General features: G+C 43.1%; 2 protein-coding genes across 2 annotated transcripts; both read left to right on the top strand.

Moving 5' to 3' along the window:
* Positions 1-51526: 51526 nt before the first annotated feature.
* Positions 51527-169862, top strand: LOC124622294 (gamma-aminobutyric acid receptor subunit alpha-6-like). The gene is made up of 11 exons (XM_047147965.1): positions 51527-51646; positions 79808-79984; positions 91213-91280; positions 104684-104907; positions 109227-109309; positions 113697-113834; positions 122867-123019; positions 128661-128851; positions 146904-146990; positions 164482-164596; positions 168334-169862. The coding sequence occupies exons 2-11, from the start codon at positions 79816-79818 to the stop codon at positions 168672-168674; spliced, it is 1569 nt and encodes a 522-aa protein (XP_047003921.1). The 5' UTR covers positions 51527-51646; positions 79808-79815; the 3' UTR covers positions 168675-169862.
* A 12639-nt stretch (positions 169863-182501) lies between these two features.
* On the top strand, positions 182502-268087 carry LOC124621944 (D-aspartate oxidase). The gene is made up of 7 exons (XM_047147458.1): positions 182502-182561; positions 210738-210925; positions 223888-224097; positions 248718-248949; positions 256979-257046; positions 260421-260631; positions 265929-268087. The coding sequence occupies exons 1-7, from the start codon at positions 182532-182534 to the stop codon at positions 266034-266036; spliced, it is 1047 nt and encodes a 348-aa protein (XP_047003414.1). The 5' UTR covers positions 182502-182531; the 3' UTR covers positions 266037-268087.
* The last annotated feature ends 20271 nt before the right edge of the window (positions 268088-288358 follow it).

The raw sequence follows: 288358 nt of genomic DNA, 5'->3' as shown, positions 1-288358 counted from the left end.
GTCATTGTGTGGTGTTCTCTTGAGGGATTACAACACAATGGCAATGAGTAGGGTCATATCTTCACATGTTCTTCATTGTGCAATTGCTTTTTGCATTTTGTTTCATTTGGCGAGTCAAATGTTGGTGCAGTAACAGAAGGATCCCAGCACAGTCATGGTACAGGATTTTCTGGCGTGTTTCTCCAAAAATTCATCTTTGGCTCCATTTCCTCCTCAGTTCCTGCCATTCAGTGAGCCATCAGAAGATTGTGAGGTTACAGACACTGCCTGTGGCAGCATTTTCACATGTTCCATGTTATGTCTCGGAGATACATCATGCACTGTTTTTATCATGGTTTTCTCCCACCTTGTGGCAGTCGGCCCCCTTGCAAGAACCTTCCTCGCTGTCATCATTTGACACCTTATGTTCGTTGTAATCTTCCTATTATTGGATGCAAGGGTTGAATTTTACCAATGCAAGAAGCAGCCCCATCAGTTTCATTGTGCCTCAGTCGTGACCATCCAGGGCCTTAGTCGCAAGTGCCATTTTGTCAACGTACAAGTTAAAAGGGGCAATATGCAGATTGTCATGGTATGCGATGTTGTTATTCCCTCTGCCCCGGATAAGTAACTCAGGCAATGGGCACCCCAGTTAGAGAGACCCTCCCTCAAAGAAGTTTTCTCAAGTGCCTAGTTGTATGAGATGTGAGAAGCTGCTTATCAGCAACTGAAAACTTGGTATAATATCACAGTGGTAGAGGATGGCCTGGCTGCATCTACTCATCCGGGGAGGATGACATTGCAGTGGTGTAAGATAGCTGACCCGATGGCTCCCATACATCACTTATACAGAATTCCAGCTGCCCCTCCATATTGCCGTTATCTTACTCCAAATGTGAAAGATCAGAGTGACCCCAGCAATAGGCTGCCTGTCATTTCAGATAAAAGGCAACAATGTGGTAGTCTGCCATTTAACTGCACAGAATGCAGCACCAGAGACCACAGATAGGGATATTCAGGAAGTGTCATCATCAGGGCCAGTTCCTGATCACAATTCCAACAAGCTTTTTGTCAAGTTTTGGTTCACCTTGCAGGTAGATCTTAAGGCAGCAGTTTCCCTGCTTAATGCCCGAACATATTTGGACTTTAGCATTCCACAGCTGTCAATGGTAAACAGTGCCTCAAGGGATACTGTAAGCAGCAAATTCCCTTGCTTGACCAAATCACGGAGGAAGGCCTTTGGCTTTTTTCAGTCACAGTCTCCATAGAGGTGGTATCTGCCAATGTCTCCTATAAGTCTTTGGAATCTGTGTGCTCAGAACTTCAGGATATGTTTGTGGAATGCCTATGGTGCACCACAGCCTTTCAAGCGCACACAACCTTGAAGTGGTTGGCTTGTCCTAGATGTTTTTGTGCTAGGCAGTGTCCCCTGGCCCTCTGCTCCCAAGTCAAGATGACAGAGCTGGACTGGCTTACCTCTCTCGGGGTTGTGGTTCCCATTTCCTCCAGAGAATGGGGCACACCCCTTGTCACCATTAAGAGTTTCTATAGTAAATTTCACCTTTGTGGCAGTTTTAGGGCTACCGTGAATTCACAGTCCATGGTTGACATGTGCCTACTGCCATGTTCTGATCAACTGTTCACACGCTTAGCAGGAGTCAATTCTTCTCCATCCATGCGTATCATGGTTATTAACACCTCAGTCAACCTCTGTCATCACTAATGGTTAATGTTTGGGATGGCAAATGCCCCCACAATTTTTCAGCACTGTTTGGGAGAGGTCACATCCAATATTCCACATTGCTTCAACTACCTGGATGACGTCGTCATTACAGGACATGCTACAAGTTACCAGCTGTACCACCTCCAAGTCCTCTTCCAGAAACTCTGGGCCACAGATCTGTCTTGCAATCTGTGAAGTCCAAAATTTTCAGCCATCTGTTGAGGTAGGGCATCTGAACCATGGAGAGCCATTACGGACCTGCCACAGCCTTCAAAATTGCATGAATTGCAAGCTTTTTTCAGGCAACATTGCCTATTACCACTAGTTCATTCCCGGGCCACCCACCATCGCGCACCCACTGCATCTACTTTTACACAAAGGTGTTCCCTTTGTCTGGTCTCCAACATGTGACCAGGCCTTCACCATACTGAAGGAACACCTCCAGTCGGCACTGTATCTAACTATCTTCAATCCAAACAAACCAGTGGTTTTGGCTATGGACACCTCACACATGGGGTGGGGATGATCCTTGCCATCAGAATGCAGGTGTTTTGGAGCAGGCAATACTTTCAGTACAATAGTTTCAGCACAGCACTGTTCCAGCACTCTCAAGTTGAGAACGAGGCTCTAGCCATTGTGTATGTGGTCACCAAAATTCAAGTTTTCTTTTATGGAACCAAATTCCAACGAATTATGGACCACAAGCCTTAATTTCATTATTTAATCAATTTTCCTGGGTCCCCAATAAGGTGGCCTACAGGTCGCAGCAGTGGGCCTTGTTCCTCTCCAAATATAACACTCATTTGCACCCCATGGGGCACCATCCAAAAATAATAGACTCCTTATCCTGGCTGCCTGTGGGCCCAAACTCAAGAGTTCAATCAGGAGGAGCTTGTTTGTTTTCATTTGTATGCCTCCTCCTGCCAAGTGGTAGACGGGTTTCCACTCATTAGGGCCCGAGTTGCCAAAACAACAGCATCTGACCCCATCCTCGGGCAGGTAGTCTGCCTCGTCCAACAGGGTTGTCTTTTCGTCCTCCAGGCCACTCGTTGGTTGTGCTTCACAACTACTTTGTTTTGCACCATTGCCTCCTCATCTTCATGGACGAAGCAGGTCCATGGGTGGTCATTTCCTGAAGTTTGAGGTGGGAGGTTTTACAGGTGTTACATAAGTGACACCAAAGCCTTGGCTGACAGACATGTTTACTGGCCTGGCATTGACCGAGAACTGGAACACTTGGTTGTTGCAAGTCCCCAGTGTACCAGTCTACACGCGGTTCCCAGGTCATCACTCTCATCACGGCCTCCAGCAGCCCAGCCCTTGGAATGCATCCATGTTGATTTTGTGTGTTCGTTTCTGAATGTGGTCTGGCTGATTGCCGTTGATGCACTGATGCATTCATGATGTTAGCTCTCTTCCCTTTTACCCAAAATCGTAAGGGAGGCTAAACACATGGGTTGCGCTTTTAAGACCCAGATAAAAAAATATCTGCAAGTCTTCCCCACCAAAGAGGCGTTAATTTTTTTTCTGACAGCCTACCAAACAACTCCTATTGGTTCCTGTAACCTAGTGAAGATTCTCCATGGATGCCAGCCAAGGACACCACTCCATCTCCTCTCTCCCAGATCTTGCCCACCATTGTGTTCCAGCATATAAGATTTTAGCCAGGGCAGAAGTCTGGGCATCTGGTTTTGGTCAGCACCCTTTCTAGATACTGGCAGTAATCGTCTACCACAAGGCTGCTGTGTAATCAGCTTTGTGTCCAGGTGAATAACCCCCCCTCTTTCCTGGCCCCAACTCTACCTTCACCGGTACCCTGGTTGTTGTGCGCTGCCTACCTGCAAAGGTTCCAGTCTGCCTCTGCCTAAAGAGCCTACACCTTTGCAGCCTCTGGCAGCAGTTCCAGTGGCACTCCAGCCAGAGTGCATATCCCTCACAGGCTCATTGTCACAGGACCAGACTCCACCTGTAGTAGCGTCAACTTCACCTTGCACACCGCCTCCAGGCATCGCCACGGATCCCAATTCGGACTGCCTGTCACCAGCACTGTTGTCTTGTGCTCTGACGGAGGGGTTGTTGGATCTCTCCTCGCACTGGCCACTTTCGCTCATATCTCCAGGTCTCCAGCAACCAGGGATTGATTGCTCCTCTTGCCTCCAGGGCCTCCATGGATGTGGATGCCATATCCATATCACAGCTGTCCACAACTTGCCCTGGGGATCAGCAATGCTCTCCCAATGTGGGAGAGGTGTAGTGACCTGCACTGATCACAACTGAGATCCGGGTGCATAGCCGTAAGGCGCACCACAGAAATCAGCAGACACAGCTAGAAATTCAACAACCATCACAGGCCATCACTTATGGATGCACGTGCAGCCTCTCGTTTGCGCAGTCTACCAGCTGCCTTACAGCTTTTACAGAAGAGGTCTGGCTAGCTCTAACTCAGTTACATGTTTACCTCTGCATATGTATTATTGGACTGTTATTGATAGCTACTCCATGGCAAGTGTACCCATTACAATAAATTGTTTTCAAGACTTAATAAAGTTTGTTGTATCAGTCACCGTGTGATGTACTCATGGGGGATTAGAACAAAACATAAATCTTAAGAACCATCAAACAAATTGGACAGCTACAAAAGTGACCAAGTCTACATCTTACATTTTTAGGGCAGGCAAAGAAGGAAGTGGCAGGCACTTGTTTTAACTCAAAGGGTCTTGACATTGCATCCTGCAGTTGCTATTTAGCAAGGCAGGAGAGAAACAACAAACTACAAATAAGCCATGGAGAGAAGACAGGCATTGAGTCTAATTGTAATGGAGATGTGACTTTAATGACTAGGGAACTGACAGCAGACATACAAAATAATGATTGGGATGATTCCTTTCACATTTGATGAGTATTTTGGTTTGCTCTTTGCTAGTTATTTTTTGGGCTTTTCAGGTTTATATGTTTCAGTCATTTTATAGAAATGAATGCATACCTCATACGCATTCAGATTTATTTATTAAGTAGGCAAAAATATTACCAAATGAAACTACAGCAACACAGTGTAAATGTGGATCTCTCTTTATCATCTTCACTTAGTCTATTCTTTGCTGGATAATGCATACATGCAATGTAAATATTTGTTGCAAATTTTTCTGCCTTGCATCCCTTTCTGGATCTAAGGAGTAGAAAGTCTCCCACAGAAAAAATTAAGATTTCTCAGTTACGCCCTCGGTGACTGTGGGTACGTTTCAACAGTAATGTCAAGTTCTCTCCCAGGAAAATTTGTTGAAAACAGAGAAAATGAGCTCATGTCTAACACACAGGCCGTGCTTCAACAGACAGTTCAACATATAACATCGAAACAGTTCGTGAGGGTGCTACTGATTGTGAGAGTCGAGGGATATCAATCCGGAACCATAGTAAAGAATTGGAATTTTGATTAGCTACAGCTATTTTCAAGAAAGATTTGCGTCATCTAGCCTTTAAAGTTCCAGCACCATAAGGCTTTCTCATGACTCTGTGTAAATTACATACAAAAGTAAATTGAAATCTCCCATAGATGAGGAAAATTTGTGGACTTTTTTTTCAGGTTCTCAGTGGTCTGAAAAAGTAAATTACTTGTGATAAGAGAAAACCATTTATTAGTGTTTTAAAAATGTCTTGCTTTATGTATAGTTTCTAAGCTTCTAGAATTCTTTGTCATTTTCAGGAACCACAGCATTAGTGCACTGATTCACTTAAATTACAGCTCTGTTCTCAGACACTCGAGCAGTACTCAATAATGGCTTGCACGAATGTTCTATATGTGGTCTCCTTTGCAGATGAGTCACACTTTCCTAAGATTCTCCCAATAAACTGAAGTCAACCATTTGCTCTCCCTTCCACAGCTCTTACGTGCTCACTCCATTTCTTATCTCTTTGCAGTGTTACACCTAGATATTTAATCCATGTGACTGCGTCAAGCAGCACACTGCTAATACTGTATTAGAACATTACAGGTTTGGTTTTCCTATTCAGCTGCATTAACTTACATGTAGAGCAAGCTGCTAGTCATCACACCAAATAAAATTCTGTCTAAGTCATCCTGTCATTTGGAAAGTGAATGAACATTTTTACGATAGTATTATCTATCCCTTTCTGAGGAAAAGGAACTTTAGTAAAGAGTAACAACAGTTTCACTTGTAACTAGTACTAAAATAATAAGTGTACTGCATCTTTTAAATGGATTATTTCTTTTCTTTTCTTTTCTGTTAGGCACTCGAATTATCTTTTTCATTCTTAATCTCTCTCGCGGGTACCGAAGACAGAGCCAATCAGCTATCATGACTGCACAGAACAATGAAATTATACTGAAATTTGTGAAAACTGCAGTACAAAGCAGGATATATGTGGCTGACATGAACTTAATACAATAAATTAGACACATAACAATATACAAATGACTAGGACTACAGGTTGTACACAATTTCTGTTTTAAGAATACAGGATAATAAAGAGTTTAGACAAGAATAGAAGCTTTTAAAATGTGGTGCTACAGAAGAATGCTGAAGTTTAGACTGGTAGACCAAATAACTACTGAAGAGGTACAGAATCAAACTGGGGAAAAAAGAAGTGTACAGCACAACCTGACAAAATGAAGGGTTTGATTGACAGGACACATCCTGAGGTATCAATGAAACTTCTATTTGGTACAGGTGGGGAGTGGGAAAAGGGTTACAAATTATAGAAGAGACCAAGGACTTGAATATAATAAGCAAGTTCCAATGCAAGTAGCTTCCAATTATCCATCACCATGACTACAACAGCATCACAACAACAACACAGAGTTAACCCCTATATGTTCCTACCACAGCATCTAAATACAGTGGTATGGAGTTGAAGAAGGCCTGAATGTGTTGCTAGAGAATATCCCTCCACTCACTCTGTATACAAGTTCAATAAGTGTAAACAGTTGTAGCCAAAGGACTAAGACATCTTGCTTACTAAACATAACCTACTCTATGTATGATGGATAATATCTTAGGCAAGAAATGTAACCAAAAGAAGCTTGAGGTACCCATTGTTCTTTCTTGCCATATGTGGCTGTGCATTGTTTTACTAAAATATGATTTGGACTTGCCTGATGGAGGGAAGTACCTTAGATTCTAAAGCTCCCTGATGCAGAGTTACTTTTCAGATCAACCTCAACCTACACGAGTCATTCAATATTGTATGCAATGGTATCTGAAGAATCTGCTAAGGCACTGCTGAATGTAATCTTGTGGCCTCCACAGTAGTTTCTTAAATGTATTTGGCTATTACTGTATGACAGGTTGAACTGGAAAGCATCAGAAAACAATAAAGAACAGTCATTTAGGATGCCAGTTATGGTGTTCAAACACCCATTGTGTCTGACATTTGAACTTTCTCTAATGGAATGGCCTGTATGCCACAAGTCCAGCCCACATTACACAGCATTGGCTACTAATGCAATTAGGTCCAGTCCCATTACTGTGCTCCATTATCAAGTCAGTTCTACATAGTAAATTTTAAGAAGCAGTGTTACGCAAGGAATCTCAGAATATACTATAGTGCTCTATATATCACACCTGTTGGGACTGCAAACACAATATTAGACTATTTACAGTGCACACAGAGGCTTTTTAGCGATCATTCTTCCCACACAGTATATCCCAAATGAGACGGGAAGAAAGGAGTACAATGAGAAGTACCCTCTGCCATGCACTTCACAGTAGTTTGCAGAGCAGGCATTTATATGTAGATGTAATGGATACAAGTTGGCAGGGGAAAAAATATTAAAAGCATTTGGTGTGATATTTCATTGCCTATTGCTTTCAAAATTTCAGTGTATAATTATTGGGATGTTGTCACTTGACAGTTTGGAGTTATACATAGAAAAAAGAAATCCAATACTAGAAATAATCCTTCAAAAACAAAATGGTATACTATTCTCAACTAAAGAATACATAGTTACACAACTACATACAGTGTACCCGAATGTCCCATTCTGGTTTCAGTCTAAATTCTCGAGGTTTATAAATGGCTTCCAGCCCTTCCCAGAAATATGTTGACTTTGAAAATGATACAAACACTTTTGTCAAAAGAAAACTGCAGCTATGTTAAAAAAATATACACTGACTGTGTTCTGTAACTTTGGGAATGTACAATGTGGGAAGGTGTACTTTAACAAGACAGAAGCGAACACTAAAATTTAATCTCTATAGTATTTCAACAATAAATTACCACTACACTTCTTAGTACTATTTGTGTTTACACCAACTAAATGTTACTTAGTTTGTCAGCAGAAAAGCTTTAATTATGAAAAAAGCTAATACTTCTTCAGGTATATGAAATAGCTGTTCCTACTGGCAGATAAATATATGCATGAATATACCAATGTTTTCTAAAGAAAATCATTACCTATTGCTGTAATAAAAGAGGCCTGTTTGCTACGCAGCACTGCTTGCCATGCTTTATAGATCCACTGTCCTGCCCTGATAAGTTGGAAAGAACACTGGAAGGCATGGATCTGTACTATGGTCACTAGAAGGCACTGCTATAATCTGCAGGCACTGCTTTCACTGTTCAGCACCGTCTATGGAGCCCATTCTGCTGGCCTATCAGCACCCGCAGTTGTGGTTTAAAGCCAGCATCACTGCTTCTCAGTCAGTCAGTCATGATATCACTGTGCTGTTGTACTGATCTCACTACATGTTGTCATTTTGGCTCTGGGTTTACTATGTTTTTGTTTCTGATTTTCGTTTACTCGTTGGACTTGTTATTCCAGTAAGCCATCTTCATTGCCTGTCTTTCTCTTATTGTTATCCACCTGTTCACTCTTGGACGGCTCTCTGTTGAAGCTACTGGCCAGTTGGGGAGTCTCGCATCATTCCTGGTCTTGTTCGATTCTGGTCACTGTAATAATGAAACTGTAATTTGCCGTGTACGTAACAGGACTTATCAATCCTTGAAACAAGAGCTACACTGAAATTACACTTACCACGAAAGAATAAGCATAAAACTTAAAACAGTATTTCTACCAAGGAATAAAACTGTACAAGAAATTGTCCATGGAGATTGCTAAAACAAACATATTTAAAAGGGTAATTGAAAAGTGCTTATTAAGCAACACATTCTGTACAATGAAGAATCACTTAAATAGCAGAGAGTAGGAGTTTGGTTAAAAACTGTAACACAAATAAATAATAACAACAATAATAAAACATTTACTATTTCGCATAAGACTTCCACACTATATTTTTTTCCTTCTTTCTTTGGAAAAACTTACTCTCAGTGTGATGCAACACACAATACTAATACCTTATCTTTCTGAGCTCAACACCTCACACATCATAGAGGAACGCTGACACAGTTTTTGAGGCTAGCAAATGAGAAGTTGTTTAACGCAAAATGGAAACCAAACTTGTAGTTATGGTCTTAGCGTCAGCTGATGGTGTGTGTAGTGTTACATTATAAAACAATGTGTGTATGTGTGTGCAGTGACTGGGAGTGAGAAATGGATGAAGAGTGTAACACTGTGTGTTGTACATTAGTAAGTAACTTCCTTGAAAAATAATAGTGTACAGTAGGGATAAACTAAACATGGCAGCACAATTTTAAAGAGGCTGGTCTTGTATTCAGGAGGATGGAGTCTCCAATCTTCATTTGACCACCCTAATTTACTTCGGGCAAATGACACAGCTAACTACCTGTTCTATCCTAGTCAAATTAAACCTGTAATTACGTAAATGACTCTTTAAGAAATAGATTTTTTTTCCTCAAAATTGTAATACAAAAGACATGGCCAACATCGTGTGTTCATGTGTAACACAACTAAGCACTGTTATATACAGTGTTCATGCGTTTTTATTTTTTCAGAAATATAATATAACAAAGTACCATGTTCTAATTATGTAAGTACTTATCTTTCTTTTGCATATAGTAATATCTTTGTAGAATAACTATATGTGGTTCCCTTTCCTAATCAAGTATTGGGTCAGGTGGTTAAGACAGTGAATGCACTGGACTCGCATTTGGGAAGAACGGAGTTAGTGCCTTGTCTGGCCATCCTGACTTTGGTTTTCCCAAGTTGCTAAGGCAAATGGTGGGATAGCTCCATTGATTAGATTCTGGCCGACTTCCTGCCCTACCCTTGTCTAATCCTGTCTGTTATATTCACCAGGTAGTTGATTCCTCCGAACACCAGGCAGGCCTTGAGGGCAGCAATCTCGCCATGAGGATGTGCATAAATGGCTCTATGAACACTGAGATATTTTTCTTGTATGGCATGGAGTTACACATCCCCCCCCCACCCCCCACCCCCACCCGCACAGCACCTGGAGGGCACCAGCATCCCCAACAGGCAGCAGGCAGCAGGCAGCGTGGCTGTCAGCTGGGCACTATTTTGCTCCCCACGTCACGTCCCCTCATAGGCCAACGATCCATCTGTGCTCTACTATTTAGACCATGAGTGGACCGTGCTAAGTGTGCTATGACCTATGCCTCAAGTTGGCAGTGATGGCAGTTCCATCTGACTGCATCAGCAGTTCAGTTCTAGCACTACAAATTGGCAGTACCAGCAGTTTCATCTCAGCACCCCATGCCAGCAGACCTGACCCAATTTGTCATGGTCTTCACCACCTGCCTGCCAGCCATCACAGCAGCAGCAGCACTGGCCCAGTAATGTCCCATGTCTTCACACCACTGCCTACTACGACTGAGGTTCATCGTGTAAGATTGTCATAGACAATGTCGTGTGAGAGACATTTCTATTGTAAGTAGTTGTGTGGATAGTCATCCAAGGACATTAAAATTTACTTTTGTTTTGTTAATAAAGAGATATTGTTTTAATGTGCCTTCGATGACTCCTCAGTATGAGGATACTTCACTTTCCTACTTTGCTTCTGTTTTATTTATGCATTTATTATTTCTGTATGTATATGAAACATCCTGTGCTGTTATACTGTATGGCCCAAGGATGAATAAATAAATCAAATAATAAATATAATCTTTGTAAAATGCTATATGGATCAATAAAACTACTATTGTTAGTATCACTACATTAATCCAATACCCTTGTGTTTATTACAAACAATCTTTTATACAAATGATAGATGCAAAACACATCACAGTAAAAAACTAAGAAATAGTGCTTGCTGGTGATTTTAATGTGGATTTATTGAAAAGCTGTCAGTAAACAATTATTGCAATCAGTAACACTGTCATCCAATTTAATTCTTACTGTGAACTTTGCAACTAGGATATGTAAATGCTCTTAGAATCCTATTGATAACATCTTTGTACACAAATCTAGGGAAAAAAAGTCATATCACAGAACCAGTAGTAAATGGGCTAACTGATCATGACATGCAGCGTCTTGTGTTAAATGTTGAAACTTGTCAGGATAAAAAATCTGTTAAATCTGAGTACAGGAGGGTAATAAATCAGTCAAAAATTGAGATGCTTAGGAGACAGTCCAAAAACACGAACTGGATGTATGTTTACAGTACTTCTGACTCAAATGGAAAATGCAAAGCATTCATTAATAAAGTTATTTTCTCTTTTGAAAATTGTCTTCCCCTAAAGATAACTCAAGTCAAACAGAAATCTAAAAATAAAACATTGGTTACACAAGGAATAAGATATTGTGTGAGGCGAAAAGGAGACTATGTAGAAACAGCTCTGATGTCAGCATTGTAATGTACTACAAAGAAAAATGGAAAATACTGGAACAAGTAATCCAGAAATTTAAGCAGCTTTGTTATGAGAAAAAGATAATTACATTAGGCAACAAAATAAAAACTTTAAGGGATACAGTGAAGACAGAACACGTGGGGCCAAAAAGGAAGAGGAAAAGTTACCTCTACAAATAAACGAGACATTGGTAACAAGTGCATGTAGTGTTGCAAACCTCTTAAACAAGTAGTTTGTTTCTGTTACTGACAGCTTGGGATTATCAGATTCAGTAAACAGGGCACTGCAGTATCTGAGACCAGTCTTTACAAATAACTTCAGTAAAATGGAAATGACACTCATGTATCCCAAACAAGTAGTATCCATCATAAAATCCTTAAATCTAAGTATTCTAGAGGTTATGACAATATATCAACAAAGCTAATCAAAGAGTGCTCATGCGAGTTGAGTTCTATCTTAATCCATTTGAGTAATCAATCTCCTATCAGCAGAATATATCCAGGCTGGCTAAAATATGCGAAGTTAAGCTTCTTTACAAGAAGGGGGATAAAGATACACTATCAATGAATTTCACTTTTGCTGGCTTTTTCAAAAATATTTGAAAAGGTTATGTAAGCATCCCCTTAAGCATTTGACTGCACATAATATATTGTCCAAGTCACAATTTGGATTTCTTCAGGGTTCTGATATAAAGAAAGCCATTTACACATACAGTGAGAATGTACTTAATTGACTACACAACAAATTAGAGGCTACTGGCATTTCCTGTGGCCTGTCAAAAGCCTTTGTGTGAATCACAGCATTCTCATAAGTAAATTAGAATATTATGGTGTCACCAGTAGTGCTGTGAAATGGTTTGAGTCTTATGTAACTAATAGGATATCAGGGTGTTGATGCGAAATATCTGTGCAGTAAGCAGTCAGTCTTCCTCTGTCTGGGAATTAATTACATGTGGTGTTCCTCACAGTTCCACCTTGGGTCCATTGCTTTTTCTTGTGAAATTAATATTACATTACCAGATGCTAAGTTTGTTTTGTTTGCAGATGATACAAATATTTCAATAAGTAGCAAGTCCAGTACAGATTTAGAAAAGTCTGCTAATCAAATTTTCAGTGATATTAATAAACGGTATAAAGCTAATTCACTGTGATTAAACTTTGAAATGACCCACTATATGCAGTTCAGAACCTGTAAGAGATTTTCTTCAAGCATGTATATACCATATGAAGACATGCAGATCGAATTGAATGACAATGTTAAATTTCTGGGATTACAACTTCATAATAACTTCAATTGAACATACCACAGAATTGCTGAAGCACCTAAACAAGTCTGTATTTGCAGTGAGAATGATGTCAGACGGATGAGACACAAATATAAAAAGTTTGCACACTTTGCTTACTTTCATTCTATAACGTCACATGGGTTCATATTCTGGGGCAACTTGCAAAACTGAGCAAAAGTTTTTAGTGTGCAAAAGTGGATGATAAGATTCATTTGTGGTGCAAATTCAAGAATATCAAGTAGAAACCTGTTCAAGGAACTCTATATTCTAACCACGCTTCTCAGTATATTCATTCCTTAGTGAAATTTGTTGCAAGTAATACATATCTATTTCCAATGAATAGCTCAATGTAACAATATTATGAAAAAGAAAGTTGCTACTCACTATATACCGGAGATGCTGAGTCGCAGATAGGCACAACAAAAAGACTGTCTCTCACACACACATACACACACACACACACACACACACACACACACACACACACACACACACACGACTGCAGTCTTAGGCAACTGGAACCACACTGCGAGAAGCAGCACCAGTGCATGATGGGAGTGATGACAGGGTGGCGGTAAGGAGGAGGCTGGGTTGGGGAGGAGGAGGCATGGTATTGTGGGAGTGGTGGACAGTGAAGTACTACAGGTTAGATGGAGGGCAAGGGAAAGGTGGGGAGGAGGTGGGGAGTAGTGGAAAAGGAGAGAAGTGTGATGGTGGGGTGATGGCTGTGTAGTGCTGGTAGGGCGTATTGCAGAGAGAGTTCCCACCTGCGCAATTCAGGAAAGCTGATATTGGTGGGAAGGATCCATATGGCACAGACTGTGAAGCAATCATTGAAATGAAGGATGTCATGTTTGGCAGCGTATTCAGCAACAGGGTGGTCCACCTGTTTTTTGGCCACAGTTTGTTGGTGGCCACTCATGCTAACAGACAGCTTGTTGATTGCAGCCTAGCTTGTAGATCACATGACTGGTTTCACAGGTAGCTCTGCCTTTGCTGGGATAGGTGATGTTCGTGACCAGACTGGAGTAGGTGATGGTGGGAGGATATGGGACAGGTCTTGCATCTATGTCCATTACAGGGGTATGGACTGTTAGGTAAGGGATTGGGAGCAGGGGTTGTGTAATGATGGACGAGTATATTGTGTAGGTTCGGTGGATGGCGTATAGCACTGCAACAGCATTTACGTATTCTTGTGTAATCAAATACCAAATTTGGTTTATTACATACTATGCCCCAACAGAACAACTAGTCCTGTCACGGAAAAGCCACGTATAACACTACCGTCTGCTACTGCTATACCATAACCTTAAAGCTGGAAGCAGGTTGTGAAATAAAACAATCTTATTAGAGCAATTATGGTATAACGCAACAGAACAGTGTTACCTTCTGAGAGGAATTTTGCTAGGTCGACCGTGTTGTACCTAACGGAAATGGCTTATCAGAAATGAAAGTCAGAATTATGTAAATATTCAAACATTAACAAAAAATATTTTTGCCTAGCTATACTGTTTAAAGAATAAGGAAAACGGTCGCCAGCCTAATTAGGCAAGAGAAAGATTAACATTCTCATTTAAGAAAGTAGGTATGAGTAACTTTAACGGATAAGCACAACCTATACTTGGCCACACGCGAGTGCAATGAACTCTGACACACACATATGTTTACGGTAAGATTGAAGCTAACAGCTAGAGCAACACAAACTATTGGCAAAAATATAACAGATACCAAGACACACTATTACTTTCAGGACTTGTTCCAACTGAATGGTCCTTATAAAATTACTATTTACATTTACTGCAGGATCATAAATTGGACATAGGTTAAGTCTCTCTCAGTTAAATACTTTACTATTTGAAATGGAAGTTAATTGGACTCCACTAACAGGTTGCTTCTCACTAACTTTTGAGAATCATAAATAGTGGTCTTCCCGTTACTTGTTACCTAGCATTAGTACAATAGACAAACTGTGGATCCTGTTATACTATTAATATGCACTTCCAATACACAAGAGAGACAAACACTTAGCAATCATAAACATATAATTTTCTACTATTGCAGTTTTCCACTTTTACTACACTGAAACACAATGTTGACAAAATTGCAAGAAACTGACTCACCTTTTAGAATTTACTACAGGCAGCAATGTAATCATTTACTAAGCAAAACATTATAAGCCTCAATTTTAAGAACTTTTAATTTTGAAGTTGGCAACAACACTTTAATAAGCAGTTTTGATAGGAAAATTATTTTCAGTAAGCGTTATTTACTGTAACTCACTCTCTTGCCACATTAACTTTAACTTTCTTTTTACTATGTTCAAGAGGCATTAATTAGCAAAACACTGGTCTTAAATGTTCTTTCAGTAGGGACACTCGGTAATCACTTTAGTTCAAATGGAGAGGAACCTGAGAGGTGTTATGATACGGAAAAAATTAAAGTAGGTACATAAATTCAGTTATAAGTTACCTTATATTTGTGCACACTAAATCGCCCAAAAAGCTGAGCCTTCACTGTACATTATTATAGTATTCCGTTACAGTGATTGCGCAATGTGGTGGCAACTGCATATTGGTTGGTGGATTCACAGACGGAATTGCTGGACTCTGGCCCTTCTTGGTGGCGATGATGAATACCAATTCCAGAATCGTTCCAGCTATTTATCAATCCATCTGAGGCATTGGAAAGTAGCAGAAAAAGCCTCTCTCGGAACCAGCACAAAATGCAACATTTACATGGCAGTGCACAGTTTGGTAGTTCGTCCCCGACTGACTCTTGTTCCACCTTTTCTACCTAGGCCAACCACAATTTGCGCGCGCTACACAGTTCCATTCCCGAGGGGAACCACAACACCTTTTACATACAGGATGAATAAGAACCCTAAGTGAGGATCAGCAGTTTACAGAACAGAAAACAATCATTTTAAACAAAACATATCATTTGCACATATAGGTAGTTCTAAACACAATTATTTAAGCAAATTTCAAATGCTAACAGTAAGTTTTGTCTCCCTCAAATTGAGACAAAGAATTTAAATGACAGATACACTACATTGCATAGAATCAAACCATGACATCAAAGTTTTTACAAAAGAAAGGAGTATACAATTTTCTGTTATCGATTCAATCAAACAACATTTACAGAAGCTCAACGATGTAACATCAAACAAAACAAAAGCAAAATAAATCAGTACAGCATTAGAGCTATGGTGTACAGGCGGAATAACACTGTGGGAGGGGTGGGAAGGATAGTGGGGAGGACATTTCTCATTTCAGGATACAACAAAAGGTAGTCGAAACCCTGGCAGAGAATGTAATTCAGTTGCTCCAGTCCTGGATTTGTACTGAGTTATGAGGGGAAAGCTCCTTTGTGGTCAGACGGTGGGACTTTGGGAGGTGGTGGGAGACTAGAAAGATAAGGCATGGGGGATTGTTTATGTACATGTTTGGGAGGGTAATTATGGTCTGTGAAGGCTTCAGTGAGCTCTTCGGTATATTTCAAGAGGGACTGCTCATCACTGCAGATGTGACGACCACAGGTGGCTAGGCTGTACAGAAGGGGCTTCTTGGTATGGAACGGGTTGCAGATCTACATCTACATCTACATCGATACTCCGCAAGCCACCCAACGGTGTGTGGCGGAGGGCACTTTACGTGCCACTGTCATTACCTCGCTTTCCTGTTCCAGTCGCGTATGGTTCGCGGGAAGAACGATTGTCTGAAAGCCTCCGTGCGCGCTCTAATCTCTCTAATTTTACATTCGTGATCTCCTCGGGAGGTATAAGTAGGGGGAAGCAATATATTCGATACCTCATCCAGAAACGCACCCTCTCGAAACCTGGCGAGCAAGCTACACCGCGATGCAGAGCGCCTCTCTTGCAGAGTCTGCCACTTGAGTTTATTAAACATCTCCGTAACGCTATCACGATTACCAAATAACCCTGTGACGAAACGTGCCGCTCTTCTTTGGATCTTCTCTATCTCCTCCGTCAGACCGATCTGGTACGGATTCCACACTGATGAGCAATACTCAAGTATAGGTCGAACGAGTGTTTTGTAAGCCACCTCCTTTGTTGATGGACTACGTTTTCTAAGCACTCTCCCAATGAATCTCAACCTGGTAGCCGCCTTACCAACAATTAATTTTATATGATCATTCCACTTCAAATCGTTCCGCACGCATACTCCCAGATATTTTACAGAAGTAACTGCTACCAGTGTTTGTTCCGCTATCATATAATCATACAATAAAGGATCCTTCTTTCTACGTATTCGCAATACATTACATTTGCCTATGTTAAGGGTCAGTTGCCACTCCCTGCACCAAGTGCCTATCCGCTGCAGATCTTCCTGCATTTCGCTACAATTTTCTAATGCTGCAACTTCTCTGTATACTACAGCATCATCCACGAAAAGCCGCATGGAACTTCCGACACTATCTACCAGGTCATTTATATATATTGTGAAAAGCAATGGTCCCATAACACTCCCCTGTGGCACGCCAGAGGTTACTTTAACGTCTGTAGACGTCTCTCCATTGATAACAACATGCTGTGTTCTGTTTGCTAAAAACTCTTCAATCCAGCCACACAGCTGGTCTGATATTCCGTAGGTTCTTACTTTGTTTATCAGGCGACAGTGCGGAACTGTATCGAACGCCTTCCGGGAGTCAAGAAAAATAGCATCTACCTGGGAGCCTGTATCTAATAATTTCTGGGTCTCATGAACAAATAAGGCGAGTTGGGTCTCACACGATCGCTGTTTCCGGAATCCATGTTGATTCCTACATAGTAGATTCTGGGTTCCCAGAAATGACATGATACGCGAGCAAAAAACATGTTCTAAAATTCTACAAGAGATCGACGTAAGAGATATAGGTCTATAGTTTTGCGCATCTGCTCGACGACCCTTCTTGAAGACTGGGACTATCTGTGCTCTTTTCCAATCATTTGGAACCCTCCGTTCCTCTAGAGACTTGCGGTACACGGCTGTTACAAGGGGGGCAAGTTCTTTCGCGTACTCTGTGTAGAATCGAATTGGTATCCCATCAGGTCCAGTGGACTTTCCTCTATTGAGTGATTCCAGTTGCTTTTCTATTCCTTGGACACTTATTTCGAACTTATGTCGAAGTGGAGGTAATGCTGGTGGTTAGTGGGTTTGATATGGATGGAGATACTGATGTAGCCATTTTTGAGGTGGAGGTCAACATCTAGCAAAGGTGGCTTGTTGGGTTGAGTAGGACCAGATGAAACAAATGGGGGAGAAATTGTTGAGGTTCTGGAGGAATGTGGATAGGGTGTCCACACCATCAATTCAGATCGCAAAGATGCCATCAATGAATCTGTACCAGGTGAGGGGTTTAGGATTCTGGGTTTTTAGGAAGGATTCCTCTAGATGTCCCTTGAATAGGATGGCATAGGACGGTGCCATGCAGGTACTCACAGCCGCGCCCCGGATTTGTTTGTAGGTAATGCCTTCAAAGGAGAAGTAATTGTGGGTGAGGATATAGTTGGTCATGGCAACTAGGAAGGAGGTTGTTGGTTTGGTATTCATTGGGTGTTGGGAAAGGTAGTGTTCAACAGCGGTAAGGCCACGGGCATTAGGAATCTTTGTATAAAGGGAGGTGGCGTCAATAGTGACGAGCAGGGCACCGTAGGAGGGTAGGTTCTGGGTAATAGGTTGAAGGCGTTGGTCTATGAGAGCTGAGATTCTCACAGTGGGGGCACAGTAACTGCCCACAATTGGGCGTCCTGGGTGGTTAGGTTTATGGACTTCAGGTAGGAGTGTGGGGGAGTGGTAGGGATGAGTAGAGAGATGGACTCTGGGGAGAAGTTCTGGGATGGGCCTAAGGATTTGAATAGTGACTGGAGATCCTGCTGGATTTCTGGAATGGATCACTGTGGCAAGGTTTGTAGGTTGGAAGTATCTGACAGCTGGCGGAGTCCTTCTGCCAGGTAATCCTTGCGGTTCAAAACAACAGTGGTTGAGCCTGGAACACATATTTTCAATAAACTGCAAGGTACCACAAAACTTGATTTCAGATAAAGCACAGTTTATACAGAATTTGGAAGACTTTTTGATAGGCAACTCCTTCTAATCTATAGATGAATATCTTCAGAGGGACAGTTAGAACAGCTTAAGTAAAAAAGTCTGTTAGATTTCAGTTTTGACTGCACTTGGTCACAACAGTCAAGATTAAGTATTTTTTGTATGATAAATTTATTAAAAGTACATAAGTATGTTTCATTCTGACAGAGTAATAATTCTGTAAATATCAGCAGATCCAGTTTAATGTATTCACGTATTGTGTCAGTCTCCTGACAAATGACCAGTGTAGTGAGTATTATAGCCAGGTGTTTTATGTTTTTTATGTTTTACTTTCTGACTTGTTCCACACCCATGAGAATCATCTCATTTTTGGGTCTATGGAATGAAAACTGAATCTAATCTAATCTACAGGGTTTGTACATGCAAACCATGTCGAAGTGAGCTTCTCCATTTGTTTATCTGTATGCTGACATAATTTTAATCTGTATGCAGTTGTCTGCCAAAGATATTTATGTCCAGTGTTCATTTAATGTAGAACCTTTCAATGTCTTCTTCTGGTACTGGGAGATAACTTTTCTTTGTTTGAGTAGCATAGTATGAATATTTTTGAGATTAAGACTTACAATGTTTGTTATGAGCCACGAATACAGGACTTCATTTGTGAGATCTTGTTTGGCTTTCCCTGTAGATATGTTGTAATATTTTTGTTGACTAACTATATGTGGTTCTGCAGTAGCCACCAGACAGATCGCGTGAGGCGCACATCGGCACGGCCCGTCACGGACAGTAGTTGCCGCAAGTAGAGTCCTGTCCACCAGAGGGCACGCGAGAATTCGGACGCGACCTCTGCCGGCATAACAGCAACAACAACTCCGGCAGCACGGGCCATGCCCAGTCAGTTAACATCGGGCATGCCTAGGACACAGTCCCGGTCTACGCTAAGTGAAGTGCGACGTAAACGTGAACAGTGTTACTACACAATTGGTGACGAGTAGGGTCGTTCTTTCGCGTGTTGCGTCGTTGATCTGGTTTCGCAGCTTCTCCACGGCATGGAGGATTTAGTGCGGGTTTTGGTTGAGCAGCAGACGGAGCTCATGGCCACCATGAAACAAGTGCTTCCGGCGTTGCTCTCCACGCCGTCTGTTCCAGCGCCGTTCCCTCCTCCCTTTCCCCCGTATGACGAGACGTCGGAGGATTGGGACGCATATGAACATCGCCTTCGGCAAATTTCCAGGCGTTTCATGTTGCTGATGCGGAGGTATGTCGTGCTCTCTTCTTGTCTTGGATATTTCCCTCGCTGTATCAAGTTTTGCGTCAGCTAGCGCCGTTGCAGGAACCCTCGTCCTTGTCTTTTGACGCATTGTGTTCATTGCTGTCTTCATATTATCGCCGCCGCACGCATGTTGTGGCGGCTAGGGTCGAGTTCTATCAATGCAAGAAACAGCCCCATCAGTCTTACCGTGCGTGGGCCACTACCCTGCACGGTCTTAGTCGCAAGTGCCATTTTGCCACGAAGCAGTCACAAGAGTTGTATGCCCACGTTATGGTACACGACGTCATTGTTTGTTCGGCCCCTCATAAGGAGGTCCGGCAACGGGCCCTGCAGTTAGAAGACCCTTCCCTTCAGGAAGTCCTATCCATTGTTCAATCGTATGAAGTCTCTCACGCCGCAGGTCAATAGCTGGAAGCGTGGTGCGACATCGCGGCGGTTCAGGGCGGCGCGGCCGCGTCCACTGTGTCCGGGGTGGACGACGTGCGAGCAGTACAATCCGGCCGTTACGGCCGCTCCCGCACGGCGCGTAGACAGAATTCCGGCCCCTGTTGCCGTCCTGTGCGTCGTGCTATATATATCATGATCGGTCAGAGTGCCCCCAGTATTTGGCCGTTTGTCGCAAATGTAATAAAGGTCACATTGCTAAAGTTTGCCGCTCAGCCGCAAAAGAATCGAAGGAAGCAGGTACACAGGACATGGACGTTGACATTCAGGAAGTTTCATCGGGCCAGGCTCCCGACGCATCGGCACACAAACTCTTTATTGAGGTGTCGGTTTGGTCGCGCCGGTTACAACTGCAAGTAGATACAGGCGCGGCAGTTTCGTTGTTGAATGCACAAACTTATTCCGACCTTGGATCGCCCCCGTTGGCGCCCGTTTACCGGCGTCTACGCGCTTATGGTAAACAGTTCATTCTCCTACTGGGTCAATTCACTACCGACGTGACTTACAAATCCGTCACTCGGCCTATTACTTTTATTGTTGTCAGTGATGCGAGCTCAGCTAACCTTTTTGGCCTGGATGCCTTTCAAGCTTTCGGTTTTTCTATCGCTGACACCATACAGTTGGTCTCTGAAGACGTTCCCTATCAATCATCGGAATCTTTGATCTCAGACTTTCCAGATATTTTTGAGGAGGGCCTGCGGCGTGTTTCAGATTTTGAAGCTCACTTAATGTTGAAGGCGTCGGCTCGCCCGCGTTTTCTACGCGCGAGGCAAGATTCCCTTAGCTCTCCGCCCTCAGGTAAAGGAAGAGCTAGACCGGCTGACAGCCATAGGAGTCGTTCTTCCCATTTCTTCTAGTGAGTGGGCTTCGCCCCTCGTTATTGTAAGGAAGCCCTCGGGAAAATTACGTCTTTGTGGCGACTTCAAGCCCACCATTAATTCCCAATTGGTGGTGGACACCTATCCTTTGCCTCATGCTGATGAATTGTTCTCCGCCGTGACGGGAGGCCAATATTTTTCGAAAATCGATCTTTCGGAGGCTTATCATCAGATACCACTTGATGAGGACTTCAAACGGCTGGCGGTCGTCAACACCCCATTTGGCCTTTACCAATACCAGCGGTTGGCCTTCGGAATCTCCAGTGCCCCGGCGATATTCCAGCGTTATCTTGAGCACGTCATGTTGACAATCCCTCATTGTATTAATTACCTGGATGACATAATTGTCACAGGCCGCAGCACGAAGGAACACTTGCACAACCTTCACACCCTCTTTCTCAAATTCAGGTCTGTGGGCTTGCGTTGCAACCTGCGTAAGTCAAACTTCTTCCAACCGTCAACTGAGTATGTGGGCTACACCATCTCTCGGCACGGCATCCAGCCACTAGGAAGTTTGGTCCAAGGTATCGTCGACCTCCTTCAGCCCGCTTCGCTGAAAGAGTTACAAGCTTTTTTAGGCAAGATAGCCTATTACCACCGGTTCATTCCCAGGGCTTCCACCATAGCAAGGGTGTTCCTTTTGATTGGTCGCCTGCATGCGAGCGAGCGTTCACCTCGTTGAAGGGCCTCCTCACGTCAGCGCCTTGTTTGGCTGCTTTTGATCCCCATAAGCCGTTGGTCCTGGCTACAGATGTTTCATAGTATGGGGTGGGGGCGGTCCTGGCCCATCGCAACGCAGATGGTTCCGAGCAACCACTGGCATTTGCGTCTTAGTCCCGCGCAGGCCCATTACTCCCAGGTGGAAAAAGAGGCTTTGGCCATTGTCTACGCTGTTACCAAGTTTCACCCTTTCTTGTATGGCACGAAGTTTCAGTTAATCACTGACCATAAACCGTTAATATCGTTATTTGGCCCCGCCTCTCCAGATAGGGTGGCCCACAGACTACAGCGCTGGGCCTTGTTCCTCTCTAAATACCATTATGACATTCATTTTCACCCTACCGGACAGCATGCCAATGCAGACGTTCTTTCCTGTCTTCTGGTGGGCTCGGATCCTACGTTCGATCGAGAGGAGATTATGTGTTTTCATTTGGATGTGGCGTCCCGCCAAGCAGTTGATGGCTTCCCAATCACTAGTTCTCGAGTCGCCCGGGAAACGGCAGCTGACCCGGTTCTCCGGCAAGTAGTTCGCCTCATTCAGCAGGGGTGGTCATCCCGCCCTCCGGACCGGGCCTCAGACCCTCTTCGTAATTATTTTATTCTACGAGACCGCCTCTCGGTCTTGGAAGTAGTTCTGCTTCTGGCTACCGATGATACAGCTCCTCGCGTGGTTGTTCCTGCAAGTTTACGAAGGGAGGTCCTCACATTATTTCATGCGGGGCACTGGGGTGTTTCCCGCACTAAAACCTTGGCTCGCAGACCTGTGTACTGGCCCGGTATTGATAGAGAAATTGAGCACTTGGTGGCCGCCTGTTCCCAGTGTGCGAGCCAACAGGCATCTCCCAGGGCAGCGTTCTCTTCATGGCCGCCGGCAACCCAAGCATGGGAACGTGTTCACATCGATTTTGCGGTCCCGTTTCTCAATGGCTTTTGGCACATTGTCATTGATGCTTATTCCTGATTCCCATATGTGGTTCGCTGTTCCTCAACCACTTCAGAAGTTGCAATCCAGGCACTAGCCAAAATCTTTTCTGTGGAAGGTCTGCCTATCACCCTGGTCTCGGACAATGGACCGCAGTTTATTTCGCAGACCTTCCAGGATTTTTGTAGGCGCTTATGTACGTTTGCTCTCCCCCCTTCCATCCACAATCGAATGGGGAAGCCGAGCGCATGGTCCGCACATTTAAGACACAGATGAAAAAGTATGTGCATGAATTTCCTGCGGAGGAAGCATTGACGTTTTTCCTGATGGCATACCGGACCACACCAGTGGTAGAACGCAGCCCCACAGAGCTCCTCCATGGGCGTCAACCTAGGACTGTGCTGCACCTCCTCTGACCTGGTCCTCGCCAGTCTTCGCAAAACGGAGTACCTGGCTTTCCACTGGGTATGTCGGTCTGGGCCCGTGGGTTTTGTCGCAATCCACGTTGGATACTGGCGGTGGTCCTGTGCCGAAATGGCCACCGGCTCTATACTTTGCAGGCGGGGGACCGGGTGGTATGTCGTCACCAAAATCAGCTACGTCCACGTTTGGGCACCCACCCTCCGACCTCTCGGACACCAGCTTCCCCATTGCCGGCGCCTGTGTTGGTTTCGCAGCGGACGTTACCGCCTCTTCCCACTGTGACTCTGCCGCACTGCGCTGGTTCTCAGCCTTGGCAGCCTCCAGTAGCTCCAGCACCGGCATTGCCATCATTCGAGATGCCCCAGCGAGAGCCGGCCCCCCTCGCAGGCCCGGTTTCTCAGGAGGCTGGTTCACCTGTGGTCGTCCCTTCCCCATCGTCCCCGCCGCTGGGTCTTGCCCCTCCTGAGGTGGAACAGGATCCGAAATTCGACAGCTTGTTGCCCGTTCTGTCCCGGGCTCCAGTTATGGGATGACGGGGGCCTCTTCGTGTGGGTCACTTCCAGCCGTATTCGAAGGTTCCGGCTCAAGGGTTGGCAGATCCCCTCGACTCCGGCCGTCCAATGGATGTGGAGGTCATCGCTCCTGCCCGACGCTCCACCTTCTGACGCAGTGGATCACAGTGGCTTCACCCCCCGAAGGAGGAGTGCAGTAGCCACCAGAAAGATCACGGGAGGCGCACATCTACACGGCGCGTCCCGGACGGTAATTGCCCAAGTAGAGTCCCGTCCACCAGAGGGCACGTGAGAATTCGGACACGACCTCTGCCGGCATAACAACAACAACAACAACAACAACACCGGCAGCACGGGCTGTGCCCAGTCAGTTAACATTGGGCATGCCTAGGACACAGTCCCAGTCTACGCTAAGTGAAGTGCGACGTAAACGTGAATAGTGTTACTACAGTTCTGTTTCCTAATCATATAGCAAGTGAGATGATTAAGCCAGTGAATGTATTGGATTCAGATTTGGGAGGAGCAGAGTTCGTGCTTTGAAGCCAAATGAAAGCCACACTGAAAGGCAGCTAACAGCTCATGCAAAGGAAAATGAATCAGTATTCCCTCAAAATCTTTTGAAAATGGGTGAAATGGGTCTGAATGTAGAGGTAGTTTGCTTATCTCCATTTAATAGATGGGCATTAGTACAGCACATTTAGGTCTGTCAGAAAATATGCAGTCAGTGAATGATTACAAAATAATTCATGAATAATTACCAACTTAGCACAAGATTTTAATACTCTTCTGGGGACACCATAACAGCCAAAATAATTGCCACATTTTAGTGACCTAATGAATTTATGAATTGTTAATTGTATTTTTGAAAGTAATTGTACTTGGTGGTTAATGACTTAGATGTTTTAGTTGTTTTTCTTCTTGAATAATACAACAATAGTTGCTAAGGCATCAGTTTTCACCTGCATTTATATACTGCTCACTAACTTTATTACATTTTGAAATGAGCTTATTGTATTTCTTTTAACCCTTAAGTTGGTGTACCTCTATGAATAAAGTGTGCCAGCCACAGATAACACTGTATTGTACTGTTCCATTGTTCTTTTACAATTTCAAGTCCATACCTGTTGCTTCATTGTTGCTTCAGCTAATACAGCGATAAGTCATGTTGTCATATGTCCAAGTGAACAGCAGCATTATAAAATAAACTGTGAGGTAGGTAAGAAAAAATTTACAATTCATGCAAGAAAATGACTCAGATGATGAGCTAGCAGCAGAATCTGACAATGAGGCAGTTGTCTACAAGATAATGAGTAACTGAATAAGCGGTTGGCTCAGATCTGATGCAACCACGCTGTTTAATGTTAGGATTGGATGATTATTATGGGGTGACACTTGTAAGTGGCAACAGAGTGACATTATGAAAGTTTATTTTATTGTTGTTTAATCAAACAGTGCTTCAGCTTGTATAAGTTTATTTTATCATTGTTTAATTATAATAAGATTAAACTGTGACTTTGTTCGTACATCTTTATCTTGTTAACATAAAGACAGCTCTTCTTCATGTGTACAAAGAATGCCGCATGTTGTCTTGTCATGAAAAACAGTGCACCCACTAGACGGTTAAATACTCTATTAAGGATATAACAACTTTTTTCTAGCAGATATTATTTAGCAGTTTTCCCAATGCAACACAGCTCACATATTTCTTTGATCTCATTTGGTAAGTTATTGCAGTTTTATCCCTTAGTACTGTGGAATGTTTTAAGAACTTACTTTGTTTTCTTTCTATGTGCAAGCAATCCCTGGGTTTTGAGTGGCATTCATGTATGGAGATGCTTGTGGTATCATACAGTAACACTTGGAACATATATTCACAGCAAAATATTATTATTCTGAGATATTTTTTCTGGAGAATTGCATTTGTTCTGTATGCTGTAAGGTTGGATGCCATTGAATTAGCATCAAACTGAGTGTATGCATGCATATTACCATTCTTTGATACATATACTACAATTCACTGATTTAAAGTTTCTTGTCTTGTGCTATAGCGGGCTGATGAAAATCTTTTTCCTATGACTTTAATACCATCTTTTGATTTTACTTGACAATTCATTCAGATTACTAAGAACTTCATATTACTTACTCACATTACCAAATTCTCAAATAATTTTAATTTGATATTGTTTTTATTCCTGGTTATATGAACATTCAAACTGCTGCCCATCTTTTTGTTCATGTTTACTTTACTTTCCTCAGACAGAGAGAGGTGGCACATAGGCGAGACACTGGACTTTGATTCAGGAGGACAGTGGTTCAAATTTCCTGCTGACAACCCAGATTTGGGTTTGCTGCGATTTCTCTGAGCTGCTTAAGACTAATGCCGTGATGGTTTATTCCCAAACCTGAGCTTGTGCTCCTTGTTTAACGACTTCATCATCGATTGCATGTAAAACCCTAAAACCTCTCTTTTCCTTAGATCTCTTGTAGTGTGTCATTACCTTCATGTAATAGTAGCTCTGGTCTCTTATCAATAGTTTTTATCTTGCTGGCACCAGCAAACAGTATTTTTTCTCCAGATGGCAGTTTTAGGACATCATTATGCTGAACCAGAAACAGTAATACGTTTCCCTGTGATTAATGAGCTAGACTTGTCTAATAAAAAAGGTGAAGTACCCAGAAGACATGGTTGGACTTTAATGTAACTTCATACATGCACATTATTAGAGTTGCAATTCACTGTGAGAGGTAGAACCGTCACCAAGGTGCATTAGCGCTGTTCGTATTTAATGTAGTTACCAAGCTTGGTAGGATGTATAATTGGTGTGAACTGTATCAGATGTTGATTGATCATTGTGAAGGACACGGAGATTCTACACACTTATCTGAGGTGGCATTATCAGCACCCTGACAGAATTTGAGGGGCGGCTCACTATATGACCCTTTTGGCTGAGTGGTTAAATCATGCAATATCCAGATTTGTGGGGGATTTGGATGCGACAGTGGACTGATGTACAACTGCATGAAAATATGAGGGCAGGCATACTTGTCACTAAGGTCCGGCCAACCATGTCTGACTGCCACGAGCAAAGATCATCCTACGGTGCACAAAGCATATTGTAATAGCTTCATATCTGTGCCTGCCATCCAAGAACAAGCAATGGACTTCCTGCATCTTTTTATTTATTTTACATGTCTAGATCTGCAGGACCAAACTGAGGAGCCAATCTGCAAGGTCATGGAATGTGTCGGCACATGAAATTACAATAGAAAAGTAATAACAGATAAAAATAAAATGTTTGATAAAATAAAATGTTTATGAATCTAAAAAAATGACAAGCCACAGGTTTATGTAAAAGCAATCAGCTTAATTTTTCAAGGAACTTCTTGGCAGAATAGGAGTGACCCCTGAGGAAGCTCTTCAGTTTGGATTTGGAAGCATGTGGATTACTGCCAAGTTTTTTTTGAATTCTTTAGGTATCCTATTGAAAATGTATGCAGCAGTGTATTGCACAAGGAAGTGCGATCCAAATGTAGATTATATTTCTGCCTAGTATTAACTGACTGAAAGCTGCTAGCACTTGCCAATAAGCTGATACTGTTAACAGGAAACAGCAGAGACGAATAAATAAATATATATACTGAGAAGCCAATATCAGAATACCCAGACTAATGAACAGGGGTTGATAAGAGATTAGTGAACTTATACCCTTTATTGCCCAAACTGCCCACTTCTGACTCAAAAATACACTTTGAGAATGGGAAGAGTTATTCCAAAATATAATACCACATGGCTTAAGAGAATGAAAATTAGCAAAGTAGGCTACTTTTCATGTTGAACTATCACTTCAAATACCGTTTTAACACTAAAAAATGGCAGCATTCAGTCTTTGCACAAGATCTTGAACACGGGCTTTCCACAACAGTTTAGTGTCTATTTCAACACCTACAAATTCGAACTGTTCAGATTCACTAATTACGTGCCCATTCTGTGAAATTAAAACGTCTGGTTTGGTTGAATTGTGTTTTACAACTGTAAAAACTGAGTCTTACTGTGATTTAGCATTAATTTATTTTCTACAAGCCATGTCTTGAACTGCACTATTTGCAACAGTTCTGAAGTTGCACACAACATCCTTTACTGTCAAGTTAGTGCCATCAGCAAACAGAAATATTTTAGAATCACTTATAATATTAGTGGGCATATCATTTACATAAATAAGGAACAGGACTGGCCCCAGCATTGATCCCTGGGGCACCTCTCATTTAACTGCCCCATTCGGACCCCACATCATAGCAGTTCTCAGCACTGCAGAGAATGACCTTTTGCTGTCTTATTAAAGTAAGAGGTGAACTAATTATGAGCTACTCCATGTATTCCATAATGGTCCAACTTGTGGAGTCATATTTTGTGATCAACACAACCAAATGCCTTAGTTAATTCAGAAAAGATACCTAGTGGTTGAAACCTTTTGTTTAATCCATCCAGTACCTCACGGAGAAAAGAGAATATAGCACTTTCAATTGTTAAACCACTTCTAAAACTAAACTGTACATTTGATAGCAAACTATGTGAAATAAATGATCAATTATCCATACAAACACAACCTTTTAAATAACTTTTGCAAACACACATAGAAATGGGTCTAAATTGTCTACATTATCCCTTTCTCTCTTTTCATACAGTGGCTTTACCACTGATAACTTTATTCGTTCAGGAAACTGACCATTTCTAAAGGAAAAATTACAAATATGGCTATTATGTGCAACACAATACTTTAACATTCTGCTAGATACTCCATCATATCCATGAGATCCTTGGTACTCAGTGATTTAATTATTGACTCCATCTTCCCCTTGTCCTTATCTCAGAGGAGCATTTCAAATATCAGTCTTGAAAAGCCATTTTTCGAGAGAGTTGTACGATTTCCTATAGAAACTAAGTTTTTATTTAATTCGCCAGCAATGTTAAGAAAGTGATTGTTAACTACTGTACGTATATCTGACTTATCAGTAACAGAAATATTTTTACTACACACTGACTTTATATCATTGACCTTGTGGTGCTGACCAGACACTTCCTTCACGACTGACCATAAAGTTTTAATTTTACCCAGTGTATTAGCTATTCTATTTGCATATCACGTACTCTTTGCCTTCCTAATAACATTTTTAATCACCTTACAGTACAGTTTGTAATGGGCTATTGTAGAGTGATTGTGACTACTTCTAACATTTTGATATAATTCTTACTTTGTTGTACATGATATGCTTATCCCACTAGTCAGCCACCCAGGCTGCCTTTTACTGCTAGTACCCTGTATAGAACATTCTAATGGAAAGCAACTTTCAATGAGCATGACAAATGTATTAAGGAAAGCATTATATTTACCATCTATGTTATCGGCCCTGTAAAACTCCACCACTCCTGTTCCTTAATGTGGTTTAAAAAGTTTTCTATTGCTGTTAGATTATTTTTCTGCATAGTTTGTAATTATATACAACAGTTGTTTGAGTACAAAAACCTTTTAGTGTTAAAATTTGTGCATCATGGTCTGAAAGGCCATTCGCCCTTTTACTAACAGAATGCCCATCTAGTAATGAAGAATGAATACAAATATTGTCTACGGCTGTGTTGTTGTTCCCCTGCACCCTGGGTGGACAAAATAGTCTGCATCAAATCATATGAACTTAGGAGATCTTCCAACATCTTTTTTCTTGCACAACACAAAATTAATATTGAAGTCATGCACATGGACCAATTTTTTGATGCTTTCCATAAAGAGAACTAAGAACCCTCTCAACCTCGAGCATAAATGCTTTGAAGTCAGAGTTGCAGGACCTACAAATAACAACAATTAGAAGCTTAGTTCTACTAAATTCAACTGCCCCAGCTCAAAATTGAAATACCTATTCAATGCAGGCTTTGATACCTCTTCAGACTCAAATGGAATACCCCTTTTTTTAGTGTACATGGCCACTCCCTCACTCCACAAAGAAATCCATGAGAAACAGCCAGCTAATCTGTATCCCGTTAAAAGAGGCCTTTGAATTATCAAATTATTTAAATGGTGCTCTAATATACCGATAATGTCAGAGGCAACATCTATAAGCAGTTTACTAACTTTATCCCTAATACCTCTCATATTCTACATCACCCTGTACCACTGGTCAGAGACTAGTTGCAGCTGGACTAGAGAATCACTGTCCCACACATAGTTCGTGGTCATAACAACACTAATGGCTGCAACTGATGTGCTGCCATGATGGGGAAGCACAGACTGTTGACAAATGTCATCAGATTGTGTTCAACGACAAATCAGGATTCTGCATCATCCCAAATATCCATTGCTGGTGAGTATGGCAGCAACTTCGGGACAGGTCCAATTTTTCCAATGTTTTGGAGAGGCAGAGTGGTGGCATCATAATACGGAAAGCCATCGAGTATGACATTTGGTCACGGCTTATAATGATTGCGGCTGTGCTGACGGTAATGACTGAGGCAACACTGACAGCACAATGGTATGTCATGGAGATCCTGTGTCATTAGGCTTTACCTATTATGCGACACTATAGTGGTGGCCTTTTTCAACAGGACAATGCTCATCCACATATGGCACTTATCTCTATGAATTGTCTGCATGATGTTGAAGTACCTTTGTGGCAAGCAAGATCCCCAGATCAGTCCCCAATAGAAAGACTAAGGGACCAGCTCGGATGTCAACGCCATCCATGTTTCAGTATCCACGATATCGAGGACCAATTGTAACAGTAGATAGACGATTTACCTCAAGAGAAAATACAACAGCTTTAAGACACCATTCCCAACCAAATCAGTGCATGCATCCTGGTCAGAAGGGCTGCAGTGTCACACTGTTAAGTGGGATCACACTGACAAAGTCTTCGTAAATTTGATTCAATGTTGTAATCACTGAAATGATATCGCTTATCCTCTCAAGTTTTATTTCATTTTCTCCTCCCCTTCTGGGTGTCCCCACCCTATTTTTTTTCCAGGCAGTGTATTTGCAGCTGATATTTCTCACTCCTCAATTTTCTTCCTTGACACCTGCACCCATCTTCTAGGCAATTGACCCATTTCCTTTTTCACTCCATGACATCTAATTAAGTACTTTATATGGCCATCTTTTATCATTTGTTAGTTCTAAATGGCTACACCATAGTAGTATTTTTCTTTAAATATCTTCAAATATTATCCCTTCCCTTCCCATCATTTTTGTGATTTATTCATTTCTTATGTGGACTATTATTGAGTCTCCAGTGATCCATTTCCACAGCTAGAGGTAGAGCTTATGTAAATTTAAACTGGAATAGATACTCACATAAACTAAAGCAGTAAGAAAGTAATTACAATATGTTACTGCATAATCACTCTAGTAGTATATGCAATGAAGGAAATATTAAAAAAATATACATAAGCTTATTCATTGTACGCAGTTGTTGAGTTTCTGTTCAAGCTGAAAGTATGATTTTTATGCACAGGTAATGAGTATATAATGAGACAACTGCTTGCAGCACTTGGTCAGTCATCACGATAGATCAAGAACAAAAATGAAATTGCCAACTTGGATGGAACTAGGAAACATACTATCAATCAGTTATGGTGAAAAATACACATAATAAATAATCATTATTGTGATAAAAGATATTTTTTTGGCATATCATATCTACTTGCAGAAATCACTTCACAGCCTAAAATAAAATCAAAAAATAATGGAAAACACAACAGCCTAAGACTCATGCAAATTCCTTTTCAAAAATCACTTGAAATACCATTATTACCATGTTTGCTAATAACAGATAACTAATTACCAGCACATCATTATTCACAATACTTGAAGGTTACTTTGTCAGTCAAATTTTAGGGAAAGTTCCAGATACTACTACTACATGCTTGTTTATTATAGACCTGCATCTACACACAAAGAAAACTACAGATGTAGGAAATAGTATGGCACACAAAAACTGTGCTCTCCATTTATGTAACACCACACAAAAGCTGTATCTTCAATTTTTTAATGTACGATGAAAAAAATTATATGCAATAAAATATGGAATGACCTTTGCATACAAGTTTGTCCTTTTCTAGAGACTGATAAAGGAGAGAAGTGGGAGAGAGAGAATTATGTTTTATACAGGTATATCTAATTTAACGTTACCTAACAGTAAACGATACAGGTATATAAGTGAATGAAATTTTCACTCTTCAATTATAAAGCTGTTAGTACACCTTTAATGTGTAGGTATGTCTTTATGCTATCATCCTCACATCCAATAACATACATCACTTTTTTATTTTTTTTCCCTTTATTGTTATTTCAGTTCCCAAGAAGGCGAGAGCTGGCAATGAATAAAAGTGCTTTTCAGCCATAGATTACATAAATTTAAATGGCAACGGCTTAAAATGCATAAAACAGATGACAATAAGTCATGATTTTCCTTAAAAACACATCGGTGGACAAAATTTATGATAGTTACAGAACAATGGATGACTGACTGAAGATTTTACAAAATACACTGGAGGACAATATTCATTACTTTTTTAAAATTTCGTGGATGAATTTGTATTACAATTGAATAAAATCAGTCAATATGTGAATGATGTTATGGCGACACTGATGACATATGAAAATGATCATGCTTATGGCAAAGGTAGAATGATGAGTATGACTATGGGGCCCAGTAGAGCCACAGGGTGTGACTAAGATCAGCAAGGTGTAGGAAGTGGGGTGGAGGAAAATGGAAGGGTGGTGTGAGGTGGCATGTTGTGAATGGGGTTGTATATGGGATGGACTTCATCACTGGGGAGTTGTTGGTTGAAATTCTGGTAACAGAAGATGGATAAGGCATGAAGATGCATGGATGGCGGAATATGTTTGTAGTGGCATAGCAGGGTACCTGGATTGACGATTAGTGGGTGGAAAATTGTGTTTGACAACTATGTTTTGAGATTAATGTATCAGATCTGTGGGAGCCCTAGGAAGAGAAGGTGTGGGAAGTGTATGAGTTGCTTCAGGGTTTGAGTCGGGGAAGGCAGGCAGATGCGGAAGGTGAGATGGTGCAGACGTTTTACCAGGATTTAAAGGGACTTTTAGAATTTAGGGGAGGCAGAGATCCAGCTAACGGTGGCGTAGGTGTGGATGGGGCGTATGAAGGATTTATAATAAGGTAGAAGGATGTACACTCCAGGTGTGTCAGTTCCTTATATTTCTCATTATACTGCAATCCAGGCAACATTGGCGCAGTTGAGGACGGGGCAGGTGGGGGATTTTTAGGTGAGGATAAGGTAATGGGATCCTCAGGTACCTCAGTTCACTATATTTCTCATTATATTGTGCTATACTGGAAATTGACTCGTATCACAATTATTACAAGTCTCTGAATCGCAAAAACCCATTGCAATTATGTGACACGATTTATGGGGGGGTTCCTGATTTAATGTAAATGCTAGTGGAAAATGATTCGCCAGAACGGTATCCAAACATGAAGTACAATGTCAGTTAGGTCACATATTTTCCGTTTTCTGACTGATCGAATTGCCGAAAGTGACACAAAATTGAAGACCAGACGGTATTCGTTTCCACGCGACTCCTCTAGGATTTATCGAATAACTATTTTCGAATAATTACTTCTCACCTCTCTGTCTGGCATAACTTTTAGTAAAAGTGTATCGGTTCTAGTGACTACATTCTCATCTCATTATGGAGTGAAACCTAACGAACAAATAGAAATTCATTTGGAGGTAGGGGAAACAGTAGCGCTACAAAAAAAGAAAAAAAAGTTCAATTTGGAAATATTAAGAGGTCATTAGACAAACGTTGCTTATTAACTTATTCAGTACTTACATAAACTTCTGACGAATAGCAGTGTAATGTCCAAACTATCACTTTAAATAGTTGACTTGTCGAATATCGATCTTAGGTCGAAAACATTTCAGGTGTTGCAGACTATATGTTTGTTTTATTACATCTATTTCTCACCTAATAACTCGTGTGGTTGTAATTATTTTCTAGAATGCTTTAGCTTACACATTATCATTTGCAGTTCGTAGTGTTTATAACTTCGGTGTAAACAGCGCGCGAAAACTTATGTTCCGCTGATTCGAGCAGACTATAGCCTTTGCAGGACGAGTTCCCAGGCTGTGGACGAGCCTGGAGTATTTCTTACTTCATGGTGTTTGTTACGTAAGATATTATGCTACTACTAAAGATAAATATCCACTGGGTTTGGCATAACATGAGTATAATAACAACAATTGTCCAGAAAAGTCACAGTGTCGCCAAAACTTCAACAATGTTGCAAATAAAGAGGATGTTCCTTACCTCTCGCATAACTAAGTACTTTGATAGTGAAGATACTGACTTCATAGTTGCCAGTCGCAGGGCATATCCCTACATAAAGGGACTTCTGGCTGTATTTCCCAAAATGAAGGGACAGATTTTCGATCCCAGCGTAAAACGAGTGACTTCTTGTCCAAGAAAGAAAAATTACATAATAAGAAATTAAACAAGAAAAAGTTGCCATTGAAGTAGATGATGTGAACAGAGGCTATAGTCGACAACTGTAATAAATTAACATTGCTTTTGCGGACCGCACTCCACCCCCTCCCCCTCCCCCTTTCCACCACCGTCTCAGAAGATGTAGTTGCTGAAGGGTTCAAGGAAAGTTTTAGTCATTTCGAATAGATATCCGACTCATAGAATTATAGTTGGTGGTGAATTCCGTCTACCGTTGGTGTTGGTGAAAATATGAGGACATAGTAAAAAGCAATGCCTCCGAATTTTTTATCCTGTTGTCAATATCGATTGAGGTATTACATGTCACGCAAATTACTCGGTCGACATTTCTGCTTCGCTGACGCAAGTTGCAATCGTCTGCAGCTAATGTGCTCCAAATTGTAGCGTGTAACATGGCGATGTGTGAGAAACAGAGCGTTGTAATCGAGTTTCTAATCATCTACGTATGGGGCACCTTCTCCTTCATCACGACAATGCCAGACCACACACAAGCCTTGCGCTACGTGCAGCAGCCCGACACCATGGGTTCACTGGTATCGATCGTCCTCCATACAGTCTCGACTTGGCCCCATCCAATTTTCAACACCTGTTGCTAAAACTTAAAGAACACCTTCGATGACTTCACTTTGATAGGGATGAAGCGGTGCAAGCAAAGGTGAGGTTGTGGCTCCGTCGACAAAGCCATACATTCTGCAATGACAATGTCAACAAAGTGGTCTCTCTTATGGAGAAATGTGTTCGTCGTCAGGGTGACGATTTTGGGAAATAAAATGTAAATATGAATAATAAATATGCAAAAGGTCAATAATTTTTTTTTTAGGCTTGGAGAGTTTTCTCGTTAAAAATGCGGAGGCATTACTTTTCTTCATGCTCTCGTACACGTTTAAATCCATCAACATGCTCTCGTACATGTTTAAATCCAGTGTTAGGTATAAAAAGTCGTCCGAAGTTGTTCTAAGGAAAAATTACTTTGAGCAATTTGTTCAGGAACCTACACAACATGTAAATTCTTGTGGTAACATATTAGCCCTCCTAATCACAAACAATTCAGAGCGAATAAAGTGCGTCATGATGGATACAGGGATTAGACCACAAGGTCGTTGTAGGGAGTAACATTCGGATTCACCAACAATAAACGCTAATTATATCTCTTTAAAAAAAAGATAAAAATTTGCTTCACGTCTTCCTAAGGCACAGTCTCCACTCTCCAGTCCTTCCAAACTAACTGTGTAAGCATAGATTAGATGTGGATTAAATTCGAAGACATAGCATTGAGAACAATTAAGAGCTTCGTACCAAGTAAATTAATAGGAGCCGGAACAGATCCCCCATGGTACAAAAAGCAGATCAGGACACTGTTGCAGAAGCAAGGGAAAAAAGCCTACCAGATTTAAAAGAACGCAGCATCTCGATAATTTGCGATGTTTTTGTATGAGCAGTCAGTTTCAGTTGTAGATCTCGGTAGTAGGGCAGCAGCTTCCGTATCGTCAGCAGCACAGCAGAGGCCAGCGTTTCGTTTGCGAGTTGTGACGAGCTTCCAGCAACTACAGAGTGTTCTAGGAGATTTCGGGATTGCAGCCGGTCGTCTTAAACTTCATTCCACGATATTTCAACTGGACACCTGCCAGTCATCTTCAGGTGAGCCATCGAAGGCAGTATTCGTCAGTCGTCGCTGGCTCACCCGAAGATGACTGGCAGGTGTCCAGTTGAAATATCGTGGAATGAAGTTTATGACGATCGGCTGCAGTCCCGAAATCTCTTCGAACATTTAATTCGCCGGGAAAATTTTATATTTCACAACAACTGAGTGCGACAAATAAAAGTGGTCCGGAAAACAGAGTTCCAAGGTACAAAGAAACACAGCAGAGGCAAAGAAATACAGTACTAACCTGCCTATACCAGATGTTGAAAGTGAGCACCATTCATCTCTTAGCACTATTGGGCAAGTTGCTGAAGGGGGATCGAAGCTGGATTGCTGGAATTACTGCAGTCTCATCCGAAATGTTCTGCTGCAGTTCTTGAAGACTATGAGGGTTGTTGCGATACACCATAGATCTGAGGGCTCCCCACACAAAGTAGGCGCACACTGACACATGAGGTGACCTGGGTGGCCAGCTAGGGCTGTGACCAGACTGACCTCTGCTGACAGCTTTGTCAAGTGTGAAGACTGTGTAAATGTACTCCGAGATTCGGCGGGTTGTATGGGCAGTTGCTCCTTCCCGTTGAAGTAAATCTAGGTCTTTTCCTCCTCCGCAAATGCTGCCACAAAAGGATTCATGGCACGCTCTTTCCTCAACTTATTTTATGTTTAATCAAGAATATTTTGAACAGACTGACGGTGTCGCTATGGGTAGCCCCCTGTCTCCTTGGTGGCCAACCTTTTTATGGAGGATTTTGAGGAGAGAGCGCTTGAATCAGCTGCCCTGAAACCAACAGTTTTTTGGAGGTATGTGGATGACACTTTCATAGTGTGACCTCATGGAGAAGATAAATTAATGGAGTTTCTACATCACCTCAATTCCATTCATAGCAACATCCGGTTCACCATGGAAATAGAGAAAGATGGTTGTTTGCTTTCTTGGATGTCCTGGTTCGAAGGAAGAATGATGGTTCTCTAGGACATTCAGTTTACCGGAAACCCACTCATACTGATTTGTACCTGCAGGCATCGGGTTGCCATCACCCATCGCAAACCATGAGTTTGCTTAAAACACTTGTTCATAGAGCTCATACTGTTTCAGATCCAGATAGCTTACCTCAAGAACTCGCCTATCTAAAGACAGTATTTAGCGAAAATGGGTATTCCATCCGGCAGATTAACAGGGCACTAACAGTTAAAACTAAGAAGCAGGAAGTGAATAAAGAGGAGAACGTGCAGGAACAATGTATAGCTTTTCTTCCTTTCGTTGGCAACACTTCGTTTAAAATAGCAAGAATTCTCCGAAAATTTCAGGTAAAAGTGGTTTTCCGCCCACCATCGAAATTGCGGACCTTGTGGGATCAGTTAAGGACAATCTGTTACTACGAAAGGCCGGAATTTACAAGATACCGTGCCAATGTGGTATGGCTTACATAGGTCAAGCCACACGCACCGTGAAAGAACGCTGCACTGAACATCAACGTTACACCCGCCTTTTGCAGCCAAGCAAGTCCGCTATTGCTGAACATTGCATTTCTACTGGACATTCAATGGAGTATGAGAAAACAATGCTTTTGTCCCCAGCAACATCTTCCTTGGACTCCATTATTAAAGAGCCCTTAGAAATACGACTGGCTGAAAATCCGTTAAACCGTGACAGCGGCTACCAGCTGGACAGTGCGTGGAATCCCATCATCTCCACGATTTGCTCTAATCGAAGACGACAGAGTGCATCGACGGCCGCGGCAAACAGCAACGCAGATGGCGACTGAGTTCTGCTATTCCACCAGCGGATGCGCTGGCGGCGGGCAGTGTGGTTCATCTATCAAGTTTTCGACGCATGAGCACAATAGTTACAGTACGCTACATATTGCGGAACGGAGGACGTTTTCGCGTCTGCGACGGCTCACCTGAAGATGACTGGCAGGTGCCCAGTTGAAATATCGTGCGAAGTATTGAACGACGACCGGCTGCAAGCCCGAAATTTGTTTGAACTTCAACTTTGGCGACCGCATTTGCATTAACCATAGAAGATTCCGGGGCAGGATCTTGATGTGATAGGTGTTTCCTTCTTTTGCCCACATTTGCCATGGGGCAGTGTCTTCCAGTATATGTACCAGATGTGGCTTCACACAACCACAGCCTCACAGAGCACGCTACTTACGCGGCCAACCACTTCCATCGCTCAACTCTCAGTGAATATCTCTTACCTCGCTCGCTTTCCCACTGACCATAAACTATGCTTTCTACCTAGCTGTTACTCTCTTATCATTGGCGATCATCCAGTGGCCTTACAATGTTTGACATTAATAATTCTACATTAGATAACAACATTTGACGTATTTACATTACAAGAAGTAGAAAATTATTACAGTTTTACATAATATCGATTACACAGTGTATAAAATTGGCGAGAAAATTAGGTGGCACTCTGCATTATAGGCGTCGCATGACCACCTGTGGTCGAGTTGGAGGTTGTTTCAAGGTGTGGCAGGCAGCAGAAGAAAAATGGCTCTGAGCACTATGGGACTTAACATCAGAGGCCAACAGTCCCCTAGAACTTAGAACTACTTAAACCTAACTAACCTAAGGACATCACACACATCCATGCCCGAGGCAGGATTCGAACCTGCGACCGTAGCAGTCGTGCGGCTCCGGACTGAAGCGCCTAGAACCGCTACGCCACCGCGGCCGGCACAGCAGAAGACTCTCGAGGGGCCGATCGGAGGGCCTACCCAGTTCCTCTGACTAATAGGTTTCATTCGTTAACTGTGACGGACATAGATCGTGAAACAGATGCAGTCGCTCGTCGTGTTCCAGAGGAAGCCTCTCGGCCCGCAAGATCTGGGCATTCATAGAGGGTGGGATTACTGGTAGTTGCGAGCTCCAATGTCAGGTGTGTAATGGGGCCCCTTGGGACTATGGATGCCAAGAAAGGGAAGAAATACAGAGAGCAATCTGTGTGCACTTCTGGAGGAGTCACTCCCGATTTGGAACGATGTCACGAGGAGCACATGGTACAGCCAGCTGCAGCTGGTACCTTATGTAGGTACTAACGATGCGTGTTGCTTTGGATCAGAAGAGATTCTCTCTGCTTTCGGGCGGCTAGCTGAAGTGGTAAAGACGGCCAGTCATGCTTACGAGATGAAGGCTGAGCTCATCATACGTAGCATTGACGACAGGACCGATTGCGGTCCTTTGGTAAGCAACCGAGTGGAGGGTGTGAATTAGAGAGTCAGGCGCTTCTGTGGCCGTGTGGGTTATAGATTTCTCGACTTGTGCTACAGGGTGGCGGGGTTTGTGGGTTCCGCTTTTACAGTAGTTCAGGCGTCCACTACACGCAGAGGGCGGCTACACGGATGGAGGGCTGTGTGGTATGGACTGGGCGGTTTCTTAGGTTAGAGAGTTTCGGGGAAGAGGACCTAACGGTGTTCAGAATGGATAGATTAAATACAGTTGGTGGCGACGGGTTTGTTGGCCTTAGAAGTAGTTTATCATGTAGCGAATCTGAAGTACCTGTGACCTAGTATGGGTAGAGGCTATATTTTGCAACCAGAATAAAATAATACTTGGTTCATTTTACTGACCACCCGTCTCAGATGATTCAATTGCAGAACAGTTCAAAGAAAACTCGAGTATCGTATCAAATAGGTACCCAACTCATACGACTACAATTGGCGGTGACTTCAATGTATCCTCGATATGCTGGCGAAAATACATGTTCATAGCGGGTGACAGATATAAAACACAGGTAGAAATTGTATTGAATGCTTTAACCGAAAGTTATTTTGAACAATTAGTTCAGGAGCACACTCTAAGTATAATGGTTCCGAAAACATACTTAACATGTTAGCGACAAATAATCCCGAGAAAATCGGGAGCATCCTGACGGATACAGGGATTGGTGACCACAAGATCGTTGTAGCGAGACTGACCACCGCAACATCTAAATCCTCCAAAAGTAAATGTAAAATATAACTATCTAAAAAAGCAGATAAAAATTCGCTTTACGCCTTCCTAAGAGATAGTCTCCACTCCTTCCCAACTAACTATGTAAGTGTAGACCAGATGTCGCTTCAATTCAGAGGAATAGTATCTGAAGTGATTCAGAGATTTACACGGAATAAATTAACTAAAGATGGTACTGATCCCCCATAGTACAAAAAACAGGTCACAACACTGTTTCGGAAGCGACGAGAAAAGCATGCCAAATTTAAAAGAACACAAAATCTCCAAGATTGGCGATGTTTTACTGAAGCTAGAAAATTAGCGCAGATTTCAGTGTAAGATGCTTTTAATACCTCGCACAACGATACTCTTTTTCGAACTCTGACATAAAGTCCAAAGAGGGCCTGGTCTATGTAAAGTACACCAGTGACAAGATATAACCAATAGCTTCAACGTGCGGTACTGATGGTAATATTACAGAGGACAGCACCACAAAAGCGGAGTTATTAATCACAGTTTCCCGAAATTCCTTCAGCAAAGGAGACGAAGTAAATATTCCAGAACTCGGATCAAGAACAACTGCCATCATGAGTAACGTAGAAGTAGATATCCTTGGTGTAGCGAAGCAGCTTAAAGCACTTAATAAAGGCAAGTCTTCTGGTTCAGATTAGGTTCCTTTGACGTCGGTCTGGAGTAGGATTTTGGAACATATGCTGCGTTCGAACATTATGAATTAACGCGAACGTAACGGTCTAGTGGCACGTAACAGGAATTCAGAAAATGTCGCTCTTGTGAAACAAAATGAACTCTTTATTCGCACGAAGTAATCAGTGCCACAGAAAAGGGATGTCAAGTTGATTTCATATTTCTAGATTTGTAGAGGGTGTTTGACACAGTTCCATACAAGCGTCTTCTAATCAAACTGCCTACCTATGGAGTATCATCTCAACTGTGCAACAGAATTCGTGATTTCCTGTCAGAAAGGTCACATTTGTAGTAACTGCGTGAAAGTCATCGAGTAAAACAGAAGTAATATCTGGCGTTCCCCAAGGAAGTATTTATTATAGGAACTCTCCTTTTCCTACTCTGTATAAACGATTTAGGACAGAATCTGAGCAGTCATCTTAGATTGTTTTCAGATGATGGTTCGTGTACCTTCTAGTGAAGTCATCAGAAGTTCGAAGTAAATTGCAAAATGATTTATTCAAGATTTGTGTATGAGGCGAAAAGTAGCATTTGACCCTGAACAATAAACGTTGAGAGGTCCTCCACACGAATACTAAAAAATATTTCGTTAAATTTCGATCATGCGATAAATAATGCAAATTTAAAGGTTTTGATTCAAGTAAATATCTAGGGATTGCAATTACGAACAACTCAGATTGGAACCATCGCATAGAAACTGCTGTACGGAAGGCGAACCAAAGACTGCGCTTTATTGGCAGAACACAGAAGATGCAACAAATCTATTAAAAAGAGTACCTGCACTACGGTTGTCCGTCTACTTCGTAGTATTGCTGCGCTTAATGTGCTTACCAAACAGAATTGGCGAAGGACTTCGAAAAAACTCAGTAGAGGGCATTTCGTTATGTTGGTGGTGGGTACCGTCAAAACAAAGGCGTCTTTCTTTGCGAGAGATCTTTTCAGGAAATTTCAGTCAGCAAATTTCTCCTGTGAGTTCGAAAATATTTTTATTGACTCCCAGCTGTACATAGGGAGAAATAACCATCGTGATAAAATAAGAGAAACGAGATCTCGCACGGAAAGATATAGGTATTCATTTTCACCACGCGCTATTGGGATAGGAACATTCGAGAAATAGCCGGGAAGTCTTACTGCTGATGTTTGTTTTATGAGCATTAGGCCGTGGTTTAACGCTAACGCATAATTCTATGCCTAACGTTTGGTCTTTCAATGCTCGAGACATTATCAGGAGCTTTAACGACTCAGAAAACAGTTACAGTGCCAAGCAAGCTTAGCAAATGAGGCTCAGCATTGGAAGACGACAGGTTAGGCCTGGGCCACGGTCTGATGGTTACGAAACAAATGTCGGCAATATCGCAAATACCGGGCGTAAAAGCCTGCATTCTGTGATTAGTCTGAAAGTGAGTCTACGATCCATATCCTAAGGACTGAAGTACTAACTGGTATACTACGGAATAGTCATGTAGACATAAATGTGGAAAAACGCAATAGCTTACGGCAGTGGCGTGCTACTGAGCGCTTGCAGGGTGGGCTGCCTCGTCAGCGCCGCTGCTTGTTACTGCGCACGCACCCCATGGTTCATATCAAGTGTTATAGTAGTAGAAGCTGGCGCTATTTTGGTTTATTTCGCCCTTTAAGGCGCACAGAGTGCGTCATGTCAAGCTTTCGAAAGTCAAACACAACCTGAACAGAAATAAGTACTGAAATGAGATAAATGTGGGCGTTGGTATAAATAAAGCAAACAGCTTGCCTAGAAAGAAAATGTTGTTGTTGTTGTGGTCTTCAGTCCTGAGACTGGTTTGATACAGCTCTCCATGCTACTCTATCCTGTGCAAGCTTCTTCATCTCCCAGTACGTACTGCAGCCTACATCCTTCTGAATCTGCTTAGTGTATTCATCTCTTGGTCTCCCTATACGATTTTTACCCTCCACGCTGCCCTCCAATACTAAATTGGTGATCCCTTGATGCCTCAGAACATGTCCTACCAACCGATCCCTTCTTCTAGTCAAGTTGTGCCACAAACTCCTCTTCTCCCCAATTCTACTCAATATCTCCTCATTAGTTATGTGATGTATCCATCTAATCTTCAGCATTCTTCTGTAGCACCACATTTCGAAAGCTTCTATTCTCTTCTTGTCCAAACTATTTATCGTCCATGTTTCACTTCCGTACATGGCTACACTCCATACAAATACTTTCAGAAACGACTTCCTGACACTTAAATCTAAACTTGATGTTAATAAATTTCTCTTCTTCAGAAACGCTTTCCTTGCCATTGCCAGTCTACATTTTATATCCTCTCTACTTCGACCATCATCAGTTATTTTGCTCCCCAAATAGCAAAACTCCTTTACTACTTTAAGTGTCTGATTTCCTAATCTAATTCCCTCAGCATCACCCGACTTAATTCGACTACATTCCATTACCCTCGTTTTGCTTTTGTTGACGTTCATCTTATACCCTCCTTTCAAGACATTGTCCATTCCGTTCAACTGCTCTTCCAAGTCCTTTGCTGTCTCTGACAGAATTACAATGTCATCGGCGAACCTCAAAGTTTTTATTTCTTCTCCATGGATTTTAATACCTACTCCGAATTTTTCTTTTGTTTCTTTTACTGCTTGCTCAATATACAGATTGAACAACATCGGGGAGAGGCTACAACCCCGTCTCACTCCCTTCCCAACCACTGCTTCCCTTTCATGTCGCTCGACTCTTATAACTGCCATCTGGTTTCTGTACAAATTGTAAATAGCCTTTCGCTCCCTGTATTTTACACCTGCCACCTTCAGAATTTGAAAGAGAGTATTCCAGTCAACATTATCAAAAGCTTTCTCTAAGTCTACAAATGCTAGAAACGTAGGTTTGCCTTTTCTTAATCTAACTTCTAAAATAAGTCGTAGGGTCGGTATTGCCTCACATGTTCCCATATTTCTACGGAATCCAAATTGATCTTCCCCGAGATCGGCTTCTACCAGATTTTCCATAGTCTGTAAAGAATTCGCGTTAGTATTTTGCAGCCGTGACTTATTAAACTGATAGTTCGGTAATTTTCACATCTGTCAACGCCAGCTTTCTTTGGAATTGGAATTATTATATTCTTCTTGAAGTCTGAGGGTATTTCGCCTGTCTCATACATTTTGCTCGCCAGATGGTAGAGTTTTGTCAGGACTGGCTCTCTTAAGGCTGTCAGTAGTTCTAATGGAATGTTATCTACTCCCGGGGCCTTGTTTCGACTTAGGTCTTTCAGTGCTCTATCAAACTCTTCACGCAGTATCTTATCTCCCATTTCATCTTCATCTACATCCTCTTCCATTTCTATAACATTGCCCTCAAGCACGTCGCCCTTGTATAGACCCTCTATATACTCCTTCCACCTTTCTGCTTTCCCTTCATTGCTTAGAACTGGGTTTCCATCTGAGCTCTTGAAGAAAAAGCATTCGAAAAATACTTGTGCCGCCAAGAAATACAGAGGTATGGAAATTAAGAAGCAATGAAGAAGCTTATTCAACATAGAAAACATAAATGAAACACTACGAAGGAGGCGACTACTATTTTTTGGACACTTATACAGAATGAACAGCAACAGGTTAACCAAACAGATAATTAAATATCTTTGGCACAAGAAGTCAACAACAGCCTGGATTCAAGAAGTTAGGAAAGATTTGGAAAGAAACAACATATGTGAAAAAGATGCAACAGAAAGAGAGATTCTCAAGAGGAAAGTGTTAAAAATGGTAGGATACCAAGGCAGGAGAGAGAAGAAGACAGGGTCAAAATGTTCCGAGCAGTGAAAAAGGATACATAGTGAAAAGATGAGAGAATACTGGAGGAAAATGAAAGAACAACAAGAGGAAAGCATTGAAATTAGTGCGTGGTCCTTAGATGACCCAAACGAAGAAAGAAAGAAGAAGAAAGCAAACAGCAGGAACTCTTCCCCGTTACACGCTCCATAATATACGTGCTCGTGAGAGAAGGATAGGAAAGATTAGGGCGGGTACAGAGACGAATACATTGCTTGACAATTGCTAAGAAACAACTGACACTTGCTAAGGAACAACTGCCAATTGCTGCGGAACAACAGACCAATGACGTAGTAGAAAACGTGTTAACTGCAGCAAAACCTTTGCACAAACACTCTTTGTGCGTTAAACAGTTCAGGCAGTATAGTGTTTGACGAAGGCTGTTGTGGAACCGTTTAGTGCGATATTCCGTGTGCTACAACATGTCTGCAAGACATTATTTTAGTGCTTACGATCGTGGACTAGCAGTTGAACGGTTCGAAGCTGGTCAAAGTGGCTACACTAATGGGTGTGTCCAAAAGTGTCACTACGCGATTAAAAAAAATACCGCTGAAGGTGGAAATGCTATGCGAAAGCATCACGGCGGTCGCATACGGACCACCACACAGCAAGAGGACAGATACGTAGCCCTAGTAGCGAAAAGGAAGACAGCTCAGCCCTAGGCAGACACTGCAACCGCTGCCAGTAGACGTGCGATTACCAGGTGTACCGGTATGAAATGAGCGTTAAGATACAAATGTGTCGATAGGGAACATTTTATGTGAACGAGCCTTAATTTTTTTTTTTTGTTTGGTTGGTGTGACATCTGTCAAAGATATTTAGTATACATCAAGTCATGGAGCAAACAACATCGTATGTTTTCATCGTGTTAACAATGTCGAAGTTTGTACCAGAAAGTGATGATTTGCGGAAAGCATTAATTTTTTGTTTTCATTTGAAAAAAGTGCTGCAGAGTAGCATCGAATGCTTGTCGAGGCATATGGTGATCATGCTCTATCAGAAGCAACATGCAAAAGATGGTTTCGACGGTTCAGAAATAATGATTTTGATGTAAGAAATGAAGAACGTGGAAGACCACCAAAAAAGTTCAAGACGCCGAATTGAAAGCATTATTAGATGAAGATGATACTTTGAGTGAGAAGCAAACGGCATCAATGCTAAATATTGCACAACAAACAATTTCTGACCGTTTGAAAGCTATGGGAAAGATCCAAAAGTGTGGAAAATGGGTGCCTCATGAATTGAATGAAAGACAGATGGAAAACCGAAAAACCATTTGTCAAATTTTGCTTCAAAGACATGAATGAAAATCAGTTTTGCATCGAATTGTTACTGGCGATGAAAAATGGATTTATTTTAAGAATCCTAAACGGGAAAAATCATGGGTTAATCCGGGACAACCATCAACATCGACTGCAAAACCAGATCGATTCGGCAGGAAGACAATGCTCTGTGTTTGGTGGAATCAGAAAGGTGTGGTGTATCATGAGCTTCTAAAACCCGGTGAAACTGTGTATACTAATCGCTACAGACAACAAACGATCAATTTGAACTATGCATTGATCGGATAAAGACCAGAATGGGCCAGAAGACATGGCAAAGTAATTTTTTTACACGACAATGCACCTGCACACAAAGCAAAACTTGTTCAGGATACAATCACCGTATTCACCAGACTTGGCCCCTTCCGACTACCATTTGTTTTCATCAATGGGACACGCATTGGCTGAGGAACACTTCGATTCCTACGAAGAAGTCGAAAATTGGGTATCTGATTGATTTGCATCAAATGACGAACATTTCTATTCGCGTGGTGTCCACAAATTGCCAGAAAGGTGGTCAAAATGTATAGAAAGCAATGGTCAATACTTTTAATAAAATGTTTTTACTTTTCAGTTCAAAATTAGTGTATAATTTTCGCAAAAAACGCTCATTTCATACCGGTACGTCTGGTAAATCGGGCTGGTTTGTATGCTCAGAAGAATGTTAAATGCATCCACTGCAACCGCGCTATCGTCGAGGGAGAGTTCGTTGCTGTAGGGAACATGGCAGTTAAGGTGAGCAACAATGGTCCACAGCGATGGTCCCCGATGGATTCCGCTTCTTTGTGACAAGTGATTCTGGCAACTAGTTAGAATGGAGGAAGAGAGAGAGAGGGAGAGAGGGAGGGAGAGAGAGAGAGAGAGAGAGAGACAGGAGCGCATTACACACCACAGACCGTTCATGAACCTCATCAGAATGGCCTAATTACAGGGAGATTGTTTTGGATCATGTTTGTCCGTTTAGGGGTGCGGTAGGTCCCGATTTTCTGTTTGTGGACGACACTGTCTTCCCACGCAGGACGGCTGAGGTGTTGTACTCACTGGAAAGTGAAGATATTCAACGTATGGAATGTCCTGCGTACTCCCTGGGCATAAAGCGTATAGAGCATGTCTGGGATTCATTTGGCTGACATGTTTCTCAGCGAACAGCCCCTCCCCGAACTTAGCAACAACTGCATACCGCCTTGAGATAGGACTGGAACAATATCCCTCAAGGACTCATCAACAGTTTCGTAGCCAGCATGATAAACAGGAGCCAAATGTGCATTAGTACCCGAGGAGGGCATATTCGTTACTGAGAGTCCGACATGTACCTTTATGATGGGATTCTGACCTGTGCCAGACAAGAACATTATTTACTTCTTTTATCCTGCTTTCCAATATGGTGAAATCTGCGCCATTTTTCCTCATAAATTAACCATTTCCCCTCTATTATGTATTGTGTTTCATTTCGTCCATCATTGTCCGTGATTATTCCTGTCCAACAATGTGTAGATGTAATTGAAGAGCTGAAGAGGCTTGCTGCACTGCGTCGCTCTTTAGATACCTCTAATTCCAACTTTGTACTGCGTTTCCCTTTAGATACCACTAACTCGTAGGAGATGTACAGTGTGAACAGGCTAACAGCAGTGCAATTCGTAGGTGAAAAGCAACGTCGGACAGTGCAGCTCATTCTCATAATACTACAATCAGTTGTCCTTACAAGACCTTGGCTATGACGTAATCTGGCTGACTTGAAATAATGGTCTGTACTAACAGAATGACGTCACGTTAAGATTCGATATTCAGCTTCTCACGCTGTAAATTACACTAAAGCTCGCTACATCACTACGTACGAAAGGATGAACACAATAATACTTTTCGTGGTATAATGGGGTCAGTGGTAGCTATCTGGTTATTAATTACAGCAACGCATCTGACTGTCAGGATTCACTAGGTTCGAAAGATAAACTACCACCAAAGCTAGTATCGATCACCAGAAAAATACTAAATGCGAGAGTCTACGGGGAGTAGGAATGAGGTATTTACTTTACCAATGACAGCATCCTACACTGAAGCTTACTCTGTGTACTTTAACAGCACAACAACGTAGGTACCAGAAACCATAGCTTTCGTATACAATTGGCTCTTGTAGTTGCTCCTCTTTTAAAGCTTCAACGAATAATCGTATGTACATTCAATCGGTGTGAACTTTCTAATTTTTTACGTAAATCGGTGAATGTGTTCACAAGGCAAAGATATAATTTTATATTGTTTATGTCTCGTTGTCCATTAATGATAACCTCTATAAGTAGCGCCTTGCTACAACACAACATCCTTGATTCTATTGAAATTTTATCATAATAAACTATTTCGTTATTCTCAACCTTTCAGATCTCAGTGGGACAACTTTTCATTTACAATTAATCACTTTTCAATAACATGCAAACTTGCTTTTCCTGTCTAAAGATTAATTATCTTTCTTTTCATTCCAAGTTGTTCGCTGAAAAAATATCATTCCTTCACTTTAATTTCTTTAAGTTTTCTTTTACCGATATTCTACTCTTTTTCTTCATTGGTCTTTGGATTCACTTTGTTACGAAAAGATATATTCAAGATATTAGTCTACTTTCAAATAAGCCTTTGATTTTTTCTTCTAATAGTTTGAGTATAAAGGATAAGTCGGGTACTGACTTTTTTAGTTTAAAATTGTTCTCTCTATTTCCTGAATTAAATAGGTACAAGTCAGCGTTTTATTTTAGGAGCGCTGATTCTCCATTCAAAACCCCTCTAAGCGGAAATGTAATTAAAAAAATAAAACAAAGAACCTGAGTGTCAGCGCCACTTTTCAGCTAAATGAACTTCAAATAATGACGAAACTCAGCCAGTTCAAGCGTTGACTTCCGTGACCCACTGGTATTTAAAATTCAAAACACAGCAGTCGATAATCTCTTTCAGAGAGAATTAGCGAGTTCTCTAATAAATGGTTCTTGATTCATCGTTTAGGAACAAGGGGAAAAAGCTATCAAACTCTCAATACACTACCGGCTGTTTCTCAATAAATAACTATTACGTAGGACGACCGTTCTCTTTAATGTGGACTACACATTCAGGCCATCCAACGAGATTTCCGGAATTTACTATACTACGACGCTCACGCTGAAGTCACGCAATAAATCCCAACAAAATATCGAGAAGTTACTGTTCCCCAGCTCTTGCGTATACCTGTTCATCAACAATAATACAGTGCAACGCTACTATCCCTTAGCTTGCTTTAATCCCCAACCACAAAATAACTAAGCGACTTCGCGTGAACACGACTCTTCACATACAACATACAACGGAAAATCTTACTGCCGGTCTCGGTGGCCGAGCGGTTCTAGGCGCTTCAGTCCAGGACCGTGTGACTATTACGGTCGCATGTTCGAATCATGCGGGCATGGATGTATGTGATGTCCTTAGGTTAGTTAGGTTTAAGTAGTTCTAAGTCCCATAGTGCTCAGAGCCATTTGGACCAACCAAAATCTTACAAAAATATTGAAATGCGGTTCGCCTACCACCGCGTGGCTATTTAGTACCAAACGCACCATTAATCACAACTAGGAGAAACAAATCTCATACTTCAATAAATCGCAGCTTTTCCTATGTCTGGTGAGGCTACACTCTACCTAAATTGCCGAAATAACCATTTTCTTCATAAGCGGATAATCTTTCCAAAATATCTTTCTAAACGACTTAGAACTGCTTTGAACACACTTGTGATCTGTCCCCATTGCAGACTATGTCATGTATCGTACGTGCGAGCCGATCTAATCACCCTCTTGAGATAATCTCTCTCGAGGCTCGCTACTCGAACAATACTCGGATACCACTGCTGAAATTCTAAAAGAACAAGCCAAGAACCATTCTTTGCGAACAAACTTATCACGCTAATTCTCTCTTTAACAATAAGTGTTTCTTCTTTGCAGTCGCTGGCAAACGTTCGTAACTGCATCGTAGTTGTTATCTTTGCCGCACTCTGCAGTACAGCAGTCGGCGGAGTTTCGCAATCTCGCTGACTGTACAGGACACAGCTTTTCTCGACCATCAGGTGTCACACATCTACAACATTTTAACACAAAAATGTAAGAAATATATATAAACAACTTAATCTCTTCATTCTTCTAGCACATAAAAATCGATAGTAAGTTGACGCAATACAAACAAGTGACGCGCTTTTTATGGGCTAAAGACTAGCGCATTACATTGCACAGAATAGACTGCGTGGAGAGCTACATCGAAACAGTGTTCGGTAATTTCCAAGAATTATTGCCTATCGAAGTTGGAGGGCTCCAAACGATACATATCGAACGTGCGATAGTAAATCGATTATGGAAGTCCCGTGGCGCGCGTTATGATAAATTATTTGTGATCGTCATTTTTATCAGTTTTGCGTTGTTTCTTCAGCTCGTGTACATTACATTCCCGCCGTAATTGTTTGTGAATCGACACGGTTTCTCTTGGTAGCGAGTGTAATGTGTGCTGCTTCTCAAGTTTCTTCTGCGGATTGCCTCACATGGAAAACTCTAATTCCATGCACATTCGAGTACTCCAAATTATCGATTCAGACGAGCGTAATTCTTGTGTCGTGCTGTATTCGAGATTACACGTTGCAAGCCACAGCATCAGAAACTGAGTTATCGGCAAATACCGTGTGCGACTACTTCGGGTTTTGCCGAGAAGTGTGCTACGTGATAGTGACAAATGACAGTGTGCCAATTGGTGGACCGAATAAAATAGTAGACGTAGACGAATCTGATATTTCTAGACGAAAGAATCAGAGAGAACGACCTTCTAAAAGTGAAGTAGATCACATTTGGGTTTTTGGTGGGATAGAAAGGGAGTCCCACAAGTGTTTCGTTGCGAGGGTATTGTCCCGGGACAAGGTGACTTTAGTGGGTCTCATAAAACATTTCATACTGCCTGGAACAAAAGTCATCACAGACGGGTTTCAGTTGTACCAGATTCTCAAAGCTGAAGGGTTCGACCACGAATTCGTGAACTGCTCTGTGGAGTTTGTCTCTTCAGATGACGCCAGTGTCCATACCCAGAATATAGAACGGCTGTGGAAGTCTGTCTAGTCCACCATAAAAAGAGAAGGGCGTCCAGGACAGAGGGACAAACTGTATTTGTTCCAGTACCTATACTTTCACAACTTGCGTTTGCAGGGGAAAGTCGACGCATACGACACTGCCGATATTCCTGCGCGATATTGGCAGAGTTTACCCTGGGTACGGGATAAAAAGGAATTGCCCCTGTAGCTTATACATCACGCGGACTGTCACAAGTCGATAACACCGACGACGAGTAAGGTAAGTCGTCTCCTTTGAATTTACAAGTACCTCTCTAATGCTTCTCTTTTGTCGTTGTTGTAGTGACAACTTGAAACATTCTCGTAACGCGCGCCACAAGACTTCCATAATCGATTTACTATCGCACGTTCGATATGTATCGTTTGGAGCCCTCCAACTTCGATAGGCAACCATTCTTGGGAATTACCCAGTCTTCAGAACGAAGACCTCAACAGCAGCAAACAACCATGCTGGTAGTTTAGTGCAAACTGCTCACTCTAAGGCCCCGGCTGTGGCGCCCCCTACAGATGGAGTCATAACGGTGAGCCGTGCAGGAAGATGGCGTGGGCGCTGCTATATGCAGACGGGCGCCGGCGGCGGCATCCGGCCAACGACAGCTGCGCGCAGTCCGTCTCGCCGCGCCGCCCTCTCCGTGTTGCCGCCTGCTCCACGGGCCGCCGCACCTTGGTTCGCGCCGTACAGCCAGCCGTCACACCCAGGTATTCACTTCCACTAGTCCTGAATGATTACGATAATGAGTTCCGCTCACTGCAAATTCAGCGTTCTTCTGTCCTCCTGGTTTTCAACCATTCTTTTTGTAGAAGTGCACGATGCAGTTATCGTCGTGTCGTCAGTTAAATGATATCTTGAAACTTCCCGGCAAATTAAAACTGTGAGCCGGACCGAGATTGAAACTCGGGACCTTTGCCTTTCGCGGGCAAGTGCTCTACCAACTGAGCTACTCAAGCACGACTCACGCCACGTCCTCACAGCTTTACTTCTGCCAGTACCTCGTCTCCTACCTTCCAAACTTTACAGAAGCTCTCGTGCGAAACTTGCAGAACTAGCAGTCCTGAAATAAAGGATATTGCGGAGACATGGCTTAGCCACAGCCTGGGGGATGTTTCCAGATTGAGATTTTCACTCTGCAGCAGAGTGTGCGCTGATATGAAACTGTTCTGCAAGTTTCGCAGGAGAGCTTCTGTAAGGTTTGGGAGGTAGGAGACGAGGTACGGGCAGAAATAAAGCTGTGAGAACGGGGCGTGAGTCGTGCTTGGGTAGCTCAGTTGGTAGAGCACTTGCCCGCGAAAGGTAAAGGTCCCGAGTTCCAGTCTCGCTCAGGCTCACAGTTTTAATCTGCCAGGAAGTTTCATATTAGCGCACACTCCGCTGCAGAGTGAAAATCTCAATCTGTAAATGATATCTTCTTCTTCCTTTGGTCCTCTTTCCACTCAACATCTCATCGAATGTGTTATTTATTGTTTTCTTGCTTCTCGTCCAATGTCCTGAACGATGTCTTTTCCTGCTTTTAACTATTTCCAGTATTTGTCTTTTCTCATTCACTCTGTGTAACAATCTCATTTAGTATTAGGTCGGTGCATTTTTGTTTTGCATGTTGAGATTCCGTTTGCTATAGGTTTAGTTATCGATTGTCATGTTTTATATGTAATTCACCGATTGTCATGTTTTATATGTAATTCACTGTTGCTGTTTGAGTTAACATATTGTCATTTTGTCATTTCGAGGTAAAGAGAGGAGCTGTGGACTCTAGAAAATAGAGTACCAAGTGGATAAATCGGAACATTTCGGACATACTCTTCTGTTTGAATTTAATAGAGGGATAATATCAGAGTGGGCAGCCAGAAATATTAGCGCCGTGTGTGGGGATAATGCAATTGAACAGAGAACGGCAAGAAAATGTTTTCTCATTTTAAGGTGGATCGTTTTGACATTAGCGACTCTCCATGTTCAGGAAGACCTTCGGGGTTTGATGAAGATCGTTCAAACGCATTAATCCTCAATGATCCATGTCAGTGTACCCGAGAATTGACAAATGTGTTGAACTGTGATCTAAAGCCGGCGCGGTGACCGAGCGGTTCTAGGCGCTTCACTCCGGAACCATACGGCTGCTCCGGTCGCAGTTTCGAATCTTGCCTCGGGCATGGATGTGTGTGATGTCCTTAAGCAAGTTAGGTTTAAGTAGTTCTAAGTTTACGGGACTGATGGCCTCCGACGTTAAGTCCCATAGTATTTAGAGCTATTTGAACCATTTGAACTGTGATCATTCCACTATCGTGCGACATTTGCATGCAGTTGGGAAGGATCAAAAATGATGTGTGGGTACCGCATGCTCTGTGCCAAAATCACACAAATCAGCAGGTCGCCATATTTGCATATCTGCTTGCTCGTCATCAATTGGCTCGTGAACGACACCGACCATTCCTATCCTGTATCGTTACTGGTGAGGAGAAATGGTGTCTTTATGTTGACGTAAAGAAAAGAAAGAAATGATTGAGCCCAAAAGAAGCAGCAGCTGCTTGTACGAAGACCTGCGCGCGTTCACAAACGCTAATGTTATGCATCTGGTGGAAAAGCGACGGTGTGGTGTATTACGAATTGCTTGCCCGAGATGTAATCATCTCTGCTGACATTTATTGACAACAACTGAGACGGCTTGCAGGCGCAGTCCAAGAACAACGACCAGGAAGACTGCGTGAAGCGATGCTACCCCACGATAACGTATACCCGCGTTCTGCTAGACTGATGAAAAACTCTATACGTGAGATGGATTGGGAAATCATTCCGGACCCATCTTATTCACGTGACCCTGCACCCTCAGATTTTAACCTTTTCCGCACTCTATCAAACAACCTTCAAGGAACTTCCTTTTCAGACGAAATGGCGCCTCCGAACCTGGCTCGATGAGTTCTTCGCCTGAAAACCACGTGATTTCACTACAGTCACGGAACCGAAAAGTTACCTCAGCGTTGAAAGACTGTTGTAAATACTGAAGGAGAATATATTATTGATCACTACAGTCTCTCTTACGTGTATCTGTTGTGTTTATCATACTTAGGGAAAATCGCCGCGAACTGGTACAACAACCCAATTTTTTATCTCTCTATTCCTCACATTCCATTTTGCTCCAAATCCACATCTCAACAATTTCTAAGCATTTCTCCTCTCGCCGCTGGAGTGTCTGTTTTGGCACCGTACAGAGCAACCCTTCATGGAAAACACTTCACCAATCTTTTCCTTAATTGTTTGGCTCTGAGCACTATGGGACTTAACATCTGACGTCATCAGTCCCGTAGAACTTAGAACTACTTAAACCTAACTAATATAAGGACATCACACACATCCATGCCAGAGGCAGGATTCGAACCTGCGACCGTAGCGGTCGCGCGGTTCCGGACTGTAGCGCCTAGAACCGCTCGGCCACTCTGGTCGGCTTAATTGTTTATTTAATGAACCACAGAAAAGATTCCCGTAAAAAATTTCTTCTGCAGTACCTATCAGTGTTTTTATATCTTGATTACGTGTCATGTTACTAGTTATTATGCGTCCTAGGTACCCCAGGTTATCAATTTGTACCACTAACTCATACATATATTAACTTTTCTCTTCCTTGATTCCCCTGTAAAAACCAATACCTTAGTCTTCTCCACATTTACCTTCATTCCATATTCTTCACAGTTGGAGTTCAGTTCTTGTAACACATTGTTAATCGCCTTTTCATTTTCACTTATTAATAGCATGTCATCAGCATATCTTATTACACATCTCATTATTCTTCCTCCTTTTGCCATAGCACTTTTCCGCTGGAGACACTTATTGACTAAATCATCTAAACAGATATTAAACAGTGTAGATGAAAGACAATTGGCTTGTCTAACCTCTCCCCCGTTTGTCATCTCCTATTTTTACTTCTATCCATTGTTTTATGTATTAATTCCTTATTAATCTATCCCCCAGTCAATTCCGATCTTGTTCATGATATCTAATAGTCTACTGAACCCAATCAAGGGCTCGTTCCAAGAAGACAAAAACTGCCAGAAGCTTCCCAGCCTTTTTGTAGCTATCGCCGGCCACTGTGACGGAGCGGTTCTAGGCGCTTCAGTCCGGAGCCGCGCTGCTGCTACGGTCGCAGGTTCGAATCCGGCCTCGGGCATGGATGTGTGTGATGTCCTTAGGTTAGTTAGGTTTAACTAGTTCTAATTGTAAGTCTAAGGGACTGATGACCTCAGATGTTAAGTCTCATAGTGCTTAGAGCCATTTGAACCATTTGTAGGTATCTTTACGCTACTATTTGTAACAGTCAAAAAAATGGTTCAAATGGCTCTGAGCACTATGGGACTTAACTGCTAAGGTCATCAGTCCCCTAGAACTTAGAACTACTTAAACCTAACTAACCTAAGGACATCACACACATCCATGCCCGAAGCAGGATTCGAACCTGCGACCGTAGCGGCCGCGCGGTTCCAGACTGTAGCGCCTTTAACCGCTTAGCCACCACGGCCGGCTTGTAACAGTCCAGTTGACTCACTTGTATCTTTGTCCCTTCTGAAACGGAACTACTCATCATCCGGTTCTTTCTCAATTTTAAATTGCATTCGTCAATTCATTACCATTAATATATAGGGTGATTCAGGAGGAATGTCACATAATTTGTGGGGTGACTCTACCATTGAAAATAAACCGAAAAAGGCCATTAAACATGTGTCTGATTTTCGATCGGTACAGAACTGAAGCGGGTTGAAGACTACACAGATCCATGAATAATTGTGAAGAAAAGTGTGAATATTACTTACCGAAATGCTGTGTAGGCGCTGTTGAGGACGAATAATGGTGGGGCAGAGATAGAGCCATCGTACAAGAGGTGTCTAGAAAGTCCCCCACACATCTGAGTGCACTTGTCAGTGCGTGTGAATGTGTGTGCGTATTGCACATCGATCATCAACTCGGCAGGCTTTAGTGCGGGCAACAACGTCGGTGATGTGAGCAACAAGTTCTTCTCGTGTATCCACCTTCGTTGCGTGCACATCCCTCTTTAACCAGCCCCATAAACAGAAGTGTAATGGGGTTGGGTCGGGTGGTCTGGCAGGCCAGTTAATGGTTCGGCCAAGGTCAGTTCACTGTTGAAGAAATGTGTTATTGAGATACTGGGATTCTTGGCTGGTACGGTGAATCAGTGGTCCATCATGCTGCAGGCACATTTCCCGTTGTTGCTCTAATATCACATCTCCCAGAAATTATAAGGAAATGCGCGTATTCTGCGGCTGTCACGCAGTTTTGCAGGAACACAGTACTTTCACCAGGTCATCAATCATACCACACCAGACGCTCACTGAGAACCTAACTTTGAATCTTGTTTCCCTAATCTGTGGGTTCTCCATCGCACATGTATGAGAAGTGTGGGTGTTCATCATACCACAGCGTGTAAATGTAGCCTTATCTGCAAATAAAGTGTATTAGACGACGTCTCTGTGTGCAGCCAATCATTCACAAAATCAAAATTGTTGTCTGCTTACTGAGTAGCATGGACGCAGAGGTCGCACGGGTTGCATATGGGAGTGTAAGGTACACAATTCTCGCGCTTGTAGAATAGCGAACTGAAGGCTAATGCGTCGTGTACTGGTGGTGGAGCTCTGTTATACCAGTGCAATAAGGTCTTCCTTTTCCTCAACTCAGTGGACGGCCCCATGTTCTGATGTCACGTGTACACTGGGTAGCGTTCGGATTATAATGTTTGAAAAGCCCTGGAAAATAACCTGGCAGAGTGGGTTCGACAATCAGGGAAACATCTGTGATATTCTGTCACAGTTGCAGGGGCACTGCCATTACAGTACCCATGCACAAAAAACAGGTTTGTGTATTGTGACGGGTGAATGTATGCGGTGTATTGGTACTCACTGATACAATGGTCTTGCTCAATTAAACAACACTCAAGCACGACACATACATGACCTCACGACTGCTCACTGAGCCAACCCCCGATTGCTCACTGGGTATACTTGCAGCTGTTGCCTCGGTGCAACATCGCAGTGCTGTCATTTGTTTGAGAACCCCCACACCTCTTGTAGGATGGATCAGTCGTCTGTCCCATCATTATTCTGTTTGCCACAGCATTTCGGTAAGTAATATTCACACTTGTCCTCATAATCATTCATGGCTCCAATACCGTAAAGATCGAAAATCGGAGACATGTTCATCGGTCTTATTCGGTTCATTTTCACATTTAAAATCACTTCACAAATTATTTGATATTCCTCCTGAATCACTCAGATTTTTTTCCGAGCGTGATATCAAGTTTTGTTAAAAAATATCGTACGTTTCATGTCATTACTTTTTATTCCGAAATAGAGCTTGGTTTTGTAAACACCAGCAAACAGTGAAAAAGCAAGTAAATAGAACGTCACTTACGTCATCGTACCAAGTTGTTGTTGTTGTGGTCTTCAGTCCTGAGACTGGTTTGATGCAGCTCTCCGTGTTACTCTATCCTGTGCAAGCTGCTTCATCTCCCAGTATGTACTGCAGCCTACATCCTTTTGAATCTGCTTAGTGTATTCATCTCTTGGTCTCCCTCTACGATTTTTACCCTCCACACTGCCCTCCAATTCTAAACTGGTGATCTCTTGATGTCTCGGAACATGTCTTACCAACCGATCCTTTCTTCTAGTCAAGTTGAGCCACAAATTCCTCTTCTCCTCAATTCTATTCGATACCTCCTCATTAGTTATGTGATGTATCCATCTAATCTTCAGCATTCTTCTGTAGCACCACATTTCGAAAGCTTCTATTCTCTTCTTGTCCAAACTATTTATCGTCCGTGTTTCACTTTCATACATGGCTACACTCCATACAAATACTTTCAGAAACGACTTACTGAAACTTAAATCTGTACTCGATGTTAGCAAATTTCTCTTCTTCAGAAACGCTCTCCTTGCCATTGCCAGTCTACATTTTATATCCTCTCTACTTCGACTCTCATCAGTTATTTTGCTCCCCAAATAGCTAAACTCCTTTACTACTTTAAGTGTCTCATTTCCCAACCTAAGTCCCTCAGCATCAGCCGAGTTAACTCGACTACATTCCATTATCCTCGTTTCGCTTTTGTTGATGTCCATCTTATATCCTCCTTTCAAGACACTGTCCATTCCGTTCAACTGCTCTTCCAAGTCCTTTGCTGTCTCTGACAGAATTACAATGTCATCGGCGAACCCCAAAGTTTTTATTTCTTCTCCATGGATTTTAATACCTACTCCGAACTTTTCTTTTGTTTCCTTTACTGCTCGCTCAATATACAGATTGAATAACATCGGGGAGAGGCTACAACCCTGTCTCACTCCCTTCCCAACCACTGCTTCCCTTTCATGTCGCTCGACTCTTATAACTGCCATCTGGTTTCTGTACAAATTGTAAATAGCCTTTCGCTCCCTGTATTTTACCCTTGCCACCTTTAGAATTTGAAAGAGAGTATTCCAGTCAACATTATCAAAAGCTTTCTCTAAGTCTACAAATGCTAGAAACGTAGGTTTGCCTTTTCTTAATCTAACTTCTAAAATAAGTCGTAGGGTCGGTATTGCCTCACATGTTCCCATATTTCTACGGAATCCAAATTGATCTTCCCCGAGATCGGCTTCTACCAGATTTTCCATAGTCTGTAAAGAATTCGCGTTAGTATTTTGCAGCCGTGACTTATTAAACTGATAGTTCGGTAATTTTCACATCTGTCAACGCCAGCTTTCTTTGGAATTGGAATTATTATATTCTTCTTGAAGTCTGAGGGTATTTCGCCTGTCTCATACATTTTGCTCGCCAGATGGTAGAGTTTTGTCAGGACTGGCTCTCTTAAGGCTGTCAGTAGTTCTAATGGAATGTTATCTACTCCCGGGGCCTTGTTTCGACTTAGGTCTTTCAGTGCTCTATCAAACTCTTCACGCAGTATCTTATCTCCCATTTCATCTTCATCTACATCCTCTTCCATTTCTATAACATTGCCCTCAAGCACGTCGCCCTTCTATAGGCCCTCTATATACTCCTTCCACCTTTCTGCTTTCCCTTCTTTGCTTAGAACTGGGTTTCCATCTGAGCTCTTGATATTCATACAAGTGGCTCTCTTTTCTCCAAAGGTCTCTTTAATTTTCCTGTAGGCAGTATCTATCTTACCCCTAGTGAGATATGCCTCTACATTCTTACATTTGTCCTCTAGCCATCCCTGCTTAGCCATATTGCACTTCATATCGATCTCATTTTTGAGACGTTTGTAATCCTTTTTGCATGCTTCATTTACTGCATTTTTATATTTTCTCAATTCCTCAATTAAATTAAATGTTTCTTCTGTTACCCAAGGATTTCTACTAGCCCTCGTCTTTTTATCTACTTGATCCTCTCGTACCTTCCCTATTTCATTCCTCAAAGCTACCCATTCCTCTTCTACTGTATTTCTTTCCCCCATTCTTATCAATTGTTCCCTTATGCTCCCCCTGAAACTCTGTACAACCTCTGGTTTAGTCAGTTTATCCAGGTCCCATCTCCTTAAACTGCAACCTTTTGCAGTTTCTTCAATTTTAATCTAACCAATAGATTGTGGTCAGAGTCCACATCTGCCCCTGGAAATGTCTTACAATTTAAAACCTGGTTCCTAAATCTCTATCTTACCATTATAAAATCTATCTGAAACCTGTCAGTATCTCCAGGCTTCTTCCATGTATACAGCCTTTTTTTATTATTCTTGAACCAAGTGTTAGCTATGATTAAGTTATGCACATGCAGCAATATACTCACTGGTCTAATAAACATCAAGATTAGAAAATTTTAAGCCCCAGAACACTGATATCTACAACGTATGATATTTTTTTACCTGTACCGGTATGCTTTACGTTAATTCTAGCTAAGGCTGTAGCTAGTTTCAAAATCGCTGTTGTCATTCTTATTGACTTCGCTCAATTTAACAGAGATAGTCACTGATAGCGCAAAGTAAAATACTGATGATATTAATATAGTTTACATATTACGTTTTTGTAATATTTCTTGTCTTTCACTAAATTGTATGTTGACTGTTTCCACATTCCTAATGATTTCCTTTTTAAAGGGAACTGTGGAACATGATGATTGAAAGAATGAATTAACGAATTTACAACATGGATCCTTTAGTGACTCCTAACTGAGCCTTGTCAGAAGCTATGTTTGCAAAATCGTTAGTCTTCTAATAGATAAGTACCAAGCTTTCCTCTTCAGAAAAATTTTGTTGTAGTTAGTCACTATTTCAAATTTCCCACGTGATAATCCGAAACATGAAGTATTTACGAGAAACATTTATGCATGTACAACAACTTTTCTGTGATACCGTTCACAGTAAAATTTTCGTGGCTTCACAGTTCATTTGCACATTGGAATGCCCCAGTATACTTTACTACAATGGCTTGCATACTCTTGTTGTGGTTAACTATTAATTTAACTTAAACGTTACATTAGTGGCCACACTATATCTCATTATATTGGTTTGCTGAACGTTCTCAAAGTTGTTTAAGATCAGAAAACTATTATCACACAGTAAGTGAAGTGACACTATTAGTGGGAGAACCTTTGTACCACCCCACACTGCATTTTTACCAAATTTATTGAAGATGGCGGATCCAAGATGGCGGCGATAGAAGTGGCAACATCGCTATGATATTATGGTGGGAAGTTCATATTTTGGGAGGAAAATAGGTCAACTGGGTTTCCTCCACTAACTTAACCTCCTCTCCTGCCCTCTCCTTACCCTCCCGAAGAAAATGGCGGGAAGTTCAAATTTTGGCGGGGAAAAAAGGTCACTTGGGCTACCTCCACTAACCTAAGTCATCTGACCGCCACTTCTTCCTAGGAATTGGCGGGGAAAGGACTCAGCCTGTGCTGGGCTGCTGGATAGGATGGGCCCCAGTCTTTATTTTGCATGCAGTGTTTATTTAATCAATTTGAGGCCATAGCTCCATCCGGTGTGTCCACCATGAGGTCTGGAGTCCAACTGACCTAGTACACAGTACTGCCACCAGAGGGCACTGTTGTCCCTCCTGTGACATAATCCAAGAAGGCGGTCTGGGGGAAAAAATAATGGGAAAAGGACTCAGCCTGTTCTGGGCTGCTGGATGGAAGGGGTGTACTTTATTTATTTTGGAACAATTTATTTAGGGAAAGATATGACACAGTATATTTATTACACTGATACAAACACTCGCTCTGATGTACTTGGGGTCACAATACACAGCCTACAGATGTGCAATCTACTCGTAAATCACCGAAATAATGTAGTACACCGATGTGCAGACACGATAACAACTTGTAAATTGTCAAAATAATGCATGTAAAACTCTCTACAGACATGCTCGCTAATTCTAAACTGTCCTAATAATGCAGAGCACAGCCTACAGGCTTGTTCACAAAATAATGCAACAGACACGTCCACTACACGTGGAATTGTCAAAATAATGCATGTATAACGCTCTGTCAACATGCTCACAATGCTTAAACAGCCGAAAATAATGTAGTGCAGAAAAACTCACTGTACGTAAAAAACATTTTCGAACTATCATCAGCCTCAACTTATCAGAGGCTCCAACGCACGCACATGCCTTCGCCGCCGACACCGCACAGGAACTTTGTAGCCTGCAGCCAGCAGGTGGAAGTCGTGTCTATTTTTGGGTATAGAGTTAGAGTTTTTCGAGTATTATACTGAAGTCACATGTCTATGTAAATAAGAGCCAAGTCTAGCTCTCTGAAAAAGAAGTAAAGCGCCACAGAAATAGTTAACGATCGCTTTTGTAGGAGCTTTCATTATGTCTCAGCTTGTTTGCATGGAAATTCTGGTCCTAAGAGGACCTGTTCACTGAAATAGCCCAGAATTACACTGACTGCATTCTTCCTCGCGACCCTAACGGGACAGCCTGTCCATTACTTATCAATCCCTTCTCGGAATTGGTAAAACGCCACAGAAATAGTTAACCATCGGTTTTGTAGTAGCTTTCGTGACGTCCCAGCTTATATGCATGGAAATTCTTGTCCTAACAGGAGCTGTTCGCGAAAACAGCCCAGAATAACACCGATTGCATTCTTCCTGATGGTCCTAACGAGTCATCACGTGTTACCCTTTCCGGAAATCGTAATATCCTGCTTACAACATACGTCTCAGAAACGGTAAGCTACTCACCGCTAAAAGCCTTCATCATGTATGTGCACGTTTGTGAAAATACCGTTAAACATAAAAACATTCTTGTTATTTGGAGAGAGAGAGAGAGAGAGAGAGAGAAATGCACAATGGTCACATCAAGCCCTTCCAGAAATAGTGACGTTCCATAAAAGCTTCTCATTGGCTTTATATTGAAATGAAGCTCTCTCGTTGGTTGCCTCAGTCTATATATAAACACACAACCAACCTCCATTGTCCTCAGTCCGCTGCTGCCTGCCTTGTTGTGCGTTCTGTCATCTCTCTGTGTACTTGTTTTTCTCTCTCCACAAGATGAAGAGAGGTAGCTGCAGCAACGCTTCAGAGTGTAGCGGCAAGAGGCGTAGAGTTCTGGAGTGAGTAAATAATTTCTATTTTATGCGTAGATGTTCGTGTGTATGTTAAATTCGCCTTATTAATTCCGTCTTCTTGTTATGGTACAACCCCAGGATTTTGTCTTGGAGTGGAGAGTGCGTCTCGGAGAGGGCTGGACCGTAGCAGACGCCCGAAGTCCAGCCTCCTGTAGTGGGCTCACAACCAGAATTGTCGTGTGAGTGTAATTTTCATTGCAATTTGTTCTTGTATAGTAGCGATTCAAAATTTTCTTATTTAATACTATTTTTTTCCTCTAGCTCACTCAATGCAAATGGAAACTGAACTGGAGGCAGAGCTGGGGGGTGAAAAGAACTATCCACTGCAGCATCAGCAACGCTACGTGGAACAGACTCCAACTGTGGATAACCAACAACAACACTCACGTAAGTATAGAAAAAAATATCCATATGTGATCTTTCTGTGTAACTCGGCATTCAAAATAAATAAAATTATGCCTCGTCCTGTTACAGGAATAGTTCTATAGGAGAAGTACGAGTTGTTGGACAGGTAGCTGGAGGCTTTACATCAGCAGATGCAGGGACAGCCTCCAACAAATAATGAGATGCCCGAGCAGCATACTTGTAAGTAAAAAAAAAAAAAAAAGGATTACGTTTGCACGTGCGTCTAGTAGTAGTGGTAGTAGTTGTAGTAGTAGTGGTAGTAGTATAGGAAGGTTTTTTTTGTATAACAAATCGTTTATATATCTTGTTTTTTATTGCTGTTGTTGTTGTAGGCGAGACAGACCAATTGCCAGATTCTGACGAGGACGATTACCTACCTGAATGGGTCAGTCAAAGGCCCTCTAATCTGGCCCTATTAGATGATGATTACTTTTGAGGGTGTGGTGGAGTCGCCTGATGAAGTGTTAATCCCTTGGAGCCACAGCGGAAAAGGTAATAATTCACTCTGCTTGTAACCTTGTGATCCGTCAGAATTCTTTCTTTCACCGTGCCAGCAGCGGTAAGCAATGTACTTAACTATTATTTATTTTATCTCTTCTACAGCGGTCGCGTCCCTGCAGCTCAACACAGTGTGGTGCGCATACGAGTCGCGGCTAAACCTTCTTCCTCACCAAAGCGGCGTCTGGTAAGGCAGGCATCGCCTATAAGCGCGCCGCTATTCGCTGCGCGGGAAGCCGGCGGCAGCGCGGCCGCCTCCCGGGACCGCCGCTCTGGCGTCCGTGGGCAGAGCAGCGAACCATCACCCCTCAAGTTACCGGGTCGGGTCTACAGCAGCATCGGGAACCATCACCGCAGCCTGGCTGTTCCTATTGCTCTGACCCGATAGCACTGCAACATCCTCCCCTGTCAACGTCATCATTATCATCGTATGAACCTCGTCAGAATCGGCGTAAACGCAAGGTATGCGTGCCTCGACGCATATTGACTTGCCCCTCTCCAACACCATCAACGGGGTGGACTCAGAATAGTATTAATATTAACATAGATGATCCTGTGGCTAGTGGCAGTTCTCTCTCCCGTCCTTTCAATGAAGGACATTAGGTCAGTGATACTATACCGCAGTTAGAATACTCGGTGATTGCAGACGTCTTTGAGGAGCGAATCTTGTTCACGAGGATCGAGAACCCGGCAGGAGGGTACCGCGACCCTGTTGGTTTTCTAAGGGCGTGCCTCTGTGTCATGGAAACGGAGCTTCTCAAGGTAGTCAATGATCCACGGTATCTCGCCATTAAATGCAGTGCGGTGCTCTGCATCGAATTATCACCCCCCCCCCCCCCCAAAGTTGATTCTGGTGTTGAAGAGACAACTCTTCATTATAGCGTGATAACACGAAGTACAACAATTGCCGAGTCGTTTCGTAAATCCACCTTGAATACTATACTGGCCCGATTTTCCGAGATGAAAGTCAGAGGGTCAGCTAAAGCACTCAGCCGAATGCTACACCTGGACATCCATACACATGACTACACTGCTGGCCACCGTAAATGCAACACCCAGAAGGAAGCATCCGAATCAAGTGAAATTTACACCATGGGTTTGCAGCGATGAGATATGCAACTGATTAGAATTTCAGCGCAGACGCACATCACGCGCGGCTGTGGCGCCACCTCATAGCACCATTTAAGGCTTGGCGATTTCGACGAGTGTACGTTCGGCACGTGTGTTTACCTTGTGGTTGTTTCACAAGACGATCAGTTATGCCTCGTAGACAACAGCGAACATCGTTTGATCAAGTATCCGAGTTCGACAGAGGAACGATAGTGGCTTACCGAGATTGTGGATTATCATACAGAGAAATCTCTAGTCGTGTTGGACGAAACCAAACGACTGTAATGCGGATATGTGACCGTTGGATGCAGGAGGGTACGACGGACCGACGTGGTCGATCGCATTCACCTCGGTGCACCACTGCACGTGCTGATAGGCAAATTGTGCGCATGGCAGTGACGGATCGCTCAGTGACGCATCATCCAGTGTCTGCGCGTACCATTCGACGCCGTTTACAGCAGAGTGGTCTGTCCGCAAGACGTCCATTGCTTCGTCTACCATTGACGTGGAACCACAGACATCTCCGTCGCCAATGGTGTGATGACAGACAGATGTGGACGGCAGAATGGAATGACGTTGTCTTCACTGACGAGGCACGCTTCTGTCTGCAGCACCACGATGGTCGGATTCGAGTGTGGAGACACCGTGGAGAGAGGATGCTGGACAGCTGCATTATGCACCGCCACACTGGTCTTGCACCGGGTATTATGGTATGGGGCGGTATTGGATATTACTCTCGCACGCCTCTAGTACGCATTGCCGGCACTTTAAATAGCCGGCGCTACATATCCGAGGTGCTGGAGCCAGTTGTCCTTCCTTACCTTCAGGGCTCGGCCACAGCCATATTTCAACAGGATAATGCGCGACCACACGTGGCACACATTGTCCAAAGGTTCTTCGTCAATAACCAGATTGAATTGCTTTCCTGGCCGGCTTGCTCTCCGGATCTTTCGCCGATAGAAAACATGTGGTCCATGGTTGCTCAACGAGTGATCCAGATTACATCCCCAGCTGCCACACCAGATGATCTTTGGCAACGTGTGGAAGCTGCTTGAGCTGCTGTACCCCAGGAACACATCCAACGTCTCTTTGACTCAATGCTGAGACGTGTGGCAGCGGTGATCTCCAACAATGGCGGCTACTCTGGCTACTGATTCTGGCAGGAACCACATGTTAAAGACGTCTGTAAACGTAATCATTTGATACTTGGTCAACATGTTATCTACAAAATAAATTTTGTTGTGCTACCTCTTGTCTTTCTTGGTGTTGCATTTACGGTGGCCAGCAGTGTATGATCCGGTAAATGGAGGGTCTAGCTATATCTAGCTCCCTAAAGATATCTTATGTCAGGGATTATCCTGCAGTTTGGCTGCTCACTGAGCTCGACAAATTTTCATGGGAGATTGATAAGCAATACAGCAACAACGTGCTGACCAAATCGAAGGCTGAATGTTGAATTTCGATGGGAGCCCGAAGACGAATGCAGGGGATTAGGTGTATGTTGGAGGCAGAACTCATATACCCTATAAGTTTGCATCATGCGCACGCCAATTTGCCACTGTGACCAGAGCAACTAGTTCTGCGAGGAGGCACTACGCCAAAACTGATGACAACGCTGGAGAATAAGTGGATATACATTATTCATTACTGTAATCTCTAGCAGTGTCTCAGCTTGGGTATGGAGCTGGTTAGAATCACCTGGGCTATCTCCTTCAAGCAGTCCCCCTGGTTAAAGGAGTATCTTGATTTGAATATGAGACAGAGAGCTTCCGCAACTTGTGGCTTTGAGAAAGATTTTTATAAATTAATGAATAATTCAGTTGTTGGTAAAACAATGGAGAATTTGAGGGAACGACGTGAAATTTTTATTAGAGTTGAATGGGATGGGTGTTATGGCGTAAGAAAATGATTTGCCAGACCAAATTTTAAGCAGGTCACCATATTCAATATGAACTTTTTTGCTGTGGAGATGGCGAAGACTGCAGTAGAGTTTACGAAACCTATTTATGTGGGGATGTGCATACTAGACCTGTCCAAACCCCACATGTACCGCTTTCATCATGAGTTTGCAAAAACTCCGTTTGCAGATCCTAAATTACTTTCTATGGATACAGATATCTTCATCTATTGGGTGAAGAACTGCGATCCATATGAAGTATTGGGGTGCCACGGTAATGAATTCGATAAGCCCTCACACATGGCCGATAATCCTTATGGTACTATTCCACAGAACGAAAAGGTTGTCGGTCTTATGAAGGACGAGGCGAATGGATTGCTAATTGTGGAGTTTGTAGGTCTACACTAAAAAATATATGGGTATCGTACATTGGAAGGCGCCACCCAGAGGCAGGCTAGGAGTGTGAATCGTATGGCATGGAGAGCTCTCTCTATCGAAGGTATTTGCGGTGCCTGTGCAGTGGTGTTAGCGGTGCTGCACTGCAGCCACCGCATATGGTACGGCAGACCAGCATTCGAGCCAGTGGACACGAGGTGTACACTCTGCTGCAGTCTAAAATCGGTCTGTCGCCTCATGGCGATAAAAGGGTCATTTGTGATGACAGGATTGAAACTCTCCCGTACTCACACTACTCACTTCTAGCGAGAGAAGAGAGAGAGAGAGAGAGAGAGAGAGAGAGAGAATCTGCAGAGTAGTAGTAGTATTAATAGTAGTATGACCCTTTAGTCATAGTGTATGTAATGTTGTGTGTGCGTGTGTGTGTGTGTGTGTGTGTGTGTGTGTGTGTGTGTGTGTGTGGTGTAAATATTTTTGTGTACTGTGTACATGTGTATATACATAGAGAGAATGTTTGGAAAAAAGGATAAAAAGAACAAAACCATGTGTGTGTGAAAGAAACAAAAATTTAAAAAGAAACTTAAACAAAAAAATTAAAAAAGCAAAAATAGGAAAAAAATGTATATTGATTTATTTCTTCAGATGCAATGTATATTTTTCACCTGCAGCTAGCCATCCAAGTTGGAATAGTTTTTTGTGTTTATATATCTATTTAGCTCACAGTCCATCAAAATTGTTATTGTAAAAACCTTTGCTATTGGGGACTGTTAAGATTAGATTCTAAACGTGCACAGTCCATCAGAAATATTGTAAAAGCTGTGCTACTGGGGCTGTGGAATTTAGTTGTAGTAAAAGTATCTCCACATTAGTTTTTAGCGTAGATTTATAAAAACAATTCCTGCCAGTGTTATTGTTGTAGCGAGTAAGTTAAAAGTATTTGTGCATTGGAATAGCAGAGTCAGTTTACCTCAAGAATACTATATTGTACCTCAAAAACTACATTGTACCTCAAAAACTACATTGTACCCCAACAATTATATTGTACCTCAACAATTATATTGTACCTCAAGAACTATGCTGTATTTGTATGAACTGAATAAACGAAGAAAATAAAAATGCGTCACCATACGTCTTTGTTGTTGTTATTTACAGAAGCCCTATCCCCTATTTCGTTATGTATGTACACGTATATAAAGGCTGTGCAGGTCATAAATGACATTAATTTTGCTGAATAACAAAATACATAGAACCGTTTCATGGAATTATGCCTATCGTGCAGCGCGAATTGGGTTATGGGAACAGGAGGCACGTGACCATGTCCTCCTCCAAAGATATATAGCAGACATGTCTAAAATTATATTTCCTGTGCTTGAAGAAAACCACAGACATAGCATGTGGTCAAAACTATACACTGTCACAGTGGGAACAGGGTTGAAAAACAAAAACAATGCAGAGGTTGTGAGGTAAAAAATCATTTATTTCTCATCCAACTTAAAAATAATTTTACATTTCCAAAGCAGACACATCAACACTATTTTCATACATGTTCTTGAGTTGGTGGAGAGAAGGACACCCCTAGAATTCCAGGTCTTGAATAGCAGCAAACTTAAAGATTCAACGCATCCATGAGATCTTCTCCTGCCCCTTCGTGTAGATGATAGTATCTGTGTGGTCGAATAATTTAAGCGCCATCACCATATCTTTATAGGGTATGCCAGGATCATCTCAGTGAATTCCATGGTAGAAATATATTAACCATTTTGCACTCTTCCGTGTCGTACTTGAAAGACCTAGGTGATGCAATATTTACTGAGAATGTCTATTATTCCTGAATCTTCTGTTTACGATAGGAATACAACATCTTTAAATATGGACGCATATGCTTACCATCGTAGAAACCTTGAGCATCCACAATGATGTTCACATCTTTAGATGCTATTTTGAAATGCTCTAGGTATGGTGCAGGACCTGTTCATTTACACAGCTCGTTGCTCAACACCGATGAGTGGGCAGCAGTTGATCACATGGTCATGTAGAAGTAGAGCATACATGGCAGTGTGTTATGGGAAATTTGTCGAAGATTCAAATTCAATTCGCACATCTATAGGTCCAGACTTAATTATCTTGTTCTGTTTCGAGCAGTCTATTACGATGATCGGTGAAAGCTCCCTGAACTTTCGTGGACTGAGTAGACACCCTTCTCCTTATTCTTCAGCGCAAAACCGTGCGTACATGTCATGCTAGACTGTATACATTTTCATTCCACTGCAAGTGTAAATTGTCATATGGGTAGAATTCTGAATTCAGGTAGACTTTGGCATTAGTTAACTTGCAGTTGTCAAACACGGTGGAATCATTTACTATATTCCCTCTTCTATCAGTCTGAAATGCAAGCATGATGAATCTAGGTGTCTAGCTGCGAAGAGGTTTTAATAGCCCACGTTTGTCTGCTCACAGTCGGTAACACTGGGTACTTGAAAACCTTCCACGAGCGAAATGTCAGTGACAGAAATGTACCGGAATTCAGGACTTTTAAAAGCTTCAAATGCTCCTCGTCAGATACACTGATGTGAGGCATTTTCCATATTATCTTGCTGAATGTGATCACATTCTCCTCTTGAGCTCCTTGAATATACGAGTTATTGTGCGTTGCACTCCATACCAGAATGAGTTCCTGTTTAGCGTTCATAATAATCTGTCTCATGTCCTCAAAGTACCCCATAAGCATTTTTAGAGGTATGCATGCAGTAAATCGCCTGTACTCTCCAACTGTTCTATCCTCCGGATCATCTATGAACCAGCTCACCTTTTCTAAACTGTGCAAATCTGCGAGTGATGCAGAGACGTATGTTTTAAGGGTTGATGTTATGCTGACATTGCGTGTATGGTCGATCTCAGACCCACTGAGTTCATAGCCTATTTCTTGGAACAGGAATGCTAAAGCGTTACATATAAGATTGGATCCCACTGCATCGCTGCCATCGATTTTCTTGAATGACCCCTCTAGATATATGAAACTCTTGCATGGGAGCGTGAGTGCCACTTGGTGCTGGATGACAATCCTAATTTCATCGTTCTTGTTAAATGTGGTTGAAGAGTAAAGTTTATGCGAGAAGTATTCGTGACTTATAATTCTCTCATCATATTCTACTGGACTGGTTATATTGAGTGAGGACGCTATTTCGAGGTTCCAAGCCAACTGATTTAAGAAACTCGTAGTTCGCACCTGTTATCACTTTGCAGTTCGGCAGCGAAATGACGTGCTGTAGATTGCGTACACTGGTTTTATACTGTACGCCCATGCTGCCTTAGATGTAATTGTATAATGATTTTCTCAGCACGGAAGTCAACAAGCTGATTATTCTGGTCCACAATACGCAGCTCCAAGTAGTCCAATGTCTGAGCTGTCACTGGAAGGTTTATTGCATTGGCATGAGTCTCAACAATCTTAAACCCCGTTGTAACTGAGGGGAAAAATCCGTAAATAGTATGAATCAGACTGTCGTTGAGATAAGAATTCGTTGCAATGTTACACTCGTCTCTAACTGTGCTGACAGGAAGTATGTCCACAGTTTGATCCGACTTGTAAAATTTACTAGGATCCATCTTCAAAACCTGCCCTTTTATGAAACCCAGTAGGCGCCCTATTAAACCTTTCTGGTTAAAGTCAGTCGTTGCATTTACAGTCCTTATTTCAGATTTACGTGTATTGATGTTTGCATGTAGCGCAATACCTTTTCCATACTGTTTCACCATTAATATCCAAATGCAGTTTGTTGTTAGTCTCAGTGATATTTGGGATGCTGTTGTACGTCTCCAGTCCAATCAATGCAATATTCCATTCACCAACGCTCAAATCAATTGGCGGGAAGTAATTTGCACGCAATACAGATGATCGTTCTTTTAACGTCAAAATGTACGACATTGCATCTGAACCTCAACTGATGAAGGAATTTTTAAAGCTCCTCCTTAAATAGCATGCTTCTTCTTCTTTGTAAACGTCAAGAGAAACATGATGCATAGATGTCCAAAGAGTATGTATCAAAGCCCTGATAGCGCCGATAATTGTAGAACACACGTCTTCTGTGAGTGAAGTATCGTTGTAAATCTTCTGGCGGTTGCATGTCACCAAATGAGTCGAAATAGTAGATGGTATCCGCATTTATTATAACGTATGATACCCACTGGGTGCTGGGGCCTCCAGCAACATCTAAATTCACAATACAACATTCACGAGTTTTCCAAATAGTCTTCAGTAATGTATCCCGCATAAACACACCACGGAATCTTGGAATGTTGAATTCGTTTCTAACAAACGTAAGATCAGTATTTGTGGGTGGTAGGACCGCTAGTGAGCTTTATTTGATTTATGAATAGACCAAGCCCTTTCCTAAACGGTTTCAAGTACAGTCCTTTTGCGATGGCTGCGGCTTCCATCATGTGGTTATGTCTCCTTGCCTCTTCTAACTGGTCTTGGGAGTTTTGTGCGTTCTTGACCGTTCGAGCAATAGCTGCAGCACCACCAGGGAGGGACCCTACCACCGAGAGCGCGGAGAGGGCTGGGATGAGGAATGGAAGAAAACCACCACACGCCTTCGGTATTAGTAGGAATCGAGTTGCTTTAACCTATCCTCTTATTTTTTTTCCCGTACCTTTCTGCTTCAGTGCGTTTTTAGCTGCATACATCGCTGTCAGGATACAGTTCTTCAAACAGCTCAGCTTCCCGCTCTTCTCCTCCTCTTTGTTTAGTACACAACGCGCAGCATTCACAACTCGCTTAAATTCATCACTCCTAAACCCAACTCAATTTTTCCACGCATGGTTTTATCAACTGCAAACGCTGCAATGTGTTGAGCTATACCAATATCCTTTCTTCTCCGTATCGCCTTAGCCTTATCAGGTAAAATCCTATTTGCAATGTGACGACTTGAGAGATCTTTATTTGCAGCGTATGCAATGTCATGTTCTATACACGCTTTTTCGAGCAGATTAACCCCCTGATCACCTCGTGCCAAGCGTTTCTGAAGCTTTGTTCCAGGTCCACAGAAGTTATACCCCGGAATGGGTAATTCCACTGGCAGTTTGTCTAGAACACCACCACCTCCTCTAATGCGTCTCCTAACAAGAATGCTATGCTACTGCGGTGGTTGTGGACTGTGCGCCCCCATTATATAGCACATCGTTAGCATCAATCCAGCCATTTTGTGCTGCAGGAAAACCAAGGCATTTGACTAATGCTTTATTTTCCCGACGTCCTATGACTCTCTCCGAGAGAAACACATCCGGTTCCGAGCTTTTCTGCAACTCCTCGGTGTAGAAGCAGCCTGCAATTTCTTTGCCTTTACTATCCTTCAATATATAAGTTCTAAAGTTCGTTCGTTGCACCTTAGAAACTGTAAATATCTCTGTTGAGCAGTTCGGTAGGTACGATTTCTCAAATGCTGTCTTGTGTTTTGAGATCACCTACATTAAATTTCTGTCTGTGTGGATCCAGCATTTTAATGCGATAGTATACCGTTTCCATGAGTCCATTATCACGAACGTCGATTGGTCTCATTTTTATTGTGCTATGTTTGGTCCGATTACACTGAGCAACTATTTCTGGGAGGATATCTGTCCATTTTTATGAGCCGCGAAGGTTAAAACGCGTCCACATTCGAACATTTATTGTTCTGTTCTGACGCTCCACGATACTTCAGCTGAGTGAATGTCGAGTAGTGATGTATTCCGTACCGCTGCATCACGGTCTTGAAATACGTATTGTAGAGCTCCCTACCGTGATCGGTTTGGAGGTTGTCTGGGCATCGATTCGTCCCTGTCTGTAGCAAACGCTCAAAAACATCGGCGACATTTCTACCCGCTTTTGTTTTAACAGGTAATGCCCAGGCAAATAACCGTTAAAATATACTTGACTCCACTATTCTCATGTGAATATTCCCTCATATCTACAAGATCAGCTTGCAATATGTCATCCAAACTTGCCTACGAGGGTATGTTTTGCGTGCTGGTCTGTGCAGTTCTCGAACTACTGTCTCTATACTTATTCGGTGATACCTTTCTCTCTAATCTCAGAGATTACTGAAACAGCCTCATTCAAATGAGCTGTATTACCTGCAGCAGCTGATGTCATGAGCAGCCGTAGTCGATCTACACGACTGGCCATTAAAATTGCTACACCAAGAAGAAATGCAGATGATGAACGGGTATTCATTGGACAAATATATTATACTAGAACTGACATGTGATTACATTTTCACGCAATTTGGGTGCATAGATCCTGAGAAATTAGTACCCAGAACAACCACCCCCGGGCGTAATAACGACCTTGATACGCCTGGACATTGAGTCAAACACAGCTTAGATGGCGTGTACAGGTACAGCTGCCCATGCAGCTTCAACACGACATCACAGTTCATCATGAGTAGTGACTGGCGTATTGTGACGAGCCAGTTGCTCGGCCACCATTGACCAGACGTTTCCAATTGGTGAGAGATCTGGAGAATGTGCTGGCCAGGGCAGCAGTCGAACATTTTCTGTATCGGGAAAGGCCCGTACAGGACCTGCAACATGCGGTCGTGCATTATCCTGCTGAAATGTAGGGTTTCGCAGGGATCGAATGAAAGGTAGAGCCACGGGTCGTAACACATCTGAAATGTAACGTCCACTGTTCAAAGTGCCGTCAATGCGAACAAGAGGTGACCGAGACGTGTAACCAATGGCACCCCATACCATCACGCCGGGTGAGTTGCCAGTATGGCGATGACGAATATACGCTTCCAATGTGCGTTTACCGCGCTGTCGCCAAATACGGATGCGACCATCATGATGCTGTAAGCAGAACCTGGATACATCCGAAAAAATGACGTTTTGCCATTCGTGCACCCAGGGTCGTCATTGAGTACACTATCGCAGGCGCTCCTGTCTGTGATGCAGCGTCAAGAGTAACCGCAGCCATGGTCTCCGAGCTGATAGTCCATGCTGCTGCATACGTCGTCGAACTGTTCGTGCAGATGGTTGTTATCTTGCAAACGTCCCCAACTGTTGACTCAGGGATCGAGACGTGGCTACACGATCCGTTACAGCCATGCGGGTGAGATGCCTGTCATCTCGACTGCTAGTGATACGAGGCCGTTGGGATCCAGCACGGCGTTCCGTTTTACCCTCCTGAACCCACCGATTCCCTATTCTGCTAACAGTCATTGGATCTCGACCAGCGCGAGCAGCAGTGTCGCGATACGATAAACCGCAATCGCGATAGGCTACAATCCGACCTTTGTCAAAGTCGGAAACGTGGTGGTACGCATTTCTCCTCCTTACACGAGGCATCACAACAACGTTTCACCAAGCAACGCCGGTCAACTGCTGTTTGTGTATGAGAGATCGGTTGGAAACTTTCCTCATGTCAGCACGTTGTAGGTGTCGCCACCGGCGCCAACCTTGTGTGAATGCTCTGAAAAGCTAATCATTTGCATATCACAACATCTTCTTCCTGTCGGTTAAATTTAGTGTCTGTAGCACGTCATCTTCGTGGTGTAGCAATTTTAATGGCCAATAGTGTATTAGCTCGTTGGGGTCATCATAATAAATCTACTGCGGGATTCGATTGTTCATTGCTTTATGCTCAATGCAAATACCATCACCGCTGCTGCTGCTGTTGTTTTCGCCGTGAAGTGTTGTTATTATAATGTATTATATTTCTTTTGGCTCCGGCTTTTTGCGATCTTATGTACATCAGTCATGTGCAGTATTTCACAGTACTGCATAATTTATAGGTTCTTTTGGCAGGTCTTAGGAAAATAATATTCATTAAGCCAGGTGTTATCTCAAACCGTCTATCACCAATCTGTACTGTGTCAGTAGTTACATTTGTAGGGTGCATGCCTAACATGTTCGGTCTTCCCCTGCTAACGCCGAATGTTCTATCTATCTGAGCAGGAGTGTGACGGATAATGAATTCGTCAATGGCGACGCCATTGTTATCGTGTCGTTTTTGCTGAGAGCTGCCTGAGAGATTCAATAACCGGCTTAAAGGTCTCTCTTAGTGTTTGCTGTCGATCCATATGCCCAAACCTTAGCAACAGTAATTTCTCTCCAACCGCTTTCCGCGCTTGAATCATTTTCTGCTTCGTTGACATCTTGGTGTATACTAGAGAAGTTAGGTTCATCACCGAACACCACAGAAACCACTCAATGAGTCAAGTTGACTCTACCACACCATACAGGTCCCATTAGTAATAGCTATAATGTCAGCCGTAAACGACACGTGGTAACTAGAACCAATGCAGCTTCTAGTAACCTTTTCCTGGTAGTTAGTGGTGGCAATCTGCCCGGATTCCAGCTGTTGTCATCCGTGTATTTTTCAGTGCCAATCCTGCGACCTTCTCATGGTATTGTCCTTCTGGAAGGATCTGTGCGCTCCCTTCTTGCCATACTGCTGTTCTGCGTTCATCTCGCCACCAGCCGTTCTGCATCACAGTCTGAGCGATCTGCCGGTATGGTGCATCTGTGTCTCTCATGCCAATGATTCGATGTTCCTCGAAGTCCAAAAGATGGTGATAAGGCACAAGTGCATGTCGTGTTGCTATCTCTACGTTACACACACCCAATAACCATCATGTACTCGCACCATATTTCATCTGTAGCAATGGCTTTTTCTCTGTCCTGAAAATAGGAAGGTCGTCCAGAAAGTAAAGTACGTCTTGCATAATTAAATAAAAACGAAAGCTATCAATGTGAAGTTACAGTACCTTACTCCGTTTTTAAATGTAGTCGCCATAACTGTCAAGGCACTCATTGTAACACGAGACCAGTTTTTCAATTCCCATGTTGTACTCTGCTGACAAAGATTTGAACCAGAGTGTCGCTGCATGTTTGAGGTCTTCATCGTTTGGGTTGTATCCACGGACCCAACCAACCGACCAACCAACTCGCGCACGCGCGCCCTGACCGTGACATCGCTGGCCACAGTTCCTGTCGCGGCCGCCGGCGTCTCAGGCCGTTACCGCCGACGGAAGAGGTCTCACCATGGCTGAGCTCGGGTCCGCAGCGCCCTCTGCCTTTTGCATATAACGAGGAGCGCTGGCCCTGAGACGGACAGGCTATTGTCGATTGTCTATTGCTAGCCTTTCGTGGGGTTTATAGCGGAGCCATTGCAGTGTGATATTTGCTATTGTATTCGACTAGGCTCAGTACACGGATTACCCTCGGATATTACTTGGACTTGTATTGCTGGTGCACGTTTCGTCAGAAATAAACATAAGTTATCTCTTCATTCTAGCTGGCGCAGTTCTTGTCATTAATTATTTTTCGGCCAACAGACATAGCTACATCCTGGTCACTACCCACGCTCTATACAATTCGTGGTGGCTGTCCCAAAAGCACCGCCGAGGACCTTGGGTTTGGGAGCCGTCACAAAAGTTCGCGATTTGTTTTCCACCCAAAAATTACTTCTATTTCGTGAATAGGTGAGTATCATTTGGTGTCAAGTCAGGGGTGTAAGAAGAATATCCCACTTAGACGTTGACGCTCATGCGGTGTTCGAGTTGAAGAACGAGGCCACATACTGTCCTGAATCAAGAACACCTTTGCTGGCAACGTTTCACGACACTGAAGACTCGTTCGTTGTGGGTCACCATAAACTTACTTTATTTGCCTGTAAATTTCGGTAGTCCGAACATTTTGTGCATTCAGAAAACGAATGATGCTACGCATTTCGCATTTGGCGGAGTTTTCAGTGGGCGCCGCTATTTCGAAAGGTTACACAACAAAGAAGCTTGGCCGCTCGGCAACAAAAACCGGCTCACACTGAGACGGGGGAAGCACCTAAGTGGCACACTTACGATCGCGGTGGTGGGGGGATCGGCGATGGGTGTGCTACAGAATTGTACTTTGGTTTCTGGATAACCTTCGTAAACTAGCAGAATAAAATTTTAATCAACAAATTGTAACACACTCTCCGTCGCTTCATTTAGAATATTTATTTAGCGGTCGCAGATTTAGTTAAAGGCCGTAAGAGAATATTTGTAGTAGGGGCGAAGAAGGTACATATAGGTGGACAGCGGAATTTCAACAGATATAACTAGTCCCATGTCTGTTTCGAACTTCTGCTACCGTAAGAAGCGCTGTCCATTGGAATGTAACTGATAATTGAGTGTCCTGGGTTGTATTTAATGATAATCATTAAATCATTGTTTTGCAATTAAAGGCATTGTTTCCTGGATAACTATTTCAGCATAACAGTCTGTACTCACACTAGTCATTGATGTTACAAAACTATTTTTTCTTTGGTTAGCGTCAGTCTTTAATTTTCTCCATGAAAATTACTGAACCTTAAATTAGACACCATTTATGACACACTGCAAGTGCAAATATCGGTCCTAAACACTTGAGCCCCAAACTTTGGAATGTAACTTCTGTAATGATTTCGTATTAATATTTCCCGCTAATTCATTATTTACGAAGGGACTTCAAAAAGCTAGCTACATATTGTTATGGCAGGCCAACTAACTTTCACTGAAGGGAACCTGGACGTAAAGTGACTGAAATTTTCGAAAACATTTTTTTTGTCCATCTGAAAGACAGTTTTATCCCGTTTAAAAAATGTATTTTTATCTACTTTTCAGTTGTTGATTTGGTCTTAAACGCTGTTTTAACAAATGTCTGCAAACCAGCCACGCTCATGCGACAGGCAAGGAATATCACCATAAACATTTCTTGCCTGCCACAGTCATGGAAACAATAAAGCCAATGAACAGGGACCTTGTAGATACAAAATTGCTTAGGAAATGTCTACATGGCCGTACACAAAACCCTAATGAGAGTTTCAACAGCTGCGTGTGGCAACGAGTACCAAAAACAGTGTTTGTTGGATGGACAGTACTCAAAATGGGTATGATGGATGCTGTCATCTGTTTCAATGCTGGTGTTATCAGCAGGACAAAAGTAATGGACAAATTAGGCATCCAGCCAGGAAATAATATGATAGCTCCTCTGACTGCCATAGATCGTCAGCGACTAGTTGAAGCTGAAAAAGTTGTGGAAGCCACCACTAAGTCCAGAGTAAGGAAAAGGCTCCTGAAGAAGTTTACAGAGGATAGAGAAGCAGCTGGCCAGCAAGATTATACTGCTGGAATATTCTGAAAGAGGTATACGGTGAGTCAAAAACACTGTGAACATTCTTCTCTCATTTTCTCGAAACTACATTTTCAAAACGTTAGGTACGTATTGCTTCAGAATGGTTTTATCCATGTTCACCAAATTTCTCTCAAGTGAAGAATGGGATAGTATCATTTATTACGCCTAACACATCTCAGAAATGATCTATGTTTGTCATTCTGTATATAATTTTAGCGGTATTTTTTAGACAAAATAGTAATGTGATACAATAAGGGTTTTTCTATTTTCTCAGATATACTCCAAATTACAAAACGAGAGGCATAATGTGTTCCTATGCATGTTGACAGCAGCCCGCCACAGTTTGAATTCTGTTAGACTGATGATGGACCAGAAAATGGTACCAGAATGGGAACGTGTATTATAAAATCATCTATTAGGCAAAATACTGTAATTCTTAAACAATAACAGAAATTTCAATAAATTTCCGTTTACAGATTGATTTAATGTCATTCATTGTTGGTAAAAAACAACTTCCTCCGCATTGTAGATCAAGATTAATGTGCACTGAGAGCGATGTATAAAAATGCAGCCCGTTTACGTCCAGAGACGCTGCACGAGACTTCAGAGTGAGACAGATACATGACGCTGTTTTCTAACATTGTCACCAGGATTCTGTAAAGAACAGTCTGAAGGTTCTACCAATCGTTCAATCCTCGACAGTAGAAATCCGATCCTTTGTCAAGGACCTATTCTAGAACCGCCTGTGAGCGTCACAGCACACAGTTTTAATCTGCCAGGAAGTTTCATATCAGCGCACATTCCACTGCAGAGTGAAAATCTCATTCTGGAATTATAACAATGCTTATCATTCGCACACCCGAACAAAAACATAAAAACAGCGATTGGTATTCACCCGTTCGGGCTTATTCGTATAGCCCCGTCCCCTTATGTCTGCGGGAAAGTTTTTTATTTCTTGATGCGACGGGATCCCCTGGAGAGACATCACGTACGCTGCCCTATGCACGCATAAGAAATCAACTTATGATTCGTTCAGAAACCAATCCATAGGCCGCCATGCGCTAGATGCTAGGCGCTTTGTGAAACAAGGTCTTTTTCTTCAAGAATACGAATTCGACGTCCCCTGAAATCGCCGCCCAGGGCAGATAGATAGAAAAGTTTGTCCCCTGCCCCTCCTCCCCCCCAGATCCGGGCCTGCTAACAGCTCACAGCCTCTCTTCTCGTTATGGATTGTCAAATGGAAGTGTAGATGTTATAATGTCATTCAAACAGTGTACAACATTAGATTTGCTCCTGGTGCCTACAATTTCAACTAATGTTATTACAGTGTAAATCGGTTCTGCATTGACGCATCGGCATGTCTACGAAGCTAATCTGCCGTACGGTAATTACAGCCCACACTCTACCTCCGTGAATAGCTGCACTTTAATTATAGCCAACCAACACTATAGTTGGAATCACGAACGATGGCGGTAGAGTTCAGGCTTGTTCTGCGCTCTACGTCACACATTCTCCGACAGCCAATGAGCGACCAGAAGTTTTTGAGCACTCTGCCGCGAATGCCGTCGCTAACGGGAGCATTAAACATGATCGTAGCGAGTTGTTTAGTGAATTTCTATTCCTGTGCGAGTTGTCATTGCTGATGTTGGTGGGAAGCGCTAAATTCTGCATAAGCAAGTGAGGGACACAATTTGCTGGCTATACACTTTCTTCGAGCGGAAAGCACGCGCATGCGCGCACCACAACTATCGCTTGGAATGGCCAACAATGGAGTCCCCGTCGATCCCTCGACATGCGCGAATCGCCATCGTCCGTGGATCGGACTGCAGTACTGCAGCGTGAGCTGGTGTGTGTGTGTGTGTTGCAGCGGCGACGATGCGGTGGTGGCTGGTGGTGGCGCTGGTGGCGTGGTGCGCCGCGCCGGCGTGCCGGGCGCAGGCGTCGTTCCGCGACTACCGCGCGCTCAGCAGCAACTTCACGCGCCTGCTCGACACGCTGCTCGACAAGGAGCGCTACGACAAGCGGCTGCGGCCCGACCTCGGAGGTCAGTCTGTGTCTGTCTGCCCCTGTGCTCGTGCGATAGTCCAGTAGTGGCGAAAAAAAAAAAAAAATCAAATGGCTCTGAGCACTATGGGACTTAACTATTGAGATCAATCCCCTAGACCTTAGAACTACTTAAACCTAACTAACCTAAGGACATCACACACATCCATTCCCGAGGCAGGATTCGAACCTGTGACCGTAGCGGTCGCGCGGTTCCAGACTGTAGCGCCTAGAACCGCTCGGCCACCTCGGCCGGCCAGCGAAAAAAAAAAAAAAGAAAAACCCTCACCCTCGTAAGACATCACGCTAACGCTGTGGAACACTATCTCTAACTTAGATAATGACTTCAGTTTGGTGAGGAAGAGAGTTCCATAAATTCTTCAGATATGCCTTATCTACAGGGTGGCACACTAAATGTGTTACCAATTGTTTCTTTCACAATTTACGACACACATAGATATCCCGCTGGGGTACAGCAGTACCAGCAGAGCATGGAAAAACAAATGAGTGTAATTCACGATACTGACGCTAGGAGACTAGTAACCAGCAATGGCTGACAATGGAAGACTGACGACACAGCAGCGATCGGCAATTGTGTTACTTTTTCATGAAACGAAAAGCCTTGTTGTGACTCAGAGGCGTTTTCGACAACAGTTTAACACACGATGCGTCCCTTGCGAGAAGACCATCCACAGGTTGCACGATAAATTTGTACAGGAAGGAACAGTATTGGAAGCGAAGCGACCTCGGCCTAAGCCTGTTTGTTCGCCGGAGAATATTGAAGCGGTACGAGTTGCTGTACAGAGAAGTCCCAGGAAATCGCGTAGAAAGGCAGCAGTGCAACTGGGAATATCCAGACGCTCCGCTCAACGCATTCTTAACAGTGACCTCCATATGTATCCATACAAGATGACCTGTGCACAGAAGCTCACTGAGCAGCAGAGACTACCGTTAGCTCAGTGGTCGGAGGATAGGGAAGAAACTCTCAACAACATTTGGTTTTCAGACGAGGTGCATTTTCATTTAGACGGTGTGGTTAACAAACAAAATGTACCCTTTTGGGCCACTGAAAACCCACAAATGCTTCACGAACGACAACATTATGCTCCAAGGATCACAGCGCGGGCAGCAATTTCCACTCACGAACTAATGGACCATTTTTCTTTGAAGAAACTGTGAATAGCGAGCGTTATTTGAGCATGTTTCGCAATAGCTTCATTTCATAGCTTCTTGCTACTGCCTTGCCCTTCAACACGCAGTGGTTCATGCAAGATGGAGCAAGGCCACATACTGCAAACACTGTATTGGAGTTTTTACACGAGCATTTCAGGTTTCCAGGTCGCTTCAATGACGGACAAAATTGGCTCCTCAATAGTCCAGACCTCAAACCATGTGACTTTTTTCTTTGGGGGTACCTAAAGGAAAAAAATTTCCCGAAACGTCCACGTGATTTAATGGAGCTCAGAAGACTTATTCTTGAAGCTTGCAGTGAAATTACGGAAGACATGTGCCGTAGGGTAATCACTAACTTCAGTGTTCATTTGAAGGAAGTTAGGAAACGAAATGATGGACATATTGAGCATGTGCTGAGTTAGAACAAATCTCCATGGACGGCTCTTCATTGTAGTATATGTTCCTTTCAGATTGTATTTATTTTATATTCAAAAACAAAATGGTAACACATTTCGTGCGCCACCCTGGAGCTGCAGCCACTCATGTATGGTTAGATCCCCTAGAGAAAAATTGCAGGGATGGTAGCTGGCATGTCTTACCCGCTGTTCCAAATAGTCCCAGGCATTCCATATGACAATACAGTTTGGTGATTGAGTGTGTAACACCTAAAGTGCAAGATGCATGGCACCTGCTACCGATATATAAAACTTTTTTAATTGTATGTAAATATTTGTAATTTAAATGCTTTCTTTTAATAAGTAAGGACATTACTTCACTGTATGTGTACATTTAGGTAAAAGTCTGTTGGCGTTTCATTGTATTTATCTGTGTTTTACTGTGAAACTTATAAGCTGTGGGAAAAAGCCAAAGGAATTGTTATTTTCATCGACTAGCAACGATAATAGCAGTACTTGTCCGTTGTAAAATCTTTGGTTAGGGTGTTATTGCGCAGAGCGCGCAGAGTGGAAGACGGGTTCCAGCGCATGTAGTGTGCGGAAGTGTGGTGTTTACGCTCTCGCAGTAGAGAGTACCATTTTCGGCGGCATCATGTAGGCGCGCCGGCCAGATGTCTAGAGCAGGAGTACGAACAGTGGACGGGCGGAAGAGGCTGTATTAATTACGATTGCCCGTTCCTATAATTAGCCGTGGCTCCACAATATGCTATACCGTCTTCAACAACAGCAGCAGTTCCAGCAACACAGATTCGTCGTCGGCTCCGAGTTTCGTCGTTTGCACAGCACTTAAGTAACACTGTCCATTGGTAGAAAGTATTAACGGCTAACCCTGCAGCGCAACTGAATGTGATTTGATCGATAAGATTTATTTAAATAATAATCAGTTAAACTCAGGGCGATTGTGTCCTCATTGCCCTAGGCATTGTTACCAAGCAGGATCCTTGTTCCTTTTTTTCCCTGATATGCTAACTGAGTGTCATAAAAAACAAATTGAATAGTTACAGCCAGTTTATTAATGAATAATTTCTCTTTTAAGAATTTTAGCGTCAGTCTACTTTCAGTTAACTGTTGTAGAACAGAGGCTTCAGTATATGACTAAAGTAAAGCAGTTCAATTTTTCAAGTTTAAGAATCAATCACTGGAAAAAATCCAAATCTAAAGAAATGCACAAATTAAGAGTGCAGAAGTTTTATTTATTTTACTTATAGCTTGGAGCACATGGCTGTTTGGCTTAGTTCGTATTCAAGTATTTAATTCTGTTCAAGTCAGTAAGAAAGGCTTTGTTGTGCAGGCAATAATATGAAATCCAATCTGCAAAATAAGTAACGGCAAAGTAAAAAGTACTTTTTTTTTCTAAATTTCTTTGATGACGTTATGCTGAGGTCACTGAAAGTCATTGTTCACGTAACGAAGTTCAGTACTAACATACAGTTAAATTGCATATTTTCAAATCATTACTCGATTGCCTTTTTCAAAATATAATGCCAAACATAACCTCAGAGTGACTTCTCAGTTTTATTTATCATTACATACTCACTTAAAATTAGTGTAAAAAAGTGGCAACCTTTAGTTGCCACGTCAGTGTTTAATAATACATATTTTTCTTTTCCATCGTCTTGTACAGGATTTTGGATGTAAATTGCCCTAGTGGGCTGGCGACCGTTAATTACTTCCTTTTCGTTCATAAGTGTAACTTTTGGATTCATAATCAGTGGTACCCCTTTCTGTCCAGTGTTGTTCGTGAGTGAATGCACAAAATAACTTTCATTTTCCAAATTATAACCCTGTTCGGTTTAAGTACTTTTATTTTTAGTAGACTTTCCATAAGAAGGGTCGGCTGTTCACTTTCCTCCTACTTATCGGTATCACTTCTTCGGGAAGGATAGCCTTATACAATTAGAAAAAATCCATTAGGCATACATGCGATCCACGGTCAAATTTTATATCGCAAGCAGGATAGGCCGATTAGTAATAGGGAGGTAACAAGTGGACGAGTCGATGTGCGATAGGGTGCCTTACAAGGAACCCCCAGAGATCGCAAAAGGCCAATAAAGTTTAGGGCATTCGACGCCCCACATATTGTCTACAATGCAACTACAATATTGGCTGCTAAAGGTAACAGGTGGAGGCACTGGAGGTATCCAGTGGTGAGCAGAGTGTAAGTCTACGGACTGTAGTTGAAATGCTAAGGTGAGAAATAACTCACATCGGCGCTAGAGTGCTAGTGGCGTTGGTACAAAGCAGAGCAATGCCGATGATAAACAAAGGAAACATTGCATTATATCTACAACAACAGTGGCCGAAGTCGACATTTTGTAAGAAAGGAACCAAAAGAATTTCGCAGAGTGAGAAGAAGTGGCAGATGAAACATTACCGTTTGTGCAAGATGAGTCAGTGGAATGTGTTGTGTCGTGTACACTCGACTGTGCGGACAATGTGCACGAGGAATACAAAGATGACGAGACGTGCTTAACAAGTGAAGGCAATATTGAAACAGGTCATGTACTTCATCATCCTTCTCGACAGTGAGCCACAACTCCCGTCTCTAGTGGAACGTAGTAAAGGACAATCGTTGTCTAGGCAGCGGGTACTAAACGTAACTACGTACATGGAAGACAATCTGTAGCACAGTAAACAAAAATACCGTGGACGTTGTAATGCATAAGATAAACTATGGATATTCAAGGGAGCAAAAGGCGCACTTGTTACAAAACCTGGTCTTTGCGCGTTTCAAGGATTTCATGATAGCGACCTACTACGTTATGCGTAGATTAAAGGGATTTCAAGGGAAGCAGTGTATGCTTGTGTTGTGGATTGGCTAGAGAGCCAACCCACTATGAGAGGAAGCCGAAAGGCACGCGTTTTAGCTCACGCAGGCTGGCGTGAGGTCTGGAACAGGTCAAGGAAATGAGACTAGCAAAAAAAGACGTAGCTGTGGAATACTTAACTTTAATCCATAAATGGTGAACATCGCTCTTGACGGTACATGTTTTACAGCATCAATAGTAACTGGTAATGGCGCCTTGCTAGGTCATAGCAAATGACGTAGCTGAAGGCTGTGCAAACTATCGCCTCGGCAAATGAGAGCGTATTTTGTCAGTGAACCATCGCTAGCAAAGTCGGCTGTACAACTGGGGCGAGTGCTAGGAAGTCTCTCTAGTCCTGCCGTGTGGCGGCGCTCGGTCTGCAATCACTGATAGTGGCGACACGCGGGTCCGACGTATACTAACGGACCGCGGCCGATTTAAAGGCTACCACCTAGCAAGTGTGGTGTCTGGCGGTGACACCACAGCTTGAATAATTTCAAACAGTGCTACAGAATTGGAAGACGTAAGATAACGAAATTTCAAATAAAGTGTCAACTTGACGATGTACACAACAAGCTGCGGAATCTGCCCAAAAATTTATAAATGAGATAAATTTATCTGGTCATTCAGTAAGGAATTTGTTTTCAACTTCGATCAGTCGGGATTTGAAAACAAAATGCATATGTAAGGAACCCTGGAAATTAAAGGTACCAACGCCTTAACGCATTTGCATACAATTATGTCGACTGCTAATTTGGCTGGAAAGATGTTTATTGTGCTGTGAGTCGTTGGAGTTGGAGGTGCTCTGCCGCCTTCTCCCCCCCCCCCCCCCTTCGATTCTTTCTCGTGTGAGTGATCTTGCAAGGGCCGTAGAGAATATTTACAGCACAGCAAGCACGAGTGGGAAAATGGGCATAAGAAAACTACAGCTATCGTATCATCACTGCTTTTGGACAACAGCTGATCAAAATTACTTGTTTTTGCATGATTTCTGGTCTGCGTATAAAAATCATAGTTCCTTAGAGCAAACTATCCTTCCTGAAAAGTGTGTGACATTACAGTTCAAACCATCTGGAACCACTGGACAAATTCAATACATAAGTCCCATAGAAGGTTGGTCTCTGCAACTCCCAGACATTCGTTTTCTGTTGACCTTCTGAGACGCGTGGTGAGTCATTAGCAGCTGACATTTTTCCTGTCATAGTTCGTAACACAAGACTTAAGGGGATCCTTCTTACACTGGGCTCATTCGGGAGGACGACGGTTCAAACCCGGGTCGAGCCATTCCGATTTATGTTTTCCGTTATTTCCCTAGATCGCTTGAGGCAAACGACGGGATGTTTCCTTTGAAAGGGCACGGCCGATTACCTTTCCCATCCTTCCCTAATCCGAACGTCTGCTCTGTCTCTAAATGATCTCGCTGTCGACGGGTCGTAAAACACTAATGTCCTCCTCCCCCTCCACCTGGTTTTTGTTAGTGTTCGTCGAACCAGGAATGTTTGCGTGTGATCTTGTGAACACAACTGTAGTCACGAGAGACGACAGGAATCTTCACAGCATGGCGATGTAGAGCAAAGAGCATCACTTTGTCAACTGAAAAAGTCGAAATAAACATGCGGGCAGCCTGAATCAGTAGGCCCAAGTCATGGCATGTGTACCACCCCAGAAACTTCACAGAATCACCTCCAGCCTGAACAACATTCTCCACACACTGCCGTTTAAACGTCTCACTGGATGGTCCGTTCCAGCGACGTCTTGTATCATTCGAAAAGAGGCAAAATCGCGACGCGTTGAACCGCGCTACTCACCTCTCAGCTACCGCCCAGTTTCTGTGTTGTTTGGGCCATTGAAGACTAAGTTTTATTTGCCGCTGTGAGCGATGGCCTTCTGCGATGTACCCGGCTCCAAACGACCATTCCCTGTTATTCGCTTCGTAAAGCTGACTCGGAAACTGGTTGACATGGACCTGCATTCATTGAAAGCATCGTTTTCCGTCGAGTTTGAAGCCGGTTGTTATTGACAAGGCGAGACATCATCTTACACTGGGTCACATGACTCCAAGTGGTGCACCATCCCTCGTAGACACGTTGGCCAGTCCACCATGATATACCAATCAACTGAACAACTGCGTACATACTGTGGTCACGGACAAGTCCAAAGGCGTCCCCTTTTTCCATTCTTTCAAATTTCCAGGTCGATGCTACGCACTGCGATGATTCCATGCAATCGAATTCCGTGCATGTACACCACTCCATTACAATAACTTGCGTCAGTTCCAAACCGACCATTGTGCTATTTTAAGGGGGTTACTAATTTTTTTTTTAAACCGGTCAGCTCACTTGGCGGCTGCAGGCCTTCGAAAAACAGAATAGGCTTGGGGTAGGTCTCGGTGGGCTCAAACTTTGCTGCAAAGAACTATATCGTAGCTTTTTTTTTTCCAGGTCCTGTAAGTGGGAAAACTGAGGATCTGTTAGATGACGATTGGTATGTCTTTAGGAAAGGATAAGAAAGATACCTTTATAGGTATAGTGGTGTAGAACGTTCGAAATTCTAAGATAATATAAAATATGTAAAATATGGACAAGAATCATTGGGGGGGGGGGGGGGGGGGAAATAACAGTGCAAGGTCAAGAGAGAAGTGCTCGGATGCACTCCATCTCTTCTACTGTTCAGACTCCATATGCAAGACACAATGAAAGAAGTCCAAGAGTGAGATTGAAATTGTAGGTGAAAGGATTTCAATACTGATGACGCAGCTATCCCGTGTGAAAGTGGAGAAGAATTAAATGCCCTGTTGGGTAGTATGAACAGTCGACTGAACACTATCAAAGAGCTGTCCTCTAAATATCACTATTGGGGACCATGTGGTAAACAAACTGAAGGAATTCTGCCATCTTTGAAGCAAAATAGTGCATTACAGACGAAGCAAGGAGAACATAAGAAGCAGACTTGCACACGAAAACAAAGCAGTTCTGTCAAAAGAAGTTTAGCAGTAACGAATGTAGGCCTTAACGTGAGAAAGAAAATTATGAAAATGTATGCACGGAGCCCAACACTGTATGGTTCAAAATGGTTCAAATGGCTCTGAGCACTATGCGACTTAACTTCTGAGGTCATCAGTCGCCTAGAACTTAGAACTAATTAAACCTAACTAACCTAAGGACATCACACACATCCATGCCCGAGGCAAGATTCGAACCTGCGACCGTAGCGCTCGCTCGCCTCCAGACTGCAGCACCTAGAACCGCACGGCCACTCCGGCCGGCAACACTGTATGGAAATGAGTTATGGACCCTGGGATAAATGGAGAAGACGAAAATCGAATCGTTTCAGATGTAATGTTACATAAGGGCGATGAAAGTTACGTGCACTAATAAGAAATCGCACAGTTAAGAAGGAAACAAATGAATGGAAAACGCTAACAGGAAGTGCTACCGTGACTGAACGACAGGACATAATTATGTTGTCAGCACAAACATGACAATCATGGAGAGCTCCAACAAACCAGGCTTCAGACTGATGACTCCTGAACCTCCCCTCCCCCCTCCCCCCCTCCTCTTTGTCCTACAACGGAAACGAGGAATGGGAATATCCTATGGAATAGGGGCGGCTAGGACACAAGAGTCCTTGAGTGAAAGGCACTAAGCAAAAAAAAAATGAAATTTACTTTATTGAGAAAATCGTGCTTCGCACTGCGCACATTTATTAACAAAAAAAGCATACAGTTGTCATTAACCACATTACATAATAGAACGTTGCAGTTTTCAATTTAATTAAACAAGACCCGACCAATCAGGATTATTAAGTTTAAACCTGCTCAAGCCGCCTTTAAAACAAATGACACAAGCCAACAAATAATCCAGATTCAACTGGCCTTTCGTTACTAAATAATTACAAGACAAAAAGATCTTAAATTTCCCCAGGTTCTCAACAGTATCACCTAAAATGATCATTTATGATTCTTACTTCCTATTGGCTCTAGCCGCTTTATTGGAGTAACCACATAAGCCATACACAACACTCAAAATACTAGAATTTTAATTGGCGTGCAGCCGCCTTAAAACACTTGACTCTACTTTCCTTCTTGAACCGGCAACAGACATTTAAATTGCCAACTACATACAATATAAAGTAAATTAAATTTACCATCGATCTTAACACTGCGCAAACAAATCATGAAGCTTAACTCGGTGCTTAGCGGTCTTTAAGTCCTCAAATGAGTTTGTCAGTTTCAATCGGCACTAGCCGCTTAATTTTTTAAACTACACCAGCAGTTTAACAAACATATTACATTTCAAGTTTAACTCGGCGCTTAGCCGTCTTTAAAGACTCCAACGAATTTACCAATTCGTATCGACACTAGCCGTTTTAACTTCAGGAATACACCAAAACTTTTTTTAAGTCTTGCACTTGGCCATACGTAGCACCCAAAAATTTTTTCAAAACAACTTCACCATTCTAGCTGCCACTAAACTAAACAGGTTAACAATTTTTCTGAGAAAAGACAGTTACTTAAGAGTTTCAATTTAAAGCACTATTCAAGCTAATTGCCTAACAGGACATCCTCAGACATAGGCCTCGATCGACACAATACGGGAAAACAATATTTCCATTAACCGGTGCCTTCAGCGCTGATGGCACACGCCGGTGCACGTGAAATCATAAGGGCATTAGCTGCTCGATACTTAATCAGACATAAGGACTTAGACATAAGGTTACGACTTGTCAATGAATAAGCCCTCAAATCTGGCAACATTGCAGGTGGAAGGTTTTAAAGGTATTCAAAGATGACAACTGAAATATAGAGCTGTGATTGAGGGCTAGACATAAACCATTTTACTACAAAATTACTCTAAAACCACTCTTATGGTAGTACTGCCAGAACATATTAAAGATGGCTGTAAGAATAATAACAACAGAGAATATTTCAACTAGGCGGCTCTACCCACTCACAAATCAACCAGTAACTCATATGCTAAATTTCCTTTGCTAAAATAGTTCACCAGCCTGTGTCGGCTCCAAACGTTAAACTCGAAAATTATCAGAATAAACAACGCTGGGCTACCACTATAGCCACACAACAGACCTTTTAACGGGGCTTTAGCGACTCTGTGTTTTAGATGCTTTTAAACACACAGTAAGTTTAAGCACATAGGAAATGGCTACTGGGCACAAAACAGTATTAGCCCAGATGTAGAACTCCTGCTAATTTTAATCACAATGCTTCACATTTGCCCACTAACATGCATCTCTGGAGCATACCCCAAGACTGCGACATTTCTAGCCGAAGCCGCGCAAAATTCTGCACAACTTGAGCGTCTTTTTTTTTTTTTTTTTTTTTTTTTTTTTTTAAAAAAAAGGAAGCTCCGCACTACCAAACCTTCGGGACGCCAGCCGCAGTGGCTTGTTCCGTCCTCGCCAAACAGGAGCACGTCAGGCCTCGGTGCCCTTTGGTTCAATAAATCGATTTTTTTAAAAAATTGCATTTTTGGATTCATAAAAGTGTTTAGAATTCACCCCTGAAACAGTTTTTCCGAATACGGAACGGAAATGTTTGTCATTCGCGGTTGAACAAAAAAATGCACCTACCTGAAATCGGCCTTTGTCACTCATCAGAAAATTTAAATGAAAGTTTGAACGCGTGTGTTTGGAAGTTAGCCCCCAAGCATTTGCATTCTGGTGCGAAGACTGTGGAGATTGCGACTTTCCTGGCAGTGAGCAGCTTCGACGAACGGTATTCACAATTCTGAAGACCATGGCAACGATGGACGTCACCCTGGGACTCTATTCGACGCAGTTCGCCAAGTACTTGGACGACCACCGGATTCAAGCGGCCGAAAACCGCTTGTCACCGGCCGTACGTCGGCTTTGGAGCAGCGCAGGATGGCCCAGATCGAGCAGAACATCCTCCATTAGGAAGACGAAGGACTAGTTTATGGACCCGAATTAGCAGATTGAACGTAAGTTGCATAATATTGCATTTATATGTAGTCAAAACTTCAAACGCGTTTTTCTCGAAATGACCCTTTTGTATGGCGTGGTATGGTAACTTCAAATCTACTGAAGCGATTGGCATGATTCTTTGTTTCCGACGAAGCTAACTAAATTGTCTAGGAGTTGTACCACTTTTATTCCGATCCATCAACTATAAATATTTTTATTTGGCCGACAAAGTCGAAAAATCGATGCAAAAAACCCTATTTTTTCAAATGGTCACCATTTTGTTTCCTATGGTCCAAATAATTTAAGCGAGGTACAACTCCTGAAGTATCTTATATACTTCCCTAACGTCAACTCAATTTTGATACCAGACGTGCCGTCTGACCTGACACATACCGCACGTGGAGATCTACATCGAAATTTTGTTTCTTTCCGACGGCACGTCCGCCTTTGCTCTTCGACATTTCCGGTCGAAAAAATTCCAGTTTGTAGAGGAAATATCAATAAACATTTTGACCAAATTTGACATTGATATCTATAACACATCCCGAGAAAAAAATTCTCAAAGAACATGCTTTTTGGGGGCCAAAGATAGTAAACGTCCTCTTAAAAGCCCGTCCTGGCGACCTCGCGTCGCGCAGCCAGCGCTGCAACTATCGCTGATGCGAATCGATAGCCAAGAACTCGGCAGCACGCATCAACTACAACAATATTATTGACATCTCATACTTTTCACTGCTTTCGTTTTCCTTCAAAATGTAAGAAGTATTTTCTACATGAACATATGTCATAATGATTCCTATACTGTCCTCCTGTTATTGCCAGTACAGCACAGCGATTATTCTCTGTTTCAGGACCTCCACTTAGCGTCACAGTGAACATCCTCATCAAAACCATGAGTGAAGTCTCTGAGGGAGATCAGGTAAGAACGACGATCATTTTTCAGCGATCGTGTGTGTTTATCGTTTGAGTCCCAAGTACGTCAGTTGTATTTCTGTTAAATAATGGTGGATTTCTTCTGTGTGACGGATGAAAATTTCCGAAAATTGATAAAGTTAAGACGTTATTATTGACCCCTGCTTTTCAAAGGAATCGACCCGCCATTCACCGTAGCAAATTCAGGGAAACGATGGAAAAATTAACTCTGCATTTCCAGACGATGTTTTGAACTCCACTTTTCTCGAATGCGACACCAAAACATTAAGCACTGCGTAATCTCACTATGTTGAAGTTGGAGTACATATGCTAAAGACGTCTAACAAATTTAATCATTATCATCATCATCATCATTTAAGACTGATTATGCCTTTCAGCTTTCAGTCTGGAGCATAGCCCCCTTATAAAATTCCTCCAAGATCCCCTATTCAGTGCTAACATTGGTGCCTCTTCTGATGTTAAACCTATTACTTCAAAATCATTCTTAACCGAATCCAGGTACCTTCTCCTTGGTCTGCCCCGACTCCTCCTACCCTCTACTGCTGAACCCATGAGTCTCTTGGGTAAACTTGCTTCTCCCATGCGTGTAACATAACCCCACCATCTAAGCCTGTTCGCCCTGATTGCTACATCTATAGAGTTCATTCCCAGTTTTTCTTTGATTTCCTCATTGTGGACACCCTCCTGCCATTGTTCCCATCTACTAGTACCTGCAATCATCCTAGCTACTTTCATATCCGTAACCTCAACCTTGTTGATAAGGTAACCTGAATCCACCCAGCTTTCACTCCCATACAACAAAGTAGGTCGAAAGATTGAACGGTGCACAGATAACTTAGTCTTGGTACTGACTTCCTTCTTGCAGAAGAGAGTAGATCGTAGCTGAGCGCTCACTGCATTAGCCTTGCTACACCTCGCTTCCAGTTGTTTCACTATGTTGCCATCCTGTGAGAATATGCATCCTAAGTACTTGAAACCGTCCACCTGTTCTAACTTTGTTCCTCCTATTTGGCACTCAATCCGTTTATATTTCTTTCCCACTGACATTACTTTCGTTTTGGAGATGCTAATCTTCATACCATAGTCCTTACATTTCTGATCTAGCTCTGAAATACTACTTTGCAAACTTTCAGTCGAATCTGCCATCACAACTAAGTCATCTGCATATGCGAGACTGCTTATTTTGTGTTCACATATCTTAATCTCACCCAGCCAGTTTATTGTTTACAGCATATGATCCATAAATAATATGAACAACAGTGGAGACAGGTTGCAGCCTTGTCTTACTCCTGAAACTACTCTGAACCATGAACTCAATTTACCGTCAACTCTAACTGCTGCCTGACTATCCATGTAAAGACCTTTAATTGCTTGCAAAAGTTTGCCTCCTATTCCATAATCTCGTAGAACAGACAATAACTTCCTTCTAGGAACCCGGTCATATGCCTTTTCTAGATCTATAAAGCATAGATACTATTCCCTGTTCCACTCGTAACACTTCTCCATTATTTGCCGTAAGCTAAAGATCTGGTCCTGACAACCTCTAAGAGGCCTAAACCAACACTGATTTTCATCCAATTTGTCCTCAACTAATACTCGCTCTTTCCTTTTAACAATACCTGAGAAGATTTTACCCACAACGCTGATTAAAGAGATACCTCTGTAGTTGTTACAATCTTTTCTGTTTCCATCTTTAAAGATTGGTGTGATTACTGCTTTCGTCCAGTCTGATGGAACCTGTCCCGACTCCCAGGCCATTTCAATTATCCTGTGTAGTCATTTAAGACCTGACATTCCACTGAATTTGATGAGTTCCGACTTAATTTCATCCACCCCAGCCGCTTTATTGCGCTGAAATATATTGACCATTTTCTCCACTTCCTCAAATGTGATCCTATTTCCATCATCATTCCTATCCCATTGTACATCGATATCTGAAACATTACTCATCGTATTTTCACTTACATTGAGCAACTCTTCAAAATATTCCCTCCATCTGCCCAAGGCATCCACAGGATTCACCAGCAGTTTTCCTGACCTGTCCATAATACTTGTCATTTCCTTCTTACCTCCCTTTCGAAGACTGCTAATTACACTCCAGAATGGTTTTCCAGCAGCTTGACCCAAAGTCTCCAACCTGTTTCCAAAGCCTTCCCAAGATTTCTTCTTGGATGCTGCAATTATCTGTTTGGCTTTGTTTCTTTCTTCAACATAACTTTCTCTGTCTACCTGAGTTCTAGTATGTAGCCATTTTTGATACGCCTTCTTTTTCCTTTTACAGGCTGCCTTGACTGTGTCATTCCACCAAGCTGTTTGCTTCATCCTACTTTTACACACTACTGTTCTAAGACATTCTTTAGCCACTTCTAGTACTGTGTCCCTGTACCTTGTCCATTCGTTTTCCAATGACTGTAATTGACTACATTCAACCAACTGGTACCTTTCTGAGATCGCTGTTATGTACTTGTGCCTGATTTCCTTATCCTGAAGTTTCTCCACTCTTATCCTCCTACATATGGACCTGACCTCCTGCACTTTCGGCCTCACAATCCCAATTTCACTGCAGATTAAATAGTGATCAGTGTCATCATAGAATCCCCTGAATACACGTGTGTCCCTCACAGCCTTCCTGAATTCCTGGTCTGTTATTATATAGTCAATGACAGATCTGGTTCCCCTGCCTTCCCAAGTATACCGGTGAGTGTTCTTATGTTTAAAAAAGGAGTTTATGTTTACTAAGCCCATACTGGCACAGAAATCCAAGAGTTGTTTCCCGTTCCTGTTGGCCTCCATATCCTCTCCAAATTTACCCATAACCTTTTCATACCCTTATGTTCGATCCAATCCTGGCATTAAAATCACCCATGAGCAGAACACTGTCCTTGTCCTTTACTCTAACAACTACATCACTGAGTGCCTCATAAAAACTATCCATCTTATCTTGATCTGTCCCTTCACAATGTGAATATACTGACACAAATTTAATGAAAAAAGGAAATTGCAGATCTTGTCTGAAGCATATTTAAGAAACTACAAATTGCACCATTTTTTTCACTATTATTGGTAATAAAACCACTGGTTAAAATAATTTCACTGTGATTTTTGTATCTTCTAAATGCAGGAAGGTATAACGTTTTCCGTATTCCAGGTGAGTTTCTCTTCTATACTTTTTTAGCGTTCCTGGATTCGAGCCCTGAGCCTTGCTTTCCGCAGGCGATGTTCTTACTGACTGAGCATGATATCTTAATTTTTTATTTGTTCCTAAAAATCCTAGGTCTCCTAAGGAATAAACTGAACGTTGTTAAATTCTTCATTTGCGCCACCATAGCATGCTAAGTCCCTTTACAATTACAAAGACAGATCAGGAACTTGTTCCTTTTTATTTGACGAAGAGGAAAACAAACATGAAATGAAGAATGCCTGTAAACCAAAATATATTCAGATTTTAAAAGTGTATTTCCTCTTTGCATTTAGAAATTTTCTGTTTGGTGACGATAAACTGTTTATAAAGTGGGGTACACTGTTAGGATTTTAATTCTTCGATCTTTGCGCGTGATGTATTCATTTCTTTGGGTCAATCATACCATGTCTTACTCCATTAAATATAAATATGACACAAATGTTACAAAAAATGACTTAAAAGTTCTGCAGTACATGAAAGTTCTGATCCTGTACTAACTATAGTTGATGGTTGGAGAGACAACACTGCGGTTACAGGTCAACTGCGAAAACCAGTTATAGATGTTGGCCTCTGATATATCGTGTATACGTATGGTGTTAACCCTCTCGGCATCAGCTAAGGCCTGAAGACGATGCACTGAAGCACTGAAACTGGTAGCCATACAATAATTGACACCATAAAGACGGCTATAGGTGTTTCACTTTCTTACACAGAAATACTGGTCATATTTAAAGTGCACCAGCCGCAGGAGGGAATCAATACCTCCACTGTGCGATAACAATAGCGATGTCACTGATGATAGTACCACCAAAGCAGAATTACTGAAAGCGGTTATCCGAAACTCCTTAACCATAGAAGACTAAGTAGATATTCCAGAATTCTAATCTAGAACAACTGCCAACATGGGTAAACCGCTGATTCAAATGCTCTTTCCTCAAAATCCTCCATAAAACTTAGCCACCCACATTGATTTGTACTTGCTCTCCTCGAGTTGCCATCACCCATCCCAAACCATGAGCATGCTTAAAACCCTTGTGCACAAGCCCATACAGTGTCGGATGCAGATAGTTTACCTAAAGAGCTTGCACATTTAAGGACGGTGTTCAGAGACAATGGACACTCGATTCTGCAAATTAACAGAACAATCTTAGCTAAAACCAAGAACCGAGAACTGGATAAAGAGGTGAACGCACCCACGAAGTCCCTAGCTTTTCTTCCCTTCATTGGAAATATTTCCCTCAAAATAGAAAGAATCCTTAATAATTTTCAGGTGAAAGTGATTTTCCGCCCACCATCTAACATTTCAGACCTGCTGGGACCAATGAAGGATAATTTGTTATTGCAGAGGGCGGGAATTTACAAAATACCTTGTCAGTGTGGTATGGCCTACAGGACAAACAACACACACAGAACAAGAATGTTGCATTCGCCTCCTGCAACCCAGAAAGGCTGCAACTGTGGAACATTGTATCTCCAATGGACATTCAGTGGACTGTGACAAAACATTAATTTTGGCCACAGCAACATCTTTTTGGGACTATGTTATAAAAGAATCCGTTGAAATACGCATCGCGGAAAATCTAATGAACCACGACAGCGGCTACCAGCTGGATAATGTGTGGAATTCCACCACCTCTGAAATTTGCTCCAGACGAAGTCGCCAGAATACTCCGATAACTGCTACCAGCGACAACGCCGAAGACAGCAGGTTCTTGCAGTTCCACCAGAAAGGGCGCGCTGCAGCCGGGTGGTGTGTTCCCCCTGTCACGCATGCGCAACAATACTATCAGCGCACATATAAGGTGGAGCGGAGAATGTCTTCGTCTCTCTGTTATGCCAGCATTGCCTGGATCTCCGCACCCACCCGCTTTTACAAGGCCCTCCAAATCCTCTAACTCCACGTGCTCTGCCTTGCCTTCCGTATCTGCCTTCCTTCCCCCAAACAGCTCCTGTACGACCTCATCCCCTTCCCACACCTACTCCTTTTCCTCCAACATCTTCACATTCTTTACGCTGTTCGGAGGCTTGATTCCCCCCCCCCCCCCCGCCCTGGTTTCCTCCTTCCTCTCCACCTCCCCCCCCCCCCCATTGCAATGCCGCTATCACTGTATCCCTCCCTCTCTCCCTCTCTCCACCTCCACACCCTACATCTCCTTCATTAAGGCAATTTCCAGCACCTCCCCCTCCTGGATGTTGAACTTCACCATGACATATACCCCTCCTTCCAACTGTAACCTGGCGTTGCTCCCCCCCCCTCCCCAGGGCGCCCCTTTTCCTCTCCCCTCCTTCTCCCGGAGCGGATTTTCCTCCTTTCCCCCCTGAGTCCCTGCATCCCCTCCTCCACTGTGTTCCTCCCACGTCCTCCCCTCCCCAATCCTCTTCGACGCGCCCCCACCTGTCGCCCCCCCTCTTCCCACCTCCCTCCCTTCTCCCTCATCACCATGCCCCTGTGTTTTGCTCATCGTCATCAGAGTGCTCCATCAGTGTTGTGTTTGGTGCTGTTCTCCTGTGCGTCAAGAGGTGTGATTTTAATTGTGTGCTGGACTTTTATATAGTGTTACTGCCAGTGACTGTTATGTGCTACACCGTCCGTCTATACTTTTCTGCTCCGGTCGTACTTCGCCATGTGTTCTTTTAATTGTCACAGAGTGTGGTTCTTTGTGTGTGCTACTTTTTACGGTTTTTATCTTCGTTTTATAGTCGCCCCTCTTTGTCTATTGTCTTCCATAATGTTCCCCCCTTTTTTATATCTATGTACACCATGTTTTCTCCTTTAACTTATTTTTGACTGTCTTGTATTGTATGTTTTATGTCTTTAGGCTGAAGAGCAGCGCATATGCTGCTGCCAGCCCGCCCCGGTGGGGAATTGAAATACAATAAAAGAAAAAAAAAGTCTTCTTCAGTCTTCCACGGGTCACCTGAAGATGACTGACAGGTGTCAAATTGAAATATCGTGGAATGAAGTTTACGACGACCGACTGCAATCTCGAAATCTCTTCGAACAAAGATCTCTGTGTAGTTCGAATCTGTGAGCATGTGTGTTTGAACCTAACATGGAGAGATGCAGCGGTTTTCTTGTGTGTTCTGAGCTGCATAGTTTCGTTAGCGAAAGTTTTGTACCAGAGGAATCTAGCAAGTTTGTTTCTCTGTCAATCGGAGCACTTCTCGCTTTTTCGCAATGGGCGTTTTGCGATATCCCTCTCCTCTTCGATTAAAAAAACTGTCTCCGGAGCCTACTGCCCCCACTCGCCATTTTAAAATAGACTTCGGATTCCACATGCAACCTTGAAAGACGTGATGTTCCTTTGGAACATAGCTTTAGATTATTTCATTTCAGTCAGTGTACTTACGTTATTCATTAAGTTTGAGGAAATCATTTCATTCGATTTTTAGCACACTGAGCAGTGCTTTTTGTTTCGTTTTAGTGAATTTCCTTACTTAATTTTCGTGAAGAATGACTGGACAGGCGCTTTGACTTTGTTCATGCCAGAAGCGCCCATGTGCGTTCAGTAATGGTCTCTCTTTTGATTAATTATGTTTCGTGTTTTGCATGATAATGGTCTTCTACATTAAATTTGCCAAAGCTACGTTTCAGTCTGAATAAATTTCCACGTTTTCATCAGTTTTAAGTTTGTCTGTGTGATGAGCCACAAGTGAAGTGTATTATTCAGATTGCAACTGTCCACACGAGTTTACTGCATTCAGAAATAATTTGTATTCGGATGAAATTGTTTTGTGAATCATCTCGCTAAATTTCAGAGTTTACCTTGCAGTTTCAGGAATGACCTTGTGTGCATTATCAGTGCCACTTTGAATGAAATCATGAATCACAAGTGTCGGCTATTCCATTGTGCAAAACATTTAACGCAATGCAGAAGAAAACCCATTTCGAGTAGTTTTACTTGGTTAGTCTGATGAATATGAAATTTACCATTCTTACTGGAGAAGCTGATTCCGATTTTACGGCCTCCACAGATGACCAATATAGTTCCAGTAGTGAGGCAATGTGATGTTTTATTCATGTATTGATTCATGTGTGGGTCAGATAAATAATTTAACGCAGAATTATCTTTCTTTCCACGTGATTGCCCTTTTTTCGTCCTATCTTAAAGATCATACACTCATGTCTCCCTTGTAAGTTGTAGTTCCTTATGCATTCATTATACGATCGGGCTGTAATTGCATTTGTGTTTAGTATTACTGTGTGTATTTAATGTTCTACATAATAAATTGTTAGTGTCATTGAAATCCGTTTTACAATCCCATCTCACATCACGTCTTACAGCTGGTGGATCCACCTTCAGAAACAGAACACATCCCCGGTGAACACGTGGTGGATCCACCTTCGAACCCTATCGTTGACGTAGCATATTGTGGACCCGCCTCTGAACATCGCTCCAGGTATAACTCGTGGCGGATCTACCTTCAGGCCCTATCCCGGATGTGGCGTATTGTCGACCCACATACAAACATTGCTCTGGGTATAATGCGTGAGGAATCCACACTCGAACACTAACTCATTTCTACTTTGGGTCATGGGATATATCTGCAACACACGCGCAGACGCAGACAGACAGGAAACAGAGCAGATACACTGCAGCTGTTGAATATGTGGTTGGAAGTGACTGGATGCATTCAAATACAGTGCTGTACTATACTGTCTGACCAGAAAAATAGTGCATTTGCACTAGGTGTTGACAACTGTACTACATTTACAAGCAATTTTAGAATACATGGCGAGCAGTGGTGTTATGATTGCAAGGGCAGAAGTGTCATACAATCGATAAAATTGCGAGAATTGACGGAAAATAAGTGTAAACTGAGGGAAAATACGCCAAAATGTGAGGTAGATTGAAGGGAATGAGGGAGTACTTGCATGTCTTCTGCTTGGTGCAGGAAAATTCTTGTAATTGGGTATGAGTATGTGACAGCAAGAGGAATACGAGAAGAAGCTGACATGGAAGTGCCAGGAACCAGGGAAACAGTAATTTTTGGTCGACAGCAATGAGACGGCTGAAATAGAACTTTTAACGTAGATAACCACAAAACGTAGAGTAATAAATTTGTCTATGTCAGATCACAAACCTAGACATGACCCAAAGTTATCAGCAACTACCTTACCGTTTTTTCTGAAGTGTCCTTAGCTAAAGAGCGTTGTATTACCAGCCGGGGAGGGGGTGGGGTGGGGTGGGAGGAGACCGCAATATACAACTACGTGTTTGACCCTGTGCAAGACTGTTTAGGTGTTTTAAACCCTAACAAACAGTATTTACAATATTGCTCCTCTGTACTCTCCACCAGTCACAACCATGTGGTATCAGCTAACAAATACCTTACAGAACAGTTGCTGCATGGTTTTTTAACAACATACTAACGTTTGTCTATTGAGGTAATAGTGATAATGCAATTTGACTGTTGTCTTTGAAGCTTTCTTGGAAAAAGAGAACCACCTGCCTCTACTGACAAGGATCTGCATTAACGGATGATACAAAGTAGACGGAGTGATCGATTTTAAGGGTCTGTAACGAGGTGTGATCTAATGGTAGACTAATAATGCAGTCTAGAGAGAGTGAGCTGTTGCTCAGGGCAATTTATCAGGCATTTAACCAGTGTTTTTCCTTTGTTCTCTCGGGGTACATCAGTTGTGTGATCTAACCTGCGATCAACTAGTATACAATTGCATGTTCTATGTGTGACTTAGTGCGATATCTACGTGTAATAGTTAACAGCAAATGTCTCCAGACCATGATCAGCAGAGGACTTCCAACACATGGATTATCAATCGAGTCCACCGACGGAAAACCTATTTCAACACACCTCCTCTAGACAAACGAAAATGTATGTGAAGTACTGCATTTCCCTGCTCATCCTGGACATACATCGAGTCTTCATTTTCTTAACTGCAGTAATTCTTGGTTAGTGACAGCTGTTTGTGAGGTTCTGCAAACCCTATGTGTACCTTAGCTTGACAGCTGTCCTCTTTACAGAGTTAATGCAGCACGCCACTGCTATGCGTTTGTTTGTTTCCATGTAAGAGGCATTTTCCGTTGCTCATAATCATTTTATATCACTGATATAAGTATAGTATGATTTCTGAACCGTAATCGAATGTGAACAGTGGGCTTTATACATCTCCAGAAAACTGTATTGTGCATGTATTACAAAGAAACTATGTTTTTCTTTGGTGTAGAAGGAAGTAATTTTATCATCTTAAAGTTTGTCACCATCGTGAGTGGGATAGAAAACTAGCAGGGGTATGTATGTCATATATTGGACATACACTCATGCTCATAAATTAAGGGTAATTGCAGAATGTGGTGTCACACAACGTGGCACTACACAAAACTGGCGCTAATAGCATAGGGAACACACACGACACAGATCTGTAAGTCCATGGTGTTGGTGATAAGTTGAGAAAACCGTCCAGAAGCACATGTGCTACAAAACGCCACTATTTCCTGCGCATGTACCCAGACATCAATATGGATATGATCTCCATGCACATGTACACAGGCCACACAACGGGTTGGCATTCTCTGGATCAGGTGGTCGAGCAGCTGCTGGGGTATAACCTCCCATTCTTGCATCAGTGCCTGTTGGAGCTCCTGGACTGTCCTAGGGGTTTGAAGACGTGCAGTGATACGTCGACTGAGAGCATCCCAGATGTGCTCTATGGAGCTTAGGTCTGGAGAAAGGGCAGGCCACTCCATTTGCCTGATATCTTCTGTTTCAAGGTACTCCTCCACGATGGCAGCTCGGTGGGGCCATGCATTATCGTCCCCCTGAAAAGACGGACATACTGGTGCAAAATGACGTCCTGATACACCTGACCTGTTACAGTTCCTCTGTCAAAGACATACAAGGGTGTACATGCACCAATCATAATCCCACCCCACACCATCAAACCACGACCTCCATACAGGTCCCTTTCAAGGACATTAAGGGGTTGGTATCTGGTTCCTGGTTCACACCAGATGAAAACCCGGCGAGAATCACTGTTCAGACTATACCTGGACTCGTCCGTGAACATAACCTGGGACCACTGTTCCAATGACCATGTACTGTGTTCTTGACACCAGGCTTTACGGGCTCTCCTGTGACCAGGGGTCAGTGGAATGCACCTTGCAGGTCTCTGGGCGAATAAACCATGTCTGTTCAAACGTCTGTAGACTGTGTGTCTGGAGACAACTGTTCCACTGGCTGTGGTAAGGTCCCGAGGAAGGCTACCTGCAGTACTCTGTGGCCATCTGCGGGCACTGATGGTGAGATATCGGTCTTCTTGTGGTGTTGTGCACTGTGGACGTCCCGTACTGTACCGCCTGGACATGTTTCCTGTCTGCTGGAATCGTTGCCATAATCTTGAGATCATACTTTGCGGCACACGGAGAGCCCGTGCTATGACCTGCTGTATTTGACCAGCCTCCAGTTGCGCTAGTATTCTACCCCTCATAACGTCATCAATATGTGTTCTTTGAGCCATTTTCAACACACAGTCACCATTAGCACGTCTGAAAACGTCTGCACACTTACTCGCTGCACCGTACTCTACATGCACCAACACACCTCTGCATATGTGGACTGCTGCCATGCCAGTGTGCGACGACCGCAGGTCAAATGCACCACATGGTCATGCCCCGAGGTGATTTAAACCCGCAAACCGCCCATCAGAGCGTTGTTTCATAATGTATCAGCATTATCCTTAATTTATGAGCAAGAGTGTATAATCAAACTTACGATTCTTTGAAAAAACTCTCGAGCTTCCAGTCGCGTCAGACGGTTTAAAATTCGCGGCGTACTATGCACTGATTTTTGACTTGATATCGTTCACCAAATAATCGAGTTCTCCGACTTCCTCGCACCCAAATGTGCGTCTAAACTATCTCTTTATAATTGCACAGCCGTTGTGCCAAAAAAAATCCTTATGTGACAAAGCAACAAACAAGTTACAATAAATCCTGAAATAAAACATAGCAAATTACCCCTCCAAACTTGTCACACATGTTGTTCTCTTCATTCCAAATATGTTTAATTATGGTGTGCGCAATCTGTTTGTCCCCCATCAAAAGATTCTTAAATTTTACTTTTCTTTTTTCACCTTTAATTTCAAAATCCAACCACTTTCTCACGCAGTTCAGCGAAGTTTTATATTTACGTGAGAAATCTGTTCCCAGCTCCAAATCTTTTACAAGTCCATTCACTACAAAGCATCCTATACTAAAATGATTCTCCGTGCACTTGAATTCCAAGAGCACTTCTTGCCTTATTGTCTTACTTAAACCGCCAACAGCTGTTTTAATTTTTACACTATTTACAGGTAGTAATACTAATATCTTATTCTTTATCCTATATACAAAACCTTCCAACACTGCCAATACATTACTTACAGAATCGAGCAGTGCGTCTACTTTCCCGTCATTTAATTTGATTTCAATGATAAGCTGAACATTAATCATTTCTTTTCGCTCTAAACACTGTTCTCTCAATAAATCATTCTCTGTGTCTCGTTCCTCCTCTTCCATCCCCAGTGTACACATATCCTGTTCGATCCACCCCTCAATTTCATACTCGTCCCAAAACAATTCATTAAATGCTTCTTTCGCTCCGATTTCATTTTTCCCTTCTAGACCTCTCGCTCTCTTAAACTTCTCTCGAGTCCACAAATGAGGCAATAACGATCGTAATGTATTACTGTACCATCGCCAATCAGATACAGTAAAATCATATTCACTTTTTGTATCCCGCTTGGGAGGCGGCGAGTGGGTAGGAACGGGAAACGGTAATACAAGTCGGTAGTGCAAGAACGTGGGGTACTGGTGCAAAAACAAGGTGATAAACGATTACATAGCTTTGTACGTAGGTGCGATGCTGAAGCGAAGTGTCCTTGCTGGCTGCACCTGATCAAATGGGCTGAAGCAGTCGCGGAGCTCGTAGACCTCGACAGCACCGGCTAGAGGGCGCTGTCGTCTGTGTCTCTCGTAGTGCCAACTTGACAAACTATTCCGTGGCATCGTTGCTATCGATACCACAGAAACAGCCTCCATTCCTTCCAAACTAGCTGTGAAAGTTTAGGCCAAATGTAGCTTAACTTCAAAAATACAGTACCGACGGCAGTTGAGAGAACTGTACGAAATAAATTAATAATATCGGTACTAAATCCAACCCCTCCCCACCCCCATGGAACACAAAATAGGTAAAACAAGTCAGAACAATGCTGGAGAAGCAACGAAAAAAGCGTACCAAACTTAAAGGAACGCACGAAATTTAGCACCAACTTTAATGCGAAATGCTGTTAACAAATTCCACACCGAAACTCGAAATCTGATAGAAAATCCAAGGAGTCCCTGGCCGTATGTTATTTACACCAGTGGCAAGACACAAACAATAGCTTCACTGCGCAGTGGCGATGGTAATGCTAACGTCGACAGTGGCAGTAAAACAGAGTAACTAAATACGATTTCCGAAATTTCTTCACCCACGAAGACGAAGTAAATATTCCATAACTCGAATCAAGAACTGCCAATACGAGTAAGTTATTAGAAGTAGATATCCTCGATCTAGCAAAGCCGCTTAAATAATTTAATAAAGGCAAGCCTCCGGTGCAGATATATGTCAGTCTCTTTCGGAGTATGCTGACATAACAGCTTCGTAGTTAACTATTATGTACAACCTCTCGCTTGACGAAAGATCCGTGCCTATTGCTGGTAAGTGTCGAAGCAAAGGCTATACGGACATTCTCTAAGCCTAACGTTACCTTATGCAGCATAGCATCCCAACCCCTAAAGATCCTGGATGGGGCTAGAAAAAAGGTAGAATCAAAGAAGTGGCACCCATATTAACAATATTAAAATATACACTTCACATTTACTAACGAAATATGCTTATTGTTTAGGTATGAAAATAATCTACTTTAGAAATAATATGTGCATAACTATGAATCATTTGAGATGAAATACGTTTTTAAATTTAATTCTTCGGACATCACACGTTCTGAAGCTCACCTAATGAATCATATTGAAAGAGGAATTTTGTGGAAGGAATTACCCGCGCTCGGATAATAATTTCTGCTGACGCCAGTGGCCTCACACCTGTCACCCTATATGTGTTTATGGGCAGTGCGCACACTGCCACAGTAGCGCCGCGTGACGCGGTCGATTTGCACAGAACATGGCTGGCCTGAGGCTCAGCAGGGCGTGCGCGCGCTGTTGCAGCACTACACGCTGGACTGCTACTTCCGGCAGACGTGGACGGACCGCCGGCTCACGTTCGACTTCCCGGGCCTGGACGAGTTCTCGCTGTCGTGGCTGTTCCTGGACCGCGTCTGGAAGCCGGACACGTTCTTCCTCAACGGCAAGAAGTCGCACCTGCACCGCATCAGCGTGCCCAACAAGTTCCTCCGGCTGCGCCACGACGGCCTCCTCACCTACTCCATCAGGTCAGCCGCTGTACTCGTCGTCTGTGGTACTCTCACTGCTACGGCGTAAGCTGTGTGAATGAATGCATTGTCTGATCAAATGTATCCCCACACCCCTATGTAATGCGAAACTGGCCATCAGATGTTACGAGAGGCGGATCAGCAAGTGTAAAAGGAGGCGAAGTATATTGTGTTGTCGGCAGGGAAGCTGCAGACCCAGAAAAGGTTGGTTAGGAGAGCTCAGTGACATCGTACATTGACTATTCATTGGATGCAACCTGAGATAATCCGCCAGGGGATTTCCGCTTTTCTGAAACGGCCCAGACGAGTGTTGGAAATATGATTGTGAAGTGGAAACGCGAAGGACCATCCACAGCGAAACCGAGGCTACGTAGATCTCACATACTGTCGGACGGGGACCGTCGAGCATTGTGGACAGTGGTTGTAAAAAAAATCACATGAAGTCAGCGGAAGGAATCACTCATGAGTTCCAAAGTACTACCGGCAGTCCAGATAGCAAAACGACTGTGAGTGGTGATTTAAAAAGAGCAGGTACAGTGGTCGAGCAGCTCCTCATTAGTCACAAGTTTCTGTAGTCAGTGCTAAGCAACACTTTAGGTGGAGCAAAGAGTGACGGCACTGGACAGTGGATGACTGAAAATGAGTGTTTGGAATGACGAATTACTCTATACCCTGTAGCAATCCATTAGAAGGAGTTGGATTTGGCGAACTCCTGGAGAACGTTACCCGCCATCATGTGTACCGCCTATAGTGAAGTACGGGGAGGAGGTGTTATGGCATAGGGGTGTGTTTCGTGGTTAGGCTGTGGTCCCTTTATTAAGGAGACGCTAAATGCAGAAGCCTGTGAAGACATTTTAGGGTATTGTCTACTGCATATAGCAGTACGGAAGAGGGACACTTTGGAGATGATGATTGTTTGTATAAGCACTATACTGCACCCTCTCATATAGTTCCGTCTAAAGGCAATAATTTGTAGGCAGTAATATTGCAGAAGTGGACTGACCTGTCCAGAATCCTGACTTGATCCGAATGGAACGTCTTTGGTTTGAGTAAGAGCATCAGCTTCTCTCCAGACCACAGCATCCGAGGTCACTGCCTTCTCTGACTTCGGATCTTTGGAAAGAATTGGCTGCCATTCCTTTACAGACATTCAGACACCTCAGTGAAAGTGTCCCCAGCAGACTTTAAGCTGGCATAAAAGCGAAGGAGTGGCACACCCCACATTAACGCCCACTAATAGGTGCCTGGATCCTTTTGATCAGATACTGTAGTTCTTCAACTAGTATGTTAAGAGAAAGTTATGCTCCATCCAGATGTTTTGCATTGTTCATCTTCTTGAACTGGAAACGTCTTTCTCATGCTATTTTGGCCACAGAAAACAGATAGTGGATGTAAAAGTAAACCCGCATTCTCGGTGCACTTCAGTATAGCACCCTCTGTTTCCAATCACAAACGGGATAATGCGGATTGTGTATAGCCTGCACAGAATACAGTGGCCGATGCGCAGTGACTAATTTTCGTCCAAAGCTCTGGGAGAGTTCATTCGTTTGTTCAGAATGAGAGGCCAACAGCATCTGAAACGTTTCGGCCAGTCGGCGATGACAGAATCGAGGTGCACGCCGTGCAATTTTACAGAAACTATTTGGTAAAAAAAAATTGCTTTAATTATGGTTTCATACGTCAGGTTCGTGATGACGTGCCCACAATTTCGTTAATGTTCGTAGTTATTGTGATATTTATGTGGAAGTAAGACACTGCGCAAAATTCGAAAAAGTTTGTAATGAAAAATAGACGTTGCTATGATTTTGCTTATGGTGCATATTACATAATATGTTGCAGTGTATGAAATTTAGCTAATATTGAATTTTTTCTTAGATTTGGCTGGAGGTCTCTATCTGCCACAAATCTCGAGAAAATTGGTCTGACATAGCTCACTCACTTGTGATCACACCGCGTCAGTGATAAAGCCAGATTGAAATATCCACAACATTTTTCATACTTCATAAACGGTTTGAGATATCGAGATTTTGGCAAAGAGGAGAGTATTTTGTGATGCGGTTGTTATGCAAAACTTAATTATCTACCATGTTATTGCTCTAACTACAGACTTGTTCGATAAAAGAATGCAATTTTTAAGCGCTGTCGATAACTGGTGAAACGAGAATTGCTGTGGATTTAGGAACAACATAAGTGAAGACATTACGCGTTTATTTTGTATCGAGAATGTGCTTTTTCATAAGCTACTGACCTTACTGTGCCTCAGTTCCTCACGTAATAAACTTATTGGACCGCTTTTTCAGAATTCTTTTGCAACTGCATCTGCACAATATGTTAGCAATGTGTGGCTGTGTAAACTCCGCTGTGTTTTAGGAAAAGAAGCAAATTTTAACATGGGAACCAGAGAAATCTGTAGGCTTTACTAAAAATTCGCCACTCTGAAAGTTACAAATGGTTAAAAAGTCAGACGAAAACAAATCGCTGCATTTTCAGTGAAATTCTTTTTAGATACTAATCAAAGCAAAGGTGACAGTAGATCTTTTCGAATAGCCACCATGCAAATGTGGGTGTGGGCCTCCACATAATATATACAGAAAATTTTAGAATGGCACTTGCCCTCTAGCGCTCGGCATTTCCCCTACAGCGCCTGCCCATACCCCCCACCACTACTGCTCTCTCCACACGCGCCCTGTCTGCCATCTAGTGGCCACGGCGTTCTGCACACGCTATACACTGATAAGTCTCTCAACAATGCTCAAACTTGGATCATACGCTCATTGTCATTTCATGGCAAGAAGGGTAGTCAACACGGGAAGTTACTCACAGAATCTTGGTACACAATTGCGACTTCATTCCAACATTCAAATGTTATGGTAAGACACTAAACAATGAAGTGGTCGCCTATGGTCAGCAGCAGCAGCTGGTGATGGCTGCCTACAAATGACAGTTTGTGGACACCCCAAGGAGGTTGCAGCAGAACTGTGCTTTACCTTTATCGAGGCAACTGGGATAGCTCTGTCAATCTAGACAATGTAACCGTCTCCACACAATGAATTTGGTCTCTAGTTGTCTGTCACAAAAAATATTACAAACTCCTCATCACAGTGATGCACCTGTATTGTGAGAAAGCAACACCTGCAATGAAAACCTGGATCAGTTGTATCGGGTTCTCTTCACAGGTTCGCAGATATGTAGGTGGTTGAAAATGTTTTTTGAGCCTTTTATAACCCTGATGGGAAATTTAAACTACTTTAAGAATAAAAGCAAATTTTTGGAAAAATTATAATCTTTTAATAAGTACTTATTACTTTTTTACGTCGTTCATACCCTGTGGAACAATATTTTGGGGTAATCCCTCACATCGGCAAAAAGTATTCACACAAAAAAGAAAAGAATGTAGTTAATGTGTGGGACCTTCTGTTTTGGTTGTTGGGGACACTAGTAATAGCTTCATGGTAGTTTTAAAGATGAAATGTTTAAACTATCCATTTTAGTTTAAGACTAAAATAGATATTTCCAAGCACATCGTTGGATATAAAAGTAATTTTCACTACCGCATAACTAATTAGACTTTTGTACAGATAGTGGCGAGATGCACAGATACAACTCTCTTTGATTATCTGTCCATCGAAGTATAATGTTTGACAGACATAGCAGATTTCTGAAAGAATTGCTTCTCATCAAGACTTTCTTCTGCACACTAGTGGAAAGAATAAGGAAAGAAGATTAGGATTTAGCGTCCCGTCGACGATATGGTCATCAGAGGCGCAGCACTGTCTCGTATTAGGAAACTATGGAGAAGAAATTTAGCCGCGTCCGCTTCAAAGGAAATATCCCAGCATTTGATTTAAGTAATTTCAGGAAATCAGTGAGAAACAAAATGTGGAGGAGCTATAGTGGTAAGATAATGGACTCATTTTTTGGAGAACGGCCGTTGTTGTACGCAGGAGCCCTCAATTCCAGATGCGCTTGTTATATCAGTTAACTGAGCCACTAACCTAAAAAGTGCCTCTTCAGAAGTAGCGAACTCTTTTAGGCAGCCGCGAACGTGACAACGCGTAGAAAACAAATCTCGATTTTTTACTGAAAGGTATAATTAATCAACTGAAGACGTAATGTCTCAGTGAACCGTGACCATCTGTTACGGTAGTGAAGAAAGCCACCGTCTGGGTCGGTTGGTATGTTTTATAGGATAACCGGTCCTGACCTGTGATACCGATAGTCCTCAGATCAGACAATGTCTTTCTTCATTGCAGATGGCATTAGCTTTCATTTGTGTACCTGTGTAACGAAACTCATGCTTGTTTTTTGTATGTTTGCAGGCTGACAATCCAGGCTCGATGTCCCATGCATCTTCGCAAGTTCCCACTGGACTCGCAAGCTTGCCCGTTGGTCATTGGAAGCTGTGAGTGGTTTTTCACACTACATTACTATTCAGTGGCGCTCAGTTTCACCGACAGCCCAAACTGTCCTGCTGTCCTGCCGTTCTCCACACTCATAAAGTAGTGTCAGTTCTTACTGAAACCTTGTTTCAGGCAGTCTAAGTTTTAATAATGTCTTATATTCATATCCGTCTATGAGCACTACAAATTTCGTAAAAGTATTGGACATGCCTTAAGAAGGGCTTCGGCTGCAGAGGTAGGTATTTACCAGTGCCATTTGCATAGTAGCCGTTTAGCGTAGTAGGCACCCCAGCAATATTTCAAAGGTTTCTGAAGCAATTGCTAAAGTATAGACCCATCCATCAAATTTGTTGGGCTAAAAGCAGTAAAGATGACCTATTACGCAACCCTTTTCACATTGCCACAGACAACAGGACTCTGTTGCAAAGTGCAAAAGTGCTCATTTTTTCAGCCTTTGGTAGAATACTTTGGACATATGGGGAAAGAAGGGATGAGGCCAACACAATTATATTTACAAGCCTGGACCGGGAAGGCTCAGAGTACTTGAGACAAAACTGATAAAACAAACTATTATAGATGTTCCATTCCAAATGCTGCCACAGTAGGCACACTGTTGAACAGTCTCCGGAGAGCTTTCATCAGTTTTCAGTGGTCTTTTGAATGAAAGCGAGCGTTCTGTGGTCTCACGCGCTGTATAACCCAAGTTTCATGTCTCACCAGTTTTCCCATGCGTATCCTCTCATCCTGGCAACGGACGAATTGGAGTTGTGTTGTCACTGACCGATGGGTCTTAACATCCAATAACATTTTTTTGAAACTTCCCTCAGCAAGAGTGTTGCCGGTGACATGCAAGGTTCAAATGGCTCTGAGCGCTATGGGACTTAACATCTATGGTCATCAGTCTCCTAGAACTTAGAACTACTTAAACCTAACTAACCTAAGGACAGCACACAACACCCAGTCATCACGAGGCAGAGAAAATCCCTGACCCCGCCGTGAATCGAACCCGGGAACCCGGGCGTGGGAAGCGAGAACGCTACCGCACGACCACGAGCTGCGGACTGACATGCAAGGGTTTGAGTCCGAGAATGGAACACAGTTTTAATCTCCCAGGAAGTTTCTACTTTAGAAGTAATTCTCATAATAATGAGTAGACTAGCACTAGTCATAAGCTGTTGTTAGTGCAGTTTATAGAGATAGCCAGTAGAGGCAGCTGCTGCCTGCTGTTATATAACTCGACTCGTTGCATATCACGAAAGGCTCTCTTCAATAACTGAATTCGCAAAACGCAACTTGTGAATGAAAGTGTGATGAGACATAAGGGGTCCATACTCCTGTTTACATTAGTTGGCATTGAACAGCGAGCAGGCTGGACTGTTCTTGCCAGGAGTACACCAGTGGAAGCGTGCCACTGTCAGTTCGTTCCCAGTATGTTGCTACTTCTGCTGTGCTAAGCAATGTGCCTGCCATTTCTCAAGTACGAAACTTTCATGGACGCAAAAAGTTATTTGACCAAGAAAGAACGTAACTTTGGCTCTGATTAAAATTAAAATTTTTCCCATGCGTAGACACTATACAGCGTGAACGATAATTATTAACAATGTACTACAGTGGTGTAGAGGAAGTAGAGACGAACAATTTGATACGAGACACGTGAGATCTATCAGGTGGAGAAACCACTACAAATTGGCCTACAAAAACCAACTAAATTACTGCACTTGCATGATGCACGAAATTTTCAGTATTCTCTCCCTGTCTGCGTCAAGACTATTGGTCCCAGAGAAATAAATGAATAAGACATGTTTTTTGGGGAATATAATGTGAATTAATTGTATACTGGGATACGTTTTTCCCAGAAGTCGTAGCTTGCACAGTGCCTCGTTGACAACTTGGGGCCGGCCGCTGTGGCCGAGCGATTCTAGGCGCTTCAGTCCGAAACCACGCTGCTGCTAAAGTCGCAGGTTCGAATCCTGCCTCGGGCCTGGATGTGTGTAATGTCCTTAGGTTAGTTAGGTTTAAGTAGTTCTAAATCTAGGGAACTGATGACCTCAGATGTTAAGTCCCATAGTGCTTAGAGCCAGCCATTTGAACCATTTTTTTGACAGCTTGGGTGCACCACATTCGAGCCGTATCATCAGATCTTGCAAAATGAAATCGGGTCTCCGCCGACCAGGCCATGGTTTTCCAGTCGTCAAGGGTCCAACCGATATGGCCAAGAGCGCAGAAGAGGCGCTGCAGGTGACGTCGTGCTGTTAGCAAAGATACTCAAGTCGGTCGTTTGCTGGTATAGCCCGTTAGCGCCAAACTTCGCCTCACTGTCCTAACGGATGCGTTCGTTTTATGTACCAAATTGATTTCTGTGGTTATTTCACGCAGTGTTGCTTGTCTGTTAGCACCGAGAACTCTACGTAAACGCCGCTGCTTTCGATCGTTAAGTGAAAGCCGTCGGCCTCTGTGTTGCCCGTGGTGAGAGATAAAGCCTGAAATGTGGTTTTCTCGGCACACTCTCGATACTGTGGATCTCGGAATACTGAATTCCCTAATGATTTCCGAAATGGAGGGTCCCATGTGTCTAGCTCTAACCGCCATTCCGCATTCAAAGTCTGTTAATTCCTGTCGTGCGGCTATAAACACGTCGGAAACTTTTTCTTATGAATCAACTGAGTATAACTGACTGCTCCCTTTTTCTCCTTTATTGTGATTTCATTCCCCTGCCCATATGGGCAGGGGATGGCTGTTAGCGACATTATCTGCCGCTCTTCAACCGAGTGACATGACAACTAATACAAGAATAAAATGTTACATATAAGGCGATAAAAATGGGGGACATAAAACAGAGTAAGCGGAGGTAATGGAGGCAAAAATACACTGACAGGGAGACGTTCATGGGGGGACAATTAAAAAAGTCGACATAAAGTTAAAAAACACAGTTGGCGAGTCATAGAACACAAAAAAGACACTGAAGTCACACACACAGGTTAAAAGTTGGTCACAGTATTGAAAACAATCCAGAACAACACATTTTGAACCCACTTGGAGCACACACAATGAAGAATAAAACTGCCAGGTGGGACCTGCCGAGGAAGAGGCCTGCGAGGATGGAAAAGGAGGGGAGAGCAAGGGGCAGCAGGGGAGGGGGTGGGATAAAAAGAGTGGGGGCGTCAGGGGATGCACCAAGAGGCAGGAGTCAGGTGGGGCAGGAGATGAAGAGGGAAGACAAGGCAGGAGGGAGTGCAGAGACACTGAAGGGGAGCACGGGAGAGGGAGGGGGTGTAGGAGGAGAAAGCTGCTCAGGAGAAGGGAGGGGGAGGAGAGGGAGCCCTGAAGAGGAGGCAGGAGGAAGGTGGGGTTAGAGTTGGTAGGAAGGGTAGACGTCAGGGCGAAGCTCATCATCCGGGAGGGGTAGATGGTGGAAGTTGCGTTGGGAAAGGAGGCGGAGGGTGTTGAGATGGAGGTGCGGCAATCTACATCTACATCTACATCTACATTGATACTCCGCAAGCCACCCAACGGTGTGTGGCGGAGGGCACCTTACGTGCCACTGTCATTACCTCCCTTTCCTGTTCCAGTCGCGTATGGTTCGCGGGAAGAACGACTGTCTGAAAGCCTCCGTGCGCGCTCTAATCTCTCTAATTTTACATTCGTGATCTCCTCGGGAAGTATAAGTAGGGGGAAGCAATATATTCGATACCTCATCCAGAAACGCATCCTCTCGAAACCTGGCGAGCAAGCTACACCGCGATGCAGAGCGCCTCTCTTGCAGAGTCTGCCACTTGAGTTTATTAAACATCTCCGTAACGCTATCACGGTTACCAAATAACCCAGTGACGAAACGCGCCGCTCTTCTTTGGATCTTCTAACCCCAAGAACTGCTGGGGGTGGAGAGACAGCTCCCCAATGGACTACCCTTTTATGCCTTTTGTACGCGATACTACCGCCATCTCTATGTGTACATCGCTATAAAATTATTTTTGTCACCTCAGTGTACGTGGGTTCTGTAGGCGAGTTTGTGTTGATTTCCCAAGAAGTACCCTAGATCAAACTGTTCGTCTCGACTTCCTCTACACCAATGTGGTACATCATAAACAGGTACCCATTACAGGCAGAATAGATCTGTGAATTTCAGATTTTTGTACGCGAGGATTTAAAGAGTTTTTCTATTCCTACGGAATCTACCTGAAGGCGCTAGTCTGTTGTGAGAACGTCGCAACGTTATACTTTAATCGTCAGATGCCAGCTAATTTATGTTGTACTCTGAATAAGTTTATGTTTGAGGTAAATATCCTGCTGTCTGACTGGCACGCCGCAGACGCCTGTGCTAGCCCAGACTGCAGGCCCGGGCCTCTCAGTGGGCTGTGACGGTGAGGGCGGGCTGTACGTGTGTTGCAGACGGCTACCGGTCGTCGGACTTGGTGTACCGCTGGCTGGGCGGCAGCTCCAGCGTCGTGGCGGAGGGCGTCGAGCTGGCCCAGTACGATCTGGTGCGCGTCACCACCAAGGAGAACATCAGCGTCTTCTTCGGCGACGGTGAGCACGCGCCGCGCTTCACACCTTTGTGCTTCTGTACTGCCGACTTCATTTCTGTCGCATGGCATTTCTTTCCCTTCTGAAAATGCCTCTTGCTGACAATCATATACTGGTAAGCAAAACTTAAGGACGGGAATAGCTTTCACATCATGTGTCTGTCAAGAAACATAACTCCAAGAACTGCTACAGTGTACTACCAAAGGCAACTGAAAGTAATACGCAAAGAGACGAATGTAAATCACACTTTTATTCAAAGAAAATAATTACGCTGAAGTCACCGCGATTTGTCATGACTCCCTAGACATTACAAAAGGCGGGACATGGTTTTTAATAGGATGTGTGATCATCACGTTGGTGAGGTGATCTTGTGGTTCCATTTCTCCACCAGTGCGACTTGACAACTGCTGGACGGTCGTTGCCGCATGTGGAAGTGCTGGGACACGTCTCTCCAAAGCGGCCCACACATACTCCATGCTGTTTAAGTCGGGGAAGGAGCAGGCCAGTCAATTCGTCGAATATCCTCTTCTTCCAAGAACTCCATCTGTGCTTTTCGATGTGGTCGCGCATATGTGATCCATCGATTGAGTACACCCCTGACCCGTGTATGAAGTAGCTCTAAATCCTCGTTAAATCGATACTTCAGTATAGCTCTTCAGTCTGTCATCAACGAGCGAGGTTGCGCAGTGACTAGCACACTGCACACACATTCAGGAGGTCGACTTCAAATCCGAGTCCCACCATTCAGATTTAGCTTTTCCGAGCTTTCCTTAAATAGCTTCAGGAAAATTGCGCGGCGGTTCCTTTGAAAGGAACTTATTCGCGTTTATGCTCTGTCCCTAATGACCCTATTGTCGACAGAACTTCAAAACCTTAATCTTCCTTCTTCCTTTTCAATCTGGTATCCTTATTATGCTATATTTATAGAGGAAAATAGAGAAGCTTCAAAGAAGAGCGTCGCATTCCGTCAGAGATTCGTTTAGTAACCGTATAACCATCATGGGGGTCCCCATCCAGCTCCAATGAGAAACGCAAGAGGGTTTGGTACGTTACTAGAAGAGTCAGCTGATGTATTGAGTTGCTGCATAAGTTATTGCGTTTTATGGCGCTAACAACACTGGTTTAACATGCCTTTTGGTTTTCAATAGCAACAGTGTGTCATTAGTTCACATACCTGGCCCCACAACCTGTAAGAATGTTCCCAAGGACGATGTGTACTTATGACAAGCAAAACGATAACTGGCCGCAAAGACGAACACATGGTTAACTGCTAATTTTTGCAGGTGTCGCTTAAGTATGGTACCCATTTACCCAGTATTTGCACCTTACCCACGAATACAAGTGGCGCACAATGGCTGTGTGGTGAATTCTGTAATTTGTGCCAATTCCTGTGTCGTTTAGCTGCAATTGTTGTGAACCAACTGATTTAGGAGGCTTTCATTAAAAAAGAGATCTTGCATGGCGTGGTTCATCACACAAGACAGAAACGAGAAAATCATTTCTGTGCTGTCCATTCACCAAATTCCTCCCTCCTGTACGCACCATAAATTCTTCTCCAGGTATCTGCAGCATTAGGTCCTCTATTAAACTAGAGGATGGAACAGAGGAAATGCACGTTTTTCACCACTGAATAACTTATGCCTGGTTTTATTTTTTAAAAATTGCATTCAGTAATAGTAGTTTTATTGCATTCATGAAGTCCACATTCCTTAATTATGTTTGGAGAATGATGTTGAGGTGACATTCGTCTTGCTGGACACAAATTTGTATCCTCTCATGAAAGTTACACACTGCTCTCTCCAACATTTCAGCTTCAATTTCCTGTTGAATGGAAACATTGAGGTCATCGCTTATGCAGTGCTTGTTCACGTACACAGTTAATTTGAAGTGGCCCCACAAAAAGAAATCACAGATCGATAGGTCGGGTGCGTCTGGGGGCCAGGAAACTTCACCATATCGTGAAGTGATATGGCCTGGGAACATTTGTGGAAACACTTCCATGGATGCTCTCCCTATGTGATTGTGGCAACATCTTGCTGGAACCATATTTGTCTCATGTTCATTCGATGCCTTTCAAATTCTGGATGAAGAAAGTTGTTTAACTTTACTACGTAGTGCGCTGATATCACAGTAACTGCGGTTCTTCCCACTTCAAAAAAAGTAAGGTCCAACAATCCCTGTGTTGGAGGTACCGCACCACATTGTTATTTTGAGCTGTGTTTTTTGTGTGGTTCATATAGGTTCTCCGACTCCCTGTACCGACAATTCTGTACATTACAACAACCATCCAGATAAAAATTTGCTTGATCACTCAAAAATACTGGACCATCTGCATCTTCCATAAGAAAAGCATCCATAATGCCACAAAATTCTCTGCACTGCACAAAATCCGTTTCACTTAGCTGCTGGGCAATCACTATTTTGTACAGGTGAACTTTGAGATCATCATGTAAGATGCGATGAAGCGAACGACGTGACATATCCAGCGGTACTGCCCGTAGCTTACCGATCGCTTCCGACAGCAAGAACTGCTGGTCTCGTTCTCTCTGCGTTTTCTGGAGTTCTGACTGAGTGGGGAAGACCACGTGGTTTCTATTCCATCACAGATCTAGCACTTCTAAATGTTGCAACCCATCGGAGTATAATGTCTCGATCTGGGATTGCATCTTGACGTCCGACATTAAACTTTTGATGAAAAAAACGTTGATCTGTGACTACAGAACATTGTTTCTAAAGAACTGCTCGACCGCGAACACACGGTACTCTGTACTCAAATGCTCCACAGCGACTGAAACAGCATTATCTGAGCTGTCTGCCAAGGATCGCACAAGGTCAACACCTCCACTCAGTACCTGTGTTATTTTGAATTACAATGCAAAGTTGCTTTGGACCTGCATGCATGTTCAAAGGAACAGATACTGCGACGACTACAGCCGTTATGAAATACATTAAACATATTCGCAGTTGCGAATATGGTCAGCCCTCAGCTGTAGAAAGGAATGACGATAATGAATATTTGTGCTGGGCCAGATTATTCGCTTATCACGAGCTGTTAGCTTACGCTTTGGCTATCTGAGCACGACTCACAGCCACTCCCAAACTTCCATATGTCGTCAAGCATGCATCTACGACCTGTAGTCGTACATCCATTATGTGTATTCTTGTATAGGTGAGACTTTTTGAATCACTTGCCGGTGTCGGCAGATAAATATGATAATGCAGTGCCTGTGACATTCTTAATTACGATGCAAAGTTCCTTTGGACACCCAAAGGAACTTTGCATCGTAATTCATAATGACACAGGCACAGCATTATCATATTTATCCTCCGACACCAGGCAAGTAATTTTTAAATAAAAAGTCTTGTCTGTACAAGAATATACATAATAGATGTACGAGTACAGGTCGTAGATGAGTGCTTGACGACATACGGAAGTTTGGGAGTGGCTGTGAGTCGTGCTCAGATAGCTGAATGGTTGCTCGCCTTGTACGAGTGTAATGTCTCGTGTGGAAGGATGGTATTTCTGTTGTATTTATACAAATAAAGATATTTTGCTTACTTATCCTGTTCCCGGTAAAAAAAAAAAAAAAGAACTAGAGGGGAGTGATTCAGAGATGGGAGGGGGGAGACCTCGTGGCCAGGCCTCGGGTTTCGACCCCTGTCCACCCTGTCTCCACCAGCTCAGAACCGACCACTCTACTCTTTACCATAAAAAGGGGTAGCGTCTATTAAAAAAAATTGTAAGTTGATCGCTCGTCATAAGTGGGTAATGCGTGTTCGAGTCCCGGTCCGGCAGAAAATTTCATTGTCGCCATTCCGTTCTACAGCTGAGGATTATCCACATTCGCAATTGTGAATATGTTTAACGTCTTAAGATTGGTGTTTTAATGGTATGAAAGTGACATTTACTATTAAAGGAAGTTGGCTAAAAATAAATATTAAAAAGTTTGTGACACATCTAAGTATAGTAGAACCATATTTAGGAATAAATTGTGTTCTGGGCATGTACCAGCGTGAAAAGGCGGGCGTGGAGGAAAGAAGTGTGGAGGTGGTAGAACGCTGGATTGTGGTCATGCACTTATCTCATACGTAAGCATGCAAAATGAAGTGATAGCGGGCAATTACCCATTGTCTCTACTGCAGTACGTCACAAAAAACAACTACAGGGTATTTCACAAAGTTTCAACGACACCTACGCAGCTCGCCTTATGAATCACTGGCGACGCAGTGGGCAGACATTCCTGAGGGAGCCGCCCGCTGTGGCCGAGCGGTTCTAGGCGCTTCAGTCCGGAACCACGCGGCTGCTGCGGTCGCAGGTTCGAATCCTGCCTTGGGCACGGATGTGTCTGATGTCCTTAGGTTAGATAGGTTTACATAGTTCTAAGTCTAGGGGACTGATGACCTCAGATGTTAATTCCCATAGTGCTCAGAGCCATTTGAACCCCTGAGGGAGCGAAGGGGAGGGTGTTTATTTACTACGACGTGGGTTAAACTACATTGAACACAGATGTGAGTAACTAATAACACAATGACAAGGAAAGTGTAGTGACAGCATCTACGTAAATCTTTTCCCACTGTTTCGCAATGCTCGAGGGAAATTGATTCTTAGCCCTCCTGTACGGCAGCTGTAGCGTTCTTCCCAGAGAAGCAACTCTCCCCACGAGAGCGCCGCTCACTTTTCAGTTTACAGACAGACTATACCTATCTATCATTTCCTTTCCATTTGTTTCAAGTGAGTAGACAAAACAACTTCACTGAGCTGGCGTTCATACAGTGTAGTTATTTTCAGTTTATTAACTGAATATCTACTAGCAGTTGTTAAATGGGCTCTTATGGAAAAAAGCTCAGCAGCTGAGGCAGTCAGCTGTCTACCACACTGAAGAGCCTGCTCCATGTGTAGCGTGCTGCCGATATGTTTTCGACAATGTTGATTTCGAACTTCCAACATGCTGGAGTAATTGCAGGGCGCCACTTTGTGTTAATCAGTGCAACGGAAAAACAGACAAAGTTGCAAATTCCAGTTTTATTTACTTGATGACTAGTTTCGGGTCGGGACCCATTTTCAAATCATCCAGGTTGACAAATGGTATTTCTCAAAATAGAAGCATCATATCATGATAACATACACAAGAACATAGAATCTATCTACATGCTTTTCTTGCGTTTGTATTACTCCAACTCATCTCTGTATTCATCTGCATCTCCATCTACGTCTACGATATTACTCTGCTATTCACAATAAAGTGCCTGGCAGAGGGTTCAATGAACCACCTTCAAGCTGTCTCTCTATCGTTCCACCCTCGAACGGCACGTGGGAAAAACGAGCACTTAAATTTTTCTGTGCGGGCCCTGATTTCTCTTATTTTATCGTGATGATCATTTCTTCCTACGTAGGTGGGTGCCAACAGAATGTGTTCGCAATCGGAGGAGAAAACTGGTGATTGAAATTTCATGAAAAGATCCCGTCGCTACGAAAAACGCCCTTGTTTTAATGATTGCCACTCCATTTCACGCGTCATGTCTGCGGCACTATCTCCAATATTTCGCGATAATACAAAACGAGCTGCCCTTATTTGTACTTTTTCGATGTCATCCGTCAGTCCCACCTGATGCGGATCCCACACCGCACAGCAATACTCCAGAATATGGCGGACAAGCGTGGTGTAAGCAGTCTCTTTAGTAGACCTGTTGCACCTTCTAAGTGTTCTGCCAGTGAATCGCGGTCTTTGGTTTGCTCTACCCACAATATTATCTATGTGATCGTTCCAATTTAGGTTATTTGTAATAGTAATCCCTAAGTATTTAGTTGAATTTACAGCCTTCATATTTGTGTGAATTATCTTGCAATCGAAATTTAGCGGATTTCTTTTAGTACTCATGTGAATAACTTCACGATTTCCTTTATTCATGGTCAATTGCCACTTTTCGCAGCATACAGATATCTCATCTAAATCATTTTGCAATTCGTTTCGGTCATCTGACGACTTTACAAGACAGTTAATGACCGTATCATCTGCAAACAATCTAAGAGGGCTACTCAGATTGTCTCCTACGCCGTTAATATAGATCAGGAACATTAGAGGGTCTATAACACTTCGTTGGGGAACGCCGGATATTACTTCTGTTTTACTCGATGACTTTCCGTCTATTACTACGAACTGTGGCCTTTCTGACAGGAAATCACGAATCCAGCCAGGCGCACAACTGAGGCGAGACTCCGCAGGCACGCACTTTGGTAAGAAGACGCTTATGAGGAACGGTGTCGAAAGCCTTCTGGAAATCTAAAAATATGGGATCAATTTGACATCCTCTGTCGATAGCACAATGCAATGTTAACACAACTTACAGTTTTTTTATGGACATCCAGGATGGTTTTTATCTCGTCCGATGTTGGTTCAAGAACCTCTTCTTCTATCCCTTCTAATCTCTCCAGTTCTTCTGTTTCTACCCGACCTTAATGCTCTGGTACTTTGTCGAAATATCTTCCAATGCGGATTTGTTTCGGTACGGGAGGAAGTGGTAATAGAAGGACTCAGACAGCTTATGGCCGAAATTTGGTCAACAGAGGAGAACCCCACGGATTGGAAAAAGGCAATCGTGTGCCCCGTTTTTACAAAAACTGATGTGACAAAAGTACATAATTATCGAGGGATCTCTCTGCTGGAGATAGGATATAGAGTGTACACCACTCTAATACTAAGTCGACTAAAACCACTGCTGGCCGAGCGGTTCTGGGCACTACAGTCTGGAACCGCACGACCGCTACGATCGCAGGTTCGAATCCTGCCTCGGGCATGGATGTGTGTGATGTCCTTAGGTTAGTTAGGTTTCAGTAGTTCTAAGTTCTAGGGGACTGATGACCACTGCAGTTGAGTCCCATAGTGCTCAGAGCCATTTGACCCATTTAAAACCATTGCTCGGAGGAATTGTAGGCACATACCAGTGTCGACTTACCCCTGGACGTCCAACCACCGACCACATCTTCACATTGAGGCAAATGATAGAGAAGTATTACGAACTCAATAAAGACCTACATCTTATATTCATTGATATCCGGCGGGCATACGACGGCATTAATCCAATCGCTCTGTGGAAGATAATGCAGGAGTTCAGCATACCAGTAAAGTGCGTTAGGGTGATTCCAGCTTGTTACAACGGATCATGTTGCCAATCAATTGTGGCAAATAAATTGTCGGCACCCTTCACAGTTAAGAGTCGGTTGAGACAGGGTGATCCTCTCTCACCAGCTCTGTTCAAGACAGCGCTGGAAAAGGTGAGACGTGCAGTTGGATGCAATAGTGTGAGGGAGGTGGTTCGAGGTGATGCAGTTCTTGCATTTACAGATTGTGAGCGAGATTATGAATGAGGTGGCAGCAGATACCTCACGATTTATGCTACAAGCGAGAAAACTAGGGTTACTGGTCAACGATGAGAAATCAAAATATATGGTAGTCTCCTGTGGACAAAATAACATGGACGCCATCAGTATAGAAGGTCACAATTTTGAAAGAGCTGAAAAATTAAGTAGCTGGGATCAATATTGTCGAATAAAAGTGAGACAGAGAAGGAAATTCGACGAAGAATAATAAGCGTCAGCCGGATGTCGCTAGTGTGACCGACTGTGTTGTGTTGTTGTGAGACATGAGCAAGTACACAGACAATGGAAGAGTGCATACGTGTGTTTGAGAGGAAGATTTTAAGGAAAATTTATGGCCTGGTATACAATGCAGAAACTGCAAGATGGGATAGAAGGCACAACGAAGATCTGTATCGGTGGTTTAAGAAAGCTGATATTGGGAGCATGATTGCAAGAAAAAGACTGCAGCGGGCAGAACATGGTCTACTAGTGGAGGGCACTCTCCCTAACAGAGTATTTCTACACCAGCCAACCGGTAGACGTCTAAGAGGTCGTCTGCGAACGAGGTGGAGAGTCAGGAACCTAGCGATCCTGGAAGAAGCATATCCAATAGTTAGCACTGAAGATGATCAAGACAGAAGTTAACGGGCAAACATACGTGATAAATTTCTGTGGTGTTACAACTATTTTGTCACGATTCGTGGACTTGATATTTTAATCAATTATGTTATTGTATTTTTATTTTCTGCCATGGGTCTAAATGGCCGGTGTATGTGCAATAAATGATGATGATGATAACACACGTTGTGGAAAATAACCCATCCCCCCTCCCACTTTCGAGTGCCTCGCACTGTGTCGCCAGTATAAGGAAGAGTCGGTGTAACTAGTTTTTCTGACATATTGCCGTAGAGAGAATGTGGAATTTCCTGCTCGTTTTTTAAATAAGATACAATTTCTTCCGTCTCCTACAACGCCTTAACTATTAGTCCTAGAGAGAATGTGAATAGGATCTTTTTTTTTGTAGGACATTTAATGTACTTTAACTTTGTACTGGAAAACATTTTCGTTAGATGAAGCGGTTCTCGAGATAATAAAGAAAAACAAAAAAAAGTGACCTTTACAGACTTCATATCTCACCGATCAGGATATTTGATGTATTGTTCATGGCACTCCTTTATACAACTGTACAAAAACTTGCGACTGCACGAATGTTTTTTTATAGCCGACAGCTTTTGATATTCGTCGACCGAGCTATACCAGTAATCTTTTTCCCCATGCGCTATTCGCAGCTTCCAGAACAAAGTGTGTATGTGTATGTGTGTGTGTGTGTGTGTGTGTGTGTGTGTGTGTGTGTGTGTGTCACGTCGATCTATTATTTAGGCGTAACATTGCGAAACGACATGAAATGAAGCGAAAACATAAGATCAGAAAGGCTACTTAGGTGTGTCAGTCTACCTACACTGAACTCACAAGTGTAATTATTGAGATCTTACCGTTGTGGCAGAATTTCCATTGCCAGCTCAGAGTGGAAATGGTAGTTGCAGTATCACTTTATTCAAAAGTTTCTTTATCATGTTATTTAAACGGACATTTACAGATCGCGACTACCTGTCGGTGGTTGAGAGTTGAGGCAGTAATAAGAAATGTGACTGCATACAAGAGTAGTGTGCTGTTGCAGACGAGTACTCGGTGCTGCGGTGCGTGTTCAGCATGAAGCGGCGCACGGGCTACTACATGCTGCAGGTGTTCCTGCCCTGCGGACTCATCGTGTGCTGCTCCTGGGTCGCCTTCTGGATAGACCCGGACGACGTGCCCGGCCGCGTCGCTATGGGTGAGTCACAGCGCACCACAGCCCGTGTCACAAGCAGTAACATCTGTTGTAAGGTTACTCGATGGTTCGCACAGCGATCCCCAAGCAGGTGACGTTGATTGCTAGGTTGTTTAGCCACAGGGAGCTTCGCATGTATTCGAGCGATAGCATGTAACCAACCGTCCGCTAGATTTGACTGATTCTTAATTAACAGAGAGAACACATTTTGTACGAAACCTGACCGTGTTGTCTAAAACTAAAGCGTCTCTCTTTTCTTTACGAGTGTTAAAGTCATCAGTTATTAAATTTAAGTGCAAATGTTACTTTGAATGGATAACAGTTCATACCATCTGCTTCATTTATTGAGTTCCTAAGCAACACACTTCCTAATAATGGCTATATCCAATTATGCTCGTATTAGCAGTTAAATTTAGTTCTACTTTCACACTGAAGTTTGCCATTGCTGCATTACTCTTACCAATTAAACAATCACGTTATAAAGTTCTCGGTAACCTTAGTACGTAAACTGTTGAGGTAATAATATAGCCAGCCAACGCATGCTAATCACTAAGAATGGCATTACTTATTTGTCCATTCATTTCCTATGTAAATCGCTCACCCTTGGCGAATACACCGATTAATTAATCACTCATTATTGCCATAACAGCCTACGGAAAACTTCCATATTCGTATTTTGTCAAATCTACAAACTCTTCATACTGCATACGAACGTCCCATGCAAAACATAAACAACGACTGCCCTCGCTTAGTATTACCAAGCCCGAACATCTTTCTCAGAAGATGGAGCTTAAAAATTTCAGAAGATATAGGTAAAATTTCAGAATGAGATTTTCACTCTGCAGCGGAGTGTGCGCTGATAAGAAATTTCCTGGCACATTAAAACTGTGCGACGGACCGAGACTCGAACTCGGGACCTTTGCCTTTCGCGGGCAAGTGCTCTACCATCTGAGCTACCCAAGCACTGAGATGAAGAAATAGTAACAAGTAGTGAATATCTAGAAAGCTAAGTATGTGCTGTTTCAACTGAATACCGGACATGGCACTACTAGTTCGGCTAGGCAGCTAAAATGCTTCTCCAGTTTCCCCGGTACGGAAATTATCCTCCCCAAAAATTTCCCCGAGGTTTCCGTCTCCCCTAAGTGTTCCCCCAAAAAATATTTTTTTCCCAAAATTGTGAAAAAAAACGCCAATCTGTAGTTACTCAGAGAACCATCGATGGTGCGACTGACTACGTCATGTACTTGTGGATACATACCCTTACAACCTCTGGTCTGATTTTCGTTGTAGCTTGTAGGATTCTTTGAATGCTATCTACGATCGCCAAACAGGCGTCCTGTCGACGCAACCGGAAATGCGATCATACTATAAACACGCTTCGTTGAAAGTACCTCCCAATGCCTTTTGATTATTATAGGTGGTTGTTCAATGGATTAAAGAAAAAATATTGCTTTAGACAAAGCACGTATCGTCGGCCGGGCACACAACGACAATTTTAAGTATTATTCATATAAAACAGGCACAGGCGGCGTACAATTTGCTTCACTATTACCTGCTGCTCATTGCCCAGATGGCAGTACGTCAGAGGTTAAAAGCATCGTTCGGTGTCATAGTCAGACTCGATGTTTTTAATTGATTGGACGGAAAGAGTCCTGTTTGTGTGTTATGAAGACTAATTATTTATTATTTTATTTTGATTGTATTACGTATTCCGTAGACATTTGTTTCCATCAGGACAATAAACAAAGATTAACAATACAAATTGAAAATACTAATAAACAACACAATCAGTAAGTTCTAATTACTCTCACAAACAGAGGTTAAGATAGAATTTTCAGATCTTATCTAAACAGTTTCTTACATAGTAAAAGTGACCGTCTTCTTGACTTACAGATCATCAATTAATCTATTTAAAGCATCTAGATATATTGAATCAGGAATACACAATAATATATGGTAAATAATCTTAGCTGTCTCTGCTATAGAATTCTTACAGAGAACAGAAACTTTTTTCAAGCAAGAACTCCTTTAGCTTACTTTTAAATAGTAAATTATTACCTTGTAGACAATTAATATTGCTTGGAAATGCATTGAAGATTTTTGTGCTTATGTATTTTACACCTTTTTGCATCAGAGACAAATTTTTCAGGTCACAGTGCATGTCACATTTCCTTCTTGTGTTATGATAATAGTATGTTTCATTCGTTTCATACTGAGGAGTATTCTGAAGCATGAATGTCATGATTGACAAGAGATATTGTGAAGCAGTAGTGGTTAGTATTCCTATTTGCTTAAAAAGTTTGCGACACGAGGTTCTTGGAGACACTCCACACAAAATTCAGATAGCCTTTTTCTGACTTGTAAAGACTTTTTTCGGCAGTGGTGAATTGCCCCAGAAGGTTATTCCATAGCACACAAGTGAATGGAAGTAGCCACAGTATGCAGATGTTGAGACATCGATGTCTCCAGTTTTGGTGATTTTCCAGATGGCAAATGTTGCTGAACTAAGACTTTTCAGGGTTTGGTGGATGTGGTGTTCCCAGTTAAGTCTGTTATCTATATGTATGCCGAAGAAGTTCAAACAATCTACTTTCTGTACCTGTTGGCTCTCATACCCAATGTTTATCTCCTGTGGGTTTTTGAGACCAGAATGGAACTGAATTTAATTGGTTTTGCTGAGGTTTAATGACAGAGAATTTACTTTGAACCAATTCAGAATGTCATAAAGTAAATGGTTGGCATTTAATTCTAGGTCATGGGATGTCTTATTGTCTATCACAGTTCTTCTCTCCTCTGTAAACATTGTAAAGTTGCTTTTAGGACAAAGGTAGGCCATTCACACATATGAAAAACAGCAACTAACCAAGGACAGAACCTTGTGGAACTCATAATTTAATGTTCCCTCATCGAACTCTACCCCTCCTACCTGCATAGTGGTTCAATCTATCACTACTTCTGTTGTGTGCCCTGTAGATAGGATTAGAGCCAGTTGTCCATTTGTCCACAAAGTCCTTAGTGGCATGTTTTCTCTATAATTATAGTATGACTGACGCAGTCGAAGGCCTTAGACAGAACGCAAAATATGCCTGCGGGCAATGTCTTCTTGTTTTTACTAATTATTGTGAAGTTTTTTTAGGTGACTAACTATCCTGACATATATTAATTTTTCGAGTACCTTAGAAAACATAGTCAAAAGAGAGACAGGACGGTAGTTTGTAACATCTGAGGCATCGCCTTTCTTTTTTTTTTTTTTTTTTTTGTAGGGAGGCTTACTATAGCATACCTCATCCTGTCAAGGAAGATACCTTGTTTCAAAGAGGCATTGAATATATGAGCTAGGACTTCACTGAACTGATTGCAGCAAGCTTTTAGCAGTTTGCTGGAGATGGTGTCGACACCAGTTGAGTTTTTGCTTTTTAAAGAAATAATGGCTTTTCTTACTTCCTCTACTACTATAGGGGCTATACCTATCTGCTCTATGGAATTTTGGAAATGATCTTTCAATATTTTTGAGGCCTCTTCTAACGAGACATTGTATCCTGTTTTCTCAGCAACACTTAAAAAGTGCTCATTAAAAATTTTTCCAAGGATCTCTTGATTTTGCACTTGCCTTCCTTCATTTTGCACCAATATCACTCTTTATTAATGCCCATACTGTTTTGATTTTGTTACCAGATTTATTAATTTTGGAGCACAGATAACAAACTTTTTGACTTCTGAATAACTTTACTTGGTATTTTACAGTATTTTTACAGTGATTTAGTTGGTTGTGGTTGTCTGAATCTTTTGTGGCGATGTACAGCTCTCGTTTCCTTATACCAGTGGTTATCCATGGCATTTTGGTATGTTTTGTGGTTTGGGTCTTTTATATATATATGAAGGTACTTCCAAATATCAGTGCGACTTCGTTACTGAAAAGATTGTACTTTGGAACTGATTTTTTCTAAATTATACACAGGTCTTCAGTATGTGGCTTTGACATGTGATTTAAATGTCTGGGTAATTTCATCATTAATTGTCCTAGCTATTTTCCAATTGGGGCCACTGTCATTCTCATAGATACTTGCACTATTTATAGTGAGTCTTTGCCTGTCATGGTCAGAGAGACCGTTTAGGACTTGCCTGGTAGTAGTATCGCCTATTTTGGCCTGGTCTATAAATATTTTATCGATAGTGTGCTTGTACAGGAAGTTATTCCAGTAGGGAAGCTAAGGACAGAAGCAAGATGATATGTGGACATCACATTTTCTGGGTCTGATCTGTCTTTGGAATTTGTTAGAAAGTTTACACTGAAGTCCCCAAGGAGTATCACATTTATTTTATGTTTGAATATGTATATTAGGAGAGCATCTAACTTCTTCAAGAAGAGAGTTAATTTCGCTGAAGGTGCTCTGCAGATTTTAACTACTGATATATGGGAGTTAATCAGAGACAATTCTTTGGCACACATTTCCAAATCTTGTTCTAAATAATAATTCTGCATATCATTTATAAAATGTCGTTTCTAAGCAATAATTATTTATCACGAGTTCCGAAAAAACAGATACCATCTTTATATACTTTAATAATAGTTATAATAATAATAATAAAACTGTGTACAGTATTAAAATTGCCTTTATGTGGTTACTGCAGTGTCGTGCTGTCAATTAATACATTTATCTGTATCGAAGCGAGAAATGTAGCAATTTCTAGATTACTGCAGGTACTATCTATAACTTGGAGAGCACAATTTCTTGAGATATTTAGCTTTTATTACGTATATGTCTCACATTTATCATCAGCGATGAACGAGACAAACCACAACACATGTGTGTAGTGAGTGGATTATGTGAGCAACCTGTAACCTCCACTGCATTAATGCTACTAACTGAGAATAAGTAATTATTGATAACGTATATAATCAGTATTAGGCTTACAAAATTCTGTTAATAGTAACAATCTTTTGAAAATAATTTAGTTTCTTGACTGAAATAGAATTGAATAGTTTAGTTTTTAACCCTCAGAAAATTTCATTTTACCGCTCAGGGGGCAATTACCCCCAGGTTGGGAACCTCTTTCCTACACACTACTGCTTCTCAGGGGCATAACATGTCTTAAACGACACCTAAAATCGCTGGAAGTGTCAGCGTACATTTGTCTCCAACAAAAGTTGTTCCCTATCATTTGATCAATCACCCTTAGGGACATTTGTCGCAAAGATTTTGATATACCCCGTATGTATAAAAATTGAAATCGTATTGAAATGTCTATAGGCTGGCCATTTACAGGCATTTTTCTGTAAAAATGACTAATTGTTTCTATTCGAGACCTCCTGGAGATCATTTTTATCCATGTTGACGTGACAGACTGATTAATAACATTACACTCCAATTTGACGAGGTTCTCCTGGAAAATGCTGGTAGTAAGTATTGATAAACATCTTTAGCGAGGATGATGTATGTTCTTTTATTTCTATATTTGTTCGACACAATCACGCGGTGTCATTACAGGTTTCGCCTGCGGTCATCTTCGGACTGCAAGCGGTTTCCGCTGCGTTGTCAAAAAAAAAAAAAAAAAAAAAAAAAAAAGTCGAAAAAATAAAAGTGCGTAAGTCTATCATTTTATCACGAAGACAGTACAGTACCATTTTCTGCGTGTGTGGCAGGTGTGATGACGGTGCTGTCGATGGCCAACATGGGGTTCGGAGGTCGCGCGCAGATGCCGCGCGTCTCGTACGCCACGGCGCTAGACTACTTCGTCATCCTGTGCTTCTCCTTCGTCTTCGCCGTCGTCATAGAGTACGCCGCCATAAACTTCATCGACAAGACGCAGCTGGACGCCACTCGCAGCCAGAAGGTGTGCTGGCAACTGAAGCAACTTGCAGACGCTCCCTTCAGCATTTGGGATTTTTATTAAGGCTTCAGAGTACTTACTTGTTTTAACGAAATTCACAGTAATCATGGTTAAAAAAATAATGAAGTCCTTAATATTATATTCACACAAGTCCTCAGCCTTAACGCTCTTGTCTGAACAACACAACAGAAAAATTCGTTACCATTAGAGTAAATCCCTTCTGTCCCACTTCATCACTCACAGCCTTCTCTGTGTACCCAGACTCTGAAAGGACCTCCTTCACTACATCAGAGAAACAACTAACAACTGCACCTTTAAAAAATAGCTAACGACATATGTACTTAAACAGCAATAGTGTCTGCCTTCGTTCTGTACGCATCCTTTATCCCATTATAGTTACCCTTTCCTCCCACCACACTTTCCTCATTTCCCAAAGCCTCCAGTTGGTGCAGTCTGTCTAAATTTCTCTTCCTCAGACCTCTGCATGCCGTGAAAGTACACTGTTTTACACCCATATATACGTTTTGTATGCTCTATTATCAATGTTATTATTATTATTTATTTGCGAACTGACCACTTAGGATCACGCTACAATTTCATTTCCTCTTTGTCTGAAATTTCCTCTTTGTCCAGTTCCCCTTCATATTGATGCTGTGCTGTGGCTTCTGTTCATCCGTCCAGGCTCTTCCAGTCTTCTTAGTTCTTTCGACTTGAAATCCTTCCAAATTTTGAATCATGGTCCTATTTAACATCTGAACTTTCTGAATGTTGAACCTTTCGAGATCTTTACGAGCTTCCTTAATCCATGTCGTTGTTGTCTTCTTTTTCCGCAGGTAGTCGAACATCCTTTTCGGTAGTCTGGTTTTGTCCATTCTGTACAGGTGTCCTAGATATGATAACCTTCTCATTTTCATGGTCTCGGAGATTTTCTCCACCTTTTTGTAGATTTCAATGTTGCTCCGAAGTTTCCAGGCAGTTTCAACCTGGGTTGGACCCATCATTTCCCGTAACATTCTTCTTTCTAGTATCTCCTACTTTTCCGCCTTGCATTTCGTTGAGAGGCACTCGCTGCCATACAGGCTCTTTGTTTTTACCACAGCAGTGTAGTGCTTTATTTTGGCATTCCAAGAGATGCACTTTTTGTTGTAAATGTTTTTAGTTAATCCGTAAGCTCTCTCTTATTATTATTATTATTATTATTATTATTATTATTTACAATCGTATTGACAAACTAGGATCACGTTAACAACTTCAGTTCCTCTTCTTCCTTTGTTGTTGTTTCCTCTTTTTCCAGTATTCCCTCATTTTCTCCCCATGAAGTCTCTTCTTTTCTTCTGTCCATGTTGTTCCCGATTTTTTATTTCTTCTGCTTTGAAAGCCTTCCAAATTTAGTATTTTGTTTTTAAAACGGTTTCTTTCTGCTATTTCTGATTCTTTGATGTTGTTTCTTTCAAGATCTTTTCTTACTTCTGTAATCCATGCTATTGTCGATTTCTTCTTCCAGAAATATAGGAGTATTTGCTTTGTTAGTCTATTTCCATCCATTCGGTAGAGATGTCCAAAAAAGGTTAATCTTCGTTTGGCCATTACTTCAGATATTTTCTCTATATTTTTGTAGATCTCCTCATTACTTCTTATTTTCCAACCATCTGCAGTTTTTATTGCACCCATTATTTTTCTAATAATTCTTCTTTCCAGTACCTCTAGTTTGTCCATTTTATAGTTCATCGTTAGGCATTCAGATCCATATAAACATTCTGGTCGTACCACTGTGGTGTAGTGTTTTAGTTTTGTTTTTCTAGATATACATTTCTTGTTGTAAATATTATTATTATTATTTTCAGCAGTTTCTACAGTGTTCTTAATTTTAGTGAGTAATATTATTCCAAATGAAATTAGATCAATTAAAAACTTGTTTTAGAAAAATTATCAATTTTATTGACATCATTTTATTATTATACATCGCGTGATAATTATTGTCAGTCTTTAAGCAACTGAATGAAACAGATGTGAGTAAAGCCTTGATCCGATGCAGTAGGTGTCTCAGAAGGCCACAGTTTGATCAGATTTAATAAATAAAAAATAATAGAAGGCAAAAGTGAACCCTAACCTTACAAGAAAATTATAAACGTTTCTTCTTGAGAACTCTTTCCATTAGCGCTAAAGGATGAGAAAGTAATTTTCGCATGATGTGTCACTACCAAGTAGCACAGATCGATGAAACTTGGAGACCACAGAGAAAGAACTGCTGCAGTATTGTATAGAAGGTAAATTGAAGAAATACGCAGTAAGACGAACAGCAACGACACTTTTGTTCAAAGATAATAATTACACTGAAACCATAGCGATTAATGATGGTCCACTGGACGTTACAAAAGGCAGTGCATGATTCTTAATAGAGTGTGTGATTACCACAGGCGGCACCGCATGCTCTGCAAAGTTCTCCCGTACTGTCCAGAAGGTTGATAAAGAGTTCTTGCAGGCGTTCCGTTCCTCCACAAGCGTGGTTGACAAATGCTGCATGGTTGTTGGCACATGTGGACGTTCTGCAATACCTTTCATAACGCGTTCCACATGAACCTCATCGCGTTCCAAGAACTCTTTGTCCTGCACTGCTCGATGCGGTCGCACATTGCCGTCAGCAAAATTGATGCTACGACTGAACGCACCTCTGAAAAGAAGTACAAGGGGAAGAAGTACAGTGTATCTGTAATGTAACCGGCGAGTTTTCCGGTTCAAAGATTTGGAGATCAGGGCGCCTATACAACATTATTGCTCTCCACACCACAACACGTGGACCATCAAAACGATCACGGTCTACAATATTGCTGGGTGTGCTACGTGCCGCCTTTCGCCATACGAGGGTACGCGCTGCATTGTCAAACGTGATCGGTTTTGTTGTCCAGGTGTTGCTTGGGCGTACTGACCTCCGAATCTTTGAACACAGTACGTTCACTGGTCATCGTTATTGTGACACTGTGCTCTACATATGCATCTACATACATACTCTGCAAGTCTCCGTCCGGTTCATGGCGAAGGGTACGTCCTATCACTACTAGTCATTTTCCTTCGCAAATAGAGCGAGGGAAAAACGATTGTATAGTGCCTCCGTATTAATCCTAATTTCCCATACGTTTGTGGTCCTTAGGTGAAATGTACGTTGGAGGCAGTAGGGTCGTTCTGCAGTCAGCTTCAAATTCCGGTTCTCTAAATTTTTCTCAGTTTTATCTCCCGGGAATCCGTTTGAGTTCCCGAAGCATCTCCAAAATACCTGCGTGCTGACTGAACCTACCGGTAACAAATGTAGCAGTACGCCTCAGAATTGCTTAGATGTCTTACTTTAATCCGACTTGGTGGGGATCTCAAACACTCAAGCAATACCCAAGAACGAGTCGCACTAGTATTGTATTTCAAAAAATGGTTCAAATGACTCTGAGCACTATGGGGCTTAACATCTGAGGTCATCAGTCCCCTAGAACTTAGAACTACTTAAACTTAACTAACGTAACGACATCATGCACATCCATGCCTGAGGCAGGATTCGAACCTGCTACCGTAGCGGACGCGCGGTTCTAGACTGAAGCGCCTAGAACCGCTCGGTCACTGCGGTCGGCAGTGTTCTATTTGTGGTCACCCTTGGAGATGAGCCACATTTCTCTAAAATTCTCCCAGTGATCCGAAATCGATCATTCGCTTTCGCTACTACAGTCGCTACATGCTCTTTCTATTTTATATCGCTTTGCAACCTCACGCTTAGATATCTAATCGATGTGACTGTATCAAGCAGCACACTGCTAACGCTGTATTCTAACATAATAGAATTGTTTTTTCTACACTCCTGGAAATTGAAATAAGAACACCGTGAATTCATTGTCCCAGGAAGGGGAAACTTTATTGACACATTCCTGGGGTCAGATACATCACATGATCACACTGACAGAACCACAGGCACATAGACACAGGCAACAGAGTATGCACAATGTCGGCACTAGTACAGTGTATATCCACCTTTCGCAGCAATGCAGGCTGCTATTCTCCCATGGAGACGATCGTAGAGATGCTGGATGTAGTCCTGTGGAACGGCTTGCCATGCCATTTCCACCTGGCGCCTCAGTTGGACCAGCGTTCGTGCTGGACGTGCAGACCGCGTGAGACGACGCTTCATCCAGTCCCAAACATGCTCAATGGGGGACAGATCCGGAAATCTTGCTGGCCAGGGTAGTTGACTTACACCTTCTAGAGCACGTTGGGTGGCACGGGATACATGCGGACGTGCATTGTCCTGTTGGAACAGCAAGTTCCCTTGCCGGTCTAGGAATGGTAGAACGATGGGTTCGATGACGGTTTGGATGTACCATGCACTATTCAGTGTCCCCTCGACGATCACCAGTGGTGTACGGCCAGTGTAGGAGATCGCTACCCACACCATGATGCCGGGTGTTGGCCCTGTGTGCCTCGGTCGTATGCAGTCCTGATTGTGGCGCTCACCTGCACGGCGCCAAACACGCATACGACCATCATTGGCACCAAGGCAGAAGCGACTCTCATCGCTGAAGACGACACGTCTCCATTCGTCCCTCCATTCACGCCTGTCGCGACACCACTGGAGGCGGGCTGCACGATGTTGGGGCGTGAGCGGAAGACGGCCTAACGGTGTGCGGGACCGTAGCCCAGCTTCATGGAGACGATTGCGAATGGTCCTCGCCGATACCCCAGGAGCAACAGTGTCCCTAATTTGCTGGGAAGTGGCGGTGCGGTCCCCTACGGCACTGCGTAGGATCCTACGGTCTTGGCGTGGATCCGTGCGTCGCTGCGGTCCGGTCCCAGGTCGACGGGCACGTGCACCTTCCGCCGACCACTGGCGACAACATCGATGTACTGTGGAGACCTCACGCCCCACGTGTTGAGCAATTCGGCGGTACGTCCACCCGGCCTCCCGCATGCCCACTATACGCCCTCGCTCAAAGTCCGTCAACTGCACATACGGTTCACGTCCACGCTGTCGCGGCATGCTACCAGTGTTAAAGACTGCGATGGAGCTCCGTATGCCACGGCAAACTGGCTGACACTGACGGCGGCGGTGCACAAATGCTGCGCAGCTAGCGCCATTCGACGGCCATCACCGCGGTTCCTGGTGTGTCCGCTGTGCCGTGCGTGTGATCATTGCTTGTACAGCCCTCTCGCAGTGTCCGGAGCAAGTATGGTGGGTCTGACACACCGGTGTCAATGTGTTCTTTTTTCCATTTCCAGGAGTGTACTTATCTGCATTACCTTACATACTTCTACATTTACAGCTAGCTGCCATGCATTACACAAAAATTTTGTCTCAGGCATCTTGTGTCTGTCTACAGTCACTCAACGACGATCCCTTCCCGTACTCCACAGAATCATCAGCGAACAGCCGCGGATTGCTGCTCAGCCTGTGCGTCAGATCATTTATGTATATAGAGAATAAAAACGGTCCCAACACACTTCCCTGGGGCGTTTCTGATGATACCCTTGTGTCTGATGAGCACTCGCCATCGACGACAACGTGCTGAGTTCTATTACTTACAAGGTCTTCGAGGCACTCACACATCTGGGAACCTATTCCGTATGCTCGTACCTTTGTTGAAGGTCTGCAATCTGCTACTCCTTCTGCATGGGCGTCTCCTCAAGGGTGCATTCGATCCTGACTTCGTGTTTGTGAATGACATTGAGCTACCGCATGGAACAGCACAGGTGCAATAACTCTTCGAACGAGTGGATATTCGGCAAGTGAACTGACCTACCCTTCCCCCGCCTTAAATCTCATCGAGCACGTGTGGGGCTGCGTTGGGAAGACATTCTGCAGCGCGTCCAGATGCACCAGCGACCATCCAGCAGTTGTCGGTCACGCTGGTGCAGGCATGGAACGCCCTACCACAAGAACTGCTTACCAACATTTGGCCAGCATGGCAGCGCGTTGCCGAGGATACACTGCCGTCTGTGGCGATGAGCATGAAGAACCATGCCCCGCCATCCTAAATCGCGTATCTCTACTATATTTTAGCAGGGCAGAACAGGTAATTAGGATTGTGGAAAGGGCCAAATAAGGTTGGGGTCAGTTTCACTTTTTAATTGTAATTTAATAACACTTTTGCAACCAAAGCGGCACATAGCCGGACCTTTACCGAATTCAACTCTTTCACGGCTGAAGGCCTCCAAACAAGAAATCTTATCAAATCAACAAGATAAGAAAATCCAATGAAAATGGCAATAAAATAATTACAAAAAACATCACAACAAAGTAGATAGAAGAAACATATGCAAGATGCAATACCAATGACTGAAGGCCACAATTAAGTTTCAAAATTTTTAAATATATTACCATAATCTTTTAAAGGCAGAAGGCCGCAATGTTTAAGCTTGAAAGATAAATTAAAGAATTAATTTTCCAAAATTCTTAAGAAAAAGGAAAAAATAACAATAAGCCTTAAATTTTAAGCAGCTGAAAACAGACATTTAAACACCGGTGGCACTCAGAAGCCTCCTGGGAGATCTGTCTGCCCTCGTTCACTTAGGCGAGACAGGTGGTGAGCCAAACTACACTTGATCTGTCGGAACCCAACCAGGGGACAGCCACGGTCCGACCGACACAACGACTTGCTTCCCCCCAATCAGCACATCAGAACTCAAACAGAAAAGGTTACAAACGTGATAATCCACAATGGAGTATGTATTAGCTGTCAAAATGACACACCATGTTGGACAGCGACAACAGGTGAGGAAAGGACGCTGCCTGAAATTACGTTATTGCCCAGGGTAGGCAACCAGAACACTAACGGCCACAAGGCAGAGAATTCCACTGGTCCACTTGACTTGTAGTCAACCAATATAGTTAATTGCACCGCATGGCGGCTAAATTTCAGCAGTAGAAACACTCGGTGTTGCTCATAGGAAAACCTGCCCAACAGCAAGCCGCCGAGCAGTTCTAGGCATTTCAGTCTGGAACCGCGCGACCGCTACGGTCGCAGGTTCGAATCCTACCTCAGGCATGGATGTGTGTGATGTCCTTAGGTTAGTTAGGTTTAAGTAGTTATAAGTTCTAGGGGACTGATGACCTCAGATGTTAAGTCCCATACTGCTCAGAAGCCATTTGAATAGCAAACCACTGAAACGAACCACCACAACATGAATGGACTTGGCTTGGGTAGTTGAAACCGCTACTCAGCTTTGATGTCCTGGGTCGGTGAACCACAAAGCTCGTAGCGATCGGACAGCTCCACACACTTTCCGACATTGTGCAGGGACCGCCAACGGACCCATCCGACTGCACTGGGCGGAGATAACTTCCCTGGTCCGCAGCTCTCCGACTGCTCTCAGGATGCCGACAACATCTAAAATAGTCGTCAGTGGAAATAACGCCAACTACACACACAACGTGAAAAACACTGCACGAAGACCTGAACGATACCCAACAGTAACTAAGCATGTACGAAAACAAATCGGGAATCGATGCATACACAAACAACGGACTCATGAACGATCGTCGAGCCAAAACGCGTCGTCCGGTAGTACGACCGACCGACGATCCACCAAGACCGTGGCCCGGCTCAGGTGATTCGTGGCGGCAATGGTCGGGCGAGCTATGTAGACGCAGACCTCACTGCTCCAACCCGACTGCAATAGTGCCACACTGCAACTCCCCGACTGGCAGGTCCGGACTGCGCTCCAGACGCGTTCCAACTGACTGGCAGACCCGAACTCACAACCCGAACTCCCTTACAACCGACCACGACCGGGAAGTAATAGCAGTCGAGCAAACATACTATAAGAGGGGAATATCGATACGGGCTGCTAGCGCCGGTGACGGTCAGGCAAAGCAGCAACTCAGTGACAGTAGGAATTTAAATTAACGTAGTGAGGTGGAAGTACGTCAAAAACAGGGTGTAAAATACATGATGGCGGGAACACGAGCCACGCACGGCTCAGTATGGTACAAATTTCATCGAGTTATGTTACTTCACACATCATGCGAATGTTATTTTCGTCCTTAAGTTTTGCACACCAGTGTATTTGTAACTTTGGTATATACTCATCCCGAAATCGGCAACTTGTAATTGCTATTGGTTTGCCTCATTGCTCAGGGGTTGATGTTCGCTGGATTGATGCTCTTGATGAAATAGTTGTTTTTGATTATGATGAAATTATGTAAGTCAAATATAGAGAAGTGTTTAAACATAAAGATAAATAGATGAAACTTATGTCAAGAGTGTTAATTGGTTCTCTACACATAGACATTCATCTAACTGAAGCAAAATACAGTGTATGTGAATGTTGACTTTTCCGGCATACACTGCTAATGAAAGACATTCCAGTCTCCAACTGGGTGGCTGTGTTGAGATACTGCCACATTTCGACGAGTGTTATACTCATCATCTTCAGGTAAAGTGTGTCTATATCTACGTTTGCTCTCCGCCTGGCACTGTAAGCTGTGTGACACAGGATGTCTCTAGTGCCACCATCTTTCCCTCTTTTCTGTTCCACTCACGAGTGATGCGCGGGAAAAATGTTGTCGTAAAAGCTCCGTAGGACATCTAATTTCTCAGATTTTCTCGTCATGATTTCACGAGACGTATGCTGGAGGCAGTAAGAGAAAGTAATACGTTGCCCGAATCTTCTTGGAATGCAAGCTCTTGAAATTTCAGGAGTAAACATCTGCGTGATACACGACGCCTCTCTTGTAGCTTCAGCCACTGGAGCTTATCGACCAGCTCAGTAACGCTCTCCAATGACGAACGCGCCAGTCTTCACTAGATCGTCCCTATCTGTTGCATTAAGGTAAGGGTCCCAGACTGATGAACAGTTTTGAAGAATCGGTCGAACGATGTTTAGTAAGCCACGTCTGTCGTAGGTGAATTAAATTTCTTTAACATTTCCTCAATGAATGACAGTCTGGCGTCTGATTTTCCTGCTGTTTGTTTTGTGTTGTCAGTTCACTCTAGCTCGCTGTGGATTGTTACTCCTAGTTGTTTCTCGTTAGTTATTGTTTCCAGTGATTTGTCACTAGTAGTCTAATCAATCAGCAGTGCATTTATTCGTCTATTTGTGCACAATACATACCATATTTTACGGTCTACAAGACGCTACGGACCATAAGACGCACCGCAATTTTACGCAATTTTTAAAAAGGTAACATTTTTACCAGTTTTATTATTAGATTGTAAAACCAGAGTAAAAAGTTCTTAATTTTAAAACCGAACTGTCCTTTAAAATCCTTGCAAATCCTCATCTTCTCGTTTTGGCCAGTTTGCGTTGAGTCCTCGATTTGCATATTTGGTCTTCCTCATTTTTTTCAGCTCTCCTTTACTAGTCCGCCAATCACGAATGGTTTTTTCCTGTTGGTGGAGGACCGAAACGCAGCTTAGCTGTTCTGTTTCCATGTTCTTCTGCATATGCTATTACTTTCAATTTATTGCCCGCATCATATGAATACCTCTCATTTTTTTCCGTTACGGAACTAGCTACTAACAAAAATATTGTCCTTTTACTGATAACACAAATCACTTTCAGTTCAAGTTCACTGGCACCGTAGACTGTGGTGAAGCATCATAGACAGACAGTGTTCCGGGTGTTCGATGGCAGGGCTGAAGGGAGACAGTGATAGCAAGCTTGTGAATCCCCGCAACTCATTTGGTCGTATCGGCACACTGCTGCTGCCAATTGAATCCAACGTTGCCAGATAACGATAGGTTTCCCGTGGCATCGAATATATGGCCATTTTTAAGACTGGCGGGAGTTTTAAATCAAACATGGACATTCCAGTACAAGCTACACCTGTATTTTGGACCCAATTTTTCGAAGATAAAAGTGCGTCCTATAGCCGATAAAATACATACATTAAATTACATTCAAGATCAGCTGCGACCCCCTGCACCATTCGTCGGTACTCTGCACGTCTTTCAGCATTTCGATATGGTGTTCTGGCGTGGCTGTATTCCTATAGACAATTGCATCGTCCATGAATAGCATCATGGGGTCTCCAGCATTATCCATTAGATCATTAATATAAGTTGAAAATAGTAGCAGCCTTGTGACACTCCCCTGTGGTACTCCCCAAATTATCTTTACATTTTTCGATTTTGCTCCATTTAGAACGATGTGCTGAGTTCTATCTCCAAGAAAGTCCTGAGTCCAGTCGCGGATCTGAAACATTTCCATTACTTTACCTCATATTTTCCGTTAATTTGATTTAACCTATTAGGCGCAAATAGAAATAGAATACACTGGATTATATTTGAGAAAATGGCATGCCACTCTCTCACTGTAACTACAGTGCCGGACAGATTAATATACATATTTTAGGTCATGTTCCCCAGTATTACATTTGGTATGTGTGGTTTATGACTTGTTTACATGAGGAAATTGTGAACAGAATGTTCATTTAACTGCTTGTGTAGCCTGTAGACAAGTTGTACCCGACGGACCGTCGTGGAGGCAATGGAGAACAAGGAGAAATATGAATTGCAGTTGTGTCCAGCGGCCTGGCTGTATGAGTGATTCGGGGAAGCAGCGCTCTTTGAATTGTACCTGCAGAGAGACTTCGGGCTGTGGCACTACACTCTTCTCACTTGGAGTCGGAGCAGGGGGGCTCCGGCTCGCAAAATATTTTACATGGGCCAGGCGACAGACTATCGCAAACGTGGCTGATTGGCGGAAATGGGTGGAGGAAGCCATTTAAGAGAGATTGCTGTAACCTGAGCTTTCCTGCAAACGGTGGGATGGTCATGAAACTACAAGCATTGTCACGTTAGAAGCTGGGACAATACAAACAGGGCGGCTGGTGCACATGTGTAGTGGAGGCAAGACTGTAACTCCCCTGAAGCCAGGAAGTCACCAGGTATTGTAGCGAGTGACAGAAACAAACATTTCACGGGCATGAATGTCTGGGAAACTTATCAGCCTTCTTTCAGAAATTGGAAATGGTCGGCCTGGAAAGATTAGATCTCCCATAAATGGGGGACTGTGGTCCCATTTATGTAGAGTTTTTTGCCGAAAGATGGCCATGCATACCGTGAGAACGACGCCTTCCTAGTCTAAAATTTTCTTTTATCAGACAAGAGAGATTTTGAGTCATTGATTGGCTCCAATCAACATATGCAAAGCAGAGGCTTGCTCTCCCAGCGTGGGAACCCAGGTGCTGGCTCTGGATTGGCTACCAGGTTAGCAGAACAGTCAAGAGGGAAGATTCAATTAGTAGAGGATAGTTTGATTGGTTTTTATAATGTGGAGGCGGGTTTTTTCTGCTAATTTCGCTCCCGTACCGAGGCTTCGTGAAAAGTGTTTGTCATTCTTTGCGGCTTCATCTTCTGCTCATCCCCTGGTCGAGAACTTCAGGTCTTTCCCTAGTGGGCGAGTCTTGCGGTCTGCAACTTGTGGTGGTCTAAGAAAATGGTTCAGATGGCTCTAAGCACTATGGGACTTAACATCTGAGGTCATAAGTCCCCTAGACTTAGAACTACTTAAACCTAACTAAACTAAGGACATCACACACATCCATTCCCGAGGCAGGATTCGAACCTGCGACCGTTGCGGTCGCGCGGTTCCAGACTGTAGCGCCTAGAACCGCCCGACCACAACGGCCAGCGTGGACTAAGAGCCAGTGGCGGTTTCAAACTGTACCGACAGTGGAACTGCGTATCATCTCAGACAATCATGTGTCACAAGGGTGAACTTATTCATCCTGAGTCGGCTGTCTGATGTTTGACAATTCCAGCATGCGCTGTCCTACGTGTGAGTCAAATTGAATGGCCAGACCAGTGAATGGGTGAATATCATCCTGAAATCTGCTGGGATTTCAGAACACTGATGGGAAAGTTTCCCACTTTCTCATAACCAGAACGCCAGTCCGCATGCTATGCAAGTTTGTGTGGACGCGTCTGAACATTACAGCTGGCACAGTGCGCCGCTCGTCGCCCAGAGCATGCTGTTTTCTGCTGCCGCCTGACTCAAAGTGAAAGAGTTAAGTATTGCTGCACTGGCATAGGATTGTTAAATGATATTAACACTCCCTGTTCTCTGGGAAACATAATTTGTGCTGCACTTGGTCATAGTTGATTCCATTTGAACAGAATTGGGCCTCACAATGGATTCATGTAAACAAAGTCAGACTGCGTTGTAAGAGGGGTTAATTCAGGGGAGAATTTGAATTGTTTCCACCCCAATAAATGCTTTGCCAGTCAAACACCATCCCTTTTATGATTTATGTTAGTCATTTTTTGTAAGATTTATCAACTCGATGGTAGTTATAAAAGGATGAGTAAAAACTTGTCATTATTTTTGTAAGCTTAAATAAACCACTGTTCTCATTCATACTCCTCCAACCATTCAATGTTTTTTATTATATTGTGGTGATACATGGATACACCAGAAATTCGAAATTCAATCGTGTTAAATTAGTTAATTTGATAATTAATTTGAGTTGTGAAAGTGACCGCAGACATGGGCCACAAGAGTGCCATAAATAAATTCATATATAAAGATTAAGGATGTAGCTCACGATGTGAAGATTATTGAGAAGATAATACTTGTCTTTATGTAGAGTCAATAACATTTAGCATCACTTGGACATATATTGATGATTAAAGCAAGCGATCACTTGCATATTGAGAGAAAATAATTAATGCCAGAACCCTAACAAACAACATACGATGAATCAACTGCCTGTATCAGGACGTGGACCTATCGCAGACCTATCTGTTGGTCCTGTGTGTATCACACCCTCCATGTGTTAAACATACCTGACCTCACCGACAGGACTGTAACTCCTTACTCTCGATATGTTGCTACCGATACTAACGAAAAAGTTAGCTGCATATGAATTTACAGTTCTAAGCGGCCATAAATCTGCTATGCTATGCGGCATATTATTTATGCTGTCCGCTATGTGGGACTTCAAATCACAACGCCATAACAGTCCGAGATTTGTTGGCAAGTAATTATCCAGTATTCTTCAAGACCATAAATAATCTAATCTACCTCTCCTGCGTCGTGACGAAATTGTCATCATCAGATACTAGAAAATCACAACAATGAGGCCGTGAACTCTTGAATAGTTTCAGCATTCTACTTTCCGACATGATTTGGAATGACGACATATCGCTTGGCTTAAGCTTTGCTCATTATTTACCATGGTTCAAAATGGTTCAAATGGCTCTAAGCACTATGGAACTTAACATCTGAGGCCATCAGTCCCCTAGACTTACAACTACTTAAACCTAACTAACCTAAGGACATCACACACATCCATGCCAGAGGTAGGATTCGAACCTGCGACCGTAGCAGCCGCGTGGTTCCACACTGAAGCACCTAGAACCGCTCGACCACAGCGGCCGGAATTATTTACCATTGTCTAAAGTCTGTGTAGGCAGTCAAAAATCGAAATATACTTCGCGAATACCAAGCAGATTTGCTGCCTAGATGACTGTACCTGATTAGACGTTATTAACTCGACATGAGCAGAAGACAAGCTTATTATGCCACAAAACTGCTGCTGATGTTTGTTGCACGTTGATCTCTTCCAACACCAGCGGCATTTTCTCCAGCAATGTTGTGTCGCCTCACTGCTGCCCTTCCTGGACAGCAGTGATGTCAGACCATCCACATGAGAAGTGTAAATGCTTCTAATATCGTAATAGCCTAATCAGATGGCTTCAGTGGAGACATTCCCAGAATGGTACAGGGCAGAATTTCTCCCATCTCCGAACTACGATAATGCGCAATTTTATGATGGATTGGTTTTCATCTCCCCTTCTCCAATGTCTTCGACTGTTCCATCAGGGCCGGTCGGAGTGGTCGAGCGGTTCTAGGCGCTACAGTCTGGAACCGCGCGACCGCTACGGTCGCAGGTTCGAATCCTGCCTCGGGCATGGATGTGTGTGATGTCCTTAGGTTAGTTAGGTTTAAGTAGTTCTAAGTTCTAGGGGACTGATGACCTCAGCAGTTAAGTCCCATAGTGCTCAGAGCCATTTGAGCCATTTGTTCCATCAGGTCGTAACTGATGGGTATCTGTTCATGCAAACTACCCAGCATTTTTATTTCGGTCACTGTTAGTATTCTTACACCAGCCTTCGAGCTTCCATACGCTGTATTCCGAATTCTGATGAGTAACGTTTTTGTGTTCAGCTACGCCCGTCTCCTCGACAAGGCACCCTTGAACACAGATCATTAAACAAAATTAAAGTTCAAGTATATTGCGATTTCCCACTTTCATCATCAGCGACTAGAAAATCACTATAATGAGGCCGTGAACCAGTCCCACTTTAACAAAATTTTGCGTCCCTCTACATATGACTCCAGCTAATTCCTTCTTTCCTATGTTATTTTAATTCACCAGCTTATTATCAGTGAGACGAGTATGTGTAGTGAGACGATACACTACTGTCACGTCTCAGATCTACGATCTGCGTGGGTGGATCGACATGTCATTTGTCGGAAAATATGTATTCACTTCTTTGAAATATGTAATCAGACCAATACTGTACATAGGCGTACATACTTAGATCTCTTTATTTTCATCAACGATCAATGGCTGTTAAAGGGACAATAGGAGCAATATTTCGATGTAGCTCTGTCTGGTACATATTTTCCCAAACGTGAAAGTTCAATAACGTTGTATTACGGATAATACCTCTCCTTAACCGATGTCACTAACGCAGCCTTGTGTGATGGCACTCGGCTCTAAGGTTGTCAGTTCGATTGCTGATGGCGGAAATTATCACTGCCAGTTTTGATCGGTAAGGTGAAGAGAGGTGGTTCAAATGGCTCTGAGCACTATGGGACTTAACTTCTGAGGTCATCAGTCCCCTAGAACTTAGAACTACTTAAACCTAACTAACCTAAGGACATCACACACATCCATGCCCGAGGCAGGATTCGAACCTGCGACTGTAGCGGTCGCGCGGTTCCTGACTGAAGCACCTAGAACCGCTCGGTCACTCCGTCCGGCGGAGAGGTGGTAACAGACGGTTCCTGATCACCAGAGCCGGCCGCGGTGGTCTAGCGGTTCTAGGCGCTCAGTCCGGAGCCGCGGGACTGCTACGGTCGCAGGTTCGAATCCTGCCTCGGGCATGGATGTGTGTGATGTCCTTAGGTTAGTTAGGTTTAAGTAGTTCTAAGTTCTAGGGGACTGATGACCACAGATGTTAAGTCCCATAGTGCTCAGAGCCATTTGAACCATTTTTTGATCACCAGAGTTTGCGCGGATTTCCTGGATTAAATTCCCACCCTTTCCACAGAGGCTCATGGACTGAGAGGCATTGACTCTGGCGATTACCCGGCGACCCCCCTGGTGATAGTCGAGAGGAATAGGCCATGTGCCCAGGGCCGGTTTAAGGCCCAAGCGACACAAGCTTCCTCTTGGGTCGCCATAATGAGAGGGACGCTATGACTATAAGACTTCTGTGCAGGACATATCACAATTAGAAGCGGCAGCTTGGATGCCAAACTGTGAGGAGCGCCACGGGTGTCCAAGTGCGGAATTTGTGTACTGTGTTTCAAACTTGGTAGGGAAAACTGACACGAATGAAAGTGTGCGAGGAAAAAGGCAGGGGACGGGGGAGGGGGGTGCGAAATGTGTCGAAAAACGGTCTCGAACCTGCTGCTGTGCATGTGCCGACACCATAGTTTTCACCCTCTCCCTTGTCTCTTCATCATACAACACAAACATTACTCAGCACTATACAAATATGCACTAAAGTTACCTACACTCAATGAAGGCAGTTCAGAGGAATAAATCTTTTCCAGTCCGGCGGCCGAATCTCCTCCACGGTGTCTCCCACCCAACAATGCCGACCCTTTCTTTCTCTTTTTGCCACAGGTAACAGTGGAAATGAAAATGTTAAACGATTTGCGGATTTTTGTTATTATGATGTAGTATTTGTCTTACTGTTTAGTACTCCGTGGTAACTCGTCACTGAGTATATATATATATATATATATATATATATATATATATATATATATATATATATATATATATATATATATTCACTACTTGGAAAAATATAACAAGAAGAATGCTGTTCATAGTGTACATCTTTAGATCTCTTGGTTTTCGCCAACGATCAATGGCTGTTAAAGGAACAATAGCAACAATATGTAGATGTAGCTCTGTCTTTGCAAAACTGAATTCCCACTGTATTTTTGGAAAAGTGAGTGAACTAACAGTGTGCTGTGTTGTCATATTATAGTACTGGAATCAGCAGAGCAGCTTCACCGAAGGAAAAGCAACGATATATGAAGTATAGCAACACAGCATAATTAATAAGCTTATATTTAGACAAAAATTACCAGTGTTAATGCTATTTATTGCTAAATATTTATAAAATATACGTAAATGAGAAGTGCTCCGTATATGTGTGAATATGTATTGCTTCAGGCCACTGAAGACGCTTATTAATCAGTTGAGGAGAAATGCATATGGCCAAACATAACTTGCATTTACACAGTTGGTACACCCTTAACATCAGTATCATATCAAAATAATACTATTAATAGAGTATTATACAATGTGTAGAGACATATGGTACACCTATTTACTTCTCCGACGTTATTGATGATGTAGTGGAGGGAAGTAGGCGGACTGTGCAGCCTCACTTTCTCATCTCATATCTTTTGACTAGTTAAAATGTTTATAATCTCTTTTCACCTGTACGAATAGTGACCAGGGATTCGTGAAACTAAGATCAACATATTTTTACAACTTTTTTAATCATTCCCTAAAGGCATGAAGTTCTCTTTCAATTGAACTGTGGTATGTTCTTGCTCCAGAACAGCAGATCTCCATGAGGAAAATTCAGTGATGTAACTCTTTGTGGCTTTGGTAAGGGATCACAGAGCAACAATAAACTGAATGTAGGGAGTTTCGTGCTGTTGTTGCACCCGTTTTAAAGGTACGCGGCCCGAAAGTTTACTCCACTCTCCACAGAAAGTAGTTCTGCCGAAGTAAGCATTACGTGATGTTTACGTCACTCTTAGCAGTAACGGGGCGCACTGGAAATACGGGCCCCACAACGAACTTGTCGTGTCGCACTAGTCGCCTTGTGCGACATACTTCACGTGTAGGGCCATGTGAAATCAATACGTCAGTGAAAACAAACACACTAAAGGTCTTAACTTTATCGTATGCAACCGAGGCCTTGCATTCATTTAACGGCGCCGATAAATTAAACTCGTCTTAAATAGTTACTCGCTCTATGCCGGAGACGGCTGCTGACATTTGTAAGACCTGCAGTGTCACTTGCTGCGGCCTGTCTTTCTCCTGGGCCTGAAGACAAATCTGCGTTGCCCAGACATGAGACACTTCATCAGGTCTTAAATCAGGACGAATGAATTTCAGCGAAATAACGTCCTCTTTGGTACAGGCAATATTAATTGTTTGTAAAGTCTAACCTCAAGCTTGACTTTGCTTTGCATCCTCACAGTGCAAGTTTCCGTGGAGACTGGCGTAAACGCCCCGGCGCGGCGTCATTCAAACGGCTGCCGACAACAGCAGAAAAATCCCCACATCCAGTTTCTTTTTAGCTTGTCATTTCTTGTCGGACCTGCAAAAGAGTTATATCAAAGGATTTGTCTCAAACGTATCTGCTGTTCTGGCGCAAAATTATGCTGTAGCTCCATCACACCTGCATTTCGGTGATCAGTGAAATTGCGAAACGTATTGGCCATTGTTTCAAGAACCGATTGTTACTTGTTGCCTAAGTGAAACGAGATTAGAAGTATGTTTAAAAAGTCAAACGTTATTTGAGATGAAAAGGTTAGGCGCGACGCCTTGTATAAAACCACAGAAATGTAAAGATTAGTTACGTGAAAAAAAGGAAAAATCTGCTACATAAATGTATTCTTTCTATAAAACAATGGGAATACAATTATTTAACATCGGAACTGCCCTGCAGCGTCGCCCGATGCACTGTGTTATCATCAGATAGATTAATTTCATGTAAACTTCGGAAGACCGTTCAGCATAAAATAGAGGAAAATAAGAAGCCGGTGAAGTCACCTTCTGTGTAATTATGTCTCTTTCGGTGTGTTACAGATGAAGAAGCCCAAGAGCACTGCAGCACCTGAAGGACCTCCGGCAGTGCCTGCTCTCGTTGTCGAGCTGGCAAACGAGGGAACACAGGTAATGCAATCGCCGTGACGTGCGCTTGTAAACAGTTTACGTACAGACACATCAACTTGCGATCATCGCTCTGAACGTCATTCCAGACACGCAGAATCCGTAGCCATACATATTATAAAAATGTGTGTATGTGTGTATGTACCCTGCACAGCTCCTCCTAAAACACTGGACCTATTTCAAGCAAAGATGGCACAAACCACTTGCCGACCGCGGTGGTCTAGCGGTTCTGGCGCTGCAGTCCGGAACCGCGGGACTGCTACGGTCGCAGGTTCGAATCCTGCCTCGGGCATGGGTGTCTGTGACATCCTTATGTTAGTTAGGTTTAAGTAGTTCTAAGTTCTAGGGGACTTATGACCTAAGATGTTGAGTCCCATAGTGCTCAGAGCCATCTGAGCCACAAACCACTTACTGATTGGAAAGAATCGCTGTAGAGTTACACCCGCCTAACTATCAAAGGCTGGGGGCGGGGTGAAAAAGCAGCGTAGCTCAATACGCGCGAACACCTTTACTTTAGTCAACCAGCATTTGAGAATGAGAGCACTTAGTGATTTGCAGCAAACTATATGCATAATTTCAAACCTTTATGAAACAAAATGGTGAAAAGAAAAAATACATAGTCGCTGTTCATGGAGTAAAAGTGCCCCATGAAGTACGACGTTTTAATTTACTACCTCTTTTCTACTAACTGTATTCGTGACACGTTTTTCTGGCAGTATTCTGATATATCGCCGTATATTCTGGCAAAAGTACATCACATAGTTCAAAAGATATGACGTCATGAACGTTGAGCAACTTGAAAATCGTACAGCAGAGCGAAATTTGCTGGGGAGACTGGTGGAATATGTCTGCATATGCGTACCATATGTGTTAAGTATATCATCATCATCTTCATTTATGACTGATTATGCCTTTCAGCGTTCAGTCTGGAGCATAGTCCCCCTTATAAAATTCCTCCATGATCCCCTATTCAGTGCTAACATTGGTGCCTCTTCTGATGTTAAACCTATTACTTCAAAATCATTCTTAACCGAATCCAGGTACCTTCTCCTTGGTCTGCCCCGACTCCTCCTACCCTCTACTGCTGAACCCATGAGTCTCTTGGGTAACCTTGCTTCTCCCATGCGTGTAACATGGCCCCACCATCTAAGCCTGTTCGCCCTGACTGCTACATCTATAGAGTTCATTCCCAGTTTTTCTTTGATTTCCTCATTGTGGACACCCTCCTGCCATTGCTCCCATCTACTAGTACCTGCAATCATCCTAGCTACTTTCATATCCGTAACCTCAACCTTGTTGGTAAGGTAACCTGAATCCACCCAGCTTTCGCTCCCATACAACAAAGTTGGCCGAAAGATTGAACGGTGCACAGACAACTTAGTCTTGGTACTGACTTCCTTCTTGCAGAAGAGAGTAGATCGTAGCTGAGCGCTCACTGCATTAGCTTTGCTACACCTCGCTTCCAGTTCTTTCACTATGTTGCCATCCTGTGAGAATATGCATCCTAAGTACTTGAAATCGTCCACCTGTTCTAACTTTGTTCCTCCTATTTGGCACTCAATCCGTTTATATTTCTTTCCCACTGACATTACTTTCGTTTTGGAGATGCTAATCTTCATACCATAGTCCTTACATTTCTGATCTAGCTCTGAAATATTACTTTTCAAACTTTCAATCGAATCTGCCATCACAACTAAGTCATCCGCATATGCAAGACTGCTTATTGTGTGTTCACATATCTGAATCTCACCCAGCCAGTCAATTGTTTTCAACATATGATCCATAAATAATATGAACAACAGTGGAGACAGGTTGCAGACTTGTCTTACTCCTGAAACTACTCTGAACCATGAACTCACTTAAAACTTCCGGGCTGATAGGCCGTGGTCGAAGTATAAAACTGTGTCCTGACGTTTCGTCTCCGACTGCGGGAGACATCCTCGGAGGCAAAACGGCGAACTGTTGTCTCCCGCAGTCGGAGACGAAACGTCAGGAGACAGTTTTATACTTCGACCACGGCCTATCAGCCCGGAAGATTTAAGTGAAGACAATACCGGCCGTGAAAGCTTACATTGTATGATCATGAACTCAATTTACCGTCAACTCTAACTGCTGCCTGACTATCCATGTAAAGACCTTTAGTTGCTTGCAAAAGTTTGCCTCCTATTCCATAATCTCGTAGAACAGACAATAACTTCCTCCTAGGAACCCGGTCATATGCCTTTTTTAGATCTATAAAGCATAGATACAATTCCCTGTTCCACTCGTAACACTTCTCCATTATTTGCCGTAAGCTAAAGATCTGGTCCTGACAACCTCTAAGAGGCCTAAACCCACACTGATTTTCATCCAATTGGTCCTCAACTAATACTCGCACTTTCCTTTCAACAATACCTGAGAAGATTTTACCCACAACGCTGGTTAAAGAGATACCTCTGTAGTTGTTACAATCTTTTCTGTTCCATCTTTAAAGATTGGCGTGATCACTGCTTTTGTCCAGTCTGATGGAACCTGTCCCGACTCCCAGGCCATTTCAATTATCCTGTGTAGCCATTTAAGACCTGACATTCCACTTTATTTGATGAGTTCCGACTTAATTTCATCCACCCCAGCTGCTTTATTGCACTGCAATCTATTGACCATTTTCTTCATTTCCTCAAGTGTGATCCTATTTCCATCATCATTCCTATCCCATTCTACCTCGAAATCTGAAACATTACTGATCGTATTTTCACCTACATTCCCTCCATCTGCCCAAGGCATCCACAGGATTCACCAGCAGTTTTCCTGACCTGTCCAAAATACTTGTCATTTCCTTCTTACCTCCCTTTCGAAGACTGCTAATTACACTCCAGAATGGTTTTCCAGCAGCTTGACCCATAGTCTCCAACCTGTTTCCAAAGCCTTCCCAAGATTTCTTCTTGGATGCTGCAATTATCTGTTTGGCTTTGTTTCTTTCTTCAACATAACTTTCTCTGTCTACCTGAGTTCTAGTATGTAGCCATTTTTGATACGCCTTCTTTTTCCTTTTACAGGCTGCCTTGACTGTGTCATTCCACCAAGCTGTTTGCTTCATCCTACTTTTACACACTACTGTTCTAAGACATTCTTTAGCCACTTCTAGTACTGTGTCCCTGTACCTTGTCCATTCGTTTACCAATGACTGTAATTGACTACATTCAACCAACTGGTACCTTTCTGAGATCGCTGTTACGTACTTGTGCCTGATTTCCTTATCCTGAAGTTTCTCCACTCTTATCCTCCTACATATGGACCTGACCTCCTGCACTTTCGGCCTCACAATCCCAATTTCTCTGCAGATTAAATAATGATCAGTGTCATCAAAGAATCCTCTGAATACACGTGTGTCCCTCACAGCCTTCCTGAATTCCTGATCTGTTATTATATAGTCAATGACAGATCTGGTTCCCCTGCCTTCCCAAGAATACCGTTGAATGTTCTTATGTTTAAAAGAGGAGTTTGTGATTACTAAGCCCATACTGGCACAGAAATCCAAGAGTTGATTCCCGTTCCTGTTGGCCTCCATATCCTCTCCAAATTTACCCATAACCTTTTCATGCCCTTCTGTTCGATTTCCAGTCCTGGCGTTAAAATTACCCATGAGCAGAACGCTGTCCTTGTCCTTTACTCTAACAACTACATCACTGAGTGCCTCATAAAAACTATCCATCTTATCTTGATCTGTCCCTTCACAATGCGAATATACTGACACGATACTAATTTTCTTGCTAGACACTGTCAAATCTATCCACATCAGTCGTTCGTTTACATACCTTATTGCAGCTACGCTGGGTTCCACTTCTTTCCTGATGTAAAGCCCTACACCCCATTGTGCTATTCCTGCTTTGACTCCTGACAGGTAGACCTTGTATTCTCCCACTTCCTCTTCTTTCTCACCCCTTACCCGAATGTCACTAACAGCTAAAACGTCCAGCCCCATTTCACTTGCAGCCTCTTCCAGCTCTGCCTTATTCCCAGAGTAGCCCCCATTGATATTAATAGCTCCCCATCTCATTACCATTTGTTTGCCAAGTCGTATCTTAGGAATCCCTGGTTTGTCAGTTAGAGGTGGGACTCCGCCACCTCCAAAGGTCCGAGGAATTTTGCTCTGATTGTTGCCAGCATCATATTTAAAGTACCAGGGAAGCAGGTTGCTAGCCTTACTTGCCCCGAGTCCCATTGGGTTTTACCCCTAACGGCTGAGGGACTAACCGGTGGATTTGGTAGTCTTTGCCGCATGAGCACAAAGGTGACCACGACTCAGAATATGTCCGAGATGCCCAGCCTTATTCCAAAGTAACTGGTATCCCGACTGTCGGGACCACTTACTTGGCCACTCATACTTTGCCCGTGGTTCATGAACTAGGACATGACTACAGGAACCCACAACATGAACCATATGAAATATATTTAATATGCGCGTAAGCGGGGAAAGCCACGAGTAAAATGCTCATCCTAAACCCCTGGAACGCTTTCAATCAAATTTGGTACACATATTAGTTACGATCTGGAAAGAATACTCTGACTACGAACCACCACCCTCCTGTTGGGGTAAGGGTGATAACGTGGAGAGAGAAGAGAGGAGGAGAAGGTGGACAGAGGAAGGAAAGAGGAGGAGATGACAGAGACAGGGGAAGGAAGAGATAGGCAGAGAGAAAATTATTAGAGCTGGAATTCTCTGTGACACGTAGGTCCGCCTCCAGAGCGCATCAGTGTTGTTTGTGTTTAGTGTTATTACCAGGGCTGGAGCGTACGTAAGGGACATAAACAGTGGCACGTTTTAAATGATCACTGTGGAGGACACTGATATACTTCATATTATCAGGACCTGACAGAGTTTGAGAGGGGTCTCATTGTTGGTCTCCATTTGGACGGTGAAGTGTTCCGTAAGTCATGCGATGTAATGTGCTATAATCGTGAATAAATTTGCGGTCGCCGATTGAACTGCAACGTCATTATAACTGTGTATGTCTCCGGTGATGTAGACGTCGTCATATTCTGCAACGACTTCTGTGTTGGAAGGTGAAAAGGTCCCTCACAAACCTTAACTTTCCAACGAATAATGTAGAGGTCTTCTTCGTTGTTGTCATTATATTGACCGATTCGTTACAATACTGAAAAAAATGGTTCAAATGGCTCTGAGCACTATGGGACTTAACATCTGTGGTCATCAGTCCCCTAGAACTTAGAACTACTGAAACCTAACGAACCTACGGACATCACACACATCCATGCCCGAGGCAGGATTCGAATCTGCGACCGTAGCGGTCACGCGGTTTCAGACTGAAGCGACTAGAACCGCACGGCCACACCGGACGGCAGATGAATTGAGCGGCAGCTCATTTAACATATGTTCTATGAGTAAATGCTGTTTCAAAAGACCAGTACATTGAGGATCTCTCGAAAACGCGTTGGTACTGGCTTAATTTGTTGTAATAAAATGGCCCAAAACGTCGTATTGGTGGTTAAAGATGCTTTTTAATTGAAGGTATTCTTATTTTTCAAAAAATTTGTATTGTACGCAAGCTAGTGTACAGTGTATGTGTATGGTGTAGTGCTACACGTAGATGAAGGATCCGTGCAAGATCATCTTTGGCTCATCCCAGGATCTATGTTTAGTCTTTGTTTTTCCTGTGTGGTGTGCGTACTGTAAGACCTTCGGTACACACACCATCAGATTATTTGACTTGTCGCTCTAACGAAGTAGGCGAGTGTCAGCAATATGTCTCGTGGTCTTATGGTGGCGTGTTTATCTTCTGCCGTTAGGTCAGACGATAGAAATGCCACTTGCACGCTTAGAGTAGTAGATTGACGGTGACCAACTTTAAACAGAACTTGATTAATTTTCACACACATTTATTAAAATAATAAAAAGCATAGACATTACGTAACTTGATTCTGGATGTTGTTTACAATTGACAATCTGAAGTTCCTTTGGTCTTGGTACGTTAATCTTATTAGGTGCAGACTGAAACTTGGCTATAGACTGGTACAGACTAATGCAGACTGGCACAGACTGCTGCAGACAATTGCAGACTGACTAATCGGAGGTCTGTACACTCGTTATAATACCTCGCGCATTCAGGTATCACTGTGCGAATGTGATCCGCGAGGAGGAAAGGTTCTAGGTTAGCAGCAATCTCATTGGCTGCATTACATATTAATACGCGGATCGGCGGAAGCAGAATTTGGTCCATCTCTAAGGCAGCGCCATGTCGTAGTGCGGAGACGGATGAGCGCTGCACCTGCGCTATTGTGCGTAGCGGGGTGCACTCTAGTGGGAAAGTTGTGTACGCGCTGACTACGCGGAACTATGTACACAACATCCTGATAGATTATTCTTGTGTTTGGTTGACTTTTTCATTTGAATATAATTTTGTACTATGGGTTATTTTAAAGGGAAGTAAGTGAATTTTGCAAGCCCACAACGAAGTGTCCTAAAGGAACTAGCTCGTAAATTTTATTCTATACTTTAATGACTGCTGAGACTAAGTTACCTTTTAATTATTTTGCAGATGTGTCAGCCTCTTCTGTTCTTTTTATTATCGAGTGGTAGTTTGTTTTAACAAATGACCAACGTGTTTTGAATCTTTAGTCGCATTTGCGTGTTCCATGCCTGGTTTGTAAATTATTAACAAGGGCAATTCACTCCTGAGGAGCACTTTTATATGTAGATAACATCGAATATTACAGAACATACTTCTATTAAATTAATAAGGAAATCACTGGATCTTTTAGAAAGGGGATGAAATTCGGTGACGGCGAAATGCGAACCAGCAACGGGTGTCTTCCACTTTGCAGTTCCACGCACATAACGAATGCGCCATGATGACGCTGCGGAATTTTAGACTCGTGCTGCATCTTAGGCCTCATGAAAGCTTTAATCGCCGACAAGTAATTATGTGACGTTTAATTTTAATAATGAGAATAATAATAAATCGTACCACGATCGACATTTTTTTGTAAATCTTCGATACTACGAGTGACATCAGAATAACGTCATTTGTGCACGAAGTCCTGGGAGTCATGTCAAAGAGTTTCCCATCGAACGCAAACGAAAATCGGAAGCAGTTCCTGCGGTTGTCGATATTGGGTATGACATGAAAATGACGTGACGTTTGCAGGAAGTCTTGTGAAATGAGTGTTACCCACCATATCTCTAAGACAGGAGCCGATGACACGGAATGAACCATAAATACAGCAGGTACTGCGAAGTACAGTAAGACTTCCATCGTCGTCCCGGCTTCCAAATTTGCTGCGTCCATCCAGCTCCAGATTACATGCACAGAAAGAAAACTTCCGAGCTGTCTCTAATACAGACTCGTTACTTAAGTAACACTGTTATACCGCCCGCCTAGTTAGCCGTGCTGTTTTCCAGAGCCTGGTCCCCGGCACGAATCCGCCCAGCGGACTCGTGTCGAGGTCCGGTGAGCCGCCCAGTCTGTGGATGGTTTTTAGGCGGTTTCCCATCTGCCTCGGCGAATGCGGGCTGGTTCCCCTTATTCCTCCTCAGCTACACTATGGCGGCAATAGCTGCGCAAACAAGTTCTCCACGTACGCGTACACCACCATTACTCTACCGCTCAAACATAGGGGTTACACTCGTCTGGTGTGAGACGTTTCCTGGGGGGGTCCACCGGGGGCCGAACCGCACAATAACCCTGTGTTCGGTGTGGGGCGGCGGAGGGGAGAAGTGGACTGCGGTAGTCGTCGTGGGGTTGTGGACCACTGCGGCTGCGGCGGGAATGGAGCCTCTCCGTCGTTTCTAGGTCCCCGGTTAACATACAACATACAGCACTGTTATGGCGATCATCGTTCGTCGGTTCGGCTAACGCTGTTCGAAACTTCAAGATTGCTCTACAACGGCTGGTCAACTCGTGTAATATCCAAGATTTGTGGGTTATTCGCACGTGACAGCGGCCCGATGTTGGCCTGAATGTGAGGCCTGGCATACGCGTCGGCTAGGTCCTGATCGGTCACGCATAACCACCAATTGGAGGATCTCCATATTGTGCACCAAACAAGTCGTAACCTTTTCACAGTTGCATTTGCCATGGGAGAACAAGTAATGGACCATTCGTCGGAGACTACCTCCACCAAGACTTGGGAGTTACCGAACTGCGTGTGGGCAGCCGTTAACAGAAAACAAACGGCTGTCTCTGCACTGGTGCCGTGACCGGCAGCCATAGACTGCTGATGATTGATTGGTGTCGCACTGTGTTAGCTATGAATCGCTGTTATGCACTGCCCCCGAAGACCATAATCGGCGAGTGTGGCGACGGCCTCGGGAGAGGTCCGATTCTTCCAATGTTTTGGAGAAGCGCAGCGTTGTTACTTTCCGTGTTCGTCCGTAGCTCGTGGTCGTGCGGTAGCGTTCTCGCTTCCCACGCCCGGGTTCCCGGGTTCGACTCCCGGTGGGGTCAGGGATTTTCTCTGCCTCGTGGTGACTGGGTGTTGTGTGATGTCCTTGGGTTACTTAGGTTTAAGTAGTTCTAAGTTCTAGGGGACTGATGACCGTAGATGTTAAGTCCCATAGTGCTCAGAGCCATTTGAACCACTTTTCCGTGTTGGGGACGCAACGGGTGCGACAACTACTCACGGCGGGTGGTAACTGGGGAAACTCTGACAAACAGCGGTACTTCAGGGAGATGCTGCGTTCTCGCGTGAGACGTGTCATACAACGGTATCGTGGTGCCATGTTTCAACAGGACAATGCTCGTCAAACATGGCACGTGTTTCTGTAAGCTGTCTGTGTGATGTTGAGGTACTCCCACAGCCAGAAAGATCCCCATAAAGCATGTGTGGGACCAAATCGGACATCAATTTCCCTCCCCCCTGCCCCCAGTGCCATTATTCAGGAAAGTAAGGACCAGTTACAACAGTTATAGGCCAGCTTGCCTGAGGAGTCGATACGGTATAATCGTCTCACTGGATGCATCTCGAGCAGAGGGAGTACAACATTATAGTGATAAGTGGGCTCATACTGCCAAGTTCTTTGTAAATTTCACTACATTTTGTAATCACTGCGGTAACATCACGTTCTCTCTCTACCCCTATGAATTTTCAATTCGTTTCATCCTTCTCTTCTGTGTGCTTTATTTGTTTTTGTCAAATAGTGTATTTCCCGCTGTTTGGATATTAATCTCAAAAAAATTGTTGCTTCATGCTCTACCACCTCTAAAATGTTGCCCATGAAGACTTGAGACACATTTCAAGGCATCCAAGGAATCTACTCACCTAAGAAAACATCATATGGCGTACTCGCAACAGAAACCAGTAAACTTCATGAATATATCACACTCTGCTCACAACTGAAGCGCATACTATTTTCTATATATAGTATTTTGTAGCTTCCATGTACCATGTAACCATCAAAAGCAATGATGTTTCATTTAGGGCGCTCCAGAACACGCTCATCACCGCTCTCAATGGATATCAGCATATAAATTTCGTGGTTTTAACGGTATCGGTTCTCACAACCGAAATAATTGCGACTATTCCCCAGCAACACTGTCTAGTAGGTTTCTTCAGAATTTCGAACGGTATCGACACAAATATATGGTTTGTCACCGATGAAATAAATTAATCGTACCTTGTCATGTCTTGAAATCCTCCAACATTTTGGGAAAACGTCCTTATGAAACTGCGACACTTACAAACTTCAGCTTACTGTTTCCACAATGGGTGGTTAATTAGTGTCTTTGGAATTGAAGAAAGCTGTAGTGGCCGGCCGCGGTGGTCTAGCGGTTCTGGCGCTGCAGTCCGGAACCGCGGGACTGCTACGGTCGCAGGTTCGAATCCTGCCTCGGGCATGGGTGTGTGTGATGTCCTTAGGTTAGTTAGGTTTAAGTAGTTCTAAGTTCTAGGGGACTTATGATCTAAGATGTTGAGTCCCGTAGTGCTCAGAGCCATTTGAACCATTTTTGAAAACTGTAGTGGTCTTTACTTGAGATACTTCTCACTGTAACGAAAATCAGCAGACTAAAAAGTCTAAAACTGCGTTATGGGTGTTGGCTCATCACTTAATAAAAAACAAAGACCTACCAATCCACTGAGAGTTCGTTGACATCCTTTCTCCAACACTTTTGGTTAGAGACCTAACAATTTACAAAATTTTAAAATGCATTGTCCTGTGAATGTTGCAGTTTTTATTTCTGTGCTTCTTAAGAAAATTGGAGAGGAATTCCGATTTATGCAAAATACCTTTGTAGTTTCATTTTCACCCTCACATTTTTCAGAACTTCTTTTGCTGTCTTCAGTGGGTTTCTTTGTTTATTTTTGTTCTGCAAAATGTTTGTTACGTACTATCTTTAAAGAAACTATTGGTAAAAAATTCACATTTGTAAAATGAGCGATTGTCAAATATTTTTTTACATTGGTTAGCATACAGTACAGAGTTGAGACATGTGTCACTGTGTTGAACCACTCTACGTTGTTCATTTAAAAATATCTCTAAAGGTTTTAGTTATGTAGTACATTTGGAAATAAAGTGAATGTAAGCAGTTGTTTACATACCTTACATGAAGATATGAATGTTTATGCTAGTAGCTGTAGGTCTACTACGCATTCTACAGCTTGTTACCGAAAACAGCAAAACTGTTTTATTTTTATGTTTATTATGCATTTCCGACAGAGAAGCACCATGCGCCATGCTAACTAGCGTGTTACTTACGGTTTCTGATGTTACAGTGTTTTTACTTTGTGTCGAGCTAACATGCTCATTTCTTGTACTTTTGTCGATACACTCGCATTTCTTACGATTTGTTCGCCAGGTAGAGAGTTTTCGTCGTCATTACGCGTTATTGTGGCTGTGTAGTGTTCATTTCTTTCGTGACATGTTTGTCTGGGATGCTGAACGCGGACGTGACGTTTTGTTGACGTTTGTGGTTTTAATTCGTGAGTGCGTGTGTGTGTGTTTTGTGTTGTTTCGAAGACAGGGAGGGTGAGAGAGATAGAGAGAGACAGAGAGAGAAAGGAGAGTGAAGGGAATTTAATTTTAGAGGCTGATCATATGCAGTTCTGATGTGGGGGTCATTTATATAGTTTTTCTGTTGTGGAAAAAAGGATACTATTACACTGTGATGTATATTCGTCTAGAACTTTTTTTACCTTCAGATATTTACTACACGGTCTGAACAAAACGCTCGTGAACAAACGTGATTACACAGAAGAACTGAACACAATAAACCAAATTGTACAAGAGAATGGGCATGAGACAAAGACTGTAGATAAAATAAACCGCAAAACATAAACCAAAACATACACACCCACAGACACCATGAAGCAAAGCAAGCGCTGTATCATGTGTGAGACACAGAGGGTCCGCAGCTCGTGGTCGTGCGGTAGCGTTCTCGCTTCCCGCGCCCGGGTTCCCGGGTTCGATTCCCGGCGGGGTCAGGGATTTTCTCTGCCTCGTGATGGCTGGGTGTTGTGTGATGTCCTTAGGTTAGTTAGGTTTAAGTAGTTCTAAGTTCTAGGGGACTGATGACCATAGATGTTAAGTCCCATAGTGCTCAGAGCCAGACACAGAGGCGAGCGAGTGTGCCGGGACTTACCCCAATTCACTGCTAGTAGCGCCACGTCACCTTAACGCGTCTGAGCGTAGCGCGCAAGTGTTGCATCACAATTAAGTATGAAATTAAAAATCAAAGTTTACTTTGAAAACTTTGTTCAAATATGGTTTAGTATAATAATGTTCCAAATATCAAGTTTTATGTACCTAGACTTAATAGTTTACGTAAAATTGCCGTTTTAAGAGAAAAATAAGTGGCGCTAAATAATAAAGCTAGGACGCTAGAATTTGGTCAGAATGTGCATTTAGAACTCATAAATAACTGGTGCAGATTTCAAAACTATAGAACAAAAATTAACACCGGAATCCACGTTTTTAGGAAAAATCAGAGGCGCTAAATATTGGACTTAGAAACGTAAAATTTGGTTTATGCATTATTTCACCCTAAAATCATAACTGAGAAACCACGTTAAGCTACCTCTTATAGTTTATGAGTAGTTAAATAAAAACCAATTTTGTAACTAAAATTTACCCATTTGTAGTAGATAAGTACCTTTAATTTTAAGAGTGGAGAATTTTGGTTAAAGCAGATGATAAAACCTACCAATTAATACAGCTATACTAAATTGTAGAGTTGTAGTGTAAATAACAGTCGATATATGCTCAAGTAAAGGTACGGTTCAGAGGTAACAATCTACCGTTAGTTCCAGTATAAAAATTCTAGAATGCAAAGTGTTCATTCAAGCGAGCTGAAACTTTTTTTATACTTTCAAACAACTTATCTGAATACACGTAAAAATTAAGAAGATTCTAAATTAATTCATAGCTTTGATATTAAAGATTATGTGTCCGAGAAAGCAGTTTTTCGGAGGCTGCTTCAGAATGCAGAAAGCCGTAGACAACAGATGTTACCTCGGCTGTCCGCTCCGCCACCTGTGTAAATATAGCCCGAGAGGCAGTAGGAAGGTTCACTTCGCACTCAGCCACTGTAAGATCCACGTCTGTTAAACGTCGGATCGCACTCTGCCTCGAATGACGTCCTAACCGGACCGTGACGGATTGCGTATTTGCGGTAAAAACGGACAGTGAACTCGCGAGGACAGGACACCGTCCTGGATCGCTTAGAATTCGCCAAAGTAGCTGTTAGTGTGCCGTCCGTGAGAATTATAATCCCACGTGGAGAGAGGCGATTATTATTCCCAATTTTATGGCGAGCATTAATTAGTCAGGGCAGAAGACAATCTGATAGGGACGTATCGTTGATGTCACCTTTGAATTGCAAGTTGTGCTGTTAGAATAGAAAGATTTACTTTCAACTGAACGTTGTGAATTTCCAAGTGTTGTATGTGAGAAACTTTACTCAATGTAAGTAACTTAATACTTTAATTTGAAATCATAGTCCTGATCCCGCTAAGTAGAAGGAGAATAGAAACTTTTCTTTCAATTGGGCTGGACCAGAATGTGGCTGTGCAGACTGGAAACTGAGGTCAGTATGTTTCCCTTTGCTTTCTGGCTGACCACAAAATTAGTTGCCAGGCTCGCATGTGAAAGACTGCGAACTGTACAATAAACAACTTAAACATAATTTTTACCCGCCGCCCCACAACCACAGCTCACAACTAATCATTAGACAGTAAGCAACAAATGGCACGTAATGACTTACGACAACAAAGACCCACACAGGGTGGGAAACATACTAAAGAGTCAAGGACTCAACATAGACTACAGAACCAACAACACAATACCGAAGAGACTTGGAAGGAATGCAGCCAACACAGCCAAATACAGCCAGTCTGATGAGTAAGAAGTAACTTGCAAAACCTGTCTGTCTGTATATGTGGGTTAAACAAGCAGGAATTTTAGAAGCAGGTATACCGAACGTCTCAGAGCACTGAAAATCGATAGCTCACACACAACGGAAAAGGGAAATGGATAGGTTAAAGTTAGATATAGTGGAAATTAGTGAAGTTCGGTGGCAGCAGGATCAAGACTTCTGGTCAGGTGAATACAGGGTTATAAATACAAAATCAAATCGGGGTAATGCAGGAGTCGGTTTAATAATGAATAAAAAAATAGGAGTGCGGGTAAGCTACTACAAACAGCATAGTGAACGGATTGTTGTGGCCAAGATAGACACGAAGCCCACGCCTACTACAGTAGTACAAGTTTATATGCCAGCTAGCTCTGCAGATGACGAAGTAATTGAAGAAATGTATGATGAAATAAAAGGAATTATTCAGATAGTGAAGGGAGACGAAAATTTAATAGTCATGGGTGACTGGACTTCGGTAGTAGGAAAAGGGAGAGAAGGAAACGTAGTAGGTGAATATGGATTGGGGCTAAGGAATGAAAGAGGAAGCCGCCTGATAGAATTTTGCACAGAGCACAACTTAATCATAGCTAACACTTGGTTCAAGAATCATAAAAGAAGGTTGTATACATGGAAAAAACCTGGAGATACTGACAGGTTTCAGATAGATTACATAATGGTAAGTCAGAGATTTAGAAACCAGGTTTTAAATTGTAAGACATTTCCAGGGGTAGATGTGGACTCTGATCACAATCTATTGGTTATGAACTGTAGATTAAAACTGAAGAACCTGCAAAAAGGTGGGAATTTAAGGAGATGGGACCTGGATAAACTGGCTAAACTAGAGGTTGTACAGAGTTTCGGGGAGAGCATAAGGGAACAATTGACAGGAATGGGGAAAGAAATACAGTAGAAGAAGAATGGGTAGCTTTGAGGGTTGAAGTAGTGAAGGCGGCAGAGGACATAGTAGGTAAAAAGACGAGGACTAGTAGAAATCCTTGGGTAACATAAGAAATATTGAATTTAATTGATGAAAGGAGAAAATATAAAAATGCAGTAAATGAAGCAGGCAAAAAGGAATACAAACGTCTCAAAAATGAGATCGACAGAATGTGCGAAATGGCTAAGCAGGGATGGCTAGAGGACAAATGTAAGGATGTAGAGGCTTATCTCACTAGGGGTAAGATAGATACTGCCTACAGGAAAATTAAAGAGACCTTTGGAGAACAGAGAACCACTTGTATGAATATCAAGAGCTCAGATGGAAACCCGGTTCTAAGCAAAGAAGGGAAAGCAGAAAGGTGGAGGGAGTATATAGAGGGCCTATACAAGGGCAATGTACTTTGAGGACAATATTATGGAAATGGAAGAGGATATAGATGAAGATGAAATGGGAGATACGATACTGCGTGATGAGTTTGACAGAGCACTGAAAGACCTGAGTCGAAACAAGGCCCCGGGAGTAGACAACATTCCCTTAGAACTACTGACGGCCTTGAGAGAGCCAGTCCTGACAAAACTCTACCATCTGGTGAGCAAAATGTATGAGACAGGCGAAATACCCTCAGACTTCAAGAAGAATATAATAATTCCGATCCCAAAGAAAGCAGGTGCTGACAGATGTGAAAATTACCGAACAATCAGTCTAATAAGTCACGGATGCAAAATACTAACGCGTATTCTCTACAGACGAATGGAAAAACTGGCAGAAGCTGACCTCGGGGAAGATCAGTTTCGATTCCGTAGAAATGTTGGAACACGTGAGGCAATACTGACCCTACGACTTATCTTAGAAGCTAGATTAAGGAAAGGCAAACCTACGTTTCTAGCATTTGTAGACTTAGAGAAAGCTTTTGACAATGTTGACTGGAATACTCTCTTTGAAATTCTGAAGGTGGCAGGGGTAAAATACAGGGAGCGAAAAGCTATTTACAATTTGTACAGAAACCAGATGACAGTTATAAGAGTCGAGGGGCACGAAAGGGTAGCAGTGGTTGGGAAGGGAGTGAGACAGGGTTGTAGCCTATCCCCGATGTTATTCAATCTGTATATTGAGCAAGCAGTGAAGGAAACAACAGAAAAATTCGGAGTAGCAATTAAAATCCATGGAGAAGAAATAAAAACTTTGAGGTTCGCCGATGACATTGTAATTCTGTCAGAGACAGCAAAGGACGTGGAAGAGCAGTTGAACGGAATGGACAGTGTCATGAAAGGAGGGTATAAGATGAACATCAACAAAAGCCAAACGAGGATAATGGATGTAGTCGAATTAAGCCGGGTGATGCTGAGGGAATTAGATTAGGAAATGAGCCACTTAAAGTAGTAAAGGGGTTTTGCTATTTGGGGAGCAAAATAACTGATGATGGTCGAAGTAGAGAGGATATAAAATGTAGACTGGCAATGACAAGGAGAGCGTTTCTGAAGAAGAGAAATTTGTTAACATCGAGTATTGATTTAGGTGTCAGGAAGTCGTTTCTGAAAGTATTCGTATGGAGCGTAGCCATGTATGGAAGTGAAACATGGACGATAACGAGTTTGGACAAGAAGAGGAAAGAAGCTTTCGAAATGTGGTGCTACAGAAGAATGCTGAAGATTAGATGGGTAGATCATATAACTAATGAGGAGGTATTGAATAGGATTGGGGAGAAGAGAAGTTTGTGGCACAACTTAACTAGAAGGAGGGATCGGTTGGTAGGACATGTTCTGAGGCATCAAGGGATCACCAATTTAGTATTGGAGGGCAGCGTGGAGGGTAAAAATCGTAGAGGGAGACCAAGAGATGAATACACTAAACAGATTCAGAAGGATGTAGGTTACAGTAGGTACTGGGAGATGAAGAAGCTTGCACAGGATAGAGTAGCATGGAGAGCTGTATCAAACCAGTCTCAGGACTGAAGACCACAACAACAACACACACAATGTTTGCAGATCACCTAATAGCATAGAATCGCCATCACACGAACACTGAGGACTTAAAAATCCTTAAAACTAATGATGGCCTATTCCAAAAATTAACAATAGAAGAAAAGTATCTCATCCAAAAGTCAGTAGCCCGAGGTAATAAGGTACTAAACGAATACACATCGCCGGCCGGGGTGGCCGAGCGGTTTTAGGCGCTTCAGTCCTCAGCCGCGCGACCGCTACGGTCGCAGGTTCGAATCCTGCCTCGGGCGTGGATGTGTGTGATGTCCTAGGTTAGTTAGGTTTAAGTAGTTCTGAGTTCTAGGGGACTGATGACCTCAGAAGTTAAGTCCCATAGTGCTCAGAGCCATTTGAACCATTTAAATTAACATCACTGTGTAATAGTATCCTCTTTGCCACAACAGAAAAATTATGTAAATAACACCCACATCAGAACTGCATATAATCAGCCTCTAAAATTAAATTCCCTTTGCTCTACCTCTCGTCACCCTCTCTGTCTTGGAAACAGACGCACCTATCTACCTACCCACCCATCCATGCACAAACTAAACGCAACAAATGTCAACAACACTTAAAATCTGTGCACCAAATTACATGCCACGAAACAAATGTACACTACACAGCGACAATGACTCGTAATGGCGACGAAAACTTTAAGCTTGGTGAACAGAATGTAAGAAATGCATGTCTATCGACAAAAGCGCTAGAAATTACCATGTTACCACATCATACGTTAAGGCAATTGTAGGCTACTGAGTGCTGGTGGGGTTCACTCTGACGTCAGCGGCGCACGTTGCTAGTGCGCATACACCTCGTGTATTCTAGTATCCGTATATCTAAGTACGACGAGCATTTCTGTTATACTTTCGTATGGGCTGTACCGACCTGTTACGATCCTCGATGGGTGTTTCTGAACTCGTTCTATGTCTGTCGTCAAGCCTTCTTAGTAAAGAGTTCAAAAGCTGGAATAATACTCAAGAACTGGTCGCACTAACGTGTTGTATGTGATTTCCTTTGAGGATACTTTACGTTTTCCAAGAAAATCATTCCAACGAAGTTTTCTTTTCGCCTTTCCTATTATTGATTTTACTTGATCGTCCCATTTCAGATCGATCGTTACTAAATATTTACACGATTTGTTTGTTGTTGTTGTTATTTTTGTAAGAAGGACAGATATTGCTTTAATTTGTCTGTTTTCTTGAGTGAGGTGAGAACGTGTTTGTTTGCAGAAGGGCGAATCCGCGGGCGAGGACAGCGGCCTGGAGACGGACGAGTTGCCCGCACGCACGCAGCGCTCTGCCAGCCTCACGCACGCGCCCAGGGACTCCTCCGTTGACGCACCAGGTTCGTACTGCCCCTTCTGCTGTTCTGTATCACAGCGAATTATATCTACTGCTCGTTCTGCTGTTCTGTGTCGTAGCAAAATATATCAGAATTGTTCCGAAGCCAACGTAACAAGTCCTGTACAAGAAATGGAAATCAAAGAGATACTCGATGTTATCTAGACACTGGTAAATATTACTTTTTCCACGTAGTTGCCTTAGTTATATAAGAATCTGTTTCACTGGTAGACCAGTATGTCGAAGCTGATATAAAAGGAATCAGAACCGGGCCGAAGAAGCTAAGGAGCAACAGCGTTCTGAACGTCGGCCACAGTTCTACAGCGGCTATCGGCCAAGTTCTTCTTCATAGGTCCAAAAAGATGAAAACCGCCTGGTGCGAGATCCGTGCTGTCTGGAGGGTGCTCAGATGCAGTCCAGCAAAACGCCACACCAAGTCACATGTAACTGAGGGCGTATGCGGTCTGGCATTGTCGTGCAACAACACGACATCTTTAGGAGCCAGTCTCAGCCGTTTCCTCCGAATCGACTTCTGCTATCGCTCCAGTGTGACACAACAATTACTTGCACTCACGGTTTCTCCACAGTTGAGGAAATCTAACACCAGCTCTCCCAGAAGACTGTGGCCACATTGTTTCCTTAGGTGAGAGGGCAGGAGTGGAGGAGAGCTGTCCTTATGACATTCCTGTGTTCTTTGTCTCAGGTGTCACATGACGCGAAGCGGTGTGGGAATTGAACACCCTCTCTCTGATTCCACATTAAGTGCTGGAGTGGCAAAGCCATTCACTTGGCTCTATTCTCGTCTGATAGTCTCCCCGATATTCAGCGGAAAACGTCTTCGGGTAACCGAATGTGTTGTGCATGATATCCAAGACACTGTCAATGGAGACGTTGACTTTGTGCGCAATCTGACTCACGTGAATGCGAAATTGGCCTGAATCGACACGACACACATTGTCATCTGAAGAGAATGTGCTCTGCCGATTCCACCTTTGCTCGTCTCACGTATCTATTCCGCATTTATCAACTACGCACCAAAAGAAAGGAAAAAGTTTATTGTCACACGCGACAGTTTGTCTGGTGACGCGTGGGAGGCAGGCTCCGATCACTGCTACGACTCGTGCTTCAGTCTCTGTCAAACTGGTGTATCAGTATGATACAACTGTGCTGTTAATGTTTAGTCTGTTGATTGTTAACTGTATTGTGTATCTGCGCAATGGCTCTGTTTATTATATGATGTAATACGTCTGCAAAACGAAATGTTAGTGGAAGAGTCTGCAACATGCAATATTCATTCTTGGACACTAGACTCCACAGTTTTCATATTCAAGGAGTGTCATGACCTGTCTTCTACATTTGAGGAAGTGTTTTTCAAAGCCTATGAATAATACGCTCTGTTTTACCTGTGACATGATCGTGAGTCTTGCTTGTGTGGATCGTTCCTTTCTTGTTGATGATGAAGTGCCGGAAAATGATTAAGCAAAAGAAAAGACCCACACTCATTCGTTTATTGTTTTTGTTGTGTACATAGTTCCGCGTAGTCAGCACGTACACAACTTTCCCACTAGAGCGCACCCTGCTAAGCACAACAGTGCAGGCGCAGCGCTCGTCCATCTCCGCAGTACGAGATGGCGCTGTCTTAGAGACGGACCAAATTCTGCTTCCGCCGATCCACGTATTAATACGTAACGCAGCCAATGAGATTGCTGCTAATGTAGAACCTTTTCTCCTCGTGGATCACACTCGCGCAGTGATACCTGAACGCGAGAGGTATTATAACGAGTGTACAGACCTCCGATTAGTCAGTCTGCATTAGTCTATAGTCAAGTTTCAATCTGTGCCTAATAAGATTACCATATTCCTGTACATAGCCATGAAGAGAAATGTATAGACACTTTTGTCAAGTATCAGAGATATGTGAGAATAAGATTAACGTACCAAGACCAAAGGAACTTCAGATTGTCAATTGTAAATAGCATCCAGAACCATGTTAAGTTATTTTTATGCTTGTTATTATTTTAATAAATGTGTGTGAAACTAATCAAGTTCTGTTTAAAGTCGGTCACCATCAATCTGCTACTCTAAGCGTGCAAGTGGCATTTCTATCGTCTGACCTAACAGCAGAAGATAAACACGCCACTCACCTACTTCGTTAGAGCGACAAGTCAAATAATCTGATGGTGTGTGTACCGAAGGTCTTACAGTACGCACACCACAGTTTTCACTTTGTCGACACCAACTGTTAATACACAAAAGTAGGACTGTTTGCACAGCTCTGATTAATCACGTTTGACACTTTCTCGAACAACACTTGTTCCGTTATATTACTTGCAATATTCGCGTCTTTCTTGCATCTTCGATATTCTATCCCAAGCATTAATTTTTTCGGTATTTTTCCGCACACTCCCACGTCATCCATCATCCGACCTACACTGAGTTGGCTATGCTTCCTTCAGATGAATCCACCTGTCTCACACGCTGCAGGCATGTAAACAATGCCCAAGGTTTGACAACAAAAAGCAACGAAGAAACGTGCACCATTCTCGTGATCATAAGAGAAGCAAAATACTCTTCTGGAAAAATTCTTTTCCTTATGATACATTTACAATCAAAAACATAATCACAAAGAATTTTAATTATCTATTCATTAATGAAAATGTCAGGTGACATCTGAGGTCTCTGACAAAAACATGATCAAGTAGAATATGTATATCAAGTATGAAATTTAGTATATGTATATCAAGTAGAACATGTGTAACAAATTTGACAGCTGTCTATAAAACACATACACTTTCTTAATGAAACTATCAGTTGCAAACAATCTGAATAAATCCTAGGATGAGAAATATAATAAAATTGCTGCCATGGGGGGAAAAAATTAATGTTGGTAAACTATATATATGTAAAGAGTTGCAGCCCTCACTTCTGGGTAATTGTGTCTACAAATCGTGGTCATTGTTTTCTGTGGTGATTCCAACTGGTCACATTGACAAAAAAAAAATCGCTGATGACAGGAACAGATATAACTTCCTGGTCTTGTTACTACCATTGCTTCGATGAAAACGTTCTTTACATTCATAGTTATGGTAGGACTAGTGACTATGTAATTTCAAGTTTCCTTTTTTCATATAAAAGCTGATGCATTTATTTCAAACTAACTCCAGTAATACATTTGGTGTATTCTTCTTTATATAAAAATGTTTTTACAGAAATTAAACAGAACCAGTTGATAATTAGTTACTGGGTCTGGCACATAGCAGAAATGTTTGAAGAGCCACAGCATAGAGCAGTTAGCTGAAATGCAGAAATCGGAACTTAATGTGTAAAATAGACCTGAAGATTTAAGATAATTCTCATTTATTGTTCCATCTCAGTTACACATTTCTAATTAGACTACATGTTTTGATGACACTGGACCATCTTCATATTTATGTGTTTATGTCAGCAACCCACCTGGCAGTACTCTGATATGTGGTTGTGAGTAGACAAGATTACTCTGATATGTGGTTTTGAGTAGACAAGATTACTCTGTTAGGTTAGGTCAGGTTAGATTAGGAAGACGGGTTGCTGGCGCAACTACTTAGATCTGAAGACAATCCAGAGTGATTGAATCATGTAATCTAATTAATAATGTACAACTGAGATGGAACAGTAAATGAGAACTATCTTAAATATCTATACAGTTGCTGAGTCTCCCTGTCGACTGAGGTGGACAAGGCGTGACGATTTGGTGCTTTTCAGGCGGGTCGCTAAAGGCGCCATCTGCTTCTGGTTTGCGGAGACGCAGTGAGGCGGCGCTGCTGTCGGTGCCCGGCCTCGCGCCAGTGCGCAGGCGCAGTGTGGCGGCCATGGCGTCTCTGCGTGGCTCCATCATGGACCTGCGGAGGGCCGCCAGCTCGCTGCGGCGAGAGAAGGGCGACAAGTTCTCGCGCATCGACATGGCCGCGCGGAAGGCCTTCCCTGTCGCCTTTACCTCCCTGCTCGGCCTCTACTGGCTGCTCTACATGTACTACGTCACCGACGAGCTGCCCCTCAAAGCTGCCGCCAGCCTGCTCATGGGAGCACCCGTACCTGCCAACTGATGTCCCCTCTCATCACCTGATCAGCTACATTCAGCACATCTCGTACTGGCGTCTGCTGACAGGAGGAGTCTTCCCCGAGTTTGTGACTACATGATATATAGTTCTTGCGGCGATGAAGTCGACAAGTCCCACTCAGAATGTTCGCCACTCATGTGATGACACTTGTGTAGCAACTGAGTAGAAAAACAGTGCCAGTTCCGGCAGAAAACAAACCATATCATTCTGCGCTCCCTGGTAACACCAGAAGACCACTAGTTACTGGTGGGTCCACTCTGTTACCTGACTCTAGTTTTTAATTCACTTGTGCTTACACCTGCTTGATTTTGGGGGAAGGAGAAGGGTTGAGTCCCAGAAATTCTGTATTTTCTGCTACTTTTTGCATATTTATACATTCATGTAAACAAGTGTCCTCTGAAACTTGCTGGCAGATTAAAACTGCGTTCCAGACTGGATCTCAAAGCTGGGACCTTGATCGTTTGCGGGCAAGTGCTCTACCGACTGAACTATCCAAACAGGACTCACAAACTTGCCCCCACAGCTTTACTTCTGTCAGTAGCTCGTCTCCTACCTTCCAGACTTCACAGAAGTTCTCCTGCATGTCTTGCAGGACTAGCTCTCCTGGAAGAAAGTCTATTGTGGAGATGCAGCACAGCCACAGCTTGGGGGTTGTTTCCCATAAGGTATGTAGGAGAATTTGTGTAAAGTTTGGAAGGAAGGCCACTGGCGGATGCAAAGCTACGAGGGCAGGTTCATGAGTCATGCTTGGATTGCTTAATTAGTAGAGCACTTGCAAAGGTCCCAGCTTAGAGTTCCAGTCTGGCATACAGTTTTAATTTTCCAGGAAATTTCAAATCAGCACACACTCTACTACAGAGTGAAAATTCATTCTGGAGTGTTCTCTGCTTATGTATCAGCGGCAGTGACAGCAGTTTTTGCCATCTTTGGATTTAACAGTTACCTTTGCCAACATCATTTTTAACGTTAATGACAGGCTCAAGCTAAAGCGATAAAATGTCACTATTCTTACATTTTACCATTATTATGTACAAATAGCAGTTACTCTCTACAGGGTGGTCAGAAAATGTGTGAAATGCTTGTAGGGATGCTACAGGGCAGGTTGTGCTGAGACAGAAACGTTAAGAAAGAAATTCGATACGTTGCTCCGTTTCCGCGTCGCGCGCTCGCATTCAAGCGGCCTGCCAGGGGCGGTGTTGCCCAGCGAGTGCTTTGTCTCGTTAGCTGAAACTTGAATTTACGCACGCGACGATCTGATTGGCTAACTTCAATGCTAAATAACTCGGAAACGGCGCAACGTATCGAATTTTTTTTTGTAACATTCATATCTCAGTACAACCTGCCCTGCAACATCCCTACAAGCGTTTCAGTCATTTTCTGACCACACTGTATACATAGGTTTGAGTTCTTAGAAAGAGATGTTTTACTAAGTTTGCAATTTGTAGTTACCATATGTCAGGCATACAAGTGCCTCGCTCCTCCTATCCAAGCTAGAGGACCACACATGTTACTTCGTTTCACTTCACACATTTCTATTCCTTGAAAGCCTTCGTTTTTGAAAAAGTGTTTTAGCTGCAGAAATATCACAACAGTGCTTCCAATGTATGGATTTTAACTTTAGAGATGTATTTCTTTTTGTCAGTAACTGGCTCTACAACTATACTAATATATGTAACATTATTCAGTTACCTCAATGATTATACTACACAAGGGCTCTTTCTGTAATACGAATTCAATATAGAAGTTGAATTCCTCACATTTCTTAAATCTACTAGATATGAAGGTAAATATGTTTTGCATAGCTAAAAAAGAAACAGAAATAGTGTAATATATGATTTTCTGTATACACAAGAATTACATATTTCATCATTATGTATTAATATATTTTTGTGCAACAACAAATATAGATAACAGAATATATATAGTATCATACATGGAATATCGGTCTATTTTAATCTTTATTTGTAATGTAACATGTGCCAACATTTTAATTTGTACGATATCACTTGAATAATGCCCACTTTGTTAATAATCGTATATTTAAGATGACTTGTCCATCAAAGAAATGTCTGAATTTATCTTCATTTGGAAGCCTACACTACCCATATATCCTATAGTATCCGTTTTACATTACTTTTCTGTATGTGATCAACAAAGCACGTTGTTAGGTTTTAGCCCTCAGCAGCAAAGACAAGAATCCCCAATTACTCAAATGCAACAACATAGCTCGACTGCATAATTTTTCACACTCGCGCAAGAAAGACAATATGCTCATTTGCAGGAGAAGACGCGTGCATACGAAAGAGAGACTTACGTTTAACATGAGCAGAAAGAAAACGAAACCTTGCCGTATGAAAATACACCTCTGTTAAAAGGTGCTTTATTATTATTCAAACATTTGATTGTAATCACTTATTAAGTCTTTTTTTCATTTGTATGTAGAAAAACATAGAGTCACCAGGATGGGTGCTCTCAAAGTGCAATGCTCACCAGACTGAAGATTTACAAAGAATCACAGGGAAAGAGCTTTATGCTGCCTTTCTATCAGTCTACGGTATCTACTTCAGTATGTGTGCTATCATCAGATCCCTTTTTTTAAAACCTAACTGTGTCATTAAGCTCTCTTTTTCGCTATTCGATTCAGTAGATTAGATTATATTAGATTAGTACTTGTTCCATAGATCATGAATACGACACTTCGTAATGATGTGGAACGTGTGAGGTTAATAAAAGGTGTCTATACAAGATATTACATTACACAAAATATTACATGACACTCAATATTTTTAATTTTTTTTGGTAGGTGTTGGGGAAATTACCCACTTATTATATCCAAAAATTCATCTAATGTGTAGAAGGAGTTGCCATTAAGAAATTCTTTTAATTTGCTTTTAAATGCTATATGGCTATCTGTCAGACTTTTGATGCTATTAGGTAAGTGACCAAAGAGTTTTATGGCAGCATAATTTACCCCCTTCTGAGCCAAAGTTACATTTAACCTTGAGTAGTGAAGATCATCCTTTCTCCTAGTGTTGTAGCCATGTACACTGCTATTACTTTTGAATTCGTTCGGATTGTTAATAACAAATTTCATAAGTGAACACATATATTGTGAGGCTACAGTGAAGATCTCTAGCTCTTTAAATAAGTGTCTGCAGGATGATCCTGCAGGAGCTCCAGCAATTATTCTGATTACACGCTTTTGTGCAATGAACACTCTTTTACTCAGTGATGAGTTACCCCAGAATATGATGCCATAGGACCGGCCGGAGTGGCCGTGCGGTTCTAGGCGCTACAGTCTGGAGCTGGGCGACCGCTACGGTCGCAGGTTCCAATCCTGGCTCCGGCATGGATGTGTGTGATGTCCTTAGGTTAGTTAGGTTTAATTAGTTCTAAGTTCTAGGCGACTGATGACCTCAGAAGTTAAGTCACATAGTGCTCAGAGCCATTTGAACCATTTTTTTTATGCCCTAGGAAAGCAGAGAATGAAAATAGTCATGGTAAGCTAATTTACTCATATGTATATCGCCAAAATTTGCAATGACCCTAATAGCATAAGTAGCTGAACTCAAACGTTTCAGCAGATCCTCAGTGTGTTTTTTCCAGTTCAACCCTTCATCAATGCATACACCTAGAAATTTTGAATATTCTACCTTAGCTACCGATTTCTGGTGGAAGTCCATATTTATCGATGGTGTCATTCCATTTACTGTGTGGAACTGTATATACTGTGTTTTGTCAAAGTTTAATGAGAGCCCATTTGCAGAGAACCACTTAACGATTTTCTGAAAAACATCGTTTACAATTTCACCAGTTAATTCTTGTCTGTTGGGTGTGATAGCTATACTTGTATCATCAGCAAAAAGTACCGGCTTTTCATCTTCGTGAATATAGAATGGCAAGTCATTAATATATATTAAGAACAGCAGAGGACCCTAGACCGAACCTTGCAGCACCCCATTCTTGATTGTTCCCCAGTTTGAGAAATCACCAGTTTTTTGCATATTATGTGAACTGCTTATTTCAACTTTCTGCACTCTTCCAGTTAGGTATCATTTAAACCATTGGAGCACTGTACTTGAGCTTATCTAGAAATATTCCACGATTTACACAATCAAAAGCCTTTGATAGAACAGCAGAGGACCCAAGACCGAACCTTGCAGCACCCCATTCTTGATTGTTCCCCAGTTTGAGAAATCACCAGTTTTTTGCATATTATGTGAACTGATTATTTCAACTTTCTGCACTGTTCCAGTTAGGTATCAGTTAAACCATTGGAGCACTGTACTTGAGCTTATCTAGAAATATTCCACGATTTACACAATCAAAAGCCTTTGATAGATCACAAAAAATCCCAACGGGTGACTTCCGATTACTCAGAGCATTTAATAGTTCATTAGTGAAAGTATATATAGCATTTTCCGTTGAAAAACCCTTTTGGAAGCCAAACTGACATTTTGTTAAAACTTTATTTTTACAAAAGTGTGAAGCTACTCTACAATACATTACGTTTTCAAAAATTTTGGATAAGGCAGTCAGAAAAGAGATTGGGTGGTAGTTGTTGACATCAGATATATCACCTTTTTTATGCAGTGGTTTAACAATGGCATACTTCATTCTATATGGGAACATACCCTGCTTCAGAGAGCTATTACATATGTGGCTAAGAATCCCACTTATTTCTTGGGATAAAGCTTTTATTATCCTGCTGGATATGCCATCAATTCCATGCGAGCTTTCTTTCTCGAGAGAGTTTATCTTCCTAATTTCAGAAGAAGAGGTGGATGGAATTTCAATTGTATCAAATGGTGTGGGTGAGGCCTCTTCCATTAACTGCATTGCTTCTTCTAATGAACATTTAGATCCTATTTTCTCTACAACATTTAAAAAATGATTATTCAAAATGTTTTCGACTTCCGGCTTGTTGTTTATCAATTTTCCATTCGCTTTGATGGTGATGCCATCATTCTGTACTCTTGGTTGCCCTGTCTCCCTTGTAATAACATCCCAAATTGTTTTGATTTTGTTATCAGAGGCACTAATCTCAGACATGATGCACATGCTTCTGGACTTTTTAATAACCTTTCTTAGTGTAGCACAGTAGTTTTTATAATATTTGGCTGTTTCTGGGTCATCACTCTTTCTTGTTGATAGATACAGTTCCCTTTTGTGGTTACAAGATATTTTTATTCCTTTAGTAAGCCAGTACTTACTTCTGGTGTAACATATTTCAAAAATCTTCTATTCTCTTTCTGGCTGTAGTGTTAATCGTTCACATTTCATTTCCATTTATGAGAGAAATACTCTTGGAAAATACATCCTATTACTTAAATTAATATTTCGTTTTCTCAGAAAACCTTTTCTCACTATTGGTAGCTGAGTTTTATATTTTCTTTATTTCTGACACCGTCAGTTACTTTGCTGCCTATACTGCAAAACTCAGAGTCTCACTTTCTTATACACACCTATGGGAATAGAAATTGCTAGATCATAAGAACAAATCTGTTGTTCATTAAACCTTGCGGACATGTTCATCGCGTGAAAGGTATTGAATTATTACACTTTCATTGTATTAGGAAATGAGGTTCGTTGTCAACATCAGTATGACATGCCCCACAGGCACAAATAAACTCTGCTGTTTGTAGTGGAATAGAAGCAGACAGACTCCATAGAAGCAGACAGCTTCCGAATGTCATCTTGGAATTTATTGCTATACCTGTAATACAGGCAGTGTAAGTTCATGACAGTTGCTGACTGCAGGTTGGTGTGAAGCTATGAGCCATCCCATCGCACCATGAACAAGGTCTGTGAATAACAAATCAAGGGACTGTACCTTCCTCAAAGACTTTGTGCTGTGAACTGTTGTATGGGTTCTTGCATTATCCTGCCGGAATACGGCATGTGGTACCCTGGTCATGAAGGGTATGACAACGGCGCTTATTGTTCTTACCACATAATGGCAAGCATTGAGGCTCCCTTCAACAATTGCCATTTCAGTCCTATAGTCATATTCAGTAGCTATCCCCATTATGTCCTTTGTAGGTACAAAGGTATTGGTCTCCATAATCGGGCCTTTGATCTTTCGTCAGGTCGTCTACGGACGCCACAACCGGTAGCGAGACTCATCGCTGAACACCACACAATGCTACTCAATGTCTTAGTAGTCTCTGGCTCTACAACAGGCAAGTCCCATTTTGTGACATTGTGTTAAAGGTAATCGACGGCCGGCAACGCGAGATATCAACCCAGGTTCCAGTAACCTGTTCCCAAGAGCTTGCTGTGACACTCCGCTTGTAACCTCTGCCCAGATTTCAGCTGTCGTCGACCGTTGGTCCATCAGAGCCAGTCGAACAATCCTGCGCTCCTCCTGTGTTGTAGCCCTCTCCGATAGATCTGAGCCTCTTACTCTTGTCACGCTGTTATCCTGAATCCAACCCGTCACCACACGTTGTGCAGGCATTACAATGCACCCAACAGTCTGTGCGAAGTGTCGGTCTGATGCACCCAAGCCTCTCATGCCAGTTCGACCTAACCCGCTCCGCACCTCAAAAGTTCCCGTAACATTATACACACACAACAGCCATCATGTACTCACACCATTTTTCGTCAACAGTAACGGCTTTTTTCTGTACTAAAAGTACCGAAAGCAAGCTCGCACGAGAATGGAATTTTAGTCAACATATCTCACAGGTATGTAAATACTGGTGAATCAGTTTGGTAGCGTGTAACACTCTCCATTTCCGTCAGTGTAACTTCCGCAGTACCACCTGAATTCATCCTACTACATTCAATTATCAATATTTTACTTCTGTTAACGCTCATCTTATAACTTCTTTTCAAGACAGTACCCATTCTACTCGAATGCTGTTCCACGTTCTTTGCCATCTCTGACAGAGTTACATAATCGCTGGCAAACCTTAATGTTTTTATTTCTTCTCTCATAATTCTAATTCCTTATCCGGATTCTGCTTAATTTCTGCTTATCCTATGTAGAAAGTGAATACCAGAGGTAATGGTTTACAGCACCGTCTCACTGCCTTCTCAACTACTGTCTCCCTTTCATATCCATTATCTCTGATAACTGAAGTCTGATGGCCGTATTAGTTGTCAACAGCTTTTCACTCCCTGTATTTCGTTGTGTACGAGCTAAGGAGAGAAATAGTACACAATTAACACAAGTGAAGGACAAACTCTTTATTAACTAAGGGACAACTTAGCTTCCATTGATCACCCCAGCAGTGGCAGTCGATCTGTTTTATTCTTTGGTGGCCGAATTCTTTCAGGTATATAGCGACCAAATAACATATGTTCTGCCAGGTCACAGTGGTGTGACAGGTCCATCGCACACAGTAGACACATGAGATATCTATAAGATCCTGGAAAGATTATGCGAAAAAACTTGCTCCCCTTCTAGCAGCAGTTTATCGTAAATCGCCAGAGCAACGAAGGGTACCTGGCGACTGGACAAAAGTGCAGGTCATTACCATTTTCAAGAAGGGCCACAGTACGGATGCATACAATTATAGACCTATGAAATTGACGAAAATCTGTTGTAGAATTATGGAACTTGTTTTACGCTCAAAATTTATGACGCTTTTGCAGAAGGATAATCTCCTCTACGAAAACCAACTTAGACTCCGCAAACAGAGGTCTTGCGAAACCCAGTTCACAACGCTGCTCAGGTTGATGTATTCCTTGACTTCAGGAAGGTATTTGACACCGTCTCGCACTGCCGTTTAGTGAAAAAAGTACGAGCTTATTGAGCATCGGACCATATTTCCTTGCAGATAGAACTCATCACGTCGCTCTTAATGAAACAAAATCGGTAGATGTAAAGGTAGTTTCCGGAGTACCCCAAGGAAGTGTGACAGGTCCGTTGTGTTTGCAAAGCATGTGAATGATCTAGTAGAAGGCATCGGATGCTCTTTAAGATAGTTCGGAGATGATGCTGCACTCTGTAACAAAGTAGCAACCCCAGAAGACAGTATGGATTTGCAGAATAAGCTGCAGAGGACTGATAAATGGTACAGCGTCCGACATTTGACCCTGAGCGTAAAAAAATGTAACATATTGAGCATACACATGAAAAGGAAACCACTACTATACAACTACTCTGCCGATGAGAAACTGCTGAAAACAGTATCTACCGTAAAATATCTAGGAGTCATTATCCAGGGCGACCATAAATAGAATCACCAGGTAAACCAAACAACAGAAAAAGCAGTACTGTGCATCAATATGGGAACCTTACAAGGTAGGACTGATTGAAGAGATGGAGAAGAACTGACGAAGAGCGGCACGTTTCGTCACGGGATCGAGAGCTTTACGGAGATGCGCAACAAACTCCACTGACAGTCACTGCTTGAGAGGTGTTGTGCATCACGGATGGCGTTTACTATTGAAATTTCGAGAGAGCACATTCCAACAAGAGTCGGACAACATATTACTTCCTCCCATATATATCTCTCTTAATGACCACGAATAGAAAAATTGTGAAATTAGAGCCAATACAGAGGCTTGTATGTATTGTATTGTATTCTACGTTAACAGGGGACCTAGAAACGACGGAGAGGCTCCGTCCCCGCCGCAGCCGCAGTGGTCCACAACCCCACGACGACTGCCGCAGTCCACTTCACCCCTCCGCCGCCCCACGCCGAACCACTCTTTCAGGTTTATTGTACGGTTCGGCCACCGGCCTGATGCCAGTCTTTCTATTGGACGACACTTCCGTTACTTGCGTTTGCTTAACCTACCCCAGTTATCCTACAGGGAAAACGGATCTACAGTTTAACGAGGGATCCGTGGCTACTCCTCACATCGTTGAGAGTGAAACGAAGACAGAAAAATCCATGGCCTGATCGAGATTCGATCCCGCGACCTCTCGGTTTCGTATTGATGGGTGAGTTTGCGAGTATCAAAATATGTGGCATATAAGGCCGCATCTTCTGACTGTTGTAACTTAGAAGCTTAAATTATTTACACCGCCAAGTGACAGTAGACCTAAATATTTTGCATAAATTTCAGCTTCGTACCTCTACACGTTCCTGGCAAGAAAGAGATCTTAACAGATGGGCAGACTGATGGACAAAAAAAATGGCAAAATTTTTTTAAAATGTGATGTAAATACAAATTACCAGTTCTCAGACTTTTCCTTTACTTGTACTGTGAAACCCCTGTTATTGTCGAATTTCATGATTCAAGATCAACGGGAGGTACCCTATAGGCTTTTATGAGTAAGTTTGCATCCAAATATGTGACATAAATCGTGTATCTTGTGAATGTTTTGACGTAGAGGCTTAAATTCTTGATTCTGTCAAGGCACCGTGGACCTCAGCACGTGACATAAATTTCAACCTCAAACTCTATCTGTTCCTGAGAAAAAGTGACCCTGAGTGAGGTACGGAGCCCTAAAAGTAAGTAAATTGTTTACTATCGCCATAACTGTCAATACATTTATCCCACTGTGAGGTCAGGCAGCCAGTGCCTTCATGGAAAAATGTTTGCCTACAGAACCATGATTGGGTTGGGCTGATTTGGGGAAAGAGACCAAACAGCGAAGTCATCGGTCTCACCAGATTAGGGAAGGATGGGGACAGGAGTCGGCCGTGCCCTGTCAAAGGAACCATCCCGACATTTGCCTGAAGCGATTTAAGGAAATCACGGAAAACCTAAATCAGGTTGGCCGGACGCGGGATTGAACTGTCGTCCTCCCGAGTGCTAACCACTGCGCCACCTCGCTCGGTGAACCATGATTGTACGCAGGCGTGCAATTCTTTTCGTCTGAAGCAAATTGACGGCCACTAATGTCTGCCTTCAGAGCTCCAAAAATGTGGGAATAGCATTGTGAGTGTTGTGGAATTAGCGTCCACCTTGACGAAAATCTCGATGCCGCTGAAAATGACTAATAAAAGTGACCTGGTAAGACGGATGCGTGGGTTCTACAGCACTACACCAATAATGAAGGTAATCCTGAATAGTGAACAGTAAAATATACCACTCATCTTTTTAATACTGGTTACAGCAATTGTAGAATCAAGTTCAGCCTGTCTGGCTTGCTTTGACTACAGTTTCATGAACACAAACGTTACTTTTGAAATAAGAAACAGTTTCCAGAATGAAATTTTCCTTCTGCGGCGGAGTGTGTGCTGATATGAAACTTCCTGGCGGATTGAAATTGTGTCCCGGACCGCGACTCGAGCTAGGGACTTTTGCCTTTCGCGGGCGACTGCTCTGACCAACTGAGCTATCGAAGCACGACTCACGACATATTGCCACAGCTTTATTTCGCCAGTACCTCGTCTCCTACACTGGCCCGAAATGCAAAGGTCCCGAATTCGAGTCTCAGTCCGGCACAGAGTTTTAATCTGCCAGGAAGTTTCATGTCAGTGCACATTCCGTTGCAGAGTGAAAATTTCACTCTGGAAACATCCCCTAGGTTGTGGCTAATCCATGTCTCCACAACATCCTTCCTTCCACAAGTGCAAATTCCGTAAGTTTCACAAAACTTCTGTGAAGTTTGGAAGGTAGGAGACGAGGTACTGGCGGAACTAAAGCTGTGAAGACGGGTCGTGAGTTGTGCGTGGTTGTCCTAGTTGGCGGGTCAACTTGCCTGGGAAAGGCAAAGGTCTTGAGTTCGAGTCTCGGTTGGGCACACAGTTATAATCTGCCAGGTGGTTTCAAGAAACACTGGTTTTCATGTATCTGCAACTTCACAGATTCTTGCCAGTCTACGTGGCTTCGTTTATTGGACTATGGTCAAATGCAAACTCGGGAAGAAATTGAAGATAGGTTTCGCTTGGATTCACGATGTTTATAGACGAGTACGCCGATGGGAAGATGCTGCCGCCAGTTTCTGGTATGCTCTTACAAGTTCTTGCGGACAAGCAATATTTGATATTTCATGCCCAACGACATAAAAAGTCATCGCTGATGATGTGTGATAAGCACCGTATCGACACGACACTGAACTCTAAATGAGATGCCGTTGTCTGATTTATAAGAGGTAGTGCATTACCATAATGCTTAACAGTGCTAAATCAGCTAAAGAGCTCGCGAAGGTTTGATTTGTAGAATGTACCAGCTGCGCTACTCGCAAAGGCGCCGGCTCGCTCAATGGACTCCGCTGACACCACTGCCAAGATGGGTGTTTATAAATACACCCTCATTAAGATCCGAAGAGATTAAGGCGGAGAAACATTGGGCAACGTATTCCACGTAGGTATTTTGGTGGTACTAAAGAACGCAAAACTAGTCGTGTAGAACAGCACTGGCCACACACACGCGTATGCGTATTGGCATGCGCTTATACCGAGCGAAGTGGCGTGGTGGTAAGGCACTGGACTAATAGCCACGAGGACAGCGGTTCAGATTACCCCCCCCCCTCGTGGTTCAGATTTACGTTTTCTATTATCTCCCTAAATCCGTTCGGAATTGATGACTCTTGATCTTCCACCATAACCGAGTCCACAACCACGAGGTAGCAAAGTTGAGGTAGCCAAGGAGGTGGAAACGTGGGTTCTACTATGCCAAGACTGCTTGGTAGCTACATCAGGAAAACACAATTAATTAGCAAGAGTACAAAATAAGAAAGTATTTATAACTTAATTTTGTTGAAGTCCATGATCTGTTGGTTGACAATTATAGAAGACGCGACTAGACTAAGCGTCTGTAGAATGACATAATTTACAAGTCAGAAATCTTGCAGTGACGAATTAATCTCTCGTCATCTTGAATGTCGAATCCGGTGAATTTCAAGACTAACTTGGCTGTCAACAACAAAGTAGAATTGTTTATAGCTGCCAACTTAGTACTGTTGACTTTACTGTTGTACTATTACAGAACCTTACAACTGGGCTACAAAGACTTGATGGCAACTATGACGGAGCTGCAGACGATGACTGACTAACGTCGGTGCTGGCTAACCACTGAGCGCGGCTACGAACTGTAGACTGGCACAACTGCGCTACACTCCTGCTACACATGAAGTGACCTAGCGGCGCCTCGCGGCGAGCATGAGTACTGCGACTGGCTGTGTACTCTTTGGCTACACAGCCGTTCTTCTGTTCCGTTTGTCGAGAGAATCGCATCCGGCGGATCGATCTCTAAGGCGGCGGTGTGGTCGTAAGACTGACGACATCACAGGAATGATTGCTTTCAAAGGACACGGCCAATTATCTTCCCCAGCCTTCCCCAGTCTGAGCGTGTACTTGAATTCAAATGACCTCGTCATCGACGGGACGTTAAATCCTTATCTTCCTTTCTCTTCAGCATGCCCCTGCTGCCAGGGCTTTCAAATAAATGGCTCTGAGCACTATGGGACTTAGCTTCTGAGGTCATCAGTCCCCTAGAACTTACAACTACTTAAACCTAACTAACCTAAGGACATCACACACATCCATGCCCGAGGCAGGATTCGAATCTGCGACCGTAGCGGTCGCGCGGTTCCAGGTGTGATATACCTTTTGCATTTCCTTTATGTTTTCGTCTTCTTTAAAGGCAAAGAGAGATGAAGCGGTAGCCCATTATAGAGCCTATGCCTACCGTCATGTATTTTTTGACTTTCAGTTGTTAAAAAACAGAGGATTTTTTCTGGTACCAGTAGGAGGAAGGAGGGATTCGCGCTCAGTTAGTGAACGAGTGAGAAGCACGCCATTTTTAGCGAGTAATTTTAGACCGCCATTTTGGGGTCGCTATGAATAAGTGAGGAGTATGTATTTCATATGTACACCGTTTAGAAAAATACAGTATTGTTTTATTAACAGAAAGGTCGTGTGAGTTGTTATTTCAAATAGTACAATAATTACAAGAACTGAAGCCCACCTGTGTACTTTGGAAAATTACGAAGATCCGATAAGCTTAATGGGAACACGGTCAAGACTTCAAAGGTGAACATGGAGATCAAACGTAGCATTATAAAGAATGGTAAGCACAAATCTACAGCGGAGAAAGAAACTACTTCGCCCTGCAAAATAATATGAACTAATACGAACTTATTTCCAGGCATAGCTCAGCTTATCGTGCTTGTCATTCATGACGAAAAATTAATCTCATTAATTCAATACATTTTAAAAAGCCACGCATTTCAACATTTTATTATCATCTATTCCATTATTTTATTATATTATACAGGGCTATTCAAAATTGTGTAACAGTAACAGATTTTACTTATAAAATTACTTATCTCAAAATGCAGGGTGTCCCAGGAGAAATGGCCAATATGAAGGTATATGACAGGGACGATCACTCGAAGCAAAAAAGCCCAGTAAACATGGGCTCTAAAGCGCATACCATGAGAGGTGTGAGCACTTTTTCATCTTCGCTACTGTAAAACACATCCTTACACTCAAGAAGTGTTCACTTCTTGTGTTTTTGACGACCACTGGTAACTTACGATGTAGGCGCAGCAGAGAAATCTCTCAAGATCTGAATATCTTGGCCATGAGTCAGTGCAGTATAGTAAAGGAAAAGTCGTTCAGTGCCAAGCGTTACTGAAGGTATGTCTACAGGGTTCCATCCGTATTGAGATTATTCTGGATTTAGCAACCGAACCTTGACTAGCAGTGCTGCATGTGCAAGAGTTTACAAGTGGAGTTGTCCGACCTACAGAAAATAATCTTGCTGTCGGTGAGCGATACGATTGAAGGTAAACACAATGACTGTCCTGTTACTATTGCAGCAACGATGAATTAATTGCGAACCCGCACTGCATACATTTTTGTCGCTGCCGCAGCGGAGACTGTTTCCTCCTGTGACAGTGTATCACAGCTTATCGGGATCATGCGTTGCGTCAGCCAGTTAGCGCCGAGGCGCACATCAGAGCAGCCTGTGTCAGTGGTTGTTGCCATGGAGGACGCGCCGGTCGCTGGCTACGAGGTAAACAGCTCTAATCATAGCGCGCATCAGCCTAGCTACTCTACTTCTCGTTAACTTAAGCACAATACCCCTTCGTTTTTACTTACACTGTTAAGGTATTCTTTTCGATAAGTCTTCAGTTCACTCCGTGCTTGACGGCAACACCGACCACCTTAAATGGCAATCGATGCTAACGTTAAACCTCTGCGAGGAATTTTTGAGAAAGTTGTGACCGTGAGATAACCTAATGGGAACAGAACAATCAGACTGGGATTCGTTTCCAAAACACTCCAGCAGATTATAACCGACAGTAAACAGGCAGGTCAGGTACAGACGATCTCCCAGCCCAAAAGCAAGGTTAATATTACGTATTAATGTCGGTCGCCAGCCTAATTAGGCATTCTTGTGTGAAGCAATCTAATAGAAAAGAAAGCAGTGCCAAGGCTAACCTAATCTTCATTGACACACACACTAAACTCTTTCTTTATATCTGTTCACTCTACAACACAGACTCCTAACCTTGCACATAAATGTACTATTGACTTGGAAGTGAGACAAACATAAGGCCAATGAGATAACAAACAGTAACATATGCCTCTCAACAACACGTACCTTAAATGAACTAGATGCAGCAGTTTATACAATCAGTCAACAACACACATGAAACTAATAGCAATACTAAACAGGGAAGAGCATGAAATGATTCTGACTTAAATCAGGGTCTATATACACTTGCCTCGAGCGCAACTCACGGGTAGAACGCCGCCTTCGAATCGAGTGCAGCATTTCAGCAGAAAGTAAAGCATCGGTAGGGGCGCATTAGAGACGTCTGTGGAACAGTAGAGTGAACATTCATCATGCCGCGAAGGACGTTCGTGACCAGTGATCGGGTTCGCATCATGACGCTACACGTAGAAGTCTTGCAGCCAGGGGAATTTTTCGACTCGTGCACCTAGGTCAAAGTGGTGTCAATCCGGACATGGAATCAGTTCCAATTGGCAGGTAGTGTTGAGGACTTACACCACACAGGCCGTCCACGTTCGACAGATGCACAAGTTGTTCGATATGTAAGACTTTTGAGTCAAATGAACCGTGTGGTCTGAGTGCTCAAGATCTGAATTCTACGTTCGAAGAGGCTACAGGACGTCATGTATCACTTCAAACTGTTAGGAGACGAATACACAATGCAAATATACATTCCAAACGACCACGGTGAGCACCACTTTATACGCCACGTACTTCGTTACAGGTAGGTAAATCATGCAGAATGGGCACCCCAGGATTGGCGTCGCATATTGTTCGCGGACGAAACGCGGGTCTCGATATGACGTGACAATCGCAGCAACGTGTTTGGTCACAACTAGGTAACATCGAATGCCTCCAATGCCGTGTACCACTGGTGCAACGAGGTGGTGGTGGAGTGACGTTCTAGGCTTACATTACATGGGGCCACCGTAAACCTATTGTGGTTCTTGAGGACAATTTCACAGCTCTTAGGTACATGGAAGAGATTATGCAACCATTAGTGGGACCGAGTCGTGAACATTTTGGTGACAGTTTCACCTTGATGGATGATACTCGCGTGCTCAAGGTGCTGTTCTTGCGAACATGTCCCTTCAGCATGCTACGATCATCAGAATGGAGTGGCCTGCCTGTTCCCTGAACATGAAACCAATTAAAGAAGTGCGGTATCGTTTGAAACGAACTGTTTTTGAACGTTGACAAAGACCACGTGCTCTGCACGACTTTTGTAGAATCACCATTGATGATGGAACAGTTTGGATCAGAGCTGGCTTGATGATCTTATCGATGGTATGACACAACGGATTCAAACCTGCACCCAAGCAAGGGAACGTTTCCACACGTATCGCCTTTGTTCAGTAGTGTCCAGAACCCTCATAGGAGACGGACTGTTTTGTCGTTATAGAATTTTTTTATTTTTATTTGGTGATGTCAACACATAGCAAATAAATATATACGTTTGCCTCAGAGCCAGTTTTTGTTTTCTGCGCCATGAATATCGAAATAAAGGGGTGATACCAAACCTTTGTTGATGTGTGTATATCATAAAGAGTTGACTACGTACTCTGGACTGAATGGAAGAGACCGCTTTGCAGCTCTCTGCAGCAATGTAGCATATTCCCTGCCATTGCGTGGGACATTTCTAAAGTTTAAAAGAGAATGAATAAATTGATAACAATTACTTGAAACTATATCCCTTTAATGTCTGCCTAAAGAGCATCAGGGCTAAATAATATGGAGAAAGCCTCACTAAATGACATTGACACACAACTCAATCTAGGTAAAATGACCACTTGCCGCATGTGTCACTGTCAATAGTAAGCAAAACTGCTGATATATGATAACAGTATAATAATATGATGTTCTCTTACTGATTGCCGAAGCAGCATGTATCACTGCTTTCTTACGCTCAAATACGTCCATTGTATGCTAGAATGACTACCTGCTCTCACTGCCAATAACAAACATTCGGAATACTATCTCTTCGCTTGTTACATCATTAAAATAATCTAGTAAGAGACTAAAGTTTCTGTTAAACCTACACGCAGCTAGCCTCATTCCCGCCTTTGTCTATCAGACACGTGGACACATCTACGCTTATTTAAAACAGGTACAATAGATTTAGCACGTCTCTTTCTGTATGGGACTAGGGTGTACAAAACAAAATTGCTTATTAACCTTTGTTAAACAATCCGTGTGACGTATGTCAATCTGAATGAGGTTAGCAACATCTTGTGTCTATCGAACTACTGACTGTGTATTAATAAACGTTGTCCTTCTTTAATAATGTCATAAGTGCGTAAATTATTATGAATTATTGAATTACGGAGCTACTTTTGTGTAAAATTAAAAATCAGAAGGGGTCGGTAACATGACGTATCTACCGTGGAACTTCGATAAAATGATGTGGGATTATATAAGTCAAATCTGTTTTTGCTAAATGCACAAGGTCCTGAAGTATTGAAAATATAAGTATTTACAAAACGTGTTTCGCAATTACAATATTATCTACTGCTGAAAAATCACAAAATGTACTGTTTATTACTTCACAGTCAGGCGTGTATATTTTTACGGTCAACTTAAGTAACGTGACAACAATCTTTGACAGTGAGAGAAAGTAAGTTTGAGTTAAAACTAGAATATAATTACCGTAATTATAGCTCGCCTGGCTAGCCACATGGTCTAACGCTCTGCTTCCCGAGCGGGAAGGCTTGCCGGTCCCCGGCGGCTTCGTGTCGAGGTCCGGTGCGCCGGCCACGGCCAGCCTGTGGATGGTTTTTAAGGCGGTTTTCCATCTGCCTCGGCGAATGCGGGCTGGTTCCCCTTCTTACTTCTCAGTTACACTACGTCGACGATTGCTGCGCAAACACTGTCTCCACGTACACGTATACCATAATTACTCTACCACGCCTCACAGTCATATGTAGGTCCCCAGTTCAAAACACACACACAATACACTAATTATTATTCTTTGGATAACTGTTTTTAATCTTCACAATCGTTTACATTCGTCTAAGTTTAGTTACTGTTCAAGTAGAAAGCCTGTTGTAACATAAATATTTACACATTTGTAGGAAGCAATAGCTGGCGCCAGAGGTGAATCAATGCAATCTTTCCTTACCTCACTCTGTGGCGCTGCCACTATAGCTGACAATCGCTGGAGTCGTCACATGGCAGTGTTCGGCAGTCCATGGAAAGAGCAAGGAAAGATGGGGATACTGTCTTGTCAATGAATGAATTGTTTTAGAAAACTGGAAAAAATAATTTCCGCCACCATTCTGATGCGCCATTTCGTCGTTGAAAACCCGCTGTCAAAAAAAGTATTAACTGCTTATCTAAAGGTTATGATGCCATCAAACAGAAAAAGTGAAGACGACATAAATAATAAAACAGGGCAGAGCAAGAGGTCATCATGACAACTGAACTCGGTCCTTCGGAACAACAAAATCACTAACAGGACCAAACAGGTGATATATTGCTCAGTTGTTGAAGACATCGCTACGTAAGGGGCAGAAATGTAGATAATAAACAAGTGACAGAGAAACAAATTGCTTGTGCCACATACGGACTTTTGGAAGTGTCGTTCTAGCATCTCCAAGCTGGACAGAGTACCAAGTACTAACATAAGAGAGGCTATGAATGTCGATAAATCTGTAATACAGGCCATAGAGCTGAAACATCTAAAATCGTATGGATATCTAGGAAGGATGGGCGACAGGCGATGGCCAAATAAAATGTGACAGTGGAACCCAGCAGAAATAAGAAAGCGTGGATGACCTAGGAGTAGCTGGCATAAAGAGGTCCGGGATGCGGTAGATACCAGAGTACTACAAGAAGAGGAATGGTACGATCGGAGGAAATGGAAGCGCGCCATCCGTAGAATACTAGCAAGATGATGATGTTGAGAAAGGATATGGGACTAGGCTGTATCGGTGGTTGGGACATGGACACTACTCCATGGAGATAGCAATGAACGCCCACAGTACAATCTATTTTAGTAGTCTAGAATCTATTCTCATTTTTCAGATAATGTGCAATTTGGTCCTATCTTCGAACAAATTAACAATAGAAAATCTGTTCACAGTTTTCTCTTTCGAATACCAAATAATCGTAACAGTCACTATAGTAGCAACACCGTTCGTATTACCAGTATAGTTCAGGCTCTCCTCAACTAAAGCTGCTCGGTTCACTGTCTCGCATTTTGTGACGACGACTGTTGGCTATTCCTGTATATTCGATGTCTCGATAACTTTTTGACCTTTTGCTTCATTCCTCTCATTGTCTCCTGCATCTTCTTTTCGTGGACTCTTCCACTCCTGTGAATCCTCTTCTTTGTTGAAAATATGAGTCGTGTTTCTTCTAGAATCTTCTTTTTTTACTATGTAATATAATGTTGCTATGACAGTTTTCTGGAAACTTCTGGATTCCACTCGTTTCTACGTATTCAGACTGCTTCCTCCGACTCTCTACTGTAATTCTCTCCTCCACATACAACCTTCTGACTTTCACTACAAAAAAACATTCCTCTCTTTCCACGAAATCACCACTCGTTTCAACGATTAAGCGGCACAACCTTATTCGCAGTCCGTACAATATTGAGTCCCTGCACTGAGTATATTCTTTCATTTGTCTTTTGCTCGTTAGCAAAAATTTTCACAGGTAAAACTATCAGAAAAAGTTTATCATCACCCTGGTTCCCAGAACTCCTGAAAATAGACGTTGACTGTGGATATTGTATCACAGACACAGTCCCTTTGACTGTTCAGAGATGTCACTAAACCCGCCCAAAGATGTAAACAATCATGCATGAGCAGAGCCTAATAGGGAGTGAGCCCGACAGCCGGTCAGTTTCAGTCATTCCACCGGGAAGGAGGTACACGGCTCCTGTTGTCTGTAGTTCAACTATGCCTAGGCGGTCAATACCGTAGTTCGATCGCGTCTGCATTGTTACTTTGTGCCAGGAATGGCTTTCAACAAGGGATTTGTTCAGGCGTCTCGGAGTGAACCAAAGCGATGTTGTTCGGACATGGAGAAGATACAGAGAGAGACAGGAAGTGTCGATGACATGCCTCGCTCAGGCCGCCCAAGGGCTACTACTGCAGTGGATGACCGCTACCTACGGATTATGGCTCGGAGGAACCCTGACAGCAACGCCACCATGTTGAATAATGCTTTTCGTGCAGCCACAGGACGTTGTGTTACGACTCAAACCTGTGCGCAAAAGAACGCATGATACTCAAGTTCACTCCCGACGTCCATGGCGAGGTCCATTTTTGCAATCGCGACACCATGCGGCGCGGTACAGACGGGCCCAACAAAATGCCGAATGGACCGCTCTGGATCGGCAACACGTTCTCTTCACCGATGAGTGTCGCATATACCTTCACCCAGACAATCGTCGGAGACGTGTTAGGAGGCAACCTGGTCAGTCTGAACGCCTTAGACACACTGTCCAGCTTTGACAGCAAGGTGGAGGTTCCCTGATGTTTTGGGGTGGCATTACGTGGGGCCGACATACGCCACTGGTGGTCATGGAGGGCGCCGTAACGGCTGTACTATATGTAAATGTCATTTTCCGACCGATAGTGCAACCATATCGGCAACATATTGGCGAGGCATTCATCTTCATGGCAAACAATTCGCGCCCCCATCTTGCACATCTCGTGAATGACTTCCTTCAGGTTAACGACATCGCTCGACTAGTGTGACCAGCATGTTCTCGAAACATGAACCCTATCGAACATGCTGGGATAGATTGAAAAGGGCTGTTTATGGACGACGTGACTCACCAACCACTCCGAGTGATCTACGCCGAATCGTCGTTGAGGAGTGGGACAATCTGGACCAACTGTGCCTAGGTGAACTTGTGGATAGTATACCACGACGAATACAGGCATGCGTCAATGCAAGAGGACGTGCTACTGGGTGTTAGAGATACCGGCGCCGGCCGGGGTGGCCGAGCGGTTCTAGGCGCTACAGTCTGGAACCGCGCGACCGCTACGGTCGCAGGTTCGAATCCTGCTTCGGGCATGGATGTGTGTGATGTCCTTAGGTTCGTTAGGTTTAAGTAGTTCTGAGTTCTAGGGGACTGATGACCTCAGAAGTTAAATCCTATAGTGCTCAGAGCCATTTGAGCCATTTGAACCAAGGTACCGGCGTGTACGGAAATCTGGACCACGACCTCTGAAGCTCTCGCTGTATGGTGGTACAACATGCGATGTGTGGTTTTCATGAGCAATAAAAAGGGCGAAAATGATGTTTATGTTGATCTATATTCCAATTTTCTGTACAGGTTCCAGAACTCTCGGAACTGAGGTGATGCAAAACTTTTTTTGATGTGTGTAGTTAAAGTTACATGACACATTACAACAAGTTTATGGAACACATTAAATTAATTTACACTGAAATACGGAAAAAGTAAAAAAGTGTACAAAATATTTACAGTTATCTTGAGTTCGTATATAATCATTGAACGAATCACCATGTTGTTTTGTGTCTGAGAAATTATCGGTCATCACACTCAAAGGAAAAGTCAGTACAGTAGCAGAGTTCCCCTGTATTCGATTGCTTAGGTTCTATCGATTCTTAATGCCACCGACAGTTGGCGTTAATTCTCTTCACCAAGCATATCACTGTCATGTTCCGACTTCGTATCTGTGTTTTGCTGGACAGTTAAGAAGAGATCTATATAATACATATTTGAAGACTTTCTCAGTCTGCGCGTTTCAGCCTTCAGAGCAATCATGGTATTTGTGCTGACATGGGAGTATCTCTGTCATTTAAAATATTACCACATTAGCATCAAACTTAAATGATGTGTAAATTTTACTGACGGAGCAGGCAGAATATGAGATTGTGTCTTGTATCTTAGTTTCTATCGAGAAATATACTACAAATACAATAGGTGCGTGCATGGCAGAGGGTAACTTTCCTTGTACCGTATACTCACGTTTCATTTTCATTTTGTTTACGAATGGAGGACGACAACAATTACCAGTTAGATGTTTATGTACTAGATTTTATTAATGTGTAATAAATTTCACAATTGATATGTGATTCTTATGTGTGGGGCTGAGTCTTAAGTTTATATAGGTGCGTAAATTATGGACTCTTGGGAAAAACAAATAAATCGATTGCTACAGATTTGAGTTTTGAAAACAGTGAGATAAAATGTCCTGATTAGAAGGAAACGCCATTGAACAGGCTATTAACAGAATTTAATAATAAGATGGTGCTGCTTAAGAAATCTAATTGAACAACTAATTTAACATTGCAACATATTAAAAAACACTTTGAAAAGATAAATTGTTCGCAAAAGTCTGATAGTACACCCAAAACATCAATATACCAGTCAGTGGGATGATTTGTGGCAAATAAAAAAAGAGAGAAATTTCGCGAAACAGAGGATTTTTGTACGCATAAAGAGGCGTCATCTTCAGTGGATAGCGATTCTCTATCACAAAATTATAGCTGTTTCAGGACCTAGGCGTGCATAAACTTTATAGTTATTAACCATCCAGCAAAGTGCTTGTCCTTCTGCTTAGTAGCACTTACCAAACTTAATTTTATACTTTCTCATCTTCTTTTCTTTTCGGCTGTCTTTTGACCACGTTAATTCGGATATCCTTCCTTTCTTACTCTCTTTGCACTCGACCAGTATGTTTTTGATTCTAATTATTTGCAGCCTTCTTCGCTCCTTTGTCCATGATGTTTTCGTTATGGGTCCAATTTTCTTCTGGAAACCTATAGGAACCTCGAGTTTTCATTTTAAAGTTACATTCTCTGTTTGCTGCGCTCCCATTTTTTCCAGTTACATCTGATTTGTCTGTCTCCACGGTTCTAATCTACCGATATGTTGGAAGAATATAAACTTTTTACCTGATGATGTTCGATGTTCTTTCTTTCTGTACATACAGTTTTTGGCTCGCTCGTCTTCTGTATGAAGCGTCTACTGTTCTTTAAACCTTAAAATTGCCCTCTAAATCTTTCATTCTTTAAGATACAGCCCTATATGTGACCCTGTTCTTGAAAGGTTCAGTGTTTCTGTTGCATACAAGCCTTCAGATTCGGTCATAGACTAGTAACATCTGATTTTCAATGCTTTTCAGATTCTTTCTGGTGTGGAATACGTGATGATTTTGTATGCTGATTCAAACTTGTTGACTTATGCTCCTTTTTCTGTAAGACACGTTTCTATTCATTCTCTTAGCTATACAGATTTCTCCACCATTTGAATTATTGCTCCTCCTAATGTCGTCTATTTAAAGCTGCTCGATATTCGGGAAATGTCTGTCTTCTTGGCGGTATCCTGCTTTAGCTGCCTGACTCTGAAGATGGATGCTCTGATCAATCACCTTTACTAAGGATTTCGGCAAGATTACTTTCATCTGTAAAGGCGGGGAGCAGCCGATATGTATTCCTTTCCCCTCGCACCCGATTCGTGTTCTACTAAATCCTTTCATTCCTGATCGTCATTCACTAATCTCCTTACCAACGGCACAGTTTAAGAGGGAAATTCCACCATCCTTATTGACTATAGTTTTGATCTTGTAGAACTTTGATAGGATACCTCTTAACTTGACCTTGAACGTCATGTTGTTGTTGTCATGCATGCACAATACTGTATTCGTAAAAAGTATGTCATCTGCGTCCTGTTTGAAAGATGCGTATTTTACGCTATCGTTTCGGGTTCTGCTAGCACATCTTCAGGCGTCATTCCTTAATTTAAATAGCTTTCTTGATTCTTGAATGAATCCAATTCAAAGGAAGAAAGGAATGAATCGAGATCATTAGAGACGGAGCACGAGCTCGGATTACGAAAGGATGGAGAAGGAAATCGGCTGTGCCATTTTCAAAGGAACCATCCGTGCACTTGACTGGATCGGTTAAGCGAAATCACGGGAAACTTAAATGTGAATGGCACGACGCGAATGTGAACCGTCCGTCTTCTCGAATGCGATTCCGACGTGATAACCACCGTTCCACCTCGCTCGATGAATCGATCTTAAAGAAGGGCCTCCTCTCCTCCAAACACAATACAGAAACGGTTATAGCATTTGTAACTGTAATATCGAATAATACCAAGCTTAACACTTCACTTTGCTTACGGAACACACATTCGAGCCGGCCGGAGTGGCCGTGCGGTTCTAGGCGCGTCGGTTTGGAACCGCGCTACAGCTACGGTCGCAGGTTCGAATCCTGCCTCGGGCATGGATGTGTGTGATGTCCTTAGGTTAGTTAGGTTTAAGTAGTTCTAAGTCGTAGGGGACTGATGACCTCAGATGTTAAGTCCCATAGTGCTCAGAGCCATTTTTTTGCTCAGAGCCATTTGAACCATTTTGAACCACACATTTGAGAAATCTCATCCCGATATCTTAAACCACTTGTGTAACGTGAGAGGAGTCCTCCTTATTCACTCTGTAGTGTTTGGCGAAGTGTATCTCTTGCAGAAGTAAGTGCTCCTATTATAGTTCCACTACAGAGCGAAGTGGCACAGTGGTTAAGGTTCGCATTCAGAAGGACGGCGGTTCAGATTTCCTCCTGGGCATCGAGCTTTTGGTTTTTCGTAGCATTCTTTGACTTCTTAAGTCAAATGGCAGGATAGTTCCTTTGAAAAAGAAAAGAGTAACTTCCTTCCACAATGGTAGCTAAGCACTTAGTCATCGACCGGAAGTAAAATCCTAATTTTTCTTCCATAGCTACGTATATTGATAGTGATGAAATTTTTAGATATTTCCTGTAATATGTCGTCGTCAATCAGAAGTAAAATCTTTCTTGATGAAAAATCACAACATAGCCGTTATCTTCATATCATGGGCTTTGGTCAAGATTTGCAGTTCAAAAGCTGGAGCACTAATCAGTTTTCATCCCTCTCTTAAAAGCTTATCATTTTTTATGTAACTTGTTGCGTGGCTCTAAACTGTCTGTGTTAAGTCTTCTCTAAAATGTTTTTTGACTGTACAACAGTAAGGAGAGAGAAAACTATAAAGATGAGACAAATTGCGTTACACATAACAAAATGTTGCGATTAAACTGAAGTTTATGCGCAGAGAATTATTTACTGTTATAAGCTGTGAACAGTAGGATAAATAAGTGCGAACAAATGCCGTGTAACTGCAGAAGAGATATAAGTATGGTAACACTACGCTATTTACCAAATGAAAATACGATACAATCACGATAAAATAACTGAAAAGAAAATGATTTTATAACATGGGAGAGACAGGTAAGTAAATCTTTTTCTGTAGCGCTTCTGAAGTGACAACTGAAAATTTGAACCAGGACAGAACTGTTCTAAAGATGAATTTGGTAAGTAGATTTTGATACTTTTACTGGATAACCCATTCATCTGTTATATTGGTAGAATTTAATTCGAATGATCAGTTTCGAACTTCTGTAATTTCATCTCGAGACTAGCTATGGCAGTCCAGTTCAACTGAAACACTGAGATACACAAAGTGAAATAAAACGTAATCACATCGAATATCAGTAACGTTACTTTGAGCGCAAATATGCCAATTGTTATATGCACCAAATATGAAGGCCAAAGATACAATAACATGCCTAGGCGGGCATGAAACTTAAATTACTGTATTTTTGGCCTTAATATTGGGCGCACTATCACATTTCCTGCGGACACTAACACTACTGATTTTCGATGTGGTTACGTTTTGGGTCATTTTTTGTACTTCAATGTTTCTACCTCAAAAACCGAAACCAGACAAGAGAGCGATGTTGGACGCTGGGGTGTGGAGCGAAACCAACATTGTAACTCAGCCCTAAGGTGTTTCAATGGGTTCGAACCGGGACTCTGGGCAGGTCATTCAACTTCAGGGATGTTATTTTCTATAAACCGTTGCCACAGAGATGCTGCTTTACGACTGGGTGCTTTGTGCAAACATTGTACAAACCACCGTTGTCTCCGAACTGTTCTTCTACGGTACGCAATACGCAATGGTGTAAACTGCGTTCTTATTCTTTCGCATTTAATGTCCTCTTAAGCTCAATAAAGGGGGGCATATCCTAAACACGGATAACACCTCCATACTGAATAACACCACCTCCTGCGTGCTGTATTGTCGGCAATACATACTGTAGCAGCGAACGTTCCCCGAGCATCTGCCAGTTCTTGCCCTTCCGTCGGGTTACCATATCGCATTCATCACTCAGAATTACTCGGTCTCAACTATTCAGTGTCGAGAGACGCTAAAGCGTGGTGGTTTCTGAGGAGATACAGTAGAAACGCTACTGCCGCTACTGCTGTTGAGGATGATTCTCTGAAGGCCAGTCGAAGTCCAAACCACAGACTTTTTTGGTTTTGACACTAACTCAGTTGCAGGTATTTCGACATTCGCTGAAAGGTGACGTGTAGGTCTGGCGTGGAAATGTGAGGCGTGCACGATACAATGCAATGAAACACTCCGTCGGGAGACTCCACGTGGAGTAACCGTTCCTTTTTTTGACTAAGCGAAGCACTGAGAGCTCACGCAACGAATTATTAAACGGATCAGATATTAAACATAGACAACGAGAAGATTATAGTATACCAGTAATTAACTGCCGAAGTATTCGCACAAATGATTCAAATCTCACCCCTCTGCGACAAAGCAGGAGTCTCCACATGGGAACTGCGAGTTGTGCTTTTTATGTTTCACTCTGTAAAGGAGTGTGCGCTTCGTGAAACGTCCTGCCAGATTAAAACTGTGCACCGGGCCGGAAATCGAGGTAGAGGCAGAATTGAAAGCGTAGCGGCGGCCCAAGTGTTATGTCCGGGCATCACAACTCATACGAGCATTGTCTGCGAAAGGCAAGTTTCTGCATTCTAATCTCAGTCCGTCTGTCCGGCACAGACTTTTAAGCTGTTAGGAAGTTTCATAATGAAAGGTTATTGAAACGTTACACCGTTCTTTCATACACTACTGGCCATTAAAATTGCTACACCAAGAAGAAATGCAAATGATAAACGGGTATTCATTGGACAAATATCTTATACTAGAACTGACATGTGATTACATTTTCACGCAATTTGGGTGCATAGATCCTGAGAAATCAGTACCCAGAACAACCACCTCTGGACGTAATATCGGCCTTGATACGCCTGGGCATTGAGTCAAACAGACCTTGGATGGCGTGTACAGGTACAGCTGCGTATGCAGCTTCAACACGATACCACAGTTCATCAAGAGTAGTGACTGGCGTATTGTGACGAGCCAGATGCTCGGCCACCATTGACCAGTGCATTATCCTGCTGAAATGTAGGGTTTCGCAGGGATCGAATGAAGGGTAGAGCCACGGGTCGTATCACATCTGAAATGTAGAGTCCACTGTTCAAAGTGCCGTCAATGCGAACAAGAGGTGACCGAGACGTGTAACCAATGGCACCCAATACCATCACGCTGGGTGATACGCCAGTATGGCGATGACGAATACACGCTTCCAATGTGCGTTCACCGCGGTGTCGCCAAACACGGATGCGACCATCATGATGCTGTAAACAGAACCTGGATTCATCCGAAAAAATAACGTTTTGCCATTCGTGCACCCAGGTTCGTTGTTGAGTACACCATCGCAGACGCTCCTGTCTGTCATGCAGCGTCAAGGGTAACCGCAGCCATGGTCTCCAGGCTGATAGTCCATGCAGCTGCAAACGTCGTCGAACTGTTCGTGCAGACGGTTGTTGTCTTGCAAACGTCCCCATTTGTTGACTCAGGGATCGAGTCGTGGCTGCACGATCCGTTACAGCCATGCGGATAAGATGCCTGTCATCTCGACTGCTAGTGATAGGAGGCCGTTGGGATCCAGCACGGCGTTCCGTATTACCCTCCTGAACCAACCGATTCCATATTCTGCTAACAGTCATCGGATCTCGACCATCGCGAGCAGCAATGTCGCGATACGATAAACCGCAATCGCGATAGGCTACAATCCGACCTTTATCAAAGTCGGAAACGTGGTGGTACGCATTTCTCCTCCTTACACGAGGCATCACAACAGCGTTTCACCAGGCATCGCCGGTCACCTGCTGTTTGTGTATGAGAAATCGGTTGTAAACTTTCCTCATGTGAACACGTTGTAGGTGTCGCCACCGGCGCCAAAGTTGTGTGAATGCTCTGAAAAGCTAATCATTTGCATATCACAGCATCTTCTTCCTGTCGGTTAAATTTCGCGTCTGTAGCACGTCATCTTCGTGGTGTAGCAATTTTAATGGCCAGTAGTGTATGGGTAATTTTATTTTTGTTAGCAATTCGCAACTCCCTTTCTCCCTTCATCTAATGTTTTGGACCTAAAAGCAAGGCCATAAGAAACAACAAGCTTAAATAACAAAATGAAGGTGACTACTTAATTAATTTTCTAATTCTCGTACAATACTCAAATCATTCAAGAACGGCGTTGGAAGCGATGGTGAGAGACACAACTGTTTATAGAGTTAAAAATGTGTATCGTCAGATTTCGGTGGAGAGTTTAAAGGAACCAACGAACAAAAATTAGAAGACATCGAACATTCTCGTGAACCGAAGCGTACTGCTAAAGATTGCGTTTTACTGTTTCGTTGTTTGAATTGTTATCAGTAAATACATGAATGCTGAGTGGAACGGAAGGTGTCTGGATATGTCAGAAGCGGCTCGATAACAACACGTGAGAGGCTGTTGTGCTACTGCTGATAACACCTTGATAGCGATGCGGGCAAATTTTCAGAAGGACGCTTAATGCATATCGGACAGGCAGATTAAATTTCTCCGCACTAATAGACTCAAGTACGACTGATAATCGACGTTGCTACCAGCAACTCATTTCAAACAAATTAGTCTTAGCATATTTCAAATACAAGATATCTGTGAGACGCATTTTTAATTTTCCTAGTATTGTTCAAAATATTACACATACGCTACTGGTGTTTTAAACATACACTTTTTGCGTTAAAAGCAAATGTTGCTGGAAAATATTACTGAATAGATTATTAGATAACTGTTAATAACTGCTAGTTTGACGGTTCACATGCAAGAGAATTATTTTATACAGGCTGAAGAAAGTAAAACTTATCCGAAAAATACTGTCAATAAAACTGATGCGGGACAGACTACTGCTGATGAACATCACAGAAGATACCGAAAACGGCTGTCGTTCACATCCACGCAGCGCTGTGCTCAAACTTTGAGGCATGCATAGCAGCTCTCCGTGACGGATAGCAGCAACTACGTCTTCAGTGTTCTGCTGTAGCTCTTTCTGTGTGTGTGGATTATTTGACTTCACCTCAACCTTTAATTTGCCCCGCAGGTAAAAATCGTAAGGAGAGATATAACGCAGTCGGGGCAGCGAGAGGATTGCGTTCCCTTTGGTGATTTGCTCTCTCCTCAACAAACACGTCATTTATACGCGACGAAGTTGTCAAGGCGCTGTGTGCTGTTTCTCCGTCAAGTTGAAAATATACAGTCATTCAGCTTCTGTGAATTGATTCACATGTAGATTAAACAGCTCATGGATATACCGATTAGCGTTAAGAGTTTGGTGAAGAATCGCGTTACGATGCAGACAGCAGACATTACTCAGCAAACGCCAATCTTGAAACTATGCAACAGCTCTTTAAAGGCCTGACAGGAATTTTATGATGTATAATAACGCATGTTCTATGAATTCACTTACCGTGACAGAGTAAACCAAGTCTCATCTGAAATGTAATGACACGGTGAATTAATCGGAAGTAGGGTAGCTGTGGGCATAATGGTGCAGTTTGAGTTGTTCACAGCTTTCCCATGACGTCATCAATAACATCATCAGGCAACATTACCATATTTCCCCCTACTCCCCTCCGCTTTGACACCATAACTCAGTTTTAGTGTATAGAATTGTGGAAAATTTAAAAATTTGTAGGAAATTTAAAATAACCCATTTGCGCTGCAAGGTTTTGCCCCACCACTCTCATGCCATAGTTAACTTGTGCTGACAGCCTAGCTGTCCTAAATATAAACTGGTGGGAAATTCAAAAATCCAAGATAAGTCATTTGTCCTGCTCGTGGGAAATCCAAGATGCTGGAAGTAGACCACTTGTGCTAAGACGGCTGACCTAAGGATACTGGTTCAGCCTGCATGGTAGCCAGATTTCCCGGAGTTTTCCCTGTCCCTCTGACATCAGAATTCAAGGTGCCCGACCCAGGGATACTGGTACAGCTTGTATGGTTGCCACATCATTTGTGCTAGAGATGGAGGAGCTAGTACTGGTGCAGCCTACGTGGTTGCAAGATTTCATGTCGTAAGTTTCGAATCATGTTCTAAGTTTAGAATGATAGGAAACTGAAAAAAATATCCATTTGCCCCGAACATTAAAACGCAGTTTACACGTTTAAATAATTTCTGCTATGTCAGTTACCCCAAGTTTAAAATGGTGTGCTGCTTAAACATTTGTGGCAGAATTGTATGGGAATGTTTAAGTGTTTATTTAAGCAAATGCAATGCCACCACCTCCACCCTTGCGCCCACCTGCATCTGCTCCCCAAGTCCCACATTGCGCCCTTCGTGCCGAATCCGCTAGCAGGTAGAGGGCCTGGCAGGAAAGGACCATGCAGCCTTGCCTGCCACAAAGCTCGCGGATGTCGCCCCACCGTCGGCTGGTGACTCCTCCATGCGGAGGGTCGCTACAAGAAAATGCGTACTGCTGACTCGAGTACATAATGCAAAGTTCAGATCACTCACACCTGCTCTGGGCTAAAACTTGCGGGAAACAATCCAAGACAGTAGCTTCGACTTCCATCACTAGTATATTGTTCGTGGTAGTGCTGTAGCCACCTCCTCAACCCAACTGATATCACAGCCCACGTGATCGAAGTAAAAATGGCGGAGGCATTTGAGTATGCAAGAATCACATTTATGCTTTAATCCGTATTTAAAACATGGCGAGAGATGCAAAATTGTACTAAATTTAAAATTATGTCAGTTGTACAAAATCCCACACTAATATCCAACAGAGAACACAAAAATCACAGAGGCATATTCATCCTCTAATGAGAACCTGTGCTACAGAGGGTTCTGGTGCTATGCTTTTAAAATTTGAAATTCACCGAAAAAAAGTAATGTGTGAGCTGGGCGGCAGCTATCAAGCAAGCAGTATACTTGTATACCTTGTACGTAGCCAACGCGAGTTCCGTGAAAAACATGTGAATCTTGTATGCACCTGCCATGTATCCACCTCAGTGAGAGCAAAACTCATTTAAACGAAGCGATCGGATGAATTGTAACTGAAAAAAACGCGACAAATACATACGGCGAAAAGAATGTTATGAGAGTAATGATCTTTAACGTTGTCGTGTCCAGCATTTCAAGATGGAAAAATATCAGCAGCAGAGGACACAGGAGTACCAACACTTCATGCTATATGGATGCTTAACGGTGACGCCACAAGCCAGATAACCGAATTCAGACAAGAGCACACCTCCTGCATAGCGAAAGCATGTGTGACTGCAGGTGAGAGGTTCTGCACGGTTGGATGACATGCACGCTCCGGTGGCTAACGTGTAGGGGTAGCAGTGGCGTGTGACGTCACGAGAGGAGTCTAACGCCTCTGATTTATGAGGGATTTTCATGCTCACAAGCGATTGGTGTGGAGTGGAACTTCTAGTTGACATCAAAATGTATCTTTCCTAAATATACACGGGTTCTTCTGCATACATACAATGGCGATTCTGCAACACTCTGGTAGGTTTCCGGAGGTACGTGGCACCAATTGTTTACAAAATTTCTGTCAAGATCTTGTTCAGCAGTTTCGATGTTCTTAATCATCCGACAGAATGCGCAGTAATCTTGAATTGTTGGATAATGCGTCGTCAGTGATATGTGATTCTTGGAGAGCAACATAGATACCAGAAGAGGAGGAAACTTTAGTCAGATGAGACTCCAGTGCAATAGTCCCTTAGGGAAAACGCGCTCAGAAATTTTCATAAAGACAGGTGTTCATTGTGGTGCATTCAGTAACGTAGTAGTAGATTTAAAATAGATTCAACTAGCTGTAGTAGTAGTAATAGCAGCAGTAGTAGCTTCATACCACAGAATGGAGTAGATTCCCAGCTAGCTGTACTGCAACGACCACACAATTTTTGATAGGTGTAAGAATTATTCTTTAACTAACACGGATTTTTTCCCGTTGGTAGGTCTTGGCACAACAAAAATTTATCATTACTCATATCCGATGAGACCCCTAGGTGGGTAGTATAGTTAGTGGCACAAGTGAAGGGAGCAATGTAGCATATGCTCTTAGTGATCAAACTGTAATACACTTCAATAGTATCAATACTTTCCCATTCAGAATCTTGTCCACTATTAATACATGAAACATCAAAAAATGGTTCAAATGGCTCTGAGCACTATGGGACTTAACATCTCAGGTCATCAGTCCCCTAGAACTTAGAACTACTTAAACCTAACTAACCTAAGGACATCACAGACACATCCATGCCCGAGGCAGGATTCGAACCTGCGACCGTAGCGGTCGTGGGGTGCCAGACTGAAGCGCCTAGAACCGCTCGGCTACAACGGCCGGCCATGAAACATCAGAGCTTTTCACGAGTAGTCTCACACAGACTATTAATTCTATAGCCTGCAGCCTGAAAATACCCAACTAATGTACTAGGAGCGGACATGCCTAGAAACTGCTGGTTGGAGCACATTAAGAAGATGACTAAGCCAGTTATCGAAATATTGTGAGCAAAGTGGAATCGTTTGTACTGGAATCTTAAATCATATCTGATTTACTGCTGTGAATGGACATCACACGCAGTGATAACGAAGAGTGGACGAATCCAGGCTTATACAGGAGCACGTAGTCATTCTCCCTTCATTCCATTTACGAGTGGAATGACAACAAAATCAACGAATTTGGTACTTATATCAGTGAATTTTTTGTCGAAATCGCAAAATTCTGCTTCAAAATCAACGAATTTTGTGTCGATATCGTGGACGTTTGTGCCGAAATCAATGAATGAAGAAAAATCACAGGGCCATACTGCCATCGATGCCACATAACCTTCAAGGAATATGTATCTCATAGGGAGACTTCACTGTCAACACTGGAGCGATCAGTACTGCGTGATGTCGAAACTGTTAAAGAAGATTGCTGCACACATCTATGGCATGAAGGTGATAGCCTTGTACACCTACTGGAGAATGGTGTCAACAAATGTAGTGGGACAGGACAGGAAGTGAACAAACCATACAGCGATATATGGAATATTTCGTTACAACTTTGCTATAATAGGGCCATTTTGATCCATGGTTACTGTAACATGGAGCATTTTGTTACAATTCTACTGTAACATGGGATGGGTTGTTACAATTTCACTGTAACATGTGACAATTTGCAACAATTTTTCTGTTACATGGGGTATTTCGTTACAATTTTGCTGTTACATGAGGTATTTTGTTCCAGTTTTACAGTAATGTGAGGTATTTTGTTTCAGTTTTACAGTAATACAAGTTTTTTGTTCCAGTTTCCCTGCGACATGGGGTATCCAGTTACAATTTTTCTGTAACATGACGATGTGTGGCGTCATTTACGAACTTTAGGATGTACGGTAATGTGATGTTATACCTCAGATATTTAAATGTAAACTGGTTGGAATGCTGTTATATATCTTTATTCCACAGTTTGAGTGTTCATGGACAACCACCAAGTAGTCTGGTGTCTACGTAATAGTTGTGACAACTATTTATAGTCAGTAGCATTCACTCCACGTATGATTTTCAGATCTCATGTGTTCTGTGTTTAGAATCCAAGATAACGATTTGTCGAATCCAAGATGGCAGGTCTCGTCATATTGGCACAGTCTACATGATTGTCAGATTTCCAGTGACGTCAATGATGACCTCAGAATCCGAGAAGGTGATTCAAGACAGTGGACCAGGGGATATGGGTACAACCTACAATGTTGTCAATCCAAAATACTTCTCCAAATTTCCATGGCATAGCAGTCACCTACCCTTCCCCCCTCACCACCCATTCACAGCACCATCGGTTTACTTTTGAATGGAACCATTCCATGGTCCCTTTGTTGCTGGTGTTCGATTATCATCTGACTGCTCTCCATTCAAAAGTAATCACACACACATTAATACATTTACCCCACTGGCAGACGAGACAATCAATCCCTGTTTTTTAGAGTACAGTCGTCTGCTGACGAATCCACAATCGCACCCACTCTTGCTCTTCCTCACCTGATTGAAACTGACGTCCATGCATGTATTTCTTAATGTTGTCAAAGATGTGAAAATCACATGGTAATAGATCCAAGCTGTATGGAAGTTTCAGCGTTTCCCAATCAAATCGTTGAACCATAGCTTTCATCCGACTGGCAGTGTGGGGGAGGACATTATCGTGCAAATCACAGTTTCTTCAAATTGTCTTCATAGCACTGTGCTATGATTGTGGTTTCATGCTCTTGGAACACGATGAGCAGAGTGCCCCTGCAGTTGAAGACGAAGATCATCAGGACCTTACAGCAAGTCGTCTTGTTGACTTTGCTGTTTGCCCTTGGTCTCGAAATGGTGGCACCACGTTTCATCCCTTGTATGATACAGGACAGAATCACATGCAGTCCCTCGTGGTACTGCAACAGATGACTCAGACTCGACGCTATTCAGTTCATCTTTTGTCCCTGTGTCAGGTGATGTGCCACCCACTATGCAGAAATTTTGCAGCAATGCAAGTGGTCTTTGATGATGGCATGTACAGATTCATGGTTAATGCAGGCCTGAAAACGAATTTCATCCTCCATTATTCGTCAGTCTCTCTCTAGAAGACCATCAGTCCGCTCCACCACATCAGGAGCAATGGCTCTATGGGTCTGTCCTGGGTATGGATCACTTGAAGTGAAATATGTCCTTCCCAGAATCTCTTTTGCCACTCTTGCACACATGTCAGGTGTATGCCGTGTTTACCATATACAACAGACATGAGACGATGAATTTCACGTACTGCAACTTTCTCAGCCACCAGAAAATGAACCACACCCCTCTGCTTGTCGAAGACAACAGTCGGACGAAACACACTAAACCAGTCTGCCGATAACCAAGGTCATAATACAACAATTGCCGGAACCTGTGATGTGGCACTATGTCGTTTCCCTGCTAAAGTGATGATATGGTGATGCACTCCACTGATGTTGAGTGCGATCAACTGTGCTGCAAGCTGAAATACAATGAAGACTGCATAACAACCAATTGCAATTCGTTCCTAAGGACATTCATATTTTCGGCAGTAGCATCTGTGCATTCATCAGCATGTTTGGGTACGATAAATTGAGGGTAACATCGAAAGACCCAGCACAGTGCCTGTATTTAAAGCGTCTAAATGCCGTGAATCTGCTTCTTGTTTGCTGCAATATGAATTACAAAATCAAATGGCTCTGAGCACTATGGGACTTAACATCTGTGGTCATCAGTCCCCTAGAACTTAGAACTACTTAAACCTAACTAACCTAAGGACATCGCACACATTCATGCCTGAGGCAGGATTCGAACCTGCGATCGTAGCGACCACGCGGTTCCAGACTGAAGCGCCTAGAACCGCACGGCCACAGCGGCCATCAATATGAATTACAGTGAGCTAACTCAGTCGAGAGGAGCACATGATAAAGTACTCTTTGATGATGTTGTTAAGAATGTGCTCATGAGTAGGAAGAGAAGGAGGAGGAGTAGTTAGGTAAGTGTACAACTGAATTTATGTGTGTTATACCTAAGTCTGTCCGCAGCTCGTGGTCTTGCGGTAGCGTTCTCGCTTCACGCGCAAGGGGTCAGGGATTTTTCCTGCTTCGAGATGACTGGGTGTTGTTGTAGCGTCTTCATCATCATCATTCATCCCCATTACGGTCGGAGGAAGGCAATGGCAAACCACCTCCGCTAGGACCTTGCCTAGTAGGCGGTGCGGGTCTCCCGCATCGTCCCCTACGCTTCTACGAGTATGGGACCTCCTCCTCTTCATCATACCTACCATATTACTCATATAAATACATTCCATACACGCAGATTTTATGGATGGCATATCTAAGTCTATTAGTGATCCAATTGATTAGAACGTAATACAAGCTGAATTTAAAGCATATTAAAAACAGTTCTGAGGTGAGCAGTGTTGGGAAGGTGTGAGTGACAGCAGCATTATGGACACTGGAAGAACTATGTCCTATTTAGTCGAAAACTACATTTTGAAACCATGGTTGTGAACAAAATACATGTTTATTCTTGTACAGAAGAAAAACAACCAGCCACTTTTAATAATGCCGTTTATTGATATAAACAGCGTCAATACCGGTTTCGAGACAACAGGCTCAGCATCAGAAGGCTGTTCAAGTAACGATACACATTTCTTGTTGTTTACATTAATTTTCACCTTTTATTCCCCCTTGTGCTGAAGTTCCTTGGGGTCGTGATAGTCTGCAACCAAACCCCAGAGTGAGAAATAGCCTGCATACCTGTAATTGTACCTAATAGCGATTGGAAAAAAATGTAAACAAATCACTGAAGTGAAACTAATTTAGTATTAGATTACTTACATGAAAAGACCCCCCCCCCCCTCCATCATTACGCTGCAATGCTGACCAAGGAATTTTGGCCATTAGGGGGAATAAAAAGCGAAAACTAATATAAACAACAACAAATGTGTTTGTTAACGTAAACAGCCATCCGATGAAGAACCTGTCGGTTCCAAACATGTAACAGCGGTATTTGTGTGATAAATAACGTTATTAAAAATGTCGGTTGCTATTTTCTTCTCTGCAAGATTCAAACTGTATTTTGTATGTTAGTAGTTGAAACTTCCCCTTTGAAAATTAAGAATGACAGTGCTGGAAAAACTCTTAAATTATTTGATTTTCAAAGAGCTGAGCAAAACTAAATTTACTGATACTGTTTTCTCTTTACTTATTCTGATCATTTCTAAACTGACACACAATATTTTAGCGCAACGCAATCTGACTTTCAGTAATCCCTACAAAAGAATAGCCCTGACTAACAATAACCTATACCCTTCATGAATCACTTATCTCGCAAAACTCCTCGTTACTCGAACTACTGCAATACAGAGAGCACCAATACTGCCAGCTAAATAAAAGATTCTAACTACTGAAGGCACTAACTACTGATAGGCATATAGTTAGCAAATGAAAGATTTTGATAGAGAACAAACATTGTACACTCCTGGAAATGGAAAAAAAACACATTGACACCGGTGTGTCAGACCCACCATACTTGCTCCGGACACTGCGAGAGGGCTGTACAAGCAATGATCACACGCACGGCACAGCGGACACACCAGGAACCGCGGTGTTGGCCGTCGAATGGCGCTAGCTGCGCAGCATTTGTGCACCGCCGCCGTCAGTGTCAGCCAGTTTGCCGTGGCATACGGAGCTCCATCGCAGTATTTAACACTGGTAGCATGCCGCGACAGCGTGGACGTGAACCGTATGTGCAGTTGACGGACTTTGAGCGAGGGCGTATAGTGGGCATGCGGGAGGCCGGGTGGACGTACCGCCGAATTGCTCAACACGTGGGGCGTGAGGTCTCCACAGTACATCGATGTTATCGCCAGTGGTCGGCGGAAGGTGCACGTGCCCGTCGACCTGGGACCGGACCGCAGCGACGCACGGATGCACGCCAAGACCGTAGGATCCTATGCAGTGCCGTAGGGGACCGCACCGCCACTTCCCAGCAAATTAGGGACACTGTTGCTCCTGGGGTATCGGCGAGGACCATTCGCAACCGTCTCCATGAAGCTGGGCTACGGTCCCGCACACCGTTAGGCCGTCTTCCGCTCACGCCCCAATATCGTGCAGCCCGCCTCCAGTGGTGTCGCGACAGGCGTGAATGGAGGGACGAATGGAGACGTGTCGTCTTCAGCGATGAGAGTCGCTTCTGCCTTGGTGCCAATGATGGTCGTATGCGTGTTTGGCGCCGTGCAGGTGAGCGCCACAATCAGGACTGCAAACGACCGAGGCACACAGGGCCAACACCCGGCATCATGGTGTGGGGAGCGATCTCCTACACTGGCCGTACACCACTGGTGATCGTCGAGGGGACACTGAATAGTGCACGGTACATCCAAACCGTCATCGAACCCATCGTTCTACCATTCCTAGACCGGCAAGGGAACTTGCTGTTCCAACAGGACAATGCACGTCCGCATGTATCCCGTGCCACCCAACGTGCTCTAGAAGGTGTAAGTCAACTACCCTGGCCAGCAAGATCTCCGGATCTGTCCCCCATTGAGCATGTTTGGGACTGGATGAAGCGTCGTCTCACGCGGTCTGCACGTCCAGCACGAACGCTGGTCCAACTGAGGCGCCAGGTGGAAATGGCGTGGCAAGCCGTTCCACAGGACTACATCCAGCATCTCTACGATCGTCTCCATGGGAGAATAGCAGCCTGCATTGCTGCGAAAGGTGGATATACACTGTACTAGTGCCGACATTGTGCATGCTCTGTTGCCTGTGTCTATGTGCCTGTGGTTCTGTCAGTGTGATCATGTGATGTATCTGACCCCAGGAATGTGTCAATAAAGTTTCCCCTTCCTGGGACAATGAATTCACGGTGTTCTTATTTCAATTTCCAGGAGTGTATTTACTTTAATGATGTTCAAAAGTCATAATATATATCAGTTCGTGACATCCAGTCTTACAAATTTCCTTTTTATGATGGACACACGTCCAGATCGTCCGCTCATAGTAACCTCTGCTGGCAGCTCACCTCAAACTGCCCAACGCTACGTCCTGTTCACATCCAACTGCCCAACACTACACTAGCGAATATTTCAACAGTGAGTCCAACCAGCCACAGACTGCACAAAGCGCAGTCAGCTATTTTCGTACGGAGCACTACGTGGCGTTACCAACATAAAAACATAAACAGCCTACTTACACAATTATCATTGAATCGTAATGGGAGATAATGACTCGACATCTTCGATGTAAGTATCCTAAAACTAAAACAGTTTGACTTACATGATTTGTTAATATTATTTTCAATCACTACTAGGTACAATTACAATTAAATAAGCCGTTTTTCACACTGTGATTTGTTTGTAGGACATCAATGCCCTAAGAAATTTTCACCAAAAAAATTTTCAAATATGTGTGAAATCTTATGGGACTTAACTGCTAAGGTCATCAGTCCCTAAGCTTACACACTACTTAACCTAAATTATCCTAAAGACAAACACACACACACCCATGCCCGAGGGAGGACTCGAACCTCCGCCGTGATCAGCCGCACAGTCCATGACTGCAGCGCGTAGACCTCTCGGCGAATCCCGCGCGGCTAATTTTCATCACATGGGGGAATGAAAAGTAAGAATTAATGTAAACAACAACAAATGTTTACGTCAGTGTGAACAATAAAAAAAAGGTTCAAATGACTCTGAGCACGATGGGACTTAACATCTATGGTCATCAGTCCCCTAGAACTTAGAACTACTTAAACTTAACGACCCTAAGGACATCACACAACACCCAGTCATCATGAGGCAGAGAAAATTCCTGACCCCGCCGGGAATCGAACCCGGGCGCGGGAAGCGAGAACGCTACCGCACGACCACGAGATGCGGACTGTGAACAACCATCTGTTGATGAAAGTCTCTGTTCGAAGCTTGTATTGCCATTATTTATGTGAATTAACAGTATTATTAAAAGTGTTCGGTTGCTGCTTTTTTCGGTAAGAGTGAACCTGTAAATTGGAAGAAATATTTTCGACTAGCAACATTGCGAGTTCTTCTGTCTCCCAGGGTCTGTAATCTGATGTCGCCATTTTTGATCTGATGTTGTCAGTGACATCATTGGAAATATGATACCGATACAGTTTGAGATCTTCAGTCCTTCCATTGCGGATTTGACAAGGCCTCATCTTGAGTTCTAAACTTAGAACAAATGACATCTGACAACCATGCAGGCTGCACAGGTAAGTAATGTTTGCACCTGTAAATAGCTCCATCAAGTACTTGAAAGAGAGCATTTCCACATTGCCATTCTCCTGATGGAAATAGTCATGATAGGGCACTAGTCAACCTATGAATACATTGTGTTGAAAAGTAACTGGTGATTGTGTACAAACTGTGTATTAAAGATATGCAGGTATAACTGCATTTCAGTCACTTTACATTTACATGTGCTTCGTTACTCCATAGAATAATGCCCAGCCAAGGGTCATCCACTTCGATCCGTGACAAAAACCGAAGAGCAAATTCAGAACGTTGCTGCAGATCATGAGGTTTCAATTGCTGCATCGTCTGGATCTCGCACGGGTACCAGTGTAAAATAGACTGTAAGATTTTCAGTACTGTTGATCAACGATTGGACAGCTCTCGTGACACTGAGCGAGCACTTGCACTGCCTGGGGCACATGGTGCATGGTCAGTTACAACAACAGCATCCTTTTCAATAACTTCCAGTGGGATGGGACACCTTCCTCTTCCAGGTGCCACACCGGGCCCACCTGTGTTTTCAAATTCCATTATCACCCTCTTTAAACCATTTCCTGACATTGGGCCCTCCTCAGACCTTTCCCACTGTCCCAATGCAGCATTATAATTGCAGCCGTTGACATAAAACAGTTTCACTAGCAGCACACGGTCTTTCTTCTCGACAGCCGTAACGTTCACTCGCGTTATGACAGCGAGGATACCATATCCTCATACAAACAGTGTACAGAGCCATATTTGCACCTGGCAGCCACGGTTGGCAGTAATTTGTTTGTCAGCGTAAATTAGATCTGCATTAACACATTAGCATATCTACCAAGTTTCGCTGCCATACGATAATTACACCCTGTATTGGACCTTTGTGAGCAGCTTCACTAAAATTATAAACATTCGGTACTTGCCTCTTGGTTGCTAACTGTACTATTCACAGCGATACATCTACGGCGACAAAGCGTAGAAATCAGATTTTAACGTTGCGGAGGGATACAAGTTGCGAGTTCGGAAAATGCGATTTTAAACTGTGGCAAATGAAAACTAAAAATCTCAGTTACCAACAAGTACACTACTGCCCATTAAAATTGCTACACTAAGAAGAAATGCAAATGGTAAACGGGTATTCATTGGACAAATATATTATACTAGAACTGACATGTGATTACATTTTCACGCAATTTGGGTGCATAGATCCTGAGAAATCAGTACCCAGAACAACCACCTCTGGCGGTAATAACGGCCTTGATACGCCTGGGCATTGAGTCAAACAGAGCTTGGGTGGCGTGTACAGGAACAGCTGCCCATGCAGCTTCAAGACGATACCACAGTTCATCAAGAGTAGTGACTGGCGTGTTGTGACGAGCCAGCTGCTCGGCCACCATTTACCAGACGTTTTCAATTGGAGAGAGACCTGGAAAATGTGCTGGCCAGGGCAGCAGTTGAACATTTTCTGTATCCAGAAAGGCCCGTACAGGACCTGCAACATGCGGTCGTGCATTATCCTGCTGAAATGTAGGGTTTCGAAGGGATCGAATGAAGGGTAGAACCACCGGTCGTAGCACATCTGAAATGTAACGTCCACTGTTCAAAGTGCTGTCAATGCGAACAAGAGGTGACCGAGACCTGTAACCAATGGCACTCCATACCATCACGCCGGATGATACGCCAGTATGGCGATGACGAATAGACGCTTCCAATGTGCGTTCACCACGATGTCGCCAAACACGGATGCGACCATCACGATGCTGTAAACAGAACCTAGATTCATCCGAAAGAATGACTTTTGCCATTCGTGCACCCAGGTTCGTCGTTGAGTACACCATCGTAGGCACTCCTGTATGTGATGCAGCGTCAAGGGTAACCGCAGCCACGGTCTCCAGGCTGATAGTCCATGCAGCTGCAAACGTCTTCGAACTGTTCGTGCAGATGGTTGTTGTCTTGCAAACGTCCCCATTTGTTGACTCAGGGATCGAGACGTGGCTGCATGATCCGTTACAGCCATGCGGATAGGTTGCCTGTCATCTCGACTGCTAGCGATAGGAGGCCGTTGGGATCCAGCACGGCGTTCCGTATTACCCTCCTGAACCCACCGATTCCATATTCTGCTAACAGTCATCGGATCTCGACCATCGCGAGCAGCAATGTCGCGATACGATAAACCGCAATCGCGATAGGCTACAATCCGACCTTTATCAAAGTCAGAAACGTGGTGGTACGCATTTCTCCTCCTTACACGAGGCATCACAACAGCGTTTCACCAGGCATCGCCGGTCACCTGCTGTTTGTGTATGAGAAATCGGTTGTAAACTTTCCTCATGTCAGCACGTTGTAGGTGTCGCCACCGGCGCCAAAGTTGTGTGAATGCTCTGAAAAGCTAATCATTTGCATATCACAGCATCTTCTCCCTGTCGGTTCAATTTCGCGTCCGTACCACGTTATCTAAGTGGTGTAGCAATTTTAATGGCCAGTATTGTAGTATTCACAGAAATCACTGGTACCGGAAAGTCACAGTTTAAACTAAATGCGATTACTGCGATTTATCACCGTTGATTTTACACTGTGATTAGTCACAAGTAGCACTTAATAGGCAAGTACCGGATGTTTATAATTAAAGCTCGGCGAACTCACGGAGGTACAATATGGGCTGTAATTATCGTATGGCAGAGAAATTAACTATTAATAACTAGGATTGCTTACCGGCTATGTGTAAAGCGTAGTGGATGTCATGGATTCCCCAGGGTAAGCGCATCGCGGTGGTGGGCGCCGGCGTGGTGGGGGTGACGACGGCGGTGCGCGCGCAGCGGCGGCTGGCGGGGGCGGAGGTGGCGCTGCTGTCGGAGCAGGTGACGCCGCACACGACGGGGGACGGGTCGGCCGGCCTCTGGGAGCCCTACCTGCTGGCCGACACGCCGCCCGCGCTGGTGCAGTGAGTAACAGCCGCCAGCTCACTGCAGATTAGGTTAGATTAGAGATTAGGTTAGTACTTGTTTTTATTGTTTTTTGTTTTTTTGGTGGAAGTTGGGAAATTACCCACTTACTATATCCAATAATTGTTTTAATTTCCTTTTAAATGCTATATGGCTATCTGTCAGACTTTTGTTGCTATTAGGTAAGTGACCAAAGACTTTTGTGGCAGCATAATTTATCCCCTTCTGAGCCAAAGTTAGATTTAACCTTGAGTAGTGAAGATCATCCTTTCTCCTAGTTTTGAAGCCATGTACACTGCTACCACTTTTGAATTCGTTCGGATTGTTAATAACAAATTTCATAAGTGAATATATATATTGTGAGGCAACAGTGAATATTTCTAGCTCTTTAAATATGTGTCTGCAGGATGATCTTGGATGAGCTCCAGCAGTTATTCTGATTACACGCTTTTGTGCAATGAACACTCTTTTACTCAATGATGAGTTACCCCAGAATATGATGCCATACGAAAGCAGAGAATGAAAATAGGCGTGGTAAGCTAATTTACTCAGATGTATATCGCCAAAATTTGCAATGACCCTAATAGCATAAGTAGCTGATCTCAAACGTTTCAGCAGATCCTCAGTGTGTTTTTTCCAGTTCAACCCCTTATCAATGCAGACACCTAGAAATTTTGAATATACGACCTTAGCTACCGATTTCTGATGGAAGTCTATATTTATTAATGGGGTCATTCCATTTACTGTGTGGAACTGTATATACTGTGTTTTGTCAAAGTTTAATGAGAGCCCATTTGCAGAGAACCACTTAATGATTTTCTGAAAAACATCGTTTACAATTTCACCAGTTAATTCTTGTGTGTCGGGTGTGATAGCTATACTTGTATCAGCGACAAAAAGTACCAGCTTTACATCTTCGTGAATATAGAATGGCAAGTCATTAATATATACTAAGAACATCAGAGGACCCAAGACCGAACCTTGCGGCACCCCATTCTTGATTGTTCCCCAGTTTGTGAAATCACCAGTTTTTTGCAGCTGCCTGCGTTGCCCAGGCCCCTTTCTGAGCCCATTGCTCTGCATAACTTAAGGACGAGATAGATAAAGTAACGTAACATATCAACGAAGTGAAAATGAATGAAAATGTAGAAGTGTGTTTTCAGAGGTTTCCCAGTCGCGCTCAGAATATTGGACATCACATGGCTTGAAGTGAGCCTGTTTACAGCGCCAAATGGTGCTGTTTTCAGAACATGAGGCAGCCGAACGAACTGGAAAACACAATGTGTGTCAACCAGCGAGCAGTTGTAGTACACTGGTGTTATTTTTCTTCACGGCATGGTCCAGAGACAACATATGCATCACAGGGAAGAATCGTCGGAAAAATGGAAGAAGGAAGAAGTCTGACGAGTGTAGCCCGGGAAGTTTGGCACTGCTCACAGCGTTGTCTCACATGCATGGGGAGCAGCCTGAACCACAGGTCCTGCTGGCCGAAGAAGAGGTGGTGTTCGACGACGGTCAACTGCAACAGCAGACGACTGCTACATTGTGCAACAGCAAGAGGGACCTACGTCACACAGCGGTTGGAATTACAACATGACAGCAAGGCCCGCAATCGCACGCTCAACAGAGGCATGACGACTGCATGGAGATGGCCCCTTTGCCCAATGATAAGTATGTTGTCTTCTGTTGACACCTGCATGTCGGCGGCACCGATTGCGATGGTGCCAAGAGCATGGAGAATGGACCAAGGAGGAATGGGATCGCATGCTTGTCTCGGATGAGGGCAGATTCGGTCTGAGTAGTGACTCTGGCTGTACCCTCATACGGCAAGAGGTGAGAACTCGTAATCCACCCTGCAATATAGTCGGACATGTACGTTTTGGTGCGCCATGTGTTATGGTGTGGAGAGGCAGCGCGTTGCGTGAGTGTACTGAACTCCAAATCTTTGAACAGGTACACTAGTCAGTGGACGACATTGCGACATTGCACTCCTTCCCCAGGTGCATCTTTTCAGGGGTACATTCAGCCCTGACTTCCTTTCTTTTAGATGACAATGTGCGACCGCATCGAAAAGAGCAGGTGGAGGTGCTCTTGGAACAAGAGGATATTCTGCAAATGGACTGGTCTGTCCGTTCTCCCGACTTAAATGTCGTCGAGTACTTGTGGTATGCATCGCATACGGAGGCGTATCGCATAACGACCACATGCAACAAAGACCATCCAGCAGTTGTCAACCGCGCCCTACCACAAGAACGACTTTCCAACCAATGGCCTCCATAGGCTTACGTTGCACAGCTTGCGCTGCCGTCCGTGGTGATCACATTCTCTATTAAGAACCATGTCTCGTATTTTAAAATGTCCAGGGGACCATCATGTGTCGCGGAGAGTTCATTGTAATTACTGTCTCTGAATAAAGGCGTCCGACTGGGTATTTATTTCAGTTATCTTCTCCATTGCATTGTAGCAGTTCTTTCTATGTAACTTATAGTCCACGTTTAATCGACGTAGTAGACTTCATACACGTGAATCCGGGTTATGGCAGTCTACTATTTAAAAAAAGAAAAATATGGTTTGAAAGAACAGGGTGCTGAGAAACATACACTCCTGGAAATTGAAATAAGAACACCGTGAATTCATTGTCCCAGGAAGGGGAAACTTTATTGACACATTCCTGGGGTCAGATACATCACATGATCACACTGACAGAACCACAGGCACATAGACACAGGCAACAGAGCATGCACAATGTCGGCACTAGTACAGTGTATATCCACCTTTCGCAGCAATGCAGGCTGCTATTCTCCCATGGAGACGATCGTAGAGATGCTGGATGTAGTCCTGCGGAACGGCTTGCCATGCCATTTCCACCTGGCGCCTCAGTTGGACCAGCGTTCGTGCTGGACGTGCAGACCGCGTGAGACGACGCTTCATCCAGTCCCAAACATGCTCAATGGGGGACAGATCCGGAGATCTTGCTGGCCAGGGTAGTTGACTTACACCTTCTAGAGCACGTTGGGTGGCACGGTATACATGCGGACGTGCACTGTCCTGTTGGAACAGCAAGTTCCCTTGCGGGTCTAGGAATGGTAGAACGATGGGTTCGATGACGGTTTGGATGTACCGTGCACTATTCAGTGTCCCCTCGACGATCACCAGTGGTGTACGGCCAGTGTAGGAGATCGCTCCCCACACCATGATGCCGGGTGTTGGCCCTGTGTGCCTCGGTCGTATGCAGTCCTGATTGTGGCGCTCACCTGCACGGCGCCAAACACGCATACGACCATCATTGGCACCAAGGCAGAAGCGACTCTCATCGCTGAAGACGACACGTCTCCATTCGTCCCTCCATTCACGCCTGTCGCGCCACCACTGGAGGCGGGCTGCACGATGTTGGGGCGTGAGCGGAAGACGGCCTAACGGTGTGTGGGACCGCAGCCCAGCTTCATGGAGACGGTTGCGAATGGTCCTCGCCGATACCCCAGGAGCAACAGTGTCCCTAATTTGCTGGGAAGTGGTGGTGCGGTCCCCTACGGCACTGCGTAGGATCCTACGGTCTTGGCGTGCATCCGTGCGTCGCTGCGGTCCGGTCCCAGGTCGACGGGCACGTGCACCTTCCGCCGACCACTGGCGACAACATCGATGTACTGTGGAGACCTCACGCCCCACGTGTTGAGCAATTCGGCGGTACGTCCACCCGGCCTCCCGCATGCCCACTATACGCCCTCGCTCAAAGTCCGTCAACTGCACATGCGGTTCACGTCCACGCTGTCGCGGCACGCTACCAGTGTTAAAGACTGCGATGGAGCTCCGTATGCCACGGCAAACTGGCTGACACTGACGGCGGCGGTGCACAAATGCTGCGCAGCTAGCGCCATTCGACGGCCAACACCGCGGTTCCTGGTGTGTCCGCTGTGCCGTGCGTGTGATCATTGCTTGTACAGCCCTCTCGCAGTGTCCGGAGCAAGTATGGTGGGTCAGACACACCGGTGTCAATGTGTTCTTTTTTCCATTTCCAGGAGTGTAGATTGGAGCCCCACGCCGTAGCAGCGAATGCTTTACCCTCCTGCTGGTGAGGGCGGCACACCTCGATGCGTTCGGCGACTGGAATCATGGACGGCCGCAATCTGTTATTAATGGCGCGCGCCCGAAAAATGCAAGTACGCGGTCTCGCGTTCGGTTAATTCGGAATGCAGGTAATTCCCTATGAGCCTCTGAAACCCTGGTGCATTCCAGTGTGCAGGTGGATCCGTTTGTTGCTCTGCCAAACCAATTATACTCCATCCCACGACTATGCGTGACGGAATATGTCAAATGTTTAGACAGTCGACTCAAGTACACCCACGCATCAGTCGTTGTGTGCGTGATGCTAGAAGCAGTACCTCTGACAGTTCAGAAGGTGACTGGCACAGGCTCTAAGTGGCTCACTAGCAAAGGACACAAGTCTCACTGGTTAGGTAGAGACCTACAGTTCTTTACTAGCGAAGTGCCAGTACAAGAGTAATCTTCTCTTTCTGTCCGCTTTCCTCCTCAGCTCAGTAGCAAAAGCCCATTTACATCTGAGACTTCCCCCATTTTAGTACAAGCCAATCACGAGCTGGAGCGTGGCATGTGAAGCTGGGAGAGCGCCCTTTGCTCTGCATACACCGATTTGACCAATCAGAGACTTTAAAGTTAATTGGGAGAAAAGGAAAAAAGATTAAGTTTCGCAGCCTCTTTCCCATACGTTTACGCCATGTCTTTTGTTAACAACATGACCAGGATGGAACCATAGCCCTCCATAAAAAGCTTGTTGTCTCTCTTGTTGTGCCAATTTCAAAGTTTCCAAAGAATGGCAATAAACTCGCTAAAAGACTCGTGCTTTCACAAATATGTTTTGTAACAGAGTCTGGACGCCTGAGCGCCAGTGACCTGTCCCACGGAAATTCGCAGAACGCACACAGATGTCCCATCAGCTTCCTGCCTAACAATGCCCCATCCTCTGCTTTATTGCCGGTCTACAATGCGCTGGCCATTGCAGCGGCTACTTCTCGCCACTAGTCAGTCTACCTGGACACGAATGCCAACCGAATGGTGCCAACCAACGTGTCTGCACAATGAGAATGCAGAACTCGGCCATCCGAAAATGTTTCCATCCAGGTTCAGCAGAAAAAAACGGGCTTGCCTCGGCCCACGTCGCCGTGCTTTTACTGCAGTCGTTTAAATCGCCACCCTATTCCTTTGAACGCCGGTAAAGCTTACCATTATTCCTTCTCTAGAGCACGCAAGCAAAAGCATTAATTACTGCCAACCTTTTCATCGTGATGTATGAAGTCAAACTGCCATGAAGATCATAATCCCTAGAAACATGAAGTGGCATAACACCGAATCCGAAGTGAGAGTGCGCTGCAATCTCTCATGTTACTGTCGTTCTCAAGTTTGCAGACCAATGTAATATGCAAATACTTGGTAGTTGTCATGAGGCTGACTTTGGCCAGTAGCAAATGGAGATATTACCTTAAGTTACAGCCTCACTGAAAACCTGTTTTCATTTACCTGGTAGCTGATGGCAGTGGGCCCATTTATGAAGAAAACAACTGAAAGTTCAAGTAGTGAAAACTTTGACACTATCCTACATTCCAATGTGATGCATATGCCACTGTACAATCACATTATCTTTTGCTGTAGAAATCTGTAGAGATTACTTACGACATGACTACAAGTAATTTGATTTACCTTTTTCACTCCTGAGTAATTATAAAGCTATATACTCTTCTCAAATACACCATTCTTACAACAGCAACAACAACGACACTTTCCCAAAAGTTCAGTACAGTTCAACTGGAAAGGATTATCTTCCCCTTCTACAAAAAATGGTTTCAAGTCGTGACCAATATCGTCAACATTTAGCGAACTTACTTCGTCTTCAGGTGCAAATATAAAGTCATATCCTTCTGTAGACTTGAGAGTTTTCTATCAATTACCCTACATTGGACACATTTTGATAAGGTTATTACGTAAAATAAACATACACAGATAATAAAGCATGATAGCAATCATCTCTTTCATCATGAACGAAAGTGTACTTGATATTTTGGTTCAGTTATACGCATGCCATACTTTAATCCCTAAAAAAGAAGTTTCCAATCTATTTTTTTCACGGCTTCGTTTTCCGTTCTTTCAATAATTTTGTAATCCAACTTATCTATGACAAATTAATAATCTTCCAAGTATTTCCAGTTCTTTGATGACTAAACAGATTTACAATGCGCATTCACTATATAAACATCACAGTCTGTCTCGAGCTCAAAAATACTAAATCGCGATAAACGTTTTAAGTTCCCCCGATGTTTCAAGTAACTTCATTTTATGGTACACATTTCTGTCGGTTTCAATCTTCATTCCCTTCTCTAACATCATGAGTTTTACAACATCTCTTTCTTTTTGCCGAATAATGATTTTTTTCGTAATGTGGCTGCTGTGTGGTATGGAAACAAATGGAAAGCAGCAATGAGCATCAATTTATCATTTAAATCTCTTCATTAAAACCCTATCACTAACAGTTCAAAATTTTAACTAATTTATTACCATAAAGGTTATATCTTTTCATTCATAAACGTAAATTAGGTGTTTAGTTGGTGCAAAAATATTGCTGTAAAATCGAGCCTGCTTAAAAAACACGTGCTGTAGTACAACGAGGATTAACCACACGGGATATTTCTTGCAGCTTCCAGATGTAGTAGCATTCATTCTATTCTTGCAATATATATTTCATCGCTTGGCTCTGAAACCAAAACGTTGCCTGTACGTCACGCCATGGCTGAAAATACTAATACGAATTATTTACAGAAGATGGAAAAACTTGTAGAAACCGACCTTGGGGAAGATGATTTTTGGTTCCAGAGAAATGTAGGAAGACGCAAATCAATACTGATCCTACGTCTTATCTTAGTCGATACATCAAAGAAAAGCAAACCTACATTTATAGCATTTGTAGATTTAGAGAAAGCTGCTGAAGTGTTAGCTGGACTACACTCCTTGAAATTTTGAAGGTAGCAGGAATAACTTACAGGGATCGAAAGGTCATTTATAACTTGTACGGAAACCGGACTGCAGTTAGTCGAAGGACATGAAAGGGGACGCAGTAATTGAGTAGGGAGTGAAACAATGTTGTAGCCAGTCCCACATATTGTTCAACCTATACACTGAGCATGCAGTAAACGAAACCAAGGATAAATTTACAGTAGAAATTAAAGTACAGGGAGGAGATATTAAACTTATAGTTTTGCTGAGGACATTTTAATTCTGTAAGAGACGGCAAAGGACTTAGAAGAGCAGTTGAAAGGAGTGGACAGTGTCTTGAAAAGTGATCGAAATATAAATTCAACAAGGTAATGGAATGTAGGCGAATTAAATCAGGCGATGCTGAGGGACTTATATTAGGAAATGAGACGCTATTAAATATGAGACGCTTTAAATGAGGCACTGTTAAATAAGTTATTTGCAAAAGTTTTGTACGCTAAGGATAAGCCGAATGAGGTAGCACTGTTTTAGACAGCGTGACCTTGTATTTGGAGGATGGAGGCTCTAGTCTGCATCCAGTCATCCTTATTTAGATTTTTCCGTGATTTCCCTAAGTTACTTCAGGCAAATGCCGGGACGGTTCCAATTATAAGGCCACGGCCGACTTCCTGTTCCACCCCCGGCATAAGAGACCTGTAAGTATGTAGTCTATTTTAATTACTTTATTTTTGTTGTTATTAAATTGTAATACCAAGACATGATCAATATCCATGCAAAAGTGATCTACGTATGCACAAAACTACTACTGTTCATGGGACCGGAAAGTAACGTCGTTTCTGAGCATGTCGATATTCGTTTGTCTTTTATCAACGCATTGTGTACTTCAAAGTTGTGTCAAAGATATTTTAAGGTTAGCGTGACTTTTTTGCTCGTAAGTAATTAATTTTTTTAAAAAAATTTGTGGTGAAATGTCCATCCAAATACCAGAAGCGCCATACATTCGACATTGCATACTTTTTCAGTTTCACAAGGGTAGTTACAACCCAAAAGTTGCTAACAAATCCATGTTTATTAAAGTGCATTAGACGTTCGTAAATGACAGAAGTTGTTTTCTAAGTTCAGATCTGGTAACTTTGATCGTTCCGGCTCGTATCGATCAGGACCAACAGCTTTAGATAATATTGTGTTAAGGGCAGAGGTGGAAGCAAATCCGTGTCAGACAATCGAGGAACTGTCAGGCATTCTTACCCTACCCTGCTCGACTATCCAAGAACATTTGCAACAGGCTGGGAAATACAAACAAAGCTAACAGACCCACCGCATGCAGAACACTGGATCTTTTTCTGATGGCTCGTTCACTGGAGATGAAAAATGAGTCTTCTATGATAATTCAAAACGCAAAAGGCACTGATCTCTCAGAGTGAATCACCACGAAGTACAGCTAAGCCGGGTATACACTCCAACAAGCCGTCTTTGTGTGTTTAGTGGAGCAGTCGCGGGGTCGTTCATTTTTAAGTGCTGAAACTTGGACAAACTGTGGATGCAGACCTTTACTGTGAAAACAGGATCGAGTAAATCAGTCTCTAATTGAAAAGTGCCCAACGGTTGTCGACAGAAAAGACGTTATTCTGTAGCCCGATAATGCAAGGCCGGACTGCGCAAAAAGAACCGTGGAAAAAAATCAATGAACTGGGGTGGGAGGAATTGCCTCAGCCACCAAACTCGCCCGGTATTGCGTCATTGGATTTCCATTTATACCGATCACCACAACATTATCTAAGTGGAAAAAATTTGAAAATGTGGGCGGTGTGAAAAATGCTCTCTCCAGATATTTTGCTCAAAAACCAATTGATTTTCATCAACTCGGCTTTGAAAATTTGCACACTATATAGCAAAAGGCTTTTGATGACGTGGGTCATAACGTCACTGATTAAAAATAAAAAAATTCTTAACAGTTTATCTGGAAATAGTAGAAGAGTTTTGCTGTTTGTGCAGCAAAATAATTGACGACGGCCATAGTAGACAGCATATAATAGCATTTCTGAAAAAGAGGAATCTGTTAACAACGAATATAAATTGTATGTTAAGAAACCTTTTCTGAAGGTATCTGTATGGAATGTAGCCTTAAACACAATGACATCTGGTGCAAAATTTTACCAATGTTCTACAGTGTGGTGCCCCTTAGCCTTTTGACTTGCAACGGTATTAACCATAGCTAAACGGAATATATCAATTTTACGTATATAAATTGAACTGTTTTAATACATTTAAATTTTATAATCAATAGTTTAACATTATGAAGAATAAAATGAAATGAAAAAAAAGTTTTGATACCTGCAGGAACCGATCCCAGGTCCGAAAATTACCAGTCTATGCTTCATACCACTGACCCATCGTGCCACCATAATAACAGCTTTGTAAAAATCCATCATACTCTATACTTGCACAATACACTAGATGCAATTAAGAAAATACTGTCCGTTTGAATTCAATAATCTGTGTCAAATGGTTGAATGATGTGCTCTTCCTAAAAACATCTTGATATTCACCTTAATTACACTCCAATGCTATTTCTTATCTGTTTAGTATAATATTGGAAAATGCAACTGTTGTTTTTTAACGTCTTGTTTATTGCCTTTGTTATGTGATGTATGTATCAAGGCCATCTTCCACTCTCCTGGGATACTTTCTATTTTCCAGGTTTTCTCAAAGGTTAATTTTAGCTCATTTTATTTTTATTTTTGGTAGAGATCATTTCGGACGTTGTGCTGTAATTGTCATCTCCTCTAGCTTTATAAGGTTTTAATAACTTCTTCAATTTCTTTGATAGTTGAGGTAAATCTTCTTTAAGATTTTCGTGACTGTTTGAGTATTCGAGGTTATGAATTTGCCCTGGACAATTAAGACGCTGTTCAAAATATTTTGCAAGATTTCAAAATTTTCAGTGTTTTGTAAGGGAAATCGGTGAGCCTCGACCCACACCCCTCTGTTGTTAGATTTGCATTTGAAGTACAGCTCTTAACTCTTTAAATCTCACTTTCTCCTCCAAGGATCTATTGGAGAAGGGCATCTTTAGCAGATCATCTACAGGAAACACTGTCATACTAAATTTGCTCATAGCTATACGCGTTTGTTTTAGCGCTATCTAGTCTATAGCAATTTGGCTTACAAGAGTAGTAATCATAACTAAATCGAATATGTTAATTTTTTTAAATTTTGTAATTAATGATTTAACATTGTGAGTAATGAAAAAAAAGGGAAAAAGTTGGTATCAGTGTGAAGCAAACCTGGGTCCACAAACTACCAGTCTGTGCTTTATGCCACTTTGACACAGTGTCATCACGAAAATGCTTTCTTAAAAAAAGTCATCATACTATATGCTTGCACAATACATTACACGCAGTTTCAAAGAAAACTACTGACCTGGTGCAGCTCCGGATCTGCGATATTTCCGAACCAGGGGAAAAGCTTGATAGTGGCGTCCACGCCCCCCGCCCCCTCAACCCTCGAGTGTTTGAGATAAGTCGTCAAAAGTTTGAAAAAACTTCAATTTTTCAAAAATTTGTTTATTTTGTAGAGCCCATCTTTCTGAATAGTTTGATATGTAAACCATGTATATTCGACGAAATGTGAGACATGTTATTTCTAGATGTGACGTGGAATTCCTGGCAGAGACATCACGTACACTATGCACGCATTAAAAAATCAACTTATGATTCGTTCAGAAATCAACTTAGAATGTATTCAAAATTGTTCAAAACCCAACTGGGATGCGTTTCAAAATCATATGAACGATCCATGGACCATCGTCCGCTGGATGCTAGGCTCTTTGTCAAACATGGTTTTTTTCTTCAAGAATATGTATTTCGGTCCCCCTGACAGATGAAATTGTCGCCGGTGGCAGACACCCCTGCTTGCCCCCTCCGCCCTCCGTAGATCCGGACCTGACCTGGTGCTGTGAGTAACGTAGTGCACGTGGTGCTGGAAGGGGTGACGTCACAGCAGAGCATCCACAGTAGGAAACAGACAGCTGTGTCGGTTCTTTGAGTTAATCATAGCGTGGCTGACCTTCATTCCAGCACTCGACGCTTTTCTAGCTACTGTGGAAAGAGCACTACGAAACATGGTTTTGCACGCTGAATAGCACATCAAATAGTTTTATTTTAATACGGGCATGCATTCGAAGAGAAATAGCGTAATTTTAGTGCGATTTCAGTCTCGCATTCAAAGCGAAATGGCATAATTTTTGTGCTATATTTACAACGTGCTGTAGAACATTAGCAAGTGATAAGCGAACGCCGTTGCTTATATGAAAGTGAAATGTGGACATAAGCAGTTCAGAGTAGAAGAGAACAGTAGCTTTTGGAACGTGGTGCTGTAGAAGAATGATAAAGATTTGATTGGTAGATCGGATAAGAAGGTGGTACTAAATCGAATTGGGGAGAAAAAGAAATTTATGGGACAACATGGCTTAAAGAAGGGATCTGTTGCTGGAACACATCGCGATGTATTTAGGGATAGTTAATTTGACGATGGATGGAAGTATGGGGCGGGGAATGGGGGTAGGGGGTTGGGGTTGGAGTTTTTAGGGAAGGAGACCATACAGTTGAAAGTATCTAACCAAAATTGTTTCCTTTTTAATAAGTGAAATCATCAAAGATAAAATTGTTCCAAATTAATTATTCAACAAACCTGCATCTGACTGCGTCTGTGAACTTGTTTCTTCCACTCCTCCATTTCGCCAGAAATGCAACATGCATTTGACTCAGCAATCAAGTTTAAGAGAATAATGCCGTTTGTGCAATGTCATTAAGATGGTACTGAAAAATTAACTTTTGGCCCTGATGTTTACTTAATGAAATTATATCTTTACTTAAATAATGCCAGTTGTGCAATGGCATAAAATTAGTTATTTGAAATAACTTTGCTCTGATAACTTTAGTTATACCAAAATCGATTTCAAACCATGAACTGCACATATGTATTGCATAGATGCCTCATTTTCTTTACGTACTTTCATTGGTGGGTAACTTTACTTTCCTACTCATTTTCACGTTCAATACAAGCAAAGAATGTGGATTATGATTCAGGCTGTTAGATTTAAACACAATGTTGATGTCAATGTATATATATTTTATTAAAATTTTATGTCATACTCAAAAAACTACCATTTCCAACATCTTTGTAGCACGAATCACTCTTACATAATAATTTACAAAACGCTTACTGTGTCAAACCTTGGACATACAAATCCTAACTCTGAACATTATCTAACAAAAACTATTTTGAAATCATTATATATCTTCTCTCATTTACGTGTTAAAGTTTGCTCAGGGTAACTGCACAGCGAGCGTGACTCCTACCTTAAAGGTGTCACCACACGTCTGCTTCCTCCGGGCATCTAGCTGCGACTCCCGAGTTTTTTACTGCGCGCGCCCGGCTCTCTTAAGCATCAAAGACGCTCCTACTCAAAGATATTATACTCATTCCACCTCGCGGTTTACAACTACCGGCTTTATTTTCTGGATCTACCCTGATCAGACCTTAGCACATACCTTTCACAGTGAGGTCATCGGTCTCATAGGAGTGGGGAAGGAAGTCGGCCGTGCCCTTTCAAAGGAACCATCCTGGCATTTGTCTGGAGCGATTTAGGGAAACCACAGAAAACCTAAATCAGGGTGGCCGGACGCGGGATTGGACCGTCGTCCTCCCGAATGCGAGCCCAGTGTGCTAACCACTGCGCCACTTGTATCGGGAGACCTAGGCAAGAATACAGGGAGCAGGCTCAAATGAATGGGGACTGCAGTAGCTATTCGGAGATGAAGAGGCTTGCACAGAAGGGACAAGCGTTGACTGGACTGAATACCACAACAACAACCTCCACAACATCACACGGCTCAACTTTCGTAAAACAAACAAAATGTACTTGGGAGTAACGGCAGGGTGTGTACTGTTTTGGCAGACGCTGGGCCGTGGAGACGTACCGGCACCTGCTGTCGCTGTGGCGGCGGCCGGAGGCTCCGGAGCTGGGAGTGAGCCTTCTGCCGCTGGTGTGCGTCAGCCAGCAGCCCCCTGGGCCGCCGCCGGCCTGGGCGCCGCACGTGCTGGGCTTCACGTCCCTACACCACCAGCAGCTGGACGCGCTGTCTGCAGAGCACGGCAGGCGCTACACGTGAGTACAGCGCGTAAGAAGCAAGCCGGCCTGCGTCTACACAGATTGCGAAATAGGGAAGGGGGCATCGGTTGTGGTGGGTTCCCCTGTCTGAATGACTACCACACCCTACGGGAGGTGCAGTTCGACAGCTGAAGCATAGTCACAAACGTAGAGTATAGCTCATATAATTTGTAAGCTACTGCTAGAGAAGTTAAAAATCTTCTGGGTTATTAGGCCGCGTCATGTTTCTTCTAAAATGTTCGACGTTTCGACCCCTCTGCTGGGATCTTCCTCTGGACACCAAAAGATCCTGAGGAAGATCCCAGCAGAGGGGTCGAAACGTCGAACATTTTAGAAGAAACATGACGCAGCCTAATAACACTGAAGATTTTAACTTCAGTGACAACGGCCACGAAAGCCTGCAGGCTTACATACTGCTAGAGAGTTTTCAAACTTCCATATTCACACGTTTTGTTAGTAGGAGCAATAACTGCACAAATATAGACGCTCATAATCAGCACTTTCTCACTAGAGTACTGAGGAAGAAATAGTCGCCCAAGCAGAGCAAAGGAAGTCCGACCATACCAGAAGGAAACTTCATGACTGTAAAATGTAGGACTGTAGGACTGTAGTACTGTAGGACTGTAAAATGTAGCGCAGCGGAAAACGCCGGTTTCTGCGTTAAATATTGTAAAACGAAGAAGATGTGTCACATGAAAATTATGTATCAGTCCCCTGACAACCTGTAAGGCAATGTTACCTAAAAATGAAATTTTTTTCTCCTTCTTCCCCGTCTTTTGGAAGCAGTGAAGCGTTGGGAAGTATTTGTAGCTAGCCCCTTCACCCCTTTCTTTATTGTTTTGATTGTGCAACTGCAACAGCTAGCGGTTTCTGCAACACTTTAAAGCACACTTTTTAATCAGATTTATTGTACCTCGTTTGTCGCTTACAAGGTAATTGGTGATAAACTGCTACAACAAATAAATAGTTTAAGCGTTTCATTAACGCGGTGAGGTGTTGTTGCCCGCTCGCTTTTATCAACTGTGGTGATTTGGCTAGTTCCCTTCCCATTATTGCGTCCATCAGTTCATTAGCTTGGAGTTTAGATGTCAGTATATCGGAAAAGTGTGAGGTGTTACTCCAGAGTTCCTATAATGTGAGTGATCGCAGTCATTTCCACCACTCTGCGTTCTTTTCTGTAATTTTTTCTGCTTTTGTTTTCGTTGCCCATTCTTGATATTTTCTAATTCGTAGCATATGAAATATGGAGAAACATAGTAATTCCGTAGTTAAAGGACCCGATTCAGATAGAATACAATGTGAACGCTTCGCCGGCTGCAGTGGCCGAGCGGTTCTAGGCACTTCAGTCTGGAACCGCGCGACCGCTACGGTCGCAGGTTCGAATCCTGCCTCGGGCATGGATGTGTGTGATGTCCTTAGGCTAGTTAGATTTAAGTAGTTCTAAGTTCTAGGGGACTGATGACCTCACATGTTAAGTTACATAGTGCTCAGAGCCATTTGAACCATTTTTTGTGAACGCTCCAGACCCTGAATTTGAGGAAACTGTGACCAGTTGGTTAGAGGAATCAGACTGTGACGATAATCTTGAAGAAACTGAAAGTACTCTGACTGAGCATGAATCTTTTTCAGAACATAGTGGGACACAAAATGACGCTGATGGATGTAGTGACCCATGTGACGACCAACGCAGAAGAAATTACTTCTACGGAAGAATCAGTACAAATGAGCCACAGAACCTCCGATCCGAACTGTTCAAACTCCTCTTCATAACGTGATTCTTAAGTTTCTATCCACTAAGTTGACTAAAGGAGATTCAAACGACCCAATTTAATTATGGCATCTCTATTTCGATGAAGTTCTTGATCACATCCTACTACGGACAAACACTAAAATAGATTGAGTCTACATCTACATCTACGTGATTACTCTGCTATTCACAATAAAGCGCCTGGCAGAGGGGTCAATGAACCACCTTTAATCTGTCTCTCTACCGTTACACTGTCGAACGGAGCGCGGGAAAAACGAGCACTTAAATTTTTTTGTGCGAGCCCTAATTTCCCTTATTTTACCGTGATGATCATTTCTCCTTATGTGGGAGGAGCAAATTGCTGATTGAAATTACATGAGAAGATCCCGTCGCAACGAAAAACGCCTTCGTTTTAATAATTGCCACTCCAATTCACGTATCATGTCTGTGACGCTATCTCCCCTATTTCGCTATAATATAAAACGAGCTGCCCTTCTTTGAACTGTTTCGATGTCATCCGTCATTCCCATCTGATGCGGATTCCACATCACACAGCAATATTCCAGAATAGGGCAGACAAGTGTGGTGTAAGCAGTCTCTTTAGTAGATCTGTTGCACTTTCTAAGTGTTCTGTCAATGAATCGCAGTTTTTCTCTACCCACAACATTATCTATGTGATCGTTCCAATTTAGGTTATTTGTAATTGCAATCCTCAAGTATTTAGTTCAAAAAAATGGCTCTGAGCACTATGGGACTTAACTGCTGTGGTCATCAGTCCCCTAGAACTTAGAACTACTTAAACCTAACTAACCTAAGGACATCACACACATCCATGCCCGAGACAGGATTCGAACCTGCGACCTTAGCGGTCATGCGGCTCCAGACTGTAGCGCCTAGAACCGCACGGCCACTTCGGCCGGCTAGTATTTAGTTGAATTTACAGCCTTCGGATATGTGTGACTTATCGCGTAATCGAAATTTAGCAGATTTCTTTTAGAAGTCATGTGAATAACTTCACACTTTTCTTTATTCGGGGTCAGCTGCCACTTTTCGCACCATACAGATATCTTATCTAAGGTACACATTTTGCAATTCGTTTTGGTCATCTGACGACTTTACAAGACGGTAAATGACAGCATCATCTGGAAACAAACTAATAGGGGCTACTCAGATTATCTCCTATATCGTTAATGTAGATCAGGAACAATAGGGAGCCTATAACACTTCCTTGGGGAACGCCGGATATTACTTCTGTTTTACTCGATGACTTTCCGTCTATTACTTCGAACTGTGACCTTTCTGACAGGAAATCACGAATCCAGTCGCACGACTGGGCGATATTCCATAGGCACGCAGTTTGATTAGAAGACGCTTGTGAGGAACGGTATCGAAAGCCTTCTGGAATCCCAAAAATATGGAATCAGTTTGACATCCCCTGTCGATAGCACTCATTACTTCATGAGTATAAAGAGCTAGTTGTGTTTCGTAAGAACGATATTTTCTGAATACGCGCTGACTATGTGTCAATAAATCGTTTCCTTCGAAGTACTTCATAATACAGTATATTTGTTCCAAAATCCTACTGCAAATCGACGTTAGTGATAGGGGCCTGTAATTCAGCGGATTACTCCTACTTCCCTTTTGGGGTACTGGTGTGACTTAAGCAATTTTCCAGTCTTTAGGTACACATTTTTGTGTGAGCTAGCGGTTGTATATAATTGCTAAATATAGAGCTATTGTATCAGCATACTCTGAGAGGAACCTGACTGGTATACGAGCTGGACTTTATTAAGTGATTTAAGCTGATTTGTTACACAGCAGGCACAACGACTTTGACGAAAGCAAAGATGAACTTCAGAACCTGGATTTAGATGAAATTTTGGCTTATTTAGGACTTCCGTACTTTGTTCCGTCTTCAAATCCAACCACGAAAGTGCAAATAATATATTTGCAACTGTTGGATCAGGTCTGGAAATCTTCAAATGTATCACGGCATGGGAGCAGTTTCCCAGTGTTGTTGAGCGCTTACGATTTGTTGACTTTCAAACTAGAAAAACAGAGGGTCAAAGTTGACAAAATTATGATCCCTTCTCTTCATTTTAGAAAAACTGTGGAAAATTCTAAAAAATATTACAATTTAGACACATGTGCTACTGTAGATGAGAAACTAGTTTCCTTCCATAAAATTCTCATTTGTGCTCTATATGCCCAAGAAGCCTGATAAATACAGCTTAAAAGTAATGTCCTTGTGTGGTGCAAAGAGCAGTTACTTCCATAATAGGTACATGTACAATGGAAAAGGCTCCGATGGCGAGACATTGCCGAACAATGAAAAGAAACTATTGACACCAATGCAGTCTCTGCTGCGATTGTGTAAATCAATCTATAATAGTAATCATAACATTACGGCTGACGACTGGTTCAGATCAATACATACTGTAGAATAGTTAAGAAACAGAGGATTAACTTTTGTTACAACTCTAAAAAAGATGAAGAGAGTGATTCCAGAGGCATTTTAGCCAAAAAGCATAGACTGATTGATTCGTCTTTGCACGGCTTTACGAAAGACACCACTCTGTTTTCACATGCACCCAAGCATTGTAGCTCGGCTGACGATTTGTCTTCTCAAAAACCAGAAATCATATGTCACCACAACGCCACTAAAGGAGATTTCGACGAAGTACACGAAAAGTTCTCCGCATACTGCCGCAGTCGAGGAACTCGGCATGATCGATGTGTTTATTCAACCTTTTATTAGACATCAGCAAAGTAAATGCGTAAATTCCACAGAAAAGGGCATCAGATGAAGATCCTGTTGACGGAGGTACGTTCCTGAAAGAGCTAGCTTATAGTCTCGTGCTAAAACATACGAAAAAACGGGCTCAGAACCCAAGACATCCGCTGGACTCACGACTAATGACCCGCCGCATTTTAGGCGCAGATGCTGCAACAGAAGAAGCAGTGCTAGCAGATGTAGGCTCTGAAATAGGGAAACGTGCAGATTCTGCCCAACTAGCAAGGAAAGGAAGGCTTAACATGTTTGCTAGATCTGCAGAAAAGCAATATGCATGCACTGCTGTTCCCGGGTCTGCAAACGGTGTTGTGAAAATTTGTAATTTGGGATACTCTGATTTTTCATGTGGTTTCGATTAAGGTTAAAAACATCATATTTTCAGTTCTTTTGATTCTTCGAAAAGAAATGCAAAATGTTTCTAAGCATTAATTTCCCTATTAGCTAATGGAAAACACAAATGTATCAGTTTACAAGATGTGCAGTAGTTTTGCTAAATATATCCCAATGGCAATTTGCTAAAGATAATTAATATTATTGTTTTGTATTTTCGTGATTATTTACACTGTATTAATGATCATTTCATATGCAAAAGAGAGAATTTAAAAGGGATACAAATTTTAACATTAAACCCCCCAGAAATGACTGCATCATGTTGTTAGTGTCCCATGTTTGCCACTATGTTAGTCAGACATTAAATACTTGGGTTGTGAGACTTAATATATTATCTCTAATGATCGAGAATTCAGACTGCAAAAATTTCAGCAGTTGGTAGGTACTATAAACCACACACTCTCCAAAAAAATTAGGAAGTAGACAATACTAAAATCTTACAACGGGATAGCAGTACCATTTCTAATGTATGGATCAGGGGCTTGGACTATAAACGCCAATCAACAGAGGAGGATTGAAGCAGCAGAGATGAGACTCGTAAGACCAATAACTGGTTACAAGCTTACAGATCGGAAAAAGAATTGTAAAATTACAAAGGAACTAGGAATCAGAAGCATAATTCAGTAAATAGAGAAGTACAGAAACATTCAAAGGATGCCAAATGAAATGAAATGTCGTGTGGCTTGGCCCTCCCATCGCCCGGTGCAAGTATTTTTAGTTGACGCATGATGAAGACAACACAATACCCAGTCACCGAGCAGAAATCTCTGACCCAGCCGAGAATCCAACCCAGGCCCTTTGCTTGGCACTGGGCCTTGTGTAGTGGTATCAGACGCCAAATGTGGCATATTGACAGCACATGTAGTGGATGGGTGCCAGGAGTTGCCGTATTAAAACTCGACGAGAACTTTCCAAGTGATTTATTTGTTTCCGCTACAATGCTCCGTTCACCTCGGTCCGTGTCACAGGGCCCAGCAATGCTGAGATCACCGCCCCAGCGACCCAGTGCAACGCACTGTGTCGAGCCGGCTTTGTACGCCAGCTACAGAGTTCCGATTACGTCACGATGGCTGCGCCAGCAGCCAACTCAGCGCTGCTCGGTGTGAGCCGCGTTGCTCCGCCGAGAGCCTTAGGCCGGCCCCACTGCCGCTTCTTCCTCGCTGGTGTAGCTGAGAATGCGGCGGCAACGTCCGCCCGAGATCCGGCGTCCGAGTCTGCAGCGCTCGCCTCGGAAGACTCCGGCGCGTGTCGGGAGCCGAGACAACTGCCCGCGGCAGCGAGCTGAGTGGCCCGCCCTGGCTGGCTGCAGACCCCGTGTCGGCCTCAGCGGGTCGAACCAACGACCCGCCGTGGACTGGGACGCTGTCGCCCCATCTGCTGCTGCGTGTAGCCCGGCGGTGTTATACGTCTCACCGCCCAGGAGAGCTGCTACACCTGAATGACTCTCGTTAGAAAACGGCACCTGTTTATACTCTGTTGCGCGCCTCTGTTTTGTTAACGCACCGCTCCGAGTCACGTATGCATAACACTTAGTTTGGCCCGTGGCCCCCTTCTGCCTGTGACTTGCGGCATGAAAACTGCTGTGTGCGCCCTCTCCGGCAGTTCTACACCCCCGTGGCCTCTATTTGTCTTTGCATCAGCTGGTATGCGTAACTTACTGCAAACCGGCCCACACCTTGCTGCAATTCGTGCTCTGAAAATCGCACAAAACTAACTTCCCTATCCTAAACGGTGGTGCCGCTGCACTTGCTGACCACGCAGCTACGGAGGTGGCCAGGATGTCAGATGAACTAATACCTACATTAATACACAACTATACATCTCAAGGGAAAGTAAATGTTGGGCGTCCTGAGAAGAGCTGGGAAGATCAGTTGAAGTCCACTTGAAATTGGAACAGACAAGGATGCCTTAACCAAAACTGAACACAATGATGCATATAATCACGTGTGTCTGGTCATGAAAAATATACCGTGGAGCTATGGTGCGTCAAGACTGCGGGGCTACGCTGTGTAGTAAAGGGACAGCAGTGAGAACGGTCGCAGTGCCCAATGTCACAAGTGACAGACAACTAAGGTGGCCGCTCCCTCAGAACAACGGGGTTCACTCACCCAGCGGTCAGGTCAGAAAGCTTTTCTGTGCTACAGTGCTCGAGCTCTACACACACCCCATACTAACTATACTTCTGGCCAGTGTGGCTGAGCGGTTCTAGGTGCTTAAGTCTGGAACCGCGCGACCGCTACGGTCGCAGGTTCGAATCCTGCCTCAGGCATGGATGTGTGTGATGTCCTCAGGTTTGTGAGGTTTAAGTGGTTCTAAGTTCTAGGGGACTGATGACCTCTGATGTTAAGTCCCATAGTGCTCAGAGCCATTTGAGCAATACTTATCATCTCCACGACTGTTCAATGTATCTTTATTCAAAACGTCTATCACTTCCCCAAACACAAAACATCAAACACCACAAACATTGAAAACACATTCACAACAGCTGGACAAATGCGCTATTTAGATGGTACTAAAATATACCACATACGGCTTACGTCTTCTTTCGCCCTGATCCCTCTCCCCGAAAACGTCGTTTATATAATGGAAGGAAGCTGACTGAACAAAAACTTACTTACCTCCACGAGACATCAGGCTAGTACCATGTAACACTTCCTCTAGCCTCACTTCAGAAGGAAGAAGGTCTATAATTTCTTCAGCAGCGTTCTACCCAGCTGAAGCAACTCATTCGTAATAGGTACCACAGAGCTACCAAATTGCGAGGATGATGAGTGTTGTGTTTCATCTGCTGCTCCAAACAGTCCCAGACATTGTCTAAGGGATTAGACCAGCTGATACAGTGGGCCAGACGTGGTACGATAGGGTGCCCGAGTGTTTGTCAAACAAGGAACGTATGTTTGTAGCCCTGAGAACACGGCTCTTGTCATCCTGGAAGAGAGGAGTGTCCACATAACATTATTGATACAGAAGTACAAAATAGGCAACACTTTTTATAATAAAGCGCATCAGAGAGAAAGAAAGAAGAGATTGTTAATGATATTTTTCAAAGAATTAATAAGTGGTTCTCTCAAAATGGACTCTTCCTAAATTTTGAGGAAACCCCATCTGGATTTCTATGCAACAAATAGAGTCATACAACATGTTCATATAGCACATGAACAGGAGTCAGTAAACAAGGTAGAATTCTCCAGTTCATTGGCTTTACATATTGATGAAAACTTGAATGGAAGAAGCGTATTACAGACCTGCTCATACAATTAAGTTTGGCTACTTCTGCTCTTCGTATGGAAACACAGGAATCAACCTGTGACACAGTTTGCATATTTCCACTCAATAATATATTATGGAACACTTCTCTGGGATAACTCAGTGCTTAGAAAGGCAGTATCAATTACACGAAAACAAGCAGTAAGAATAACATGCGTTGTTAACGCGCCTCGTCATGTGGGCGTCTCTTCAAGGAGTTAGGAATTTTCATTGCACCATCACAATACATACATACGTTAATGAAATTCGCCATAAATAGCCCATCAAAATTTCAGAAGAATAATGATGTCTATCTATAACACTAGAGGGAAAAAATTACCTTTGCTATCCATTATTAAAGCAGTCAGTGGCCCAGAAAGAAGTTCAGCATTCAGCAACAGACATTTTTGATTCATCCAATAACGTAGAATGTCTGATAAGTGGCAAAGCTAATTTTAAACCTAACCTAAAGTCGGTTCTCCTGGACATCTTCCTCCATTTCACGGACGAATTTTTATTTAAAAACTGGTAGCGTGTTAAAAAAAAGAAAGAAAAAGAAAAGAAACCTAGGTAAGTGTAGTAGTATGAGCAGGTTTAAGAATCATATGTTAGTTGGTGTTGACTCCAATCGCGTACACATACACTGTAAACTGACTATTACCATATCATTTCGATAAAAGAATCGTTCAAACGATCTATGGAACATGTAAATAGCATGGCAACCCAGGATGTTGAAATAAAACTTGTGGGAGCGCCGCAGGAATTTGTTAGCGATACTGCGCTAAACTGTGACCATGACGATCGTGGAGTACTCCCTTACGGTTCTCGAACGGTAGTACACCACACAAAACAGTTATTTACTTATCCTATTTAAATCGGTAAATGGAGTTCTCGTTAACAAGTTCCTTTATTTTCAGTTTCAGTCACACAACTTGCCACGCTATCATAAGAGATGTCCATCTAGAGACTTAATACAGGAGACTGCTTAAGATATACATCCAGCTCAATGTTCTCTTCTACAGCATTGGTCGTCAGGTTTCAAGGAATCTTCTGTCTGGCGTATTCCTTGCAGCTACTTTGGCGGTGAGCGCTCTCTGCCTTCACTCTGATGTCCCAACATCGGCTGCTGTGCCCCAACGCCGTCCGTAGCCGAACGAGTACCTCAAACAGAATGTACACAAAACCATACAGAGACAAATGTCTACACACGTAAGTGAAACATGAGTTCATATAACATGACCCAGTATAACGCTATAACTGTACACGTTTATTCATTAAAAAAAATGGTTCAAATGGCTCTGAGCACTATGGGACTTAGCATCTGTGGACATCAGTCCCCTAGAACTTAGAATTACTTAAACCTAACTAACCTAAGGACATCACACACATCCATGCCCGAGGCAGGATTCGAACCTGCGACCGCAGCGGTCACGCGGTTCCAGACTGAAGCGCCTAGAACCGCACGGCCACACCGGCCGGCTTTATTCATTCACATACGTCATTAAGACAGCAGAAATTTTAGGGTGATAAATTCCGGCGTTATTCAGGATTTTGAGTCTCAAAATTTCTGTACCCATTAATATCTTGGTTCATATTCAGAGCAACCTGAAATAACGTGGCCGTCACGGTACGAAAAATACCACCAAAGCATCACAGAAACGCCTTCAGCCTGAACTTTCCCCCTGTATAGTGCTGATTAAACTCCTTTTTCGAACGTCTATGTACTCGACACCTTGTACAAGGGCCGTTCAATAAGTAATGCAACAGTTTTTCTCAGTCAGTTTCTGTTGAGAAAACACGACATTTTTTTGGGACATCGTGGAACATTCCCGCTTCAGCCTCTGTAGTTTCATGAAGTTCCGAGAACTGGCGATGCTATACATAGCTTTCAAAATGGCGTCTGTAATGGAGGTACGGTTGGTTGGTTGTTTTGGGGAAGGAGACCAGACAGCGAGGTCATCGGTCTCATCGGATTAGGGAAGGACGGGGAAGGAAGTCGGCCGTACCTTTTGAAAGGAACCATACCGGCATTTGCCTGGAGCGATTTAGGGAAATCACGGAAAAGCTAAATCAGGATGGCTGGACGCGGGAAATGGAGGTACGTTCCAAGCAGAGAGCCATCATTGAGTTCCTTTTGACGGAAAACCGGTGCATCGCAGATATTCATAGGTGCTTGCAGAATGTTTACGAGGATCTGGAAATGAACAAAAACACGATGAGTCATTGGGCGAGACGTCTGCTATCACCGCTATAGGGTCCACGCAAACCTGTCCGACCTCCCGTGTGCCTGCGGGCCGCACACAGAAGTGACTCTTGCAATGTTGCATTTCAGCGTGTTCGTTACAAGAAAAATGAAAACGAACTTCTCCTTCTCCATGACAACACAAGGCTTCTCGTACGTCTGCACACCCGCGGCGAACTCACAAAACATGACTAGACTTTCTTCCTCTTCCACTCTACAGCCCGGACGTCACACCTTCCGACTCCCATCTGCTTAGCCCAATGAAGGATGCTCTCCGCGGGAAGCAGTGCGTGGATGAGGGGGAGGTTGGTGATGCAGCAAGTCGTTAGCTCCGACATGGACCAGTAGAGTGCTAGCACGCTGGCATACAGGCCCTCCCAGTAACGTGGCGTAATGCCATCGCGTTGAACGGAGATTATGTCGCAAAATAGGGTTCTTTAGCCCAAAGACTGCGGAATAACGTGTCGTATTGGAATCCTGAATAAAATCTACCGGCTTTCAGAAGAAAGTGTTGCATTACTTACTGAGCGCCAATTGTATCACTGGCAAAGAGACAAAACGGACTCGCTGAACCGCACCGTACGCCTCCATTCAGCTGCTGTTCAGTTTCTATGCCGTTTTGCCCATTTATGACGCGCAGCTTTATGTGCCGCTGTGAACGACGGCCTTTCACGAGGTACCCGACTGGAAGTATCCGTTACACAGTTCTCTTCGCAATGTGCGTCCAGAAACTGTCTGAGATGGACCTGCATTCACTGTAGACAGCGGTTCCTGTGTAGTTTGAAACCGGTAGTCACTGATAAGAAACGAAACTCGTTTCCGACCCCTTTCGGCAAAGATTCTTTTACTACCACTCTCCTTACGACGTGTTACATGGCTGCGAGTGGTGCACACACGTTTGCAGACCAGCAGATCGGGCAACTTTATTCGCGGTGTGGTCATGGGTACGTCCAGATAAGATAGCTCCTTATATACAGAACATAAAATCCCATCTTAGGCCTGCGATCATTTTTATGTTAATAATTGGCAACCAATGCTGTAAATCGCAATAAAGTCACGAGATGTTCAATTGACTCTTTTATTAGAACATGTTACGCGTTTCTGGATTACATCCATCTTCAGACAACTATTACAAAAAAAGTACAAAACATAAGTGAACAGCACACTCAACAAGTCTCAACGTTACAGAAATGAGATCGGGTCATATGAGTTACATACATCAACTCCTTCCTAACCAACCAGGCGTACAGCCGTTACAACTCAAAGAAAGTGTCCAATAACTCATGACTATAACTGCGACACAAGCAGTCTTGAATCAGAGCGTATACTGACGCTAAACAAGTCAAGTAGCAGCGAAGCGCCCTCGGTAGGGCGTTCACATGTAATTTAATGATAATATACTCAGCATATAACATTTAACAGGGTGTAATTATGACTAGCAACCGGAATGGTACTTCAGCTAGCCACTCAGTTTAATAGCATGCATGGGAAAATTAAGTTCACAGCAGAGGTAGAAGTCGAAAATTCCCTCAGCTATCTCGATCTACAAATTACTAAGAATAGGAATGGGTTGAAAATAGGCATATTTCGGAAGCCAGCGACAACAGACATAATAATTGCGGCGGATTCATGCCCCGCCCCCTCCCCCCTCCCGCACTTAAAAGGGCGTTTTATTTCGTCAATGTTTAACAGGTTATACAGATTTAATTTGAGCAAAGAAGCCACTGATAGGGAGATTGAAATGATTGTAAGGATTGGGCGGGCTACTGTGTACTCGGAAAAATTTATACGAGAGTTTGGAGCTAAAATTCTTAGCAAGACGCGGCAGCCGGGCAGCCAAAAATTAAATAGTAATTTTGTGTCAATGGAATATTTTGGACCATGTTGCCAAAAAATAACTAGAGCCTTCAGGAAGGCTGGCGTTCGCGTAGGCTTCCATAAAAGGAAGAAGTTGGGGGGGGGGGGGATATTACGACACAAGGAAGAAGGAAAAACAGATAAGGTTAAGCAATGCGGTGTATTCGAAATTAAATGTGGAGGCTGTGCTGGGACGGGCAGGGATTTTGCCACAAGGTTTAGAGAACGTAACAATAGTATTAATAGTGGGCTGGGGTGCCATATGAGGGAGACTGGGCATAAGCTGCCCCCGATAGAAGATAGCCTAAGGATTCTGCATTAGAACCAAAAGAGAAGATTTTAGATAACCTTGAAGATCAGGAGATCTATGCGCGTATGCAGCACGCTGCCCATCCAGTCTTTGATGAACAGGATTCCGGTGGGAAAAACTGGTTTTTTGGCTTGTTTGAACGGATACTATTTTGAGTTTGGTGTCTGTTAGCCCCTCATATGAAGTTATGACAGTGTATTTTATAGGAGATGGCGGTGTTCTGTTCATGTGCCGTTATGATACGCTAGGTTTTTGCTGAGTGGTTGGCTAGTTTAACGTCATACAGGGAAAGTTAGGTGGGTAGATAGGTTGGCACATACGCATTTGTTCACCACCGTACCCTTTGGTTGGTCCTTGGTGACACAATGGTTTATTTTATTGATTTTGGACTTCAAAGTTTTAACACTTTTGATGATTTTGTTTTTTAAAAATCTAGCGCTCTCCAGTATCCGGGTAGCATAGATAGGATTCGGGCAATTGTCGTGCCACTAGTGTATATAAGGAATGTATGAGGTATAACCCACGTGTGTGTTTTGGGATTTTATGAAAATGCTCTTCCTGTCACCATTAAACTTTTTTCCATGTGGTGGAGAGGTGTAAGTTGTTGTTTGAATGCTTCTATTTGGCCAATGATGGCCCTTGAATATCACTTGGCTGTAATTCGATAAGCGGATGGCTACCGCCGACGCGGTTGCCGTTGGTTTCAACAGATGGCGCCTAAGACGTTTGCGTACGCGAGCTGATCACAGGGTTTTAGTTAAAGACGGGTACTGTTGGTTACATTTAATTTAGTGGTATTCTTTTAGAGATTTGGGAGGTTGAAAGGTTTATTCACGAAGGAACTCCCCCCTCCCCTATTATTTCATTTATATTGACATATGGTTTGAGTTGTGCTTAGTGCCACTACTGGCTATGGGTATAGTATGGCAAAGTAAAAATTTTGGAGTTTTTAAAAAAAATTTTAAAAATTCCTTTAGTGTTAACGTTAACGTAAGTACCATTCCGGTTGTAGTCGTAATTACACCCTGTGAGATGTTATATGCTGAGTATATAATTATTAAGTTACATGTGAACGCATGGAGCACATGACCATTCAGCGCCACCTACCGAGGGCGCTTCGCTACTAGTTGACTTGTTCGGCATCAGTATACGCTCTGCTTCAAGATTGCTTGTATCACAATCATCTGTTATTCGACACTTTCTTTGAGCTGTCAAGGGTGTACGCCTGATTGGTTAGGAAGGAGTTGAAGTTTGTGGTATGTAACTCATGTGACCCGATTTCATATCTGTAACGTTGAGACACGTAGAGTGTGCTGTTCACTTATGTTTTGTACTTTTTTTTTTGTAAGAGATGTCTGAAATGGGTGTAATCCCGAAACACGTAACATGTTCTAATAAAAGAGTCAATTGAACATCTCTCAACTTAATTGTGACAGTACAGCATTGGTTGCCAATTATTAAAATAGCTCCTTTCTGCCATTTTGTCACGTCTGCACGCAGACGCGCCTGACGGCGCCTATTCCGCACAACCGATTGCTCATGCCCGTCATACTACTGCCTTCACCTGCGTTGGGTTGGTAACTTGGAGCACGTGACGTCGAGGTAGCAGTTCTGCGTCACATACTGTGGTCCAAAGCCACCACTGCGCTCTTTTAGAGGTGTGACAAATATTTTGGCCGCTGACATTATTTATACATCATGCAAGTCTTGTACCTCATCAGGCTGCTAGCACTAATCGAGATCTTGTTACTCATTTTTAAAGTCATAATTCGTTCTTATGCTAATCTTTTCATCTACTATGTACCTACTACACCCAACGGCCTCTATAACACATCTCGCGTATTCTATCCTTTGCCTCTTCCGTTTTTCCTATCTATTGCTCCTTCCGGCATTTCTGAATATCATAGAACATCTCCCACTAACTTATCCCATCTTCTAGTAAGTTTTCCCCACAACTTCTGTTTTATGCTATTCTTCTTAGTGCGTCTTAACTCCGTACATTATCTGTCAACTTAGTATTAAGATCGTTAGATAATGCCATATTTCAAACTAGCCTAGTGCCTGCTGCTTCGCTCTTGTAGGCTATATGGCCGACAGAGTTTTTTTTGTTTTCTTTAATCGAATTTTCATGTTTCTCACAAATTGCAACATCTAAACTTTTCACGCTAATTAAAGACATAGAAGCATGCTCTTTTCCAAATGAACCTCTGACCAAAAAGCGATTCTGGTAGCCAGAGTCGGAGGTCCTTGTTAATTCTGCCTTTGGTCTGTCTTCGAAACTGCCTTAATAGCGACATATTTTCAAAAACCTTTCACCCACTATTTCACCTCCATACTGGTGGAATTTCGAAAAATCAAACACACGGCCATTACTGGCAACGAGGCAGAACCGGCTTTCTCCAGAAAACACAGCAGACCTCCACCGTGCCCTCCAATGAGCTCTCTTGACACCGTAGAAGTCGCAAATGGCGGTGGTTTGGAGTCAGTCGAATGCGTGCTACAGAGCGTCTGCATCATAGCTGTACTTGAAGTAACCGTGTCAGTGTGGCGCCAACCCAACTGCTGCACAAACTGCTCCAGATGCAGTACGATGCGACAGAGTTATACGCTGAACACGGTGTCTCCCCTCTCGGTAGCAGCAAGTGGCCGTCGCAGCCCAGTCTTATTACGACCGTACATTCTCGAGACCACCGCTGCCAACAATCATGTTCTGTGGCTACATTCATGCCAAGTCTTTCTGCAATATGGCAGAAATAATGTCCAGCTTCTCGTTGCCTAATTACACGACCTCTTTCAAGCCCAGTGAGGTGTTAATAATGGCGTCTTTGGCGTCTTAAAGGCATTCTTGACTAATGTCAACTCACCACGTCTAATCTGAGAGAACTAAAGTTCACGATCGTTACAGCGTGTGTTTAAAGCAAACTTAATTTTCATCCTCATAGTGATAATACTAGCGCCACCCTTATGAGACTGGTGTGAAATTTGAATAGACATTATTCAGATGTAGAAACACGCCTACCAACTTTCATTTATGTCGCACAACTCCACCTTGATGCTGCAAATACCGTCCATGTGTGTTTCTTGTTCTGCTCATTCCCAATGCTCCACGTTTCATTTCCATACAGTGTTATTCTCCAGAAGTACAATTTGAGTAACTTGTTTGTTAGATCTGCATCAATATCAGATAACAGTAAAGCTCTCTTACTGAAGAAAGCTGTCATCGCTTATGCGAACCTACTTCTGATATCTCCTTTGCTCCGGCCTTCCTATATAATGCTGATACCGAGATAGTAGAATCCTTTCTCTTCTTCCAATACATTCAGATGCAAATGTCGGTTCTTTTAAATTTTCTCAATAGTGTTTTGCAAAATGAACATCGTCTTCCCTTCAGAGACTTCCATGTGAGTTCACAAAGCATTTCCGTAATACTCAGTTATTGACCGGACCTACCGGTAACAAATCTTTGTGCCATGCGGAGTGGCAGCGCGGTTGTAGGCGCCATGTTACGGATTGCGCGGCCCCTCCCGGCGGAGGTTCAAGTCCTACCTCGGCCATTGGGATGTGTGTTGTTCTTAGCGTAAGTTAGGTTAAATTAGTTTAAGTAGTGTGTACGTCTAGGGACCAATGACCTCACTAGTTTGGTCCTATAGGAATTTACACACATTTGAACATCTAAGAAGCCTGTGAGCTCGTTTCTGAATGCTTCGCTGCCTTCCTTTAATCCGCTATGGCGGAGGTCACACACAGCTGAGCAGCACTGAAGAATAGGTCGCTCTAGGATTCTAAACACAATCTCACGATAGATGAGCTACACTTTCCTATAATTCTCCCAATAAACCGAAGTCGATCATGAGCCTTCCCTACTACCGGCCTTAGTGCTAATTCTATGTCCCATCGCTTTAAAATGTTATTCCTAGCTTTTTAGTCGACGTGAGTGTGTAAAGCAGCATACCACTATCGCTATATTCAAACATTCGAGGCTTGTTTATTCTACTCATCTGCTTTAACTGTCCGCCCCCGGCAGCTGAGTGGTCAGCGCGACAGAATGTCAATCCCAAGGGCCCGGGTTCGATTTCCTGCTGAGTCGGAGATTTTTTCCTCTCAGGGACAGGGTGTTGTGTTGTCCTAATCATCATCATCATCTTCTCCCCACCGACGTGCAAGTCGCCGACGTGGCGTCAACTCGAAAGACTTGCACCCGACGAACGGTCTACCCGACGGGAGGCCCTAGTCACACGACACTTATTTTATCTGTTGTAACTTACATTTTTCTACATTTAGAGCAACTAGAAATTATCTCTAAGTCATCCTTTAATATCTTACAGTCATTCCCCGCACACCACAACGTCCTCAGCATACAGTCGCAGACTGCTGCTCACTCTATCCGTCTGATCATTTATATATAATATACACAGAACAATAATCGTCTCCACACACTTCTATGCGGCGCTCCTGACGATACTGTTGTCTGATGGACGCTCACCATCGATGACATCGTAATGGGATCCAATACGTAAAAACTCTTCGAGTCACTCACGTACCTGAGAATCTATTCCGTGTGATCGGACGTTCATTAACGGACTGCAGTGCGGCACTGTCAAACGCTTTCTGGACATCTAGGAATATGGAAGCTGTCCGTTATTCTTCGTCCATGGTTTGCAGCATGCCATACGAGAAAAGGACAGGAGGAGATTCGCACGAGCGATAGTTTCTAAATTCGTGCTGATTTGTGGACAGTAACTTTTCTGTCTCAACGAAATCTTTTAAACGGAAATTCAGAATATACTCAAGAATTCTGTAGCTAGCCGATGTTAAGCATACTCACCTGTAATTCTGATGATCTGTCCTTTTACTCTTCTTATATACGGGAGTCACCTGCGCTGTTTTCCAGACTCTTGGGGCTTTGTACTGTGCGTTTGATTCTCAATAAATATGAGATAAGCAAGGGCCAATGCCGAATTTGGGATTCCATTCGGACCCGGCGACTTCTTCGTTTTCATCTCTTTTCCTTGCTTCTCAACATCCGCGATACCCATTTTTACGTCGTCTGTGCTATGGTCAAACAAAGGTACCTTTGTACAATCATCCTACCTGAACGATTTTTTAAAACGCCAGTTTTAAAACTTCAGCTTTCGTTTTGTTGTTTCTATTCTCCCACCAGACTGGTCAACGAGTAAGTGAATAAAAGGCTTTGCCCCGCTTAGTGATTTTACGTAGAGCCTGAATTTTCTAGGCCTCTCGTTAAGGCCTTTTCGCTGACACATGACGGTGAAAGTTATATCCTCCGCGCATCCATCTTCTCAACTTCTACTAGCTTTCGCTTCTCGATATTTCTACATTCTTTTTTGAAGCGAGAGTGCAGCAACTCTGTTTCCTCTACATTTTCCAAATTGTGGTATTAAACCATGGTGAGTCTTTTCCGTAAATAATCCACCTACTTGGCACATAATTCTCCAGATTACGATTTACAATCAGTTTAAACGTTGCCCATAATTTCCCCACTACCATCATACTGGAACTAACTGATCTCCATTCATCGGCCAAGTATGATGCTAACAAGCGCTTATCTGTTCTTTCGAGGACAAAAACACTCGTAGCCTTCTTGAAGTATTTCATTAGCTTTATCTTTTCATCGTTTATACTTTAGGAATATTCTGTGTTTTTCAACAAATGGTCTTGGACGAGACGAGTACGTGGACCTCTTCAAAGACGATGCCATGCAGAATGGTCACTCACTTATCTGCTGGTCTCACGGCTTTCGATCACTTTCCTGAACTTAAAGGGGAGGCAAATAACGCATGCAGCGGAGAGTGAGAAGAATGACTAAGCCGCAGATGTCGCGAGTTCTGCAGTCTGCAAACTTGTCCCCACAGCAGGTCATGGTTCACGGACTGCACAGTCACCTTCACAGGATATGCGCCAGAGACTGCTCAGCGACACAGTACCAACAGTTGCTAAATCAGCAAAATCTTCTGGGTAAGGAACCAGTCCGAACACGAACTGATTCCCCGTCGTCTCTGTGGCTGCAACTCAGCTGACTGAGGCACTGTCCTCGTGATAGATTTTGTCGTTTTTCTGTCAGCTCCTGTTTCAGACGGTCCAATAATGTAGAGCAGTATGGGTCAGTTCCGGTTTTATCTTTGCTCGAGCAGTCTATCTGTTTTACGGGTTGGAAAACGAATAAGAATAGCCATCGCCTTCTCGTCAGACAAGAAAGGTTTGCGAATTTTTGACGAACTCTCACCAGTCTTCCTCCACAGTTTTAATTGTTGTTGGGATTCAGAAGTGTGGTGATGCACTCAATTTACATTCAAGGTCTCAAACGTTCGCAGACATTCCTGAGGATGTCTGCTAAGCATTAACAGTTTCTGTGCTGAAACGCTCTGCTGTATCTTGAGCTTTTTCATGCCATGTTTCCGGAGCAGAATATCCTAGCGTACTGCTTCAATTGAGGTGCCAACAATATCAGCCGCAACGTGGAGACTCATTTTACTGTTTGTCCATTATATTATCAAAAATTTTCTCGTGGCTACTACGTTATCGTCTCAACTGGTTTGTCGGAGCGTGCTTCAATTTCTATACTTGCGCTATGAGAGAAACTATTTGTCAGATAAGATGAGTAGTAAATACACTGAAAAACCAAAATAATTTGACCACTGTCCGCCTGCGATATTGAATGCTTCCTTTCGGAGTATGCTGATGCATTAGCTCCATACTTAACAACCATATACAACCGTTCGCTCGACGAAAGATACGTACCCAAAGACTGGAAAGTAGCACAGGTCACAACACTAATCAAGAAAGGTAGTAGGAGTAATCCACTAAATTACACGCCCACGTCGTTAACGTCGATATGTAGCAGGATTTTAGAACATAAATTGTGTTCGAACATTGTGAATTACCTCGAATAAAACAGTCTACTGACACACAGTCAACATGGGTTTAGAAAACATCGTTCCTGTGAAACACAACTAGCTCTTTATTCACATGGAGTGCTATTGACAAGGAATTTCAGATCGATTCCGAAGTTCTGGATTTCCGGAAGGCTTTTGACACTGTACCACACAAGCGGCTCGTAGTGAAATTGCGTGCTTATGGAATATCGTCTCAGTTATGTGATTGAATTTGTGATTTCCTGTCGGAGAGATCACAGTTCGTAGTAATTGGCGGAAAGTCATCGAGTAAAACAGAAGTGATTTCTGGCGTTCCCCAAGGTAGTGTTATAGGCCCTTTGCTGTTCCTTATCTATATAAACGCTTTTGGAGACAATCTGAGCAGCCGTCTTCGGTTGTCTGCAGATGACGCTGTCGTTTATCGACTAATAAAGACATCAGAAGATCAAAACAAACTACAAAACGATTTAGCAAAGATATCTGAATGGTGCGAAAAGTGGCAGTTGACCTTAAATAACGAAAAGTGTGAGGTCATCCACATGAGTGCTAAAAGGAACTTGTTAAACTTAGGTTACACGATAAATCAGTCTACTCTAAAAGCCGTAAATTCAACTAAATACCTAGGTATTACAATTACGAACAGCTTAAATTGGGAGGAACACGTAGAATATGTTGTGGGGAAGGCCAACCAAAGACTGCATTTTATTGGCAGGACACTTAGAAAATGTAACAGACCTACTAAGGTCTTATCGATCCTCTTTTAGAATACTGCTGCACGGTGTGGGATTCTTACCAGATAGGACTGACGGAGTACATCGAAAAAGTTCAAAGAAAGGCAGCACGTTTTGTATAATCGCGAAATAGGGGAGATAGTTCCACAGACATGATACGTGCATTGAAGTGGCAATCATTGAAACAAAGGCGTTTTTCGCTGCGACGGAACCTTCTCACGAAATTCCAATCACCAACTTTCTCCTCCGAATGCGAAAATATTTTGTTGACGTCGACCTGCATAGGGAGAAACGATCACCACGATAAAATAAGGGAAATCAGAGCTCGTACGGAAAGATATAGGTGTTCATTCTTCCCGCGCGATATACGAAATTGGAATAATAGAGAATTGTGAAGGTGGTTCGATGAACTCTCTGCCAGGCACTTAAATGTGATTTGCAGCGTATCCATGTAGATGTAGATGCAGCCTGCTACCGTTGTGGGCACGTGACGCGGTAAGAACAGTACTTAAACGGAGCTGAGATGAATGGAGTTTCATTCTAGGGATGATACGGGTTGCATATTATGAAATACACTGACATAAGCGACTTTGACAAAGGGCTGATACTTATGGCGCGGCATCTGGAAATTGGTATTTCGGAAACGGCGAAGCTGGCCAACTGTTCCCTCGCCACTGTCGTGAGCGTCTGCAGAAAACTGTTGAAGGGCTGTGAAACCACTAGAAGGCGACAAGGTCTTGGACCCCCACGCGTCATCACAGGATGTGGAAGTCGGAGGCTTGCTCTCTCTTTAACGCATGATATGTGGCGGTTTCTGGCAGATCTGACAACACAGTATATTACTGGATCAGGCACAAGTGTTTGGGACAACACATAGAGTGCACATTTTGAACATAGGGCTCCGCAGTAGGTGACCCTAACGTATCCCCACGTTAACCCAACGACACCGTCAGTTACGACTACAGTGGGCATGCAATTATCGAAATTGTACCTTGGATCATTGGAAACATCTCTCTTGATCAGGGGAATGACATTTCTTGCTACATCAGACCAATTGTCGTTTCCGGATACGCCGTCATCGATGAGAATGGCTGCTTGAATCATTCACCATGCCACGGACTCATGACGGCGGGTGCAGTATTGTAGTAACTGGGACATTCACCTGCACTTCAGTGGGACCTGTGGCAGTAATCGAACAGCTGTGAACTACATGAAGATTATTGCGAGCCACATGCATCACTTCACGCTTGATCTCTTCCCTGATGGCGGTGTCATCTTCGAGCAGGATAACTGTCCGTGACACAAGGCGAGAACCGTGCTCTAGTGGTGTGAAGAGAGTGATAGTGAAATCACGTTGACTTCTTGGCCACCAAATCCCCTGATCTAAACTCGACGGATGACAGCTGGGATGCTATCGGGTGCCAGCTCCAATCCAATAAACCATCTGCCTGTAGTTTACGAAACTGCATGAATTTACAACTTGGCTAGAAGAAGGGATCTGTTGATAGGGAGCATCCCGAAACATGAAGGAACTGTCAGTGTGGTAGTGGAGGGGAAGCTGGGGGGAGGGAGGGAGGTTAAAATTGTAACGGAGTCAAAGAGATGAATACAGTAAGCAGGTTCAAATGAAAGTAGGTTACAGTAATTATTTGGAGATAACTGGCTTACATAGGATAGAATAATGTGGAGAGCTGCACCAAACCCGTCTTTGGACTGAAGAACGCAACAACAACAACAACAACAGTAGCAGGAATTTGCAGATACTCATGCAATGTATAATTTGCAGTGCTGGGAAACTGAATGAATATACAGAGAAAAATTTCGAAGCAGGTATTGTCCTAACTGGAAGAAATTTATTGTGTGGAAATGTAAGAGAAATTCGGTTGGCCAAAACGCAGAGAGCTGTCCAAGGTTCTGCCTGACTCCTTTTCATTGAGCACGCACGCAATCTCGCTGCGCGCTTGTCTCGTTTTCACGCGCGAAGTATTATAGTCTGCCAATCAGCATTTTTCTGGCCGGCCACCTCTATATTGCTGGGCAATCTCGGGTGGTGTCTAGCGCAAAAATTCGAGTTGAGACAACGTATTTGAACAGGAAAGTACTCTTGGGTTAGCCTTTGTGTGGTGTGGACGTTTTCATTATAGTTTGCAGACGAACACTGCAGAACAGCATGCTGTTTCACTTACTTCGGTGAGGCCGCCGCATGCTTTTGGGTTAATCAATACAGTTCACACAATCACTTTCGCTTCTTGCAGATTATGTGGCTTTTGATTAATGTTTATACAGAATTAATTCTCCTGATTTGAGTTTGTTCATATGATGACGTAAACCGACTTTTCTTTGTGATGAGACCGGAACCACGTGACCAATTAGGTGGTGATATCCATTATTGACTGTCACATCCATGAACATTAGTGGCATGTACTCTCTGTCTTTCGTCTAAAAAAAATGAGGAACGATTTTATAGTAATATTTTTGGTTCATGTGACATACAGGAATTATTTAAGATTTTTGCGTGATATTTGAAACCAGATGGCCGGCCGCTGTGGCCGAGCTATTCTAGGCGCTTCAGTCCGCAACTGCGCTGCTGCGACGGTCGCAAGTTCGAATCCTGCCTCGGGCATGGATGTGTGTGATGTCCTTAGGTTAGTTAGGTTTAAGTAGTTCTATGTCTAGGGGACTGATGACCTCAGATGTTAAGTCCCATAGTGCTTAGAGCCATTTGAACCATTTTTTTTTGTTTGAAACGGTTGTAATGACCCATATGGAGTTTTATATCGTGTGTAATATTTGTAAACATTAGACTGTCTTTGTAGCACAATTAGACGTTTGCCTTTTCATTACAGTAACTGGTTTCCCTTTTCCGAATTTGCAACTATGTGGCTTTAGGGCTATAACCCTTCATGAGTGCTGTGTTTCCTTATGGTATCAGTTTCCTTTTTCCTTATTTATTCACACTAAGGGAAACACCTCCTTCTCTTCACCATACATTATCCTGGTGCCTTTTGTGGTATTTATAGCTATCAAGTAAGTCGTCGAGCCGGGGTTTGCTGATACATGCAGTTGGGAGCAACGACATCGGTAGATAAGTCCCTTCAACACAGTTCTCGTTGTTGTTTCTTAGGGGCTGAAAGTTCTCATTCTGAGTGCTTTATTTCATAACATCCATATGGAAAATGCATTGTCTAGCACTCACGTAACAGCATTACTGGTCAAACTATATGAATAGTGATTCCAGAAAATTTCAAATAAATTCTCCGTTTCGATTGCGAAAGTAGTTAAACGGTCGTTAGAATTTATGAGTCAGATTTTGATAACAGTAAACCATGCCTAAAATTTAGCCAGAAGTCAGAGCGAAACTTGCTTCAAAAATTTAATTGAACATTTAGTAGCTTTTTGAAAAATGATGGTAGACTTTCAGGTACAGCTGAAGATGATGATGCTGTATTGCGCGTGAGAAGATCCATCAATAAGCACTAGTAAACTTATCTTATAATGCACTCTTCGAAAAGGACGATGTGGAGACTGCTGATGATACAGTAATTACACTCTTATTACAAACAAAGTGTGCAGTTATTGGGACGAGACGATTTTAAACCCTGGGTTCTTTTCTGACAATGGATTATCTGAGATTTGTGGCCCTCACTTTGAACACTTGTTATGAGTTTAAATTGTTCAAAACATTGTTCAAATGGCTCTGAGCACTATGGGACTTAACATCTGAGGTCATCAGTCCCCTAGAACTTAGAACTACTTAAACCTAACTAGCCTAAGGACATCACACACATCCATGCCTGAGGCAGGATTCGAATCTGCGATCGAAGCAGTCGCGCGGTTCCGGACTGAAGCGCCTAGAAATGCTCGGCCACCACGGCCAGCTTTTAAATTGTTGCTATAAGACTGTTTATGTCAGTAAAATGTTAAATAACAATTTCCGAACATTTGTTTTTCATGTCAGAGTAATATAGGGTACTCTACGTTCTACGATCTTTATAACAGTGATCGTAAGACTTTTTAGGACGAAGACTGTTTGCTGATGATCTGAAAGCAATATGGTCACTCCAGTTAATGATCTTATCATATATGACATCCCTAGCTTGACGCAGTAGCCGTGGCATCTCTTCTTAAATTTGGGGTTAAACTCGGAGGTAGGTAAGCGCTCCTGAAATGTGTGACGCTCTCTAGCCTTGTTCGTTATCACCCAGTCCATCCAAGGTACTTGATCTGCCATACTAGCTCAAACATCTCTTTGCTCGTCATGTATCTGCCAGGTATTTTTTATCTGTGCTGTATAATTGAAAGGAAATGGTCGACGGATGGTGCAAACTGTTACTATCCCTCTCTTATACGAGGAATTAAATTAACAGGAAAGGTAATCGAATGTTTGTGTTTGCTGGCCTGTGGCAGGAGCGGCTTCAGCATGGTGACGCTGACGGCGGAGCCCGCGCGGTGGCTGCCCAGCCTGCTGGAGGAGTTCAGGAGCCGAGGAGGGAAGCTGGTGCACCCGTACTCCGTGCGCGACCTCAGACATCTCGAAAGGGAATACGACGCCGTCGTCAACTGCGCCGGCCTCGGCGCCGCCAAGTTCGTCAAGGATGACGACGACCCCGTCTTCCCTATCCGCGGGCAGGTCGCCAGGGTGGGTGCTCGACCACTTCTCTACTCAAACACTCGGGGTTTAATATGGCCGGTTTCCTTTATGCCTTCCGCGATGTTGTACCTTCCCACTCGCAGTAAGGATTAAGGAGCTTCATAAATTTATTTTTAAATCATCATAGCTTAACACGTTTCGAACCGTACTCTTCGCCTTCGTTTGACAAACATTAATTTCAAGCAGCCATCGTTGAGATAAGACTTCAATTAAATTCGAAATATGTGTAGAAAACATAATTTTGTTTGTGCTGCCCACTTCCTACTCTTGTCTGTAAGTTAAAGGATCTTCTAGGTCAAGGAAACACGGCATATCATAGCGACACTGACAGACTTAATTGTGGTGGGACAACACTGAAGCACGTAACGTACACGTCACTAGAGATGCCACATGACACATATACAGCCAACAACAACAACAACATCAACAGCACAACATAACACCACACAAACAAGAACACACAGCAACAGAACAACGACATAATGAATGCATCAAAACAAGAAAGAAGCTTCAAGGTAGTACACAATGACCTAAAAGCACAAACTCACAAATAAAGTAACAAACATTTTCAAAAGACAAGGCATAAACATAGCATTCAAAAGAGACAGTTCAATCCAAAAGTTCATTCCAAAAATAACAAAAGACACAGACAGGTATCAGAAAGCAGGAACATACCAACAACAATGCAACACATGTGGTGGAAGATACGTAGGACAAACCAGCAGATCTTTCGATACTAGGTACAAAGAACATGTCAGAGTATGGAAATATCGGACAAGCCACTCAAATTTTGCAGGACATTTAAGAGAAAATAATCACAAACCTACTACAAGAGAGAAAGACATGAAAATACAATAAATAATGAAAAAAACCTCATAATCTTACAAGAAAATTACCACACTTGCGACATAAAGGCTGAAAGGAAGATACTACTAAATGACCAAGTGAATACGACTAACTACTCACTGTTCACACTGATTGACCGTGTAACAGATAGCAATCCCAATACATCACGAATCCCATTTCTCTCACAAGAATATAAATGTACGTGAAAAAATAGAAAAAATTAAAGAATAAAATAGTGCACACACAAACAAACAACAGAACTGACATGAACACGCATATATTCACAGAAAAAAAAAGGTTGAAAGGGAAACATTTGAAAGTTGGCTACACACAGAAAATGGCAATTAAATTGCTATACGTTGAAAACAGTGACCAAAAAGAAAAGCATATACTTTCAACCAATTTGCCACCTGAGGGGAAGCTGTTTACTTTAAAAATAATGAATTAGACGCTGATTAGTTTATTATAAAAACCTCAACCAAATGTTTTAAATCTATAACCTGGATGTGCAAACAATAACCTGTATCTGCGGACGAAAAACTCATGTACTGTTTCAGGGCACTCACTGAAGATGTCTTCTAACTAAGGCGAAACGCGTCTGGATGCACAAAAAAAAAAAAAAAGAACTTAATGTGCATCATGCGAAAGGCGTTTCTCTTTTGAACTACTGTAATTAAATTCGTAGTCATACCTCGATAATACCAAAACGAAGTTATCCATGCATGTGTGTATTGAACTGGGGACCTAGAAACGACGGAGAGCCTTCGACCCAACCGTAGCCCTCAGAGGTACACAATCCCCAACAGGCTGCAGCAATCCACTCACCCCACCGCCGCCCCACACCGAACCCAGGGTTATTGTGCGGTTCGCCCCCAGTGGACTCCCCACCCCTCCCCGGGAACGTCTCATTCCAGACGAGTGTAACCCCAATGTTTGCATGGTAGAGTAATAATGGTGTACGCGTACATGGAGACAGAGTTTGCGCAACCAACGCAGGACATAGTGTAACTGAGGCGGAACAAGGGGAACCAGCCCGCACTCGCCGAGGCAGATGGAAAACCGCCTTAAAAACCATCCACAGGCTGGTCGGCACACCGGACCTCGACACTAATCGGCAGGGCGGATTTATACCAGGGACCGGCACACCTTCCCGCTCGGAAAGCAGTGTTTTAGACAGCATGGCTAGCCGGGCGGGCAAGTTAAAAAAAAAATGGCTCTGAGCACTATGGGACTTAACAGCTATGGCCATCAGTCCCCTAGAACTTAGAACTACTTAAACCTAACTAACCTAAGGACAGCACACAACACCCAGCCATCACGAGGCAGAGAAAATCCCTGCCCCCCCGGGAATCGAACCCGGGAACCCAGGCGTTGGAAGCGAGAACGCTACCGCACGACCACGAGATGCGGGCGGCAACTTATCCATACCGACATAACTCAAGCTATTAATTAATTCTTTAAGTACACTTCCTTACGTAAAAAAAGAAGGAACGGTCGGATGTCAATATAACTTCATACATATACACACCGTCGGCCGGTATGTAAGTGATAGAGTTTCAGTTCTCTGTGACAGGTAGAATGGCGAACAGAGTACGTTAGTGTTGATCGTGTTTAGTGCCGTTACCAGGCCTGAGACGGTATATAAAGTGCGTGAACAGCATCAGATGCTAAGAGATCACTATGGAGGATACAGAGATGCCGCGTGCTCGTGTGGAACAGCGATATCAGCACCTAACAGAGTTTCAGATAGGCTTTATTGTGAGGCTCCATTGTGCCGGCTGGTCGAACCGTGAAATATCCGGATTTGTAAGGCATCTGGATGTGCCAGTGGCCCAGTGGCGGACTGCATGGAAACGTGATGACAGGCGTACTCTTCGTCAAGGCTCCGATCAACCTGGGAGAATAGCCCTATAGTCCAAGTACATACAATCGCTTCACATACGCGTTTGTTATCTGGGAACAAGTAATGGACTCCCCGCCCATCTTCTGTCATTCCGCATTATTAATCGGAGACTAGCAGAAGTCGAACTAAGGAGTTACCGTTCCATTCGTAGGCTGCCGTTAACCACAGCGCAAACGGCTGCATTTGGGATGGTGGGAAGCATGCACTGGTGATGAATGGTGCAGAACTGTATTTAGTGATGAATCGCGGTTCTGCATACCCTAGATAACCACTGTCGGCGAGTACGGTGGTAGCCGGGGAAGAGGTCCCATTATCTCACTGTTTTGGAGAGGCACAGCGATGTTACTTCTGGCGTCACGATGTGGGTAGCCATCGGGCATGACATCGATTGATAGTGACTGAGAGAACTTTGACGGCACAACGGGCATCTTGCGTTCTCTCATGCGACAGCATCGTCGTGCCATTTTTCATCAGGACAATGCTGATCAACACATGCTACGTACCTTTATGAACTGTCTGCATAACGTTTAGGTAGTCCAGAGGCCAGGAAGATCCCCAAATATCTCCCCTATAGAGCACGTGAGTGAGCAGCTGAAACGTCAGCTCCGACCCATTTCCTGTACTCGGGATATCAAGGACGAGTTGCAACAGCTGTGGTCCAGCTTATCTCAGAAGAGGATACGACATTATGACGTCCTTCCCAACCGAATAAGTGCATACATCCAGACCAGGAGTGGCGGGGCTGCGAGGTATGCACTTATTCGGTTGGGAAGGACGTCATTTTTGTAAATTTGACTCGATTTTGTAATCACTGGAATAGCCCGTGAAGTAGAATAACAGCCCTCTCAACCCTTGAAGTTTCATTTTCTTCCCTCTTCCAATTCTTGGTGCTTAATTTTTTTTTTTTTTTTTTTTTTTTTTTTTTTTTTTTTTTTTTTTTTTTGTTGTCTGGCAGTGCACCATTAAGCTATTCCATTGTACAAGTCTCGTTTAGAAGGATTCAAAGCGAAAAATGGAAATTATGCTGTTTTTTCGTGTAGGGGAAACTTGACGAAAAGAAGAATAGTAATTGTAATTTTTATTTGATTGTCATGATTACAAAGTTTTTTTTAATGACGTTACCGTTTACGGCTATGCGATTGCCGTCTGTCTTCAAAATTGTATGGAATAGACGAAACCGGTAATTTTATTCGGAAAACTTTGCAATAAAGACTATCAAATAAAAATTATATACATCATGATTGCCCTCCCGATTGTCATTTTATGTAAAATTCTGTTCAGGATATTAATTAGTGCCGGTCGGGGTGGCCGAGCGGTTCTAGGCGCTACAGTCTGGAACCGCGCGACCGCTACGGTCGTAGGTTCGAATCCTGCCTCGGGCATGGATATGTGTGATGTCCTTAGGTTAGTTAGGTTTAAGTAGTTCTAAGTTCTAGGGGTCTGATGACCTCAGATGTTAAGTCCCATAGTGCTCAGGGCCATTTGAACGATTTTTTATTAATTAGTAATAAGGGTGAAAAGATTGTTAATGAGCAATCATTAAAGAAATAATGTTGAGATTAAAAGAGATTTAAGTAGTTAAATTTAACAATCACTTGTGAACAATTAGGAACAGTAATTGCCCATACACGATGTTACAGCTAAATCTTCATTGTTTTCGTGAGGTACAATATAGAATGACACTAACCGTAGTGAAGACGACACTGCAACAGTAGTGATAAGTGTGAGTTTAATTGGAATCGTTAGTGTCGAAATGCTTGTCAAATAAACAATGACGGACTTACGTATTTCGCTCATTCACAGTTATAGGATATTGTCTATTTTGATGGAATGGACTATATGAATTAAAAATACGTAACGACGTTTAAATCGAATCAGCGGGACATGGGATGTGTACTAGGCACAAGCTACGGCTCTTAGTCTTCCCCCGTTCATGACTGTGTAAGTTCTACTATTCCCTCACTATCCCCCAACTAAATAAATTCCTATGAAATTATATGTTCCAGAGCCTCAATTTCATCTATGATAATTTCGATTGTCTGTATTAAACTTGTGAATGATAGTATTCCTGAGAAACAGGTCACAATGTAAGAGGAACCTCATAAGAAGCGATCAAAAGTGGATTAAACTGCCATGATCTTGATGGAAATCAGGAATCTCTGAATGCGAACCAAACGCGTGCTTAACACTTTTTTGAAGCGACCGAGCGAGGTGGCGCAGCGGTTAGCACACTGGACTCGCATTTGGGTGGACGAAGGTTCAAACCCTCGTCTGCCCATCCAGATCTGGGATTTCTGTGATTTCCCTAAATCGCTCCAGACAAATGGCAGCATGGTTCTTTTGAAAGGGCACGGCCGATTTGCTTCCCCATCCTTGGCACCATCCGAACTTGTGCTCCGTCTCTAATGACTTCGATGTCAACGGTACGTTAAACTCAATCTTCCCTCCTTCCTTATTTTAAGGAAGCGGCTGTTTCAAATGTGGCTCGCGCCACCTGACGTCATTCAGCCTTCAGGCAGACAGTTAATGCCAAGAGGTTGTCAAGTTCACTCAGCTCTCCTAACCACGCATGCGTTATTGTTGCCTTCCTCTGGAAGATTCCAAACGCTACTGTCTTCCCTGTGTAAGCAGAATATTGTGCCACCCCAAGGTCTGTAGGTTTACTCAGTATTACTATAACTATGGCGGACACTAATATCGGAGGCTGGAGTGTTTTAATCGAATGTCGCTGCTTAGAAACAGAGACGATTTTATTCGAAATATATTGCAAACAAACTGATACATTCTACATCATTTCGAGGGAGCGAAATCGTGGCTCCTGGAACATGCAAACAATTCATTAAATAACTCAGATGAGCAACGATGGAACAAGTTGCCAACTGTCACGATTCAGTGCAAACTACACTGCATGCTCTGAATGTGCTGCGATTTTTGGTCAAAAGTCAGCAGTCGTTAGACTCTGAGTTTACTGGTATTTTCCTAGTGCAGCCTTTCGAGAGGAATTAAGTGAACTACACTCCTGGAAATTGAAATAAGAACACCGTGAATTCATTGTCCCAGGAAGGGGAAACTTTATTGACACATTCCTGGGGTCAGATACATTACATGATCACACTGACAGAACCACAGGCACATAGACACAGGCAACAGAGCATGCACAATGTCGGCAATAGTACAGTGTATATCCACCTTTCGCAGCAATGCAGGCTGCTATTCTCCCATGGAGACGATCGTAGAGATCCTGGATGTAGTCCTGTGGAACGGCTTGCCATGCCATTTCCACCTGGCGCCTCAGTTGGACCAGCGTTCGTGCTGGACGTGCAGACCGCGTGAGACGACGCTTCATCCAGTCCCAAACATGCTCAATGGGGGACAGATCCGGAGATCTTGCTGGCCAGGGTAGTTGACTTACACCTTCTAGAGCACGTTGGGTGGCACGGGATACATGCGGACGTGCATTGTCCTGTTGGAACAGCACGTTCCCTTGCCGGTCTAGGAATGGTAGAACGATGGGTTCGATGACGGTTTGGATGTACCGTGCACTATTCAGTGTCCCCTCGACGATCACCAGTGGTGTACGGCCAGTGTAGGAGATCGCTCCCCACACCATGATGCCGGGTGTTGGCCCTGTGTGCCTCGGTCGTATGCAGTCCTGATTGTAGCGCGCACCTGCATGGCGCCAAACACGCATACGACCATCATTGGCACCAAGGCAGAAGCGACTCTCATCGCTGAAGACGACACGTCTCCATTCGTCCCTCCATTCACGCCTGTCGCGACACCACTGGAGGCGGGCTGCACGATGTTGGGGCGTGAGCGGAAGACGGCCTAACGGTGTGCGGGACCGTAGCCCAGCTTCATGGAGACGGTTGGGAATGGTCCTCGCCGATACCCCAGGAGCAACAGTGTCCCTAATTTGCTGGGAAGTGGCGGTGCGGTCCCCTACGGCACTGCGTAGGATCCTACGGTCTTGGCGTGCATCCGTGCGTCGCTGCGGTCCGGTCCCAGGTCGACGGGCACGTGCAGCTTCCGCCGACCACTGGCGACAACATCGATGTACTGTGGAGACCTCACGCCCCACGTGTTGAGCAATTCAGCGGTACGTCCACCCGGCCTCCCGCATCCCCACTATACGCCCTCGCTCAAAGTCCGTCAACTGCACATACGGTTCACGTCCACGCTGTCGCGGCATGCTACCAGTGTTAAAGACTGCGATGGAGCTCCGTATGCCACGGCAAACTGGCTGACACTGACGGCGGCGGTGCACAAATGCTGCGCAGCTAGCGCCATTCGACGGCCAACACCGCGGTTCCTGGTGTGTCCGCTGTGCCGTGCGTGTGATCATTGCTTGTACAGCCCTCTCGCAGTGTCCGGAGCAAGTATGGTGGGTCTGACACACCGGTGTCAATGTGTTCTTTTTTCCATTTCCAGGAGTGTATTTCATTAGAGATTACGTTTGCAGTTAGTTTACGAAAATTTACTTTATCATCTTGCACTATGATGTGAACTTTTTGAGTTGTCTACTTCGTGTTGGCTTCAAATGGTTTGGCAGCAGCGCGCTTCTACTTCTTTTGTGAGTTTTACGGCCACATTTGAGCTCCTTAATCCTGGCACCACTGAACACCACTGAGAGTTCACATGAACTTCATCTACTGCGGGTTTGATCTACGCAGCTGTCGAAAACTTCAAAAGAAATGATTTTCCTCCAAAACGCCATATTAAAGCTTCACATAACTGCAAACTAACAACATGACATCGCATCAGAAAAGCGTTTCTAGAGACGTTCCCAACAGCACTTCTGCGTTTTAATGAAAATTTGTCAATCAACGTACGTTGGTTTGGTTGGACTGTAGCGAAAGATTTTAGGCCTGGAATTTAAGAAGTTTAATGAGGGAGAATGAAACATGGTGGTTCGGGATAATAGAACCTTTTCCGCCGAGAGGACTCGGCAGAAAATAATTGTTGAGAGAAGTAGAAGGTAGGACGAGTTCTCCCGTTGTGATGAGGACGTTTGTTAAAGCTAACACGCGGCACCATGTGGAGCACGTGGTAACGAACATAAACACACACACACACACACACACGCACACGCGCGCACACGTACCATGCAGGAATATGTTACATACTTAGACCATACGTTTTAATTGTGATACTATTTTATGTCGATTTTTCCTTCGCGATATGGTTTTTTATTATACCTGAAATTATGAATTACATTTCTTGAACGTACAGAGATAATAAGATTTAATTTGTGGTCTCATATTTCAGGTTTATGCACCTTGGATCAAGCACGTCTTTTTGGAAGAGTTTAGCGGTGGGAACTACGTAATACCAAAGTAAGTGTTAGTCTGTATTTAGAAGTATTTGGGTTGTTTATACCGGTTGGTACATTTTTGTACTTCTTGGCTTAATGTACGTGTGTTCCGTTCAGTGTTTCATATGTAGTTATGCTGTTTTAACTTTGCGCTTTTGCGTACCCGTGAAAAATGGTGCCGGAAGAAAAACATGTAGTAGGTGTCTATTGCTAACTGATTTTCCAGATGTTCTACCTAATACGTGTACGGTTGAATGTAGACACGGTCTTCAAGTGTTTTCTGAATTTTTTTGTAACTTTAATTGAATTTTCCGTTGGTGTTTGACAGCACGTGATAAAAATATTAAATAGGGAATATTTGATAATGTTCTGCAAAATTTCGTTTATTTCACTAGTAACCTCCTTTCAGTTTCTTAAGCCGTCGACAGGTAACAAATTAATACCGCTAACACAGATAAAACTACGCGCTACTTACACAGACATTATTTATGTAGAAGATACAAAAATAATGACATGTAGATGTTTACTTTAAATGGACTACATTTTTATGTCACGAAAAATAGTTAAATATAATTAAAAAAGGAAAAATGAAAGTTTTTTAATGTGCAGATACTTTTAACAACAGATGGAAAATCATGCTGAATTTAAACTTTTAATGTAATATTTGTACAACGAAAACCTGATTTAACAGAGGGGAGAAAAGAAAAAGTCACCTTTCTGCTTCTCTTAACGGAATGTGAAACTTCACAAACTGCATTCGTGTGGGAGGTTTTCAGGTGAAAGACGACCGGTAAAGCTTGAATCTTTGTCTGAGCTTCCAGTTTCTGCCACGTTCATGTAATCTGACTCGCACAGCTCTTCCCTCATGTCCAACATATACTTTTCCAAATGTTTGCATGTGATTTTCTACGCACCGGTCTGAGCCAAGTGTTGCAGTTTGTCTTTACTATTAAATGACATTTTTTATACTTTTTTGACATTAGAAAATGCAGGTCTTTAGTTTGCGAGACTTCCAACTTCTTTGCGAGCTTATCTGAATTTTTGGGATTGTTGAATAGTGCACCAGTTTTAGTAACCTCTGTCTGGTTCATGTACGTCGTATAATTTCACTCATTATCTCTTTTTGTAATATATTATCAATCAGGGCAGTGGCCTAGCCATTACATAAGAAGCCAAAGTTGAGTTCGATTGTGGTTTATGAGTGAAGTGGAATCAGGACTTTTGGGTCCTCAGTTCCTCTTCAGATGATGCCTGGTTCAGTCTATCACTGTTATTGTACAAAAAGAATCTGCACCATTATGCATAAAAAAATCCCCATCAGTAATTTGAAGAGCCTTTGCTCAACCTCGAGGTTGGTGTATGGTGCGCAATATTTAGTGCAAGCATCATAACACGATAATTTCATCAAGCTATTAATGCTGACAGGCATGTCCAGAAACTGTTTAATCACATATGAATCAGATCACGGATGATGAACGGCTGTATGGATATTTTCAGAAAGACGAAGCGCCTGCACACACCGCCTTTACAACTAGTCACGAGAGCATGAGATGTTTGGTGAGGAGAGGTCAGTCAGCAGACTGCTGCCCACCCTGTCCGCCAAATCATTCATGTACATAGAGAACAACAGCGGTCCTGTCACACGTCCCTGGGGCTCTCTTGACGATATCCTTGTCTCTGATGAACACTCGCCGTCGACCGTCGAGGACAACATACTGGGTTCTATTACTTAAGAAGTCTTCGAGCCACTCACATATCTGTGAACTTATTCCATATGCTCGTACCTTCGTTAATAGCCTGCAATGGGGCTCCGTGTCAAGTGCTTTCTGGAAATCTAAAAATTTGAAATCTGTCTGTTGACCTTCATCCACAGTTCTCAGCATGTCAAGTGAGAAAAGGGCAAGCTGAGTTTCGCACGAGCAATGCTGTATAGAACCATGCTGATTCGTGGACATAAGCTTCTCAGCTTCAACTGAGAATGTGTTCAAGGATTCTGCACCAAACAAAAGTTAGGGATATTGGTCAGTAATTCTGCGGCTCTGATCTTTTACCTTTGTTATAAACTGCAGTCGCCTGCGCTTTTTTCCAGACGCTTGGGACTTTTTGCTGGGCGAGAAATTAACGGTAAATGCAAGCTACGTAAGGGACCAATGCCGTAGAGTGCTCCTTGTAAAATCGAATTGGGATTCCATCCGGACGTGATGATTTATTTGTTTTCAAATCTTTATGCTTATTTCTACGTCGTCCATACAGGAATCTGTTCGATGGTCAAATGACCGTATGTTTGTACGGTTCTTGTTCTCCTGAGTGAACGGTTTCTTGAATGTGAAGTTTAAAGCCGGCCGCGGTGGCCGTGCGGTTCTGGCGCTGCAGTCCGGAACCGCGGGACTGCTACGGTCGCAGGTTCGAATCCTGCCTCGGGCATGGGTGTGTGTGATGTCCTTAGGTTAGTTAAGTTTAAGTAGTTCTAAGTTCTAGGGGACTTATGACCTAAGATGTTGAGTCCCATAGTGCTCAGAGCCATTTGAACCATTTTTGAAATTGAAAACTTCGGCTGCCACACCAGACTGGTCAACATGGGACTAAATGGAAGCCTTAGACCCGCTTAGCGATTTTACGTACGACTACAATTCTCTTGGGTTCTCTGCCAGATCTTTCGCTAAGGTGCGACGGTGCAGTTGTTTTCTTCGCGCATTGACCTTTTCACAGACGCACGAATCTCTACTAACCTTCGCTTGTAGCCATTTGGGAGTACCCTTTTGAACCTAGAGTGCAATAACCTCTGCTTCCTCAGGATCTTATGAATTTCGTTATTAAACCATAATGAGTCTTCTCCATCCCTTATCCACGTAATTCTCCAGACCACGTTTTACAATCAACTTAAATTTTGCCCGTAATTTCTCTACATCTGTCTTAATGGTGAGCACACTGTTTTCTTTGTCTCGATGACGAACAGAGCAAACAGGAATTATAACACTTGTGTCGTCCGTGCTGAAGGAACAATCCTCTGCAGAAGCTGACGTCAAAGTACGTCAAGGGCAAGGATACGAGGACAGCGATAATAAAATTAAAGAGAGAGGGCCTGAGAAGCAGCTGTACTGAGAATCATTCCTCTTGCAGCCTGTGGACTGAAAATCATGGTAGTGAAGGAGAAGGGGGAGGAGCGCGGTAACAAAAATAGGACAAAGAAATGACACTGTTGTACAAGGTATCCTCCACCACAGACTGCTCAGTAGCATACAGACCGTAAGTTTAGATGTAGATGATCTGCGTATTAAATAGTCATCTGAGTAGCAAACCTAGCTACATTTCGGTATAGACAAGCTGTTTTCTATTAAGCGTGATTGAGGCACGTTCGAGTGGACAGATAACTGAGTTGCCTTGTGGCCGTTGCAGCATAGACTCGGTGGTGCTGGGCGGCACTAGCCAGCACAGAGACTGGGAGTGCGATGTGCGGCCAGAGGACTCAGAGCACGTGCTGGGTGGCTGCGCGAGACTGCTGCCTGCGCTGCGGAGTGCACCCCTGCTCGTCCAGTGGGCAGGGCTGAGACCCGCCAGGCGCCGAGTGCGTCTCGAGGCTCAGCGCCTGCCCGGCTCAGCGCTCAAGGTGAGTACTACGCACTGTGGCTCATACACCTGCTGGTCCAATGCAGAGGGCTGAGGGCCCTAAGATGCCGTATGTGGCTTGAGACTCAGCGCGCACCTGGCTCAGTGCTCAATGTGAGTCCTATGCTCATAGCATATCCAAAAAGCACTGTAGCTCATCCCCTGATGGTCCAATAGAAGGGGCTGAGGGCTGCCAGTTGCCATGTGTGGCTTGAGGCTCAGCACCTGCACAGCTCAGCGTTCAAGGCGGGTACTGTGAACATAGAACGTCTGAAACACACCCCTGCTGGTCTTGTGGATGGCGCTGTCTCCTGCCAGGTACCTGTGAAGCTTGAGGCTCAGCGCCTGTCCAGCTCGAGCTCAAGGTGAGCACCATGCACAAAGCAAGTCTCAAAGCCGCTGTGGCATCTGCTCCTTTTGGTCCAGTGGATGAGGCTGTGGCCTACCAGAAACTGTGACTTGAAGCACAGTGCCTACTCGCCCAATGCTCAAGGCAACACCTACAGACACAGGATGTGCCAAATGCGCTGTGGTATGTATCCTTGCTGGTCCAATTGATGGGGCCATAAACTCCCAGGAGGTTTGTGCAGCTTGATGCAACTGCCTGCTTGGCCCATCACTCAATATGAGTAATCTAAACTTGCTGCATCATGCATCCATGCTGATACAATGGAAGGATATGCAGCCTGATTGTAATGCATACACTTTGTGTCTAAACCTCTGCCTGATTCAACACTCAAGGTGAGTATCAAAGAAACACACACACACACACACACACACACACACACACACACACACACACACACACAAAAACACACACACACACACACACACACGCACGCACTTGCACAGAATGTGTCAATCATGATAGAGTGCGCACTCCAGGAGGTAGTTGCTGATTGAGGACCAGCAACTGCTCAGCTCAGTATGCAAAGTGTGTACTGCATACAAAGGAAGACCCAGATGCACGCAGTACACACCTCGAGTGCCGCAGCAAACAGGGCCTCAAGCTACTAAATGACTCATGTGGTTTGGTGCCTGGTGCCAGTCTTCAAGGTGAGTGTTACAGACACACGGTGTCACAAACTTACAACAGTGTGCCATCCCACTGGTCCTCTGGTCTTTTGGACAGCTTGGTGTCACATGTGGCTTGGGTTAAGGACTAGCCTGTTCAGCGTTCAAAGTGAGTACTACACACAAAGGATGTCCTGTCACATACTCCTGTCAGCCCAGAGCGTGGGTGCAAGTGGCAACTGATGCTTGAGACTCACAATGTGAGTACTGTATGCACAGGATACCCCTGCACTGTATTGCACAACCCTGCTGATTCAGTGGGTGAGATTACGGCCAGGGAGCACATATGGCTTGAGACTCAACGTCTGACTCGACCAATGATCAAAATGTGTGCTATATACTCAGGAAGTCCCAAACACGCTGCAGTGCGCATCTGTCTTGGTGCAGTCGCTCCCGCTCCAACCCCTAGACAGCAACTAGTGCTTGGAGTACAATCTGTGTACTGGACAGTTCTCTTTATAGACTTATAATCACAAGTGATGTTTTGCACCATTGCAAACTCAAGAAACACTTGGGTGCAGAGTGTTGCATTGAGAAACTCGGGGAGTGTACATAATGAAACAGAATCTTCAGAATGGGGAATAAGTATTATAGCTGTGCCACAGGGATCGACACTAGACCCACTGTTGTTACATATGAATGATCTTCCACAATATATCCAAGAAGTAGAAACACAAGGGTTGAATAAAAATATGGAAACACTGCGAGAAACGCATACTTGAATATAAACGCAGATGCTAGCCAAGCCTACATGTTGCGGCATTGTATTTGACCAAGAACGACATCTGTGCAATGTCCTCAATACGTTACAAGCGTCAGTCAAGGTCAGAACAGAGTTTTGTGTAGTTTTGAGTGCATTACGTCGGACATAATTGAATTCGAACGCGAGCGAATTGACGCTCGTGTGGTGGGTGCTTCTGTAACCGAGGTAGCCACAGTGTTTGGTGTTTTGAGAGGCACCGTACTGAATTTTTGGTTCAAATGGCTCTGAGCACTATGGGACTTAACATCTGAGGCCATCAGTCCCCTAGAACTTAGAACTACTTTAACTTAAGGACATCACACACATCCATGCCCGAGGCAGGATTCGAACCTGCGACCGTAGCAGACTCGCAGTTCCGGACTGAAGTGCCTAGAACCGCTCGGCCATAGCAGCCGGCTACTGAATTTTTCTACCGCATACAGGAAAAGCGGAGAAACATCATCTACCAAATCGCTAAACACGTTATTGCAGTGCCCGTGTTGTTAAGAAGGACGCGTTCCATAACATTGTTCTTACTGGAATAGGTCGTGCGACTGCAGTCGTAATGGCTTGTTCTCATAGTCGTGCGTAGTCGCTTGTAGTTGGCGACTAGCCTGAGAGGCAAAGCTCCGTGGAGGCTTTGTGATATCGAAAACCAGCCAATGTAAACCTTATAAGGTTTTGTTGCCATTGTAAACGGAAATAGTCTTTAGAGTTGTTTAGTGGTATAATTTTTCCTACTTCAACGCTCATTTCTTTATTTCCATTACTGGAAGCTTCTTCGTGACTCACTATTCTTCAATTGGCCGGTTGATAGAGTGTTGTGCCCTTATGTGATTAGCAGGTTCTTAGTCTGTTTTATCAAAAACTTAAAGTTATTGGACGGTGTACGTCAGTCTTTCATTGTCAGGCTCTTGGTACTGGATACATCCTGGCAGTCAATAATGAGCGAGTGGAATTTTTACAAATAATGTAGAATCAAAAAATTTCTGTTCATTTTGCTGCCAAGTTAGCTTCAAGAATGTTGTGCAGTTATAGAAATCAAAATATAGATAACTTGCAATAGGCCGTCTGTTACTCGAAAAGTGACTTCGTTTTTAACAGCGATGATCTATTTAAGGCTTCAAATTTCGTTGTTTGTAGTCATCGAGGAAGCAACTAGCTGACATCATCGGGTTGAAAACTTCAACATCAACTCTCGGGTAACCAAATAAAAGGAAATAGTTTGTTTCTGCTTTATTTGTAAAAATTCCTTCAACTCTCACTATCTGCCGTGACCACTTTCCCGATAGCAAAAGCTTGACGCTTTCTAAAATAACTTTAATTCTTCATTCCTACATAAAGAATGGGAAAACAGATTTCTGCGTACATGGGGACACAACAGTGTCTCTCTCATTGGATTGTCATTTGAATAAAAATGCAATAGTTCTATCATAACAGTAAAATTGAAAGTTGAGCGTTGAAGACAAAAAATAACGCCGCGAGACAACTCACACGGTTTTCTTTGGGTTATAAAATATTTTTTTCATAATTGGATACAAACCGACACTTTTCATCGACGCTGGGTGTCGCATCAAAGACATGTTGAGCAGCCTCTGTTTGGCTGACTCGTTACACACTGCAAAAACGAAATCGGAAATATGGGATGAAACACCAGGTGAAATGCAATAAATATTAAAATCCAATCAACGATTACGTACATTGTTGGATTTTGTCTACAAAGTCTGCTTAACGAGATTTGCTTCGTATGATTTTTGTTTCGTCGTATGATGATCTTGAAGACAAAGACAAGGTGATGGGCGATCTACTTGTGCTTGATAATCAGCTTCTGGATAGAACGGGAAGAAATGTCGAGGACGTAGCGAAAAATTACATTATATGTGGGACATGTAAAGAAATAGTAACGCTAATCTTAGTGTAAGTACTTACTATTTACCGAGACATTTTTGCAGACTTTGGTAGATATTTGCCACATTTTGATTTTTTACGTGCAGGTACCTGACGTGCGTCAATGTGTAAAATGAAACTGATTGTGAAGCAAAGATTTACTGCTGATTTTCATCCTGAGTTTGAGAAAAAAAGAAATTTCTTTACGAGGTTGTTGAAAGTACAAGGATGTTCAAGGTGCTTAATGAAAAAAAAAATAATTTGATGAAGAAACTGATGATGTTAGTGGGACTATGAAGGTGGATACTGAAGAGGCTGTGTCGTTAACGTTCGGGGATCTGTTAGAAATTGAGTAATTTAGAGGTTATAGAGATCAAAGATATGTTGAGGTGTGTGGGACTGAGCCAGATTAAAGTTCTGTTCGTATGGCAGGTGGCTCTAATATAGCATATACAGGGTGTTACAAAAGGGTACGGCCAAACTTTCAGGAAACATTCCTCACAGACAAATAAAGAAAAGATGTTATGTGGACATGTGTCCGGAAACGCTTAATTTCCATGTTACAGCTCATTTTAGTTTCGTCAATATGTACTGTACTTCCTCGATTCACCGCCATGATTTCATACGGGATACTCTACCTGTGCTGCTACAACATGTGCCTTTACAAGTACGACACAACATGTGGTTCATGCACGATGGAGCTCCTGCACATTTCAGTCGAAGTGTTCGTACGCTTCTCAACAACAGATTCGGTGACCGATGGATTGGTAGAGGCGGACCAATACCGTGGCCTCCACGCTCTCCTGACCACAACCCTCATGATTTTCATTTATGGGGGCATTTGAAAGCTTTTTGTCTACGCAACCCCGGTACGAAATGTAGAGACTCTTCGTGCTCGTATTGTGGACGGCTGTGATACAATACACCATTCTCCAGGGCTGCATCAGCGCATCAGGGATTCCGTGCGACGGAGGGTGGATGCACGTATCCTCGCTATCGGAGGACATTTTGAACATTTCCTGTAACAAAGTGTTTGAAGTCACGCTGGTACGTTCTGTTGCTGTGTGTTTCCATTCCATGATTAATGTGATTTGAAGAGAAGTAGTAAAATGAGCTTTAACATGGAAAGTAAGCGTTTCCGGACACATGTCCACATAACATATTTTCTTTCTTTGTGTGTGAGGAATGTTTCGTGAAAGTTTGGCCGTACCTTTTTGTAACACCCTGTATTATTCGTGTTTGGGAAACTGATCGATGCTTAACCGATGATGTCGCAAGTGTAATTTGCAGCTGTGAACTAATCCAAGATATCTCCATCAGTTACTGCACTGGATGGGATGATTGTGGATCATAAGACAGAGTACTGTGATCTTAAACTAAAGGCGATTGTTCCCTTCATTCTGCTGTGGTTGATATAACACCAAAAGATTGAAAAAGAGGTGAAGTTGTAGAGATGGGGCTGGAGGGATTGTCAGGGGGTCTTCAGAATTTTGGAGAAGGCTAGATACTGAGGTGGTTGGCCCAGAGGGGTGTTCTAGGCGTGGCCTAGACGTACAATTTATTGAACTTTAGCGTTGTTGTTACTTCCGTTGCAGGTGGTGCACAACTACGGGCACGGTGGTGCAGGCATAACTCTGAGCTGGGGCTGCGCTGGACACGCCGTTGACCTCCTGCAGCAGGAGCTGACAGCCTGCAAGCTCTGAGGGGCACCGTCGTCGTCTGCTAGAGGTTTTCCTAGGGGTTCCAGTTCCAGTGCAGTCAACCAGAATGCCGTTACATGAAAAATATTACTGCCTCTACACCTTCATCTACACTGTGTCAACACCTACAGCGACTACAGCGACCACTTTGAAGTGTGTGGTAGAGGCTGCGCTCCACTGTACAATATGTTAAAGTTTCTTCCTCTTACAATCGAGTGAGGAAGAATGACTGCTTAAATTCCTCTGTGTGCGCTGTAATTAGTCTAATCTTATCTTAATGACACCTACGAGAGCTAAACGTACAGGGTGTAGTACATTCTTAGATTGCTCACTTAATACTGGTTCTTGAAACTAGAGGAGACAGCTCCAGCAGGATAGTTGGCATCTTTCATAAACCCTCTGCCAGTTCAGGTTGTCAGAATGCTCTCCTATTCGTGCTGCCATTCATTGTATACATTCATTAATCCCGGATAGTTCTACATGGAATGGGTCAAACTCACCTGAGCAGTATCCTAAAATGAATTGCAAGGGTGCTTTGTAAGAAATTTGTTGTTGACTGATTGTATTTTCCTAGTTTCCTACCTATGCTCCGATGTCTGCCACCCACTTTGCGTACGACTAAGTCTATGTGATCATTCCATTTCATATTCCTGCAAGTTACCACACCAAGGTATTTGTATGACTTGACTGATACCATATGTGGCTCACTGATACTATAGTCACAGGATACTACGTTCTAGAGTTTTGTGAAATGAACAAATTTACGTGACTGAACATTTAAAGTGCATTGTCAGTCTTTGAACCACTTTGAAGTCTTATCACGATCTCACTGGATATTTGCGTAGCTTTTATCAGACATATCTGTACTACAGATAACATCGGCTGCAAAAAGCCTGATGTTCCTACTCACACTATTTACCGCATCATTAATACACAACATGAACAGTGAATGAAGAAGGCACCAATGTGTCATAAAGTATTCTCCAAATTATTAATATTACGTTATATAACAAATGAAGTAATTCAATCGGGACTATTGTTTACGTGGAAATGAACTTTCTGTTCTACTTTGTAATTTTCTACAGATTTTCGAAAAGTTCTGTTGATCTCCATTGTCTACTTGTGTATGAAGAATTCAGTTTGCACCTACAGAGGTTTGCTCTTTTCAGAATGAATCATTCGCCCTGTGACGGAATGTATCCTATAATGAAACTTCCTGACAGTTGGTTGGTTGGTTGGTTTGGGGAAGTGGACCAAACAGCGAGGTCATCGGTCCCATCGGATTAGGAAAGGATGGGGAAGGAAGTCGACCATACCGTTTCGAAGAAACCATCCCTGACAGATGGAAATTGTATACCAGACGGGGACATAACTCAGAGCCCTGATTTTTTTGCAGAAATATTCGTATCAGCTGAGCTATCCAGCCATGCACCAAGGCATCCCTCAAAGATTCAATCTACTCCTTTCTCCTATTTGTCGTAGTCCATCAATGTTTGCGGGAGACCCTTTGTTAAGTGTCTAAAGCAGTGTACAGCGATTGTCAAAATGAAGCTTTGAGCATTACTGTGAACTGTATCGGCATAGTTCAACCGCTGAAACATTGCCTGCAAAGGAGAACGATGTGAGTTCAAGCCCCACTTTGGCACACAGTTATTATCTTTAAAGAGTTTCCTCCTAGTTTCTTATATCAGGAAAGCACGTTATATCATCACATAAGTTACAGTAAGGTTCACTTCTGATCTGCCTACAATGATATTTAATTTTTTTATATGCGCCGCTATATGAGGGTAATTTTTTTTTGTAAAGAGGAACTCCCTCTCTTCTTTTTTATAGGCCACCTACTGCACCCATTGTTAATAGTGATAGTTGACAAGTGTAGAATTTGAAACAGAATTTATGGAGGTAATTTGAAACTTTAAAAAAATATTTTACATACTGTTGCTCTATCTGATTTCGATGCTTCCAAGAAACATTAACTGTAACAGTTTTCATTCTGTGTATGTATCTGCATATTTTGAGCTATTTACAATGACTAAAGGTTTATTTTCATTTTATGCACAGTGGACGGTCATTTAAATTTTTCACCTGGCAGATAGTGTACATATAATGCTTTTAGAATTCTTCACAAAATTAGCTGTGAAACCTATTTTTACAGCTACTGCTTTGGTTCCACTAACGACATGAACTGAATACTTATGATTAATGTTAATGGTGGAACTACTAAACAGTGAATTGTCACATTTTATTTTAAGAAATATTTTTTCGCTTAAGAACTATTTTAACTTAATTTGACACATTTTAAATAAATATGTTGAAATTCTGAATTTGTCTGCATAAGGATTCAAGAGAATACGACCGCTGAAGCGATTATGTCAGTGGTGCAGTCATTTAGTTATTTTTTATGTACAGAACTTTTTTTGTAGCAAGTGTAGAAATAAACCATTTGAATTACTTTACATAAAATATATGGTATCGATAGAAATTGCTGGAGTAGTCAATGCTAGATGTTAAGATTTTACAGCTCACAATATGTGATAGTAAAATATTTTAGCCGTCATTAAAAATTTGATGACACTGCTGCAACATGAAGGATTCAACGTCCATAAAACACTTACTGTACTAGGCGTAGTTCTTCTCTATTTGTGCATGATATTCTTGCATCTTAAGATTAGTTAAGCAAGGTCCCAGCACTTTTCACATTATTTTATCTACTAGCATGATGCAGATTTTCATTTTTTATATGTGACTACAACACATTTTATTTCTGAAATTGAAAAATAGCAGTGCATAGAAAACAAAATTTTGTACATTATGACTCAATAAAAATATATTGGGTGATGTACAGTAGTGTCAGGGACTGTAGTTAAAATGTTGTACTAACAACACTGCACACGAGAAACGTGGGACATAGGAGTCGATCAAAGATTCTTGCAACATTTCATGTGTCTAGCAAAATGCAATTCCTGACACTATGTGTACTTGGGATTTTGATGGATGCAGCGAAGATCACAAGTACTGTAATGTCGCTACACAGATTAAACTTGTGAGGAAGCCACCATGGAGTGTGGCAGTAGCAACCGTGGTCCAATGGTGACGTATGGGTCAGAATATCACATATGCGAAAGGACTGTGAGATGGACCTCCTTTGGCTGGTGGAAACTATACCACACAATGGTAGCAGCTGAAGCAGGCAGAACGATGTTACCATTCCAGGGCAAAATTCTTGCGAGCTACGAGACGGAGGTATGGGTAATGGTGCAACAAATGCGTGTCAGAGCCGCATAAATAGGTGTAAATTTTTAGGCAGATTCGTCATTGGCAGACTCCTGCCAAGGGGCTGTGGGTCATGTCCCATGTACGGCAGTCTCCATCCGCCTTTGCAGTGGGTGCAAGTGGCCCTGAGCCGCCATGAGTGACTGTCCCACAGAGGAACGCCATTGCATCAGAAGTAGCAGAACGCCACCCCACTCTGGCGACCCTGTCTGGCACCAGCTCGAGCTCAGTCCAGCGTCAGCAGTGCAGGGTGCCTTCGCGTGTATTGTTTCCGGGGCAGAAGCAGCCAACCTTCAGCCGATGCCAGCCAGAGTCGCTGGACCAGGGCATGTATGCCTCACATTGCTAATGATGTGGTATCTATTTGAAGTCGAACGAAACATTTCAATCGTCCACTAGTGTGTCACTGGGCCCAATGGCCCATCATTCCACTGCTCAACCCATCGAGTGCCATCTGAACTCTTCAGACTGCTGTCAGAAGAGTTGACAACACTACCAGTGGACAGCGGAGAGTCTACCACCCAACATCTGAACTGCAGCCCACGATATCTTCGTTGTGAAGTGAGCGAGACTATTGTTTGTGCTTCGGTTCAAATGGTTCAAATGGCTCTGAGCACTATGGGACTTAACATCTGAGGTCATCAGTCCCCTAGAACTTAGGACTACTTAAACCTAACTAACCTAAGGACATCACACACATCCATTCCCAAGGCAGGATTCGAACCTGCGACCGTAGCGCGTAGTGGTCACGCGGTTCCAGACTGAAGCGCCTAGATCCTCTCGGCCACTCCGGCTGGCGTTTGTGCTTCGGTGACGAACATAGAGTCAAGAGTTACACAGCGTCATAACTGCACAGTTACTTTTGTGAGGCTGGAGCAATCAGTCTATTCTCTCAGTTTAGGGGTAGTTCTATGGCTAGAACCCGTCCAATGTGTTCAGTGTAATTTTCTTAGGTATCCTGCCCCTTCTGCCGAATGAGTGTGGGCTGTACCAAAATGATTAAGTGTAGGTATAGAAACATGGATGATTTAAGTGCAGCAATATCTGCCACATTGTATGGTAATGGGTGTTGTATTGAGACCAGAGAGTCTGGGCCAGTTCGACAGGAAAAAGGAAGTGCAAGTGATTTTTACATCATGCAGAGTTGAACTACAGACGATGTTGCTGTGTTAGGTACTACAGGAAATGAACAAGAATTTGTTGGTGGTTGTATTGCAGATGTTATGACGCAAGCAGTACAGGAACATATATCTAGTCAGAAACAGGGTGAACAGAGAAAAAGAAAGAAAAGATGATTTCATAGGGTGAATCATCAAGGCGACAGACCTGCATCTGTTGAAGAGTTTATGCCAGAGACTGAGAATGTAGTGTGAGCACTCTTTGGGTCGCAGCCTTGCACGGGTAGCAGCTGACACGCAAAGCCGGCTCTTTTACAACACAGCCAAAGTCAGATGTATCCGACCAGTATGAAATCGATGTGCATGAGTCTGAAGCTAAACGATGTGATTGAACATCATACCAAAGTTAACTTACAGCGACAGAAAGCTGTTGCCAGTGTGGGGCTGTCACGAGAAGCGTCTGTTGAGAGAGACAAACTACTTAAACTGTGGACAAATACACTACTGCTTAATTCGCATGATATAGTGCCACCAGGCAGCAGGAAGCTATTTTGAGTTAGCAGGAGTACCAGAAAAGCAATCATTTCGAGGGGAATTCAGTCTGTAATGGGCTCTACAGAGGGAGTAATAAGTGGGACTACTTGTTAAGTGTTGTGAATGATGGCAGTGTATGTGGTTTTGTCTTTAGGATAGTTCTGAAAATGTTTTCAAGGGAAGCATGGGGTGATATGTTGTTGCAAGGACAAATGTCTGAAATTTGTTCCAAAACGAAGGGTTAAGAAACCACTGGATACACAGATGGGATACCAAGCATAAGATTTTAAATGAGCCAAACAACTTGTTGTTACAGTTGATATGTTGAGGATAAAGTGTCGAAAATGGGAGAGAGTCGTTTCTAGTTTGTAAATGTGGAATGGTGAGTTAGTTGTTTGTGCATAATCATTGCAAGATATCTGGCTGGGAATTTGTTTTGTAGTATTTGAATTAATGAGGATATGTTGTGGTATTAAGCAATGCGAGGAGAGAGTGCAAGGTACTGATATCCATAGTGAGTGTATGAGGAACATTGCAGTGTCAATATCGGATAAGAAATGAACTCGTAGAGCTTAAGGAAGACGTGAAGCAGCTGTAAAATTTAATTTAGTAAGTCTATAGTTTTTAGACTTGCCAGTCTAGTGTAGACATGGGAGTATGGACTTATCTTGCAGATCAAGGGTGAAACTAATCATGGTTGAGAACCAGTCTTGAGCTAGAGGTGAGGGGCCACGTCTTCCACGTGAGGGGGCAATATATGTCTCTACCCAGTTATCAGCAAAGTTTGTGAGAAAGCTGCTGTGGAGCGTTCCAGTAGCAACTTTGGGCTGGTAAGTTCAGTGTGGCAACAAGTAGGCTAGAATATCACCTATGCAAAAGGTCTGTGAGATGGGCCAGTCATGCTTGGTGAAATCTGCCAATAGCCAATACAGGCAGGGTGATGTCATCATAACAGGGCAAGACCCATGTTGTGAGCTGTATGATTGGAGGCTGTGTAATGGTACAACAGATGCATCTCAGAGCCATAAGAAAAGGTGTGAATTTTGAAGCAGACGCAGTACCACCACTAGCATAATGAGAGATCCGCACAAGCCAGTGAGACAACGGCACTGCTATCTGCAGCCATGGGCTTGAAACTGGGTTGGGCCAACAGCTGCCTGCACTGAGCCTCCATGCAGGACTTGGTGCCACAGCACTGCTGACCTGCCAGTCGCACCTGCCATCGCCAAACTACTGCCAGGGCACAGCGGATTGTGTCCTGCACATGGCAGTCTCCACCAGACTCCACAGTGGATGCAAGCAGGGCCTGAGTCGCCATGAGCAGCTGTTCCATAGCAGAAGTAGCAGAGGGTTGCCGACGTCAGGGCTGTGGCCCACTGTCAGGCAGGTGGCCGCAGCTCGGTCCCACTCAGCAACTCTGGGCATCTACATGTGTGTTTCCTTACCAGGATGGAATCAGCCATCTGTGAAGCGATGGCATCGAGAGTCAGCAGAGAGTGGTGCTCGTGGTTCACATTGTATTTGAAATTGAATAAAACAATTCTCTAGACCACCAGTGTGTCATTCGGCCCACCGCCCATCACTCTACCACTCACTCTACCGAGTGCCGTCTGCACTCTACAGTACAAGGAGATACTCCCCGAACATTGATAGCGGCATTTGGAACTATACACATTTGTACATTTCTTGTCATTTCGGGTGTATATCTGTTTGGTGTAGAAATTGGAAAGACGGAAATAGTTTAAAAGGAGAGAAAAGGGGAAAAAAATGTTCTGCGCAAGTTTATCGACATTTAGGCGGACACATAGAGTGAGATTAAACAGAATATGCTGCATAGCTTACAATATAGGCGAAGTATTTACAGATGAGTACACCGTAACTAGGTCTGACTCATCATTTTTGTGGTCATGACACTCATCTAGTGTATTCAGAAAGAATGGAAAATCTAGTAGATCACATGAGACCTCCTGTGAGAGAATATTCATCTGAATATTTGTATCATATGCTGACCACTGGTCAGGGTGAGGCGTCTAAGAAAGGTCATCTAAAATATCTTTTGAACAATTAAAAATATGGGGAGTGATTTACGCAAAGTTACAATGGACAATGTAGCGAACTTCCTGACTTATGCAAGTAATTTTTTTATTGTTTATAGCTGCTAAGTTATGACAATGACTGTTTTTTTAAATGAGGATATGTTACTTTTGCTATGACTTCGATCTTTAGAGTAGATATGAGGCTCTGGCAGCTGCAGTTGATCATTATTCTGTGCTATTAACATATGGAAAACTGAAAATGGATGTCGCCTTTGCTAGGTGTTCATAGAATAGGATTCTGAAAGAGTCAGTAGGCACTAATCTGTATTTAAGATAGGTAAAGTTAACACATTAACCTATGATTTGTTAACTAACAGTTTAATCTACGCATATTGCACCTCAGTCCACGTATTTTAGTCCACTGGGGGCCGAACCGCCAATAACCCTGGGTTCAGTGTGGGGCGGCGGTAGGGTGGATGGACTGTTGCGACCTGTTGTGGCGTTGTGGACCATTGAGGCTACGGCGGAACAAAGCCTCTCCGTCATTTAAGGCTCCCTGGTTCATTACACAATACAGTGAACAAAAATTCATGTGCAGGAAAGCCATCCGACGAAGCTACAGAGCACCAATGTTATAGGTGCCAGCGCCTGTAGATACATGTGTACATAGGGTGATTTCGTGATCATGTTAAGAACTTTCAGGGATGATAGGGATGGATAAATGAATCAATTTGAAGTAAGGGTTCATGTACCGGAAACGAACGATTCGAAAACTAAAACTGTTCTGGTACCTCTGGCAATGGAATACATGTACCAGTACTGTTGTTGCTAAGAATGTAGGGTATGCAACTTTCAGAGGTTGTGGTATGGGCCAAACCAAGAAAAAAGTCTAGTAAACATGTGCTCTAAAATGCAGACCTCAAGAGCTATGAGCACTTGCTCAATAGATGAGATGTGTTTCACACTAGCGAAGATGAGCAAGTGCTCATAGCTCCTCACCTATGCATTTTGGAACCCCTCTTTACTAGAAATTTTTCTTTTTTTCGTCCATACTACCACCTATCAAAGCTGCAGACGCTACATTGTTAGCAACAACAGTACCGGCACATGTATTCTACTGTCAGAGGTATCAGAATGATTTTCGCTTGTAACTTCGAAGTTGTTCGTTTCCGAACCAGGGACCCTTAACTCAAATGGATACATTAACCCGGGTCCATCGTCCTTGAAAGATCCTAACACCATCAAGGAATCACCCAGTATATACGTACATCTACAGGCGCCGGCGCCTACAACCTTGACGCTCTATAGCGTCGTTGGATGACGTTTCTAGACATCGATTCCTATTCAAAATATTATGTACTCACTCCCCTCTACAAGTCCTAGAAGTTTGTAATCGGACCTGCCGAACATCCTGTATAGCTGTACCTTCAGTTTAAACATCAACAGCAGCAAACATGTCAATGCGGGGATGATTTCGGATGGAGAGTTCCACTCAGTGGTGGCTTTCGAAAATCATCGATATAGTGATGCCAGATTCATAATATCCCTTTGTGAGTTTCCTCGTCTAAATGAAACTTCGATGCATGTTGGTGTCGCGTTCAAAGGAATTGATGAAGCCACATCAGTGATACTTGGCGATCGTATAATCACCTCAGGCGACTTCTCAGGGACGATTAAAATTTGTAATGGAAAAGAATGCACTCGTCTACAGGAGCAGACATTCAAAAACTTAACGTAAGCCAGTTGTGCTCTTCAGCATGCTCTGGGAAAGCAGCTAAGCTGGCAACCATACGAGTACAGATTCTATAAGGAAATGTGGACCAAACTCCTAACGCGTTGGAAGAAATCATAGCTCAACTATGTGGCCTATGCTTTGTGTCTGTACATGGGAATATGTATGAACCAGCCATGCCTGATGTGCACACTGGAATACCTTTATACACTCCTGGAAATGGAAAAAAGAACACATTGACACCGGTGTGTCAGACCCACCATACTTGCTCCGGACACTGCGAGAGGGCTGTACAAGCAATGATCACACGCACGGCACAGCGGACACACCAGGAACCGCGGTGTTGGCCGTCGAATGGCGCTAGCTGCGCAGCATTTGTGCACCGCCGCCGTCAGTGTCAGCCAGTTTGCTGTGGCATACGGAGCTCCATCGCAGTCTTTAACACTGGTAGCATGCCGCGACAGCGTGGACGTGAACCGTATGTGCAGTTGACGGACTTTGAGCGAGGGCGTATAGTGGGCATGCGGGAGGCCGGGTGGACGTACCGCCGAATTGATCTACACGCGGGGCGTGAGGCCTCCACAGTACATCGATGTTGTCGCCAGTGGTCGGCGGAAGGTGCACGTGCCCGTCGACCTGGGACCGGACCACAGCGACGCACAGATGCACGCCAAGACCGTAGGATCCTACGCAGTGCCGTAGGGGACCGCACCGCCACTTCCCAGCAAATTAGGGACACTGTTGCTCCTGGGGTATCGGCGAGGACCATTCCCAACCGTCTCCATGAAGCTGGGCTACGGTCCCGCACACCGTTAGGCCGTCTTCCGCTCACGCCCCAACATCGTGCAGACCGCCTCCAGTGGTGTCGCGACAGGCGTGAATGGAGGGACGAATGGAGACGTGTCGTCTTCAGCGATGAGAGTCGCTTCTGCCTTGGTGCCAATGATGGTCGTATGCGTGTTTGGCGCCGTGCAGGTGAGCGCCACAATTAGGACTGCATACGACCGAGGCACACAGGGCCAACACCCGGCATCATGGTGTGGGGAGCGATCTCCTACACTGGCCGTACACCACTGGTGATCGTCGAGGGGACACTGAATAGTGCACGGTACATCCAAACCGTCATCGAACCCATCGTTCTACCATTCCTAGACCGGCAAGGGAACTTGCTGTTCCAACAGGACAATGCACGTCCGCATGTATCCCGTGCCACCCAACGTGCTCTAGAAGGTGTAAGTCAACTACCCTGGCCAGCAAGATCTCCGGATCTGTCCCCCATTGAGCATGTTTGGGACTGGATGAAGCGTCGTCTCACGCGGTCTGCACGTCCAGCACGAACGCTGGTCCAACTGAGGCGCCAAGTGGAAATGGCATGGCAAGCCGTTCCACAGGACTACATCCAGCATCTCTACGATCGTCTCCATGGGAGAATAGCAGCCTGCATTGCTGCGAAAGGTGGATATACACTGTACTAGTGCCGACATTGTGCATGCTCTGTTGCCTGTGTCTATGTGCCTGTGGTTCTGTCAGTGTGATCATGTGATGTATCTGACCCCAGGCATGTGTCAATAAAGTTTCCCCTTCCTGGGACAATGAATTCACGGTGTTCTTATTTCAATTTCCAGGAGTGTATTTAAGCAAGTGCATTTAGTTTGTCACATGTAATAATTTATAAAGGATCGTCATTGCAGCACTCCCCACTTTCGGGACTGTCTACTGTTTCGTCTGATGCTGTCTACGGCACAGTCATCTCGTTCAGGGTCACCTGGCTATAGTCAGCAGCCAGCTTCCTCCATCCTATTGGATTAAGACTGGGCGAGGTCAGTCACAAGCCAGCATTAAATTCCTCTGTGGTTGCAGGTGCTTTTAGGGAGCGGATCTCATATGCCCACATAGATAACTGTGCTGTGGGCTACCTAAACCTGGGCCTTTGGCTTAACACATGTATACCCATTCCGGAAAGGGAGCTATATGAAATCTTAAATGATTCAAAGTACCCTGCCATTGAGGGCCGCGCATTATTGACGTCAACTGTCCATCCTCGAAGGATGATTGTGTAACATACTTGGTTCAGAGTCTGCAGCGTCTACTGTGGCTGAAAGGTCGTATACGAGAGTGGCAGTCCTTACTACAGTTTGGGCAAGTGAAAAGTGAGAGATTTCGAACGGAAACAGCTCTCCCTTTTCGTCTTGTCCTCTTCCTGATTGTTTCTTGTGTGCATTCGTCTCCTGCAATCATGACCCCATTTCACACAGTTAGTCGCCAGTTACACGGTTTTCAACAGTACTTTCCCATCGAGTTGAATTAATAGTGGCCTTTGTTAGGTCTCTCTTGCAGACATCCTTTAAGCGAAGATGCGGCTTTCCTGCTGACCTCACACCCTCCTGAAGTTCTCTGTGCAGTAGTTGGTTCGGTATTCGCCTAGGATACAGACGCCTAACACGTCCCAGCCACCTTAGACATCAGTGGCTCAGGAGTGCACGAATACTGATTGTGTTTGCCAGCTGTAAGACTTCAGTGTTGGATATCGTATCTCTCCAACGGATCTTGAGATAGCAGAGATGAAAGCTGTTCAGTCGAGATTCGTGCTTAGCAAGAGTTGTCCATGTCCCACAGCTAGAGAAGTGTGCTGATATCACAAGCGTTGTGTTTTTTTATTTGGTTTTCATTGTGAGCAGTCCATTTTTCCCTATTCTGTTTTTCAATCTAATCGTGAATGCTTACGGATGGGAGGTTGGTGATTCCGTGCATCATGATATTAGTGTTTTGGAGGCAATGTTGAGAAGATTTCCATCATACCTAGTATGTAAATAGTCTCTCTTCTCACAGTCTTCAAACGCAAATCTCAGCATAAGAGAAAAGAAGGTCTCAAATAGAGTTGGACCTAACACACACCCCTGCTTTGCACCACTATTAACAGGTATTAATGTTCTACTCTTGAAGCAGATTGTTGCTTGCGTTTTCTCATAGAAAGAGACAGCTATTTGTAGTAGTTTAGATGGGCATCCAATCTTCTGCAGCAACTTGGAGAGTCCATTTCTGCTCACAAAATCTAATCCCTTAACAAGATTGCTCTAGCGAGAAAATCACATCCGTGGTTGATCGGGCAGGTCTGAAGCTGCATTGTGATTCTGGGTACTCTCTGGAAGCTAGGATCTGAAATTGCATTAGGATAGCTCTTGCATATGCCTTCCCAGATACATTTAGCAGTGAAATGCCTCAGTAATTTTTGCAGTCGCTTTCGTCCTCTTTCTGTTGGTACAGAGTAATAACCTTCCACTTCTGCATACTCAGTGACACGTAACCTTCTTCCCAGTTCGTTGTGAGAAGTGAGGTAGGTGTCTGAAAAGGACAAACATCTTACACTCAATAACCTCTAAAGGGATTCCGTCTTCACCCAGAGCCTTTATTAGCAAGGGAATCTGTTGCTTTACTTAGTTCTTCCGTAGTAGGCACTGCATCTAGTTGTTTGATGGCATCAGATGCATCCCTGCTAACCTCACTCTCAGCTGCATACAACTCGAGGTAGTTTTCAACCTTGAGTTCCATTTGCTTGCCTTCATCGGTAATGAGTTCACCTGTATTGGACTTCAAAATGAGCTTTTTTTGTGACAGATGGACCAAACGTTTTTTTAATACCATCATACATTACCTTAGTGTCCCCAGAATCGGCCGCTTTCTGTCTACCTGCACGTAACTGTAGCCATTATTTCCACATCTCCTGGATGTTGGCTGCACCCCGTTCTTTGTTCTATCAAGTAATTCCGAGATCTTCCATGTGGATTTCTTTTGTAAACAGGCAAGGGTTTCCGTCTAGCCTGAGTGACTGGCTCCATCTCTTCCAGATTTTGCTCGTACCAGTTCTTGTTTCTATCTTCTTTCATTCCATAGGGCAATACTACCGAGTTGTCGACGACTCCAGAAAGTTATGCCCATTTCTTATCAATAGTCCTTTCTGCTTGCACGTTCCCTAGTAAAGTACTTTCATAATTGCTGTCTAATTCCTACTTCTGTTGTGAGTCATAAACACGATACGTGTTTACCTGTGGGTGACCTCTCGGTTTGGCGTGGTGATATTTCTTAGGGGCGAGCCTCGCTGTGCACGCCACCAGAGCGTCGTCAGTGTTGCAATCAGCACTATGACAGCTTGGTGTCAGCAGGACATTTTTGAAATCTGTTCACCTACCTATGACAAGATGACTTAGATGCCAGTGATGAGAGCAGGCGTGATTCCAGGACGTCTTGCGTCGATCCTTAAGTTGTAAATATGTGTTTGTAATGTCCAGTCCATAAAAGCAGCAGGCTTCCAACAGTCCCTGGCCATTTTCGTTCATTTTCTCCACTCAACGGCGGCCCAGGCAAGTCGGACACACGACGCTATCTGATTCAACTCGAGCGTTAATGTCGCCTAGAATGTATAGTGGCTCAGAGCCAGGTACTTTGGCTAGTGTTCCGCTGAGTAAATCATAAAACAAATTCTTCTCTTCCATGCTGGATGATAAAGTGGAAGTGTATATATTCAAGGCGTTGTTAGCGCCACTTGAAGGGCACATTTGAGAAGTAAGAAATGCTCTATTCCATCAGATTGTGGCACAATACAGATCAGGTGGGTGTTTTTATCTATGAATTCTACGTCGTGAAGTCTTGAGTCTTGGCTCATTTTGAGACTTTCTCTGCCAGAAGAATGTCCGGAAGCCGCATCTCCTGCATTCCCACAATGTCCAAATTCGAGTGATGGAGCTCTCTATCAACTACAGCAGTCTTACTAATGAAATCTGTTCCGGCGTAACGACAAACGCCGGCACGAGGGTGAAGAAGGCAAGAGCAGAGGAGGCTCTGAGACGACGCCAGCCAGTAGCCCGCTGACTAGGACCGCACCACGACAGGAACGGCTTCTATACGAAGAGAGTACAGGCGCCGCTCCTGCCAGCCTCGGCGGGACAGTATGTAGGGAAGCAGCCTACTCACGCCGTACAAAATTCACATCAGTCTTTCCATTATGTGCCAGCCTAGTCCGCTGTAACTAGCTCTGACATCATAAATGTTGCGCAATAATTTAAAAATCAAGTAAATAACCTGAAACGTTTCTAGCATGTCAGGAGTAATACTAAATCAATATGTGTTGGATATCAGTTCAATAACTTTAACCATTTTCGAAATTTGGATGTTATTCTGTAAAAATTATTGGCGCAACAGAAAAGAGCTAGAAACTTAAAAATTTATATTTAGATACCTTTTTCATAATAATTTAGGAGAAACAATATTCTGGATCTCACAAATTAAAATTTTAGTTGAAATTCATGATTTTCTGGATTTTGTCTTAAAAATTAAGGAAGCAAGATAGATTAAGTAGGCGAATAAATAAGGCTAGGATGTTTAAATTTAAGTAGAAGGGAGATCCGCTATAATCATAAAGATGTGAGAAGTTTCAACTGAATAACTATAAAACTATAGCGATAGCGTATCTCCAAAGGGCAAGTTCAGAGCTCGTCTACTGCCTGTAGTGTAATTAAATTAATTCTCTCGCCCAAAATATTCGACTTAGCCACGTCAGACTTTTATTATGAATACTTACCTGTGTGCTGATTGCACGTTTAAATTGAGAGCTTCATCGGCAAAGGAAGCAATGATTCATTTGATAACTTAAAGTGGTGCATTACTAGCCCAGCGGCTAGTCGGGAGAGCGGATTTGATCAGGCGTTCCCTTATCCGTCCGCACCGCGGCTTTATACATAAGAACGCTGCGCGAGAGAGGAAGGCCCCAGTTCTCTCCAGAAGCTGATTAGCGCACCACCTGTGCCGGGAGTCGCGTCGCGTCGCGTCGCATCGGTATCATTGCTATAAACAGCGTCGGATGCCGTAATAAGTTACTCGGGATACGCGTAACCATGAAATCGTTTTCGAGTGAAGTGTTAATTCTGGGATGACTTTAATGATCTATCTTCAGTTTGCGTATGTCGTATTTTCACGTGCCGCCGCGGGACAGACATTCTACCATTATTTAGCGTGGCGTTTGATGAACAGTATCATCAAATTATGGCGAGCATTCACTTAAACATTTAATTTGAACAGTTATAGTTGCATCAGCGCATTAGACTCTGAACTGCTCTGGCAGTTGGATTGTGTGGATTCTTTTTGGTCTGTGACTTTCAGAATATAGTGAACATTTTAGAGAGAATCGTTTTTGATTATGAATCCCAGACGATCTCCTAATTCCTCAGAGCTATAAGCTGTAGCTATAAATGTATTTCTCAGATGAAGTGGGCGCTAGGAATTCTAATTACAGGCTTCACGTTTTGCTAATCACTTTCTGGTTGCCAATATTGTAGTTAGAGAGCCAGTGTTGAGAACGGCAAACAACAACACAGTATAAATAATAGGAACATTTAAATAACAATTAATTCCACCCGCCGCCCCACAAGTAGGAGACGCGCTCTAGCAGAGGCAGTAGCAGACTCCATAGGCGCTTGTGTGATAACTTGTATGGACATTGTATATAGCGAAGAACATTGACTATTTGCATGTCGCCCACCGCTTGTGACAACCAAAGCTTGTAACCAAAGTTAAGTATTGTCAATCTACTTTATTGTAATAAAAACGATTAATGTGATTTGCCTGAATTGTTGTATAGCTATCTGAGAAAAGCAGCATCCTATAGGCACCCTATAAGGGACGAGTGGACAGGACTCCACAAAGTCAACCTCTTGCCTCTTGGATACCATCAGTGTACTTTGGACACATGCTCTTAACAGTCCAGCTGGCAATACAGAATAATAATATCTTTATTACTTCCTTTTTGTTGTTTCAATCATCATGATCTCTCTCTCTCGACTTAGATGATAGTGTTCAGAGAAAAGGCAAGCCAATATTTCATATATTGCTACAGTTGCTGGAGCTCCCGGGAGGGGCCATAGTATACCTTCTAGTCACCTTTGGGGCTCGACTCTAAATTTTCTTTCAGGGATTTCTCCCTTAGCCTTCATACCTGCTGAGACTAACCCTAGGGCAATCGTGCATAAGGTAATTAGAGGAGGAAAAGGAATGGTAATTGAGGAAAGGGTAGGGAACAGGATATGCAGGATGTAAGATGGATCATTGTGAGGAACACTTCGTCTGGTTCCTCTGCCAAAAAGTGCTCAGCTAAGTTAGACCTGCCAGTCGCTACACTACCATTGATATAGCTCTCAGCTTCCTTGAAGCACACAAACTCTCCACTTGCATAGACAGTGCTACGATAAGGTGGTGCCTCCTGGGAGAGTATTATGCTGCGAACCAATGTACCCTCAAGAAGGTGGTTTGGAGGAGTACACCATTAGCATTTGGAAAGAAACTGGCGCAATATCGCGGGGTGACTCAATTGCTGAGTGGTTCTGTGACTTTGTCATACTAGACTAGTTTTCTAAAATGCAGGAAAGGTGGTCTAGGAAGACACTTAGCCATGTAGACTACTTAGGTATCCACAGTCATGTCTTTGGACCACTAAATGGAAGTTGTAGCTATATCAAGTCCCAAAAGGATGTAACTGTTAAAAAGGTATGTATCAATGTTCAAAATCACAATGATGAACTCTGCCTCGTTTGTTCACTACTCGCGTGTGACAGGTGTTATACTTATCATGCAGTATGTCTGAGTATATACAGAACAATGTCTGTGGACTCTGTAACTCTGACAGCATCAATTTTCCCCTTATACCTGAGGACATACCTAGGTTTTGGAGGCAGATACTGAGCATTTAAGTTGACATTTATGGCCTGAAGAAAGTTTAAATCGATCTAGTAGAAGAAGAGCGCACTGCAGGGTAAAGGAAAGAACCAAAACATGAAGCTGTGGGACCCCTCTACTTTCCCAAAGCAAATGGTGAGTGTGAGAAACCTGTAGATATGTTGTTATTCCCCAAGTGTGAGATGCAGTGTTACATATCAGTCAAGAACATGTCCCACTTACTTTACTTGCAAAAGAGCAAACATCATGGTGCACACCATTATCATTCTAGATGTCTCATTTATTTTACTATGGACCAAGAAAAACATCTGATTGTCCTAGCCAGGAACCGGAATATGTGGAAATGCCCACTGCGGAAAACAAGTTCCTAAAGTTTAAGAATTTCCACCACCGGGAGCACTGTCCCTTTATAGTATAAGCTGATTTGGAGTAACTAATCGCTCCTGTAGTGTGCTGTGGAGGAGACCCCACTGCCTCCAATAAAACCCTCAAAGAGCGACACGTACCATACGTGGTGGCATATCAAGCTGTATACTTATACAATTCGAGGCTCAATTATTGTGGATCGCACAAGGGGGAACATCCTGCAAGACTATTGCTCTGAGTTCGTACAGATTGCACAGCATGCTAATTGTATTTACGTTACCAACATTCCCACGACCAAATCGCAGGAGAATAATCCATTATATGAGAAAGCAGTCAGCTGACATATACACTCCTGGAAATGGAAAAAAGAACACATTGACACCGGTGTGTCAGACCCACCATACTTGCTCCGGACACTGCGAGAGGGCTGTACAAGCAATGATCACACGCACGGCACAGCGGACACACCAGGAACCGCGGTGTTGGCCGTCAAATGGCGCTAGCTGCGCAGCATTTGTGCACCGCCGCCGTCAGTGTCAGCCAGTTTGCCGTGGCATACGGAGCTCCATCGCAGTCTTTAACACTGGTAGCATGCCGCGACAGCGTGGACGTGAACCGTATGTGCAGTTGACGGACTTTGAGCGAGGGCGTATAGTGGGCATGCGGGAGGCCGGGTGGACGTACCGCCGAATTGCTCAACACGTGGGGCGTGAGGTCTCCACAGTACATCGATGTTGTCGCCAGTGGTCGGCGGAAGGTGCACGTGCCCGTCGACCTGGGACCGGACCGCAGCGACGCACGGATGCACGCCAAGACCGTAGGATCCTACGCAGTGCCGTAGGGGACCGCACCGCCACTTCCCAGCAAATTAGGGACACTGTTGCTCCTGGGGTATCGGCGAGGACCATTCGCAACCGTCTCCATGAAGCTGGGCTACGGTCCCGCACACCGTTAGGCCGTCTTCCGCTCACGCCCCAACATCGTGCAGCCCGCCTCCAGTGGTGTCGCGACAGGCGTGAATGGAGGGACGAATGGAGACGTGTCGTCTTCAGCGATGAGAGTCGCTTCTGCCTTGGTGCCAATGATGGTCGTATGCGTGTTTGGCGCCGTGCAGGTGAGCGCCACAATCAGGACTGCATACGACCGAGGCACACAGGGCCAACACCCGGCATCATGGTGTGGGGAGCGATCTCCTACACTGGCCGTACACTACTGGTGATCGTCGAGGGGACACTGAATAGTGCACGGTACATCCAAACCGTCATCGAACCCATCGTTCTACCATTCCTAGACCGGCAAGGGAACTAGCTGTTCCAACAGGACAATGCACGTCCGCATGTATCCCGTGCCACCCAACGTGCTCTAGAAGGTGTAAGTCAACTACCCTGGCCAGCAAGATCTCCGGATCTGTCCCCCATTGAGCATGTTTGGGACTGGATGAAGCGTCCTCTCACGCGGTCTGCACGTCCAGCACGAACGCTGGTCCAACTGAGGCGCCAGATGGAAATGGCATGGCAAGCCGTTCCACAGGACTACATCCAGCATCTCTACGATCGTCTCCCTGGGAGAATAGCAGCCTGCATTGCTGCGAAAGGTGGATATACACTGTACTAGTGCCGACATTGTGCATGTTCTGTTGCCTGTGTCTATGTGCCTGTGGTTCTGTCAGTGTGATCATGTGATGTATCTGACCCCAGGAATGTGTCAATAAAGTTTCCCCTTCCTGGGACAATGAATTCACGGTGTTCTTATTTCAATTTCCAGGAGTGTATGTGCGCTGCCGTTAGATAGAAAAGCATGAATTCCATGTAGAGACAATTGTCACCTAACACTGAAAGTGTGCATCCAACGTGCCCCAAAACATAATCATTTTCTTCCACTGTTTCAATTGGTAAGTTGCTCATTTCATCGCTGGACATTTGGGTGATTTCAGTTTGCACGATGAGTGGGTTAGTTTCCTGCCTGAGGGTGTTTAGAAATACATTTCCTTCTCCAAGGGGACAATGCTGCACATTACGTTGCTGTTTCTAGACTCATTACGTTTTATGCATGCGTCGCAGTGTATCAGGAGGACATGCATCTCACTAGAGCTGTATATCCCAATGAAGAATACCTGGATTTGATGGGGAGGCTCAGTAAAACCATATTGTGCGACATAGCTGCAATCACCAGTAACCTTACAGGCAATGCCATAAAGGATGTGGAGTATGGGCATGTGGTGAATATCTGCCAGGAATGCAATATCTCTGATTGAAGGAAGTATGCAAAATTGTATTTGAACGCAGATATGCGACTTCTTGCAGATATTTTCGAGAAATTCCAAAGTGTATGCATGACCACATACACACTGGACCCTGCTTTCTGTTACAATATGCCACAGCTTTTGTGGGATACAATATTGAAGAAGACCGGTGTCAGCATCGAATTATTGACTGATGTTGACATGCTGCGCTTTTCCAAGTGTGGGATTCGTGGGGAACTTTGCCAATGTATCCATAGGCATACCAAGGCAAATAACTCACAACTGGGTGAACAGTTCAGAGCATCTGCCGATGTGAGTTACATCAAGTATCTTGATGTTATCAATTTATACAGACATGCCATGCAAAGATCTCTGCCTGTTGCTATGGTTTGAATGGCAGTCCTATGAGGACATGTGGCAGCTGATTCCGGTAAAGGATTTGTCATGGAGACGGACTTGCATACTCTATTAGTTTGCATGATGCGCACAGCGATTTTTCGCTATTCTGACCACCTAGTCCCATGCAATGGTGACATCCCCAAGTTGATGAAGACACTTAGGGTGTAAAGAGAGACATATTATGGGCTACAGAAACCTCCAACAGTGTCTCAGTGTAGGAATGAAACTGATTAGAGTCACCCACGGCATTTCCTTCAAGCAGTTCAAAAAATGGTTCAAATGGCTCTGAGCACTATGGGACTTAACATCTATGGTCATCAGTCCCCTAGAACTTAGAACTACTTAAACCTAACTAACCTAAGGACATCACACACATCCATGCCCGAGGCAGGATTCGAACCTGCGACCGTAGCAGTCGCGCGGCTCCGGACTGAGCGCCTAGAACCGCTAGACCACCGCGGCCGGCCCTTCAAGCAGCCACCCTGGTTGAAGGAGTGTATTGATTACAAATGCTGAACAAAGGACACTCGCAACTTGTGGCTTTGAAAAAAAAATTAAATTAATAAATAGTGCTAGTTTCGGAAAAACAACAGTGAATTTAAGACATTACAGTGATTTGCCACTGCTAGTGTTGTTATTGCACGTAAGATTATATTGCAAGCCCAAATCTTAAAAGGGACATAATCTCGAACCAAGGATTAGTTGCTCTGGAGGTAACTAAGGTTATGGTAGAGTTCACAAAACATGTTTATTGTGGTATGTATATACTGGACCAATCCAAAGTTCACATGTACCAGGGAGTTTCATCTAATGGGTGCAGATTATGCAGTTTGTGGGCCATAGATACAAAATGTATGTGCATCTTATGGAAACAGCTGCCACCCAAATGTGAGATAAGGGTGTGCATCGTGCAGTGTCTATGGGTCCCTCAACTGGTGATTACTGAGAGTGCCTGCGACCTGGTCTTCTCCATATATGGCGCCAGAAGCAAGAATTTGATAGTGAGAGATGCACACTGTATCACAACTGAAAATCTGCCTGTTGTTTTGTGAAAAAAACAGCTCATCTGTGATGAGAGGTTCGAGACCCTCCTGTTCTCACACTAGTCATTTGGATGATTTGGGTGACTTTGCATCAGCTGTATAATAATATTGTAAAAGCTATAATAAAAAAAGTCTCTGTATCAAAAAGAATGATAACATTTATTTTAGATTACCACGGGAGTTACACTCGAGTAAAAAAGTGTCTAGTCATTAAAGTATCTCCTGACGAAAACAACCTATCTCTGTATTTTGTAGTTATTAGTCTGTAATCATTACAGAATATACCAAAGAAAATGTGTTTGTGACTTTTTCTAGTAAATGTTATGTATCTTTCTCCGTACAAAAGAAAATAAACAAGAAGTTATTCTGTTATCAAATGTATAAATCTCTTGACCTTTCTATTTACAAAAATGCCCTATCATATACATATTTGGGTAGTTCCACTACATTTAGAAATACACACAGCCATTATAGATTAGCCATATGGTGTGGAGGCATTCTCTCTATTTTTAGTACAAGTACACTATTGACCAAAGTACAAAGGCTGTGTGTCTTTACTTGAAATAAAGTAACATAATTTTTGAGGCAGAAAGCCAACTATTTTCTTTTTTAGCTTCAGATAACGTTGTATGACATATGAACATATGAAAGTATGCATGCATTTCTTTAGTCAAATCAGGTAGTGGTAATACACCATACACGCTACATACAGAATAACACCACATAACAAAGTTGTTAGTAAAAACGTCTGCTGAAGCATTCTCACTTGTGGGCTTTGAGCTTTGTAAGAGCATACCACACCTTTCTGAATAATCCGTACACATGCTCCCACCACCTGACAGTCACTCACAGCACACTGGATGGCAGAAATAGCACACAGCAAGTTCCTGAATGACAATTCCTGAAAATGAGTGTGGTGATTATTCAGCTAAAGAAGTTATCTAGGTTGATCTAATATAGCTGTAAAATTTCTACTGCTGCCTCCGTTCAGCCATCTATTTGAATGGGAGTGAGCAGTCGCGGAATCGTACAGTGGTGGCCTTTGGCAAGTTCAAAAGTCAAGCAGAATGTTGAAAACTGATGCATGTCTACTTCACTTTTTCCTCTATCACATCGATACGATCTTCATGCGCCAAGGCCTCTAACTCACTTGCGATTTACGATCTGCCACAGAGTTACAGTCTGCCACACCGTTCAACAGACTTGTTTGACTACACTGAAGGGTCTGCTTCACCTTTCCGCTGTGTCATATAACGGTGCGTTGCAGCCATGTACTTCACCTGCTCAGCATGAATTGTTGCAGCGTTGTCGCCTTTAGATGCAGAAAACGAATTATTGGCCAATATTCTACTTTTTCAGTGGACAGCACAATTTTGTTTTGGGTCTAGCGTCCTGCTAAGGTACTGTGGTGACAGGATTTAAGAGTGTACCAGGACTGTACATATGTACCTGCAAACAAACAAAAAACATGATCTTTCAGGTTTTCTCGGCGAGACTGATTCATGGTTTGCTTACGGGAGTTCTTCCGAGTTGCTGTTTCCATTTTAATGTTTCGATGGCCGAACCACCCGTCTTCTTCAGGTTATTGGAGTCTATTCGGTGAGCAAACATAACAGCAAAATTCCCAGCACCTGAAGAAGACAGCTGTGCCGGCCGTCGAAAACCATACATATTGCGAATACGTTTGTGTGTGTGTCCACATTCCTCCTAAGCCAATGGACCGATTTCATCCAAACTTGATGTACATTTCTCTTACAGTCAGGCAACAATCGCTGTGAGGGCGAAAGCTGCCTATCTAATATAGTTAAGGAAATATGACATCATAAGCAATGAGATGCGTGAAAAATTCTTTACAACTGA

This window comes from Schistocerca americana, chromosome 7 (genome assembly GCF_021461395.2).
Source record: "Schistocerca americana isolate TAMUIC-IGC-003095 chromosome 7, iqSchAmer2.1, whole genome shotgun sequence".
In the NCBI taxonomy this organism is placed as follows: Eukaryota; Metazoa; Arthropoda; class Insecta; order Orthoptera; family Acrididae; genus Schistocerca; species Schistocerca americana.
This window is presented reverse-complemented; position numbering and strand designations above follow the sequence as displayed.

Bases quoted from the DNA above. Each gene is read 5' to 3' on its own strand.
- LOC124622294 (XM_047147965.1), top strand. From the start codon at position 79,816: ATGCGGTGGTGGCTGGTGGTGGCGCTGGTGGCGTGGTGCGCCGCGCCG. The intron at 91,281-104,683 runs GTAAGAACGACG...GCGCTGTTGCAG, and splicing joins AAGTCTCTGAGGGAGATCAG to CACTACACGCTGGACTGCTA. The intron at 113,835-122,866 runs GTGAGCACGCGC...GTGCTGTTGCAG, and splicing joins CAGCGTCTTCTTCGGCGACG to ACGAGTACTCGGTGCTGCGG.
- LOC124621944 (XM_047147458.1), top strand. From the start codon at position 182,532: ATGGAGGACGCGCCGGTCGCTGGCTACGAG. The intron at 248,950-256,978 runs GTGGGTGCTCGA...CTCATATTTCAG, and splicing joins TCCGCGGGCAGGTCGCCAGG to GTTTATGCACCTTGGATCAA. The intron at 260,632-265,928 runs GTGAGTACTACG...CTTCCGTTGCAG, and splicing joins TGCCCGGCTCAGCGCTCAAG to GTGGTGCACAACTACGGGCA.